The sequence below is a fragment of the Felis catus genome, chromosome D2 (genome assembly GCF_018350175.1).
Source record: "Felis catus isolate Fca126 chromosome D2, F.catus_Fca126_mat1.0, whole genome shotgun sequence".
Classification (NCBI taxonomy): domain Eukaryota; kingdom Metazoa; phylum Chordata; class Mammalia; order Carnivora; family Felidae; genus Felis; species Felis catus.
In genome coordinates, this window is record NC_058378.1 from 52956773 (window position 1) to 53200565 (window position 243793).

A 243793-nucleotide genomic window follows, 5' to 3' on the forward strand; every position below is an offset into this window, starting at 1 on the left:
TGAGCCGCCCAGGCTCCCCACTGTCCATATACTCTTTACAAAGGCTAACCACTCCATGTATACACCAGATTCCACCCCCTTTGCCTACCCAGTCAAGGACCGTGCTACAGGCAATCTTCCACCCTCCTCTGCATCAGTTTTCCCCTCCCTTTCCCAGTACTGTGTAAGTATTCTCTCATCATAAAAACAAACTCTCTCAATTCCCCTTCCCCTTCCAGTTTCTCTCTCCCTCTGTTCTTCTCTTTCCTTTTATAGCAGAATGCCGAAAAATATTGTATCTGCTTGCTGTTGCCAATTCTTCTTCTTTTCTCCTCTCTTCGTCCCACTCTCCACTGAAACCGCCCTTATAAGGCACGTGCAGCAATGCAGTGGTTGATTTTCAACCACATCTTCTTAGTCCATTCATCAGTTGATGGACATTTGGGCTCTCTCCATAACTTGGCTATTGTTGATAGCGCTGCTGTAAACACTGGGGTGCATGTGTCCCTTTGAATCAGCATTTTTTAATACTTTGGATAAATTCCCAGTAGTGCAATTGGTGGGTCAAAGGGTAGTTCTATTTTTAATTTTTTGAGGAACCTCCATACTGTTTTCCAGAGCAGCTGCACCAGTTTGCATTCCCACCAACAGTGCAAAAGGGTTCCCCTTTCTCCACATCCTTGCCAGCATCTGTTGTTTCCTGAGTTGTTAATGTTAGCCATTCTGACAGGTGTAAGGTGGTATCTCGTTGTGGTTTTGATATTTATTTCCCTGATGATGAATGATGTTGAGCATCTTTTCATGTGTCTGTTAGCCATCTGGATGTCTTCTTTGGAAAAGTATCTATTCATGTCTTCTGCCCATTTCTTCACTGGATTATTTGTTTTTTTGGGTGTTGAGTTTGGTAAGCTCTTTTTAGATTAAAGAAATTTTTTTTAATGTTTATTTATTTTTGAGAGAGAGAGACAGAGCACAAGTGGGGGAGGGGCAGGGAGAGAGGGAGACACAAAAGCCTGAAGTGGTCTGCAGGCTCTGAGCTATCAGCACAGAGCCTGACACGGGGCTCAAACCCATGAACCATGAGATCATGACCTGAGTCGAAGTCAGACGCTTAACCAACTGAGCCACCCAGGAGTCCCTATAGCTGTTTGATACTAACCCTTTATCAGATATGTCATTTGCAAATATCTTCTCCCATTCCATCGGTTGCCTTTTAGCAGCAATCAGACAACAAAATGAAATAAAAAGCATCCAAATTGGCAAAGAAGAAGTCAAGCTTTCACTTTTTGCAGATGAAATGCTACTCTACGTGGAAAACCTGAAAGACTCCACCAAAAAACTGCCAGAGCTGATACATGAATTCAGCAAGGTTACAGGATGTAAAATCAATGTACAGAAAGCAGTTGCATTTCTACACACCAATAATGAAGTAACAGAAAGAGGTATCAAGGAATCGATCCTATTTACAATTGCACCAAAACCCATAAATACCTAGGAATAAATCTAACAAAAGAGGTAAAAGATCTGTACGCTGAAAACTATAGAAAGCTTATGAAAGAAATTGAAGAAGACAGAAAAATGGAAAAACATTCCATGCTCATGGATTGGAAGAACAAATATTGTTAAAATGTTGATACCACCCAAAGCAATTTATACATTCAATGCAATCCCTATCAAAATAACACCAACATTCACAGAGCTGAGAACAAGCAGTCCTAAAATTTATAAGGAACCAGAAAAGACCCTGAATAGCCAATGTAATGTTGAAAAAGAAAACCAAAGCTGGAGGTGTCATAGTCTTGGACTTTAACCTGTACTACAAAGCTGTAATCATCAAGACAGTATGGTTCCAATCTTTTTGACATTTCCCCACCTTCCTTCCTGCTGCCTGAATTGAGGACTTGGTAGCTAGAGTTTCAGCAGTGTTTTCATCCTGGATGACCTTAAGTGTGGAAGCCGCATGCTAAAGACAGAAGGCTGAAGCATAGATGCAGTCTGAATGTCGATGGTGTTGTGGAGTTGCCCCAGACTGTCCTAGTCCATATTTGGACTCTTTTACATGAGAGAACAAAGGGCATTCTAGTCTGTTCTCTGGGACCTGATGCTTAACGTAATTCCTACCAATTACATTTTCACGTATTTCTTCTGGCTCTTTCACAGAACCTAGCATAGTGCTAAGCACAAAACTGGTCCTCAATAAATGACAGTAGTTGGGGTGCCTGGATGGTTCAGTCAGTTGAGTGTATGACTCTTGAGTTTGGCTCAGGTCATGGTCTCCAAGTCGTAGGATCAAGCCCTGCATCAGGCTCCATGCTGAGTGTGGGGCTGCTTGAGATTCTCTCTCTCTCTGTCTACCCCTATTCCCCCGCATGCATGCTCTCTCTTTCTAAAATAAAAAAAATTAAAAAATAGAATAAATGACAATGATTGGTTGGTTATGATAAAGCAAATCTCAAAGTTTTGTTTGACATATTCATTTCTAACACTGTCAGTAATGATGTGACCAAAGTTTTGCAGTTGAATTTATACACCTGGCACTTCTTCTTTTTTTTTTTTTTTAATTTTTTTTAATGTTTATTTATTTTTGAGACAGAGAGAGACAGAACATGAACAGGGGAGGGTCAGAGCGAGAGAGGGAGACACAGAATCTGAAACAGGCTCCAGGCTCTGAGCTGTCAGCACAGAGCCCGACGCGGGGCTTGAACTCACAAACCTCAAGATCGTGACCTGAGCCGAAGCCGGACACTTAACCGACTGAGCCACCCAGGCGCCCCTACACCTGGCACTTCTAAAAGACCTTTTTTCATGTTGAACTATATACAATTGGTCAAACAAGTGGGTAACGTGATAAACTTATGCCAAACAGTCATAGGACTTAATATAATTTGTAACAAAGATAAGGTATGTCTTATAAATAAACGAGACTGAGTCTATAGGTTTTCCCTGAAATAAACTCCATTACTTTAAGACTGTAAATAAAAATTAAAACACTGTTACCACTGTCAGTTTTCACTGAAGCATTATTACAAAACAGACTTCTGTATAACACAAACTTTGGACTTTTATAAAAAATTTAACATTACAAAATTTGTGCAAAAAAGAACAATAAGATGGTTGTGTTAGAGTTTTATGGATGTGATGTTGATGACTTGCAAGTGCCTGGTTAAGCAAAGAAAGACACAGTTGAATCTTATGAGTGTGGAAAGTTCATCGGGGGGCGGTTTGTTCTGTTTGAGACTCTCCCTCTTGAGATTGAGAGCTTGGGAGCTGGGCATCATTCATCCCTCAGATGAATTCTGATTGGTGGGAAGAGCATGTTCCTGCTAGTGCTCTCTCTCACTTACTAGTCTTTGGGCAAGTCATTTAACCTCTGAGTCTAAGGTTTTTGGTTTTTGCTTTTTTTAATCTGTAGAATGGAAATAATACCAAAAATAGCTATTCCATAGGGCTGTTGAGATAATAAGAGGAGGGCATTCATGTGAAAGGGCCTAGTTCATAGGAGTCACTCAATAAATATTTGTTCATTCATCTCGATAATATTTTATAAATGCTTTAGACTTTTTGACATGCTCTTATTACTGAACCAGTTATTGTCAAAACACCAAGCACCAATTAACACTTCCTCTAAGAACTTTTGGATGGTTGTATTTTAATCATTTTAGGATGTGACCAACTTTTGTGGAGTTGAGTTAGTTGGCTTCGTTATTCCCCTGCAACATTTCCTTTGCACTCATTGATTTCCATGGCTACATGATGATTACTTCCTGAGAAACAAAGGAACACATGTGTTTAGAAGCAAAAAGGAAGCATACAGATCACCTATTGAACCATAACCCTGTAAAACCTGGTATAAATGGAAACTTTTCTTTTTATCATATGGTGTTTGAAGTGAAGGAATTCACATTAGTCATTAGCTCAGTTTTTACTCCACAATAGGTGTCCCTGTAAGGAGCCAGATTGTGTCAGGACTTATAGACCAACTATACTCCAAAACATTTTGTGAAGCAGACGGTTTACAACATCAAAATTTCTGAGTGGTGAGCAATCCAGAGAAGTGATAATAGGTAATGGGAGATATGAAGACAAAGAATGAGTGGAAGAAAAATAACTCACAACTCGTCAAAACACACGGATTCTTTTTTCTTACATTAGTTAATTGATTATTCCAACAAACATATATTGATGACTTCTTCGTATGAGGTCCTATGGTAAGTACTCTGAGAACTACGAAGGTGACTAAGGCCCAGAGGTGGTCTTCAAAGAACTCATACTTAGTATTGGAAATAAAATATGTACTTGCCCTGTCTAAATTATGTCCCATGTGAAGTATGACCCAGAACCTAGAGTGGCTTTGAAGAGGGGACTGTTTTGAGTCTTGAAGAATATATAGACATTTGTGCACAAAGTAGGCAGATGGAAAGGCATTCTGTATAAAGGGAACAGCACCTACAAAAGCCCAGAGGTGACCAGGCTCAAAGCTAATGGATCAGAGATGGGCAGAGATTGATCTGGAGAGCAAGAGCAGGTTGGGAATACCTGTTTTGGGGATAGCATCATTATTAATAGGTAGGTATTTGGTTTATGGAGACTGGCTTAAAGTGGGAGAAGCATGCTAATAGACTCTGTCCCCTCAAATTCATATGGTGAAATGTAATCCCCAACGTGATGTATTTGGAGGTGAGGCCTTTGGGAGGTGATTAGGTCATGAGGTTGAACCCTCATGAATAGGATTAGTGTTCTTAAAAACGAGACTCCAGAGAGCTTCTTTGCCCCTTCTGCCATGTGAGGACACAGTGAGAAGATGGCCATAATGGAGTAGGAAGGAGGCTGTCATCAGTCACTGAATCTGCTGGGTTCTTCATCGTGGACTTCCAGCCTCCAGAACTGTGAGAAATAAATGCTTGTTGTTTAAGCCCCTCAGTCTACGGTATTCTGTTATAGCAGCCCAAATGGCCAGTAAAGTTGTGAGTTCAGTTTTAGACATATTGAATGTCAAGTGCTAAGTGACAGGATATTCTGGTAGAGATGTTACGTAGGGGGTTAGAAATGAAGTTGGGGGGGGGTTGTGGGCGCCCGGGTGGCTCAGTCAGTTGAGTGTCCAACGCTTGATTTTCAGCTCAGGTTAGGATCCCAGGGTTGTAGGATCCAGCCTCATGTCAGGCTCCACACTGAGTGTGGGGCTGGTTAAGATTCTCTGTCTCCCTCCCTCTCTCCCTCTCCCCACTGGTGCTCTCTCTCTGTCTCTAAAATAAAATAAAATAAAATAAAATAAAATAAAATAAAATAAAATAAAATAAAATAAAATAAAGAAATGAAATTTAGAACTCAGGGAATAGGTACAATTGTAGGTCTGGATTGGGGACTCATCAACACACAAGTGGAAGATGAACTTACAGGAGCCTAGAGTGAGAAGAAAAGACACCTGGGGACAAATTCCAGGGAAACAACTACATTTAAGGGACAAACTGACAGAAATAAACTTGGGAAGGAGGCTGAGGGAGATATGAAGGAAAACCATAAGAAAATGGCAGCTTGTTATCAGATTCTTTTTCTTTAGAGGCTCTTTTCCAAGATTTGGGGTTCTTTTTCTAATGTTGATTCTTTTCTTCACTCCCAAAAATAAACTCCAGGAGGCTGGGATACCCCAGACAGGTGGTTATTCCTGGGGCTGTACACAGAATGGAAGGTTTGAGGATTCAGGTAAAAAGCATGGTCTTGGGTTCTGAAGCTCCATTGAACCAGGGAGGCCATGTTACATTGGTTTTGAGCTCTAGAGTTGGATCTGCATTCAGGCGTCACTCTGAGACCCACCCAGCAAGCGTGGATTCTTCCAGAAAGCGTATGTGCCATCCTGGGTGTGGACGGCAGGTGCCTCACTCCCAGACCCCTCTGCTCCCGCTCTCAATCCAGCTGGAATAAAGGAGGAATTTCTCCACTGACCTGTGGGCTCCCCAAGGGCCTGGTACGTAGTAGGTTCTTAAATATAGTGTTTTCTTTCCTTTCTCTTTTTAAATGTTTATTTTTGACAGAGAGAGAGAGAGAACACAGGCAGGGGAGGGGCAGAGGGAGACAGAATCCCAGGCAGGCTCCAGGCTCTGAGCTGCCAGCACAGAGCCCGATGAAGGGCTTGAACCTGCGAACTGGGAGGTCATGACCTGAGCTGAAGTCAGATGCTCAATAGATGCCACTCAGGCACCCCTTAAATATTTAGTTTTCTTTTAAAAGATGAATACATAAATTAACAAAATATAAAGATCAGTACACAGGAAATAACTTTATAAGCACCTGAGCACTAGTTTCCTAAACATTTTTATGGGTCACTGACATTTTCAAAACTCTGATCTTTGAGCATCAGAGAAACATCTACATGTGTCCATTGGAAAAGAGAACAGCACTACTCGTCATAACAAAATTATAAGGCGGTTGATTTTCAAAACACAAAAAATCACCCTCAGTGGTTCATAACATCATTCCTTATCAAGCAGTCAATGTCATAACACTAATGCTTCTATAATGCTTTTTACTTTCCTGGCATTGTTCTGAAGACCTTATTTGCATTAATTAATTTAATCTCCCCAGCAAATCTATGAGATAGGAGCTTGTCTTTTATGTAGATAAGGAGACTCCAGGCACAGAAAAGAACCCAAGGTCACATCGCTACTAAGTAGCAGGGATAGGATTTGAACCCAGGCAGTCCAACTCCAGCTGTCTGTGGTCTGTGCGTGTAACTGGCGCACTACACAGAAACCTACTTGATTCTCTCACTTGCCTGCCTCACCGGCCCCACTTTATCACCTGGTGCAGAAGGAAAGCTACATTGTGCACGTAAAGTGAGGCTTTCTCCCCAGGGCTTGCGGGGGGGGGGGGGGGGGGGGGGGAGGGTGTCTGTGGGGCTGGTGGGGGCAGGAGCATGTTGTGGTGTTGTGGGAAATATATTTGTGTTAAATCAGGACAAGTATGAGAATTGTTTATACTAACAGAAATCATAATCACACAATAATCTTATTTCACAATTTACTTCCCCTAATCCCACAAGCAGGTGACTTAAGCCCTGTGTCACAAACCCTCATTCATGAGCTAAGAGAGAGAGAGGCCCAGTGCTCGTGGATGGACCAAAAAGTGTGTGCACTTGGGAGTCTCCATGGAACACACTGACCTTGTCTATTCTCTGCAGTCCTGCTGGAGACCTTGTTTTCTGAGGGGACCTTGTGTGAATGGCCTAATCTTTTAGTTGGTCTCGAGGAGCTCACACTGTCCCTTAACTGAGGGTTGGTAAATTGAGAGAAATCTCAGAAGGAGTGGGGCAGAAGAGGAACCAAACCAAGTGGAAACATTGCTGTTGCTTGAAGGGGTTTTGAATCCAAAGTGATAGTTTGGAATCAGTCTGCGTAACGTATCCAATATATGCTGTAGCGCATCTGTTTTTTAAAAAAGATTCAAAATAGTTCCTGATATTATGCTCAATGAGTAAGGTTGTTTTACAACTCTTACTTAAATATATTTAATATCACAGAAGACAAGAATCCAGAATACATAAAAAGAAATCAGATTAGGCTTTGTCTTTTGATTAATGTTTTTTTCTTCACCGAACAGGAAAATACTCATTAACAAAAGTTTTGAGAACAATAAAGTAACTGGAGGTTATTAATATGAAAATATTGTCGATTGTTCCTCCCGTAAAAATCTCCCTGGACAACCCACTTCCTGAAAAATGAGTCAGCAAAAGCTCCCAACAAGAGTTGTTCGTGTTTAATACAATTGTTCAGGCCAGTGCTTATTTCTTATCTATAAAGTCCCCTTGTGATTGATGATTCATGTTTCTTTTCAATTATGGACTTTGAATGCAAAGTATTTCATAATGTAAACAAATGGCTTCAGTATTTAAAGCAAAACATTTCCGTTTGTTTAGTACTATTTCCTATTTTATGCCTGAAACCATATTTTTGAGGGAATTGTTTGGTTTCAAAAGAGGGAAAAGAGAATGATTGTTGAGAAGAATATGGGCAAAGGGCCGCCTACCAGATGTGGAAGCAGGGGCTCCGGCAGGGCTCACGGTGGCCCACCCTCTCCTAGCATGGCCTGAAGAAGTTAGTGTCCTGAAGTCTCACTTCTGTTTTTAAAGTTTATTTATTTATTTTGAGAGAGAGAGCACACACACGTGCACAAGCAGGGTAGGGACAGAGAGAGAGGGAGAGAGAGAATCCCAAGTAGGTTCAGCCCCGACGCGGGGCTGGATCTCACCAACCGTGAGATCATGACCTGAGCTGAAATCAAGATGCAAAACCGACTGAGTCACCCAAGAACGCCCTGAATTCTCACTTTAAAGATCCTTGTTTCCCGGTGGGAGAAAAGCGTATCTTTGGGAGCGTGATAATAGGCCTTGTAGCATGTCTTTAAATTCTCTACTTTGCTGAAGAGCGCTGAACTAGATGAATGGAGGATAAATGACACATCGAAAAGTTGCCAGAAATGCTAGAAAAAAGAGAACAAGATATTTAGTGATTTTTCACGACGTTTTGCAATTACCAATATAAACAGTTAAAAACCTGGAAGAGCAAGAGCCAGTTTTAACAGACTATGTGCCAAAAACTGACCACGAGGTGGCGCCATAATCTAGCTCTCTGACCATAGGGCTGAGACTTGGCCAGGATTCAAATGCTGAAGACTTACATTTGGGAAAAGATCAACAAGGGCGCCCTAAAATTTTTCTATCAAAAGACCCAATCATAACGAACAGAAGAGGTGTAAGTTCAAAATATGCACGTGGTGAAGCTACTTCTACTATAGCAATTAGGTTTATTGAGAACTGAGACGTTAGAGATTTTGCCTTCACTGCCTCTTAACGAAACCCAGATTTGCTTGGAGATAAAGAAAAGGAATAATCACAGTGAATTAAAACAATTAGTCTAGAATGTTCTTGTCAAATTGGAAAATACCAATTTTTGTTTGAAAAATGTCAATTTAATCAAGCAGTGGACACCCTCTCACACTTGTTTTGGCCAGTGTTGTTTCCATCATTCTTAAGCCTTCCAGTCCCTCAGCAGTCATTGAGTCCAGGCCTGCTGTGCGCCCAGCATCATGTGGAATGCTTTGACTATAAAGAAGCATAAGGCCCATACCCTGCTTTTGTGTAGCTTGTAGTCCAGTGAGGTAGATAAATATATAACAAAAACAATAATACTAAGGGATCAGAGCTTTGGTAAAGACAACATGCTCAAAAAAGTTATGGGGGAGGGGGCATCTGCGTGGCTCAGTCGGTTAAGCATGCGACTTCAGCTTAGGTCATGATCTCACAGTTTTAGGGTTTAGGCTCCACATTGGGCTCTGTGCTGACAGCGTGGATGGAGCCTGCTTGGGATTCCTTCTCTCCCTCTCTGCCCTTCCTCTACTCTCTCTCTCTCTCTCTCTCTCTCAAAAATAAACAAATGAACATTAAAAAAAAGTTATGGGGGATAGTAGCAAATCTGTACAACAAGGTGGCAACAAAGCCTCAGAGGTCATAGAAACAGCGGACCCTGACGCTCATCAGGTGCCACACCCTCCTGAGTGCTCTGCCTAATAAATGCTTAAGAATCATGTAACCTTCACAACAGCCATGAGGTGGGGGGTACTATTATCTTCTCCGTGCTACAGACAAGAAAACAGGTGTGGGGAAGGTATTCTAGATAAAAGAGGCAGCATGTATAAAGGTTCAGAGACACCCAAAACCATGGCATGTTCCAAGGAATAGAAACTCAGATAATGGTAATGATATTATAACATTCACAGAAACACCATGGCCCCGAAGATTTTATGAACAGAAAAATGTGCTGAGTTATAGCAGAAATTTAGAACAGATTTTTGAAAACAATTTTATTCTTCAAAGCGCATTAAGAATATAGCTTATTGTGAAAACACCGATCCACTGAAAGACCAAAATGCTTTTTGTAATGAAGTGTTACATCCTGAATTTTGATGATAGAAAAAAATATAGAATGGCCCTGTGGAACCACTATTGGATGCCATAGATATTTCTGGAAAAACTAACTTTCTTATAACAAACCCTATTGCTGTGAGTACCCTAACAATAATAATGCTGCAGTCTTAAAGTTTAACTGAGTATCTTGACAGGCTTTCTAATGTTGAAAAATAATACTAATATAACTAAAACAACGTTTATCTACTTTATTTGAAGTAGCTTTTGTAAGATAAACTCTGTGATAATCATGAATAAATATCTATTCGTTGCCCGTTACTTACAAAGCACTATACTGCTGTGTCAAGATAATTTATTGAACAAATATTTATTGAGCATCTAACTTGTGCTAGCCATGGTGTTAATTGCTGTGGGTATAGTAACAATAGCAGCAAAACAACAATAGGGACCCAATCTCTGCTTACCTCAAAAAGACTGAGGTTTTTTTTTTTCTGAAAAGTTTTTATTCAAAAATAAGTAAAATAGATAATTTTATTCAAAAATAAAGTTAAGAAGACTGAGGTTTTTTTCCAAAACCTTTGTACTCAATAAGTTTTATTTGAATTTTTTTAAATGCTTATTTATTTTTGAGAGAGAGAGAGAAAGAGAGTGTGAGCAGGGGAGGGGCAGACACACACACACACACACACACACACACAAACGCAGAATCCGGAGCAGGCTCCAGGCTCTGAGCCGTCAGCATAGAGCCGATGCGGGGCTCGAACTCACAGACCGTGGGATCATGACCTGAGCTGAAGTCGGATGCTTAACCGACTGAGCCACCCAGGCGCCCCTCAATAAGTTTTATTTGAATAGTAACCTTTTTTTTTTTTTTTTTAAGGTCTCTGGTTCTAGAGGGGCTAGGGTTCCTAGTAGACTAACAAGACAGAGACTCAGTTTCAGAGGAAGAAAAAAGCCCACTCAGGGGCCTCAGTCACAGGGCCTGTATCAGCACCACGCAGAACCTGATGATGTGTCTTAAAGATCAGCTTAGGGCAGGATTTTCCGACCTCAGCACTATTGGCATTTTGGGCTGGATAATTGTTGTGGGGGACGGTGCTGTATACTGTATTAGTAGCACGTCTAGCCACTGATGTCAGTAGCATCCACCTCTAGTTCTGGCATTAAAAGATGTCTCCAGGGGGCACCTGGGTGGCTCAGTTGGTTAAGCCTCCAGCTCTGGCTCAGGTCATGATCGCACTGTTGGTGAGTTCGAGCTCTGCATCGGGCTCTGTGCTGGCAGCTTGGAGCCTAGAGCCTGTTTCGGACTCTGTGTCTCTCTGCTCCTCCCCATTTGCTCTCGCCCTCTCTATCTCTCTCTCAAAAATAAACATTAAAAAAAGAATTCTTTTTTTAAATGTCTCTAGGCATTGCCTTGGGGTTGGGGAGGAACAAGAACCACTGGCCTCTGGCCACTTAAATGTCTCCAGTCGGTGGTCAGGCTTGATCCTAGGAAGTAGTCCAAACAGTTTGAGCCGCAGCTGGGAGGAGGGGTTAAGGGTGGAGACCGGGAACATTCCATTCACACACACCATTCTCTTTTATGGGCATCTTGGAATATAGCTGTTTAAAAATGTTTCCATTTCCTCCTTTTCTTTTCCTTATTTGGTGAATTTGTTGTCAGCACTATGGGATAGGGGAGGTTGTTTTTCTTAACTGTTACTTTCGGGAGGAGATGGTCTCCTGCTCATTCAATCTGTGTGGACTTCCGGCAGGAAATGGCACTCAAGGAAAGTTTTGAATAAAAGGAAGATGCTGGTTAGCCAGTGGAAACAGGAAGTTGTTGCCTGTGTCTTACACAGCTTAGAAGAAAGTAAGAGGCAGAGGGACAATGCACTTAACAGAAGCGGGAGGAGAAGAGAGCGGGGTGGGAGTGGAGGAGGGGCGGGGAGGGCTGAGGAGCAGAGGGCACAGGTTGAAAGACCTTGAATCTCCTGGGGGAGCTGGCTGCGCAGGAAGCAGATGACGGCACTGTGTAGTAGGAATGGGGTCATGCGGTGACAATAAGTCAAAGCTATTGTGATTTATTAATTATGCTGCTGTGTAGTATAAGCTATTACTGTTTAAAAAATACTCTCTTTAGAGGAATACAGTTTTCTGGGGTGCCTGGGTGGCTTTGGCTCAGGCCATGATCTCAAGGTTCATGAGTTCGAGCCCCACGTTGGGCTGGCTCCTGTCAGCACAGAGCCTGCTTCAGACTTCCTCCCCCCAACCCCCCACCCCGCCCCTCCGTGCGCTCTCTCTCTCTCTCTCTCTTTATCTCTCTTAAAAATAAATCGAAACAATAATGGAATACAATTTTCTCACAACATATAGTAAAAGCATATGCCTACATTGTAAAATCCCCTTGAATAAACAGAGAGAGAAAGAAAGCAAATGTGGCAAAGTTAACAATTGGTGAATCAGGTGAAGGGTATATGGCTGTTTGTTGGGTTCTTTAACTTTCCTGTAAATTTGAAACATAAAAATCTGTGGTAGGTGGGGGGAAGAATTCATGTAGTTTTTTAACTACATGTTACTTAGGGCTGGATGGGTCATCACAGGTATATGTTCTTGGGTGTGTGGCATCACCTATGAATTGTTCTCTACAACATAGTACAGGGATGACCGACGTCCTCTTATGACCAAGGGATCTCTCACCTTGCATGTACATATTCTCAGATTCTGATAAATTCAGTGTGGAACTGTCAGAGTTTGGCATAATTTGGACCAGCATTTCCTAACAAGGCAGAGGTAACTCTTAAGCTTGTCGCTTTTGCCACCGTTCATTCATACAGGGCAGTGTGTTAAGCGTTACGTGGAACACAGGTGTGAATAAAATAGACGCTCTGTTCTGAAATGACCTGATAATTTCGTAGAAATGAAAAACCTTCCACACAAATGACTTTACACAAGGTGGAAGGTCACTGTTCCGTGTCAGGTCTTGAAGGAGGGCATCACCACTTCCTGCGGGGGAAAATTGTGGGAGGCATATTCCTGTCGCTCCGTTCCATCCTTCGGGGGAGGACCAGCGGGGCAGAGAGGTGAGGCCGAGGTGGGGCTGGAATGAAGAGGGCTGTGCTGGTTTGCCCCTGCCAAGTGACCGTCGTTCAGTGGGGGGAAGACAGCAAACATTTATTGTTGCTCCTGTGTGTGTGGCTCAGTGGGGGCACATTTGGCCTCACCCTGGTCTGGGTGGGCGGCTTCACTTCGAGCTGCGGCTGCTGGACGGGAGTATGTGCCTCTCTCTGCAGTTTTGTGAATCCAGTTTTGTGAATGTATGTATCTCTCATCCTCCTTGGGCCGACGAGCTAGCCAGGGCCTGCGCTCCCAGGTGATGGCAGAGGTGGGTGAGGACAGAGAGAAATACGTGAGGCCTCACAAGGCCTGGGCTCAGAGTTCTCACCCCGTGCCTTAGGGCTGGCCGGCCGAAGTCACAGGCTAAGCCCAGAGTCATGGGTCAAGGGGGAACACTGTGCCCTTGGTGAAGTACTGGCAAGGGTCTGGGTGCAGGGAGGAATGAAAAACTGATGCAGTTGATGACATATGCCTTGTGGTTATAGAAACACTACATTTTTAGGAGAAAGAACTTTAAATTTTTTACAGAGCAAAACTTAAAAATCTGATAAAAACTTTAAAAAAAAGGTTCATATGGAAGAATGTTGCTAGCCATCCCTTTATTTTACTTTTTTCATGTTTATTTCTTTTTGAGAGCAAGAGCGCGAGTGAGGGAGGGGGAGAGAGGGAGGGAGACAGAGGACATGGAGCAGGCTCTGCACTGACAGCAGAGAGCCCCCCGTTCAGGTCTCGAACTGGCGAGATCGTGACCTGAGCCAAAGTCTGACACTTAACTGAACCACACAGGCACCCCACTAGCCATCCCTTTAAATACCAACTTTCTAGTACTGGGCAAGAAAGCATGAGGTTAAACTTGGGCTTGAGGAAGATCTAATGAAAATGGTAATGGGAAATAATGTGCCATTTAATTTTAGACCATCTTGAGGCTGGCTGTAGGCCACACTTGCCCTTGATATTTTGGGCCTTTATTTTCTGCATCTTTTCTTCCTCTCAGTGACAGCCTGTCCCCTTCCCATCCCAGCATCTTTGCGCTTTCCCCCTCTCCATCAAAACCTATTCTGCGGAAGGGATCTGGCAGACTCGTTCACAGTGATGCATAAGTGACCAACAAGGATTTGAGCTGGGGACGGAAGAAGGAATGGCTCTGTAAACAGACGAACACACAACAGTGACTATGGTGGAGTAGTGGTGGACAGGGGGACCCAAGGAACTAGCCCAGTGACTCCAAAATCATATCCTACAAGAGGCTACATTTTTCCTGGACAAGCTACCTACTTGGGTTTGTTGGCAAGGGTATAATCACAAGAATAAGTAGGAGCATGGCTTGTATTCTGCATTTAGCATAAATAATTAAAATATGTGCCCTGACAAGTCGATACTATGTAATAATTTTTTTATATGGTTGCAGTCACTATCTTTGAGAAACAAGTAAATAAACATAGCAGACATCAGGCAGGAACTTTCTGAACTGTGTCAAGGTTAATAATAAGTAAAATGTTATAAGTAGAGACTGGACAGCAACAGCTGTGCAACATTCTTGGAAGCGAAGATTTTGATAGCATGAAGTCAGACTGTGAGCTCAGCCTTTGCTGCTACTCTGGGTGAACAAGAGAGAACGCTTGCGATAATTACAACAAAACCCACATTGCTTTTTGTAAATTACAACCATTTTGCACACTCAAAATACGATGTCTGCAGTTGGAAAATCAGGGGCATGTGGAGCAATGTTGGAAGAAGACCCGGATCAGACTTACGAGAATGTCCTGGCTGAGATTCAGTCTTTTGAGCTGCCCATTGAAGCGACTTTAAGGTAGGACTCCTTTGTATTTGTTTCTTCTTTAGTGGTGTTCAGCTGGTGTTATTCACTTCTTTTTATACTTTTCTCCATAACAGATTAAAAAATAGGTTTTGAAAAAATAGGTACAATTCTGTATATACCTAACCTTATCTCTTATCTTTAGAGAAACTGCAATAAACAACCCACTTTTTTGGGATTATATTTGTTTCCTGATTCATCACCACAGGGTTTAAAAAATAGAATTTCAAGAGATCAAAAAGGGTGTCATGCCATCTCCAAATACATATCCCATCTTATTTATATGAGATTTCAAAGGTTTTCTCTAAACTATCACTTAGCAAGAAACATTGAGAACAATTAGACATGTCAGTGAAACCAGTTTCTATTTGGGTGGATGTGAGTTTTAGGAAAAAAGAAGTAAAATGTTTATTTTCATTGTTGCTACTCTCGAAGATGTGATGATCTCTCAGGTACGTTTTTCTTTTTTTTTATTTTATTTCCACATACGATTTAAAAATAGCTTCTTTGGTAATATGGGGATTAATTTGCACATTTCAAGAACAGGATTAAAATGAAAGACCATGTATCTTTGTGTTAAAAGAGCAGCTTTTAAAATTTAATTCTTTCTACCTGCCTGCCTGTAACTGACACTTATCAGTGTGGGAATGAAATGGCAACCACTGAATTTGATAGTGACAGTCAATAAATATTTGTTGGCTAATATTTGTTAATTAAATAAAAGGATGGGGAAGGGGTATTGTCTCTTCATCCTCAGAAAGGGCCCAGGGCCAAGTTGCTTTGAAATACACAACAGTGTAGGGGCGCCTAGCTGGCTCAGTCGGTTGAGCGTCCGACTTTGGATCAGGTCATGATCTCGTGGTCTGTGAGTTCGAGTCCCGTGTCGGACTCTGTGCTGACAGCTCAGAGCCTGGAGCCTGCTTCGGATTCTGTGTCTCCTTCTCTCTCTCTGCCCCTCCCCCGCTCATGCTCTGTCTCTCTCTCTCTCTCTCTCTGTCAAAAATAAATAAACATTAAAAAAAAAAGAAATATACTACAGTTTAAATCTGAGTAAATTTCTCCCAAATATTTAAATTTGATTTTGCATTTAAATATATTTTGAATCTCTTCAGAGGGCCTAGGGTAGTGTTGAGGGCATGGGAAGGTATTGCTCTTTATTGGTTGATTCTTGGGTTATCAATATGTAGGTGCAGTTGTAAAATGATTAAACTCCTTTACAATTTTTTCCTTACATTTTCATTTTATCCAAGCATCATGAACATCCCATGAAGAAGGGCAGGTTATTTCTACCCTATTTAATAGGTAGAAGAAACAAGAGCTTTTTTTTTTTTTTTTTTTTAATGTTTATTTTTGAGAGGGGGAGGAGGGGCAGAAAGAGAGGGAGACAGAGATTAGAAGCAGGCAGGCTTTGTGCTGACAGCAGAGAGCCTGATGCGGGCCTCAACCCACAAACCGAGAGATCATGACTTGAGCCAAAGTCAGGCACTTAACGGACTAAGCCACCAGGTCCCTGGCTCCCCACCCCCGCCCCGAGCTGTTTTACTAGTGAGAAGCTCAGTAGTTTTCTCCGTGTGGAACAAACTTTATACTGTACCAGCACCTTCTAGAACTTGTGCATTTGCCTCGTGGCTAGATCAGAAGTCTCAAGGGAAACAAGGTCAAGGGTGAGGGGAGCCTAGACATGTGTTAGTTACTGTGGCCTCTGCTGCCATTGCTGCTTCAGAGCCCTTGGTCATCAACCCCTGACCCTCTTCCCTGGTCTCATAACCCTGGCCAACGCCTCTACATGTCATCCGTCCATGGAACTATCCCTCGTCTTCCTTGATACTGGACCTGACTTCCTGCGTTGGATCTTGGAGCTTTCCTACCCTCTGTTGCTAGGGCAAATATCCCCAGTCTTGTACCTGGTCTTCCTGAAGAAAAAAATCAATGTAGATCTGGTCATCACAACACTCTCCCAGTGTTACCCTCAAGAGAGGAGACAGCGCTGATATTTTCTCCAGGTCTTGCCCTGTCACCACCAGAGTGGGCCTGTAGTACTCACTGTTAACCTCACATCTGGGTTATTGAACAAGCCGGGAGAACACTCTCTTCCAAAGGCTCCAGCTAAAACACCCCAGTGTTATGTGGAGGGTAGACTCAGAGCTCCTAATAAAACTTTATGTGGGACAATATTAACTAAAATTAGTTTTCTTAAATCTTTGCTTTCATAATTATTAGATGAAGACTTCTTAGGCTGACATTCAATGCCTTTCCATACATACCGATGCATGCCATCGATATTCCAGCGTCAACTATTCTGTTCCACTGCTCTTACAGAACACGTCAGCTTGTGTGGCCAAATATGAGGGTTGGAAAATCAAGACAGGACCTCCATTTTGGCTGAACTAGTTTGTTAACTATTTGACAATGTGTTCTGAGATTTTCTTCCTCTCGTGTTCATGGCTGCTTATTATTATTATTATTATTATTAACTCAGCCCTACCTCACGATTCAAATGCTCTTTCTTCTATGAAGCCTCTCCTGATCCCCCAGCCACACGTGAATGCCCATCCTTTGAAGCCCCCAAAGAATCGAGAGCATTTATTCTGACTCACTTGTGTGTGTGTTGTTATTTTATAACCGTTTTCAGGCTACAGATTCCTGAGGGCAGGAATGTATCTTCCTTATATTTTAGTATCTTCTGCAAAATATTCTACCAGCGGAGTAGCTAGATAAATATTTCTTGAACTGATTTGTATGAGCTTCTGAACTAATGGTGACCTTGTGAAGCAAAAGAAAGGAGGCAATTGAGAGAGAAAGTTATCATTTCAGGGAAAAAGAGGCGGTGGTCCAAGTATTTGAATAGCTACAAGCTCTAAAGGCAGAGACAGTGGAAGGTGCATTTGGTTGGATGCAGACTGGTCAGCTGGGCTGCACGGGCCCGGCTGGGGGTGGGGGGTGGGGGTGGCTGGAGGGGACAGTGAGAGGATGGGGCTGACCATACAGGAGAGAAACATTCTCAAGGAAAGCCTCACACCTGGGAATTGAGAGTGAGAGAGAGACAGAGAGACAGAGAGACAGAGAGAGAGAGAAGTTGTAATAGTTCTCCTGTTCATTTTTCCTTGTCAGAGATGCAAGGCACTGCTTCAACAAACATTTTCTGTCATAAAATCTTAGCTTCTGTGAGCTCCCTCCCCCTGCCCATTTTGTTTTCCAGGTAGGGAGTCTGAGGTGCCCTGCTTACGGTCAGTGTTCAGATCAGAGCCAGGTGGGACTTCCTTCTCTGACAAGGTGAGCCCCGAGAGCTCAGTGACGGAGGGCTCAGAGATGGTTTCTGCTCATGTCATTGAAGGGAGACTCAACAGCTCTTCTTTCACAGGGTGTGCAAGCTTCCTAGCACTCAGCCCCACACATCATGTGAGAGAATGGGTCTCCTCTCCCCGAGGGGCTGTGGGGAATTGCTGTTGGGGACTGTCGGTGGTCCACAGTCGCTTCTGCCTTGCCCAGCTGCATTCCTCCTCTTCCTGACCTCAGACTTGGCTGCTCCCACAGCAGGCTTCTCTCAGAAAGCCCAGCCTGTCTCTGCCTGACTCCCCCAATGGGACCTTGGGTCTGCTCCTTTGGCCCTCCTTTTTTGTATGTGTGGAAAAGTGGACAAGAATCGGATGATTCTGAGGTCCTGCGTTTGTTTTCGTTCTTTATGTAAAAGGGCACAACTGCCTAGAGTATTGAGTTTAAATTTTTTTTTTCAACGTTTATTTATTTTTGGGACAGAGAGAGACAGAGCATGAACGGGGGAGGGGCAGAGAGAGAGGGAGACACAGAATCGGAAACAGGCTCCAGGCTCTGAGCCATCAGCCCAGAGCCTGATGCGGGGCTCGAACTCACAGACCGCGAGATCGTGACCTGGCTGAAGTCGGACGCTTAACCGACTGCGCCACCCAGGCGCCCCAGTATTGAGTTTAAAGGAGAGAGAGTTTCAGGGGAGAGCTGAGACCTTATGTGTTTCCATGGTTTGTGTTGTCGGTGAAATATTCATTAAAGACATCACAGGTAGCTACAACAGTGGAATTTGGGGAATAAAATTCCAGGGTAGAAAAGTAGAATTTGAGATTAGCCATGCAGATGGTGAATGAATTTAGGAGAAAAGGAAGAAATGTCAGGAAAGGTCTCCTGCTTGGCTTTGGGTATTCAGATTGCTGGTAGGCTGAAACTCACCAGCAGGTGGAGATCTGGAATTAGTTTTGCTGCCTTAACCCTTTTGTCCCGGGCACAACTGTTTTCACCATGTTACCACTGTATGCCAATTTCCAGTGGATTTTCTCATTCTTTTCAGATTTTCTTTCCTTTTTTTCCCCAAATTTTAAAATATTTATTCATTTTTGAGAGAGAGAGCATAAGTGGGGGAGGAGCAGGGAGAGAGAGAGAGAGAGAGAGAGCAGAACTCAAAGCAGGCTCCAGACTCCGAGCTGTCAGTACAGAGCCCCATGTGGGGCTTGAACTTACGAAGTGTGATATCATGACCTGAGCCGAAGTCGGACGCTCAACCGACTGAGCCACCCAGGGGCTCCTGTCTTTGGATTTTCTGACTTTCACTCCAGTCCCTCCATTGGGTCTAGATATGTCCAGCTCCTTGCTAGCTCTTCCATCTGGGAGGCGTGCTTGTCCCTGGTAGACTTCAGGGCTGTCTGGAGCCACGTTCCCAGAAACCACTAGGACTAGTCTTATTCAGCATCACCAACGTCCTTTAACAAGGATGGTCAGTAGGTCACAAGCAGCAAATCAGTTCCAATGCATCAGTAGCAGCTGCCTGAACCTTACGTTGGGGATGATTCTGATAAATTAGTGATGGCCACTATGTACTTAGGATGGGGCAGTGGCAGTGTTCATAACATTTACCTCATTCACACTATGACTTCCTGCTGCCAGATTTGCCCATTAGACCTGGCCCACCCCATGGGTCCTGACTCCAACTTGGATGTTGCCTGGGCTCATTATGCCTCTCGGGTTCTGCAAGTATGTTGTTAGCCTCTTAGGACAGGTCCTGAAGTCACAGGGTTCACACATCACAGCATGTCTTACTGCTGTAGCTGGATCTGAGAGAAGATAAGGGCAGGTTGAGGGCACTGCAAAGTTAGTAGGAAGTAGAGAAAGGGGACATATCCAAAGAATGGCCTTACAGAGGTCTGGGAAAAATAGGAGGAAAAGGGAATTGTACAAGATGACGTACCAGAAGAAATTTTTGTAATTGTTTTATGATAACATAATTGTTTTACACTTGTATTCACAGACTCTCTCGGGCTCTTTTCCAAAAGCTGACCATGAAGTTTTACCAGCTTAAGAGCAAACAGGATATTGTTATTTCTTTGACTTTAATGTTTTTAGGAATGAAGATAACATGCTTTTAGGAAGGGACAGAAAACATTTTTTAAAAAATCCACCTAATAGTATAAACCGTATACACAATAAAATCTTGGGATGATTTAAAAAAATATAACTTGTTAAATCAGCTGTAGACATTCTGCAATGCTCTTGCTGTTTATATCTTCAGAAATGTGATATTTCTATTAAATCTTATCCCCTTAAGTATAATGATTAACATCAAAGGTGCAGGTTTTATTAGATGTTTGATTTTGGCCTTAGTGTCTGAAACTCTAATAATATAACCCATCTCAAACTCTTATAATATAACCCATCTCAAATGGTTAATATATACAGAGTGCTTAGCACAAGGCCTGCCTAGTCCACTGTAAATGCTCAATAAATATTAGCTATTATTATTATGCCTAATTTATACCTGGGATCCATATGCCACTATAATTTAATACGTATATAGAATGTTGAAGTAAAAAAGCATTCACAACATATTGAAATTCTGAGCAAGTGGGAAGTAAATACTGAGTAATGTAAATTTTATTTTGGTTGTATAACATCCAGAGGAGAGAGGTATCCTCTTTTCAAAGCTATATTTGCTAACGCTTATATTTCATACTAATGTAATATCATCACCACATTTAATTTCTGATGAGAGTGACATAATATGCTACATGTTGTGGATAAAACATGGAGTCCAGAGAAACTGTCCAGAAATAAATGTGGGCCTAATTGTGACTGAGGCCTGCTGTGTCTGCAGCATCTCAGGAAAGCCTGGGGTCCCCGATGACTGTGGGCTGTGTAGTTGCCAAATTTCTGCTGAACATTTAAATGATAGCATTAGCTATTTTATCTTCAGTGCAACACAAGAGAAAAGCTAAAAAACATTTTGTACCTGGGAACCAAGTATTCTAACCAGGGGGACAGTTTGTTTATCTACTGGTGAAGTGAATGGGCTCTGGAGCCAGAAGGATGAGGTTCGAATTTTGCGTCTATAATTACTAAGAGAGCTAACTGAAATGATTACATGAATTAGGCATGAAATGTACGTATGTATGTATGTGTGTATGTATGTATTTAAAGTTTATTTGTTTTGAGGGCGGGGATGCACACACACACACATACACACACACACACACACACCTGTGAGCTGGGGAAGGGCAGAGGGAGGGAGAGAGAATCTCAAGCAGGCTCTGGGCTGACATCCACACAGGACTCGATCTCAGGAACTATGAGATCATGACCTGAGCCAAAATCAAGAGAGGGCTGCTTTCAGGGAGCCTGGGTGGCTCAGTCGGTTAAGCAGCCGACTTTGGCTCAGGTCAGGATCGCACTCTTCGTGAGTTCGAGCCTTGCATCAGGCTCTGTGCTGACAGCTCAAAGCCTGGAGCCTGCTTCGGATTCTGTCTCCCTCTTTCTCTCTGCCCTTTCCCCACTCACACTCTGTCTCTCTCTCTCAAAAATAAAATAAAAACATAAAAAAAAAAATTTAAAAAAAGAGTAGGCTGCTTAACCCCCTGAGCCACCCAGATGCCCCAGGCATGAAATGTATTTAATGTAATGCCTCCTACATAGTAAAGCACACTCACTTATTTGTTCATTCACTCAGTAAATAAATGTTTATGGAGTGTCTACAACGCAGCAGGCAATGGTCTAGGATGGTCAGTGGTCTTGCTATTGATATAGCAAGATGAAGAGCTGGACATTCCTGCTCACAGGGACCTTGTATTTTAGTGAAGGAAGCTAGAAATAAGCAAATAAAAAAGTAGTATTGGCACCGCTCCCCAGGGCCACCCCCTCAGATGTGGCTGGAGCTTGAGGCAACTCAGGCTGGAGACACGGAAGACCCCGGACCCAGAGCAGCTTGGAGGCTCTACAAGTCCGCCGTAAAGAAAAAGGGTCTCCAATAAAACTATATTGCAAAAACTGGGGAAGAAACAGAATAGAAAGAGCAAAAAAAGTAGAAGAGGCAGAGCCTGAAGAATTTGTGGTGGAAAAAGTACTGGACCAACGTGTAGTGAATCGAAGGTAGAGTATTTCCTGAAGTGGAAGGGATTTACAGATGCTGACAACACTTGGGAACCTGAAGAAACTTAGACTGGCCAGAGTTAACTGAAGCATTTCTTTTTTAAAAATAAATTTTAAGGGGCGCCTGGGTGGCTCAGTCGGTTGAGCGTCTGACTTCGGCTCAGGTCATGATCTCGCGGTCCGTGAGTTCCAGCCCCGCGTCGGGCTCTGTGCTGACAGCTCAGAGCCTGGAGCCTGTTTCAGATTCTGTGTCTCCCTCTCTCTGACCCTCTCCCGTTCATGTTCTGTCTCTTTCTGTCTCAAAAATAAATAAACGTTAAAAAAATTAAAAAAAAATAAATTTTAAAAAGTGTTTATGTATTTTGAGAGCGAGAGTGAGCGAGCAGGGGAGGGGCAGAGGGAGAGGGAGAGAGAGAATCCCAAACAGGCTCTGTGCTGTCAGTGCAGAGCTCCATGTGGGGCTTGATCCCATGAACTGGGAGATCATGACCTGAGCCGGAATCAGGAGTTGGACGCTTACCCGACGGAGCCACCCAGGCACCCCAGATGCAGTATTTCTTAATTCTCAAAAAACAAGTAAAGAAAAAGATGGTATAAATAGAAAATCTTTACCTGACAGTGACTCTGATGATAGCAAGTCAAAGAAGAAAAGAGATTCTGCTGCTGAACCAAGAGGCTTTGCCAGAGGGCTTGATCCTGAATGAAAAATTGGTGCCACAGACAGCAGTGGGGAATTCGTGTTTCTCATGAAATGGAAAGATTCAGAAGAGGCAGAGCTGGTGCTGGCAAACGAGGCAAATATGAAATGTCCTCAAATTGTACGTGTTTTTTATGCAGAGAGACTAACTTGGCATTTGAGTCCAGGAGATGCAGCTCAGTAATTGTTTGTGTTGGTATATATATGGCGTCTGGGTCTTGGGTTTTTGATTTATTAGTGTGAAGAAATAACATTCTAATGAAAATCAATTTTGCTATGTTCATTTTGAAGTAGGATGGGGGGGGGTGTTGGGGTTCTTTGCCTCTCTAGCATTGGTTACTTTGAACAAATAAAAGCTTTCTGTAGTTGCTTCCTATATCAGAAAAGAATATTTGAGATCATGGCGTATTATTCTCCAGCATTAGAGAACACCTGTTCTAAATGTTGGGGGTTGTCTTCATAGTTGTTACTTGGTCAGAATTTGTGTTTAACTCCTATATGCCTAAGGACCACTCTGGGGTTTTTTGTTTTTTTGTATGTGTGTGTGTACTTAAAATACATTTATAAATGGTTTTCTTTCTTTTTTTTTAACATTCACCCAAGCAAAAACAGCATCTTGTAACTATGGATAAGACCACGTTTCTGGGATGCCATCATTTTCAGCAACCTAAGAAATAAATCACTTAAATTGGGATTTTTCCTGATGCCTTAACCTTTCAAATTTTTTAATCGGACAATTTAAACATAATGTAAACAATTTAAATTGGACAATGTAAAAACAACTATATTAGCATCCGTACCCATATCTACAGTCATATAAATACAAGTTTATTTGCAAGATCCCTGAAAGGAAAATTTCATCACTATCAACAACCTCCCCACCCAAATGAGAAAACTAGACAAGTCCTGGTGTGTTTTAGTTAGGTAAGCGAAACTTAGTTAAATGGACATCTAGAGTTTCCTTCTAGTGAACCATTCCTTTTCAAAAAATGGAAATCCCGGTGCTATATGGACCAAAAGGTCATGATTCATGGAATGTTCAAGACTTCATTCATGGAAGCCTAATCACAATCACGTGGTTAGAGATGTTGGCCGTTTAGCACCTACTGGAATAAATGGGGGGACAAACCTCTGTAATCTAACTTCTTCATGTGTTTTCTTTATCCCAACTCATTCCTTACACGGAGGCTCAATCTTCTCTGTATTTGAGTTACTGGTTCAGCTGAAACCAGGAGAAACAATAACTTTGTAGCTGGAATGTTATCCGGCCTTATAATGTTTACTTTATTGTAAATACTGGTAAACAGTGGTCAATCAATAGTTTTATATTAAAAAAAAAAAGTGGTATTAAAGTGCTCTGATGAATAACAAAACAGGGTGAGGCATAGGGAGGTCCAGGGATGCTATTTTGCAGAGAATGGCCAAGGCGTAAATGTCAGCTGTCATCGTCATCATTAGTACTATTTCATTACGTGACATTTGTTAAATTTCCAAATCCATTTTGCCGACAGAAGAACAATAGGACAAGTGAGAGGAGAGGGAGAAAGGGCAAAAGGAATAAAGAAAAGCTAAGTGGGACAAGAGTGAGGAATAGAGAATGCATGGAACAGGATGATGAACAGCAAAACCAACAGTGAGGAGATGGAAGGAAAGAGAAGAGAAAACAGTTGATGTTATAAGCTGGAGGTTGGAGGGAAGAGGAAGGAAAAGCTAGAATGGAACTCAGAGAAAATAGTATTGTTCTTTAGTTGCCTGATTATGGACTCAAAAATGTTTAGCTTTGGGATGAGCAAGCTAATGGAGCTTTCAGGACATTGGTCTGAAAGGAGGACTAGTGACATCATTTGCCAGACCCAATGCAAAATTAAAAAGAAGGCCTCTTTGTTCAAAAATTATTAAGAATTACAAGATGGTGATGGCAGAGCATTAAGCCAAGAACAACTGCACAGGTCACATACCGACAGAGCAGCCCTAAGAGCCTAGTACAGACCCTGGCGCTCAGAAAGCATTCAGTAAAAACAGCTGTTGAATGAACAGAACCTGGGGATAATTACTTTGGAGCTTCTCTGAGGACTGGCCCATATTTCAGAAAAACTGACTTTATTTGGCTCCAATTTCAAATTTCCTTCTATTGTTCTCCACCATGGGATCCAGATCTTTACGGAACAACGGATTCCTGGACCTGATTTTGCAGCAGGAATCCTCTGGGGCCTGGCTGGGCTCAATTCACATCCTCTTGCACTTACAGAATGTGGCCACTGGAGGCCACTGCGCCAACAAGACAGAAGTTGAAGGACTGCAGCTGTCAGGACAACCCCAAAGAGCAGCTAAAAGGCACTAATAAGGGGTACGTTATTAGAGCCAAAGTATAAAGAACTGCCTCTACTTACCTCGATACAGTTCTACAATTATGTAATGACGGCTCTTACACTCCCTAAGAAGCATTGGAATGATACTAGCACAGTCTTGAGAAGATGAAGATCAGGGAGTCAACTCTAGGGTTCCCAGGAATGCAGAGGGGAATCTTTCTGTAGAGATGTACCTACCTCATGAAACATGGTTTCAAACAGTAAGCTTAACACCAGAAGTATCTGCATGTGATTCATTCATTTAACAACGATTCACTGGGCTGGACGGTCAACAATACAGAATTGTGCCTGTGCTTGGAAGTGGAGGCAGACTCAGCAATTTGTTTACCATCACAATATGTACTTCAAAGGATGAGCACGGCCTCCCCGGACAGCAAAGAGGCACTTGACTTCTCTGAGATTTGGAGGGCTCACTGAAGTCGATCTGGAACCACGAGTCTAACCCAAGGACATGGTCCTGTTTCCTCCCCTACGACAGGAAACAAAGTTCAGGCAGTTTCTATCCATCAAGCATTTAAAAAATGAAGTTCAGGTTCAGAAAGCCCTGATATAAAACTGGGATATTTTGTTAATGATTAGAAAAAAGAACATTTAGGGGCGCCTGGGTGGCTCAGTAGGCTAAGTGTCCGACTTTGGCTCAGGTCATGATCTCATGGTTTTGTGGGTTCGAGCCCCACATCAGGCTCTGTGCTGACAGCTCAGAGCCTGGAGCCTGCTTCGGATTCTGTGTCTCCCTCTCTCTCTCTGTTCGTCCCCTGCTCTCAGTCTGTCTCTGACTCTCTCAAAAATAAAGATGAAAAAAAAAGTACATTTATATGTCTGGTTTTTATATGTATTTTATCAAAGAGGAAGCTAAATTCTGGACTTCCTGGTTTAAAAATAAATGTTTGGGGGCACCTGGGTGGCTCAGTTGGTTAAGCCTCTGACTTTGGCTCAGGTCATGATCTTGTGGCTGGTGAGTTTGAGCCCTGCATTGGGCTCTCTGTTGTCATCACAAAGCCCACTTTGGATCCTCTCTCCTTCTCTTTCTTCCTCTCTGTCACTAGCTCTCTCTCCTCTCTCTCTCTCTCTCTCTCGAAAATAAATAAGCATTAAAAAAATGTCTGATAGTTCTGGCCTCTAATGCTAAGGTTGACCAAACCCTGGGCTAAACATTATGCATATATTATCTTCTTTAATTCCCACACCACTTGGTGAGGTAGGAGCTGTTATTGTCCCTAATTCACACTTGAAAAAACTGAGGCTTAGACAAGTTCACTGGCTGTCTGGAGGCCCAACATCTAGTAAAAGATGAGTTGGAATTTGAACCCAAGTAGTTAAATGCCAGACCAAGGCAGCTGCATTCTACAGCCTCTTTCTGAGGGAGGGGCTTTGGAAGATTGGTTATGAGTCTGCAGACAAGTGGCTCAAAGTCTAAGTCATTAATGACTAAATGTTTATTTACAGGTTAAATCCCTAGCCTTTGCTGGTTAGTTTCCTACTGGACACAGAGTGCATCTCCTGTCCTGCCAGTCTTCCTAGTTTACCTTTTCCTTCCTAGGAGTCCTGAAGAGAGATTTTGAGTGGATCTCTGGAAGTTAATATCCACTGACTGAACAATAACCCAATCTGCCTGTGTGTGCCTCCAACCTCCTCAGACCAGACTGGGTAAATCATCTATCCCATGGGTAAAACAACATTGGAACAGGCTTCTTGACTTTTTTTTTTTTTTTTTTTTTATTAATGGGAGAAACAGGAACTGGTTGACAGCTCCACCTTCTTCAGCTTACTAGCTGTGTGGCCTTGGACAAGTGACTTAATTTCTATAAGTCTGTTTCCTCATATTAAGGAACTGGAGATAGTGGAGATAGTGGAAAGTACCCCATAGGATTAAATTAGATTTCCGTAAAATTAGTACTAATTAAATACCCAGTTAAATTACTCATTAAGTTAGTAAAGATTAAATTAGATGATATAATGGGCTTAGCAAACAGTGCTCAATATATAGCTACTATGGTTTTTATTTTGGTCTTTTAGAAATGTATCACTTAGAATAGAATTACAATAGGCTTTTTTTTGCACATTTATACATTTGTTATATCTATGTCTAAAATTTGAATTTACATAGTTATTTAGAACATTTAGCTTTAAGTTCTTAGCAAAAAATTTCAGGTGCTAACGGAAATGTCAGCAGCCACAAAGGGAACCAGCAAAAGCTGCTTCGGAAGGAGAAGTGGTAATAAGGACTTCCTTCTGTCTTGACTTGACTTGAGGGGAAGATGCCGCTGCTTATGTTGAAGTAATCTCTACGGGCAGGTGTTGAAATAGGCCTGGAGTGAGGAGTAGCAAAGCAGGACTGGCTTCCCAGAACAGGGTCTGGGTCTGGGTAGATGGTGTCAGGATTGGTGAAGAGAAGGGGAAAAAGTCTTGGCTAATGAATGCTCAGGAAAGGAACGCTCCATTAGGAGACAGCTGCCAGATAAGAGGGTGGTCTATACCACTTGCCCTGCTCTCTTCGCCTTGCTTTACTCTTCAAAACAATGAATTCTGCACATCGACTGAGCTAAGAGAGTCTGCCATTTCCTGCAGGGAGAAATGGCTTTCCATTCTCTTTGTAGGAAGATACAAATGTTGTCTTCATTTCATATGTTTTGGTTTCAGGTTCAATGTTCAAAAGGTTTATTTTCCCTTCTCAAGAGCTGAACCTGAAATTCAGATGTACTAACACCAGATGGTGGTTGTTGATACTTGGAGACACAGTCAGCTAAGAAAAAGATTCAGTTTTTTAGAACTCAATAAAAACAATGGCATGAAGGGCCCAAACAGTGGGGTCTAGGTACAGGGACTTGGCTTGACTCACAGATAAAATTTTAAATAACCAGAGGAATGGATGAAGTTTATATCCTCTGACAAAAGTCCATAAATATTGTTTCTTGCATTGAGGCTCTTGATAAAAGTGGGCATCATGGAATTTGAGGTACACATTTGCTGTTAATACTAGAGATTTCTATTAAGACAACTGAATACAACTATATAAAATGCTGTATTTAATGCCAGTATATAAACAGTAAGTTTGAAAAAACTTTTTACGATTTGCTATTATTCTAATTCCAAATTGTTACCAATCACAGATTAATCAAATTCTTGCCTTATGCTCAGAACTGTTTGGAATGCTCCTTTCTAACTCATCCTGAATTCTTTCCAGTGGCTTCTGATCTTCAGCATTGTCTGGTTTCAAAACCCCTTTCTCTCAGCCACATGCAGAACTCCAAGGGGGAACTATACAAAATTGCAAAATTAAAAAAAAAAAGTCATCTCTGAACGTCAGGTCTTTAACATAGTGTGACAGTGCTGGTGGCCTCAGGAAGACTTTTTTTTTCCTTTGGCATATTTTTACATCTTGAGAAAGTGTGATTTCCCAGAGAGGATTTGGATTCTTCTGTACCATTGAGACAGTGGAAATAGGCTTCTGATGGGGTTTCTTGGCAGAGTGGGCAGTTGGATGTAGCAGAGCTTCCTTGATCTTCTAAGCCAGTGTGTACTCAGATCAGTCACATGTTGATTCCTTGGGGACCAAGTGTACAAAAACAAACAAAACTCACAGATGTATGAAAAGGAACTACTCAAAACAAGTGCACACGAGTAAAACAGTTGGTAGTGGAGTGGACAAGTGTGTGCTAAATTGAATCTAGAGTTAGCAGAGAAGGTTGTGATTAGATAGGGGAATCTTTATGGAGATACATTTGAGTTGTTTTTCGGGAAGGACAGACATTTCAGATTAATGGAAAAGAGAACATTTATGTATGATAGTAATGTTTATAGGGCACTTGCTGTATGTGGCAGGCAAAATAATGGCTCCCCCAAAAGGTTCACATCCTCATCCCTGGAACCTGTAAATATGTTGTACTTGACAAAAGGGGTTGTTGCAAATGTGATTAAGGTTAAGACCTTAAGATAGAAGATTATCCAGACTCATATGGTTGGGTCCAAAGTAATCACAGGGGTCATTAAGAGCACCGAATCTTTGATGGCCTATGTCAGAGTCAGAGAGAGAGATGTGACTACAGAAGAACGAAGAATGGTCAGAGAGATGCGGTGTTGCTGGCTTTAAAGAATGAGGAAGGGGGTCATGAGCTAAGAATTCTGGGTGGCCTCTATAAGCTGATAAAGGAAAGGAAATGAATTCCCTGGAAAGGAACCAGTCATGGTGACACCTTGAATTTAGCCCAGTGAGACCCCTGTTGGACTTCTATAGAACTGTAAGATAATACATCTGAATGTTTTAAGCTACTAAGTTTGTGGTAATTTGTTACAGCAACATTAGAAAACTAATATGAGAAAGTGAGATGAGGTAGACCCTACAGTTGTGGTCACTTACAGATGCAGAAACTGAAAAAGATAACTAGGTTCCTGCTCAGTGTCACGCAGCTGTGAAGTGAAGGAGCAGGGAATTAAATTGAGGACCCCTGTGCTCAGAGCCCATGCAATACCACCGCCCAGGAATTTTGTGGGAAGGAGGATGGAGGTAAGCTTCTAGTAAAAACTCACTGAAGGGAGTTACACAGCTGGATAGGAAAGAGCATGGTTCACTCAAAGGGAAGTTCAGTGGGGCGCCTGGCTGGCTCAGCTGGTTGAGCCTCGACTTCTGCTCAGGTCATGATCTCAGTTTGTGAGTTCGAGGACTGCATCAGGCTCCGTGCTGGCAGCTCGGAGCCTCGAGCTTCCTTCGATTCTGTGTCTCCTCTCTCTGCCCCTCCCCCGCTCATGCTCCGTCTCTCAAAAATAAATAAATGTAAGGAAAGGGCGGGGGGGGGGGGGGAGTTCAGAGCCTTGGATTAATGGCGACTGGAAAATAGTTGTCCCTTGGGGCTAGGTTTGCATTCCTTGATTATCTTCCTCAGTCGCTGCTTCGGTCATGACAAACTGGTTTACTCAGAGTCCCACAACAAGTCATTATGCAGGACTCTCCTACATTAGTACTTTGCGAAGCCACGCCGCCTCTTTCCCATCTCTCTGATGCCTGCTCCTCTCAAGAGTTTCCACCCCTCCTCATCCTAGCTACAGCAACTGGAAGGCACTTGGGATCAAGGATTTGAAGGGCCTAGGCATGAAGTCACACGTTGCTCTGAGCCTCTCTTGTATCCTTGCCATAAAGGGTCAAGACTGGCCACCGTGAACTTCCCGCAGGCAGAGATGTGAACGCACCCAGAACAGTAGTCATGGGATTTTCTTGGCACATTCCTAAAATAAATCTTACTCCCACACACAATTTTTATTGAGTGCACATTTTCTTTTCTCTGACTTTCCACCACACAGAGTACATCAGGCCTCCTCGTTAAATGTTCCCGTAGTTTTTATTACAGATCGAGGGTGGTTATTTCACGGTCGATCTGCTTCATTATTCAGGTATTTCCAGCGCGTAGCAGAGGGTGTGGCACAGAGAATACAAGAATGTACGGGAAAGCCAGGTCTGTCACTAGATAGCAACTAGGGGCAAGTAGCTGGGGAGAGCGTAAGGCGACGCGTCTTCACTCCTCGCCTGGGCGGGCAGCACCTTGCGCTCGGACAGGTGCTGGCGCTGAGCCCGGGAGTCGGTCGCGTGCCCGCCTGCTGCCTCCCACGCACTCCGCGCGCCCCCGCGCCATCTCCCCGCTCGCCACGCCCCCTTCCCCACCCCCTTGCGCGCGCGCCTCAGGGCGCTCGCCCCCGCCGTCTGCGCGGCGCCGCGCCTCACCGGCTCCTCAGCTTCCAGCCAAGATGGCGGAGAATGGCGAGGGTCTGGGCACCGTCCCGGAGCACGAGCGGATCTTGCAGGAGATCGAGAGCACCGACACCGCCTGCGTGGGGCCCACCCTTCGGTAAAGCTCTCATTCCCCCAGGACCTCGCGCTGCCGCTGCTGGCGGCTCACGAGGAGCCGGGCGGGGCGTCAGCCACCGGCCGCGCGCGGGGCGTCCCGACAGGTGGTGCGCGCAGAGGCGGGCGGGGGCGCTCCAGGGCGGCGGGCCGAGACCTGGGCCCGGCCCGTGCGGGGAGGGGCCGAACGGACGGCTGCACCTGTCGGCCAGGCCCGCCTCAGCTGCAGGAGCTGTCACCACTCAGCCGGTGGGTGTGGCCACCGCGGCGCCTCTGACCGCGGGATCCGCGGCGCCGCCCGGCCCCGGCCTGGGGTCTGGAGGACGCGCCTTGGGCCTCCCGGGCTCCCGGCGGGGCTGCAGGCGGCTGTGCTGGGGCGAAGGTTAACTGCCAGCAGCCGGCGTGACTGAGGCGCGGAGGCGCGCGCAGGTGGAAACCCAGGCGCCAGGGGCTGCGGCGAGCGTGGGAGAATTGAAATTGGGCGGGAGACGCCGGCACCATTATCCCTCAGCGCGGCGGGAGTGGGAGTGAGCGGAGCGTGGGCGAGAAAGGAGCGTGAGCTAGCGGGGAGGAGCTGATGCTCAGGAGCGCGCTAGTGTTAAGGAGCGCTCGCCCGGCACGCTTTCTGGAGTTAGGGAAGCTTTTAACTATTTACGAACGTTTCATTAATTTTGCATTAACTTTCCCATTTATTTTAAAAAAAAAGAGGCACCCTTTAAAAATAGTACTAGATAATGAATATTCCAGACTGAATACTTGGCTGCCCTAATATAATAATAGAATATCAGCCGGGCACTGTTGTGATCCACTAGATTAGGTTAGGCATTCTTATCGAGAATAAGTGCCTTTTAGAGAAGCCTGATTGGCTCAGTCGGAAGAGCATGCGACTCTTCTTGATCTAGGTGTCGTGAGTTCGAGCCCTCCCTTGGGTGTAGATTACTTAAAAATGTGTAAATAAGTAAACTTAAAAAAAAAAAGAATAAGTGCCTTTTAAGTATAAGGTTTCAACTCGTAAGGATAATAATGAGATTATTATTCACTTACGGTACTTAGGAGTGATTGTGCTTTAACAGTATTTTCTTGAGGATACACTTCCTCGAAATGAAGCACTGTATGTTTTGTGGACTCGGATGTAGTATCAAGTGAAGCCATATCAAATTGTAATGTAAATCCACCTTGCCCTGAAAGTCTGGAGTGTTTTGCCCTAGTCCTACTACTAGAGAAGTGTGCAGTCGTGGGCAAAAATCATTTAAGCTCTCTAAACCCCAATTTTCTTACTCCTGTACTTGGGGAGGGGGTGGGTGTTTAGATGCCCAGGGCGTTAGAGACCTTGCCTATTTGTTCACTGCTGTGCCCCTATCACCAAGCATGTGGTAGGCACCTGATGAATGTTTTTTTGGTCACATGAAGTTCCTGCTATGCTCCGATAAGCATAATTAGTGCATTTCCTTAATTTTCCAACATAGTTTTTCTTTTCATAAAACGCTGTACATTTGGTAATGAAAGTAGAAGTCATAGATTAAAAGGAAGCTTTGTTTTCCTTACTGCGTGGTGAAACTGAAAGAGTACAGTATGTGGTATAGTTATCAGAACAGCCAATTTTTAAAAATAGTATGGGTTATGAAGGAGAGACTTCCTGCTGGGAAAAAATGGTAGGCATTATCTTTGAAAAGAGAGGAAATTAACTTAGAAGAAAATTTTGAAATATATTGAGACTTTTGTAACACAAAAAGAATATGTATTCATAGTGTTATCATTCTGTTCTCTTTTGCTGGGCAATTGTGTCACCTCGCTTTGTTGAAACCTATGCTGTTTCTTTGGTCAACTCCAGTGACTCATACTTACCCTGTATATATATATACACACACTTGTCATCTCATTTCAAGCACACTCTACATACACGCAGAAGGCACAGCTAGCAGTCGTTTCTCCTGAACAGTGTTTAAGCTATTACTGATTTTTCTCTAGGTTCCAATAAGTGCTAATATTAAATTTCTAAACCCCCCCTTTTTTTTTGAAAGATACAAAGTAAAATAGTATAATGAACCACCATGAAGCCATCATCTAGCTTCATTTCAACCCTGGCCAGTGTCATTCCATCTGTTCCCCTATCCACTCTCCCTCACCCTGGATTATTTTGAAGCAAATCCTGGACATCAATTCACCTGGACATCAAGGTGCCTATCACATGCTTGGTGTTAGGGACAGAGCAGTGAACAAGTAGGTAAGGTCTCTAATGTCCTGGGCATCTAAACACCCACCCCCCTCTGCAAGTATAGGAATAAGAAAATTGAGGTTCAGAGAGCTTACTATTAAGATTAGTTTTTGTTACTTCCCAATTATCTTTTAGTTGGCCTACTGGCTTCTGATACTGTTTCTGTTTTTATTTTTTTTCTCCATGGGAGACTTTTTCAGCCTCACCTTTTCCTGATTTACTTTTTTTTTTTTTTAAAGTTTGTATATTTATTTAGAGAGAGAGAGAGTGAGGGAGGGGCAGAGAGAGAAGGAGGGAGAGAGAATCCCAGGCAGGTTCCACACTGTCAGTCCAGAGCCCGCAGTGGGGCTCAAACTCAAAAACCATGAGATCATGACCTGAGCTGAAACCAAGATTCCAATGCTTAACTGACTGATCCACCCAGGTGCCCCTTCCAGATTTACTTTTTATTCCTAATGATTAAATGAGAAGTATGTGACTTTTCATTGGAGCTGGCCTACAATATGGTTCTTTGACCACAGTGGAATTAAAATAGAAGTCGATAATAGAAAACGGGAAAATTCCTAAATATTTGGGCACTGAATAACACACATCTAAATAACCCATGGGTGAAAGAAGAAACCAGAAAAAAAAGATTAGAAGGTGTTTGAACTAAATAAAATGGAAACACATCAGAATTTGTGGGGTACAGCACACAGAATATTTAGAGATTTATAGTGTTAAATGTCTTCACTGGGAAAGAATGGTGTCAAATCAATGGCCTCAGCTTCTAATTTAAGAAACTAGGAAAAGAAGAGCAAATGAAGTCAAAAAGAGCCAAAGAAAGGAGCTGATAAAGAAAGGGGATGATAAAGATTGGAATGGAAATCAATGAAAAGGGAAATAGAAAAACGATTGAGAGAGTCAGTGAAATGAAAACCTATTTCTTTGAGATTTGTAAAGTTGATAAATCTCTGAGAAAGAAAGGGAGAAGATACCAGATATCAGGGATTACCAATTCCTGATACCAGTATCAGAATGAGAGGTGACATCACTGCAGGTTCTACAGATATTAAAGGAGTATTATGAACAGTTTCATACCAATACAGTTGCCAACTTAGAAGAAATGGACAAATTCCTTAGAAGAGACAAACTATCAAGGTAATTTCCCCAAATTGGTCTTTAGATTTGGACAAAATCAAAATGCCAGCAGAAGGTGGTTTTTTTTTTTTTTTTTTTTTTTTTTTTTTGCTAGAAATCAATAAGCTGATTCAGAAGTTCTATGGAAATCCATAGGACTGGGACGTCTGGGTGGGTCAGTCGGTTAAGTGTCTCACTCTTGATTTGGGCTCAGGTCATGATCTAACAGTTTGTGAGTTTGAGCCCTGGTTTGGGCTCTTAGCAGACAGTGTGGAGCTTGCTTGGGATTCTCTCCCTTTCTCTCTTTACACCCCTGCCCACCCCCAAAGTAAATAAATAAGCATTAAAAAAAAAAAAAGAAATGCATAGGACCTAGAAGAGTCTAACTTGGGGAAAGATGAATGGAGCTGGAAGACTTAAACTACCTGTGTTTAAGATTTATTGTAAAGCTATAGTAATCAAGCCAGTGAGATACTAGCATCAAGATAAACAAATAGATTCACGGGGCAGCTGGGTGGCTCAGTCAGGTAAGCATCTCACTTCAGCTCAGGTCATGATCTCATGGTTCCTGAGTTAGAGCCCTGTGTCCGGCTCTCTGCTGTCATTGTAGGGCCTGCTTCTGATCCTCTGTCCCTGTCTGTCTCTGCCCCTCCCCTGCTCGCATGCACCTGCTCTCCCTCTTTCTCAAAAATAAATACACACACAAAAAAGAGATAAATAGATCCATGAAACTGAATAAGAGACTCCTTAAATAGATTCATACATGTGGTCAAATTAATTTTTGACAAAGACATAAAGGCAGTTCATTAAAAAAGGGTAATTTTTTTTAAAGTTTATTTATTTTGAGAGACAGCAGGGGTGGGGGGAGGGATAGAGAGAGAGAGGTAGGGAGAGAATCCCAAGCAGGCCCCCAGCTACCAGCAGAGAGCCTGATGAGGGACTCAAACTCATGAAACAGTGAGATCGTGACCTGAGCTGAGGCCCAAGAGTTGGATGCTTACCCACCAGAAAATGGTAGTGTTTAAAAAAAAATTTTTTTTAATGTTTATTTATTTTTGAGAGATAGAGATAGAGCATGTGCGGGGAAGGGGCAGAGAGAGAGAGAGAGACACAGAATCTGAAGTGGGCTTCAGACTCTGAGTTGTCAGCACAGAGCTGGTGTGGGGCTCTAACTCACAAACCACAAGATCATGACCTGAGCTGAAGTAGGACACTTAACCGACTGAACCACCCAGGAGCCCCGGTAGTGTTTTTAAATAATGGGTGAAACAATTGTATATCTATATGCAAAATAATGAACTTTGATCCATACTCTATACTATGTTTAAAAAGTACCTCAAGTGGATCATAAATATAAAATGCATAACTACAAAACTCCTAGAAACTGTATGCAAAAATCTTTGTGACTTTGGTTAAGGAGATTATTCTTAGATACTATTCCAAAAGCATAATATATAAAAGAAAAAATTGATACACTGGACTTCATCAAAATTGAGAACATGTGGATATCAAAGATACCATTAAGGGAATGAAAAACCATAGGCAGGTAGAAAATATCTGAAAAATCACATATCTCATTAAAAAAAATAAGTTGTGGGGCGCCTGGGTGGCTCAGTCAGTTAAGTGTCTGACTTCGGCTCAGGTCATGATCTCGCGGTTCGTGAGTTCAAGGCCTGCGTCGGGCTCTGTGCTGACAGCCCAGAGCCCGGAGCCTGTTTCAGATTCTGTGTCTCCCTCTCTCTCTGATCCTCTCCCATTCATGCTCTGTCTCTCTCTCTCTCTCAAAAATAAATAAACATTAAAAAAAATAAAAAAATAAGTTGTGTCCACACTGTATAAAAAAGTCTTTGAGCCTAGGTAAGAAAGCAAATGATCCAATTAAAAAATGGGTAAAAGATTTAGATACTTCACCAAAGAAGGTACACACAGGGCAAATAAGTACATGAAAAGATGGTTAACAAATTAGTCGTTAGAAATGCAAATTAAAACTACAACAGTGAATCACACTATTGGAATGTTTAAAATTAAAAAGACTGACCATACCATGTATCCGTGAGGTTGTGGAACAACTGGCACTCTCATGCGCTGCTGTGGAAGTTTCACGGTGCCATTTATCATGTCAAAGAAGTTACATTTTATTCCTAGTTTCTTGAATGTTTTTATTATGAAAGAATGTTCAATATTTCAGATGGCTTTTTCTGCATCTGTTAAGATGGTTGTGTGGTTTTTAATCCTTTATTGTATTTATGTGGTATACCACATTAATTTTCAGATGTAAACCATCATTGTGTTTGTGGGAAAAATCCCACTTGATCATACCGTATGATTCTTTTTATATGTTGCTGGATTCTGTTTGCTAGTATTTTGTTTAGGATTTTTGCATGTATATTCATAAGAGGTTTTGGTCTATTATTTTCTGGGGATGCCTTTGTCTGGTTTTGGTATGAGAATAGTATCTGAGAGTGAGTTGGTTAGTGTTCCCTGAACTGAGATGACCATGTGGGTTTTTTTCCCCTTTGTTCTATTCATGTGGTATATAGTACATTGATCTTTTTTTTTTTTTTTTTTTTTTTTTTTTTTTTAATTTTTAATGTTGAATCTCTCTTGCATTCCTAGGATAGATCCCATTTGGTCATGGTGTATAATCCTTTTACTATGCTGTTGGATTTGGTTTGTTACAATTTTGTTGAGTATTTTTACATCTATATTCGCAAGAAATAAAAGTCTAGTTTTCTTTTTGATGTCTTTATCTGGCTTTGGTATTAGAGTAATGCTGGTCTCCTAGAATAAGTTAGGGAGTGTCCCTCCTCTTACACTTTTTTGGAAGAGTTTGTGAAGGATTAGTGTTAATTCTTTAAATATTTGGTGTCTGTGAAGCCAGATGGTGTTTCTTTGGAGATTTTTGATTACTGAATCAATTTCTTGTAGAAATCTGTTCAGATTTTCTAGTCTTTTTGAATCAGATTTGTATCTTTCTAGAAACTTGTCCATTTCCTCTAGGTTATCAAATTGTTGGTATGTGGTTGTTCATAGCATTCCCTTTATAACCCTTTTTATTTCTGTGAGGTCAGTAGTAATGACCTCTTTCATTCTGCATTTTAGTAATTTGAGTCTGTCTTTTTTTCCTTGGTCAACCTAGCTAAAGGTTTGTCAGTTTTGTTGATCTTTTCGAAAAACCAAACAACTCTTCATTTTATTGATTTTTATCTATTTTCTAATTATTTCATTTCTAATCTTTATTATTTCCTTTCTTCTGCTTGTGTTGTGTTAGTTTTCTTTCTATTGCTGCCTTCTGATGGAAACTGCGGCTCTTGATTTGAGATCTTTGTCATTTTTAAATACAGGCTTTTGCAGCTATAAATTTCCCTCCAAGCACTGCTTTAACTTCGTCCTGAAGTATTTTTAAAATTTCTTTTATGATTTCTTCTTTGACTCATTGGTTACTTAGAAGTGTGTTAATGTCCACATATTTGTGAATTTCTCAAGTGTCTTTCTATTAATTTCTAATTTCATTACATTGTGGTTGGAAATCATACTTTGAATAATTTCAGTTCTTTTAATTTTATTGAGGCTTCTTTTATGGCCTAACATATGGTCTGTTCTGGAGAATGTTCCATGTGCACTTGAGAGGAATGTCCATTGTTAGATAATGGATAGCTTTTATTTTGTGTTGTTTTGGACCCTGTTCTTGGTGTGTGCTGTATGTGCATAATTGTCATATATCCCTGATTGATAGACTTTTCTACTATCATAAAATATTCTTTATCTGTAGACTTGTTTTAAAGTCTGTTTTGTCTGATATTAGTTAAGCCACTAGCTTTTTTTATGGTGGCTTTTTGCATCATATATCCTTTTCTGTACTTTTACTTTCAGCCTGTTTTTATACTTAAATCTAAAGATTGCCTCCTATAGATAGCATATTGTTGGATCTTGTTTGTCACCTATTTTAACATTCTGCCTTTCATTTAATCCATTTATGGATTTAATGTTGTTATTTACCTAGTTATATTTATTTTACTGACATTTTACTTATTATTTTCTATATGTCACATTTCCTTTTTGCTTCATTGTTCCTTTTTTCAGCACTCTTTTTTATTACGTGAATATTTTCCAGTATAACATTTTAATTTAATGGTGTTTTTCAGTATCTTTTAAAAACTTATTTCTTAGTGGTGGTTCTCAGGATCAACTTCAGATTTATTCTAACTTAATTCCAGTGAAATACAGAAATGTTAATTCTTTATATCTCTATTTTCTCTTACCCTTTTTTGTCCTATTTTGTTATAGGTCTTACGTCTATACATGTTACAAACCCAATAGTACATTGTTGTAATCGTTACTTTATATAACTTTCTGTTTTTTAAAGAAGCTGAGAGAAGAAAGAAGAGCAAGTATGTATTTATGGAGTTTGTTACCACAGTATTAACCCTTAATTACCATTTCTGATTGTCTTTATTTTTTGCTGGGTTGTAGGATGTCATCTTGTGTCATTTTATTACTCCAATACAGCTTTGCTCCTACACCTCCTTTTTGCTCTTACTGTCAATTACATTTCTGTATGTTAGGCCCACAAATAGAACTATGCACATGTTGTTTTTTGCAATTGCTTTTTAAGTCAGTTAAGAGAGATGCTATTTATACTATCTTTTATAATTACACAGTTAGCTTTACTAGTGTTCTCTCTCTCTCTCTCTCTCTCTCTCTCTCTCTCTGTGTGTGTGTGTGTGTGTGTGTGTGTGTGGTTATATTGACATCTAGGCTTACTTTTTTGATTGTGAAGAACTTCCATTAGTTTTTCTTGGAAGACTGGTCTGCTGTTAACTAATTCTCCCAGTTTTTGTTGATCTGGGAACATTCTTCTTTCACCTTCACTTCAAGGACAGTTTTGTTGGATAATAGACTCTTGGTTGACAGTTTTTTCTTTTAGCACTTAGACTATGTCATCCCACTGTTTTTTGGCCTCCATTGTTTCTGTTAACCTTATTGGTATAACCTTGTATGTGATAAGTGGTTTTTCTCTTACTACTTTCAAGATGTTCTATTTGTCTTTCATTATTTTTACTATGATGTGCTTGGGTATGGATCTCTTTGTGTTATCCTTCTTGGAGTTCCTTGGTTATCTTCGATGTCCAGATTATTATTTTTTAGCATATTGGGAATTTTAGTCATAATTCCATCAAATATTCTTCAAACATTCTTTCTGACTTTTTTACCATCATAAAATATTACTGTGGTGCCCTCATCATGTATATGTTGATGTGCTTAATGGCATTTACATTTGTCTGAGGTGCTGTTCATTTTCTTCATTTTTTTTTTCTCTCTGTTCTTTGGATTGTATAATCTCTATTAGTCTGTTTTCAAATAGTCTTTCTTTTGCCAGTTCACATCTAATGTTGACATCCTCTAATGCCTTTTTCATTTCTATTGCTGATTTTCGACTCCAAAATTTCCATTAAAATTTTTTTTTATGTTTATTCATTTTTGAAAGACAGAGAGAGACAGAGCACAAGCAGGAGTGGGGCAGAGAGAGAGGGGGACACAGAATCTGAAGCAGGCTTCAGGCTCTGAGCTGTCAGCACAGAGCCCGATGCAGGGCTCGAACTCACGAACCTCGAGATCATGACCTGCGCTGAAGTCGGACGCTCAGCCGACTGGGCCACCCAGGTGCCCCTGGAATTTCAATTTTTAAAAATAATTTCTTTTTTTAATGTTTATTTTTGAAAGGGAGAGAGCTGTGCTCATGTGAGAGCATGGGACGGGCAGAGAGAGGTAGAGAGAGAATCCTAAGCAGGCTCTGTGCTGTCAGTGCAGAGCCTGATGTGGGGTTTGATCTCATGAACCATGAGATTCTGACCTGAGCTAAAATCAAAAGTCAGATGCTTAATTGACTGAGCCACCCAGATGCCCCTGAAATAATACCTATCTTTATCAATATTGTCTTTTATTAGACATTGTCATCACACCTTCATTTACTAATTTAAGTAAAGTTCTTTTCACTATTATGAATTATAGTACTTTGAAGCCTTTGTGAAATCCAACATCTGAGCCATCTCATGGGGCCTGTTTCTTTTTTTATTTCATAATTTCTGTTTCTTTGTTTCATAATTCCTGTTTCTTTGTTTATTTCATAATTTGTTGTAGAAAACTAGAAAGCTTAGATAATATATTATAGTAACTCTTGATACTATCACCTGAGTCTAAGGGTAGCTCTGGAGCTTGAATGACATCAGGGAGTTGTTCTCCTTTGAGCCACGGGGCTTCTCTTTTCCCTCATCTCCACAAATTTCTCATCTGCTGCAGGTTGCCCCTAGAGTGTGTGTGTGTTGTGTGGCATGACTTCCACGTGCCTCCCACTTGTTGGTCTCCAGAGGAGGGTGCAGCTGGGAGTCCTCAGCAGCTGGGAGATGAATGCACCCTCAGGTAACAGGGATTTATTGCACACTCCAGCAGCCAGAACCCATCTAAGCAGATTGTACTCAATAAATGTCAAAGGAATAAATGGTATAACTTTTTTATTTATCTCTCTAGTTTTTACATTTATTCCTGGCTTAATGATTTTTCTAGGGGGTGAAATCCTCTAATTTTCTAATCTTCATTTTTATATCTTGTTTTCCAAAATTATTATTTTTTAAAAAGTTTTTATTTATTTACTGAGAGAGAGAGAGAGAGAGCAGGAGCGAGAGCATGTGGTGGGGGGACAGAGAGAGAGGGAGACAGAGAATCCCAGACAGGCTCCAGGCTGTCAGCATGAGCCCGACCCGGGGCTTGATCTCATGAACCATGAGATTATGAACTGAGCCAAAATTCAGAGGTGACTGTTCAACTGACTGAGCCACCCAGGCACCCCTGTTTTTCAAAATTATGACAAAATATACATTGTATAAAATTTGCCATTTTAGCAGTTTTTAAATATACTGTGTCATTAAGTACATTCACAGTTATTCTGTAGCCATCACTACCATTCATCCTCAGAATGTGTTCATCTTCCCCAGCTGAAAGTGTGTTCATTAAAACACTAACTTCCCATTCCCTTTTCCCACCAGCCCCTGGCAATGACCGTTCTATTTCTGTCTCTATGAATTTGAATACTCCAGATACTTCATATATATGGAATCATATAATATTTGTCCTTTTGTGACTGACTTGTTTCACTTAGCATAATGCCTTCAGGATTCATCCATGTTGTAGCATGTGTGAGAATTTCCTTCCTTTTAAGGCTGGCTAATACTGCATTGCATGTATACATTATTTTTTGTTTATCATTCATCAATACATACTAGTATTGGTTCCATCTTTTTTTTTTTTTTTTAATTTTTTTTTTCAACGTTTATTTATTTTTGGGACAGAGAGAGACAGAGCATGAACGGGGGAGGGGCAGAGAGAGAGGGAGACACAGAATCGGAAACAAGCTCCAGGCTCTGAGCCATCAACCCAGAGCCCGACGCGGGGCTCGAACTCACAGACCCTGAGATCGTGACCTGGCTGAAGTCGGACGCTTAACCGACTGCGCCACCCAGGCGCCCCGAGTATTGGTTCCATCTTTTGGCTGTTATGAATAATGCTGCTATGAGCATGTTGTACAAATATGTGTTTGAGTGCAGTGGAGGTTTTTCAGGCCAGTGCCTGAGATGTGTTTTGACTGCACGAGGGCTCTCAATCTTTTCTTTCCCTAGTTCTCTTTGGTAAACTAGGCGACCTGTGAGCCTCCTTTTTCAATTGTGTGCTACCAAAATCGCCATTGTTTTCAAGAGTGCCCTTATGTTTGAACTTCTCTACACTCTGTTTTAAATAAAGTTGCTTTCTTTGGGGAGAGCTTTGCAGCTGTCTGCACTTACCTCCTGTATCTCCCTGTGGGAGCCACTTCTCCAAAGCTGGGTTAGGAACAGTGGCTTGCTTCTCTTAGACACCCTTGCTTTAAGAGCAGGACTCTGGATATGGGAGTAAATTCTGGTGTGCTCAGAGCCTCTGTCCTGTGAGTGAGCTGTAGTGAGGCAGTCAGGAGCCTAATATTCCTGGCTGCGTTCTGTGACTCTTTCATGGGGCTGAGTGGAGGAAGGGAGACTGGGTAGAAGAAGGGAGCCCCCAACCTTCTTGGCCACACTTACCTGGAACACAAAGTTGGTGGGAGGGAGGATGGGAAATGCTGGATGTCTGTCCTTTTTTTCCACCCTTGACTGAAACCTAGGGGGAGAGGAAGCCCTGCCTTCTTAGCCACACCCACCCAGGATGGAGCTTCTATCATGCTGAGCTGGGGGTTACAGAGGAAGGATGTGGGTCATGGTTCAAGGGCCACAGACTTACTGTTCTTATCAAGCATTTAGTAGATTTTCTTGAATAAATGTTTCTTCATTTGCTGTATGCTCTTAGAACAACCTCCAGAGACTTTAGAATTTTTTTTGTTTGTTTGTTTTAAATAATTTTTACTAAGTATGGTTGTTTTACTAGGAAACAGCTTTGTGAGTTCTGGAAGCTTCTTGGTTTTAATAGTGGTAAATTTCACAAAACAAAATAAGTTATTTTTAGAGGTTTAATTCAGTGACATTTAGTACTGAATTTATAGTACATTAACAAAGTGTAACCATCACCTCTAATTCCAAAACTTTCATTATTGCAGAAGGAATAAGCATTCATTCCCCATTCCTCCTCTTCTTTTAGCCCCTGGCAACCACTATTCTGCTTTGTCTCTGTGTGGATTTACTTATTCTGGATATTTCATTTAAATAGAAGCATATAATATGTGACTTTCTGTTTGGCTTCTTTCACTCCATGATGTTTTGGGGATTCGTCAGTGTTGTAGCATGTATCAATACCTCTTTCTTTTTTAAGACTGACCAATATTTTGTGGTATGGCTATTCCACATTTTGTGTATCCATTCATCAATTGATGAACATTTGGATTGTTTCTGTCTTTTGGGTGTTACGAATATGCTATGAACATTCATGTACAAGGGTTTGTTTGAATACTGGTTTCAATATATATATTTTTTTGTATATACCTAAGAATGGCATTGCTGGGTCATATAGTTATTCTGTGTTTAACTTTAAAAAAGTGTATTTTATGGAATGTCAATAATTTGAAGTAGCATGAGGCTATAATACTGTCCTTCATTATTGAAGACGCAAACTCTGACTTACAGCTTTTAGCAGAGCTAATTTAGGCAAGCATCAGAGTAAAACAAAAACTATCCATGTTAGATTTAATGGTTATGTTTAACTTATTACTATAGCTAATACTGGAATGGTGGAATTTTCTGTAATGTACAGTGCATTACTATTTTAAACATTTTTGGCTAGTGGAAACATAATCACAGCTAGCAAATTGACAAATCTTTAGGGACTTCCCATAAAGAGCACAATTTCAGAAATGTTTGTATTATGACACTTTTTACCTATACAAATTTAATGTAGGAAGGCTGAGCATCTCTTCTAATTTGACTTTTCCAGTGCAAGTTTTACTACAGTAGTACAACAAACCTAATTGTTTCTAGCATATCTTTTTGTAAGTTGAAAGTAAACAACTAACTATGCTCTTACAGAGTTGCTCTGGGAAATCTCAAAGACAGTTTTAGGTGTAAAACATATCCTGAAAGTTTTATTTTTTTTCTTTATTTAGGCTCCAAATTTTAGAAAACAAAATCAAAACTGGGGCGCCTGGGTGGCTCAGTCAGTTGAGCGACTGACATCAGCTCGGGTCATGATCTCCTGGAGCCTGCTTCTGATTCTCTGTCTCCCTCTTTCTCTGCCCCTCCCCCACTCATGCTCTGTCTCTGTCTCAGAAATAAATAAGTAAATAAAAGAAAATAAAATCAAAACAGTTATCAGATATTGTCTGAGAAGCAATACTTGGGTACTTATTTAATTAAAGTGAAAGTGAAGTATTTAAAAAAAAACATAGGTAACTTGATTGTAAAGAACCTTAGTTCTTTCATAAGTGAGGGGAAAATTGTTTATTAAATAATCAAGAATATAATAAAGTCCATGTGAAGAACAGAAAATTATTTTGGCAAAATAGACCCACTGCTGCTACCTAGGCAAATTGTACGGAAGATAAAGAATAACCTTTCATATTATAAGCATGTCATTACCTGGTAAACCAAGGAAGCAAACCCAGTAAAATTGAGCAAATGTTGCAAAATTTCATTTTATTTTATTATTTAAAAAAAATTGTAATGTTTGTTTATTTTTGAGAGAGAGAGAGAGAGAGGGAGGGAGGGAGAGGGAGGCACAGTATCAGAAGCAGGCTCCAGGCTCCAAGCTGTAAGCACAGAGTCTGACGTGGGGCTCAAACTCATGAGCTGTGAGATCATGACCTGAGCTGAGGTCAGACGCTCAACCGACTGAGCCACCCAGGCGCCCCTGGTAATGATTTAAACTTTTAACCAAAACTATATTTAATTTACATTTCACATTGAAACACTGAGGTGGAACATTGAGAACTGTCTGTTACATACAACCAGCATTTTATCAGACTGGCAAAGCTCATGGGCACACCCAATACAACTCCCTGCAGACACTAATGTCCCTTTTATACCTTCTTAAAGTGGCAAAAATGAACACTTTTATTAACACATCCTCCAAATATGGCTTGTCTATAGCATATAAAAATAAGAAACAACAGTATGTAGAGTAAATTATGGGTAGTAATCCCTCTTCTAAAATTCTACCATTTAAAAAAATTAGATGATCAATGGTTATTAGTTTAACTCACGCCACTGAGATCAAGAGTCACACGCTCTTCCAATTGAGCCAGCCAGGTGCCCCTTAATATCAAAGTTATAAGCTACCTAAAAGATCTTGGACATCTGTGTCAATACATGTTGTAATAAAAAGTTAGTCAGAACAATGATTCAACTTAGTTGAACACAAATTTACATTTTAGCTATTTAAATAAAATATTTATATAGGCTAATGTTAGCTTATCTGAAAAGTAAATGTTTATGCATTTAGGAAAAACAAACCTAAGTAGAATAAAATGATCAATCAGAGAAAATAAATAGCTTTTTTCTTAAAGCAGAGTTATTAAACTAGACTTGTGTCAAAGTTGCACTTATGTGAACTTGGACTTTTTAAATGTTTCTTAGGGCCACCTGGCTGGCTGGGTCGGTAGAACATGTGACTCTTTTTTTTTTATTTAAAAAAAAATTTTTTTTTCAACGTTTATTTATTTTTGGGACAGAGACAGAGCATGAATGGGGGAGGGGCAGAGAGAGAGGGAGACACAGAATCGGAAACAGGCTCCAGGCTCTGAGCCATCAGCCCAGAGCCCGACGCGGGGCTCGAACTCACGGACCGAGAGATCGTGACCTGGCTGAAGTCGGACGCTTAACCAACTGCGCCACCCAGGCGCCCCTTGTAGAACATGTGACTCTTGATCTCAGGGTCTTTAGTTCATGCCCCATGTTGGGCATGGAGTCTACTTAAAAAAATAAAAATGAAAAAATTTTAAAATATTTCTGAGTTAATTCCTGTAAGAATAATTTATTAAGTCTAACACATTTAAATAAACAATAAGAAGTTTAATTTACTTGTTTTCTGGGAGTTTTATAATCTATTTATACAAGTACTTATTATTATTTTTAACCACTGAGCCAGTGAAAACAGAGTTCCTTTAATGAGAGGTAAAACTTTCTGAACTGCAGATACAGAGCTTTATAGCTTTGTGTCTATGATTTCATCTACCGGTTTAGAAACATGAATTGTAGAGCTTAAAAACAAACAAAAAACCTCACTGGTCCAGATACCAAAAACTTATTCTTGGTGGGCATAAAATTCTAAATAGACAAAAAAAGATTATCAAGCCAGAGTGTGTCTTTTATCTTTTACCCAAGAGATCTCTGTCATCCATGTTTGGAATCACCAAATAAATGGTTAAGCCATGAAACCAAATTCTTAGTCATTGTTACCACTTAGGGTAATAATGTATTGGCCAGGCAGTAATTAAAAATCAAACCAAAACATACAATCTGTGGAGAAGAAACAGTAACAACAAGCAGAGAAGTAAGAGTCAGCAAAGTTAAATGTGTATTTCCACTTGGGTTTTACTTCCGGGATCCAAGAAAAGAGGTGCCTAAGCTTAGGCAGCTCGTGAGGTACAATTCTCTGGCAGTCCAGTTTCCTGACTGTGTCAGGCGAATCCATTGGGCACTTTGGTGAAACTTCCAAAACTTAAAAGATAGTTTTCAAAAAAGATAAAATCATGACTCTCATACAGATATAAAATTAATACATGTCAAAGGTTTTATTTAACTTGTTAATTATTGAGGGATCTAATAAGGCATTAACAACGGTTTCAAAAACAATGGCAGAACACAGTATAGGCATTTGGGAATGCTAAAATAGATTTATAAATAGAGACATAAGTGGTGACTATCTGCAGGGCAGTAATTACTTGCATTCCACAGGCCGAAATGTTTTGTATTTCCATGAACAAGAATAACTTGCTTTACTGTCAGTTCCTCAATGTATAGAGATGTAAAATAGGCCAGACAGTGAAAGGCACAGAAAATGTGTAAGAGTAATCCTTTTCATCCACTTCAAAAATTTTCACAATTTTTTTGCCATTATTGGAAACATTTTTTTCATTTTGTTTTTTACTATGCTTGCCTTTTTTTTTTGCCATGTCAAAGGTTTTAATTTTTATGAAAATGAAATTTATCAATCTTTTTCTTCTAGATTTTCTTCTAGATTTTCTTCTAGAGCCATAGGAGAGTTTTCCATAGTACCAGGTTATAGAGAAATCTACCTATGTTTTCTTTTGGTATTTGTATGGTTTATTTTTTACCTTTACATTTCTGTTTTTTTTTTTTTTTTTTTTAATTTTCTTTGGGTATGGTATAATGAATGCCTCCAGGTTTTATCTTTTTTTTTTAAAGTTTATTTATTTATTTAAGTAATCTCTACATCCAGCATGGGGCTCAAACTCATGACCTTGAGATCACGAGTCTTGTGCTCTTCCAACTGAGCCAGCCAGGTGCCCTTGTTTTACTTAAAAAAATTTTTTTTTTGTATGGCAGTCCAACTATCCTAACACTTTTTATTTAAAAAACATATTTTTTTCACCTTGACTTGAGATGCTGCCATTATCATTTATTGAATTTTCACATGTGGTGGGTCTTTCTCTTGATTCTTCATTCTGTTCATTGTCTATATGTCTATTCATACTTTCAATTATAGAGACTTTATTGTTTTATTTGGTGGGGCTACCTTCACCTCATTGCTCCTTTTTCAGGGGGTTCCCAGTGATTCTACCTATTTTTTAATTTAAAAAGTTTTTTGTTATTATCATTATTTGAGTATAGTTGACATATTAGTTTAATGTGTGCAGCATCCGAGTCAACATTTCTATGCTTATGCTATGTTTACAAGGGTAGCTACCATCTGTCACCATACAATGCTATTACAGTACCATTGACTGTATTCCCTATGTTGTACCTTTCATTCCCATGACTCATTCATTCCATAACTGGCAGCCTGTATCTCCTACTCTCCTTTACCCATTTTGCCCCTCCTCCTTCCCCCCTTCCCCTCTGGCAACTCTCAGTTTGTTCTGTATATGTATAAAAGTATAGATTTGATTCTGCTTTTTGTTTGTTTATTCATTTGTTTTTTAGATTCCACAGATAAGTGAAAACATGTGGTATTTGTCTTTCTCTGACTTCATTTAGCATAGTATAGTACTCTCCAGTATATAGATTATCTTTTAAGCTATTAGGCAGACATCACATTAGATCTGCTTTAGACAGTTTAACATAATTTGTTTGACTTTCCAAAGTCTAAGAAAGCAGTCTACATCTGCAGTCATTAATCTGCTTTAAGCATTTTCAGTTAAAATTTATTTAGCATTTCAATTTGTAATCCTAGAGGACAAATACAATTTTGTATGTATTGGGTGTTTCCATTTCTCATCTTTTGCATTTTAGCAAGTAACACAAGTCAACAGGAAGAGACATCTCTGGTCAGGAGTGTAAAAACAGGAAGGAGGAAGTCTATTGCAAATCTGTGTTAGCCGATTATCAATTTAGGTTGCACTCTAGAGGATGTCCATTAGCGATTAGCATCGCACTTTGTTGTTACCCAGAATTAACAGTAAGCGTTAATGTCAATGTTATAGAATGTAGACCCTAGTTATAAGAAATAATGTTAACTAACAGACTGTACTAGGCTCTTGCCTATGCATGGGAACAGGATACTGTTAGTGAGAACCAGTCACAGAAATTGCATATGGAGGGAAACAAGGCAAATAAAATTCAAAATCAGAAATAGAGGGAACATCATCCTGTATTTTTTGCCTTTGCCTGATCTTGATGCTTTGACAGGTTGTATAATCCTTTAAGATATGGTTGTATCCTTTTTTAAAAAAATTATGGTCTGTCAACTTTGTCATTTAAAAAATTGTTTGACAGAATATCAACTGAATGTCTCCAGTTGAATTAAGAGGAAGCACCTGAGCATTATTTTGTAAAGCATTCTAAGAATGCATGTGGCAAACTAGATGAAATATTTCATGGGAAAATAACACAGAAGGTGAATATTTTGTAAATAAGAAATCTTTTTCAGTATTCTGTGATGCAAGGAATTGGATTCTGTGTTTATACTTTTTTTTTTCTTCTGGAGTTGCTAGAAACTCACTTGCTTTGGATATTCAGGATACCTACTTGGTTTAGCTACCTGACAGTGGTATTTTAAGATACTTAGCATATCCCAAATTCTTTACTTAGCTGTACAGTGTTGTGGATGTTTTGGAAAAATTAAAAGTACTGTGTAAAAGCTACATGGTGGCGGCAGCTGCTGATCCTCCTCTTCCACCTTCTCTTCCCTCACCTCCTCCTCCTCTTCCTCCCACCCCTCTTTCTCTTCCTCCTCCTCCCCCCACCCCGTTTGACATGTGACATGTTCATTTCCTCAGGTGTCTATTAACTTAACCTATGCCTTTATGGGACCCTTATTTATGGATTATTTTGTGGTAATGCTTCCCACATTTTTTATGTCATGGCACAACCAGAAAGTTAGATTGAGAGATGATCATTATATATGCCTATAACCTATTCAGTTGGGAAGATGTACTCTAGTGTGTGGGTCAGATGAGAGGGTTTTTAAACCCCTTATAATTTTAAGAAATGCTTGTGTATGTGTGAAATGTGTGCAAGGATAGGGATTTGTCGTTGTTGTAGGTACCAAAGCAAATTGAGTTAGCTTGAGGAAATTTGGAAAAAAAAGAATGAAAGCTTTCTGGATATCTCACAAAATTCTTAAGACAGACATGCTTCTTAAAAGACAAAGAGGTAGAAGACTGTTTCTTTCTCCTTCCTGCTTCTCTCTGTCTTCATTTTCCTCTGAAGTGGAGCTTTCTCTCCTCTCTGCAGTTAGTGGGGGATGACCACCTACAGCTTCCATGTGTCAGTTGGTACATATAGCTGACTGTCTCTGAATTCCAATTCAGAATTCATGAAAGAGTGTATCTGGTTGAACCAGTTTGGATCAGTTGTACCCCTCTGGGGCAATGTACCTGTGAATGGAAGACGCTATATTGCTTTTCCAACTTTGTAGTTGGTCATCAGTTCTCGGAGAGAAAGTGTCTATTACAGTTGTGTTTGCGAACTTTTTTGGAGAGAAGATCCAACTTTGATCAAAATCATAGAGGAGGATCTGGTCACTCCCAGGCCACTGTCCAAATAAAGATTAACTGATCTAAGAGTTATAATAGAATTCCCACTACTTAGGGGTGTCTGGGTGCCTCAGTCGGTTAATCCTCCCACTTTGGCTGAGGTCATGTTCTCGTGGTTCATGAGTTCAAGCCCCACGTCGGGCTCTGTGCTGACAGCTCAGAGCCTGGAGCCTGCTTCAGATTCTGTGTCTCCCTCTCTCTCTGCCCTCCCCTGCTCACACTGTGTGTGTCTCTCAAAAATAAATAAACATTTAAAAAAATTAAAAAAAAAAAAAGAATTCCTACTACTTAGTACATCCTTCAAATTAGTTAAACTGTTTGCCTTTTTCACAGTGCCATGTTCTTTTCTGCCTGTGTTTACCATGATTGATTACTCCGTCTTTATTTCTCCACCTACTCACATATTACCTATCGTTCAATTCTCATTTTAGGTCTAACCTCCTCCATGAAATCTTTGCATCTTAGAACACAGCATTCTAGGTAGATATATTTGTATATTCATATATATATGTATTTTTTTCTTGTGTCTGAATTCTTATGCCATGGACTTTTTAAATGCTGTACAATGTTATTTAGTTGTTTGTGAATATATGTTTTAGTATGTATATTTTAAATAAACATCTTAAATGCAGGTCTAATGAAATTGTCCCTGAGGCCTGTGATTGTCAACACATACCTGATTAGTTTCGACCATGTTACATAGTATAATGCCTTGGGTACAGCAGACTTTCAATAAATACTTTTTGGACTGAATTAATGAAAAGTAAACCCCTTTTTGTTTTATAGAAAACTTAAATATAGAAGAATAGAGAGGTGAAAAAAACACTTCTTTCCTACTATGGAAGAACAATCACAATTGACATTAATTCTAGTTAATTCTTAGATTAGAAATGACAAATATTTTTTATTTGTTGAATGTTTATTGAAAGGATTTCTGCTATTCAACATGTTAAATTTTGAGTATTAAATATTTGTTAAATGAAGTTCCAATTGCATTGTATAAAATTTTCATCCTGTTTAATTATTTCCTTATTGTTGTACCTTTAGAGTGGTTCTTATTTTTATCAAATTCTATAAACAATGATATTAATTCTAAAATAATTTCTTAGGATCTTTGTTCCCAAAGCAAAAGTAATCATGTAGATAATAGGTAATAGCTAACATCTGTTGAACATTTACTGTGTACCTCTTTTTTAAACACTTAAATGTATTATTTAATCTTCACAAAAAGCAAATGAGGTACCATTATTACATACCTATTCTATAGATGAAGAAATTGGGGTAGAGATAGATTAGGTCATTAGCTCCAGGCACATAGTAAGTGGTGGAGCTTGATGTGAACATAGGCCATTTGGCCTCTGAGCCTATCTGTACTTTTTTTTTTTTTTTTTTTTAACTTTATTTACTTTGAGATAGAGAGAGAGAGAAAGCTGAGGAGAGTCTGAGAGAGGGAAAGAAAGAGAATCCCAAGCAGGCTCCACACTGCCAGCATGGAGCCGAATGTGGGGCTCGAGCACACAAACTGTGCGATCATGACCTAAGCTGAAATCTAGAGTTGGACGCTTAACCAACTGAGGCACCCAGGCGCCTACCCCAGAGCCTATCTGTACTCTTAATCATTATGTTTTGCCTTCTAATTTAGAGTATCAGATAATTAAAGATGTAGTGTAAAAGCTGTATTAAATTTTAACTTAAAAGTAAATGGAAAGGTTTACATTAAGATTTGGAACACTAAGGAATATGACCAGGGCTGTACTCAGGGAGGGAAGGTACTGTATTTTAAACTTGTGCTAGGTCAGAAGAGGCTCAGATACTGAAATTAACTCACAAAAAAGTGATGTAGGTCGCTTATTCCTCTGCAGCTCCCAGATAGATACAGGGCTCTGGTAACTTTAAGGGGCTGCTTGATGCAAGCAAAATCCCTGACCTTATATCTTCTCCATACCTTTTTTCAGTTTTAAATGATGGAAAAAACAAAATACCACCAACATTGCCTACCTACCCCTTTCATTCCTATACTTTCATTCATTCCTATGGTAAAAAGAACATAAATCAGGTTTGCTTTTAGGCCTGTCTTACTAGAAGGGCTGGTTCTTTTCAGTTTGGTAGACCAGGCCTAATAGAATCTGTGTACAATGGTGTGTTTTTTTGCTTTCATGTCTGAATGTGAAGGCAGGCAACTAGTTATTGTGTGGTTTGTCAGAGTGTGTGTATGTATTGTTGATGCCTGGGTATGGCCAACCTTATTATAAAGGAGCTTAATTTTGACAGACTTCGTTAATAGAGGCATTGCCATGATTGATAATAAGAAAGGTACTCTGGGAATGAGCAACGAATATTTAACTGACAGATTTAAGGTAAATAATTTCAGTAATTGGATGGTGATTTGTGTGCAGTGAGCTGCTTTTACCTTTTTTGTGCAATAGTTTCCAACATTTCTTATAAGTCCAAGACTTGGGTTGTATACCTGGCTCTGGCCTAAAAAGTAGGGACATGGTGTTGAGCAAATCCTTTAACTTCTCAAACTTTCAGTTCCTTCATCTGTGAGATAGAGATAAAACCCTGTCTACTTCCCAAGGGTTCTTGGAATCAAATGCAATGATGTACTGTGTAAAATGGCTTTGTAGATTGCAAAACACTAATACAAAGGTAAAAGCTTATTTTTATTTATTTATTTATTTATTTATTTATTTATTTATTTATTTATTTATTTCTGTTACTTACATTCTGTTTTTGAGTGGACACAGAATTGTTCTTCTCAACTTACTGTTTTTCTGCAAAGCTGTGACTTTCTCTGTACAGCAGTGGATTGTATGGTCAGGATTAATGTGAATTTGGATCAGCCTTATATCAGGGTAACCATGTTTCTATTTTCCTCCATACTACTTATGAATTACACTTACTTGGCAATTTTTTTTTGTCTTTTGTAAAACACATTATAAAAATCAAATTAATACTAGTTAGTATATATTTATTTTTTAAACGCATAGTTCTGAATGCTTTCTTCCAAAGTTCAAATTAAATACATCTGGCTTTCATTTTTAATATATTGTACATTTTAGTAAAGGTCTTGTTTTTACTGTTACTTTTCATTTAAAAATGTTTATTTTAAGAGAGTGAGAGTGTGTAAGCGTGTTAGAGTGTGTAAGCGTGTTCATGAGTGAGGAGGGAGGTGAGGGGGGGGCAAAGAGAGAGGAGAGAGAGAATCCCAAGCAGACTCCCTGCTGTCAGCACAGAGCCCAATGCAGGGTTTGATCCTAGGAACAGTGAGATCATGACCTGAGCCAAAATTAAAAGATTTGGATGCTTAACTGACTGAGCCACCCAGGTGCCCCAAGTTCTTGTTTTTACTTTGGATATATTTATGTTGGTATCTTTTCTAGGACCTCCAAAAATTATTATGAGCCTGGAATTGCCAGAGAATTTTTATGGTGTTTATGGTTCATTTCTGCTATTTTTAACCATTACATTAAAGCAGTAGATATCAGGATAAAGCAGCTTCAAAAAAGAGGAAATGTTATTTTGATTTCATAGTTTTTATTTGTTAATTAGGTTGAATATGCGATTCACACCATACTTTGATGCAATAGTCAAAGAAAATATTTGGATTTTTACTTTTTGGTGAAGGGTGCCCTCTAGTGAGCCTGTTCTTTTTATTAAGATTTGCAGTTCTTTGCATCATTTTGGCACTTGTGAACTGAATATAGAGATAGAAGACACCTTTAGTTCTCAAGGAGATTGGAAGATGAAATATACACTAAATAATTAGAAAATAAATTTTTTGTGTTACACAAATAAAAGGTACAAATAAATGAAAGATGAATTTTTTTTTAATGTTCATTTATTTTTGAGACAGAGACAGACAGAACATGAATGGGAGAGGGTCAGAGAGAGAGGGAGACACAGAATCTGAAGCAGGCTCCAGGCTCCGAGCTGTCACCACAGAGCCCGATGTGGGGCTCGAACCCACAGACCATGAGATCATGACCTGAGCCGAAGTCAGAAGCTCAACCGACTGAGCCACCCAGGGTGCCCCGAAAGATGAATTTTTAAAAAGATAGTGATATACAAATAAAAAGAAGTTAAAGAGTTGTTTCTGCACTTGATTTTCAGTTTCTATTGCTTACAGTCAGTACTTAATAAATATTGAATATTGTTGGAAAGAATACTCCTTTGTCTTTTATCCAGGTGTTACTGTCTTGGAGCTATTTCATTTCTTATTTGCTCCTGGATTACAGGGTGTCAGGGAAAGTTAATGAGAATGTTGTTATTCATGCTTGATATATTTGATAAAATGGTTGGGAAAATGTTAGAGGAGTACTAGGTATGATAATTTTATATTGACTGCGTTTTTTCTTTCTATTTTATATTGTTACGTAGAATTATGTATATTTTTTCAAAGATTCATAGGAAAGTCTGCCAATATCCAATATTTTAATGGTAGTCACTTTAGGGGAATATCTTCAGATTATTCTGTGTAGGGCTTTGCTCTGTTCTTTTGTGGTTATGCACCAGCATATCCATGCTATTGGAGAACACAGGATTCTGAGATAGAGAAAAGCCATTTTTATTTTGTCTAGAAAAGGAACTATGGCGCTCCAGTAAACATAGGTAGGTTAGAGAAATTGGATTGGGTATATTGAGATTTTATCATTTTAAAAAAAAATATAAACATTTTAATAAAAGTTAAAAAGTCATTTCTCAGCAAATAAATATAGGTATCCCCTGCTCTTTGAAAGTTTGTGTTTCATCAGTTCACTTTTATAAAAGACCTAAATAAGTACCGATTTCCACTAACTGAAAGAAATCCAAAGAAGATTTTTGCTTTTTAGGAAAAAGGCAAAAAGTGAAAATTGTGTTCAGCAGCATAAGCATCAAAAGTGGCAATATCAGGTTCTTTCCTAGGGACCTGTACTCAGTGTCAAGCCACCATAGCTCTGAACTGTGTGAGCATCTGTGTTTTATCTTGATTTATTTTGTGCATCTGTTAACAAGATGTTTCCTAAAGTATATCAGAAAAGCCTAAGAGAGGTTATTTTGTGCGTCTGGGAATGCTAAAAAAATTTTCCATAGAAATTAGGAGTAATGGCTTCTTCACTTTATACCATTCCTGTTTCATGGGAGCTCTCTACTTTCCGATAGTAGGAGAAACATGTGCATTTTATTTTTTTTAATTATTGTGATGGCTTTTTTTTTACAGTGAAAATATAGTGAAAGAAAAAGGTACCAAAAATGGTATTAGGATATTATGTGCCTTTTGGCAAAAAATATCCTGGTATGTTACCAGTAATAAGAAAGCCCTTGTTCACGTAATATCTTAAGAATGTTGTTTTGTCAGAAAGAAGGAGGTTTTCCTTAAAAAAAGAAAAGAAACCTTGAATATGATTAATAAATAATATAGCATCTGTCCAAAAACTCGAAGTAGCCCGAGTTCCTCCATTAAGACATTTTATTTGGTAACGTTAATTTTTAAAGAGCCAATTTTAACATTTTAATGATATTTTGGGTTTTCTTGTATCTATTTTATTACCACTAGGTGGAGCCCTGTGCATACAATTCAAGAAGGCATTTCTGAAAGATGATTTACTTGTTTAAAAGCCATAAACCTGATACATCAGATGATCAAATAATGTATGATAACTCATATTTCAACATTTTGCTTTGGTGTGGAAGATTAGATATAATGAAGATAGAAAATGTGTACTTAAAAGAATTTTTAAGCTATGCTTTTTTAAGACCTACATTATTTTTATGCATTCCTACTTGCTAAAATTAAAATATGTAAATTAAAATCTTTAGTGTATCATGGTCCATCTTTATCTTAACATGAAGTTTTTAAATCATCTCTTCTTTTAAAATTGATTTTACATTGCATTTTGGCCTGATTAGCATTACATTTTGGTAGAAATAAGATTTTATTGTGCTGAGCTTTTGGAAGGGAAGACTGAACTCTCTTACCCTGAAGTTATTATATGTACACTTGACCCTTGAACAATGTGTGGATTAAGGGCACTGACCCCCTGTGCAGTTGGAAATCTGCATATAACTTTTGACTCCCCAAAGATTTAACTACTAATAACCTGTTGACCAGAAGCCTTAATACCATAAATGGTCAATTAACACATATTTTATATGTTTATATATAGTGCATTCTTGCAATCAGGTAAGCTAGATAAAAGAAAATGTTATTAAGAAAATTTTAAGGAAGAGAAAATACATTTTCAGTACCATACTGTATTGAAGAAAATTTGTAAGTGTACCTGCTCAGTTCACATCCTTGTTGTTCAAGTTTCCTCTGTATATGGAGCACTAATTTACAAGCTTAGTGGATGTGGGATGGTGGAAAATTTACCAACTTTTTGATGTTCACTCTTCCTGGTTCTGCCATGTATCTGTGTGTATTTACTTATAGGATTTGAATTAGGCCTGCCAGTAGACATTATAGCATTCTGAGGGACATTTTGAAAGAAGAAAAATTATTTTCATTAAAATTATATATTGCTTGAAAGTTAGATCAGTAATATATCTGCACATTAATAATTAGATGGATAAAACTGTTAACCAATTTAGGATTCAAAGAGTGAATAGCACTGCATGGCGTGTCCTTTCTTATCCTGCAAATTAAAATTTCAAAGAGTAATGACTGTCATTTAAAGACAAAAAAATAGACTTTTCAGAGTCTCTGCCCAAGGTTAGATGAGTATGGGGCCCTTAGATTTCTCTACTTCATATTTTGCTTCTCTTTATTTTGTTGCATTTGTAATTTAATACTGCCTAACAATTAGCTATGCCTCAGTTCTCATCCTTTTTTTCTGTCCATTGGATGATTTCACCTGATGGGTGCAACAGTGCACATCAGGGATTCCCTATTGAGTCATTCTCAATTGTTGATCTTCAAAGGTGATCTGGTTAGTTGCTATGCTCGTAACTTCTCTGCATTTCATGCTGCTTATCACCCATTTCTGATCGGAGAGTCTGTATGACATAATGGTTAAGAGCACTGATTTGGAGTCAGGTAGACTTGGGGTTAAATCTTGGCTCTACTACTGTGTGACTTTGGACCTAAAGTCTTAATCTTCCCAAACTACATTTGTAAATGGGGATGCTAATAGAATCTATGTTGTAAAGCTGTAGTGAATATAATGAGGTAATGCATGCAAAGTACTTAATAGTAAATCTTGGTTGTTAACTGTTTTTTGATGTTTACCACATTAAGCCAGAAGCAATAGATATATGACTCCTCTTTAGTCAGTTTAGTCACTGTGGGGAATTGTTGATAGGGAGTGCACACCTTTTTTTGCTTTCCGTATCCTTCCTCCACCGTCTCTCCAAATTATCTTTATAATTAAACATAGGCTTCTTTACAGAAAAGATGGATAATTCCTACTATGCCTCTGGTGTGAAGAAATACTTGGGAGAGGTATTGTTTCTGCTTTCTTCCTTTTTCCAGGGATCTTATACATACACACCCTTTCTCCCTTCCTGTTTCTCTCTATTCCCCCAGCTATTTATTGTTGGCTTTATTACAAATTATCAGACTAGTTATTTCGAATATAATTTTTCATCAGAGTGGGTAGAGGGTTAAATCAACTACATGTATTGATTAATTCCATTTTGAGTGCTTGCGTTTGGCTTTTAGATTTAATGCTGCATCTACGAAGTTAAGAAAGTCAGAACTAGGAACCTTTCAGGGTCGTTTTTAAGGCCAAATTCTGTCTAATCATGAATTGTGGATTCTGGCACTTGCTTGAACCGTCAGTGCTTTTAAAAAAAATGCATTTTATTCCTGTGATTTAGAATGTTTCCTCATCTCTGCTTCTTTATTCCTGTGCGTTCTGTTCAGGATGATCTCATTGGTATAGATTATGGGTGATGCGTGGTTATATCAGCTTGGACTGCAGCTTGTATTTATGTCTGTAACAGCAAGTGGTTATCAGTGGTGTAACAGTCAAGAGAGACTAAGACTTAGTTATAGGTGGATCATTCACAGTACTGATTCCTTTATGTTATTTTTATTTCCTTTATTGGGGCTTACAGTTCTAACAGCAGAAGGCATGGAATGTAAATAGTTCACCCATTTCAGGCTTTGGTTTTCTATTAATGGTGGGTGGGTATTGCGTATGTTCTGATGTACTTTGTAGAGAAAGAGTCATTCACCTGTGATGCTATAATAGATGCACTGGCAGTGTCCTGAATTACTATAAGACGGGAGTGGTTTTGCTTTTAAAACCCTGGAGAATAAATTAGAAAGATATACTAGAAGATGGGCTTTAAGAACTTTCTAGAATAAAATAGACTTCTGGAAAATAACTTGTTTTTTTTCTTTCTGTTTATATGTTATTACTGTTTTTTAAAAGGCAGCTTTAAGTTTGTTTATTTTGAGAGAGGGAGGGAGGGGCAGAGAGAGAGAACCCCAAACAGGCTCCACATTCTCAGTGTGGAGCCCAATGCAGGGCTCGAACTCAAGAACTGCGAGATCATGACCTAAGCCGAAATCAAGAGTCGGATGCTTAACTGACTGAGCCATCCAGGCACCCCTGTTATTACTATTTTTAAAAGAGGTAATAATATTGCCCTTTGCACTCACAAACAGAGTCAAATCCTCTTTGGAGAGACATTGTAGTAGGGTTGTCCTAAAATATCTCTTAGATTTTTGGTACAGTGCTACAGCTGTAACAGGAAAAAAAAAAAGAGAGAGAGAGAGAGGACAGTTGTTTTGGTATGTTTGTTTACTACCTGGTATTTTAACAGTCAGATAAATTTCAAACTTTTATTCAAATAGGTAAAAAAAAATTAGAAATGAGTATATATATTACTTCAATAAGTGTTCAAAGTTATGAAATACAAATTTGTTTATAGCACACCAATATCAGGTTAACTGTCTCTTGCATATGGTTTTTCCTGTGGAGTAATGTTTGTTTAAGAATTCTTATTATATGTATTAATTATAGGGAAAGCACAAGGGAAGCAAAAAAGTATTCTGGGAATTCTAGTATTGCCTCAGTCCCTTACTAATAACCAGCAAATGAGCAAGCCATTTGCCAATTCTTTTTTTTTTTTCTTTTTGAGAGAGAGTGAGCAAGGGAGGTGCAGAGAAAGAGGGGACAAAGGACAAAGGATCCAAAGCAGGTTCTGTGCTGATAGCTGTCGAACCCACAGACTGTGAGATCACGACCTGACTGAGTCACCCAGGCACCCCACCATTTGCCATTTCTATGCCTACTCCCTCACTTGTGAAAAGGAGGCAATATTTTCTCTGGTGCTGTATAAGAAATAAAACATTGGATATAAAAAATACAGAAGGCCCCATGCAGATGTCAAGTATTAGTGGTAGTCAGCTCCTTTAGTATGGGGTAGCTATATTTGATATTGCAACCAGTACCTATTCAACAGCCAGTTCACTCTTTAATAAGGATTTGGTTGTTTTTTATGTGCATATTATGCTAGTAGCCAGTGTATATATTGAGCACTTACCATATGTCAGTTACTGCTAAGAATCTTTCATGTGTTTACTAATTTAATCCTTATAACTCTCTGATGTAGCTACTATTTTTCATCCCTATTTTATTGTTGAGAAAGTTGCAATTTAGAGAAGGGGCTTTTCTGACATAGAACAGTTAGTAAGTGTCCGTTCTGATTCCATCTGTCTCCATCCATTTATCCATCGAGTTATTCATCAGTTACTTATTAAGCATCTGCTATGTGATAAGTATTATTTATTCTAGGGCTGAGCATTCATTGGGGAACAAAACAGACAAAAAGCTCTTCCGTCATATAACTTACATTCCAGTGGGCAAAGACAAAATAAATAAAACTATGCAATTGAGCATATATTCGAGTATAGTGGTAAGAGTGATGCAGTGATAAAGTGAACTACTTTGTTTCAGAAAATAGAAAAAGTAAAGCAGGGAAGGGAATTTTGTGTGTGTGTGTGTGTGTTTATAATGTAGATATTGTAGCCAGAAAGGGCCTCATCAGGAAGGGGATAAAAAAAAAAAACCCTGAAAGTGGTAAGGGAGGCATCCCACATGTGAGAAGTGTGATCCAGGTAAAGGAAATAGTGTGTGTGTAAAGCATAGGACAGGAATGTGCTTGGTGTGTTGCAGGAACTACAGGGAGGCCAGTGTTGCTGGCATAGAATAACTAAAGTGGAGAGTAAGTATTAGGAAGTGAGGTCAGTGAGATAACATGGGGCAAAATTATATAGCGATCTATGGGCTGTTATAAGAGAAATAGGGTTTTGAGCAGAAGGGAGATACAGGATCTGATTTATATTTTAATGGCATCATTCTGTCTACTGTGTTGTAAACAGACTGAAGGGGACCAAGGGTGAAATCAAGGAGACTGATTGCAGAAGCAGTTGGCAGAATTCTAGGCAAGACACAATGGTGGCTTAGTCCATGATGGCACCAGTAGAGGTTGTGAGATGTGGTTGGATTTGCTGGATTGTTTTGGCAGTGAGGGTGAGAGAATGCAAACAGTCGGGGGTGATTTCAAGGCTTTTTGCCAGAGCAACTAGAAGAGTGAGGTTTACTGAGATGGAGGAAGACCGTGGGAGGATCAGGTTTTGAGGAAGAAGGTAGGGATTCATTTTGAACATATTTGAGGTGCTTATCACATACCCAGGTGGAGAAATATATGAGTTTGAAGTTTAGGGAAGAGGTTGGGGCTAGAATCATACATTTGGTAGGTGTCCATTTGTTTATGGAATAATAAGCTCCAAATCTGGATGAGATTGAGAGAATAGTATAGGTAGAAAAGAGAAGATGTCCAAGATTAGAGCCTAGTTCTAGCTCAGGTCTTAAAGGCTCAATTTTTTTTTTTTTTAATGTTTATTTCTTGGAGAGAGAGAATGAGTGGGGGAAGGGCAGAGAGAGAGGGAGACAGAATCTGAAGCAGGCTCCAGGCTCAGGCTGACAGCACAGAGCCTGACGTGGGGCTCGAACCCACAAACTGCGAGATCATGACCTGAGCTGAAGTTGGACACTCAACCAGATGAGCCACCCAGGTGCCCCAAGGCTCAAATTCTTGATAATAGCTATCCAATATTGCTGTCTCTAGTATTATTAATAGATACTCATTAAAATCCTATAACATGGAGGCTGCCCCTCAGGAAGCCTTTGGATGATACGAAGAAATAAAATACAGGACATATATTTGAAAGGCTTAAATTACAGTAAAAGGATAATATATAATTACATGTCACAATGAGTGGAAAGGACTGTAAATTTACCTATTCTGCAGATGAAGAGATTACTTGGCATGGAAATGATTGACGAAGGTCTGTTGGAAGAAATGAGAATTGAACTAAATCTCAAATAATGAACAGATTGGGGGGCACAGATTGGGAGGTCCCCAAGACTACTCTGAAGTTCAGTAATTTAGAAGGAGGACTCACAGAATTTAGAAAGCTTTTATATTCACAGTGGCTGTTTGTTACAGCAAAAGAAACATTAAAATTAACATCAGGAAGAGGCGCATAAGTCAGGGTCTAGGAGAGTTTTAAGTGGGGGCTCCCCGTTGTCCTTTCCCAGTGGTCATATAGACACCCCTTAACTTCTCCCAGCAATGATGTGTGGCAGTAGTCATGGAATATTGCCGGCCAGGGAAGCTCACTTAACCTGTGGTGTCCAGGGTTTTTCCTAGGGTTTGGTCACATACACATGACACACTGCTGTGAGTTGTTTACCCTTAATCTACGGACTCTCCAGAGCTGATATGATGTGGCCCCAAGGTCCCCATCCACTGCAAGTCACATTGTAAATCACATTGCTAGCTTAGATTATTTGGCATTGCCCAAGACCCTCAAGTAAACAAAGACAACTATCAGGACATCCCAGAGATTTACCTCCCAGGAGCTGGGGACAAGGGCCAAGCCTTTCTTTGGGTAAGGTTAATTTTTTCTGCATGGTGGTTGGCTGGGAGGGTGGTGCCCTCTATGTGGAGAAAGCATGAGCTGAGATACAGTAGGAATGTGTACACCATGTTTAGAGAACATCGTGGTGACTGCAATATGGCCTTGTGCTTGAGAATATGAACTCTGGAGACATAGTGCCAGGATTTATATCCCAGCTGCCCTTTGCTAGCTGTGGAATTTATGGCAGTTATATAATCTATAACATCAGTAAAGCAAGGGTAGTAACAACACCTTCTTTATAGGCTTGTTGTGAGGAATTACTGTACAAAGTACTTAGAGTATGTCCTGACATAGTAAATGCTGTAGAAATCAGGAGTTTGTTCATCATTAATGATGAAATTCATCATGTCCTTAATCATTTACTCAGTGATTCTTTTTTGAGCACTAGTATGTTAAAGACTCATGTTCTGAGCCTCAGACCTTGAGTTCTAGATACCTAGGCAGTTTCCAGATATCTACAGGGTTTGTGACTGATTTAATATTAACATGTTCAAAAAGAAATTAAATAATTTTTCGCACAAATGATTTTTACTATTGGCAGTACTATTAACTCAGTTTTAAGATTATCAGCTGTTGCAGGGCGCCTGAATGGCTCAGTAGTTGAAGCGTTTGACTTCGGCTCAGGCTATGATATCACAGTTTGTGAGTTTAGCCCCACATCAGGCTCTCTGCTGTCAGCACAGAGCTCACTTCAGATCCACTGTCCCCCATCTCTCTCTGCCGCTCACCTACTCCCGCTCTTTATCTCTCTCTCAAAAATAAGTAAGCATTAAAAAAAAGATTATCAGCTGTTGCTATGAAGTTAAAACTTGTATTTAACTGGCAATCAAAGAACTTAATTTGGAGAGAAGTGCTGAGCCATAGTTACATTAAGTGGAATTCATTGTGATACTTCTGCATCTGTTCTGTGGCTTCAGCTGTTACTTGAAGGCATGCTATGTCATCTGGCCTGTGGTATCCATGATAGAAATGATATCTTTCTAAAGAAGGGCTTTATCATAATACGCTGCCGCTTGAGGGCTCACACTTGTAGAATTGCATTCCCTTCTCCTGTGCCATGTTTTGTTTTGTTTTGTTTTGTTTTGTTTTGTTTTGTTTTTAAATCAGTCCTGATGATCCTTTTTTTCCTTCTCTTTGGACCATGAAAAGCTTCAGGGTAGTGACTTTGGGAGCAGGATAGCTTAGAGTGAAGAGACCTTTACATGGGAGAAGTAATTTACATGTAAGAGATAGGAAGGTATTTTTTAGGTATGTTATAGGCTTACTTTAAACATTTAACTTATGCTCCAAAGTAACTGTAATGTAATATTGGTACTATAGCAAATTATTATTAACAGCTTTAATTGTATGTTTAAAAGTCATATTCATGGGGTGCCTGGGTGGCTCAGCTGGTTAAGCGTCTTGACTTTTGATCTTGACTCAGTTGTCAAGATCTCACAGTTTGAGAGTTCAAGCCCCACGTTGGGACTTGAACGTGAGACAGTCTCACAGTTCATGAGTTCAAGCCCCATGTTGGGCTCTGTGTTGACAGCACGGAGCCTGCTTGGGATTTTGTCTCTCCCTATCTCTGCCTTCCCCCCTCTCAAAATAAATAAATGAGTAAAACTTTAAAAATGTTAAAAATAAAAGTCATGTTCACAGGCTTAAATCTGGATATCAGAATTAAGCAATTCTTGAAATGTATGAATATCACCTTAATATACTGATTACAAAGCAAAAAACCAAAAAATATTAGCTGTTTCAAAGAATGGGCTAATAAAGAATAAATTTTGGTGAACTGGGAAGTTAATGTTAGCTTTCTTTTTGTATACATTTAGGTCTGTTTATGATGACCAACCAAATGCACACAAGAAGTTTATGGAAAAGTTAGATGCTTGTATCCGTAATCATGACAAGGAAATTGAAAAGATGTGTAATTTTCATCATCAGGGTTTTGTAGATGCTATTACAGAACTCCTTAAAGTAAGGACTGATGCAGAAAAACTGAAGGTAAGAAATGTTTTAAAATTCTCTTAACCTTTGGGGTGCCTGGGTGGCTCAGTTGGTTAAGCATCTGACTCTTGGTTTCAGCTTAGGCATGATGAGTCCCACATGGGGCTCCATGCTGCCAGTGTGGAGCCTGAGTGGGATTCTCTGTCTTCCCTTTCTCTCGCTCCTTCCCTGCTTGTGCGCCCGCGTTCTCTCCTAAAATAAATAAATAAACTTAAAATAAAAGAAACTTATTTAAAAAAATTCTCTTTACCTTTGCTGTCATTAAATTACTGAAGTATTAGTTTGTAGTGCATATATACAAATAATTATTAAATGTACTATTTTCAAGAAGTGAGTTAGTGTGTATATTTGGGAATGCTCTTTATGCTCTATTAACATAGTTGTCATGCTAATGACAGGAGTAATCTCTTTTTTGTAAAGCAAGTAATGCATTGACTTAACAGGATTTCTTTCCATGCAGGGAAATGAACGAAAAGAATTCATACAATGAAAGGCCTCATTTGCAGTTTTAGAATTTTAAAAAAGACAATTAGTACAATAATGATAAAAACTATCCTCTAAAAACCTTTAAAAACTTACTATAAGTGATTATGTTCTCAAAATTATTTAATAATATTGAAACTTAGTTTAATAGCAAAGCATAATTTTCTTAAAGAAAGTTGGTGTGCATTTTCTGCCACAGAGCAAAAACGTTATTTATTAAATGAGACCTGGATTTGTTTAGCCAGAATTCAAAATATTTAGTTCTAAGAATTGTGCTATTTATCTTTCTTTACATTTGGAGAATTTAGCAGATAAAATGACCCTGGTTCACCAAAGGTTATGATTAAAAAACCATTATATAAAGGATATTCAGATAACAAGAGACCAAATACAGCATCAATGAGGTCACTGAGCATCTTTGTTCAGAAATTAATGAGATTTTTAATAAACTAGAATGTGCTTCCTTACGATGATGACCTAATGAGTCACTTAATATGTGGGAAAATTTGAGGTTGAGCTTTGTCTGCACCTGCAGCATTAAAATGTTGCTGTGGATTGAGATTTCCGTGTTTGATGTTAATCAACCACCCAGTGTTTGCATTCAGCAAAGTATGAATGTTTAATTACCATAAAATGCAATCACCATTTCCTACAGACAATGAATGGCACATAGACCTCATTGAAGTTATCAAAAAGGGACCAGTGGTCAATTGGGTCAGTGATTTGAATTGTTTGACAGACTTAGAGAAGCAAGTAAAGTTCAAAAATCTAGATTAAATTTGAGAAGTTTGCCACAGAATCTGTTAAAAAGAACTGTCATAAGTAATTGAAGTTAACAAAAGCCCTTTTCAATCAAAAGTTCAAGTTCAAGCTGTAGAGTTAATTTGAATTTGCATTTCTTTGTTCTAAGTTTCTCATGAAGCATGATCTGATTACAAGGGTGAGCAGTTATATCAGGGCAGTTTTATGCATATTTGTCTAACTAAGGTGAAATTATTTTTAAGGTACAAGTTACTGATACCAACCGAAAATTTCAAGATGCTGGAAAGGAGGTGAGAATATGATATATTTCTTGTATGCTCAATTTGTGGATGCAGTTTAACTGTTTGCTTAAAAATATGAACATTTCTTCTTTTCTAAGGTGATAGTCCAGACTGAAGATATTATTCGATGTAGAATTCAGCAGAGGAATATTACAACAGTAGTAGAAAAATTGCAGTTATGTCTTCCAGGTGAGTTAAACTTGTCTACAGTGTAATGCTTGGCTTGGTAAAATTATAATCTAATGATAGTGTTTGGTCATTATTCATTATGGGAATTACAGATTATTTGGTGATTGCCCCCAAAAGCTCATGGTTATCTTCCTTGCCCATTTTAGCCCTTGAATTTTCATGGTCTTCTTATCTTATAAAGTCCCTGTTTGATGATCTGTCACATCAGGTTCCTAGAAAAACCTGTACCTCTCCCTCTCCCATTTCCTCCCGCCTAGTTTGTCCTTTGTCCCTCACCCCCCTCCCACTGCTTTTTTGTTTTTCCTCAGAATACTTTCCCATGGAGGAGAGTGTCTTTTCATTACATTTCCTTGCCTTTTCCTAATTTGCCTCATTTTTTATAACTAGTTTTCCACTGTTTTCTCTTTGTCATTTAAGCAGGTTGGTGTTGCTTTGCTCACAGTCTCATTTTGCTGATAAAATAAGCAAACATCCAAAAGTGCTAGGTCTTCTCACTTCTTTGGTCTTGCCTTTACTCCTATGTTTTGGAAAGACTGACTTTTTAGGTTTCTGAGTTTTTGATCTCTCTGTTACAGCTCAGATATTACTGGGACATCAAATAAATTCTGAAGAAACTAACCAGTATTTTCTTTTCCCTGATGTATCCTGTTCAGACAAAAGCAAGCATGTGTATGTCCTCTTTTCTTCATATAGTAAACTGAATCCATCTTAGTGTCCCATCTTCTAAACTTATTTTTTTTTTAGGCAAGAACCTGAACCTTTATCCTGGAGAATAGAATGAGATGCTTTGTATGATATTTATATAATATAAAATTACCTTTGAACACAAATTATATGTTAAAACTGTCAGATTTTATTTTATTAAACAATTTTTTAATGTTTATTTTTGAGAGAGAGAGAGAAAGTGTGAGTGGGGGAGGGGCAGAGAGAGAGGGAGACACAGAATCTGAAACAGGCTCCAGGCTCTGAGCTGTCAGCACAGAGCCCGATGTGGGGCTTGAACTCAAGAACCGTGAGATCATGACCTGAGCCAAAGTTGGATGCTTAACCGACTGAACCACACAGGCACCCAAAAACTGTCAGATCTTATTAGCTAAAAAACATTGTTTTCTGACTTTGTGAGATTAACTTTTCTTTTTTTTTTAGAATCACTGAAATTCTACTCAGTTTAATCTTGGATGCTTGCACACTAACTTTGAGTAAATAAAATGTCTGCTTATTATGTTCAGTTTCAGGATTGAGAATGTACTTCCTTCTAGTAATGTTTAGTAATATGTCTTTGCCACCATCAGATACAGTGAAGTAGCCATGAAGACAGTCTCTAAGTTTGATTGCTTTGTCCCTAAATGGTAATAAGCCTAAAAATTCGGGTACTGATAGAATGAGAAAGCTGAATTGGGCTTATTCCCCTATGCAGCTATTTGGAATAGAAAAATAAAGGGAAGTAGAGATTAGACTTTTGTTACTGCTACTGTTTTTGCTTTCAAGGCTGGGCAGGTGATCTGAGTTTATGTAAACATTGTGTTCCTAATAGCCACATTGAGAACTACCTCCTTTCCTCTATTAGCCTTTTATCTAATTATCCAGTCGTAAATACTTTTTTGTGTCAGCCATTATGGTAGATATTGGAAGTATAAATTTGAAAATGAGACATTCCCAGCCCTGAAGAGTCCTACAGTCTAATGTGAATAAAGACAAATAAGCTATTAATTATTGTACAATTGCTTAACTCCTCCTTGGATTAGGCGTATGAGAGGGTATAAGAAGTCATAGGGTAAACAGTGCATTTTCCTGGTACATTAGTTTTACTTGATTATTTTTGAGGAGAGTATTATTTTTATGTGGAAATAATATAAGATAGATAAGAAAGTTACAGGAGTTGTTGAGGTAAAACAGGAGACTTCAAAGAAAGTTTATACTTGTAGCAGCAGTTTTAGGCTTTTTCCCAGGTTATGTGTTCACTGTAATGCTTTGGTTGGAAAATATGAGAAATACTTGGTTGCAATATAGGGGCTGTGATAGAGATACCCATAGGGACCACAGGACTGAGGTGGTTTCACTGTTGCCACCATCCCAGTATTACGGATTTCAGATAAATGAACAATGTCTTCTATGAACTTGAAGACCCCTGGGAAGTAGCCAAAATAGAAAATCTGGGAAAAAAGTATTCTGTCTTTCTGGTCTGTGAAAATGTGAGCTGGCTTGATCGGAGTCAATAATAACTTACTCACTTTATACTTTGAATTTTTTTTTTTCAACGTTTTTATTTATTTTTGAGACAGAGAGAGACAGAGCATGAACGGGGGAGGGGCAGAGAGAGAGGGAGACACAGAATCGGAAACAGGTTCCAGGCTCTGAGCCATCAGCCCAGAGCCTGACGCGGGGCTTGAACTCACGGACCGCGAGATCGTGACCTGGCTGAAGTGGGACGCTTAACCGACTGCGCCACCCAGGCGCCCCTATACTTTGAAATTCTACTAAGGATAAATGGCAATCTGCATAGTTGCATTAAAACCTTTTTGGTGGTAAAGCTGAATGCTTCTTGCTGAAGCTTATAACAACTTTTATTGACTAATTGCATTTCTGAGTCCATAATAGAAATGGTATAACAAAGTTGCTTTGTTATGTTTATTTATGATTTTATTATAATTTACTCTCTGCTGTACACTTTTGAGGGTTTTTTTCTATGTCAATTTGGTGTAAAATTTTGCTTAGTGAGCTATAACACACTTGTGTTTGGTATATGAATATTATTTGAGATATTGAATCAAAATTAATCTCAATCAGCTTTGTTTCCTGAGTAACTAAAGTCCAAACTTCTAATTCCACCGCAGAGAAGATATATAAGTTTCTGAATATGATAATTATCAGTTGGTTAAAGCCTCAGTTATAGGTGTCTGCATATGGAAGTATTCCAAATTCCAGATAATGTGTATAAATAATGTAATGTTCAATATACGTAGACATTAAAATGTCTTTTATTTATTTGAAGTATAAAATTTTATTTGAAAATATAAGCCTGAATTAAAGTATAGAGAAAAGTAATGAATTTATAATAGGTTCTTCCCTTTAATTTTTTCATCTCAACTTTTTTTTATTTTGAAAGCTAAAATAAGTTATTTTTTAATGCAGTGCTGGAAATGTACAGTAAGCTAAAAGAACAGATGAGTGCAAAACGGTGAGTTGTTTCTTTCTTATTTTTCATAGGAATCTTCTTTTTCTATTAAAGAAAGCATGGATAAACTTAGTATAAATTATAGTGAGTCATGTGAAGTTTTGCTCTCTACCTTTATTCCTTTTCATGCAATTTGCCCGTCAGGATCATTTAATAAAACAATTCTTAGCCATTGATTTGTGGATCCTTGTCCTTTATAAGTGAAATCAAAGATTGATAATATTGATGAAGGACAAATAGACAACTGAACAGGAGTGAAAAAATATTGATTAGCTTCTGTGTTAACATTGCATACAATCAAAAGCTAAGTGTGTTGTGGGACCACAATGGAAGCAGTGTGGGTAGTTATATTTTGACAGTCTAGGCTAGTCATGTTCTGTATTATAACAAAAAATGAATACATGACATATGAAAATAATTTGCAGTACTTTATTGATTACCATAGAATCATTAGATGTAATAATGTTTAAAATGTTTTAAAGATGAGCAATTTTAAAGTAACAGAAAAATCAGAATAAATGAGAATATTCCACATTTAGAATAGGGAAGTAGTGATTTCCTCTTAGTTTATTAATAACTGCTTAATTATCACAGTACATTATATACAAATCTATACTTAAAGATCTGTGTATATCCTGCTTTATAGTACTAAACATTGAATTTTATTGGCCTTTACCAATTGATACTAATTAGTAGAATTATTTTTTTCATTCTTAATACGTGAACCGTAAATTATCCTGAAAGTCTTTTGTTTTATATATATAATGAATATATTCTCTTTTTCTATCTGAGTTGTATGTCTTCACATTTTAAAGATCCAGGTAATAGTTCCATGTGTTTGTTGCAGAAAAACAGATATCATCTTCCCTACTTCCATTCATCATTCCTCCTTGCTAGGGGCAAAACCTTTGACCTCTTTTAAGGGATTATTTTGATATTTACATTTATGCCTTTAAATAACTAACTTCTATTGTTTCTTCACTGTTTTCCAATTTAGGGCATTATATATTTTTTCAATAACATAATCTAATATTAAACAAATTTTTTTAATGTTTAGTTATTTTTGAGAGAGAGAGGGCTAGAGACAGAGCACGAGCAGGGGAGGGGCAGAGAGAGAGGGAGACACAGAATCTGAAGCAGGCTCCAGGCTCTGAGCTGTCAGCGCAGGGCCTAATGTGGGGCTCAAACTCATGAACTGTGAGATCATGACCTGAGCTAAAGTAGGGCACTTAACCAACTGAGCCACCCAGGCACCCCCATAATCTAATATTTATATTCAGTTCCCCCACTCCCCCCCCTCCCCCCAGATATCTTATATTTTCTTTCCTTTCCTGAAACATTGGTTGGTATGTACTTTTTTGTCCCTTTAACCTGCAACAGTCTTCCTACTTTGTTTTTCCCGAAAGGGTCCAGGTTAGTTGTCTTGTAGACCAAGCCATTTTGGATTTGTTTATTTTCTCATGATTAGATTCAGATGAAATATTTTTGGCATGAGTATGACATAAATGATATTGTGTACCTCTTACTCCATGAGATCAGAAGGCGTATACTGTTAGATTGTCTCTAGGTTATGCTAAATTGGATCATTTGGTTAAGAGGATGACTACCAGATCACATGAAAGGTATCTTTTCTCTTTGCATTTACTAAGTAATCTGTGGGGTGATATTTTGAGTCCTATTTCCTTAACAACCTTTCACCCACTAGTTTTAGGATTCTTGCCTTAATCAGTTATTATATTGGGATTACAAAATGGTGATGTTTTATAATTCTGTCATTCCAAAATGGTGATTTTTTAAAATAATTTTATCATTCTTTTGACATTTATTAACTATTTTTCTTAATATAAAGAAGCTTTTCTTTTTTTTAGCTCTTCCTTTTTATTTCCCTTTACTTTTTTTTTTCTTTTTCTGATTATCACTATGGACTCATGGATTTTTTTTAAAAAATAAATGTATTGAGACACCTGGGTGGTTCAGTTGGTTGAGTGTCTGACTTCGGCTCAGGTCACAATCTCGGAGTTTGGGAGTTCGAGTCCTGTATCGGGCTCACTGCTGTCAGTGCACAGCCCACTTTGGATCCTCTGTCCCCCTCTCTCTCTCTGCCCCTCCCCTGCTCATGTTCGCTTGCTCTCTCTGTCTCTCAAACATAAGTAAACCTTAAAAAAGAAAATAAATATGTTATAATCTTTTTTTATGTTCAAATTTGTCCCATATTTGGCTAGGGGAACCCCTCAAGCCAATTACTGTGTCCTCATTTGTCTTTGAATACTTTCTTGTTTATCACACATGTTCCAAGCTCACATTTTCCTTTTCTTGCCCTAGACCTAGAATAGCCATTTTCCAAGATACCCTAGTTCCTTGGTTTTTTTCCTAATGTTTATTTATTTTTGAGAGAGAGACAGAGTATGAGTGGGGGAGGGGCAGAGAGAGATGGGAGACACAGAATTTGAAGCAGGCTGAGCTGTCAGTACAGAGCCCAACTTGGGGCTTGAACCCACGAACCGTGAGATCATGACCTGAGCCGAAGTTGGATGCTTAACCGACTCAGCCACCCAGGTGCCCCTAAGGTACCCTAGTTCCTTTTAGTAAAGAAAGGTATTTAGAAACAGATCTGCTTGCTAGGTGGGCTTATTACCCCCCCTCCCCCAGACACACACCTCTCATGCCCTCTAGCTTCCAGGGTTGCCGATGAAAAGTTTGAAGCCATTCTGATTTCTGTAGTTTGTGATCTATTTTTTTTCTCTTTTAGAATAATCTTCTCGGGGTGTCTGGGTGGCTCGGTCTGTTGGGCAGCCAACTACAGCTCAGGTCATGATCTCATGGTCTGTGAGTTCAAGCCCCGCGTCAGGCTCTGTGCTGACAGCTCAGAGCCTGGAGCCTGCTTCTGATTCTGTGACTCCCTCTCTCTCTGCCCCTTTTCTGCTTGCTCTCTGTCTCTCTCTCAAAAGTAATAAACATTAAAAAAAATAGAATAATCTTCTCTTCTGTGGTCTGCAGTTTCCTGATGATGTGCTTTGACGTGGGTCTGTTTACTTCCATTGTGCTGGGTACTTGGTGAACCTGTCTGGAATTTAACCTGGAAACTGTTCTTTGATCTGGTAATGTCTTTAAGTTCTAGGACATTTTCTTGAATTATTTTTGCCTGTTTTCTTTTTTTAAATTTTTTTGAATGTTTATTCATTTTTGAGATAGAGAGATACAGTGCAAGTGGGGGAGGGGCAGAGAGAGAGGGAGACACAGAATCCAAAGCAGGCTCCAGGTTCTGGACTGTCAGCACAAAACCTGATGTGGGGCTTGAACCCACAAACCGTGACATCATGACCCGAGCTGAAGTTGGACAATTAACCCACTGAGCCGCCCAGGCACCCCTGTCTTTCTGTTTTCTTGATTCTAGGACAGATAGTGATGTTTAGTCTTCTAGATTGGCCCTCTTAGTTTCTTTACTCTTCTTTAACAATTTTTTTTGACTCTTTACTCAGTTTCTAGGATATTTTTTCATTTTTATCTCCTAAAAAATAATGCTGATTTTATTTCATTTCTGCTCTCTGATTTTTAATTTCTAAGAACTGTGTTTTGATCTCCAAATATTTCTTTGTACTCTTTCTTTCTTTCTTTCTTTCTTTCTTTCTTTCTTTCTTTCTTTCTTTCTTTCTTTCTTTCTTTCTTTCATAACCTGTTATTGATTCATTGCTAACAGTATTTTGTCTTACCTCTGAGATTTTAGATCTATTGTTTATATCTCTCCTTGCATATAGTCTGTTTCCACAGAGTACCTCCACCCCCCTGCCCCCCCTCCCCCCCCGCATTTTTGTTTTGTTTATTTTTTTCTTTAATCTCTGACTTTGTTGGTAGAGGTGTTTCTCAGATCTGGTAATTCCTTGGTTGACTGCTCATATTTAAATACAGTGGTCATAGCTGATTGGAAGCTTTGGGTATGTGGGTGGGACTTGTTGATTGTGAATTTCACTGTGAGATTACCTAGCTGGGCTGTTTAGTTGGTGAGCCTTTGATGTTAATATCTGGAGTTATTTCTTCTGGGGCCCCTCAGATTCCCTAGAGGAGACTTTTCCTGTCTCTTGTCTGGAGGGTAAAGATCTGACTGCCAGCATTCTGGGATCTGAGGTGGTGAAGAGGGCATTTGGTATATATAAACTCTGTTAATCCTCTTGTTTTCATATCAGTACTATTGCCCTCAGCCTTGGGTGGTCTTCCCCTGTTCAGAGATTATCTATTTTAGTCTCTTTAGTATTTTGCCAAAATGCAGAAAGGTGACTCAGATGACTAAGTGGGGTTTGCTTCTTAAACACGTTTTCAACCAATATTCCTTACTTCAGCTCTCCTTTCACTCCCTCTTCCATAAGTAGTGGAATTCCTATAAATTATTGACATTTTTGGAGATTCTAGAGAATATTCTTGGCTTCTCAACTATTGACTTAGAATTTAGTTTTCTAAGATATGCTGAGTTTTTTTTTTTTTTTTTTACCACATGTCCATCAGCTTTCAACATTCTAAAATTTTGTTCTCTCTTCTCCTTTTCTTTTTATCTGTGTGGGCTTATGCTTTTTAAAAAAATCTCTTCATGTTAGTTTATTGGAATTTCAAGAAGGAGTCAAGGTAAAAAGCATGTGTTCAGGCTGCCATTGCACTAGATACCCAGGACCCCACTTCTGGTGCCTTGCCATATTTTTGTCAAGATAAATATCCATATGGAGTAATAAAGGGCGTGAGCAGATGTTATTCCTGGTGATCATTAGAGGTTGCAAATTAGTGACCTGCAGAATCAAACTGGCCCACAGATATATTTGATTTGATTTGCAAAATGTAAAAAAAAATGTTTTTTGTTAGTTACTATCACTTCACATTCTTTAAGAGATATCTGGATTTGTGTTCTGATGACTCCCAAAGCTTGTATCTTGAGCTTGGTTTTGACGTCTCTGATTCTTGTTGAGTCTTTTCACATGGATATTCCACTATCTCAAGTTCAACATGTCTGCAGCAGGTTTAAAATCTTTGCATATTTTGAGGGTTGGTCCCTTTTCTGTCACATGTGTTGTAATATATTTACTCTGTGGTGCAGTTTTTTATTTTTTTAAGTTTTTTGTTTAGTGGTTTTTTTAGACCCAGATACACAAATCATAAGTCTGTAGCTCCATTAATTTTTTTTATATACATTTTTTTAAGTTTATTTGTTTGTTTTTAAGAGAGAGAGAGAGTGTGAATGGGGCAGGGGCAGAGAGGGGGGGGGACAGAGGATCCAAAGCAGGCTCTGCGCTGACAGCAGAGAGCCCAACGTGGGTATCAAACTCACGAACTGCGAGATCATGACCTGAGCTGAAGGCTGATGTTTAACTGACTGAGCCACACAGGTGCCCCTGTAGCCCCATGAATTTTTAAAAAGCAAATACACCTTTATTTATAACCACCAAGATCAAGATTTGAACATTATTTCTACCCCAAAAGCTTTTCTCATACTCTATTCCAGTCATTACCCCGAACAAGATTTAGAACACTTCCATCACCCTTTTATGCCCCTTTCTTTTTTTTTTTTTCCAACGTTTATTTATTTTTGGGACAGAGAGAGACAGAGCATAACGGGGGAGGGGCAGAGAGAGAGGGAGACACAGAATCGGAAACAGGCTCCAGGCTCTGAGCCATCAGCCCAGAGCCCGACGCGGGGCTCGAACTCGCGGACCGCGAGATCGTGACCTGGCTGACGTCGGACGCTCAACCGACTGCGCCACCCAGGCCCCCCTGTGCCCCTTTCCAATCGGTTCTTCCTCCCTCCTCCAGAGGTAACTTCTTTCTGATTTCTGTCACCAATGGTTAGTTTAACATTTTCTCAGAAGTGATATAAATGGAATCATAGAATATATATTTTTTCTTGTCTAGTACTTTTCACTCCAAATGTTTTGAGATTCATCCGTATTATTGCATATACCAATTGTTTGTTTCTTTTCATTGCTGAGTAGTATTCAGTTCTAAGAATTTGTTTACCCATTTACTGGTTGGTGGGTATTTGGGTTGTTTTTAGTTCGGAGGTGTTATGAATAAGACTATTATAAAATTAGTGTACAAGTCTTTGTAGGCAGATGTTCATATTTCTCTTTAATATATGCACAGGAGTAGAATTGCTGGGTTATAGTGTAGGTATAGGCTACCTTTTTATTTTTTCAAATGGTTGTACCATTTTGTACTCCAGTCAGCAATGAGAATTTTAGATACTACACATCCTTGCCAACATACGATACTGTAAGTCTGTTCTAGACGAGCCATTTTGGTACATATAAAATATCTCAGTGTGGTTTCAATTTACATTTCTCTGATGACTGATGTTGAGTGCCTTTTCATTTGCTATTCATTTGTGTATTTTCTTTTGTAAAATGTCAGTTCAAGTCCTTTGCTTATAATTTTAGGTTTAGAGACACATTAAAAAATATTTTTTAATGTTTATTTCAGGGAGAGAGAGAGAGAGAGAGAGAGAGAGAGAGAGAGAGAGAGAGAGAGAGAGAAACAGACAAAATGTGAGCAGGGGAGGGGCAGAGAAAGAGAGGGAGACACAGAATCTGAAGCGGGCTCCAGGCTCTGAGCTGTCAGCACAGAGCCTGACACAGGGCTTGAACCCATGAACCGTGAGATGATGACGTGAGCTGAAGTCGGATGCTTAACCGACTGAGCCACCCAGGCGCCCCAGGTTTAGAGACGTATTGAGCAGAAAGTACAGAATTCCCATATACCTTCCTCTCCCTCACAGTTTCTTGTATGAGTATAGTACATTTCCTACAATTCAAGAACCAATATTGACACATTTTTAAGTCTACAGTTTGTAATAGGGTTTAGGGTTCACTCTTATATCGTACAGTTTTGTTGATTTTGACAAATGCATAGTGTCACATCTACCATGACAACATTATACAGAATAGCTTTATTGCCTGAAAAATCCCTTGTGCTTCATCTCTTTCCCCATCCCTCCCTTATCAAACCCCTGCCAATCACTGACCTATCTATAGTTTTGTCTTTTTCATAATGTCCTGTAGTTGGGATCATACAATATGTGTTATGTTCAGGCTGGCTTTGTTCACTTAACAATATGCATTTAAGATTCCTCCATGTCTTTTTATGGCTTGATAGCTTATTTGTTTTTATTGATGAAAAATATTGCATTGTATGGATGCACCATTCACCTATTGAAGGACATCTTGGTTGCTTCTAATTTCTGGCAGTTAAAAATAAAGCTGCTGTAAACGTTTGTGTGCAGGTTTGTGTGGACATAACTTTTCAGTTCATTTAGGTAAATACCTGGGGGTACAGTTGCTAGATCATAGAGAGAGGCTGTATTTAGCTTTGTAAGAAACAGCCAAACTGTCTTCCAGAGTGGCTTTACTATTTTACATTCTCAGCACTAATGAGTGGGAGTTCTGTTGCTCCACACCCTTACCAGGATTTGGTGTTGTCAGTGTTTTGGATTTTAGCCATTCTAATAGATGCATGGTAGTATCTTGTTTTAACTTGCAATTCTGTATTGGCATGTGATAGCATTTTGTTCACATGCTTCTTTGCTATGTGTATGTATTCTTTGGTGAGGTATCTGTTCAGATCTTTTGTACACTTTTATTTTTATTTGTTTTCAATTTTTCTAAGTTTATTTATTTATTTTGAGAGAGAGGGGGGCAGAGGGAGAGAAAGAATCCCAAGCAGGCTCCACACAGCACAGAGCCTGATGCCAGGCTCAAACTCAAACCACGAGATCATGACATGAGCTGAAATCAAGAGTTGGACACTTAACTGACTCAGCCACCCAGGCGCCCCTACACTTTTAAATATGGTTGTTGGTTTTCTTATTGTTGACTTCTAAGTGTTTTTTTTTTAATATATATTTTATAGTACTATGTGTTTTGAAAACATCCTCTCCCATTCTGTAGCTTATCTTTTTAGTCTCTTAACAATGTCTTTTTAGAACAGAAGATACTAACTCACTGCCAAATCCAAGGTCACTTAGATTTTCTTCTGTGTTATTTTCTAGAGTTTTGTGTCTTACATTTATGTCTGTGATCCATTATGAGTTAATTTTTGTGAAATCCATTCATGAACATGGAATATCTCTCCATTTATTTAGATTTTCTTTGATTTCTTTCATCAGAGTTTTGTGGTTTTCTTCACATAGATCTTGTATATATTTGGTTAGATTTATACATAATTCATTTTTTGGTGCTAAAGTAAATGATATTGTGTTTTTAATTTCAAATTCCAGTTGTTCCTTGCTGGTTTACAGAAAGGCAGTTGACTTTGGTATGTTAGCCTGGTATCCTGCAACCTTCCTATAATCACTGACTAGTTCTGGGAATTTTTTTGTTGTTGATTGTTTGGGATTTTGTACATGGACAATCATGTCATCTGCAGACAAGGCTTTTCTTTCTTCCTTCCTAATATGAATACCTTTTATTACTTTTTCTCTTATTGAATTAGCAATGAATATCAGTATGATGGTTAAATAGGAGTGGTGAGGAGGAACATCCTTGCCTGTTTCTGATCTCATGGGGAGAAGCATTACGTTCCTCACCACTAAGTATGATGTTAGTTTTGTATGATTTTTATTCTTTTAAATTTAAGGTGTGTTTTATAGCCCAGAATATGGCCTATATTGGCGAATGTTCTATGTGAGCTTGAGAAGAATATATATTCTGTTGTTGGATGAAGTATATTCTGTAAATGTCCGTGAAACCCAGTTGACTAATAATGCTCTTCAGTTCAACCATATCCTTAACTGAATTTCTGGCTGCTGGATCTGTCGATTACCAGAGGAGTTTTGAGGTCTTCAACTATATTAGTGGATTTATTTGTTTTCCTTGCTGTTCTATCAATTTTTGCCTCACATGTTTTGATACTTTGTTATTAGGTACATACACATTAAGGATTGTTATGTCTTTTTAGATACTGATCATTTTATCATTATGTAATGCTTCTATCTCATAATTTTCCTTGCTCTGAAGTCTGCTTTATCTGAAATTAATATAGCTTCTCCAGTGTTCTTTTGATTAGTGTTACCATAGTATATCTTTTTCCATCCCTTTACTTTTAATCTCTCTTGTATTTTTATATTTAAAGTATTCCTTTGGTGCAACATATGGTTGCGTCTTGTGTTTGTTCTCTGCCTAGAATTGTAGAACTTCTATAAGAAAATATAGGAGTTTCTCTTCGTAATACTGGGGTAAGCAAAGATATTTTTTAGAAGGATCACAAAAAGCTATACAAAATTGAAAATTGGACTTCAAATAAAAACTTATTTATCAAAAGACTCTTGTAAGAAAATTGGTAGGCAAGGCTAGGAGAAAACATTTGAAAGATTATTTTTTGTGACAGGACTCATAACCATAATATGTAAAGAGCTTTTACAAATTAATAAGAAAAAGGAAAAAAAAAAAGAATGAAAATAGGAACTTCTAGTTTCTGTTCTGACATGTAAAAGAGCCTTGTAGTAATCATTCCTGTCTTTACAACAAGAAGTTAAACTGAAAATAAAAAACCTTTTTTGGATCCATTGGAAAACTGCAATCATAGGGCAATCTGCTACACCCCAAATTAGAGAGACAGGCAGTAGAGGCTATCACAGTTTAATGAGAGCAGAAGCCCCTGCTGGAGCTTGGTAGGAACATTAAAGGTGATTGAGCATGTTCTGGCTTCAGAGATAAAAATTTGGAGGGGCCCAGGAAGTCCACTACTCTTTAATGAGTTTTAGCTTCAGGAGCCCTACCAGAGTCTAGATCTGGTGGAGCCCTACCAGTGAAGATCACAGAAAAATACCAACCGAGAAAGAAAAAAGTAACCAGTTTGAAATAAGCCCTAAGTGTATTCTTAGCAAAGGCCAGCTGGCAAAATTTTGATATGAATCCCATTACTTCAATAGATGTTAAGCTTAATAGGTTTTTTGTTTGTTCTTCTTTTTTTTTTTTACCCTAAATTATTTAATTTATTTTTTTAATTTGCATCCAAGTTAGTTAGCCTGTAGTGCAACAATGATTTCAGGAGTAGATTCCTTAGTGTCCTTTACCCATTTAGCCCATCCCCCCTCCCAGCACCCCTCCAGTGACCCTCTGTTCTCCATATTTAAGAGTCTCTTCTGTTTTGTCCCCCTCCCTTTTTTTATATGATTTTTGCTTCCCTTCCCTTATGTTCATCTGTTCTGTATCTTAAAGTCCTCATATGAGTGAAGTCATATGATATTTGTCTTTCTCTGACTGACTCATTTCGCTTAGCATAATACCCTCCAGTTCCATCCACGTAGTTGTGAATGGCAAGATTGCATTCTTTTTGATGCCGAGTAATACTCCATTGTATATATGTACCACATCTTTATCCATTCATCCATTGATGGACATTTGGGCTCTTTCCATACTTTGGCTCTTTTCAGTAGTGCTGCTCTAAACATTGGCGTGCATGTGCCCCTTCAAAACAGCATACCTGTATCCCTTGGATAAATACCTAGTAGTGCAATTTCTGGGTTGTAGGGTAGTTCTATTTTTAATTTTTTGAGGAACCTCCATACTGTTTTCCAGAATGGCTGCACCAGTTTGCACTCCCACCAACAGTACAAAAGAGATCCTCTTTCTCCACATCCTCACCAGCATCTGTTGTTGCCTGAGTTGTTAATGTTAGCCATTCTGACTGGTGTGAGGTGGTATCTCATTGTGGTTTTGATTTGTATTTCCCTGATGATGAGTGATGTTGAGCATTTTTTCATGTGTCAGTTGGCCATCTGGATGTCTTCTTTGGAGAAGTGTCTATCCATGTCTTTTGCCTATTTCTTCACTGGATTATTTGATTTTTGGGTGTTGAGTTTGATAAGTTCTTTATAGATTTTGGATACTAACCCTTTGTCTGATATGTTGTTTGCAAATATCTTCTCCCATTCTGTCTGTTGCCTTTTAGTTTTGCTGATTGTTTCCTTTGCTGTGCAGAGGCTTTTTATTTTGATGAGGTCCCAGTAGTCCATTTTTGCTTTTGTTTCTCTTGCCTCCAGAGACATGTTGAGTAAGAAGTTGCTGCGGCCAAGTTTGAAGAGGTTTTTGCCTGCTTTCTCCTCAAGGATTTTGAGGGCTTCGGGTCTTACATTTAGGTCTTTCATCCATTTTGAATTTATTTTTGTGTATGGTGTAAGAAAGTGGTCCAGGTTCATTCTTCTGCATGTCGCAGTCCAGTGTTCCCAGCACCACTTGCTGAAGAGACTATCTTTATTCCATTGGCTATTCTTTCCTGCTTTGTCAAAGATTAGTTGATGATATGTTTGTGGGTCCATTTCTGGGTTCTCTATTCTGTTCCATTGATCTGAGTGTCTGTTTTTGTGCCAGTACCATACTGTCTTGATGATTACAGCTTTGTAATGCAGCTTGAAGTCTGGTATTTCTTCTTGAGACATTTTTCATATCTTATGTTTTATGAAGGACTTTGACCACTTTATCTGAGTTGTTTAATTTATTGGCATAAACTTTTATCCTTTTAATGTCTGCAGGATCTGTAGAAATGTTCATCTTTGTCATTTTCAGTGTTAGCAATTTGTATTAATTTGCCTTGATTTGTATGAAACAAGGCTTATCAATTTTATGGATGTTTTCTTTTCTTTTTTTTTTTTTTTGAGAGAGAGAAAGAGCTCTCACACATGCTCGAGTTGGGGAAGGGCAGAAGATGAGGGAGAGAGAATCCTCAGGCTCCACACCCAGCTTGGAGCCCAACTTGGGCGTGGAGCCAGAAACCATGCAGGCCTTGATCTCATGGCTCTGGGATCATGCCCTAGTCAAAATCAAGAGTTGGACGCTCAGCTGACTGAGCCATCCAGGCACCTATTTTATGGATATTTTCAAACCTAACATTTGAGTTTATTTACTCTTTGATTTCTGTTTTTGTTTTTAATATTTCCATTGTTATACTTGGGGTTTAATTTGTTCTTTTTCTTTCTTCAGACAGTGGAAATTTAGAACAGTGATTTTATGCCTTTCTGTTTTCTTACACACATTTAAAGTTATACATTTTCCTCTGAGAACTGCTTTATTTGCACCCCACAACTTTTGAAATGTTGTTTTTACTATCTTTTAGTTTAAAATATTTTATTTTCCTTTTTTTTTCTTTTTTTTTGTACTTTTGGGTTATTTACAAGTGTATTGTTTACTTTTCAAGTACTTGGAAGATTTTTGGGATATATTATGATCTTTATTATTAATTTCTAGTTTAATACTATTGGGTGAGTGAACATACTCTGTATGATTTCAGACCTTTGACATTTATTGAGACTTGTTTAGTGACCCAGCGTATCACCTGTCTTGATGAATATTTCACGTGTGCTTAAAGAGACTGTGTATTTTGCAGTTGTGGCTTTAATGTTCTAGAAATACCAGTTAGGTTGTGTTAGTGTTAAAACAGTTCAAATTTTCTTTTCCTTTAGTGTTTTGTTTTGTTGGCCAGTTCTATCAGGGCTAAGAAAAGGGTGTTAAGTTTTCAACTATTGTGGTATGTCTATTTTCCCTTTAGTTCTTTAAATGTCCTTTTATGTATTTCAAAGCTCTGTTATTAAATGCATTCACATTTATGATTGTTTTATATTCTTACTGTTTGACTCTGTATCATATGAAATGTCCTTCTTTATCTTTGGTGATATTCTGTGTCTTGAATTCAACTTTGCCTGGTGTTGATGTGGTCATTTTAGTTATTCCAGCATGCTTATACTAGATGTTTCATGATGTATCTTTGATTTTTTTTTTTTACTTTTAACCTCAGTCTTTATATTTAAAATGTGTTTCTTACCAATAGCATATAGCTGGGTATTACTTTTTTTCATCCAGTAGGCAATCTCTACTTTGTTCTAGACCATTTACAATTATTTAATTATTATTATGGTTGACTTTTTAATCTTGGCTGTTTTCTGTTTGTCTGATTCTTTCCTTCCTTCCTTCCTTCCTTCCTTCCTTCCTTCCTTCCTTCCTTCCTTCCCTCCTTCCTTCCTTCCTTCCTTCCTTTTTATGACTAAGTTTTTTTAGTATATATATTTATCTTTAACTCTGTTCACTTACTAGTATATATCTTTGTTAAACATTTTAGCAGCTACTCTAGAGAGCACAATATGCATGTTTAACTCACCACAGTTCACTTTCAAATAATGTTGTTAGACTTCATCAAAATATAAAACTTATAACAGTACAATTGTATTTATTCCCACCCTCTGTTTGTTGTGTTTTTGTTTTAACATAATTTACTTATGATATACATATATGTTATATATATATCATACACCTATTAACCATAATTAAAAGAGAGTTTTTATTTTTTTTAATTTTTTTTTAACGTTTTATTTATTTTTGAGACAGAGAGAGACAAAGCATGAACAGGGGAGGGTCAGAGAGAGGGAGACAAAGAATCCGAAACAGGCTCCAGGCTCTGAGCTGTCAGCACAGAGCCCAACGCGGGGCTCAAACTCACGGACCGCGAGATCATGACCTGAGCCGAAGTTGGCCGCTTAACCGACTGAGCCACCCAGGCGCCCCTAAAAGAGAGTTTTTAATAAAACTTACCCACTTAACCTTTCTGTTGCTCTTTTTCCCTTTTTGCAGATACAGACTTCTAACTGGTATAATTGCCTTTAGCATGATAAATTTTGTTTAGTATTTATTGTAGTACACATCTGTCTTCTGAAGAAAAGTTTCTTGCTTTGTGTATCTGGAAATGTGTTTATTTCACACATTACAAATGTAATTAGATTTGTATATTAGATTTGTAATTAGGTTTTTTTTCCTCTGGCTACTTTTACGATTTTACTCCATATGTTTTGTTTTTATAAGTTTGACTGTGATGTGCTTAGGTGTGATTTTCTTTGCAGTTATATTACTTGGAGGTTATTTAGCTTATTTTGAATCTGTGAGTTGATACTTTTCATCAATTTAGAAAATTTGGGGACTCTTATTTCTTCAAATATTTCTTCACCATTATTTTCTCTCTCTCTTTTGGGAACTCCAGTTATATGTATGTTTGATCATTTAATGTCCGTAATTTCTAGGAACTCTCCTTTTCTCTTTTCTGTTTCATACTGGATTTTTGGACCTATCTTAAACTTTACTGAGCCTATTTTTATTGATCTCACAGTATTCTGAGATCCTGTTTTTTTCTTTGTGTGTATGTATTTGTGCATTTTGCATAATGTCTGTTTAGTTGTCTTCACATTTATGAATAGTTTTTTCTTCCGTATCTAGTCTGCTATTAAATAGCCCATTGAGTGAATGAATTCTTCATTATGATATTTTATTTTCAGCTTTTTTTTTGATTCTTTGTTATAATATCTGTTTCTCCACTACAGTTCCCCATCTCTTCATGATTCTTAACTACTCTTTTTTTATTAGATTCTATAATACATATTGTTGTTAAAGTTTCATCTGTCAATTACAAGCTCTAGGCCACCTGTATGTATACTTCCATTGACTTTTTTCTTTTACTTTTGGGTCACAGTTTTCTACTTATTTATGTATCTTGTAATTTTTTCTTATATGTAGGATATTGTATTTAGGATAGTAGAGACTGAAGTAACAACTTCTATGATAGTTAAAAATCTGGTGAATTGGAAATGCTCAGGGGAAGGCAAATAAAGTAAGAACAGTGACATAATTTGTACCCTATGGGCTGGAGAACCATTAGAGTATTCACATGTTTTCCCTTTAAGAATGACACATAATTTTTTTGAAATGTCTCATACTTATAAAAGCACACATCTTAGTAGAGGTTTAATATAGGGAGAAATTTATTTTAGTATTTATAAAAAATAAAAAATGCCAATAATGTGGACATCACTAGATTATTGCAATTGACTTACAAATAGGTATTAATCTGTTCTAGAATAATTTTAAAGATAATTTCCATGATATGTTTTAAAATAGGATGTAAGCATATAGATCTGGAATTGTTGTAGATATTGACTAGATGTAATCGTGGCCAAATTGAGGTAATTAGTACATGGTAGCATCAGGTGGTGCTGAGATCGTGACCTGAGCCTAAGTTGGATGCTTAGCCAACTGAGCCACCCAGGCACCCCTAGTCATCTAATTTTTAAATTAGTGGTAGATTTTGTGACAGTTTGCAAAATATACTCTATCTTTGGGAATATAGGCTGGAGAATCAACAAATATCTTTAAACTGAATTAAAAAAAATTTTTTTACTGTTTATTTTTGAGAGAGAGAGAAAAAAACAGCACGAGCATAGGTGGGGCAGAGAGAACAGAGACACAGAATCTGAAGGAGGCTCCAGGCCCCAAGATGTCAGTACAGAGCCTGGCACAGGGCTTGAACTCATGAGATCATGACCTGAGCCAAAGTCAGGATGCTCAACTGACTGAGCCACCCAGGCACCTGTAATTTTTGTTCTCTAGATAGTGCCTTTCCTCATTTTTAATATCCAAATCAATGGGAAAGTGTCAAATATTATTTGATTAATTAAAAAAAAAATCCCTCTAGCCAAAACATAAGAGACTCTTAAAAACTGAGAACAAACTGAGGGTTGATGTGGGGTGGGAGAGAGGGGAGGGTGGGCGATGGGCACTGAGGAGGGCACCTGTTGGGATGAGCACTGGGTGTTGTATGAAAACCAATTTGACAATAAATTTCATATTAAAAAAAATCCCTCTACCTACTTTCAGTGGATTTTGGTGGTGAATATTATTGTAGGAAATTGAGAGTTTTGTTTTCTCTACCAATTAATTATAATATCTTCGCCGAATTATATACTCTTTGTGTTTCAGTTTCTCATCTATAGAGTGTAAATAGTAATGTCTGCCATAGACATCTACCTCATAGAAGACTAGAGAAAATCAAAGTATGTATATGAAAATACACAGCAGTTTCTCTGGAGCATAGGCTGTATTTTACTAATTACTGCATACTCACTGTGTCATTCAGTATATATTTGTTGGGTTGAAAATAAATCAGTCTGTGGTTTACTTGTTTTTTATGATGCCTATTATTATTACTAAGTGCTTTAAATAGTGTAAAATTAAAAAAAATCTCCTTAGTATACATTTTACTTTCATTTGAATTAAATCCATACATTATTTATGTTACAGTACATGGATGGGAGAGATATTATGAAAGCACATGTCAAATAACTAAATACTCTCATTAAAAATTTTGGAACTTTTTAAAGGTATACATTTAAGGTACTATGATGACTATGATACTGCTTATGGTGTTATAGATTTAGATGAAGTGAAATAAGGAAGCTGTATGGTAGTATAAGTCATGAATTTTCAGCCTGCAAACTTGTTCATATGGTTTATAGTTTGTGTAAATAGAAATAAATATTAATTTTTCCTATTTTAACTATAACTGTGTCCTTTTTGATTGGAGTGTGTGGACAGATTACTTTGTAAAATTAATGTAATAACTTTTTATAGAGTTTTATTTTTAACTTTTCACAGGTATTATTCTGCTCTAAAAACTATGGAACAATTAGAAAATGTGTATTTTCCCCGGGTTAGTCAATACCGGTTTTGTCAGCTAATGATAGAAAATCTTCCTAAACTCCGTGAGGATATTAAAGAAATTTCCATGTCTGATCTCAAAGACTTTTTGGAAAGCATTCGAAAACATTCTGACAAAATAGGTGAAACAGCAATGAAACAGGTGAGAATAAAAAGAAAATTCTTAACTTAATGTTTAAAAAAAATTTTTTTTAAATGTCTATTTTTGACAGAGAGAGAGAGAGAGAGAGGCAGAGCATGAGCGGGGGAGGGGCATAGTGAGAGGGAGACAATCTGACACAGGCTCCAGGCTCTGAGCTCTCAGCACAGAGCCCGATGCAGGGCTCGAACTCACAGACCGCGAGATCATGACCTGAGCCAAAGTCGGACACTCAACCGACTGAGCTGCCCAGGAGCCCCTAATTTAATGTTATTCGGTGGTGTAAGTTATAGAATATATCCAAAGTTTACCTTTTTTTTTTTTAGTTACCTAAAATGCTTATTTTTGTTTAGCTTAACCCTTTTCTTATTTTTCCTGAATCTTGCTTGGAATGGATTTAATCAGCATTTTCTTTTGGTTTACAGTTATTCTGTATTTAACTAAAGTCAATCTAACTTGACTCACCAGCCTTTCTCCTGGTAAGTCAGGTATAATATTAACTTGTGCCAGCAGACAGATTTGCTGTAAAATTAGCCGAACCACAAACAGAGGCAAATGGGATTCCTTTTATCATAAGATTTTAAATTACTGTCTCCTTAAAAGAATTATCTTTGAGTTGACAACTCCTACAGGTCAATAATAAGAAGAAAAAATAGTAGACAAGATTTGGCAGTTATAAAGTTAATGTACCTACCTTTTGAATCAGCATTCTTCCAGATAATTCCAGTGAGAAATGAAAACATGTCCTTGTGATGTTCACAGCAACTCTGTTCACGATTAGCCCCAAACTGGAAACAACCCAAAGGGGCATCCACAGGGGAGTGGATAAACAAATTGTGCTGTATAAAAATATAATGGAGTATTACTTAGCAATAAAAAGGAATGAAATTACTGATATGTACAAAAACAAATATTAATCTCCTGGGCATTATGCTAAACTACAGAAGCTGGACACACAAAAAAGCACAGGTTGTGGGATTCCATTTATATTGCAGTTGTAAAGCAGGAGAAACCAAAGAGAAAAAGTCATGGGGTGCCTGGGTGGCTCAGTGCGTTAAGTGTCTGACTTAAGCTCAGGTCATGATCTCAGGGTTCAGGAGTTTGAACCCCACATCGGGCTCTCTGCTGTCAGCATGGAGCCTGCTTCTGATCTCTATGTCCCCCCACCTCCCCCCCCACCTCTTTGCCCCTTCCCTGCTTGCTTACACATGCTCTCTATCTCTCAAAACTAAAATAAAACTTAAAAAAAAATTAGAGCAGTGGTTGCCTCTGGTTGGGGAGATTGCCTGGAAAGGGACATGAAGGGACTTTCTGGGGAGATGGAAATGTTTTGTCTTATGCTAAAAGTGCATCCACTTGTCAAAATTGTACAGTTAAGGTCTATACATCTCAGCATATATAAATCTGACCTCAAAGAAATTTGTAAAAAATAATTGGTGTGTGTGTGTGTGTGTGTGTTTGTGCACTGAGTGGGTAAAGATACATAGATGACACAAGAATGTATAAATATTAATTGTTGAAGGTAGGTGATGAGTACTTGGGAGTTAATTATATTAATCTGTTCACTTTGTTTATATTTGAAATTTTTAGTAAAAAGTTTTAAAGTGATTATACTTTAAAATTTCTTAACTAAAACTTCTAATAATCATAGTGTCATAAAAATAAAACAGTCCTCCTAATTTTTTTTTCTCAAGTATTAGAAACTACTTTAGAGAAGCTTGAGGTGGGGCAGGGTGGGGCAGTGGGATGCCGACTGGGTAGCACCTGAGCTGAGAGCCAGAGAGTGCCCTGCAGGTGCGACCTTTGCTTCCTTCTCCTGCCAGGGCTTCCAGAGAAGCTTTTTACTTTATTTTATTATTTTTTAAAAGTTTATTTATTTATTTTTGAAAGGGAGAGAGAAAGAGAGTGCATGCATGTGCCTGCAGGAGCAGTGGAGGGGCAGAAAGAGAGAGAGAGAGAGAGAGGGACAGAGGATCCGAAGTGGGCTCTGGGCTGACAGCAGAGAGCCCAATGTGAGGCTCGAACTCACGAACTGTGAGATCATGACCTGAGCCGAAGGCAGATGCTTAACCAGCTGAGTCACCCAGTGCCTCTATTTTATTTTATTTTATTTTTTTATTTTTATTTTTTAAATTTTTTGAAAACATTTATTTATTTTTGAGACAGAGAGAGACAAAGCATGAACAGGGGAGGGTCAGAGAGAGAGGGAGACACAGAATCTGAAACAGGCTCCAGGCTCTGAGCTGTCAGCCCAGAGCCCAACGCGGGGCTCAAACTCACAGACTGCGAGATCATGACCTGAGCTGAAGTTGGCTGCTTTACTGACTGAGCCACCCAGGTGCCCCTATTTTAGTTTTTAATTAAAGAAATGTATCTGTATCAGACTGTCACAACAGAGGAAATTAAAATTCAGTATATGAACTTTTTCCCTACTTATTTTTTAATTAGTTATTTTTGTTTGTTTATTTATTTATTTTGAAAGAGAGAGAGAAAGAGAGAAAGAGGGAAAGAGAGAGAATCCCAAGCAGGCTCAACACCACCAGTGCAGAACCCAGTGTGGGGCTCAAATTCATGAACCACAAGATCATGACCTTAGCCAAAGTCAGATGGTTAACTGACTGAGTCACCCAGGTGCCCCTCTACTTTAACTTTTTCCAGAATTATCTTCAAATCAGATAATCTCCATTATATTCCTATTAATCGTTTCAGCTTTGCACAGTATTCTATGTTAATTTGTTTAACAGATTTAATAAATTTGTTTAGTAAATTGTTTACTTTGGGGATGTATAGATTTTGAAAATTCTTTATCAGGATCAATATACTTTAATAAATAAATGAAAACCATATATAATAATGTAAGATTTGTGCAATAATGTTTTTTAAAGTTGTTTCTTTTTAAAGAATTTCCTGTTAACTGTTGCTTATCTATAGCTTATCCATAGGTGGGCTATAGCAGATTTGATTTTCAAATTATTATTATTTTTAACATTTTTTTAAATGTTTTATTTATTCTTGAGAGAGAGAGACACAGAGCATGAACGAGGGAGGGACAGAGAGAGAGGGAGACACAGAATCCAAAGCAGGCTCCAGGCTCTGAGCTATCAGCACAGAGCCCGACGTGGGGCTCGAACTCACAAGCAGTGAAATCATGACCTGAGCCGAAGTCAGACGCCCAACCGACTGAGCCACCCAGGCACCCCTCAAATTATTTTCGATAGCATCTTTTGTTCAGATAAATACTTGGTTGATAAAAATATATATTTGTTTTCTGTGAATAAACAAAAGCTATAAAAGATAATTTAAGACAAAGTTGATTTCCTGTCTTTCCTTTGGAAGCTACATCTGAGGCCATTTTCCTTACCATTGGAATGATAGAAATATGATTCATTGTGGGCAGTAGCATAGGAAAAGAAATGGTAGAAGTGTTGGCCAGCAGGCTAGAGTTGGAACCTTAGATTAATAGCCTGGAAAAGATAAAGACTAAGTAAGTATGAGAGAATAAGGTTTGAAGCTAGAGTTCAGAAGAATCCAGAGATGCTGAATCTAGAGCCTGTCATTATCCCAGAGAACTACATCCGTTAAGAAAGCCCCAGGAAAGGCAAGTGGGTGGCTCCTCGGTTAAGCATCCGACTTCAGCTTAGGTCATGATCTTACGGTTCCTAAGAGTGAACTCTGCATCGGGCTCTCTGCTGTCCGCACAGAGCCCGCTTCAGGTCCTCTGTCCCCTTCTCTCTCTGTCTCTCTCTCTCAAAAATAAAATAAGCATTAAAAAAAAATAATAAAAGAAAGCCCCAGGAAAGTGGAACCAAAAAGATTGGATATTACCTCACTATTCAGGTGGAATAAAGTATGAGATGTCATAGCTTTTCTCTGAAGTGATCATCTTTGTCCTCCACTGTTGACACTTCAAGAGATAGGACTGATGCATTCTATAATAAAATGAGAATCAGGGGGAGGCGCCTGGGTGGCTCAGTTGGTTAAGCGTCCGACTTCGGCTCAGGTCATGATCTCACGGTCTGTGAGTTCGAGCCCTGCGTCAGGCTCTGTGCTGACAGCTCAGAGCCTGGAGCCTGTTTCAGATTCTGTGTCTCCCTCTTTCTCTGACCCTCCCCTGTTCATGCTCTGTCTCTCTCTGTCTCAAAAATAAATAAACATTAAAAAAAAATCCAACTCTTCGTTTGAAAAATAAATAAAATGAGAATCAGGGGAGCCTCTGATTCTTCTTGTAGCATCTCCCATTTCTTCTCAGGATGTAAAGTCCTTTTGACTGATTGTCTCTGATGAGTGAGTGTTCTACCCTGGAGAGTTCTTCAACATTACATTCTTGCTTTCAGCATCACAATGTCTTCAGTACTTTTTCTCCTAAGTCTCCTAAGAGCAAGGAGTTCTGTGTATGTAATGGGGATAAAAAAAACCCATAATCACTTGGTAAGGTATTTTCAGCACAAGGATATCAATGATAGTTTAAAGTTCATGTTCTAGGGGCACCTAGGTGGTTCAGTCAGTTGAGTGTCATGATCTTGCGGTTCATGAGTTCAAGCCCCACATCGGGCTCACTGCTATCAGTGCAGAGCCCACTTTGGACCCTCTGACCCTCTCTCTCTGCCCCTCCCCCTCTTGCACTCTCTCAAACAAACAAAACAAAACAAAACAAAAACCACTTAAAGTTCATGTTCTATTATATAGTCAGTTTTAACTAAGTTTCATTATTAAACTTATCTTCTTGGACCTCTTTCATGAATCAGCTCTGGACTCTTTCTACCGAGGCAGTCCACCAAGTCATGGGCCCTAGGATTTCAGGTTTATGAGAATTTCCTGCTGAAAGGGAATGGACTCTTCCGAGTTTATTACCATTATTTTCTTGTAAAAAGCGTCAAGCTCCCTACCTCTGCAACTTAAACAGACCTTTCATCACAGAAACCTTTCCTAATCATGTCTTAATTCCATTATCTAATGTCCCATTTGTGGATTTACTTGTTATATATTTGCTTGAGTATCCTGTAGGCACATCAAATCTAGCATTTCTAAAAGTAAACTATCTTCTTACAAAATGTATTGATTTTTTCTATGTTTATTATGTCACAGAGTAATATGTCCAGTTTTCACAAGGCAGAAACTGGGGAGCACTTTAGACTTTTCAGGAGTATTTATATTCTTTATGTAATTTGTTACTAAATTCTACTCAGTAACGATCACTTCTGCTTCTCAATTTCTGTTGATTCTGTATCCTCCTTTCTGTGTACCTAGACTGTTGTTATATCAAATTAATTATTCTCCTTATCTCTAGTCTTTTGCTTGCTATTCTAAAATGTGAGTATGACAACTTTCTCTTCAGTGACTCCCAGTGACCCTTTACCTAAATCTGAATTCTTCAGCATGAAACAAAAGCCTCATCTCCTGGTACTCCTTCCTGTGATATAGCAGTAATGGATTTCTTACAAATTTTTGAATACACAGTTTGTTTCCTCTATTTAGAATGCCTTCCATTTTTCCAAATTTCCTTTCTGCTGAATTCCTGCATTTTCCCCCAAAAGCTGGCTTAAGCATCTCCTGTTCTATGGAATCTGCCTTTCTCTCACTCTTGCCAGCAAGAGATGGTCACTTCCTCCTCAGTCTATATCCTGTATACTTTTGACACTACATTATAATTCCTTAATTTTGTATCCTTAACTAGGCAGTAAGCTTTTTAAGTGATGGGTTATATCCAATTTATTTTTACCTTCCTGGGATCTAGTACCATGCTCAAATTGAGTCGCACAAAAAGTTATTTTTTTAAAGGATCTTAGAGTTGAGTTTTAGCTTCTTTGGAGAGAATTTTTTATTTTTAAAAATATTTTAAATTTTTTGAGAGAGAGAACGCGGGGGAGGAGCAGAGGGAGAAGGAGAGAGAATCTTAAGCAGCTACCTCACTCAGTGCAGAGCTTGACATGGGGCTCCATCTCATGACTGTGAGGTCATGACCTGAGCCAAAATCGAGTCAGATGTTTAACTGACTGAGCCACCCAGGTGTCCCCAGAGAAAATTTGTAAAGTGAAAAACAAAACTTGTAGTATTTGTAGTACTACAGTACTTGTAGTTTTTTCCCCCTCTTTCTAATGTGAGAGATGAGTCCACTGTGAGTAGAGTGATATTTAATTAACAATTAAATACCTAAAATTCATAGTCTCAGTTAACACTTTCCTGTTATATTTTCTGGCACACATTTTTATAGTGGAAAACAGGGAACTAAATGGTCAAATAACTTTTGGAAATCTGAGTTAAATTTAAGCATATTTCTTCAGTTATGAATTCTAAATCTCTTGAAAAGGGATACAGTATATAATGTTTATTTAACTTAAATGAGTATAGAACCTTTTCTCAAGAAATACTTGTTGATACTGCTAGTTTTGCATACAACACAGTTTGGAAGCAGTGCTTTTAAAAAATGATTTATACTTCTCTGAAAACAGAAAACCCTTGACAAAGTTAGTTTGGACAGCTTGATACTGTAGTTCCTTCCGTGAGGTTGGTTAGTGGATATTTCATAGAGTTGGGATTTGGGCCAAAGAGTGAACCACTCCCTCCCACCAACAGACACACATGCCAGCTCAGGAAGTAAATGGTCTTTAGGGCTTCAGAAAATTAAACTTTTTTTTTCACTAGCAATAATCAATTGAAGTTAAGGCAGCATATTTTATGTACATTCATGCATGTATATCTTTTTAATTTTTCTGGTATTTTAGATTTTATGTGGCTGGTTTTTCAGTTAAGAAAGAATTAGTGAGAATTGTTTTGTAAAACTGACAATATTCCAAACCGAAGGTCATTAAAATAGTTGAATCATTATTTAACTTGATTCATTGAAATGAAGAGGAATATACTCTTTGGTAATTCATATAAAGCTAACTGTAGGATGAGAACCAAAGTCTAAGCAATGGAACTGTTAGACATGAACTTTAAAGTTAGCATAGTCAAAGCACTATAAGACAAGATTAAGAATTTTGGCAGATCAGTTAAAACCATAAAGCAAACCATCTGTAAATTCAGAACTGAAAATATATGAACATATTAAGAACTCAGTGTATAGTTGGCAGAACAGCTTAGGCACAGCTAAAGAGAGAATCAATTAACCAGAAGGTAGGTCAGAGGAAGTTATCCAAATTGAAGCTCAGAGAAACAGAAGGATAGAAAATAAAGAGTTTAAAGACATATGAGATAAGATGGAAAAGTTTAACATATGTGTAATTATAGTCCCAAAAGGGAAGAAAGAGAGATGGACATAAACAATATGGATAGACCTTGAAGCCATGGATTCAAAAAGTGTTGTGAATTCTAAGTGGGAGAAATACAGAAATCCCATACTTAGGCATAGAATAGTAAAATGTTAGAAAAGTAAAGAAGAAAAATCTTAAAAGCAGCCAGAGGGGAAAATCTGTTATCTTTAAAAGAGCAGTAATAATACTAATTTATAGCTGACTTCTCAGCAGAATCAATGGAAACCAAAAGACAGTGAGCTAATACATCTGAAGTGCTAACAAATCTTATCTGTCAACCTAGAATTGTTTACCCACCAAAAAATGTCTTTTAGAAATGGACATGAAATGGGAGCACCTGGCTGGCTCAGTTAGTATGACGTGTGACGCATCTTGGTAGACATGACCTTGGGATCATGAATTCGAGCCCCATGTTGGGGTTAGAGTTTACTTAAAAAAAAAAAGAAAGAAAGAAAGAAAGAAATTGGGGATAGAGTTTACTTAAAAAAAAAGAAATTGAGATGAAATGGAGATATTTTTCAGATAAACAATACCTAGAGAATTTATTTCTAGCACACCTACATAAAAGAAATACTATTTTCAGACAGAAAATGATCCCAGTTAAAAACCCAGAGATGTTACAGGTAAACAGGACAACTATTTTGGGTAAAATTGCATATATTATATTGGCTGTGTAAAACAAAAACATAGGATTTACATATTTATAGAAACTATTTTATGACAACTATTTTGTTGGCATGTTGGTTTTGGACCCACACTACCTCTAAATCATGACTTGCACAAGGATAATACCTTTCCCTCTCACATACCTGTATTATATTTACTTTGATATGATTCAGCTAATATCAACTCTTACCTTTGCCCCTTTATTTAAAATAGTGCAAGACAACAACCACGTATAAGTTAGAAGGAGAATTGATATGGGTTTGAAAATTTCTGTTAAGTTATTCTGCTTATAGGAGACATACCTTACATGTAAACATATAGAGAGGTTGAAAGCAAAGGGATGGAAAAGATACCTCATGCAAACATCAATTAAAAAAACTGATGTGTGTGTATTAATATCAAAGCAGCCTTTAAAACAAAATTATTAGAAGAAAGAGGAACACTTCATAGTGATAAAAAGATTCAGTTAAGAAAATAAACAGTTCTAAATTTTTTCCCATAATAATGTAGTCTCAAAATATATAAAGCAAAAATTTGTATGTATTAATATCAAAGCAGGCTTGAAGACAAAATTATTAGTAGAAGAAAGAGGAACATTTCATAGAGATAAAAAGATTCAGTTCATCAAGAAAATAATTCTAAATTTGTTCCCATAATAAAATAAAATTTATAAAGCAAAAATTGTCAGAATTAAAAGAAATCGACAACTTGATCATAATGGGAGATATTAATAATACACTTCTCTCAGTAAATGCTAGAACAGTAGACAAAATTAATAAAGATACAGTCCTTTCAAATAATATGATTAGCAACACTGACCTAATTGACATATGTCAGTATATTGCATGATTTCAGAATATACATTTTTTAAAGAACGTTTACCAAAATTGATTACATTCTGGTTCATGGAGCAAATGTCAGGAAATTTAAAAGGATTGAAATGATAGTATGTTCTCTGACCATATTGGAATTATTCCAGAAATCAGAAAAAATAGGTAAGTAGAAAATCTCTGTAGGTTTGGAAATTAAGAAGTAAAATTCTAAATAATCCATAGATCAAAGAAGAAACTCAATTTAAACCAGAAAATATTTTGAATTATAACGAAAGTATGACATATCAAAACTTGTAGGGTGCAGCAAAAGTCACATTTAAGGGAAATTTATAGCCTTATATTTATGAATTAGGAAAGAAAGGCTGAAATCAGTGACATAAATATTCATCTCAAGGAGTTAGAGAAATAATAAACAAATTCAAAGAAAATAGAAGGATATGACCCAAACAGCACAGGTAACAAAAACAAAACAAGTGGGTTTATACCAAACTAAAAAGCTTCTACACATCAAAGGAAGCAATTAACAGTATGAAAAGACAATCCACAAAATGGGAGAAAATAGTTGCAAACTGTAGGTCTGATTAGGGATTAATTTCCACAATATATAAGGACTACATAAAACTCAATAGCAAGAAACCGTAATGACCTGATTTAAAAATCAGCTAGGGGGAGCGCCTGGGTGGTTCAGTTGGTTCAGAGGGGGACTTGGGCTCAGGTCATGATCTCATGGTTTGAGGTCAAACCAGTTTGAGTTCGAGCCCCGCATTGGGCTTTGTATTGACAGCTCAGAGCCTGGAGCCTGCTTCAGATTCTGTATCTCCCTCTCTGTCCCTTCCCCACTCTCACTCTGTCTCTCTCTCTCAAAAATAGAGATTAAAGAAAAAAAAATTTTTTTATATCAGCTAGGGATTTGGATAGACATTGCTCCAAAGAAGACATACAGGTTGCCAGCAGGTATATGAAAAAATGCTCAATATCACTAACCATTAGGGAAATGCAAATCAAAATCACTGTGGGATATATCACCTCCCCCCTCTCATGATTGCTGTTATCAAGCAAAAGACAACTAATGTTGGCAGGTATGTGGAGAAATCAGAGTCTTGCATACTGTTGAGGAAATGCAAAATAGTATAGTTGCTATTTTGAGGAGGTTCCTCAGAAAGTTATTAAATTTTTTTTAATGTTTATTTTTGAGAGAGAGAGACAGAGCATGAGTGAGGGAAGGGCAGAGAGAGGGGGAGTCAAAAAGTTAAAAATAGAACTACAGTATGATCCAGCAATCCTAGATAGATATCAATCCAAACGAATTGAAATCAGAATCTTGAGAGAGATTAGCACTTCCCATGCTTATTGCATCATTGTTCACAATATCCAAGATACGGAAATAATACAGATGTCCATTGACAGATGAGTGGATTAAGAAAATGTGGTATATACGTATAGTGGTATGTGGTATACGGTCTTTAAAAAGGAAATTGTGATGTATCTAAAATAGTCAAATTCATAGTCTCATAGAGTGGAATAGTGGTTGCCAGGAACTGGGGCAAAGAGGAAATGAGTTACTCATCAGCAAACCTAAAGTTTCAGTTAGGCAAGATGAATAAGCTCTAGAGGTCTGCTGCATAACCTTGTACCTATAGTCAGCAATGTATTAATATATTAATATTAGTATGTGTAAATGCATATTCACTTAAAATTTTGTTGAGTAAATTTCATGTTAAGTACACTTATCACAGTAAAATAAAATTAAAAAAAAGAAAATGGAAGGAAATAATCAAGAATAGAAATCAACATAAGAGAAAACAAAATACATTAGGGAGGATCAGCAAAGCCAAAAATTGGTTCTTAGTATTTTCAAATAATATTGATAAACCCTGGCACAACTGTCCAGAAAGAAGACTGAGAACATAAATCATGAATAAAAAATGAGACATTACTCTAAATCCTTTACCCAAGCCCATTAAAAAGATGGGAAAATATGAACAAATTCTTGAACTGATTTTGATCATAATAATTGTTGTAATAATCTGAATTTTTCTTTTTCCAATATAGGCACAACAGCAGAAAACCTTCAGTGTTGCTTTGCAGAAGCAAAATCGTGTACAATTTGGGAAGAATATGCACTTCAATGATAGAATTCCAGAAGAAAGGAATGAAGTTGAATTGAAACGTGCATTTGAGGAAGAGGATGAGAATGAAGAAGAGGTGACAGGAGTTCCTTCCTTTTTCCCTCCTTCTCTCCCTCCCTGTTCTTCTTCCCTTTCTTTATTTTTTTTTCCATGAATTTCTTCTTTTCAGTTGTGATGTACATCTTTGTGACTGTCAGTCTTCCTATGTGCAAATTGAATTTATGTAGATCAGTTTGTAATGAGCTATTAGAGCAATGTGTCATCTGAAATAATAGACTGCATAATTGACAGAGAAACAGGATATATTCTAGATTACATTTATAAGCCATAGGTAGTTGAACCTGGGTGTTCTGCCATAATTAGCAGTAAAATTGTAAATGTAATGATTTTTTTTGTAGTGATCACTCATTTTAATTATCTGTGGCAAACTTTTAATTTCATGATGGCTTGACCTTGCTGTTTAGACTAATTCTGGAAAGCCCACCTTCCCCCACCCCCCATTAGTGCTGAGATATTACAGAATGGTTCTAATATGATTAAAGTTTTTTAATTCTTGAAAAAGTTTTATGTCTAGAAAACTTGAAATTATTCTTAAATATTCACTTTCTTTCATCCTCTATATCCAAATTTATTCCTAATCTTACTCTGTACACAAAGTCTTCAGTTGAGCCTACTTTCTGTCTTTTCCTTTGAATGTTTTTTGAATTTAGTTAATACCATGAGGAGGCTGTTAAGTTTTGCTTTGTCATTGAGATTTTAAATTCTGTTTCTAAGGTCCTAGTCAGGGCATAGTAGAACTTTTAATTAACTGATAAACCATATGAATGTATGCCCATGGTCTTCTCTGTGCTTTGAAAACAACTGAATGTTCAGTATGTATGTTTCTACTATATGCCTGAAGATGAGTGAGACTATATGCATTTATGTGTGTTTCTCCATGTTTGTGTGTATGTACACACATGTATTTGTATGTATATGCATATGTTGTGAAGTCTGATATTCTACTGAATACAAATAAACTGCCTAAGACAGTTTAATGTCTTCTTAATGTGGAATTAGTGAGTCCTGATTAGTCTCTGGAAATTAAATAAATGGTTTTGAAATTTACTTTTTTGTTCTTTCTTAATCAATATTCAGAGAATCTCTATATTCTCTCCTCCCAAGCATGTTAGTGATATACAGTCTCTGTCCTTTAATCACCTTATAATCTAAAATACTCAACAATGATGATTAATACATAAAGAATGAACTATTGAATAAAAGCCAAGACAATTAAAGGGCATTGTGTTAATACTATGTGATTTTTATAGTTGATAAATGTTATAACATGAAGTCTATGAGTCTCCTAGTCTATCTTTAACTTAACATTATCCAACAGCAAGCTAGTAGTTTGATATTTAAAATGTGGTTTTATTTCTCAGGTCTTAACTGTTCAGGATCTGGTTGATTTTTCTCCTGTTTACCGATGTTTACACATTTATTCTGTTTTGGTGAGTATCTTTTGTATATGTATAGTGTGTGTGTCTGTGTATATGTGCACATATGTATGTATATACACATAAATATTTGTATAATAAGAAAGACATGTACACATTTTAGGCCTGCTTTTCTGAAGGCTTACCATAAATTCAATGAGTTGTAAATCTTCATGCATAAATATTTGTGAAATATTCCATGCAAGTAAAGCACTTACTTTTTTCTATAAATTATCATAATCTGCTTTCAAGTGATATACCACTTCATGTAGAAGAACCTTAACAATATACTTTCATTTCACCCTTCTTATATTTGTGCTAGTGTTGCATCATAATTATTTTAAAATATATTGCTTCTACATATGTTTACTTCTTCAACATTATATTCATTTTTGATTAAACAATTATTCTTTCGAAAAATAATAGCATTATTGGGGCGCCCGAGTGCCTCAGTCAGTTAAGCATCGACTCTTGGTTTTGGCTCAGGTCACAATATCACAGTTCTTGAATTCAAGCCTGTTTGGGATACTCTCTCTCTCTCTCTCTCTCTCGTCCTGCTCATGCTGTCTCTCCCTCTCTAAATAAATAAATAAGCTAATTCCAGAACATTTCATTATCAAAGAAAGAAACCTCTTACCTATTAATAATCACTCCTCATTCTCCCCTCCCTCAGCCCCTGGCAACCACGCATGTACTTTCTATCTCTATAGATTTGCTTCTTCTGGATATTTCATATAAATAGAGTCATAGTAAATGTGGGTTTTTGTGTCTTGGCTTCTTTCACATAGTTGGAAGTTTAGGTTATTGATTGAGATCTTTTTTGTTTTTTAATACAGACATTTACAGCTATAAATTTCCTTCTAACCACTGCTTTAGCTGCATTCCATGAGTTTTTGTATGTTTTTTTGTTTCCATTCATCTCAAAATATTTTCTAATTTCTTGTTATTTGTTCTTTAACCCAACAGGTAGTTAAGGGTGTGTTGTTTCATTTCCATATGTTTGTGAATTTCCCAAAAGTTCTTCTGTTACCAATTCCAAATTTTATCTCACTGTGGTCAGAGACCATACTTTGTATGACTTCAGGCCTTTTAAATTTATGGAGGCTTGTTTTATGGCCTAACATATGGTTTATCTTGGAGAATGTTCCATGTGCATCTGAGAAGAATGTGTATCTGGCTGTTGTTGTGGTGTGTTGTAGACATCTGTTAGGTCTAGTTGATTTAATACTGTTACTCAAATCTTCTTTCCTTGTTGGTCTTCTGCCTATTTGTTATTGAAAGTGGTAATATTGAAGTCTCCAATCGTAACTGTTGAATTATCTATTTTTCCTTTAGTTTTGCCACTTTTCATTCATGTATTTTTGAGACTTTGTTTTTAGGTGAATGTATATTTATAATTATTATATCTTCATGATGGATTAACCTTAGTTCATTATGAAATGTCATTCTTTGTGTATTCTTGTTTTTGGCTTATGGTCTATTTTGGCTGATACTAGTATAGCCACTCTAACTCTTTTGGTTACTATTGGCATGGTATATTTTTCCATCCTTTTATTTTCAATTTCTTTGTGTTTTAGAATCTAAATATGTCTCTTATAGATAGCATATAGATGAATTTTTAAAAATCCAGTCTGCCTATTTCTGCCTTTTGATTGGAGTGTTTAATTTAATTCATTTGCTTTTATTTCATTTCATTTCATTTTAATTTAATTTAATTTTTAATTTTATTTTAGTGTTTATTCATTTTTGGAGAGACAGACACAGAGAATAAGTGGAGAAGTGGCAGAGAGAGAGGGAGACACAGAATCCGAAGCGGGCTCCAGGCTCTGAGCTATCAGCACAGAGCCCGACACAGGGCTCGAACTCATGAACTGTGAGATCATGACCTGAGCCAAAGTCGGATGCCTAACCACCTGAGCCACCCAGGAGCCCCATAGTTCATTTGCGTTGAATGTAATCACTGATAAGATCAAATTTGTACCTACCATTTGTTTTAATATATCTTATTTCTTTTTTGTTCTATCCGTCCAATACTTTCTTTTGCATTAAATAGATGTTTTCTCATGAACCATTTTAATTCTCTTGTCATTTCTTTTAACATATCTAAACATATATATATTAGTAACATAACTACATATATATGTATGTTAATTATATATAAATATATTTAAATATATAAATAAACATAATATATGATAATTAACATATATATGTACACACATGTAATATATATAGTATTTCCTTAGTGTTTGCCCTGGAGATTATAATTTACATCCTACCTTAAAACAATCTAGTTAGGGGCTCTTGGGTGGCTCAGTCGGTTAGGCGTCCCACTTCGGCCCAGGTCATGATCTCACGGTTCGTGGTTTCGAGCCCCGCTTCAGGCTCTGTGCTGGCAGCTCAGAGCCTGGAGCCTGTTTCGGATTCTGTGTCTCCCTCTCTCTCTGCCCCTCCTCTGTTCACGCTCTGTCTCTGTCTCAAAAATAAACAAACATTAAAAAAAATTAAAAAACCAGTCTAGTTCATATTAATCTTCCTCTTTTGTGTTATTATTGAGATACTACTTACATTTTTATACATATAAACCATAATATAACTATTTATTTATACAGTTGTTTTCTGAATCAGAAGAATGGAATTACAAAAATAAAAGTATGTTTATACTGTCTTTATATTTACCTCTATATTACCTTTACTGAGACTTTATTTCTTCATGTTAATTAGAGTTACTGTCATGTCCTTTTATTTTTGCCTCAAGGACTACCTTTTGTATTTCTTTTAGGGAGGTCGACTAGCATCAGATTCTTTCAGTTTTTGTTTATCTGGGAATGTCTTAATTTCTTCTCTGGTTTTTATGAGTAGTTTTTCTAGATACAGAATTTTTGGTCTTTTTCTTTCAGCACTTAGAATATGTCTGTGGAAGGCATTTATATTTAACTATATCTACAGAAGGCATTTATAGGTAAGGAGTTTTGAGGTTTGGATTACTCACTGAAATTGGATTAAGTTAAAATTAAAATAATTGAAAAGGAATGGTAATTATGTTAATTAGAGCAAATAGCATTATCTTCATTAGTTAGCTTAATTTTTTCTTTTAGCTCTCTAGTAAAAGCAGGACCAACTCTGTACTTATGAGCCAATATAAAAGTGATAAGCACAATATCAATCTAAATGTATTGTTTTACAAATTAGTGGTGTTTCAAGTGTGTTGAGCATTCTTGAATAGACCTATAAAATTTTTTTCTTGGTAAAGCTGTAATAAATTATAGTATCATTTTTATTTTGTTTTTAAAGCTTACTATTTTGAGAGAGAACATGCACGCATGTGCATGATTGGGGGACAAATAAAAGGAGAGGGAGAGAGAGAATCTCAAGCAGGCTCCATGCTTACAGCACAAACTCAGGAGCCATGAGGTCATGACTGGTGCTGAAACCAAGAGTCAGACGCTTAACCGACTGAGCCACCCAGGCACCCCTAAAATTATACTATTGTGTAAAAACAATCATACTTTTAGTCTATTCTATGATGAAATAATTTTTCAAATGTGTGTGTGATTATAAAATACTTTAACTGCTTAGATTCTTTTCAAATTTAGTGTTTTATGTTTTATAATATCAGGTAGTAGTATATACATTTACCCACATTTATAACCTGAGAGAGAGGATAGGTTCCATCAAGATTACATTGATTACATTGATATATATAGTAACATTGAAAAATTGGCTTCCAAGGGTGCCTGGGTGGTTCAGTCGGTTGAGCATCCAACTTCAGCTCAGGTCATGAGCTCACGGTTTATGAGTTTGAGCCCCGCGTTAGACTCTGTGCTGACAGCTTGGAGCCTGGACCCTGTTTCTGATTCTGTGTCTCCCTCTCTCTCTGCTCCTCCCCTGCTCATGCTGTCTCTCTCTCTATATCAAAAATAAATAAACATTAAAAAAAATTTTAAAAAAAGAGAAAAATTGGCTTCCAGTTGTCTGATCTCAAGTTTTTCTTTTCTTTTTTTTTCTTTGTTTTGTTTTTAAATTAGATCATATTGGATTCTAATCAAGATGAGGTTCTTAATTATCTCAGTCGTTAAAGTGGCTTGTGTTGTGGTTTGATTCTTTAAAAACTCCTTTCAAATTAGATTTTTTTTCCCTATAGGTTTTTGGTCTTAGTGGAGAAGAATGATTTTTTGCTTTGATAATGCTTAATTTTTCTGTCTTACATGGGCCCAGTAAACTGCAATGAGTGCCAACAGGCACTTCTGTTACTTTGTGTTATCCTTGTTCTATGTCTGCCTGATCCAGAAGGATAGTGACCATGACAGTGTTGTTTATTGTTCTTTCCCTAGTGCCTTTCATTGTATCTGATACTTCATAAAAATTTGCTGAATTAGTAATTGGCTCTTTAATACCACACTAAATGTTAGTAACATTATTTCATATATCTTTATCCTGGTAGCTTATGTCAACAGGCATTAATCTCTGGGAAAGAATATGTCTTTTATACCTTGTGCAAAAAAATATTGAACCAACAGATATTATATGAGGTTTCAGTGTGGCTTTCCTGAGAATGATATGTTGGGTATTAAATTATGTTTCATTTTTCATGATTTAAAATGAAAGAAACAAAAGCCTAATTAAATTATCAAAATGAGGGGCGCCTGGGTGGCGCAGTCGGTTAAGCATCCGACTTCAGCCAGGTCGCAATCTCGCGGTCCGTGAGTTCGAGCCCCGCATCAGGCTCTGGGCTGATGGCTCAGAGCCTGGAGCCTGTTTCCGATTCTGTGTCTCCCTCTCTCTCTGCCCCTCCCCCGTTCATGCTCTGTCTCTCTCTCTCTCCCAAAAATAAATAAACGTTGAAAAAAAAATAAAATAAATTATCAAAATGATCAAAAGTCAGTGGTAGAGAACCAATAGAATGATAGAAAGTTTTAGACTCCAGTCAGCTTTGTGATTATTCATAAAGAATCTGTGAGTCAAATAGCCAAATATTCAAATTAATGAAAAGTCTCAGAATTTATATGTTATTATAATGAACTATTGATTTATAATTTTTGATAACTTACTTTTAGTTCTCTGTATGTTTTTATATCTTTTATTTCTTTATATAAAGAATTTATAAATTTAAGAAACCTGCATTTTAAAAGATGTCAGTTTTGACTAATTCAGGCAAGACCTTTTCCCTTTTTTACTGTGTGAGCAAGGTTTTACTGTTCTATAAATGTAAATAAACTTTCATTAGCAAGAAAACTTCTAGTTGGTATATATGGCCAAAAATTGGTAAAAGTAAAATTATGACCAAATTTGGTAAAGCTGATTCCTCTTTATTATTATAATTATTTTCCTTTCATTTGTTATTTCATTCCACTACTTTCTAGTAGTAACTGGGCAAATTACTCTTCTCAGTTGATTTTATTTGCAAAATATGGATAACAATTTATAAAGCTATGTTGGATATTAAATAGAAGTAATAAAATGCTTAGCGTAGTGCCCAGTATATAGTAGCACTCAGTAAATGATAAAAGGATTATCGTAGAAGGGTTTCATTAATATATATGATTTCAAGGACTAGGTGTTTTGGTTGTAAGTCCATTTTAGCCAAAGAACTCTATGTCCAAAATCCTTAAGGTAGCATTGTCCAAGCTCTGTTTGAACAAATGTATGCACCATGAAAAGAAAATAGGTATACTGGGGGAAAAAAGGTTCTCTTTGGAAAATGCTGCAAATAATAACCACAATATAGCTTATAATTTTTAAGGCTTTGAGAAATCCTAAGAGCTATGTGAATTTCCTTAGCTGGCCATGTTATAAAGTTTGTGTGTACAGGGACCATTTTTCTTAAAATAAGGAATACTGCAGGTAGTGTGAGAATTGCTGTCCTCAGACTTTAAGGGGTTTTATAGACTTTCCAAAGGGTCCTGGCCTAGAATTTTTAAGGAAAGAATTTTTAGATCCTCCGCTTTTCCCTAAAAATGATCTCTCCGGGAACCTCAGCCCACCTTCTTACTTTTGGTGCTCTGCCCAGATCCCCTTGGATCTCTTTTCATAACAGCTAGAAGTTCCTTAGAGTCCTCAGCCCTGGGGGAGCACAAATCTTTACACAGTATTGTTACAGTGTTTTTGCACTTTTCAGATGTTCTAGATTGTACATACTGTTTTGTTTTTATAGTTGAGATAAATCAGGGCTTAGAACTTGAGAATATATATTTGGAATACAATGTTAGAACATTTTCTGTACATGTGTTAAGGAGCTTTCACATCAGTGTGCGCTAAACTGGGTCATCTGTTCTGTTATCTGCCTGACCGTGTGCCTACATTCTCTCCTTTATTTTCCCAATTTGATGCATACCCTAACTATGATATTTGGTATTTTGAGATGAACTCTGAGTACAAAGCTGTACAGTAATGTAAGATGTCAGTTTTGGTGTGACTGGAGGTACTTGCATCAATAAAAGAACAGGTTACTCCCCTAAAAAAAAAAAAAAATCAAAAACCAAAAAAGAAAAAAAAAATCCCTCTGCAGTATAATTTATTCTTTAGAGTTTTACTGTGGGATCAAGTTGAAGCCTATCCTCTTCAAGACTTTTTTTGCCTGAATCAAGCACTCTTTTTTTTTTTTTTTTTTTTTAAGATTTTGTTATTAATCTTAATGAACCTAGGTGACTCATTTGGTTAAGCGTCTGACTTTGGCTCAGGTCATGATCTTACAGTTTGTGAGTTTGAGCCCCGCACTGGGCTCTCTGCTGTCAGCACAGAGCCTGCTTTGGATCCTCTGTCTCCCTCTCTCTGCGCCTTTCCCCTTCCTCCTCCCCCTACCCTGCTTATGCGCGCGCGCGCTCTCTCTCTCTAAAATAAATAAACATTAAAAAAAATCTTTAAACATTTTGTTAGTTTTAAATAATCTCTACACCCAGTGTGGGCCTGGAACTCACAACCCTGAGATCAAGAGCCACATGCTCCACTGACTGAGCTGTTCAGGGACTCTGAATCTGGCATTCTTGATTGGCTTCCTCTCATGTCCTTCCTTGCTTTCCTCACTTCTGGAACAGTCTCCCTTTTAAATGCTTCCTTATTATATCATTTGGTGTCTATTTATAGAAAAACTACCTAAAATGTTATATTAATTATCTACTGCTGCACTTAACAAACATTTATTATTTTACAGGGTTAACTATCTGGGAGTGGCTTAGCAGGGCCATTCTGGCCCAAAGTCTCTCATGGGGTTCTAGTCAAGATGTCAGTGAGGGCTGTAGTCCTCCGAAGGCTTGACAAGGGTTGGGTGATTTGCCTCTGTTATGACTATTGGCAGAAGGCCTCAGTTCCTTGCCACATAGGCTGTCTACAAGGCTGCCTGACAATCTTCATGACATGGCAGCTGGCTTCCCCAGAGTGAGTGATCTGAGGGAGGCTGAAAGGAAAGACATAATGTCCTTAGTAATCTAATATCATAAATGACATACCTTCTGCTATATCCTACTGGTGACATAGATCAACCCCTGGTTGGACTGTGGGATGGGACTACACAAGAGATCTTTGGGGGCCATCTTGGAGGTTACCACACTAACTTTATAAAAGAAAGACACGTCCATCACTGATACCCATTGTATTGATTCTTCACTGATAACTGCCTTTGTGCATTGTCGTGTAAAAACTTCCAGTGTACCAAATAAAGAAGTCTCCTTTAATGGTTAATTAAGGGAGTGTGTACACATAAGTGTGCCTTTCTTTTCTTGTGCAGAAAAGGATAAACCATGTTAGAAAAAATATATTTTGTCTTGTGCTGGGATATTCTTAGTTCTTTTTATTTTTAATTTTAATGTTTTAATTTTGTTTTTTATTTTTGGGAGAGAGAGTGCAAGCAGGAGGAGGGACAGACAGGGAGGGAAACACAGAATCCGAAGCAGTCTCCCGGCTCTGAGCTGTCAGCATGGGGGCTCAAACCCATGAGCAGTGAGATCATGACCTGAGCAGAAGTCGGACACTCAACCGACTGAGCCACCCAGGCGCCCTGGGATATTCTTAGTTCTGACACATGGTAGGTGGGAATAATGACCAATTTTCATTTAAGGTCCTGATCTCTTTTGTTCTCCAGCTGTTGACAGTGAATATATTGCTTTTTAAGAGGGAGTATTGTGAGAGTACAGAAGCAAAAACATAGGAAAATTTGAATGTAAAACTGACGTATGTGTTTAAATATAGACAGTGCTTTTGGCTAATCTTAATACTCATCCCTAGGATGTGTCATTTGCTGTAAAGAAAAACAGCCAAAATAATATGAGTTAGTGAAGTGGAATCTTTTAAATATAACTGGAGTATTTTCTGGGACTGCTAAAGTTTTGAAGTTACATTGACTAACCCATTCTTTCATATTCATGTAAGTTGTGATTCAGAAAAACTGTTAAAAGCCATTTGCCAAATTGTGATATTTTTGACTTCATATTAAAATAAAATAAAAACTGGCTGCTAGACTGATTAGTTTCTACCATATCTAACAAAATTAATGTGTCATACTTGACTTTTATACTTGTTTTTTTTTTATTTCCAAAATTGAACATCAAAATTTTATGTATGTCCACATATTTACTGAAGGCATATTGATTTTTTTTAATCATACTCCTCCTTTTGTAAGTAACTTACAATTGTATCTGTATATTACATTGCATTATTATAAATTTGGTAATGAGAAACAGCATTTAAGTAATGAAAAGTGATTTATTACCTTGCTTTTTAAGGTACATGAATGGATAAAACAATCACCTTGGATTTAAATAATCTTAATCTTGACTAGTTTTATAATTTATTTCTCAGTGGTTTTCATAATATTATATCCCATAGTGCATACTAACATATTTATTTCAGTCAAAACATGAAGTCAGATTTTTTTTCTGTGATACTAATACACTTGCCTTATTTAACAGTTTGATTGTGAGGACTGCCCTTGCTAATTGGGTCTTAGGGTGGGTATTTTATCAGTAAATTAAATACACTAAATCTGTAGTTCAGAGTTTTTAGCTAAAAAGTATGTTGTTAGGTGCAAAAAAAGGAAAGCCCCATTCATCATATTAAGAAACTAATTTCCAATACAAATTTAGGTTTTGTTTTATTAATTATCTAAAATTATAATATACTTAGATTGTATTGATCAGTTCTTTATTAATTGTAATGATAATTCAACCTGGAAGGAAAAAGCTACCTTAACACCTAAATCTTTATGGTCTCAGGAATAAAATAAAAATACAAACATACTACACTAGAAAATATAGTATTAGAGAGGTGCCTGGCTCAGTCAGTAGAGCATGTGACTCCTGATCTCAATGTCATGAGTTCGAGCCCCACATTAGGGGTAGAGTTTACTTAAAAAAAAATACACAGTATTAGAAAAAAAACACATTAAATTAGAAAATATCTATAAGGGTGGTAGTCTGAAAATATTAATTAAAAAAGAAAAAGGAAAACTGTAATTTATTTCTAAATATTAAGGAAGAGCATGTTCATATATTTTTTAAATGATTATAGATAACCATTGGATATGTTTAAATGAGGATGTAATAGTTTTATTTATAGTATACTTGAAATTGCGTCCTTTATATTTACTTAAACTCATAATGGAGGGGCGCCTGGGTGGCTCAGTTGGTTAAGCGTCCAACTTCGGCAGAGGTCATGATCTCGCGGTCTATGGGTTCGAGCCCCGCATCGGACTCTGTGCTGACAGCTCAGAGCCTGGAGCCTGTTTCAGATTCTATGCCTCCCTCTTCCTCTGACCCTCCCCTGTTCATGCTCTCTCTCTCTCTGTCTCAAAAATAAATAAATGTTAAAAAAAAAAATTAAAAAAAAATAAACTCATAATGGAAAAAATTTAGTTACTAAAATAAAAACTGTGTGAGGGGGACCATAGTTTTTTTTGAAATTATTTTAATTCTTTGAGTACAAAAATACTGGGAGAGCTTCCCTAGGGGTTACCTAGGTAAACTTATTTTTTGCATTGTGAGTTTAGTTTTTGTAGCATTAAGAAAAGGCATTTTCTGGGGTGCCTGGGTGGCTTAGTTGGTTAAGTGTCTGACCTCAGCTCAGGTCATGATCTCGTGGTTTGTGAGTTTGAACCCTGCATCAGGCTCTGTGATGACAGCTCAGAGCCTGGAGCCTGCTTCAGATTCTGTGTCTCCCTCTCTGCCCCTCCTCTGCTCGCGCTCTCTCAAAAATAAACATTAAAAAAAAAACTTTAAAAGTCATTTTTTTGGATAAGTACTTAAATAGTAAAACTATCAAAAATTTTTTTCAGTGAAAATATGAGTTTTGATTTTTTTTTCCCTAGTAATTTTTTTTTTTCTTTTGGATTCTGTTTGGAGTCTTGAGTAGGGAAATGGGTTCCTAGTCCTTTCTTCTCACTCTGGATGGATTCTCCTTTTAAACAGAGAGGAAGACAAAAGAAATGGATATATCATTTCAATCATTCATTCATTCATTCAACAAATAGCAATTGATTGCCTTCCATGCACCAAATGTTGTGCTAAGTAATAAGGATACAATGGCGAACTGGTTGGACAGGACGATATTCTAAAAGACTGGAGTCAGGTAGTAAAGATAGATCTCTGTTATCCAGTATGGTAACTATTAGCTGTATGTGGCTATTTAAATTTAAATTAATTAAAATTAAACGAAGTTAAAATTCAGAGTCTCAGTAATATTAGCCACATTGAAGTGCTCAGTGGCCATATCTATCTCGTGGCTACCACAGAAGACAGTGCAGATATAGAAAATGTTCATTGTCACAGAAAGTGCTATTAGACAATAGACCAATAGACTGCTAATTAAGTTATGGCACAGGGGCACCTGGGTGGCTCAGTCGGTTGAGCATTTGACTCTTGGTTTCAGCTCAGGTCATGATCTCATGGTCATGGGATGGAGCACTGCATCAGGCTTTGTGCTAGGAGTGGACCATGCTTGAGATTCTCTCTCTCCCTCTCCCTCTGCCCTCCCCCCCTTGGACATGCTCCTCTTTCTCTCTCTCTCTCTCAAAAAAAAAAGTCATAACACAGTTGATAAGTGCAGTGATATGGATATACAGATTACTATGGGATAACACGGATAATAGCAAGCCTCAGGAAGTTGAGGAAGGCTTTCTAAAGGAAGTGACATCTATAGTGAGTCTTGAAGGATAAATATAAGTCATATAGGGAAACAACTGGGAAGCACTTTTCAAGAATACCTTGTACAAAAGTCTGGAAGTGAAAAGAAAATGCTATATTGAATATATTGAGATGAGGCAGGAAATGGAAGAAGGTGCCAGATCATGTAGAGTCTTATACATTATTTTCAGAAGTTGAGACTTTACAGCCAATTCCTTTATTTAGTTCTCCTCACTGACAGCCATATTTTGAGTTAGTCAGTCAGAAATCTATAAAACCTTAGTGATAAGTTGGGCAACTGTTAAATTGTTTGAATTTACATTTAGTCTTCCTAAATGTCATGATAACAAACAAGGTTTCTCTTTTTGAACTATAAAGTCAAAAATTTATTTCTGACATCAGTATGAAATACCATTTCAGTTATATTCCATTTGTTAGAAAATTTAAAATGAGGGGCGCCTGGGTGGCTCAGTTGGTTAAGCGTCCGACTTCAGCTCAGGTCATGATCTCGTGGTTTGTGAGTTCAAGCCCCACATCGGGCTCTGTGCTATCAGAGCCTGCTTCAGATTCTGTCTCTCCATCTCTCGGCCCCTCCCCTGCTCATGCTCTGTATCTGTCTCTCAATAATAAATAAACGTTAAAAAAATTAAAAAAAAAATTTAAATGATTCTTAGTGGTAAAGAAGTTATCTATTTTGTAGTATGTTTATGTTTCATTACTCTGCTGATTTTATTTTAGGGTGATGAGGAAACATTTGAAAATTATTACCGAAAACAAAGGAAGAAACAAGCAAGACTGGTATTGCAGCCCCAGTCAAATATGGTAAGTTATGTGAACATTTTGAATTGGTTATATTGTCACTTTTTACCTCTTACCCTGCCTTAATTTCTTCAGAGCATGTATCATTATTCATTCAACAACAAATATTTATTGAATATCTACCATTTCCAATAATTGGTTTAGGTGCTAAGGGTATAGCAGTGAACAAAACAGGTAAGTCCCTTCTCTCATGAGCTTACATTCTATTAGAGATAGATAGTAAACAAATAAAATAGTGAATAAATAAAAAGAGAAATAAGAAGATATATAAAGTATCAGGGAGTGATAATTAGTTTCTGACAATATGGTAGACTATGTACTTGGATTAATTGTTCTACTGACAAAACAACTAAAGATGCTGGATAAAACATTTAAACATTTTAAAAATTATTTTTAACTGCACTGAGGATTTGGTAGAAAAGTATAGTTAGGAGAAAAACTAAGTGAATATGGAATTGCTCTGTATGGAATTGCACTTGTGATAATTATATGACTAGATGTGTTTGTGAAAACAGTGCATGAAAAAGTGAGTTTTATTGTACGTAATTTATACAGTATATTCCACTATAGAACAAATAAAACAGGGAAACCTAAATGAAGGCAGAAATCCAGATAGGTTTAATTAAGCACTAATTGTGGCTTTTATCTTAGAGGCATCTGTTGAATGGGAAAGCATGAATTTTGAGGACATGGGAGTACAGAGAGCCACCCAAAGTAGCTGATAAGAGGTTGTCTCCCTTGTGAAGCTAAGACTCCAAAGAATTAGAGCCTCATTATTAGGATGACCTAGAGATAAAAAACATCTGGGGGCACCTGGCTGGCTCACTCAGTAGGGTATGTGACTCTTGATCTTGGGTCATGGGTTTGAGCCCCACATTGGAAGTAGAGATTACTTAAAAAAAACAAATGGACACAATGCTATATATTTTAAAAATCTAGCAAAACCTCTCTGTTGTTTCCTCCACACACTGTAAGGACATTGCTTATCTTAAATGTTGGTGCTGAAGGAACAAGGCGAAAAAAGATCTCTGAGAATACATAACAAGTGGATTCTCACATGTGTTTGCCACACAGATTTATTCTACTTGGATAATTGAAAAAAATCTCAGGTTGAAAATTTAGTTTGAAGTATTTCTATGCTGATATTGCCAGTAGAAGCAAATGCAGAGCTCTGAACTTTCATATCATAATTTCAAGGAAAATTAGCAAATCACAGTCAAAAATAATTATAAAACAACTGAGAATCATTAAAGATATTGGCAACAGAGGGACTCCTGGGTGGCTCAGTTAGTTGTGTCTGACTCTTGATTTCAGCTCAGGTCATGGTACCGTAGTTGTGGGGTCAAGCCCTGCATTGGGCTCTGTGCTGACTGTGGAGCCTGGTTAAGATTCTCTCTCTCCTTCTGCCCTTCTCCCCTGCTTGTGCTCTCTCTGGAAAACAAAACAAAACAAAAAATATATATATGTGTGTGTGTGTGTGTGTGTGTGTGTGTGTGTGTGTGTGTGTATACATAAATATATAATGTAGGCAACAGAAATAAATCCTAATAAGAGACTTTTAGTGTTTGAATTGTTAGCCACTTATTTTTATTTATTTATTTTTATTTATTTTGAGAGAGAGAGGGAGAGAGAGAGAATCCCAAGTGGGCTCCACACTGTCAGTGCAGAGCCTGAGTTCAAACTCATAAACTGTGAGTAACTGTGAATTTAATGCAAATTAAAACTATAGTGAGATACCACTATCTACCTACTAGACTGACTAAGATTAAAAAGATTTATGATAGATGCCCCAAATTATTAGCCATTTAATATAGTAATTATTGAATATATTTAAATAAAAAGCAAGCTTGCTGATATAAATAGGGAACAAGAAACTGTAAATACTTACCAAAATGAAGAAAAATCAAGTGGAATACCTAGAAATTGAAGATCTACTAATCAAAATTAAAAATTTTATGAATAGGTTTAGCAGTTGATGAATTCTTAGTTGATTTGAAGAGATTACTTTGAAAGCCTCACAGAGAGATGAGAGGATAAAAATACAGAAGAGAGACAGAGGGGATACAGAGAGCAAGTCTAACATATCTAGTTGGAATTTCAGAAAGAGAAGCTAGAACAAGTGAGACAGAAGAGTATTTGAGGGCATAATGGCTGAGAAGTTTCCAGCATGGACAAGAACTATAAACTTTTACAGAGTCATATCCAAGGAATCCCGAGTAAGTTAAGTAAAAAGAAATACATTCTGAGAGATCTTATAGTGAAATTGCAGACCATAAAGAGAAAATAGAAGACCTGAAAAATAGTATCAGCTAACTTTAGTTAATTGACATTTATTGAATACTCCTCCCCAAATAGCAGAATGTGCATGCTTTTCAAATGCACATAGAAGGTTTACCAAGGTAGATCAAATGCTGGGCTATAAAATAAATCTCAGGAAATATAAAAAACTTGAAATCTTTTTTTTTTTTTTTTTAATTTTTTTTCAACGTTTTTTATTTATTTTTGGGACAGAGAGAGACAGAGCATGAACGGGGGAGGGGCAGAGAGAGAGGGAGACACAGAATTGGAAACAGGCTCCAGGCTCCGAGCCATCAGCCCAGAGCCTGACGCGGGGCTCGAACTCACAGACCGCGAGATCGTGACCTGGCTGAAGTCGGACGCTTAACCGACTGCGCCACCCAGGCGCCCCGAAATCTTTTGACTACAAGATAATTAAATTATCCATATGCAAAAAAATACTTTTACCTCAATCAGCAATTCAAGAAATGGACCCAAATGCAAGAGATGAAACTTTAAAACTTTTAGAAAAAAAATAAAGGGTAAAATCTTTGTGACCATGGGTTAGGCAGTATTTTCTTAAGTGAGATACCTAAAGCATAAACCATAAGGTAAAGAAATTGTTAAATTGAACATTAAAATGAAGAACTACTCTTCAAAAGGCATTGCCAAGAAAGTGAAAAGACAAGACACAGATGGAGAGAAAATATTTGTAAAACTCATGTCTAACAAAGGGCTTATATTCAGAATATAAAAGAATTTGTATAACTATAAATAATTAAAGCCAAACTAATGGATAAAAGATCCAAGTAGACATTTGTCTAGATATACAAATGAGAAATAAGCACATGAAAAGATGTTCAATATCAATGTTTCATCAGGGAAATGCAAATTAAAACCACAGTGAGATACCACTACATACTTACTAGACTAGCTAAAATTAAAAAGATTGATCATAGCAAGTGCTGGTGAGATGTGGAGCATCTGGAACCCTCATGCACTTCGGGTGGGTGTAAAAACTATGGTGCCGCTTTGGAAAATAGTCTGGCAATTTGTTACAATGTTAAGCATGCACTTATGCTACAACCCAGCCGTCTTACTCCTAGGTTTTTACCCATGAGAAATAAAAACAGTGGCATATTTTAAATGCTAAAGGAAAATAACTGTCAACCTAGGATTCTATATCCAGTGAAACCAAGGCAAAGATAGACATTTTCAGACAAAGAAGAGGAGAGTTTGTTACTAAGACACCCTTACTAAGGAAATTGTAAAGAATCTACTTCAGGCAAAAGGAAAGTGGTGCCAAATGGAAGATATGAGATGCTGGAAGGGATGAATAGCAAAGAAAGTATAAATATGTGGGTGAATCTATGTCAACTATAGAAAATAATGTTAATAAAATATTATGGACTTTAAAACAAGATAAAATTAAAATACACAACAAAAGCATAAATGTGAGGTAGGAGTTAATGAAATGAAACTATACTACAGTTTTCTGAATTGTCCAGAAGAGTAAAAATATTGATTGATTTTAGGGTTTGATTATTTAAGTATGCATAATGCAATTTCTGGGGTAACCAGTAAAAGAGTGGAAACAAAATATATACTTTCATATAATATTAAAAAATCTAGAATGATAAAAAATAAAATATTTATGTCTTAGTGTTGATAAAAAATAATTGAAACCTATAAGCACTTGATAACGTTGACTCAAAATATTTAATACAAGATTGCCAAAACTAAAAGGATAAATGGGAAATCTGTAGTGGATTTTTAAGCATGTCTCAGTATCTTATACACCAAATAGATAAAATATCAGTAAGAATATACAACATGCTTAACAGGCTTGTTCTAATAAACCATATAGAAGCCTGTTTCAACAACTGTAGAAACCTCTTCTTTTCAAGCACATGGCATATAATACATGGCGTATTATAAAATGTGACTAATACACTATCTAATAAAGCAAGTATCCAGAAATATCAAACATCTGGTCTCATGTAGATTCCATTCTCTCTGATCATATTTTATTTTATGTATTTATTTAAAAAAATTTTTTTAACGTGTATTTATTATTGAGAGACAGAGAGACACGGAGCATGAGCAGGGGAGGGATAGAGAGAGGGGGAGACACAGAATCCAAAGCAGGTCCCAGGCTCTGAGCTGTCAGCACAGAGCCTGACGCGGGGCTCGAACTCACACACTGCGAGATCATGACCTGGGCTGAAGTTGTTTGTTCAACTGACTGAGCCACCCAGGCGCCCCATCTCTGATCATAGTATTTTAAAGCTGAAAGGTAAAACTATTTCTTTCCCCACAACCTGAAAAAAAAACCAGATGTTTGAAAAATTTTTTTAGATGTTTGAAAATTTTGATCACATTTATGAAATATGCAAAATACAGCATTTCAATGTAATTAAAATAATGAAATATTTCATGTAATTAACTTCTAAGAATGAAGTTCAAATGGTCAAATATTTTCCTGTATACCTTTTGTTAAAATTATTAACACGTAATTGTAGATCATTTTTAAGGAGTTTGACTTTTATTGTGAATCAGATATAAAGTCATTGGAAGGTTTTTAGTGGAAGATATAATGATCTGATTGCTCTTTGAAAAGTATCATCCTGGCAGGTATCTGGAGAATAGACTGAAGGGAGCAAGCCTGAAAGCTGGGGAGATTACGTAGGAGAATGACATAATAGCCCGAGTGAGAAATTATGGTGGCTTGAACTTCTTCTGTGAAGAAGGTTTTGAAGTTATATTTACTTTTTAACTTGTTTATTGTCTTTCTCTTTTTGAATGCAAGTTCCATGAGGGTAAGGGCTTTTTGCTTTTTACCAGTGTAACCCTGATACCTTAAAAATGTATGCAGCATATAGTAGACCCTCAATAAATATTTGTTAATAAATATTGTAGTGACTTGGAACTTACTTTTATGTTACTGATATTTATTGGTTTAAATTGATTTTTATTTTTCATTTAAAGCATGAAACAGTTGATGGCTATAGAAGATATTTCACTCAAATTGTAGGGTATGTATCTAAAATGGAGATAAATATTATTTTCATATTATGTTAAATGTCAGAACTGCTTGTTTTCTGTTTGGGTTTTAATTTTTTTTTTTTTTAACACATGCTATGTTGGTAATTACTGTTTTTAGGTTCTTTGTGGTGGAAGATCACATTTTACATGTGACCCAAGGATTAGTAACCAGGGCATACACTGATGAACTTTGGAACATGGCCCTCTCAAAGATAATTGCTGTCCTTAGAGCTCATTCAGTAAGTCAGCCAAATTATGTTACTAAGTTTTTAATGCAGTTACTTCAGGAACTTCTGAAATCCATGATGTCAGAAGAAAACCGTACCTCCATCATTCTGCATTTTTGGTAGCAGCTCAGATTTGGAAGCAGTAATGTTAGGCTTTTGTCTGGTTATACTGGGTTGTAATTTTGCAACTGACTGGGGCTTCCCAAGACATTTTTAGTCCAGCATTAATAGAAAATGAAGAATTAAGCTGGTCTCATTAGTCTCAACTGACCTCTTCATTAGATCACTGAAAAGCACTGTGAAGAAAGGGTTTTTAATTATCATTCCAAATTCTTTGTTTCCAAAATAAACTCCACCATTAAAACTCAATAGAACTTGTTCTTCGATGTTTATAATTTGTTTGCAGTAATATAATTACAGATTTCTTAAAAATATGCAATTGTCAAAATTTAAACCATTTGAAATAATGAACTTCTATGTAATGGGAAATTTTTTTATGCATTAAAGTAAAATGATCAAATATTTGCGTAATACACCTTTTGTGGAAATAATACGCTAGTACTATAAAGACTGTTGAAACTAATAATTGCTTATTGTAGATGTTTTCTTAAGACAGTTTAGTAGCTTACCTTCAGTAAAATCTCCCCATACTTAAAATTTTGTAATTACTTATAATTTTATTATTAGGAATAGAGATTGAAAATATTTTAAAGGATTATTAGCTTATATAGTATTTAGATTGTAAATATACATTTTTTATTTATCAGGAATGTAGATTCTTTATACACTTGTTTGTCCAATGAACTATAACTTTTTCTAACATATTAAAGAATAATTATGTTATGGTCTTTCCCTAAGAATTTTTACTGAATACAGGAAGCCAGCCATGGATTTAACTAATAATCAAGATTTTAAATTTATTATAAGCCTGGCATATTAAAGGAAAATGTTTCAGGTTTTATTTGTTTTCTGGTTTATATTGTTTTCTGGTTATATTTTATTTGACTCTGGTTTATATTTTTCTTTGTTTGTATTTCCACCCCTCCACCTCTACCCCAGTCTTATTGTACTGATCCTGATCTTGTTCTGGAGCTGAAGAATCTCATTGTATTATTTGCAGATACTTTGCAGGTGGGTGATAATATAACATTCAATTTATGACTATTTGAGCACTTAAAGATATATAAAATACAGATCATGCTCATTTATTTTATTATGGATTAGTGGTGGTAAATTAGTAGTAACCAGATGTTTGCTTATGTATTGGTATTCCCTATTACCCAAGACTTTTCATTCTTCCCCCCTTCCTGATTATGAACCCTGGACAGAACTCAGGGAATATTATCGTCTTTTAAAATATTGATTATTCAGAGAGAATAGATAAAGTATTTCTTTTTTAGATAAATTATTTTCGTAGTTAAAGAAAAGTCCATGTTATAGTGAAAAGAACCCTGAACTAGAAATTAGAAGATAAAGGGGCACCTGGGTGGCTCAGTAGGTTGGGCATCCGACTTTGGCTCAGGTCATGATCTCATGGTTCATGGATTCGAGCCCTGTGTCAGGCTCTGTGCTGACAGCTCAGAGCCTGGAGCCTGCTAAGGATTCTGTCTTCTTCTCTCTTTGCCCCTCCCCCACTCGTGCTCTGTCTCTCTCAAAAAGTAAATAAACATTAAAAAAAGTTAGAAATTAGAAGATATAAGCACTGCCTTGGGAAGTCACACATGACCCTGAGTTTATATTCTGCCCCTACTATTGACTAATTATATGTTTATAGGTTTTCTAATATTTAGATCCTCATTTGTGAAAATCGGGTTATTATTAGTTTTCAGGATTGTTTTAAGTGTGATAATAAATATGAAAACATAGTTTGAATTAAAAAAAAAAAAGAAAACATATAGTTTGAAAGCTGTTTCCACTCATTTCCTTCCTAATTTTAGGTGTACTATGACAATGACCAAATCACTTTACTTCTTTGTGTCTTGTTTTTTTTTCTTTTTAAAAATGAGGTTTAAACTGAATTGTCTCAAAACTCAATGCCTTTGTGATTTTCAGTATCAAAGTTTTAAGCTTGTCCCTTTTACTTGATCACGGATGGGCAAGATTGATTGCATTTTGTTTTCATGTTTAAACTTAAGGGATTTTTATGGTTGGAATAACATTTCCTGAAATATAGATTGGCATTTTCCAAAGTGTGATAATAGATGTTACTTTAAGAGGAGTTCTGTGGTCAAAACATTTGGGAAATAAGTGAAGTAAAACAGACTTCTCCACTAATAGCCTCTTCAGAGCAAATTTATACCATATGATTCCAAAAGGAAGGTGCTTATGCAGCATTTTCCCAATATATTTGAGCTTTGAATCTTTTTCCGCCATATGACATCTTGTAGGTATAGAGCTTCATGTAATATGTTTTAGGAAGTGCTAATTTAAACTATTTGCTTCATCATTAGAGTTTTTCCATCCTAGAATAATAGTTGTCTACTTTGTTCTTAAACTGAAGAAGATTCTACAAGTTCCTTTAGTAAATTGTTTTATTGTCTTATATCTTTATTAATTTGTATGCCTTATACTGTAACACCAGGATAATATGGATTTTTTGTTTTCGTAAATTTTGTGACAAATATACCTGTAATATTATTGATTTCTCTGCAAAAAAAAACTTGGTAAGTTTTATTGGAGACCACCTTAATTTTTTTAGGTCTAGCTCTAAGTAACTTGAGGGAGTTTTGCTATCCTTAATGACTTAAAGCATTGCTACTTAAAGCATGGTGGGAATACCACTCACTGGTCCGGAAATGTTACTAGTCCGCAAATTATTTATTATGGATCCATAACATAAAGGAGCTTCTGTCAGAATGTAAATCAACCACGTTACTAAGTACAAAATTTAGCTTAGTTGGCATATATTTTGTAGCAAGAATTTCTCTATGTAGGTTAGCCTCATCCATTTATATTCTGGTGCAAGCTCCTTATCTCTTGGTAAGCCATAACAAACTGTTCTTGAACTGGCACTTTGAGTACAACTGAATCTAGAAAATTTCTATGGTTCCAAGGATTTCTCTAGAGAATCAAAGAAGAGTAATAGACAATATTCAGGTAATAGAGGCATTAGAAAGTGACAGTGGTAGGTGTATAAGCCCTTGTAAGCATACCTTTCTAATCTTACTGCTTTGAAATAAGATTGAGGAGGACAAACCAATCCATATTACTTATTCAGAAATCCTGCAATATTTTCATTCCACTGAAAATTGACAGGCTGAGTATTAGGTAGGTCTTACACACTGTAGTCAAGTTATACCTTTTAATTAAAGAATTGGGGAGGGTCTTTTCATAAAAACTAGAAAACATTGCATAATATTTAGTTTTTAAAATTGGCCCTTTGCCACCCTAAGGAAAGTTTTCTTTTCATATGTCATTTCATTACTTAAAACAATGCTGACTAAACAATAACATTAAAAAATAACACCAACATATTATAGTTCTGCTTACTACGTATTAAGTAAATCACAAGTAAACATTTATGATTCATTACTAACATTTTTTGAGCACCCACTATGTGCTAGTAGCTAGATGATATATAAAACGATAGAGACCTAAAAATCAGACAATAGGGAAATAAAAATTCTTCAATAAATTTACAGTTTAAACAGATAAGATGTATAAGACATACTAATATAGCAATATATTAAAAACCTTTGGGCTCACAGAAGATGGAATGTCTGACTTTAATTCTAGATTGGGAAAGTCTGTACAGAAAGTTGAAATGGGAGTTGGGTTTTAAAAGATGAGTTCAGCAAATACACACTAGGAAAGGGACATGAATGACAAAGGAATTAAAATACCATGTGTAAACTGTAGATAGAGGAATAGTATGGTGATAGAAAGAAGATGGGTGTGAGCAAAGAAGGGCAAATAGTGGTAATGAAACTGACAAGGTAGTTTGACCCAGATTATGGCAGGTCTTGTGGGACTTCAGTAAGTCTTCTGTAGTTTTTAACCAGGGGGATGGCGTGATCAGATTTGCATTTTAATTTTTTTTTTCAACGTTTATTTATTTTTGGGACAGAGAGAGACAGAGCATGAGCAGGGGAGGGGCAGAGAGAGAGGGAGACACAGAATCAGAAACAGGCTCCAGGCTCTGAGCCGTCAGCCCAGAGCCTGACGCAGGGCTCGAACTCACGGACTGCGAGATCGTGACCTGGCTGAAGTCGGACGCTTAACCGACTGCGCCACCCAGGCGCCCCAGATTTGCACTTTTAAATGATAATCTTGAGAGTCTTTGCAATAGATTGAGTTGGAAGAGACAGATAGGTGGAATTTCAGTTTAGGAAGCTCTTATAATGGTCTAGGCAAGAGATGTGGCAGACCAAAGTAAAGCAGTGGCACTGGGAATATTTCTGGAAAAAAGAAAGTAAGTGGTGGAGAAGAATGATGGATTTCAAAGAGGTTTGTTAAGGAGGTAAAATCAAAAGGATTTGCTAAATGATATGTTTGTGGGGTAGTTTATTTCAAGTTTCTTCCTAATAACTGAATTGATGGTAGAACTATTAACAGAGATAGGAAATAGGAAAAACACTTGGTTTAGTTAGAAACGGAAGAGATAAGCTAACTTTAGCGTGTTTGCTTGCTGGCAGCCTCATTGGAGATGTCTAACAGGTGTTGGAGTCAAATATTTGGAGTTTCCAAATAACTAGAGATGTAGATTCAGAATAATCATAGAAAATAGTGTTTGAAGTCAGTAGACTTCACATTATGCTAGAGACCTAGAAGAAAAACATCAAAGGATGGAGATAGAAGAAAAAGGAAAACTGGAAGAACTGTTCATAGATAAAAGGAGAACAAGGAGAGAGAGTGATGTTACAGAATTCAAAGTAGACAAGTTTCAAGAGAGAGGTAATGTAGAGTGAGAGATCATTGACTTTTATATTTAGGAGGTAATCTGTGACATTGTTGAGAGAAGTTTTAAAGGAATAGCAGTGGGAGTTAGATTGTAGTAGGTTTGGCTATATGAAGAGAGTACAAAGGGAGGCAGCTGGCAGGCACAGCAAATTGAGGAGGGCTTTTTTGTTTTCCTTACTATTGTTTCTTATTTTTCTTGGCTTAAAGGTGGGAGGTCATTTAGCATATTTATTTAGCCAAGGGAAAGGAACTAGTGGAAATTAAAGACAATGGTGAATAAATAATCCATGAAACAGTTCCTGCAAGCAGAGTAGGATCAAAAATAAAGAAGAGGGAAAACTTGAAGGGGAAAAAGGACAAATCTGTAAGGTGGGCAGAAATATTTGGTCCTGAAATGGGTAAGATTTCAATGAATTTCGAAAGGAATAAAGTTTTGGAGAGTTTATATTTGATGGAAAGGTGTATATTTCCCCTGTACAGTGAAGTCAATCTTAAATTGAAGGTGCAAAATGAAGCTAGTGTGTTTCAGACAAAATATATTCTCTTTTCTTCTTTTATCCTTTTTAGGGCCACTTCCCAAGACATCATTATATATGCAGGTCACTAATCTTGAACTTTTTCTCCAGTTTTGACTTCTACTACTTTTGAAGGTTAACCATGTAATCCAGACTGAAAAGAGAGAGGAGAAATGGAAAATTATTCCAGCTTCATAAAAGTCTTTCTAAACTCTCTTATCTCATGCAACCTAATAGAAAGTCAAAAGGATAACTTATTTTTATGCTGTTGGAATGACATACAATATGATGTAGTGATCACTTGCAAATAGTTCTCCAATATTTTCAACATTTCTTTAATGTATACCTTTACTTATTTCACTTGTTTATCTGCTTGTGTTGTGTTTTAGGGTTATGGTTTTCCAGTGAACCGACTTTTTGACCTTTTATTTGAGATAAGAGATCAATACAATGAAACACTGCTTAAGAAATGGGCTGGAGTTTTCAGGTTAGTCTAAAGCCATGGAACCTTAATGTAAGGAAAAAGTTTGTTATATACTTTAGCATATAAAAATGCTTATATGATTTCGCATTTAGCAATAAAAATGCTTATAATTATTTTTTATTGTGGTAAAATATACATAACAAATTTTGCCATTTTAACCTTTTTAAAATGTACAGTTCAGTGACATTAGTATATTTATGTTGTTGCAACCATCCCCACTATCCTTTTAGAAATTTTTCATCTTCCCAGACTGAAACTGTACAAATTAAACATTAACTCCTAGTCCCTTCTTCTAGCCCCGGCAATCACCATTGTAGTTTGTCTCTATGAATTTGACTACTGTCTGTATTTTATGTAAGTGGACTTATACAGTGTTTGTTTTTTTGTGTGCGTCTGGATTATTTCACTTAGCATAATGTTTCCAAGTTTCATCCATGTTGTAGCATGTACCAGAACCTCATTTTTCAAGGCTAAATAATATTCCACTGTATGTATATCACATTTTATTTATCTATTTATTCATCTTTGATATTTGGGTCATTTCCACCTTTTGGCTGTTGTGAGTAATGCTGCTATGAACACTGATGTATAAATACATGTTTGAGTTTCTGTTTTCAGTTCTTTGGAAAATATACCCAGAAGTGGAATTGCTGGATTATATGGCAGATATATGTTTAATAAATTGATATTTATTACAGATATGTTAATAAATCGTTTTCCATAATGGCTGAAAGACTTATAATAAAATTAAAAAAATTTTTTTTTAATGTTTATTCATTTTTGAGAGACAGAGTTTATAGGTAGGGTGAGGCAGAGAGAGAGGGAGACACAGAATCCAAAGCAAGCTCCAGGCTCTGAGCTGTCAGCACAGAGCCCAACACAGGGCTCGAACTCATGAGCTGTGAGATCATGACCTGAGCTGAAGTCAGAGGCTTAACCAATTAAGCCACCCAGGAGCCCCTATAGTAAATTTTTAATTGAACTACTTTTAGTTCTAATCTCTGTAGTTTGTTTTCCCCAATAAATGATAGATGTAAGGCTATAAGTATTCAAAGGTATTTATTATTAGAAACAGAGATTTATAGCTTTTAAATTTTGTTTGGAAGGGCGCCTGGGTGGCTCAGTCGGTTAAGTGTCTGACTCTTGGTCTTCAGTTCAGGTCATGATCTCGCAGTCCTGAAATTGAGCCCTGAGTAGGGCTCTGCCAATGGGCTCTGTCAGGCTCCTCCTCTGTTTGCTTCTCCCCTGCTTGCACGTGCACGTGCTCTCTCTCTCTCTCTCTCCTCCCCCCCCCCCACACAAAATAAATAAACTTAAAAAAATAAAAATTAAATTTGTTTGGAGAAAGTGGTGTTTTTACAAACAATGTAACTAGACTAAAAATCTTTAAAGCATCTAATTAGGAAAATTACTTTTGCTTTAATCACTTGCCTGCAGGGTATGGAAAAAGTATTTTATAATCTGTTATAATCTATATAACTTTGTATTGCCATGAAAAGAGAAATCTGTTCCCTAATTCTAAAATCCTTTATCCCTCCATCCTCCTTCCCTCCCCCCGCCTCCCCTTTCCCCTCTCTTCCTTTCTTTTTTTCTTTCTTTCAAAAATAAAAATGTAAATCTTGAGATCTTACATCTAGGTCACCCAAATATAGAAATGATGTGGCAGTAATATTTAATGAGATTAAAACAGAAAATATGTTAAATGATTTAACATCAGCTTGACATTTGCCTCATCAGTTTTCAAAACTAAACAGAGATGACCTGAATACTGTGATAGAAATCTTTTTAATTTTTTTTTAATGTTTATTTATTTGTGAGAGAGAGAGAGCATGTGAGCAGGGGAGGGACAAAGAGAGAGGGAGACACAGAATCTGAAGCAGGCTCCAGGCTCTGAGCTGTCAGCACAAAGCCCGATGCGGAGCTCGAACCCACAAGCTGTGAGATCATGACCTGAGCCGAAGTCAGATGCTTAACTGACTGAGCCACCCAGGGGCTCCAGATAGAAATCTTTTTAAAATACCTGAGTTGTTCACAGGTATTTTCACTTTTATTAACATCAACCAAATAAATTCTTATTTGCACTTTTTGTATTAACATTTCTTAGGGGTTATATTGTCAGGATGTTGTCTCAAGGGGACTGTTGACAGTCTTGATGAAACATATAATGCATCAACAATTTTTGATCTTCAGTATTTTAGAAATATGGGTAGTGCTTATTGATGGGTGGCAATCTATAATGTCTACGCTTTGATGTAATGTGATATAATCTATCTTTATATATAAAATCTTTACTCATAGGGTTGATGTTAATAACTTGCCCTCTTCAGAAGAGTGTTTAAGTTTTTATAATTGTTGATAGATTTGTATTGAGCCAGCTGTCTTATTTATCATAAGACTTCTACTAGTGAGATTGTCGCCCAAGATGGGGAAAAACCATGAAGTATTGTTTTCTGTATAATTCTCAAATGTTTTTTGACTTCTACTTTTTTTTTTTTTTTACTTCTACTTTTAATACCCTTCTAGATCATGCCTTTTGCCTAAATTTTTAAGCAGTAATAGAGGGACACCTGGCTGGCTCAGTAGGTAGAGCATGTGACTCTTGATCTCAGGGTTTTAAGTTTAAGCCTCATGTTGAGTGTAGAGATTACTTAAAAATAAAATTTGGCGGGAAAAATAGCAGAATTTAAGCTTTTCTTATTCCGGACCTATATATCTTCAAAAATAAACTTTGACTTCACAAGTAGTGAAGTGACAACAATGGCTAAGAGGTAAAAGTTATCATCAGTACTGAATAATTAAGATTTGACTATTTCCATGATAGAATTTATAATCTGTTATAGTTTATTTATGTGTGTGTATGGTTCCCTCCAGCTATATTGTGAACACCAGTGTTTTATTTATATATATATTCTTGATTGCCTAGCCCCAAGTACAGTGCTTTACACAGAGTAGGAACTCAGTAAATGTTTATAGAATTCAGTTCAGTAAACAGTCACTTTGAAGACCACATTAACATTTTCAGAATGTGAAAGTACCATTCATTAAATTATCTCGCCTTTCATATTAACTGATTCCCTGGCATTTGTATAAAGTAAGTAGTTTATGGTCTTCTGGTAGTTTCTTAACCTGTAACTTGCCTTTTAAAAAGATTTTCATTTCAGTATAGTTAGCATACAGTATTATATTAGTTTCAGGTGTGCAATATAGTGGTTCAACAATTCTGTCACTCAGTGTTCATCAAGATAATTGTATACTTTTTAAAAAATGTATTTATTAAGAGAGGGAGAGAGAGAGTGCGAGCACAAGTGGGGGAGGGGCAGAGAGAAAGAGAGACAGAATCCCAAGCAGGCTCTATGTCAACAGCGCAGAGTCTGACGAGAGGCTCGAACCCATGAACTGTGAGATCATGACCTGAGCTGAGGCTAAGTACCAGACGCTTAACCAACTGTGCCATCCAGGTGCCCCCAAGATAATAATTCATTGTATTCTTAATTCCCTTTACCTGTTTCACCCATACTTCCACCCACCTCCCCTCTGGTAACCATCTATTTGTTCTCTATAGTGTAACTTGTCTTTTAAACCCTTATTTTAAAACACTATTTAGAAGGAAATAGGATTGGGGCACCTGGGTGGCTCAGTCAGTTAAGCATCCAGCTTTGGCTCAGGTCATGATCTTGAGGTTCATGAGTTCAAGCCCATGTCGGGCTCTGTGCTAACAGCTTAGAGCCTGAAGCCTGCTTCTGATTCTGCATCTCGCTCTCCCTAGCTCATGTTCTCTCTCGCTCTCCAAAAATAAATAAAAAATAAATTTAAAAATTTAAAAAAAAAAGGAAGGAAGTAGGATTAGTTGAAACCTCTCACGATATTTTAGGTGAACAGTGTCTTTTTAAAATTTTTATTTTATATCTTGTTTGTTTGTTTATACTTTTAAGTTAGTTAACATACAGTGTAGTCTTGGCTTCAGGAGTAGAGCCCAGTGATTCGTCACTTACATGTAACACCCAGTGCTCATCCCAACGTGTGCCCTCCTTAATGCCAATCACCCATTTACCTCGCCCCCATCAACCCTCAATTTGTTCTCTGTATTTAAGAGTCTTATGGTTTGCCTCCCTCTCTGTTTTTATCTTATTTTTCCTTCCCTTCCCCTATGATCATCTGCTAAGTTTCTCATATTCCACGTGTGAGTGAAATCATCTGTCTTTCTATGACCGACTTACTTTGCTTAGCATAATACCCTCCAGTTACATCCACATTGTTGCAAATGGCAAGATTTCAATCTTTTCAGAGAGAGAAAAGGAGAGAGAGAGAGAGAACTGGGGAGGGGCAGAGAGAGAGGCAGAGAGAGAGAATCCCAAGTAGGCCCCTCACTGTCAGCACTGAACCCAATTCGAGACTCAATCTCACGAATTATGAGAATGTGACCCAAGCCGAAATCAAGAGTCAGGTGCTTCACTGACTAAGCCACCAGGCGCCTCTAGCCAAACAGAGTCTTATTCCTCCCCCAACCGGAACAGAGTTTTATTGTAATTATTTTGTGCACCATCAGGATTTACAAACTTGTGCCTTTATTTCCAGTCTCATCAAGGCTCCAGACCCCATTTATCAATGAGATACCAGTCATCCAGTCGAAACATATCCTTCTCTTGTATTCCATACTTCAGCAAATGTCTCTAATGAGGTGCCATATACATCATTTGTCCATTTGCCCTGTTTGGAAATTACAGATTCATCCAGAATATACCTTCCCTCATAATTTTCATTTACTTTTTAAATCCTATGTATATATTTTATTTCTTAAACCTCTTCTTTTTGCCACCTCCTTTCTGTCCCCACTAGGACAGCTTTAATTCAGATCCTCATCACCTTTAATCTAGATTATTCTTCAGTCTTTCTCACTGGCCTCTGTGTTCATTATTGTCCTCCCAATTTATCCTCCACGTAATGGACATACCACATTTCTCTGCCTAAAACCTGTTAATGGTACTCCAGTGCCTACAGGATAAAATCTGGATGACTCCGTTTGTCCCCCTGCCCGGCCTCATGTACACTGTATCTCTTGTGTACTTTATGCTCTAGTAGTACTGCACTACCTGTGGTTTTACTCGCTCCCACACTCATACTTTTTTACCCCTTATGCTTTTGCTTGTTATGTTCCATCTTTCTGAAATGCTGTTCTTCCATAATCTCATTAGAAGTATTTCTTTTTTCAAAAAAAAAAAAAAACAAGGAATTATTTCTTTTTTCATCTTGAAAGGCCCTACAGAGCCCATGGCTTCTCTATAAAACTTTCCATGAGATCATCTCCCACCTACTCTGATAAACTTAATCATTTATTCCTTTGTGCTATTTCTGAAACTTGCACCTCTTTTATTATGTATAATGCATTATTATAAACATAATTTGTTTTCATGTCTGTATCTCCTCTGTTAGGTTGAAAACAAAGATCTTGTTTTTATCTTCATGAATTAGGGAATTTTCATCACAATTACTCCAGCTCCTGGCACACAATAAGTGCTCAATAAATATTAGTCAAGCTGAATTATTGGTTAAAAGAAAGTTGATGATTGGACAGCAGGTATATTTGGACAGTCTGGGTTATGCTATAGTAACAAAAATGCCCGCTATCTCAGCAGGTGGGTACAGACATTTTATTTCTCACCCAGAAGTCCCTACTGGGTCTAGTAGTCCTAGATCCAGGCTGTTTGCATTTGTGTTTACACATTCTTGACATGTAGTATTCCCTATTACCACGGGAAAGAGAGTTACACAGTTAGTTCATAAATGCTTTGGACCTGAAGCAACACCTGTCACTTCCACTCTCAACCCAGTGGCCAAAACTAGTGATATGTCTCTGCCTGTTTGTGTGGGGCTGTGTGAGCACATGGAGAGCATAGGGATATTGCGTGAATAGTAATCATATTGCCTTACTAAATATAAAAGGTCCTTTTGTAAATACAGCATTTTGAAAAGACTAAATCAAAGGCACTGTTTACATCTTCGGGGCACTTAACGATCTAGTTGAGAAGAGAGAGAGAGAAAAGACTTACAATTTGAGAATTGTCCCTATCAAGAAATACAACTGTAATACTCATCTTATGGCTTTGTTTTAGTTGTAGATAATGAGTTTGTTCAGACTGTGCATCTTAAGAATTGTTCTAGAGTAAAAAACTAAAACTGAGGTGCTGAGAGGATGTAAAACAAGTGGAAGGAAGAGATTGCACATGAATTTTGAGGGACAAGATTTATTTGGTATTGAATTTTAGAATTCTGGATGAGTAGGCAGTGTTTTCCTATTTCAACTTTTAACTGACTAACGAAAATGCTTTTGTAGTAATTGGTTTATAAAAAAAGTATTGTTCTATATCACTTCAGTGATACATTTTCAATATTATATTTTCAAGTCTCTCTTCTTTCTCAACAGGGACATTTTTGAAGAAGATAATTATAGCCCCATCCCTATTGTTAATGAAGAAGAATATAAAGTAGTCATCAGTAAATTTCCCTTTCAAGATCCAGACCTTGAAAAGGTATAAGCTAGTTTTTAATTTAAGAATTCTCTGAAACAAATTCATGAATAGCTATTGCTATATAATATTAACCTGACATTGTGAGAGTGACTTCTTTTCAGGCTTTTGTTGTTATTGTGTTATCTGAGAAACTCAATTATGTTCTGTTGACTGTTAAAGATTATGTTACTACTTCTATTCTACTACTACTACTACTACTACTACTGTTTTTGTGAAGTTAAGAAGGGATTTTCCTGGGGATACTAGGAGCAGTTGTCCCAAATGATAGGTGAATTCCCAGGACAGGTGTTAGTAACATTATATAGATTCCAAATTAGATAAAGTAAATGTCAAGTAGATTATAGGAATAAGAATATTCTAGGGAAAGAGAGGAGAATTGATCTGAAATGTTCATCATTGTGGAAGATCTTGTTTTATGTTTTCTTTTCTAGAAATACACTTCTGCAAAAAGTTTATCTTGGTTAAATAGGGTTGTATGAAGGCAGTTGCCACCTGTAGATTTTTTTCCTGAAATGGGAATATGTATTTTTAGAGTCAAGATGTTAACAAAAGACAGGATAGAGAAAGGAAAGAGACCAGCACATAGAGTATTGTGGCAATACACATGATTGCATATGTGTGATCATCCATACACATCAGCACACACTTGAACCTATCTAGTATCTCTGGGTAGAATCTGATCTCCCAGGAAAACAGCATCATCTTTCCTGTTATTGTCACTTTTATTCTTGTTTTTTTTCTCTTTACTTTTCTTTGTTATTTTCTAACTCTTTATAATCTAGTCGTTTTCTGTGTTTTTATTTCTTCACAGTGAACAAGAGTGAATTCTCAGTGAATGTGTGAACTATGACTAAATTTTTGTTATTTTTTATGTATGTATAAACTAGACATGTTATGTATAATAGTCACTAAATATAGGACCAAGTAATTAAATGCATAGCTTTTAGATTATAGCCAAGACTGCCACTGCATAGACATAATAGTTGTATTTTAATGAACACAAAAGACCAGAATATTCTGCATGTTGTGGCTTGGTTTTATTTTGTTTTAGTTACTGGTAATAAGTTTGTTCAGGGTGTAGCATCTATATAAAGAACATTGGATTTGGTCCAGGTTCACATGCCAGCTCTGCCTATAGCTTGTGGGCAGATGTCTTACCTTATTTAGGCATTTGTGCCACATCTGTCAAATGAGAATGTCGAACTAAATAATCTCTAATGTCCTTTCTAATTACACTAAGTCATTCTAAATAGGTTTATAGTTAAAAGGAAGTTTGACTTTGCTTGTAGGGTGCTTCCAAAACATGCAATATCTCTTAGGATTAAGCTCATTACGAGTTATATTCATTGGTTCATGTGTTACTTATTGAAAAGAAGAACTAATGTTAAAATAAAAACCACTTGGAAGATTTAAATCTGCAAACTGAAAAAACTCATAAAATTATTTAGTAACATTCTCTTGGTTGTGTGTTTATATATTCAATTTTTTCCTAATTTGAGTATAATTTTCATTTAAAACTATTAGAAAAGATGTAAAACTGCCTCTCAAATAACTTGAATTGTGTTTTTAGTGTATATTATAGGTGAGCAAGAAGTAAGACTGAACATATATGCAAAGATCTGTCTTTTTGAAGATAACTATGCTAATTTGATAAGAACTCTTTGGCTAAAAGAAGAACTTATTTATATTCTGTGTTTAATGTCATTAAAATGGTTCTTAAAGCTGAAATGCCTTTTAAATAGTATTGGGTTCATTATTCTGTAAAGCATAATTTGGAGGTGAATTAGCACTTACATTATCATCAGGTGATTTTAAAGAATACCAACTTTTTGGTTGGTTTTTGTAGTACTCCTGATTGAGTCTCTAAATTTGGAAAGATTGAACCTACCAGTTTTGGAGAGACACTGCTGTATATGACTGTTTCACCAGCAGCCAGTTGTAAGTTTCCTTCTGCTAGAGGTACCTAAGAATACTTCATTCATCCAGATGTTGATCATTCATCTACTAGACATTGTGCTGTTTGGTAGTTTTTCAGTCTCTGCTGTCAAAGAGCTTATAGTCAAGTGAGGGATAAACATGAAATTACAATTCACAGAATTTGGCACTCCTTAAGATAGAGGAAGCAGCATGCAGAAAGGCTCTAGTTCTGTAGTATAAAATGCAAGGTTGATAAAAGTACAAGAGATGAAGATCAAGAAATGAAGATGAACTGGAAAGGACCAGACTATTCTAGAGCTTATAAACAGTGTTAGAGAGTTCAGCCTTTATCTTGAGGGCTATTGAGAAGTCACAACAAGGTTTTAACCACTAAAAACATAATCTGATTTGTGCTTTAGAAAGATCTCTTTGGCCAATGTGTGGCAAATGGATTAGATAAGAGTAAGACTAGTGGCTGGGAGGCCAGCTAGGGAATTGTTGCTGTTATCTTGGTAAGAGAGATTGGTGACCTGAATGGGAGTTATGGCCATGGAATTTGATTTAAGATATGTTTAGGAGTGGGGACCAACAGAAGTTGGTAATTATTTGCATATGAGGGATGATGAAGATAGAGGGGTCAGGTATGGTAGCCAAGTTTCTGCCTTAAAAAGTAGTAGCATTTACTAAGATAGGAAATACCAGAGGAGCAGATTTAGAAGGAAAGGATGGTAATTGCACTATTGGATCTACTGAATATGTCCCAAATGTCACAGCCTAATGGAAGTGTCCAAGTGGCAGTTAGATATATGGATTTGGACTTCAGGAGAGTTAGCCTCGAGTAACAGATTTGGGAGATATTGGTGCTTGCATGGTGATTGAAGTCATGATATTAGGCAACATCATCCAAGGACAGTATGTGTAGTAAGAAGAGAAGACGTGTGGTGCAGGGCACGTGGGTGGCTCAGTTGGTTAAGTGTCTGACTTTTGATTTCAGCTTAGGTCATGATCTCACAGGTCTTGAGTTAGCTCCACATTGGGCTCTGTGCTGACAGTGTGGAGCCTGCTTGAGATTCTCTTCCTCTCCCTCTCTGCTCTTCCTGTGTGCGCTCTCTCTCAAACCAAACAAAAAAAAAGAGAGAGAGAGAAGATGTGGGCTAGAACCCTAAGGCACAGCAATAATTAAGAGATAGCTAGACTAGGAAGAGCTACCGGGAAGGTAGACAAATAAGGAAAATCAATGTGGGGCATGGATGCCAAGGAAGGAGAGATCATTTAAGAATCAGGAGGGAACTGTGTCAGATATTTCAGATAAATCAGGTAACGTGAAAGCTGGCAAAGTCTGTTGGATTTAACATCTGTGGGGTCACTAGTCACCTTGGTGAGAATACTTTCACTGGTTAACTATGTTGCAACAAATGTGAAGATGGAAGTATAAATTAGAATTCATTAAGGGTAAATAGGAGCTTTTGGTAGAAATCTTGGAGACAATTTACCTTTTGGAGACTGAGAATTTGCTAATAAATTTTGGCTGATAAAGCACTTTATCCAGAAGGTACCATGTAAACCATTGGCTGCACTGCTGTAAGGTATTACAGGAATTATGGAATGAAATAGATACCTTGTTGGTGTCAAGCCTTCACTGAACGTGAGTGAGAGGAGTCTTAGAATTAATTGATGATACTGAGCCAGGAAGATGGCCCATAACTTTCACGGCCAACCTGACTCTTGTATTATGAATGCAAAGCAACAGACAGCTAGACCTCTTCTGCAGGATGTTTCTCATCAGAACATACAGTGGTATTGATATGTACTTTCTCTGCTTCTTAGAAGTCTGATAATAGGATTTAAGAAACAGGTAAATTGCCACTATTTTCTCAGAAATATTTTAGTTTTCTTTAAAATCTCAAACATAATTAGAAATGTAACAGTAGACTTTGAGATGCAGTCATTTCCTATTCAAATGTGAAAGCAATTTAATTTTTACATTTTCAGGTGATTAGAATATCTTTTTCTAAAATTTCAAAAACAATGTCAACTTTGTTTTTCTTTCTACAGCAATCTTTCCCAAAGAAATTTCCCATGTCTCAGTCAGTGCCTCATATTTACATTCAAGTTAAAGAATTTATTTATGCTAGCCTTAAATTTTCAGAGTCACTACACCGGAGGTAAGTTTACTAATAAATGTGTCTTCATCATAGCTGTTTTTGTGAAATAGTAACACTTGATTTGCAGTCCTTGATTCTTTAATGGATTATCATCTCATTGGAAAAGCTTGCATATTTTAGCGACATTGGAGTTAAGTTGCTATAAATTTGATGTTATATATTTTTTTATTTTATTATTATTTTTTTTAATATATGAAATTTATTGTCAAATTGGTTTCCATACAACACCAGTGCCCATCCCAAAAGGTGCCCTCCTCAATACCCATCACCCACCCTCCCCTCCCTCCCACCCCCCATCAACCCTCAGTTTGTTCTCAGTTTTTAACAGTCTCTTATGCTTTGGCTCTCTCCTACTCTAACCTCTTTTTTTTTTTTTTTTCCTTCCCCTCCCCCATGGGTTTCTGTTAAGTTTCTCAGGATCCACATAAGAGTGAAACCATATGGTATCTGTCTTTCTCTGTATGGCTTATTTCACTTAGCATCACACTCTCCAGTTCCATCCACGTTGCTACAAAAGGCCATATTTCATTTTTTCTCATTGCCACGTAGTATTCCATTGTGTATATAAACCACAATTTCTTTATCCATTCATCAGTGGATGGACATTTAAGCTCTTTCCATAATTTGGCTATTGTTGAGAGTGCTGCTATAAACATTGGGGTACAAGTGCCCCTATGCATCAGCACTTCTGTATCCCTTGGGTAAATTCCTAGCAGTGCTATTGCTGGGTCATAGGGTAGGTCTATTTTTAATTTTCTGAGGAACCTCCACACTGCTTTCCAGAGCGGCTGCACCAATTTGCATTCCCACCAACAGTGCAAGAGGGTTCCCGTTTCTCCACATCCTCTCCAGCATCTATAGTCTCCTGATTTGTTCATTTTGGCCACTCTGACTGGAGTGAGGTGATATCTGAGTATGGTTTTGATTTGTATTTCCCTGATAAGGAGCGACGTTGAACATCTTTTCATGTGCCTGTTGGCCATCCGGATGTCTTCTTTAGAGAAGTGTCTATTCATGTTTTCTGCCCATTTCTTCACTGGGTTATTTGTTTTTCGGGTGTGGAGTTTGGTGAGCTCTTTATAGATTTTGGATACTAGCCCTTTGTCCGGTATGTCATTTGCAAATATCTTTTCCCATTCCGTTGGTTGCCTTTTAGTTTTGTTGGTTGTTTCCTTTGCTGTGCAGAAGCTTTTTATCTTCATAAGGTCCCAGTAATTCACTTTTGCTTTTAATTCCCTTGCCTTTGGGGATGTGTCGAGTAAGAGATTGCTACTGCTGAGGTCAGAGAGGTCTTTTCCTGCTTTCTCCTCTAAGGTTTTGATGGTTTCCTGTCTCACATTCAGGTCCTTTATCCATTTTGAGTTTATTTTTGTGAATGGTGTGAGAAAGTGGTCTAGTTTCAGCCTTCTGCGTGTTGCTGTCCAGTTCTCCCAGCACCATTTGTTAAAGAGACTGTCTTTTTTCCATTGGATGTTCTTTCCTGCTTTGTCAAAGATGAGTTGGCCATATGTTTGTGGGTCTAGTTCTGGGGTTTCTATTCTATTCCATTGGTCTATGTGTCTGTTTTTGTGCCAATACCATGCTGTCTTGATGATTAGAGCTTTGTAGTAGAGGCTAAAGTCTGGGATTGTGATGCCTCCTGCTTTGGTCTTCTTCTTCAAAATTACTTTGGGTATTCGGGGCCTTTTGTGGTTCCATATGAATTTTAGGATTGCTTGTTCTAGTTTTGAGAAGAATGCTGGTGCAATTTTGATTGGGATTGCATTGAATGTGTAGATAGCTTTGGGTAGTATTGACATTTTGACAATATTTATTCTTCCAATCCATGAGCAGGGAATGTCTTTCCATTTCTTTAAATCTTCTTCAATTACCTTCATATGTTTTCTATAGTTTTCAGCATACAGATCTTTTACATCTTTGGTTAGATTTATTCCTAGGTATTTTATGTTTCTTGGTGCAATTGTGAGTGGGATCAGTTTCTTTATTTGTCTTTCTGTTGCTTCATTGTTAGTGTATTAGAATGCAACTGATTTCTGTACATTGATTTTGTATCCTGCAACTTTGCTGAATTCATGTATCAGTTCTAGCAGACTTTTGGTGGAGTCTATCGGATTTTCCATGTATAATATCATGTCGTCTGCAAAAAGCGAAAGCTTGACTTCATCTTTGCCAATTTTGATGGCTTTGATTTCCTTTTGTTGTCTGATTGCTGATGCTAGAACTTCCAACACTATGTTAAACAACAGCGGTGAGAGTGGGCATCCCCGTCGCGTTCCTGATCTCAGGGAAAAAGCTCTCAGTTTTTCCCCATTGAGGATGATGTTAGCTGTGGGCTTTTCATAAATGGCTTTTATGATCTTTAAGTATGTTCCTTCTATCCCGACTTTCTCAAGCGTTTTTATTAAGAAAGGGTGCTGAATTTTGTCAAAGGCCTTTTCTGCATCGATTGACAGGCTCATATGGTTCTTATCTTTTCTTTTCTTACTGTGATGTATCACGTTGATTGATTTGCGAATGTTGAACCAGCTCTGCATCCCAGGAATGAATACCACTTGGTCATGGTGAATAATTCTTTTTATATGCCGTTGAATTCGATTTGCTACTATCTTATTGAGAATTTTTGCATCCATATTCATCAGGGATATTGGCCTGTAGTTCTCATATTTTTTTATTTTTTATAATGTAGATCTTCAAACTCATAAAAATAGAGATAATAGGATATGAAACTCCTGAGTTCTCAGCATCTGTAGCAATAATAAACATTTTGCCATATTGTCTAACTTTTTTTGCCGAAGTACTTTAAAGCAAATTCCAGAAATAATGACACTTTACCCCTAGAAACAGTATGTTTTTCTAAAACAAAATAAAGACATTTCATTATTCAGCTTTCATACTTAAAATTAACACTATTCCATTCCCTAGTCCATTATCACTATTTTCTCGATTGTCCCCAGGATGTCTTTTTACTGTTGGTATGTTTGTTTGCGAATAACAATTTGATACTGTTACTCCTTTAAAAAACTTTTTATTAAGTTTAAAAATTTTAATTCCAGTATAGTTAACATACAGTGTTATATTAGTTTCAGGTGTACCATATAGGTGATTCAACAATTCTACACGTTACTCAGTGCTCATCATGATAAGTGTACTCTTAACCCCCTTTGCCTATTTCACATATCCTCCCCACCCCTCTTCACCTCCCCTCTGGGAACTATCAGTTCTTTTTTTTTCCCTTTGCTGGTTTGTTTTTTTCTTAAATTCTGCATATGAGTGAAATCATATGGTATTTTTCCTTTTCAACTGACTTATTTCACTTAGCATTATACTCCATAGCTTCATCCATGTCGTGGCAAATGTCAGGATTTCATTCTTTTTTATGGCTGAATAATATTGTTTTATATATATACCACATCTTCTTTATGCATTCATCTGTCAGTGGACACATGGGCTGCTACAGTTGGTATGTTTGAATCATGGTCCAAGTAAGGCTCATACCTTGGATTTGCTAAGTTTATCAATATTCCTTTTTTTCCCTTTTTCTTTAGTTGTTTAGATCTTATTTTTTTAGTTTTTCTATTGCTAAGGTAGCAGTAGCTAAACAATATCCCTCCTTTATGTCATTCCCTTGTCAAAAAGATGATATTCTCAATAGTTTTGTTTTTCCTTAATTAGGTTTAAAATGAAGATTCAAACAAAATCCATAGAAGTAAAGAAGGTTGTAGCAAATTGGTATCATACTCAGTAATGGAGCGCACCACAACAACTGTTGGTAGCTGTAGCCAACTTGAATTTAGACTAGAGAATGTCATTTATCTGGTGTGATGAAAGCAATACCCTACATTTATGGAGATGGGAAATGTGATATTATCCCTGTTTTGCTGATAAGGAAACTGAAGCTCAGGGAGGCTACATCACCGAGAATGACCCAGCTAGTTAGTTTGAGAGCTGGGATGAAGGAGCAGGCCTTAAGACTCCCATATCAGAGAAAGTGTCTGGCATATAAGGAATAATCAGTTAATATTAGAAGAACATTAATCTTTATGCCACACCTTGTTCCAGCTACCTAGATGGACCATGCATTATAGTCACTCACATACTTCTAATTGTGAATACACTCTGGAGGAGAGAGTGGTGATGCTGGCTTTATAGTCTCCCTTTCTGAATTCCATTCTTAATTTGTATATTGGATAGCAGGAAATACCCTTCAGTGTGAAATTCTTCTGAATTTTAAGTCATAAGAAAGGCATGAAGACAGTTCAGGTATAATATTTATTTTCCAAGTTGAAACAGAACAATGACAGCTGTTTTTATTGTATTGTATTGTATTGTATTGTATTGTACATGTCTCTTACTGTAAGCTACCATGATTTTGGATTTAAGGAGCACATAAATAAATGGAAGAAGAAATGTGTGCCCTGCCAGGGTAAAAGAGTTTTCTGATCTTAGGTCTTACACTGCTTCTTCCTTGTGAATAAAGATGGTTTAAAAGGTTTCTTAATTTTTGTTCCTGAATAACATCTGAGTTTGAGAGGAAAAGAAGAGAAAGGAAGATAAATACCTAATGCATGGCATCTGCTGTGCTATGTGTTTCTCACAAGCCAGTGATTGTCAGAACTTAGTCCCCGGACCAGCAGCATTAGCATCACATGGGAAATTGTTAGAAATGCCACCTTAGACCTACTGAAGTAAAAACTTTGAGGGTGGGGCCCTGGGTTTTACCAAGTTGTCTGGGTAATTCTGATGCATTCTGAACTTTCAGAACCACTGCTTTAAGCTTCATAATACTTTACCACCTCTTATACAAGAGTCTCTAAAGGTATATTTTAAAGACATTAGCTTTTAACCTCAGTCATAAAACTCACTAAAGATACTGTGTTCCCTATACGGCACAACACAATACACACCATATAATCTAGCATTTGAAAACTGATGGATATATATGAATATTAACTGAAGATAAATAACAAATGATTATGATGGTAGTTTTCAATTGCGGTAGTTTTCAATTGCGGAGCTCAAATGGTCTGAGAACCACCAATAATTTATTCCTGTCTTGTTTTTTATTTAATACTTCAAATTTCTGATTTGGATAGAGGCAGTATAATGCAGTGGTTAAGAATATAAGCTTCAGACTTAGGCCTTAGTTTAATCTTGATGGCAACACTCACCAGCTGTAGTAAGATGTTGGACAAGTTTCCTCATCTGCAAAATGAGTGAAATAATTCATAGGGTGGTTGCAAGAATTAAATGAGGTAATACAGGTGTATAAAGCACTTGGTATACTGCCTGGCATATGATAGGCACATAGGTACTTCAGAGAGGATGGGATACTGTAATATTAGAAGTGAGACTGGAACTTGGAGTGTTAATATTTTATTTTGTAAGCATCAGGGAATTGTTGAAGAATTCTTAAGTAAGGAATGACGTTACTAGAGTTATATTCTAGAAAGTTTACTCTGACCTTAATGTGGATAATACGTTAGAGGGGGATAAAAAAAAATAGTCATGTTGAACTGGTGAAGGCAGTGGTTCAAGAAGAGAGATGAAGAAAGACTGAAATAGGATCAGTGGCAATGAAGAGGGAGGAACATAAGGAGCCTGATATTACCTGTGCTTGTGAATAATTAGATGAAGAAGTTAAGGGAAGTTAACAATTTGATTACCTGTAGGTGAAGCTCTCAAACAGTTTCTGGTTATAGTTAGTCATCTTTGGAAACAATGATGCATGTATTCATCTGTTGTTTCGAGGTAAACATATGCAAGGGAAAGGGAGAAACAAGAAGTACGTCTTTAAAACTTATCCTACAGGAGCGCCTGGGTGGCTCAGTTGGTTAAGTGTGGGACTTTGGCTCAGGGCATGATCTCACAGTTCGTGGGTTCAAGCCCTGCATCAGGCTCTGTGCTGACAGCTCGGGGCCTGGAGCCTGCTTCGGTTTCTGTGTCTCCCTCTCTCTCTGCCCCTTCCCTGCTTGCACTCTGTCTCTCTCTCAGAAATAAACATTAAAAAATGTGTATATATATATATAAAATATACGTATATATTATATATAATATAAATATTACATATGTATATATAATATAAGTATTATATATGTATATATAAGTATTATATATGCATATATAATATATATTAGATATACATACATATTTATATCTAATATATTATGTATATGAATATTATATATGTATATCTAATATATAATACATATATAAATATATATGTATATCTAATATATATTATGTATGTAAATATTATATATATATAAGCAAAAAAAAAGTCATCCTACAACTTGGCTCAAGTGTTCTATTTGAGACTTATTCTTTTAAAAAAAATTTTAACGTTTATTCATTTTTGAGAGAAAGAGTGCGAGCAGGGGAGGGGCAGAGAGAGAGGGAGACAGAATCTGAAACAGGCTTCAGGCTCTGAGCTGTCAGCACAGAGCCCCACATGGGGCTCAAACTCGTGAACCGTGAGATCATGACCTGAACCAAAGTTAGACGCCCAACTGACTGAGCCACCCAGGCGCCCCTATTTGAGAATTATTCTTGAAGTTGCAGTCTTGAATCTATAATACTGGTTCCCCTCATCTTTTACTTTAAATGTAGAGTACTTTAACATTTTTTTAAATTGGTAGTGTATACAATTTGCATGGTCCTAACACATACTTTTTATTATCTAATATAAATGCTGGTTATTGACTGTAGAAAGTAGAGAAATTTAGAATTAACTTTTGTTTTATTTATAGAGGAGAGACATTGGCTATCTAATTGTTATTTGATGCTTTATTGCATTTAGAACACCAAAGATAAAAGTCATTAGTTGTAATATATTATGTATAATTTTCCCTAAAGCCTCCCTCATGACTGACTAGAACTAGAATTGCCACCTCAGTTCTGACTTTTTCAGTATGTGAATGCCTAGCCTTCTAGAAAGTCAATGTTGTGGACTAATGCTACAGCAGAAAAGAATGTCAATTTTTCCCTCATCTTTTTAATTTTTTTTTTTACATTTATTTAGTTTTGCGAGAGAGAGAGAGAGAGAGAGAGAGAGAGAGAGAGAGAGAGGCAGGGAGGGGCAGAGAGAGAAGGAGACACAGAATTCAAAACAGGCTCCAGGCTCTGAGCCAGCTGTCAGTATAGAGCCCGATGTGGGGCTCGAACCCATGAACCAGGAGATCATGACCCTAGCCGAAGTCAGACGCTTAAACAACTGAGCCACCCAGGCACCCCAGCCAGACTCTATCTTTGATAAAATATTTGTTACTTTTGTTAGTTCAATATCTAGTCATTCTAATGAACTATGATCATAAGTTATTTATTCAACAAGACTTATCTTTGAACTTTTAAAAATTATGCTTTATTAAATACATTAGCTATTTTCATTTTGCTCATGAGAGAATCAACAGTTAAGAGACAGATGCAGCATAGTTACTTTAAAAATATGTAAATCTGAATTTAGATTATCAGCTTTCTGACATATTTTTATTTTAAAAATTTGTGTCTGTGACCTGAAATTGAGCTATTAGAGTTCCTTTGTTTTTTTATTTATCATTAAAAAGTTATGGGAAAAATCACTTTCTGGATTTAAAGCTCTTTTATTATGTTTAAATAGATTTTGGAGTTAGATTTTTAGAACCAGAAGATGCTTTAGAGCTTTGTAGTACAAATGTTTGGCTTTCTTTTTATATCTGAATAAAAGTAGGACTGGAGAAAGAAATGACTTCATGAAGAGACTTCAAAGTCTCAACTATTTAGTTGCAGAGGAAACATCTGGACCTAATATGATCTTTAAGAAATTTCAGTTTGCAGAAGAGGTTAAGCTATAAAAAATTTTAGGAGATTTATTATAATTAAGATTTAATTACCATGAATTTTTTTTAAAAGGTAGTATAAAAGAGTACAGCTTATAGGCTCAAAGGACAAGGAGTTACGAAAAAAAATGCTCAATTGGGATAAAAATGTAGTGGAGGCAGTACTGGTCATTGTCAGGTAAATCTTGTTGGTACAAATAGGACATAGGTGCTGATAGGTTTTCTTTCTCTACTTTTATGCAAGAAAAAAGTATGCATTGACTCAGCGTTCAAGGAAGTTCAGGGAATTGAAACAAAGGGCATTATCTATCCTAAGTATTGCAGGATATTTCATCTGGGAAGTATGCTTTTCAGGGTGTCTTTAAGCATAATTTGAGAGTGTTAGAAAAGAAACCAGAGGAGTGGGCAACCACCTCTTTTTATCAGGGTGAGTACATTGATTGTTCTAGGACACTGTTGGTAGATTAGAAAGTGTTTTCTGTTTGAGAGTTTTGATGCCAAGAAACCCTGAAGCCCCACTGGGAGTATGTCTGGGAAGTCTTGATTTTAGTTGTAAAGAATCAGAGAAATATTCTTTTTAGGTCTCCCAGAATTAGGGTTAGCAGGTATTGAAAAGAGTGCCTGCATTAAAAACATTGGAGTAGTAGTGAGAAGCACGTATATTTTGTCAAATCTTGCTCTATTTGCAGTTAAAAAATAAACTAGTAAATGTTTGTGCTTCAGGAGTAATGTTTTAATAAAATAAAAAGGATGCTAAAATTTTAGTGTATGTTTAATGCAGTGGTTATCAGCTGGGGTAATTTTGCCCTCCAGGGTACATTTGGCACTGTCTAGAGACATTTGGGGCTGTCACAACTAGGGAAAAGGGTGGTACTTGCATCTAGTGGGTAGAGGCCAGGGATGCTGCTTCAAAGCCCAGGACAGCCAAAGAATTATCTTGCCTAAAATGTTAATAATGCTAAGACTGAGAAAACTTGGTGTAAAGACAGTTTAACTGTTTTGATAACAAAGCTATATATATCCATATATATGTGAAGAAGTCATTATTTACTTAAATTGAAGGCCTAGAAAATAAAAAGCTTGTTAGTGCTAGCCTAGGAGTTTTTAAGATGTTAAGGAATATTGTAGAGGTTTTTTTTCTTTATACCAAATTAAACTTAGTGTATGTAATTATGTTTATTTCTTTGAATCGTAAAAAAAAAATCTCAATGGAAATGGATAGCTTAATTATATTAAAGTTAAATCTAGCAATTACTTATATCTAGAAAGAGCTCACGTCAATTTGCATTTTAAACATAATTTTACCGGTAGGGGCTCCTGGGTAGCTCAGTCAGTTGAGCGTCCAACTTCAGCTCAGGTTATGATCTCACAGTTTGTGAGTTCAAGCCCTGCATTGGGCTCATTGCTGTCAACGCAGAGCCTGCTTCACTTTGGATCCTCTATTCTCCTTCCTTTCTGCCCTCCCCCACTCATGCTCGTTTTCTCAAAAATAAATAAAACATTAAAAAAGTAATAATTTTAGCTGTATTGTATTTGAAGTGCTTTTGAAAGTGTCCCATAGCGGAGTCATGATTTAAGAATAATTTTATTTCCTTAGACTAAGTACCCCATGGTTTTACTGTAGTGGTTACTGAATACATTTAAATTATGCCATAAATGGGGCACCTGGATCGCTCAGTTGGCTGAGCATCCGACTTCAGCTCAGGTATGATCTCATGGTTCATGAGTTGAAGCCCCGCGTTGGGCTCTGTGCTGACAGTTCAGAGCCTGGAGCCTCCTTCAGATTCTTCGTCTCCCTCTCTTTCTGACCCTCCCCCGCTTGTACACGGTGTGTGTATGTGTGTCTCTCTCTCAAAAATAAATAAGACATTTTAAAAAAATTATGCCATAAATGAACATTCCATTTTATTGAAAATGTCCCTTTTGTGACAGAATTTAATTTTGGGATTTAATAAATGTGAGTAACTTATTTAAAGATATGAAAGAATGAGGTGGGGGAAATTATTTTAGTAAACTGTGTTAAATTATTTAGGAAGCTAACCATACCTTTGTGAAAAGCTAAATAATAATCAATATTTTTAGCTCAACAGAAATAGATGATATGCTTAGAAAATCTACAAATCTGCTGCTGACCAGAACTTTGAGTAGCTGTTTACTGAACCTTATTAGAAAACCTCATATAGGTTTGACAGAGGTAAGTTAAAAAAAAAATACTAATAGCTAAATGTTTCGTTATATGCAAAAAGTTTTATGAACTATTGCTAAACATCATCCTGTAAAACTGGCTTTCTATTTTAAATTTATTAGTAGAAGTAGATTTGTTTTGTCAGTGTAAATTCAAACCATGTGAGGGGAAAAGGTATACATGGAGAATATGGTAGATGGTTGATGATGCTAGAACATACATGTAGATTTATGATTGCCAGACTTTACATGAAAAGTGAAAATACTCATTTTTTACTTGGTAAATGTATAAAATTTGGAAAAGTACTTTTAAGAGTTATTTTAAATCAGTTGGCAGACTCTTGGTTATTTTTTTTTTAAGTGATAGCATTCATAGTATTTGCAGCAGGCTTTTGAAATCAGATAATCCCTTGTATCCTATAAAGCTATAATTGTACAAAAATGGCACAATTGCTGGAAGTAAGAATCCATTTTAAAAAACCAAATGATTTTGTGTACATGTAACCTGCATCTCACCAGACATACTTTGTATTTTCCAGCTGGTGCAGATCATCATCAACACAACACACCTGGAACAAGCTTGCAGGTACCTGGAGGACTTTATAACTAACATCACAAACATTTCTCAAGAGACTGTTCATACCACAAGACTTTATGGACTTTCTACTTTTAAGGTATGTAAAACCCCAACCAAAAAGTTTTTATTTCCATCACTCTAAGCAAACTTTTAAAAATCAAAGACAATTTTTATTATGTACTTGATTCCATTATATTCCAAACAATTGAAAATTAGAGATATTCACTGTCAACAAAAAGTACATAAATGTCAGTTCCCTTTTGGCATTTTAAACATCTTCACTAAAATGGAGAAAAATATATTGATTTCCTAAAGCTGTATTACATTTTGTTCATGTTTTGAAGACTTTTACAGTATTGCTGAATCAGCCTAACTGGATTTCCATTAATATCTCACAGTTCCATAATTAATTTTGTATGTAATGTATATACATATGTGTTTGGAAATTAAAAATGTGGGATGAATTAGGTAAGTGTTAAATTGGCTTTACACTCTTTGTTGTCTCTGATATGAAGAAAAATAAATATTTTTTTATTCACAAACCTTGTTACATGTTACTGAATTCCTACATTTTTCTGAATGGAAAGATTTCTGTTTGTATAATACTGTAGGATGTCCCAAAAGATTAATTAATGGTTTTTTTTAATTTTTTTATGTTTATTTTTAATAGAGGGAGATGGAGCAATAGCGGGGGTGGGACAGAGAGAGAGAGACACACAGAATCTGAAACAGGCTCCAGGCTCTGAGCTGTCAGCACAGAGCCTGACGTGGGGCTCGAACTCACAAACCGTGAGATCATGACCTGAGCCGAAGCCGGACGCTCAACTGACTGAGCCACCCAGATGCCCCTAATTAATGGTTTTTTTAAGCAGAATGGAAGATTAAATAATTTCATTAATTTGTTTTATAAACTATTTTATAATTTTATTGATTTGGGGTCATATACATGAGATACTGGCATAGTCTAGTAATATAAACTTTTTCATTGAATAGTTTATTAAACTAATACAAACTATTTCCTGGTCTCTTTGTTTATTTATTGTTTTAATTTTTTCATGTTTATTTCTTAGAGAGAGAGACAGCATGTGAGTGGGGGAAGGGCAGAGAGACAGAGAGAGAGAGACACACACACAGAATCTGAAGCAGGCTCCAGGCTCTGGACTGTCAGCACAGACACCCTGACACATGAACTGTGAGATTGTGACCTGAGCAGAAGTTGGACACTTAACTGACTGAGGCATCCAGGCGACCCTGATCTCTTTATTTATTTATTATTATTTTTAAAAATATTTATTTATTTTTGAAAGAGAGAGTGCTAGCAGGAGAGGGGGGTGGGGAAACACAGAATCCAAGCAGGCTTCAGGCTCTGAGCTTTCAGAACAGAGCCCCATGTGGGACTCAAGCTCACGAACTGTGAGATCATGACCTGAGCTAAAGTCAGACACTTAACCAACTGAGCCACCCAGGCACCCCTCTTCTCTTTAAAATAGGCTGGCTGGGGCACCTGGGTGGCTCAGTCTGTTGAACGGCCGACTTCGGCTCAGGTCATGATCTCACAGTTCATGAGTTCCAGCACTGTGTCAGGCTCTGGAGCCTGCTTCGAATTCTGTGCCTCCCTCTCTCTCTGCCCCACCCACTCGCATTCTATCTGTCTCTCTCAAAAATAAATAAACATTAAAAAAAATTAAGAAAAAATAGGCTGGCTAGTTTAACCTCATAGCCCTTTCTAAGTTTCTTATTAAAGAGTTCTTATGTTTCGACTCTTGCTGTATTATAAATTACCCATATATGCTAACTAACTTGGATGTAAATTTAAAAAAATTAAATTAAAAAAATAAATTACCCAGCTTGTCTCCTAAAATTATAGTACAGTCATTTACATTAAAAAAATTCAGTATTCTTGTATTTAGAAATAACTAATGTTAACTGTAACCACACTTTGAAAATGTGAAGTCTAGAAATGACTCGTCACTCCTAAAATTATCTGGCTGGTCCCCAAATCTTATGTTTTTCTGGTGATTTTGAGCTCATATAGTCATCCTGATACATAAGGCACAAATGCAGATGATGTCTGAGTGAGTAGATAAAATTAGTTACTAAAACTGAACAGAAACTGGACAAAACAGGCATTCATTTATGCAGATAGTATAGTACAGTAATTAAGGGCATATACTCTGGAGTTAGACAGTTGTGTGACTTCGGGCATACTCTTTAATTATAATGTTTCCTGGGTTTTTTTTTTTCTGTAAAATTTGAGTAGTAAGGTGTTACCTACCTTATACAATTATTATGAAGTTTAAAGGGTATATTTAGCACAGTGCCATTTGTTGTACATCATCTGTGCTCTGAGTACTCTATTAGGTGCTGAGAATATAAAAATGTATCCCTGCCCTCAATAAGCTCATAAGAGAAAAAACTATAAAAAGACACTTGACAATATGGTGCGATAAGTACCATAGTATGGGAAGAAAGTCCACAAGTTTTTGTGCATTTTTCTAATCCAAAGACAAATTCTTTTCTTTTATATTAGATTTTACACAATCTTTCTTCTTTTTCATTTTTGCTCTCTGTCCTTATGTCCATGTGTTACTCATACGCTGTCAAGAAGAGATTTACTAAGGACTGGAATTGTAAGCATCTTAACTGTTAACATTAAATTTAACAGGCTGACTCTGTACTTTCATTAAAACATGAACTGCCTTGACATCTGGTATAACTAGGGATCTTCAAGCAAATTTTCTTGTCAGTTATAAGTCAAATAACTAAAGATACTGGAACACAATGCTTTTGGATTAAGGAATCTTGGAACTGTACTTTCAAAATCTGCTTGTTGGGAGGAAGTGTTTAGAAATGTTAGTTCTGGTTCATCATTTCAGTGGTCCCTTAAGTTACAGGTATTTAGTTGAAACTACAACTCCTATAGAATACTCCTTGGATTTTCTTGGAAATCAGGAAATCAATTGCAGCTCCACAAATGTAGAGCATCCTTGTTTTTTTGTTGTTGGTTTTTTATTTTCACACGGAACTCAGGAAACCTTTTCTGTTTTATGATATGAGAATAAGAGCTGTTGTCATTTCTACCTTTTGCCTGTTTCAAGAGGACTCTGACTTAAACTCTGATATGAGGAAGCAATTCAGTGGTGAGAATTATTAAATCAATAATCAAGTGAATTATTGGATGAGATAGGGGGAATTTCCATTCCTAGGGAATAGTCAGTCTGTTGCCTCTTTCACAGAGCTGATTAAAGTGTACAGTCTTGATTACAGACATTAGCATGAATTGCTTAGTTAACCTCTTAGCCTAATTCTTTTCAGTCCAGTGACCCTAGCAAATATATTCCTATTTAGTTGCCTAATGATTATGGAAATAAGCACCTAACAACTCTTTTACCCACATCCCCATGTTTCCCCTCCAAAAAGCACAGATGCACACACAAAGTGTTTGATTTTTACCATATTTGCTTACTTTATGAAATATTACATAAACTCTCTTGTTAGCATGCCTTTCATTTTGCTAAATCTGTGAGTGATACAAAAGAGGTTAAGTAAGTAGTTCCTGCCCTCAAGCAGTACCTCAGCTGTTTGAAATTAACCTGGACCCACACTGAGAGCTACTTTAAGACTTCTGCCTGAAAAGATTTGCATCAGAATGGAGGGGAAAAATGGGAATACCATTACCTTTTTAATCTGTATAGTAGAGAAATGGCCTTGTTCTTTTTCTCTGGCATCAGAGCTCTTTAACTTTTGCTCTAGGGAGTTTTTCCATCCTGCCACTCTAAAGAGGCCTGGCGGTGATGTCAACTGTAAATGCCTGGAAGGAGTATGCTTCTGATTCTCTTTCTAATTTGCCTTTTTAAAATCTGTGGTTGACTGTAGCAGAGTATTTTTAGAATTATGGTTAAAGTGACAGTGGTAAATTGTTTTTGATTAAAAAAACAACAATTTTTCTCCAACAATTTGATTGGAGGAAGACAGGTAGGAAAATACAGAGAACCACAGTTTAACGGAGCAGAAACTTCCCTAGGAACCAGTATTGGGTTAGGAAACCTGAACTGTAATTGACAAATTGCTGGAGGTTCAATGTGGACAAGTCACGGAGTTAAAACTCCAGGGGGACCCAATCATAGTGGGGCTCACACTTTTGTGAGTTGTACCTCCTGGAGCTCTACCAAGTTCTCCCACTGAGGACCGAAGAATAATCTTCTTGTGCTTTCAGCAGGGGGAGGAAAAAGGATCCATTTTGAAATAGACCAGACCATTCTGTTCCTTAAGTATTCTATTCTTCTTCAGGCCTAACCTCAAAAGAAACTATGTACCAGTGCCTGAACTATTGGGGTTTAATCAGAGCCTAACCAAATTGGGGGAAGGGAAATACACAACTCCAGCCTGCTCTAGCCATCCTGTCCCACCTAAGGGGTAGAAATGAGAAGCACTTGCAAAGTTTACAGCTAAGGGGCAAAGCTTACTTAAAGACTGCGACCCAGTCAACTACACTTAAAAATTTTTTAAAAGCAAACCTGTTACCTTTATCATAACTATAGAACACTTCCTCTCCCCTCACACCTTACAACCATATTACTTAAGTCCTATTTATTGCAGTTCCTTTCACCCAGTACATCATGTCCAGCTATCAAGAAAAAGTGCGCATGGAAGACTTAAAGGCAAAAAGCACAGTTTGAAGAGCTAGAGTAAGTATTGGAACCAGTTTCAGATATGTCAGGGATATTGGAATTATCAGATGAATAATCTATTTAAAAACTATGATTAATATGCTAAGGGCTTTAATGGATAACGTAGACAATATAAAAGAACAGATGGATAATGTAAGCAGAGAGCTGGAAAATCTAAGAAACAAAAAGAAATATTAGAGATCAAAAGCAACATAACAGAAATGAAAAATGCCTTTGATGCACTCATTAGTAGACACAGCTGAGGAAAGAATCTCTGAGCTTGGGAATATGTCACTAGAAACTTGTAAAACAGAAAGTCAAAGAGAAAGAAATACTGAAAAAAATTTAAACAGAATATTCAAGAATTGTGGGATGACTACAGAAGCTCTAACATAAACACAATGGGAATATTAGAAGAAGAAAAAGAGAGAAAGGGATAGAAGCAATACTTGATGCAGTATTGCCTGAGGATTTCCCCAAACTGTCAGACACTAAACCATGGATCCAGAAAGCTTAGAGAACATCAAGCAGGATAAATACCAACATTACACTTAGGCATATCATATTCAAATTGCACAAAATTAAACATAAAGAATCTTGAAAGAAGCCAGAGGGAAAAACACCTTACCTAGAGTTAACAAAAATAAGAATTACTTCTGACTTCTCATTGTAAATCATGCAAGAGAGAAGAGAATGGAATGAAATATTTATGAAGTATTGAAAAACACCCACCAGCCTAAAATTTTATATCCTGTGAAATTATCCTTCCAACGTGAAGAAGAAAGTCGTTTCAAACAAACAAAAATTGAGGACATTTGTTGCCAGTAGACTTGCCTTGCAAGAAATGTTAAAATGACTTCTTCAGAGATAAAGAAGATGATCTAGGTCAGAGACTCAGACCTACATAAAGAAAGGAAAAGCATCAGAGAAAGTGTAAATGAAGGTAAAATAAAAACTTTTATTTTTCTTATTCTTAATTGCATAGATAAGAGTTTGTTCAGAATGATAACAACAGTGTATTCAATTATGTATGCTTATATGTTTATATATAAGAGAAATGAATGCCGGTAGTGGTACAAGAGGAAGAATAGTGTTATTTGAAAGTGGACTTGGAATAATTATAAATGTATATTGGAAACTCTAGGGCAACTACTAAAAAGTTAAAAAAAAAAACATAACTGATAAGAAAGGAAAGAAAATGGAATCATGCAAATACTGTCACAAAAGGCAGAAAAAGAGTGGAGCACAAAAGTAGGAACAAAGAACAAGTACAACAAATATGCAAATACTAATCCAACTATATCAATAATCACTTTAAACATCAATAGACTAAAAATACTAATTGAAAGAGATCATCAGAATAGATCAATAAAACAAGAGCTAACTATATGTTATTTACAAAACCCACTTTAAATATAAAGATACAGGGGCGCCTGGGTGGCGCAGTCGGTTAAGCGTCCGACTTCAGCCAGGTCACGATCTCGCGCTCCGTGAGTTCGAGCCCCGCGTCAGGCTCTGGGCTGATGGCTCAGAGCCTGGAACCTGTTTCCGATTCTGTGTCTCCCTCTCTCTCTGCCCCTCCCCCGTTCATGCTCTGTCTCGCTCTGTCCCAAAAACAAATAAAAAATGTTGAAAAAAAAATTTTAAATATAAAGATACATATAGATTAAATGGATGGAGAAAGACCATGTTAACACTAATCAAAAAAGTGGGTGGTTGTATTAATACAGAGCAGACTTCAGAACAAAGAAAGTTATCAGGAATAAAGAGAGGCATTACATCACAATAAAAGGTGTCAATTCTCCATAAGACATAAGAATCAATAGTATACATATGCCTGGGAACAGAGGGTCAAAATATGTCAAGCAAAAACTGATAGAACATCAAGGAGAAATGAATGAGTATGCGGCCACTGTTATAGTTGGAGACTTCAACATCCCTCCATCAGAAATGGACAGATCCAGCAAACAAAATCAGTAAGGACATAGTTGAACTCCATAACACCATCAATCACATGGATATAATCGACATCTATAGACTACTTCATTGAACAACAGCAGAATATACATTCTTCTCAAGCTCACATGAGACATTCACAAGACAACCGTATTCTAGGCCATAAAACACACCTTAACAAATTTGAAAGAATAGAAATCATACAGTGTCTGCTCTCAGACCACAGTGGAATTAAATAAGAAACAATAACAGAAAGCTAAGTTGGAAAATCCCCAAATATTTGGAGATTAAACAACACACTTCTAAATAACATGTGAGTCAAGGAAGAAAGGGACAGTCAAGGATTATTAACAACTCTGTGTCCACAGCTTTCATAACCTAGATGAAATGAACCAATTTCTTGAAAGACACAATCTGCTAAAACTCACACAAGAAGAAATAGAGAATCTGAATAGGTCTGTATTTATGAAAGAAATTGAATCAATGATTAATAACCTTCCAAAAAGGAAGAGTGCCAGGCCCAGATGGGTTTACTGATGAATTCTACCAAACATTTAAGGAAAAAATTATACCAGTTCTCTATAATCTCTTTCACATAGGAGCAGAGAGAATACTTCAAATTCGTTCTGTGAGGCCAGCATTACCCTAATACCAAAATCAGACAAAGACATTACAAGAAAAAGAAACTGCAGACTACTATCTCTTGTGAGCATAGGTGCAAAAGTCCTCAACACAATATCATCACATTGAATCCAACAATTTATAAAAGGAATTCTATATCATGACCAAGTGGGATTTATCCCATACGTGCAAAGCTACCTCAGCATTTAAAAACCAGTTAATACATGAATAAATCACAGGGATAAAAATACAGCATAGGGAATATAGCCAGTGGTATTGTAGTAGCATTGTATGGTGACAGATGGTAGCCATACTCTGGTGAACATAGCATAATATATAAGCTTGTCAAATCACTGTTATACCCCTGAAATTAATGTAACATTGTTTGTCAACTACAATAAAAAGTTGTTTAAAACCAGCTGATATAATCCATCACATCCGCAAGCTAAAGAAAACAAATTATCATATCAATAGATGCAGAAAAAGTATTTGACAAAATTCACCACCCATTCATGAGAAAAACTCTCAGTAAACTAGGAATAGAGAAGAACTTCTCTTAACTTGATAAAGAATACAAAATCCTACAGCTAACATTATACTTAATGGTGAGAAATTTGAAGCTTTCCCACTAAGGAACAAGGCAAGGATGTTCCCTCTCACCATTCCTTTTCAACATCATATGGGAGTCCTACTTAGTTCAGTAGGACAAGAAAAGGAACAGCATGTTTTTTTGGAGCACCTGGGAGGCTCAGTCAGTTAGGCATCCGACTGGCTCAGGTCATGATCTCATGGTTGACCGCTCATGCTGTCAGCACAGAGCCCACTTTGGATCTTCTGTCCTCCTCCCTCCTGCCCCTTCCCTACTAGCGTGTGCTCTCCCTCTCAAAAAAAAAAAAAAAAGATTTCTGACCTATATGCAGGCCATTTTTGGTGCCCAGAACACTTACAATAGTAACATCAAAGATCACATAACAAATAGAATAGTAATGAGAAAGTTTTAAATATTGGGAGAATTATCATCATGTGACAGAATGAGCAAATGCTGTTGGAAAAATGGTGTGGTTAGACTTAGCTTGATGCAGGGTTGTCACAAACCTTCAATTTGTAAAAATTGCAGTATTTGCGAAGTGCAAAAAATGAAGTATGCATATATCACCCTTTTCTGCATATCGCTGGAAGCGAAATGGTCGAATAAGGAATTAGGTTTTTCTAGGACAGACTACTTTGATGAGGAATAAGAAATGAAAGATTTTGTCCTGTCTAAGCTAAGAGTTTAGATAATAAGGCTTTTATTGTATCCCCAAACACGTTCTTATGAACAAAGTGATAATTGCTTGGAAGTTTTTTCTAAACTTATACATAGTTTTGGCCTGGCAGGCTATATTAAATGATGTTTACTGAGCAAAAATATATTTCTCTTGTACTGTGCTAGCTGCTGAATTGGGATGGTTCTTAACCACTAGAATTTGTTAATTTTAAAGGGCAAATAACTACAAAAAATAATTACAGTCTCTATATAATAAGTAGATAAATTTGGTCCTGTAGACATATTTGATTTGGTTTTGTAGAGTTGTGAATTTGAATACCTTTAGATGAGATTCCTGCTTTATAATCATCCTGCCTGCCACAGTCACCTTGCCTGACATTTTCATTCATGTTACCTGCCTGGATCTTGAAGACATTTGCAATCAGAAGAGATGAGGGAAGGCAGGAACTGGTATAAACCCATTCACAGAGGGGCCCCTGGGTGGCTCAGTTGGTTAAGTGTCCGACTTCGACTCAGGTCACCATCTCGCGGTTTGTGGGATCAAGCCTCACATCAGGCTTTGCACTGGCTCCGTGGAACATGCTTAGGATTCTGTCTCCTCTCTCTCTGCCCCTCTCCTGCACCTGCTTTCTCTCTCTCTCTCTTGCTAAGTAAATAAACTTAAAAAGGAAAACCATTCACAGAAACTAGAAAGCTCAAGATCAGAAAGTTCAAAGATACTGAACTTAAAATACAGTGACTCAGAAGAATGAATGTAAAATTATATTTATTTGTTTTATGTTAATAAGCATGCATAGTTTATTTAAAACTTGGCTTTGGTTTCATTGTGTTTTGAATGTTTATTCTGGGGGAAAATATAATTTATTCTAGAAGCAGTCAGGATCAGTTTCCTTAAATTTCTGTTTTCAGCTTCTTTATCCCTCATCTGGGCCATAGCTTTCTGTTCAAAGGTTAATGTAAGCTTCAGCTTACATATCTAACTCTGGTTACTCTAAGAAATTCTTTGGATTTGCTCCATGGAAATTGTTTTGGCATAATTAACTATAACTCCTACAGTAACCTGTACTTCTAAGGGAATATACAGTATACTGTTTGTGACTTGCTGACTTTAGAACTGTGAGATTATGAATCCCTGGTTTATTCTTTATGTTGACTGTGTTCTTTTATGAAGACATTTTTAAAGATTTCCAGAACTTTATGAAAACTTGAGGTCTTCTAATTAATGTAAGTTTTCCTTGGCTTTTTATATTTGACTTCTTAGTCAGTTATGGAGCAGATCTTGAGCTTTTTTTTTTTTTTTTTTTTTTTTTTCAACGTTTATTTATTTTTTGGGACAGAGAGAGACAGAGCATGAATGGAGGAGGGGCAGAGAGAGAGGGAGACACAGAATCAGAAACAGGCTCCAGGCTCTGAGCCATCAGCCCAGAGCCTGACGCGGGGCTCGAACTCACGGACCGCGAGATCGTGACCTGGCTGAAGTCGGACGCTTAACCGACTGCGCCACCCAGGCGCCCCTTGAGCTTTTTTTTAACCCAGGGTGTTATTTATCAAGTGGAGGTGTATGATTTGCATGAGTATAAGGTACACTATATATCCTAAAATCAACAACTTTTGTTTTTTAATCATAGTAATATAGTATAATGAAAAAAATCTGGTGAAAAGTAGCCATTTCACTAAATTAATTTGAAGTATATAAGCAAGCAATCATTTTTTGTTTTTCGATTGATTTTAGGTGCCAAATATGAAAATTAAAAAATTTTCCCTGATTATCACACTGACATCCAAAATATCTAAATAGGGGCGCCTGGGTGGCTCAGTTGGTTAAGCAGGCGACTTTAGTTCAGGTCATGATCTCACGGTTTGTGGGTTTGAGCCCTGCATGGGGTTCTGTGCTGACAGCTCAGAGCCTGGAGCCTGCTTCAGAGTCTGTGTCTCCTGCTCTCTGTGCCCCTCCCCTGCTCATGCTCTGTCTTACCTCTCTCTCTCAAAAATAAATAATGAACATTAAAATTGTTTTTAAAATAAAATAAAATACCCAAATAAAAAAATCATAATTTCTTAAATTGGCTTTTATTTCTGCCTATCTAATTTTTTACAGTGGTAGTACCATTTGCTTCCTTTCCTGGAAAACCTGTAGTTATCTTAGATTTATTTCTTTTTTTACTATCCCAATCACAGCCCTTCCCTGTCATAACTAATTAGTAGGGTTCCATGTTTAGTTGTATCTGTTTTTCCCCTCTGCAGTGGCAGTAGTGAAAGTGGCTAATGAATTGGATGGTATATGCTACTAATATTTCTAGATCAAGATCATAGATTATTGGAGCATCATCATCTTGAACTAGAGCAGGAAGAAATTAGCCAGCGAGCATAGCGCTTTCATTTTGACAGTTCCAACTATATCTCTGGCTTAAATTTTTTTAAGGCTCAGAAAAATGCCAAGAAAGGTTTCCCTTGTTCCGAATGAGTAATATTAAATGTAACCTTTTTTTTTTTTAGAATGTTGAATAAAATGTTTTAAATAAGATACTTGTATTAGTCAGGCTGTTAACAGAAAATTGACAAGAACTGACTCAACCAACTCAAGCTGCCTTAAATGATGAAGAGAAATTATTAGCTAAATGTGACTGGAAATCCCAGAATAGGGAAGATTTCATGTGAAGCTGAAGCCTGCTGCTCAGCAGATGTCACCAGGAGCCCAGTTGGTGTGTCCTTCTTTCAGCTCCGCTTTATGCTGTTTTGGCCTCATTGTCCGACTGCATGTGGTGCCTCAGCAGCTGTAGGCTCTCTCCTTCTAGTAACAAAATGGCTGCTCAGTCACAGTTCCAATCCTTAGATCCTCATGCTCTATCATCTAAAGGAAGAGTGAGTGGTTCCCTCTATGAGGTGCTATGTAACACCTTTTGGGTAAGAGGGTGATAATTGCTAATTTGTCTAAATTCATCAGGATTCATACTTGAAGCTAGATATAGGTTCAGTCCGATCTAGACCAGATAGAGCTGTGAAAGGGGGCAGAGTGATTTTCCAAAATATGTTTGGAGATTGTTCCAAAGACGGGGGAGTGGATGATAGTAAATCACAGATGTTTCCTAAAATGTTTAGCTATTACTACTTAATTTTTATGTAAAACACACATGCTCATGTTCCAAGAGGACTTGGCTGGAGTTTGTGCATGTGTAGATTTTAAAAAGTTCCTTAGGTAGTTCTGTTGCACACCTGTGGTTGAGAACCACTGATCGTATGATATCATTTAATTCTTATATATTGAAATGAAAAATAGTTCTCAAATTGTGTGGGACTTTTGCCTCCAGAGGGCACTGTTTCTTTAACAAGCAGAAGAATTGTTTTGTTTATAAGCTAAGTCTTTTTGTTAATGTTTATTTATTTATTTTTGACAGAGAAAGAGTGTGCGTGCATGCGGGGGAGGGACAGAGAGCAAGGGAGAGAGAATCCCAAGCAGTCCTGCGGCTGTCAGTGCAGAGCCCCACATGGGGCTGGAACTCACCAACAGTGAAATCATGACCTGAGCTAAAACCAACAAGAGTCAGATGCTTAACAGACTGAGCCACCCAGGAGCCCCTAAATCTTTTTTTTTTTTAAGTTTATTTATTTTTGAGAGAGAGAGAGAGAGTGTGTGAGCAGGGGAGACGCTGAGACAGAGAAAATCCCCAACAGTCTTTGTGCTGTGAGTGCAGAGCCTGACACCGGACTTAACCTAAACCAAAATCAAAAGTGAGATGTTCAGTTGACTGAACCACCCAGGTGCCCCTAAGTTAAATCTTTAAAATTTTAATTTAGGAGTTAGTTGATATGTTCCTGTCTTTCTGGTGGAGTCTTAAGGATTGAGAATATTTTGGTTTCAGCTGTAGTAGAACTTAACCAGGAGGTCCAAACTAATTTTCTTAATAGTCTCTAAATTAAAATTAGAAATCTTTTTTAGAAATATCTTATCAAATAATTTAGTATATTCTTGTGTATAAGTACAGGAAGAGATGCAGTGAAAACTTTGTTTCTTTGCTTGCTCTTCGTTCTTTGAAAATAAAATGTAGTGAGTCAGTTCATGCGGTTCATGTATGTATGTTTTCTGATGACTATATTTGCCTGGGTTATAAGGAGAATCCTTAGCTCTTAGCAAGGTTCTTTCAGGTGTTGAATTTAAAACATGTTCCTGCCTAGGACTACTGTCTGAAACTTTTCTTTCATACAGCACAGCCACCTACTGCCTTAGATTTCTTTGTTTGCTGTTATACACTGTGGAAAGTACTAATAAACTTTTAAAAATATACATTTTTTTAAATGCCCCAAATTACATTTATTATGTTGAGAAAAGTTATCTTGACTTGGATAGTTTATGAGAAAAGTAGTACCTTTTCTTGGTATCATCTCAGAAAAATAGATTACATTTGACCCTTCCAACAGTGTTGGGAGTTAGGGACGCTGAATCCTCCCCCCGACCCCCTGCAGTTAAAAATCCATGTATAACTTCTTTATTTAAGTAAGCTCTACACCCAAGGTGGGGTTTGGACTCATGACCCCAAGGTCAACAGTTGCATGCTCTACTGACTGAGGCAGTCCAGTCAGGCACTCCAAAAATCGATGTAACTTTTGACTTTCCCCAAACTTTACTAACAGCCTACTGTTAACAGAAAGCTTTAATGATAACAGTCAACTAACACATACTTTGTATATGTATTATATACTGTATCTTTACAATAAAGTAAGGGAAGAGAAAATGATAAAATCATAAGGAAAAGAAAATACATTTACAGTACTGTATGAATATTTATTGAAAAAATTTCATATATAAGTGGACCCATGCAGTTTAAACTCATGTGGTTCAATGATCAGCTGTAACTAGCAGAACTCCAGGTAATAACAACAAAAAGTAATAAATACATTTGTGGTTTATTTATTTTTCTTAGTTCCTTTTCAGAAAATTAGTGGGCTTCGAATCACTTTATCCAGAAAGCATATACTTGTAATAAATTAATTTCATTATAATGTGAATGGTTTCATCATTTTTATAATTTTTCTTTCTTCACATAAATACTGTGTTTTCCACATGACTTCAAGATTTCTAGATATTTGGTTCCTCTCTCCATCTCAACTTTTGGTTAATGTTTTAATTGTCCCAAATTGCTTTAAAAAAATCCAGGAAAATGTGAAATAATATTCTTTTAATAAAATCCTGTATAGTAAAAAGGGTAATTAAGAAGTATATCATTGGGGTACCTGGCTGGCTTTGTTGGAAGAACATGCAACTCTTGATCTTGGGGTCATGCATTTGAGTCCCATGTTGGGTGTAGAGATTATGTAAATAAATAAATAATAAATAAATAAACTTTTTAAAAGTATACCATTGATTTTTTTTAATTAAAAAAATTTTTTAATGTTTATTTTGAGAGAGAGAGAGTATAAGCAGGGGAGGGCCAGAGAGACAAGAGGAGAGAATCCCAAGCAGGATCCACATTTTCAGAACAGAGCTCCATGTGGGGCTCAAACTCATGAACTGTGAGATCATGACCTGAGCTGAAATCAAGAGTCCAACGCTTAACTGACTGAGCTACTCGGGCACCTCAGTATATCATTGATTTTAAATATAAATTTTTTAAATGTTTATTTATTTTTGAGAGAGAGCATAAGGAGGGGAGGGGCAGAGAGAGAGGGAGACACAGAATCTGAAGCAGGGCCCAGGCTCTGTGCTGAACCCGACGTGGGACTTGAATTCACAAGCCATGAGATCATGACCTAAGCCAACGTCAGATGCTTAACCAACTGAGCCACCCATGCGCCCCTAGTATATCATTGATTTTAAATCCCAGTCTTGATTTTGGCTCAGGTCATGATCTCGCAGTTCTCTTGTTCGAGCTCTCCCACCCCCCATCAGATTCTGCCCGGACAGTGCTGAGCCACCTTGGGATTCTCTCTCTCTCTGCCTCTCCAGTCCCTCCCCCTCTCTCTCTCAAAATAAATAAATAAGCTTAATTTTTAAAAATAATAAAAAATTAGGTTGAAATTAGGATTTTAAAGGAACAGCTATTTAAAAATGTGTAAAGTTTCACCAAGTACTTTAGCTCTGCGAGTTTGGGGGAGAGGAGTCTCTTGATACTGGTTTTTAGAATTTTGTCAGGCAGCTCTTTCTCTTTCTGCCTATGTTGGAGACATCCCAGAAAAGCAAGAAAAATCACATAGAGCTATTTGAGTGCAGATAGGTATAGTAGAGGTTAGGAGCAATCAGACTTCAAATTGTCTTTGCTTTGGGATATAAGGGAAATGGGTATTATGGAATAATTAATACAGTTTTGAGTTTTAGGCTCCCCTTATGTGGATGCCTTCTAGAGTAGTGGTCTCGCTTCAGCTCTATAATGATCGATATTCATCTGCTTAGATTCAGTAAAGGTAGTGAGACATGAAATAGAGGGGGCTGATTTTGAACACTGGGGCAAAATGCAAAGTGGTAAATAAACATTTACATTGCTTTGAGACATTGGCATTTAAATGATATCAATAAAACGTGTTGTGGCATAGCTCTGTGGGCTGTAGGCATTTGCTATCTTGGATATCTCCTCCTAATGCTGTTAGGTTAAAGAGATGTATATTATTGCTGTGGCTAATGCAATTAATTAATGCATATTAATGTGAATGAGGAGAGAAGAAAAATCTTTCTTGGAATTCCCGTTCCAGTCCTACTGTGGAAACAGGCACACCAATGGAAAGACATCTACTTACAGTAGTTGGGTTTTATCAGCCCAATGTGGCAGTGAGTACTGAGTGGTTAGACGTTGTGAAAATTGGAAAGGGAGGCAAAAAAGCATTTTAAAATATGAAAACGGCACATTTTGGTTGTTCATGTTTACCATTTTGTACACTGTTCTGAAAATTTCTTAAGGCGCACAAACTAAAATACTTAGTGAGCGTTCCTGATTATATTTTTTAAAGTTACAACTCAAATGACATACTATCTCCATCAAGCTTTTTATCAAATAAGTAGTAACTATTTCCTCAGGATGCTTTGCTAAACCTATAATATAGCATTAGTCATGTTTTGTTACACAGTTCCCCCCCCCCCAACCCCCACTTATCCTCAGGGGTATGTCCAATCCATCCCCAGTGGATTCCTGAAACCTCGGATAGTACTAAACCCTATTTATATTGTTTTCTCCAATACATACCTAGCTCTGATAAAGTTTAACTTATAAATCAGGCACAGTAAAAAATTAACAATACCTAATAATAAAATAGAACAATTATAAGTGTACTACGACAAAAGTTATATGAATATGGTCGGTCTGTCTGTCTCTCTCTCAAAATACCTTATTGTACTGTACTCCCCTTTCTTTTTGTGATGATGTGAGATGATAAAATGCCGATGTGATGACATGGAGTAAGGTGAATGATGTAGGCGTTGTTGACATAGCATTCGGCTGCTGTTGACCATCTGGGGAAAGGTCAGAAGGAGGATCATCTGCTTCCAGACTGTTGTTGACTATGGGTAACTGAAACCACCGAAAGCGAAACCGTGAATAAGGGGAGAACTACAGTATTGTATCTCTCCCTGAGTTGTGAGATACTCATCTCAGTGTCTTTATAGCGATCTTATTCGTAGGCATGATATAAAATGTAAACTAGATTAAACTCTACTCAAACATAATATGTGACTACTAATGGTTAGTGATACTGAAGTATCAGTCAGAAATCTAAATGGGGGGGGCGCCTGGGTGGCTTAGTTGGTTAAGTGTCTGACTTCGCTCAGGTCATGATCTCACGGTTTGTGAGTTCGAGCCCTGCGTTGGGCTCTGTGCTGACAGCCTGGAGCCTGCTTCGGATTCTGTGTCTCCCTCTCTCTCTGCCCCTCGCCTACTCACAGCCTGTCTCTCTCGTGTGTCTCTCAAACGTAAATAAACATTTCAAAAAATTAAGAAATCTAAATAGGTATTAGTTTTGTCAGAAATATGACATTGTCCCTCATGCTTTACTGTTCAGAGTGATAAGTTGTTCACCTTTTTGTAAAAAGTATTCCAGGGCCTTGTGCAGTTCAAAAACAAACAAAACAAAACAAAAACTGAGGGGAAGGCAGAGATCCATCTAGTTTTAACTTTTAACTTGCAAGATGTTCCCTAAGTCTGTATGAGCCTTTAAAAGAAACACATAGACATGGGGATCTTTTGCTATGGTTCAAAGGCCACAGTGCCTAATCTGTGGCCTCTATCAGAGTGCTGTTTTCTGAATGAGAACCCACAACTACCATTTCTTCTTTTTCTAGTTTTTTAAGGTGAAAGTTTAGGTTATTGATTTGAGTTCTTTTTCTTTTATAATATAGGCATGTATACTGTAACATTTTCTCTTAGCACTGCTTTCATTGCCTCCCATAAGTTTTGGTATTGTGTTTTTGTTTTTTTTTATCTCAAAATGTTTCTTATTTTGATCATGATTTCTGCTTTGACCTATTGGTTATTTATTTTAGTCTGTTGTTTAACTTCCAATATCTGTGAATTTTCCAAATATCCTTCTATTACTGATTTCTAATTTTATTCCATTGTGGTTAGAATACATACTTTGTATGATTTCAGTCCTTTTAAGGCTTGCCTTATGACCTGACATATGCCCTATTCTGGATAGCATCCCATGTGAACTTGAGAGTAATTCATGCTCTGGTGTTTTTGAGTGGGATATTCTATAGATGTCTATTAGATTTAGTTGGTTTATGTTGTTAATCTAATCCATTTCTTCTGCCTGCCAAATCTGTAGAACCCCTGTAGTAATTTTTTCATTTCATTTATTGTACTTTTCAACTGCAGAATTTCTATTTTTTTTAAGTTTATTTATTTTGAGTGAGAGAGAGAGCACAAGCAGGGGATGGGCAGAGAGAGGAGAGAGAGAATCTCAAGTAGGCTCTGCACTGTCAGTATGGAGCCCCACGCCGGGTTTGAACACAGGAACGGTAAGATAACGACCCGAGTTTAAATCAGGAGTGGGATGCTTAACTGACTGACCCTCTATTTAAAAAAAAATTTGTTTTTTCTTTGAGAGAGAGAGCAAGAGTGTGAGCAGGGGAGAGGGGCAGAGGGAGAGAGAGAGAGAGAGAGAGAGAGAGAGAGAGAGAGAGAGAAAGAAAGCATCTTTAACAGGCGCCACGCTCAGCATGGAGCTTGATGCAAGGCTCAATCCCATGACCCTGGGATCATGACCTGAGCTGAAATCAAGAGTCAGAGGCTCAACTGATTTAGCCACCCAGGCACCCCCAGAATTTCTATTTTAAAAAATTTTGCCTTTTTACTTACATTATATTTTGTGAGGCATTGCAGTATTTTCCTTTAGTTCTTTAGATGTGGTTTCCTATAGTCCTTTGGACATATTTTAAATAGCTGAATTAAGGTCTTTGTCTTAAAAGTTCAATGACTGGGCCTTCTCACTAAGAGTTTCTGTTGATTGCTTTTTTCCCCCTGTATATGAGTCATACTTTCTTGTTACTTTGCGTGACATAAATTTGTTGAAAACAGGACACTTAAATAATATATTGTGGCAATTCTGAAAATCTGATTCTCCTCTCTTCCCAAAGTTGGTTGGTTGGCTGGTTGGTTGTGACTTTTCTGAATTAATTCTATAAAGTCTCTATTCTTTCTCCTCTGTGGCCACTGAAGTCTCTGCTTGGTTAGCTTAATGACCAACTAATGATTGGACACAGATTTCCTGAAAAGCCTAGAACCAATAAGTTTCCCAGTCTTTGCTGAAGAACTCTATGTAGGTACTGGGGCATACCTTCAACACTCAGGCATTTGACAACTCTAAGTTAGCCTACTTCATGCTTGTACAGAGCTTCAAGGTCAGTCATGAATGAGAGCTTAGAGCCTTCTCAGGTCTTTTCTGAGCTTGTGCATAGCCCTACATGTGTACCTAACCTTGTAGATTCCCAGGAATATGTAAGAGCCTTTCAAAGTCATCTATGTATATCTCATTCCCCAGGTTTTCCTTTTAAGCTAAAGTTAGCTGACTGTGTGCCCTGTTATCCATTCCTTCAGGCATATGCCATATTCAACAATTACCTTTAATTGTTTTCAACAAATGTCCCCAGAGAAAAGGCTTTATGCACTGGACAAGCCCCAATTTAAATCAAAGAAAGACATCCCTGTAAGTGGGGTCTTCCAGGAAACCATCAGGTAGTTGATATAATGATAATTCTCCAGGAATGTGGTTTTGAAGGAGCTCCAAGCCCATTCTGTTCCCTTTGATGGCTGTCAGGCTACTGTTTTTTACCATAGTTGTAGGATGTTGATTTTCTTTTTTTTTTCTTTTTTTTTTCTTTTATTTATTTTTTTTTTAATTTTTTTTTCAACGTTTATTTATTTTGGGGACAGAGAGAGACAGAGCATGAACGGGGGAGGGGCAGAGAGAGAGAGGGAGACACAGAACCTGAAACAAGCTCCAGGCTCTGAGCCATCAGCCCAGAGCCCGACGCGGGGCTCGAACTCACTGACCGTGAGATCGTGACCTGGCTGAAGTCGGACGCTTAACCGACTGCGCCACCCAGGCACCCCTAGGATGTTGATTTTCAAGGATACTGTGAAACTAAAGTAGGGGAAGAAAAATGGAAATAAGGGCACATTAAAACCCTGCAATGCTCCTTTTCTTACCAAGCTGTTTTTCTTGAATAAACACTATTTGGATTACTGCAAGGTTTAAATTAATTTCCAGAGCCCTGGAAAAGTTGATTTTGACTATTTTTGCAAGTTTTCTTGTTGCTTTTATGGAGAAGAGACTGTTTGGAGATCTTCACTCTGGTGTTTTTGCATCACTCTCATCCTTTCTTTTCTCCTCCTCTGAGAAGTTAACTATCTCTTTCTTCTCTTTTCTTTTTTTCCTCTTGAACTTAAGACACCTGAAACTATTCCATTTCTTCTGTTACCATCCAACTTTATTCTTCTCAGTCAGTGGACAGAGGTGGTCTTCTGTGTTCTTGACAACTTCTGTTTTTAAACTTCTGTCTCTCCTATGAGTCTTCTTAAAGCTGTGAGAACAGTTCAGGATTAATAACTCATAAATTATCCTACCCCATAAAGGAGGTCGGGGGGAAAAAGTGATGTCAGTCAAATAGACTACTGCCAGCCAAAAAACTAACAATTTTCTTGGATTTTGAATAAATGACTAAAATATTAGATCAAAGAAAAATATAAAATAAATTTTAGAATTTTGAGAACACTTGTTTTTAAGTTTATTTCTTTTGAGAGAACAAGAGTGGGGGAGGGGCAAAGAGAGACAGAGAGAGAGAGAGAATTCCAAGCAGGCTCAGCACTGTCAGTGCAGAGCCCGATGTGGGGCTCAAACTCATAAACCATGAGATCATGACCTGAACCGAAGTTGGATACTTAACCAACTGAGCCACCCAGGCACCCAAGAAAGGTTTTTAAATTATCTGCTTCTATAACTTTTTGTTTTTGTTACTTTATCCCTTATCAGGATGCCCGACATGCAGCAGAAGGAGAAATATATACCAAACTTAATCAAAAAATTGATGAATTTGTTCAGCTTGCTGATTATGACTGGACAATGTCTGAGCCAGATGGAAGAGCTAGTGGTTATTTAATGGATCTTATTAATTTTTTAAGAAGCATCTTTCAAGTGTTTACTCATTTACCTGTAAGTATGAAAAATCCCAGAAAATTGTATTATAATTTTGCTTACTAAAATATATGTAGAATTTAATCTTAATTTGAGATTTACTGGCTCAAACCAACTTCATGGCTTGAATATTTTCTTTCCATTATTACACATCTATTTGTGAGGAATTCTAATAACCTAGCCAATTGTTTGAAGTTTTAATTTATTTTACTTTCAGCCAAAATAACTACAACTTTGTTTCTACCAAAACCAAAACAAAACCCTGAAATTCGGTATAGACTTAAATTGAAATAAACTTTTTTTTTCTCCAGTGTAATGAATTTTATTTTATTTTATTTATTTATTTTTTGAACTTTAATGTATGCAAATTTTATTTTATTTTATTTTTTTTCAATATAAGAAATTTATTGTAAAATTGGTTTCCATACAACACCCAGTGCTCATCCCAAAAGGTGCCCTCCTCAATACCCATCACCCACCCTCCCCTCCCTCCCACCCCCCATCAACCCTCAGTGTGTTCTCAGTTTTTAAGAGTCTCTTATGCTTTGGCGCTCTCCCACTCTAACCTCTTTTTTTTTTTTTCCTTCCCCTCCCCCAAGGGTTTCTATTAAGTTTCTCAGGATCCACATAAGAGTGAAAACATATGGTATCTGTCTTTCTCTGTATGGCTTATTTCACTTAGCATCACACTCTCCAGTTCCATCCACGTTGCTACAAAGGGCCATATTTCATTCTTTCTCATTGCCACGTAGTACTCCATTGTGTATATAAACCACAATTTCTTTATCCATTCATCCGTTGTGGACATTTAGGCTCTTTCCATAATTTGGCTATTGTTGAGAGTGCTGCTATAAACATTGGGATACAGGTGCCCCTATGCATCAGTACTCCTGTATCCCTTGGGTAAATTCCTAGCAGTGCTATTGCTGGGTCATAGGGTAGGTCTATTTTTAATTTTTTGAGGGACCTCCACACTGTTTTCCAGAGTGGCTGCACCAATTTGCATTCCCACCAACAGTGCAAGAGGGTTCCCATTTCTCCACATCCTCTCCAGCATCTATAGTCTCCTGATTTGTTCATTTTGGCCACTCTGACTGGAGTGAGGTGATATCTGAGTGTGGTTTTGATTTGTATTTCCCTGATGAGGAGCGACGTTGAGCATCTTGAAATAAACTCTTAATAGGGGTAGTTCTCATTAAAGTCAATAGAATCAATTACTTTTCCAGTTAGAAAAGCCAAGAAATTATTAGGTGTTTTTAGGCCAGAGATGAGGAGTAAAGCTGGAACATTGTTCTATCCTGATACATAGTAATAATGCATCTACATTTTGAACAATCTATTGATGAAACATTAAAAATATATATATAAATTGCAGGGATGTTTGGGTTTGAATAGGCTGAAGCATTGGATTCTGCAGATGAGGAATGCAAAGACCAAAGAGGTTATCTTGGGATGAACATGCTTTTCATTAGGCGTATTAGAAATAATAGAACTATTAAAACATGAGTGGAGTAATTGTTTTACAAATAAAATAGAAAAAAAATTGTTGACCTTTTTATTTCACAATAAAATGTAGCTGAACACAAGAAAAAAAACCCACCTGGTAAGAAAGAGAGAAAGAAAGAAAGAAAGAAAGAAAGAAAGAAAGAAAGAAAGAAAGAAAGAAAGAAAGAAAGAAAGAAAGAACAAAGGAGGTGTAGCTGAACACAAAAATACTTAATCTCAAGCCTCCCCAACAGCCTCCGCCCATCTCTCCTGTTTAAAATGGAAAAAAAAAAAGTTATTCTCCTAATTTTTTGACTTTGCATTGTGAGTTGCTCCAGAGGGCCATTTAGAATAGTTGAAGGCAGGTGTTGCTAAAAAATAAATAGAAGAATTTCCTAAAGAGATTTTAATAGTGGATCTGTGCCAAAGAGATTTTAGAAGCTTACCCAGGGATTATATTATATTCCTAACTGCTCTCTTTGTGTTGAAAAAGGGAACCTGTATATATGTTTAATTCTTGTTTCATCTAATTTCTAAGAAAATTTTCCTCATGTAGTATATTTTAAATAATTGTTGAATTAATTTGAATTCACGTTGCCAGCATCCATCTCCATGTTTCTAGCTAAAAGCAGTGTACAAAAGTAAACAGATCTGTGTGCACGCACATGTACACAGATACATACACATCATATTTTTATGTTGCAATATCTTTCACAGCCTGGCACAACATGATGGGTAGGAATTTTGTGCATAAATTGAGAAGATTAAGAGAGGTTATATGTTAGAAATGGTTGGGGCAAATATCTCACTTCAGGAGGCTAACATCTGGAGGGAAAGGCTGCTTTCTTGTACTGTAGTAACACTGAGAGAGGCAGATCTTCTTGGACTAACTAGATCACTCATGTAATCTATTATGATATTTTGTATAGTTTTAGGGGATTCTTCATATGCCATTTTGGATTTTTATGTTATTTAACATCGGTTTTCCTGTAAAGGAAATAAACTGCTATACAGTGCAGACCAACAAATACAATAATAAGTATAGGACATGATCAGATAAATAGAAAATTGTATTTCACAGCTAAGAAAAGAGAAAATGGATGTGACAACAGTATATGCTTATTCAAGCAATAAACTAGAAACATAATTCCGAAGCAAAAATATTAAATTATTTACTATAGTAAGTTTTAGCTAGAGTTGATAATTTTATTTTGCTTAGTATATTCTCTGAAATATTGAAATTGTATAAAATATTTGACTGTCTTGTTTTCTTTTAAGCAAAGATCAGAAGCAATATTATTAAATGTATTGTTTTTCTAAGCAACATAGTTACGTAAGCTACCATTTTTGTTTGAATGTTTTAGGCTGAAAGGAATTCCTTAGTTTCAGGTTACCCTTGGGCCCTGATAGAGAGAGAGGCCCATTCTGGACTCCTTCAATTCTCAAGCTTCAGAAGATTATTTATCACATTTAGTCCCAAATCAGTCAGCTTTAACAGAAGTAGCTATCCCACTCACAGACATGGAGAGTTAAGTAGTGGCCATGTGCCCTAACTATCCTAGTTTGACATTGTTCAGGGTCAACGCAGTGAGTTAGAGTCAATGCGAGCTGTGAGACCAAGGATCACTCTTTCAGATGGTGCAAGTATTGGCTATTAGTGCAAATAATTAGACACAAAAGTTGATGCTGTGGGATAAAGCTGATTCTTTGACTGCACAACCCTAAAAAATACCTAAGACAGACACTTAGTTTAAAAGCTCCACTTTTAGTGTCATTGTGTATTTAGTATTTGTCAGTCCCTGCCATTGTTGTAAAAGAATATTTTCTCAATCACAGGTAATCATGATGTCCAGTTACTGACCACATTCCTGGGAAAGGTTCCAACGGTTCCAAAAAGTTATTATCCAACCAGTACAATTTTGTTGTCTGCTCACAAGATATGAGAACAATAGAAATTAATGGATAATAATGGTTTTGTTGGAGCCCAGGGAAAGAACTTTTTGTTATTTTCACTTTTTAACTGCATTATGGTAGCAATAGAAAGGTGTAGGATTTGGAAGACCAACAATAATATTCACTGTAGGCACTTCTTGTTTCTAGGTTTGGATGAGTGAGAGAATTGGTATATTACTTCCCTTACCTATGTCTCTTCACTTGCACTGTTTCAGCCAGTACAGGTCTATGCAGGAGAGGGAAAAGTAAAGTAATTTAATATGCTTCCATATGAAAATACTTATTCATCAGCTCTCTGCTGACCATAGAAATTGACAACAAGCTAAATAGGCAGTATTTGCAGTAATGACTAGTATTACCCCATTACCCAAAATGTGAAGCTGCCCTGTTAAATATATTATCTGCCTCAAGGGAAGTTGCCTTTTTATGACTCAATTAAAACAAAACCCATTTATCTTTTATCATTCTTGGGGTCCAGGTTGCTGAAGTGAGGAGACCATAGGATGGGCTCTAGAGTTAGAATGACTTCTGCTTGAACCTTAGATTTATGATTTACTATTTCCAGAATACTGGCAAGTTGCTTAACCTCTAAACCTTTTACCTTCGCAAAATGGTATAATTCATTTTCCCATAGGACTGTCATAGATAGGATGAATTAAAATAGTATGTAAAAAAGTCACCTGGCAGGGTTCTTGGCATAAAGTAAGTACTATTAATAAAGTTAGTTTTGTCTTCTTTTTTCTTCCTCTGTTACTGTTTTAAGGCCCTTTGTAGTATTAGTTTCATTTTAATATATTTTACTTTTTTGTGTGTTGTATTTATGCCTACATTTTTAGCTTGATATTATTTAGCTCTGAATTCTATACTTTTGCATTATATAGCCATTAAAAAATTTGATTGTGAAAGGTATTCACTATAAAGTGTATTGATATGAATAAATAAGTATACATTGAGTGCACTGCTTATAATGACTAACAGATGCCAGTGAAGTCTCATTACTCTGTGAAGAAAATGTTATTTCATCCCTAGATTAATATTCTTGGAATCTAAAATTTAATCCCTAAAATAATATTAATATTCATAGTATTTCAGATATGTAAATAACCCTTATTTCTCATATTTTTTTCCTGACAATAGAAAATACATCTAAGTATAGAAGAAATAAAAATTACCTGTTATCTTGTCAAAGGATAACCACTGTTAACATTTTGGCATGTATTATACAAGTCATTTTCTTCTATGCAATTATGAGACTTAGTTTAAGTCTGATTTATAAGTAAGTTTTGTTTTTTTAAAGTAAGATTTTATATTAGCTAGAAAACTTAAAACCAAAGGAATTTTAAGAAGCTTTTAAACATTCATTCACCACTTACACATATGTAAATAGAAAAGGTTGTTAAGCAACTTGAACAAACGTAGTTACTGTTCATGAAGACTGCCAATGGAATTCACTAACATTTTACTGTGAGTGTACTACCGAAAAATCCAGCACTGGTCTGCTTCTAGAAAGAACAACAAACATTTACTTTCTTCATAAATGCTAATAGTCATGTGTTTGTTTCAATAAAGATAATTTTATGGATTTACAACCACTAAAGGATATGTATAAATGGTAATGACTCTTTAATTTCTTCATATGTGTATTTGCAAAGGGGTCCAATTTACCCAAATTTTATGCTAACAAATGGTTATCTTTTATAGTAGAAGTAAATGGAAGATCATGAATGATCAGTTTTCTCATATTTCTTCCTTTCTCAGAATTCCATTTTATCTTTAGCCATAATGTAGTTTTCTGTGCTTTTATTTGCTACCACTCTAAAGTTCTTAAATAAACTGATCTTGTTTCTGTTTGAATTGTAAATACCAGTTTTTCTTCCAAGAAAGATATATGTTTCTTTGCTTTCAAATATGCTTAACTTTTGGTTTAATGCATTAATATAAGTCTTGTGACAAATGATAAAAAAAAAATAGACATGATTGCTAGGAATAATTAGTTTGGCATCTTTATTACAGAATAGATGCCTAAAAAGCTGTTTATAAAAAGAATATCTGTTAATAGAATCATTTCCCCATATCTCTTACTCTAAGATTAGAGATGCCTTTCTACTGGGAGAAAATGGTTTTAAAATAGTGGTGGGCAATACATATTATGAAAGCCTATTGTGCACAATTATGCCTAACTGTGCGTTCAGTGACATCACATTGGTAGCTGTAGGTAGGAGTAGTTAGACTGTGGAAATCAGCAAATTTTATGAATGAAGGCTTTTTTCCCAGAGAATTGTTGTTAAACATTTACCGGCATAGCACTAAATATGGTATAGATTTTAAAATCACATTGCCAAAGAAAAATGATTTACTTTTAACTCAAGAAATAAATCAGAGTATGTATGTTCAAAAATAAAATTAAAAATATTATAGTAGGAACTACTTTCAGGACAGGGAAATGTTATTCGATCTTTAAATTCTGTATCTACTTCCCCCATCTAGTTCCCTTTTAAAATATTTCCTTTTTTAATTGTTTACTTTGAAGGGTTTTTCCCTTCACTTAATTGATTGCTTCCAGCCATAGGCCATAAGTGTTTTATTGACAGCCTAATTTAGTATCCTTTGTAAATTTTTTATGTGTAGGGCCATAGTCTCCCTCCCTACTAAATGTATCTGGTGCCACTAACTTTTTAACATGCGTTTTTATTTCATATATAATTTTGAAACATATTATGGTTTCTTTAAGTGAAAAACAAATATATATCCAATAATAAATGAAGATATATGATTTGGACAGAAATGGATAGTATCTAACTTTAAAAATCAGGACACCTGGGTGGCTAAGTTGATGAAGTGTGCAACTATTGATTTCAGCTCAGGTCATGATCTAACAGTTCATGGGATCGAGTCCTGCATCAGACTCCGTGCTGTCACTGACAGCACAGAGCCTGCTTGGGATTCTCTCTCTCCCTCTCTCGCTCCCTGTCTCTTCCCCTCTCTTTCTGCCCCTCCCCCACTTATACTCACTCACGCTCTCTCTCTCAAAATAAATAAGTAAATAAACATTTTTAAAAATAGAGGCACCTGGGTGGCTCAGTCAGTTCAGCTCAGGTCATGATCTCAAGGTTCATGAGATCGAGCCCTGCATCGGGCTTTGTGCTGACAGCTCAGAGCCTGGAGCCTGCTTCAGATTCTGTGTCTCCCTTTCTCTCTGCCCCTCCCCTGCTCATGCTCTGTCTCTCACTCTGTCAAAAATAAATAAACATCAAAAAAAATGTTAATATTTTAAAAAGTCTTTCTCGGGGCACTTGGGTGGCTCAGTCAGTTACACATGCCACCTTGACTCAGGTCATGATCTCACAGTTTGTGAGTTTGAGCCCCACGTAGGGCTTTGTGCTGACAGCTGGGAGCCTGGAGCCTGCTTCGGAATCTGTGTCTTCTGCTCTCTCTCTCTCTCTCTCTCTCTCTCTCTCTCTCTCTCTCTCAAAAATAAATAAACTTAAAAAAATCACATCTCCTTGGACCTGGCTGGTCAGTGTGTAGAGCATGCAATTCTTGATCTTGATGGCATGAGTTCAAGTCCCACATTGGGTGTAGAGCTTACTTAAAAAAAATCATTCTCTCCTTAAAATGTTTTTTCTGAAGATGCACCACTATATTAAAACTTTTGAGATTTGGAGTCTGGGCCTGATTCTTCCAATAACCAGCACTGTGGAAACAGACACATCATTCAACCTCTGGATTAATTTGTTAACGTCTGTCTGATTTCATAGAGCCTAAAATAAAGGTTGTTTTGTTTCAGTTTACTTCTATTCCAGTTAATACACGTACCTAGAAATGAGTCAAATAGTCCAGAAGAATTTGGGATGGAAGATAGCCACTCTCCTTGCTCTTTCCTGACACCTCGTCCCACTCTCCCAGACTGCCGTTTTTCACCATATGTTTTTATTTCTTCTGGTGGTTATCTTAATAAAAGATAGAGACTATCTAGTGATTCCTTACTATGAAAGATAGGTGTGTGCATAGCAACATCTCCTTTCCCCCTATTTCTCCCATTGATTGTTATACTGTGTTTTTATTTCTTCTATTTATTGTTTCTTTATATAAAATAATTATATTCCTATTTTCTTGCTCCTCTACTTTAGTCAGTATCTTTTTTTTATTTTATTTTTTTAATGTTTATTCAGTTCTGGTAGACAGAGAGCATGAGCAAAGGAGGGGCAGAGAGAGAGACACAAAATCTGAAGCAGGCTCCAGGCTCTAAGCTGTCCACATAGAGCCCGATGTGGGGCTTGAACCCACAAACTGTGAGTTTGTGACCTGGGCTGAAGTTGGACGCTTAACTGACTGAGCCACCCAGGCACCCCTGCTTTAGTCGGTATCTTAATTCTATGTAAGATAAAGGTATGAGTCCCCCCACCCTTTCGCTTTATTAATTCTTCATCCATCTTCTGACTACAGAGGCTTTGTCGTCTTTTTCTTTTTCAAGTTTATTTGTTTATTTATTTGAAGAGAGTGAGAGCAGGGGAGGGGCAGGGGAGACAGAGAGAATCCCAAGGAAGTTCTGCACTGATGCAGGGCTCGAACCCACGAACCGGGAGATCATGACCTGAGCAGAAATCAAGAGTGGATGCTCAATCTGTTGAGCCACCCAGGTGCCTCCAGAGGCCTTTGTCTTCTAATTTATACCAGTTGCTCTCTGGAATTGGTAGAATTGCTATGTAGCTGTTAACCTGACATTTTCCTTTTCTGATCTCTGGGTAGAGAACTGTTTCCTGGATTCCACATGTTTTTGTTGCCTCACTGGTTGGTTTGCTAAGCTGTCTCAATAACTTCCTCCTATTTCAGTCCTTGCATATCATAAAATATCTTCTTCTGTCCTATGTTTGATTGATAGTTTAGCTGGTTATCTAATTCTAGGTTGAATGGCTTTGTGCCTGATAATTATTTTTTAGATAATTTTATTCCTTCCATTTCCTGTCCTCTCTTTCCTGAAATCATTTAGTTAGATGTTTGAATTCCCAGAGCAGTTCTTTATGTGTTTTATCCTCTCCTTCATTTCCTATCTCTTTATCTTTTTTTGTGTTCTGTTTTGGGAGATTTTCCCAATTCTGTTTTTTAGTCCTTCTGTAGAATATTTTATTAACTTTTAATTTCTAGTGAAGCACTTCTCTTTTTAATGTTCCTCTGTCATAGAGTACTATTCTTAAAAAAAATGGATATATTATCTTTCAACTCTTCCTGAGTATTAGAAGGTGGTTTTTTTTTTGATAGATATTTTCAGTTTCTTAAATTATCTAATTACCCTTGAATACTTTTTTGTTTCTTCATTTTGTTCATTCTCTTTTAATAAAGAGTCCCTGGGGACGTGTGGGTGGCTCAGTCGATTAAGTGTCCAACTTCGGGTCGGTCATGATATCATGGTTTGTGAGTTCAAGCCCCTCATCAGGCTCTGTGCTGACAGCTCAGAGCCTGGAGCCTGCTTCAGATTCTGTGTCTCCCTCTCTCTCTGCCCCTCCCCTGCTCACGCTCTGTCTCTCTCTGTCTCAAAAATAAATAAAACATTTTTAAAAAATAAAAAAAAAAAAGAAGGCCTGGAGAACTAACATGAGCTTACTTTGCTACTGTGTAAGTACCCTATTGTTTGGTAAACTTTTCCCCTGAGTAGAAATCGACTGGGAATTTTTTTAAATTGGGGGTCGTTTCGGGGCACTTGGGTGGCTCAGTCTCAGTTAAGTATCTTTTGGCTCAAGTCATGATATCACGGTTCATGGTATCAAGCCCTGCGTTATGCTCCATGCTGACAGTGGGGAGCCTGTTGGGATTCTCCCTCTCTCTCAAAATAAATAAGTAAAAACTTTAAAAAATGGGGTTAATTTTGCCTAGGATTCCTCTTAGAGTGAGGAGGTGTGGAGCTAACCATGAGATTCTGGCCTCTTCTCTTTAGGGTCAACTTCATAGATGTGTGACCTGTGAAGTTGCATGGATCTTGAGTTTAGAAGGCCCCTGCATGTGATTTGGTGCTCAGCTATTGTCTTCTTGCGGTTCTTAATAATTTTTGAACAAAGGGCTCCACATTTACCTTTTGCACTGAGCTTCTTAAATTATGTAGCCTTCTCTGCCTTTCTTTCTATTATCACTGCCCTAGGCCAGAATGAGCAGAGCTTTTCTTTCCCCCTTTCTTTTTCCTTCCCTCTCTCTTTCTTTCCACGTATACCAGAAGCCTCAGCTGTCCCCTAAATGTTCTTTCATTATGAAAATTGACCATGCTCTGTAGGTAAGGGATCATTGGCACAGTGTGTGAGAAATCTTCAGTTTCCTTCCCTATTTTTCCATCCCATTTTTCATTTCCATCCTCTCTCATGCCTGCCATCTCTGAACTCTAATACACAGCTGGCTCTCAGTTCCACTGTAGTTCCTGTTAGCATATAATGGGCAGTGTCTTACCCCTTTATGAATTCCCCCAAGTACTTTCATTTTCTCCACTGTTAAACATTTATTCCTTTTCACAGCTCTGTGCTTTTTATTTCACTTGTATCTCAGAGTGGATGGGAAGCAAAAACATTAACTTAGTCTACCATCTTGATTCTGAACAACCTGCCTCCTTCTCTTTGAAGTAATATGATTGGATTAGATCATCTCTAAGGTCCTTGTATATAATATTATGTTTCTAAGCATCATTATTTCATGCAGATGTAAAGTCCCAAGCTAAACATAGATTTATTCATTCTGGCACTTTATTTTCTCTTTCAGCCCTACCCTTTTATGTTTTTTATTCTTTGGTTCAAACTTTTTTCTGAGTTAAGTATATGGGTTCACATGTCCTTTTACTTGACTGAAAATTGTAAAGGAGAGCTTTAATAGTCAACTATACAATCAGAGGTTTTAATCGCCCTCTCTTTCACGTGACACCAGAAAGAATTGTATTAAAAATACAGATTGTAGTTTTTAAATTGTGGCATAGGCAGCTTTGAATACATTTTACAAGTGAAAACATAACCATGTGTATATATATATATATATATGTATATATATATATATATATATACACACACACACACACACACACACACACACATACATGCTTACAAATTGGTTTTACTTATTTGGGTATTAATTAAAAAAAATCTATAATGGTAATGAATCACATTGATCTGATTTGTTACCTGTAAGTCATAAAAATGATATGGTATGAACTATGATGAAAACATAAGTCCTATGACTTATGTGGTTTTAATGTTAAATGTTGTTGCCTGACTTTTATTGGAAGTTAAATCTAGAAAGGACTTAGAGATTATCTAGAGTCTAGTCCAGTCTTCCAGAAGAAGGCATTGTCTGGCTAACATAGTTGCCAGCCCACTGCTTACTGGGGTTAATTAGAATGATCTATCTGCCTGTTCCTCCATTCCTGCTTGTAATGTTTTTTATTCATAATGTGTTTGGTGAAGAGGACAGCTTCCCACACAGATGTTTAGCTACCACCAATAAACAGATTTTGAATTTCATTGGTTTAATATAATAAAGTTAAATCCATGTTTCAGGGTAAATACTTCTTCTTTTAAAAAGTAGTGCTTAAATATTATATAGTTTATTAGTGGAATTTGAAAAGTAAATTAGATAATTTAAAAAAATAGTATTTAAGGCAATTTTAGTTTAATTTTATTAATCTTTATTATTTTAAGGAATTAATATTTAATTAATTTAATCCCTAATATTTTAGAGGAACAAGGTAGTACTGTATATTTGGTACAGAACTTCAGTGGGAGCTTATATATATTTAAATTGAGACCAATGATTTCGTTTTTGTTTTGACTTGTTACTCACTTTTTGGGGAGAAAATACATTTAAATAGTTATAAGATAATTTAGTGTGCCATCTTTCCTTGAGTATTTTCTTTTGTGCTATAGTGGCAGATTATGCGGAAGCATAGTGGCTTATCCTTTCTAAGCATCTTCAGAATCATATATTCAGTATAGTTTTCGTGTGTGTCTGCAGAAATGGACATTTTATTTCTTTTTGTATGAAAATCATCTGTGGGAAGAGATACTTCTAAATTTTTTTTAATGTTTATTTTTTTAAGAGAGAGGGAGAGAGCATGCATGTGCAATCAGGGAGAGGGGCAGAGAGAGAGGGAGACGGAGAATCTGAAGCACACTCCACTCTGTCAGCACAAAGCCTGACACAGAGCTTGAACTGAACTGCGAGATCATGACCTGAGCTGAAGTTGGATGCTCAACCGACTGAGCCATCCAAGCTCCCTACAGGAAGAGATACTTGTCAATAATTCAGATTCCAGTGCTGGCTCTAGACCTAAATGCACTAAAATTTTCTCAGCTTAGGAATCAGCATTTTTAAATTAAAATTTGAGAACAGCTGCTCTATAGCAAAGAACCCTATCAAAGAGTTGGTGTTTTCTAAAGTTGACAGTTCAGCAAATTTAGTATTTAGCACGTTGGAGTTTTTTTAAATATATTTTTTTAAGTTTATTTTTGAGAGAGAGAGCACGAGCAGGGGAGAGACAGAGAGAGAGGGAGAGAGAGAGAAGCCCAAGCATGCTCCAAGCTGTCAGCAAGAGCCCAACACAAGGCTCGATCTCATGAACCATGAGATCATGACCTGAGCTGAAATCAAGAGTATGACGCTTAACTGACTGAACCACCCAGGTACCCCCTTGGTATTTTAATGCTGACGACTTGATTAGCTAAACAGAAGTTTGGAAGAGGATTTATCTGATTGGCATAGATGTGAAAATTAATATACAAATCTTCAAAATGATCACATTTATGCAATAAATTAATGTTTTTAAATTATAGCAAACACACAGAGCCAGCTTGCTTGTTTTGTAGTGTATTTTGTTACTTTAAACACTGCCTCTGCTACTATTGGAATACATTTTCCTTTTTTATCTGATTTCCTGGCTGATTTCCTTCTTAGACTAACAGCAATGATCATGCAGCCATGCCGGTAAGTAAATGCAAGCCAAAGCTAGCATGTGAATTGGATAGTAGTGAACCTCCTGCAGGCTTATTTTTCTCTGCCTGGTTATCTATGGTAAATTCTAATTATCTTGTCAATATTTTTCATATGTTTGTAGTTTTGTGGAAACCTACATTTGAAGGTAATAGTTATTTTGGTGAAAGAGGAGGATTCCCTGGGACTTGATTGTGAAAGTTAGTATTATGGTTGCATCTGTGGTGAGTGCAGTGCTTTGGAAAACCTCTCTGTGGTCACCCCTTGCATGACAGGGCACAATTTGTAGATATCTTCCTCATCTATAAAGTGAGGGCTGTAAGGGTATATGCCCTATAGATTTTTGTGAGGGTTAAATGAGATAGTATACATAAAGTACTTAGAAAAGCACTTGGCATATAATAAGCACTCAAAAAATACTAGCTGTTATAATTACCTGCTTTTAAGACTGTTTATGCTTTTCCTGAGTGCTTTTTCTCTACAGACCTTATCCCAAAATCCACTTGTAGAAATCTATCTCAGTGCATAACGCAGTATGATTCATGACCAAGTGCACATTTTTCTTTTTCACTACAAACCCAGTATTGCTCCCCTGAATTGCCTTAGCTTCCACCTTTTTTCATGGCTTCATCATATTTTGCGTTTTACTGTGTTTCTTCTTTTGACCTCCAGTTGTGAGCTCTCAATGGCCAGAGTAAGAACTCATAAATACTTTTTGAATGTGTAGATATTAAAAGTTCTTACCTTTAAAAAATCTCATCTAGCATTTGAAATTTAAAATGTTCCTAACCTTTCTGTTCCTATTCCTGTTATCAAAATTCAAATTTTGATGATTGTAATTATTTTCTAATTAGTCTTTGCCAGTAGTTTCTCCTTACTTCAGTTCATCACACATACCTGTACTAGATTATTCTTTCTAGAGTACAGTCTAATCACATTTCCCTGTTGAAAAGCTTCAAGGTCTCTTGCTTACCTAAAGTAAAAATTTCACAGGCTAACAAAAAGGAATTATCTCAGCCTCTTTCCAGATACATTTCTGACCATTACTCAATATGGGCATTCAAAGTGGAAAATCCAGTGTCCTGGATCTGTCTTTTACTTTCTACATTGGCTTCATTTATAATTTTAAAACTCCTGGATCTCTTCCAAAAGCATCTTTAATGCTACCTCTTTCACGAAGCATTTGCTAATTCCACTTAACCTTATGTGGATACTTGTCCCACTTTTACAGTACTGTTTATATTTTGTCCTCTACTATAGCTGTTTGAAGTCTTGCCTTCTCTCTGCTATTAGAATTTAATCCCTTTGTGTCAGGAACTGTTATCCACTCATTATATCTTCTGTAGCGCCTAAACAATATTTTACACAGAGGAAGTGCTTAATAAGTATTTTTTAAATTAATATGAGAGAAATAGTAAAGAAATGGTCTGTTGTTAAAGCAATTTTCTTGTACACATAAGGAATATAAAAAGCATACTGCAAAATCAGAATTTTTGAATCGAATTTATTTGTCAAATATAGAATACTTTCTAGTTTTGAAGAGAAAGTTTGTACCCTTATTCATAGGCAAAAATTTTGAAAATGTCTATACAAAAGTTATTTGATAAAGGTGGTTTCAGTAGCAGTTAGAAATATTTGTATGTTTACTCTTTCCTTGCACATCTCCATGAAAGAATAACATGTTAATTCAAACTACAACTCTCTTCACACCTATAAGTTGAGCAGTGATTGAAACAAAATAAAAGACATGATAGCACCAAAATAACTGTTGTGAATTCCCAGCACTAAGGACAAGTACTTCGTCCCATTGAAGGGACAGACCTTCAAGCTTTCACTTCAACTTTTTCTTCATTTGCTATAGTAATTGTTAAGTACTTACTAAGCTTGCTAACAGATTTCCTGCAGATAAGTCATATGCATGTTCAAAATACAGAAGTGATGTTCCGAAGTGATACTAACCCTGTTATCCAAAAAAAAAAAAATCCAAAATGCTCAAATTGTTATCATCTATTTAAGAAGTCAGCAATAGATTTTGGGGTCAGTTTTGTATAAATTTGCATGAGAAATTTTAAAAGGTGTGACACTTGAATGTCCAGTGTTTTGAAAAAGTTACTTAATGTGAGATAATTCTTTCTCTGATGATAAAGCAGGTATTCTAATGGCATTTTTGATACCCATTTCCATACTTTATGTAATAAGTTAATTCCAAGTACACAAAATCAACTAGAACAAACCATTGACAGTCATCAGTTCATTGGAGAGAATTAAAGAACCTTGAGAAAGCATGTAAATGAAAAAGTTGAAAACCATTAAAATCCACTCTTACAAATGGAATTTATATTTTTTAAGCTTTTTTATTTTAATACATATATTTTTAAGTAATCTTTACACCCAAGGTAGGGCTTAAACTCATGACCCCGAGATCAAGAGTCATATGCTCCATTGACAGAACCAGCTAGGCACCACTATATTTTTTTTTAGGCTTTTTGTTAATGTAATAAAATAGTTAAATGATTTTCACTAATACAAGTTAATTGGGGAAAAAGAGAATCTTGCTTTTTAGTTGAAAATTAATGTACTTGAATTTTATAACTTTAATCCTTTTAAGTATTTACTAAGTTGATGCTGGCTAATCTTGGTAAGAGATTTAATTGCAATTAAGTTGTAAGTCTTATGTGTGTATATAACATAGCACACTTAAATAATTTCTGCTGTCAAAAGTTTAGAAAATAGCAGTTTGATTCAGGACATAATTGGAAGAAGTAATAGTAACAGAGGGCTTTTAGTTTAGAAGGAAACAGCATGAGAGATTTAGTAGAAAGCTAGTGGATTAGGAAAGAACTCATGACCTAACCAATAAGTAACAGATCAGTGAGATATAAATGTAAATAATTGGAATGGATTATTCTCAGCCCATAGACTAAATGTATGTATAGGCATGTGCATCATACATATGCACACTTACAAATAACCTATAACTTTATTCTTTAATAACTATCAATGAAATAGACTAGATCATTGGTGCTGGCTTTATGAGCAAAGTGCCATTCTGAACAGGAAGATTTAGTACTAAAAACAAATGAAAATGCAATATCTGACCGTTTTACTACCAGATGACAACAGAGAATTCAAATTTAGAAAGTTAATTAAGTTGTTGCAGATAGCAATGGTAAAGTTCTAGGAATGCAAATGGTATCTTCCCCTTTAACTTGTATTCCACAATAGAAAGAAAAATACAAAAGATCATTTGTTCTCCAAAGTTAAATGGATAAAAGTTGAAATCAGGGAAGAAGAAAAAGGAATAAAATCTGCAAATAAGAGAATGTATGAGTTAGAATTATGTTTTTATCGTGAGCAGATAAAGACAGCAAAAAGGAGGTCAGATCCCTTGAAGAGAAAGATAGGAGACGATAGGGAAAGATGAAGTCAGAGGTTTCCTGTGCGAGCCCCTATCTAGTGGTGCCAAAGAGCCTGCTTTTCTTTTTACTTCCCTGTATGGAGCCTAACAAGAATGGAAAAGGATGAGGATAGAGCTGATGGGAAAGGTGGAACAGCTTTGGTGCATTTATATTTACAGTATGTTTGCAGGTCAGAGGTAACAAAATTCAGCAGGCCAAGATGCTGATACATACTTATAGAAAGAGTATGTAAGTTACTGTAATACAAAAAGTAAGGAGGTTGGCCTTTGGAAAATCCCACCAAAAGAGCATGTGCAGACAAATATTACATACGGGGAAGGAATTCAGAGGGCCAGCAACATTTTAATCACTTCCTTTTCTTTCATTCAGGAGACCTTAGGTATTGTAGGAAAGCTGTCATGTTGTTTTAAATCTTTCTACTTATGAAAATCAGTGTGTTAGACGGTAGCATTGAGATTAAAAGCCTTTGTCAATTCTTTGGAAACAAGAAGGGAGCAGTTGGAAAGGCATACTGTAGATACTCTCAGAGTATCATTGAATGTCATTTGCAAGATTGTCTTGCAAATGACAATCTAGAAAAAACTTAATGTGATCACTTACCTTGATCAGTCCCTCCCACTTTGTATAGATTTTGTCTTGTTTTAAATATATAACCTCCCTTCACTTGATACATTTCCCTTACTCTTTTAAAAAATCCATTTCCAGGTACTTCCTCAACTAGAAGTGAATCTGACAGTATCTACCCCAACCCCATTCCCGCAGTCTAAGACTTAGCCCAGTGAAATTACCTATTCAGAAAGCCCTTGACGTTCTGAATGAGTATACCCCAAAACTTTGAGAATATTCAAATTTGAGAATACTGCTATGCCATGTAATTTCTTTCAGAAAGTGCTATAAAATGTACCTGAAAAGTGTAGACCTTAACAAGAGTTATGTTTCCATGTCAACTAACAGAAGACAGCAAAGCCACAGAGTTCGAAGGTTGAGACTTTGCATTGAGTGCATTCAGTCAGTCTCCCAGTGATTATCACCCTCCCCACCCCCACCCATACCCAGTTTCACAGAGTATATTATTCAAATGTGTGCCTCATCAAATTAAGCCCTACTTGCACTGGACTCTCAGATTCTTAAAAGGTCAAAACCTAAATTTAAATCCTTGGATGACAAAAGTCTGCTCTCAGCTATCCTTGTGTATATGTGGCTGCATTTATGATAGTCAGCCACCTACCTACATATGTTAATAAGAGAGAGTCAGTTGGCTTGACTGACATTTTCCATTTTACTAATGGCCATGTGGAAACAACTTATATTGTCTAACGTGTTAGTGATTCTGGCAACTTCTTTGCAAATTTAAATTGTATTGGGATTACAGACGAGTACATTTTAATGATTAAATAGCCCTTATACTCTGAGCTGGGTGCTTATGTAAAGAAATGAAGATATGGCTCTGCTATCACAGAGCTGTTATTAAAACACTTCCTGGGATGCTTCATTGTTTCACTCTTAAATTCTGTGGCTTAGTCATAGTACCCAGTCTTCACAGGGAAAATTACAGCGCATCTTTAACTTCCCTTTCCTTACAGTTGCCAAGTGAGAAAAGTTATAGAGCCTTAATATTTTATTGTTTCCCTACTTAAACATATGCTTAACTGCCCAATTTGTTATTATCAAGTAGGCTTAAGAGTTAGAAATAATCCCTGTCAGCTCCCACACAGCATAAACTAGTTTCCTCTTCTTGCTAGTCTGGGCAAAAGTGCATGCAGCTTTCACCATTTTATCTTGATTTCTGATGTTATCAATTGCTTGGAAGCAGAGGCATTTCTTCAAAACCTTGACCTTTTCTGGACCGTTACTGCTTTGTTTGCCTTTGCATTCTCTTTCTACCTATTAAAGATAGAATGAGTTGGAAGATGTCATGACATCAACGATAATATTTACAGAAAGCTAAAAATCAAGATATTGCATATCATCTAAGGCCATGCTCAGAAGATTTTTTTTTTTAAATTAGGGGCGCCTGGGTGGCTCAGTCGGTTAAGCGTCCAATTCAGGTCATGATCTCACGGTCCACGAGTTTGAGCCCTGCGTCGGGCTCTGTGATGACAGCTCAGAGCCCGGAGCCTGCTTTGGTTTGTGTGTGTGTGTGTGTGTGTGTGTGTGTGTGTGTGTGTGTGTGTGTGTGTGACTCTCTCTACCCCTCCCCACTTATGCTCTGTCTCTCTCTGTCTTTCAAAAATGAAAAAATGTTAAAAACATAAAATAATAAAAGGCCACCAAAGTTTGATGAGCCCTATAGGAAGTTTTGAATGAAAGAGAAATAGCCATGTATTACAGCTATCCTAAAGTTTTCCCAGTTTGCGGAATTTTTTCCCCCAACTTTAAAATGATTGTGTTCTATTTAATCTCTCTGTGTGTGTGTGTGTGTGTGTGTGTGTGTGTGTGTGTGTGTGTATGTGTGTGTTCCCAAGAGCAAGCATTTATGTTACAGTCTCATATCCTTATGATTGGGATTTGTTAGGAGGAGAAAAGTCAGAAAAGGGAGAATGGGAATTCCTACTTCACTATGGGATTATGGTTAACTGATGTGAGAACCAACTCTTTTGGGGCTAGAGCTACTTTAGGGGGAGATAGAAAGGGTATGAGAAGACTATAGAGGTGTCAAAGGTATTTTGGAGAATGTTGGAGGTGTTTAGAGTTGAGTATATTTTGATAGAACTATGAATGTTTTTGGCATAATCTCAAAAATCTGTCTTCAAGATAGTGTTATAAAGTTATTAAAACTCACTGAAGGAATTCATCTTGATATTTAAGCCTTTCTAACTCACCCATTCTGTATTATTGGGAATCTGAGACATTTCAGTGTTCTATATGTCAGTATTACAGTGTTCAGACAGAAGCCTATTTTAGGAGCTAGAAGAATCTTTGTGCATTTGTGAAGTCATCTTGGGGAAATTTTCATGTATTCTAATGTTTTAGGTATGTTTTTTCATGATTTATTTAATACATTCTTTACATATGAGCAAGATGTAATTTTATATAGTAAAACTTTAGATTAGTGGTTCTTATATAAAATGGAAGAATAATAAATTTCTTAAGTTAAAATGTCTACTTTTCAACTAGACATATTTTCTCATATTTCAATTAGGAATTTATTTCTAATTTTAGTGTTTACTTCACATTTGATGAAAGACTTCACTCTTCTGGTCTGTTAGTTTTTAAAAAGGCTATGCATTGTGGCTCTTTGGGAGACTGACCAATTCATCAATACTTCCCTTTCTCTTTTGCCTTTCCTTTGAAAAGACTGTTTCACAGTTTCAACTGAAATTTATGCAGCAAACAGAGAGGCAGTGATTTGGAATAATATGGCAATATTTTACTGCTTTACTTTAAACAACTTAAAAAATTAATAACTTAAATAATTGTAAAAAGCCATACAGAATCAGAATTAGTTAATAAGTTCTGTTGCCAGTGTTAGAGTTAATATTCAAATTGACCATGATTTTACTTCAGTTTTCCATTTTTTTCTGACAAGAGTTATGTAACCTTTTAAAACAAAACCTGCTATCAATTTAAAGAACAATAAATGCAATGCACAATATTTTTGAGTCTATATATTTCTTTTTACTTAAATAAAAAAGTAGTTTATTGTGCAAAGTTGACCTTTTGTGGGAATATAAATAGAGTAAAATGGATTCTCCTGGGATCTTTAAGGAAGGGAGACCAATACAGAAAGAATGGTTGTGATTTCAAGAGCACATTTTTATGTTACATGTAGTTGAGAGAGAATGAAAGCAGCATTGAAAAATGCTTTCAAATAATTACTGTTGAAATCAAACCTTTCTTTTTTTATTAGATCTTTGAAATAAGAGAATGGTGAGACAGAAATGAAAACTTCAAATGAAAATTTAAATGTGTCAAATTAGTTTTTAAGTATTCTACATTTCTCCTATTATTATATCAGAGTAGATCTATCAAAACATGACTTTGAAACCAAAACAGTTTTGAGCCATAATCTAATAAAATGTGTTGTATTTTTGTTACCATGTCGTTTTGCGGTGTTTCAAAGGAAATGGAGTATCTTTAGCCTAATCTATAATAGTAAATTATTTTAGAAATTTGGCTTGACATACAAACAGATGTGTTTTCTTGATTCCTTTTAAACTGAGGGTTGGTGGTTTGTGGTTTATTGTTCCTGTGATTGGCATTAAAAGCCTTATTTCACAGCTTGCAGTGAGGGACTATTGGGTAAAGAGTGGCTGTGTTCCACAAACTAAATTCAAAAAGTGTCAATCAAGGTCTCACATAGGTTGCCTAGAGAATGAGTTTTCTTACTGATTTCACCGAATGTCGCCTCATGCTGTCTTTGATTGGCACAGCCTGGCAGGGAGGATGGATGAATCTGTCACCGACTGGTTAATTGTGTTGCTGGTCTCAGTCTGACATCAGGTCTTTGACTCTTAAGTGGCTCAATACAAAACAAATTAGCAGATTGTAGTCATATTTCTCATTCTATATGCTTTGACTTTGTTGAATGCAGTCCATAAATCATATTGACTGACACACAAGTAAATGATGAAAGCTGCTTTTGAGACATGGATCTAGAAAGCAGCGCTGTGAAGGTGCCATGGAAGGATGCATATGGTTGACCCTTTGGGAATTTCCTAGGAGCCAAATGTCTCCTTACCACAATTGTTCTTAGAAGAAAAGCTTTTGGGTAATGCAAAAAGGATCTAATATGTCAGCAGATTCTCTTTTACAAGTTCCTTTGAAATATAAGAAGTTTGTCTAAGGGTTTTCTCTCTTTGCAAGTTGTTTTTCAGCAAAATGTTAGAGGAGGGTAAAAAAGTAGTTACCTTTAAAAGTTTGGCAGGTGTTTTTACTTACTTGTTGAACTTTGTGTTAAAGAGAAAGAAAATGTTAATAGTAGTTGCAATTAATTTTTCAGATGAGGGCAGCAGAAATTTCTAGGTGCTTGAAATTTATTATTTTGGTTTTGTTTGTTAAAAAACAGAGCATCTCTAATGAAACAGGCTAGTTTTTAAAGATTGTTCATTGCAAAAGTACTTAGATTATTTTTGTTTTAGAAAACGATAATATTATAAGAATGTCAATAAAAACAATAGTAATGTTCAGAAAGGGGTGTTTTGTTTATGCCAAATGTACAAGGGCTACATCAGAAATGAATTGCCATAGGTATTTTTTGGGTGTATAAATATTTGGAACATTAAACATTTTCGCTCTAAATATAAGTAATAGATGGAAATTTATGAATATTTGTGCACATTTTATGGTTAGGAATTAAACATTTTTTTAAAATGTATAATCTTATAGAACTTTTAAAATACTTACAGAATCCAAACCTTTTATATCAACTTTAATTTGGGGCTATAAAAAGAACTTACTTCATTTGAAGATTTATAAAATATTTTACAAATACTTTAATCTTGTATCTTTGAGAACAATAAGCCTGTATTTAATATGTTTAATCAGAAGAAATTTAGTATTAGGGTTTTATTATTACGTATGTTGTTTAAACAAAAAGTTAAATTAGCACGCACGTGCACGTGTGTGTGTGTGTGTGTGTGTGTGTGTGTGTGTGTGTGTGTTTTCGTTATCTATTTCCACTAAGTTTATGGAATAGCTGCCTGTATTTCTGTACTCTTACCATCATTTTTGGCTCCAGTACTATTGTTATATAGTCATTTGTACCGTCAGAACCCATGTTGAATTTTAAGTATCACTTTAAAATTATACCACTTACCTTGTACAGTGTGTTTACTTATGAAATGAATATAATAGTAATTTAGGGGGGCAATTTATTAATCTGTTTTGCAGTTAGTATATTATAGCGGCAACATAAGTAGAACATGGAGCTGATTGGATGGAGAAGTACATGAAACTAAAATGCAGTAGTTGTTCCATTGGGTCAAAATTACATTCCTGTTAAGTATTGTCAAGCCTGTTACATTATAATTAAATTACATGCCATTGATTTCTCCTCTTTCTACGTTTTTGTCCCCCTCCCATTCATATTGATATTATGGTGCTTGGGGAATGGAGCTGCATGTCTCCCAGACTAATTCCTCTTGGGTTTGGGGGATCTTGAAGCATGCTGGGTTTTGCATTGTTTGTTACATTCCTTTTTGGCAGTTCATCAGTATCTGTCAAATATATTGTTTGCATTGGCTTTTATCTCTACGTTTTTGATTGAGAAATTGAGATTCCATTTTAGATACAGTTTTTCACTGCATAGTGTCTAGATGCTAAAGACTTACTCAAAAAAATTGCCTTGTTTCTAGCCTGACTTTAAATGTGTAGTTTAATGAACAAATGTTCTAATAAATATCTTAAAAATATATTTATGTTCTTTCTTGCTTCCCTGACAGATCAACTGTGTAAAACATTTCTGTACTAATTTAGTGAAGCATTTATGTTCAGGAGATTTTTTCATGACTTGATTAGCCTTTGTGAAAGTAGGAAAAGAATAATTATCAAATAGCACTGAGTAAATATTTATTAATGCAGATGAGGCAAAACATGGCACATTTTCCAAAAGTCATTATTTCTGACCATATTCATGGATCTTTGAATCCTATCACAGGAGTTAGTCCATCACCAAATCACATCGTTGTAGGTTGAAGACAGAAATACTAGGAGCAGTATTAGAAAGGAAAACTATACAGGACAGAGTCTTTATAGTAATTTATTTTAAGCTTTTAATTGAAATCTGTCTAAAGAAGCAATTTATACTAAAAGTGATGTAATGTGATTCAGCTTTGTAATCTAGAGATGAAACATGTAGCCTTAATTAAGGCTATCAGGGAAAATTTCTGTAGTTTTTAGGAGCTATTATGGTAGAAAATATTTTATAATGATACAAATGTGAAACAAAACCACAAATATTTGTAGTTTACTTAACCATATATTTCTAAATTATCAGATGATTTTAAAACTAAATTTAGGTCTGTAGATGATTTTGAAATCATGTTGGTAGGTAAGCCCCCTGAGCTAATTGAAGCTATGCTACAAATTCATGTTCTGATTAGAAGTAAGGACTTAAGGTTGAAAGTATATTTTGAATTTTAGGCACAGTTTAAATAGGAAATTATATTGTTTATTAACTAACTTTATTCTGGCTTTAATTATATGAAGGAAAGCTTAAAAAACATTATATGAATAAAATGTTCTGTCAGTACGATAACTTGTCATATTTTAATGTGTATTTTTAAAAATACTTGAGACATTTCAAGAGGTCTAAAATAATAATTCATGTGTTTTTTACCTGTCTTTTAATTTTCCTGAGTGCAGTTAGAACTTCAATGATATTTATGTCCTGAGGAGGACAAGTAAACAAGATTAATTTTAATTCCTGTGCTAAAAGCATAGCCACTCAGAATACAGAAATAGAAAGGCCAATAATCACTGTTGTACCCCCTAAAAGACAACAAAAAGAATGTCAGGTATATAATTTTTCTGATACTTTATGGTGTATTTCTGTGTTTACGTATTTGCTTATTTATGTTTTGTTTTTGCTATTTGTTTTAAACAGGGGAAAGTTGCCCAGACTGCTTGTATGTCAGCCTGCCAGCATCTGTCAACATCCTTAATGCAGATGCTATTGGACAGTGAGTTAAAACAGATAAGCATGGGAGCCGTTCAGCAGTTTAACTTAGATGTCATACAGTGTGAATGTAAGTACCTTACTGGTTAAATCTCATGCATTTCTAGGAATCTATATTTAAATTATATGAAAAAAAATGGTATATAGAAGGATAGTTCAGAAAAGAGGGAAAAGGCCTGGATCAGTGAGATTTTCAGCAGCCTTAGAAGTGACTTCTTTCCAGAAAGAGAAAAATACCTCAGCTTCAGTTTAGGGCCTCTAGAGCTCTATCTAGAAAGCACTGAAGTGGCAGTACAGACTGGGATAATTGAAAAATGATTCCTTTTCCTCCTCAGTCCTTTTTCTGGTCATTCTTGCCAGGACACTCCTAACATTGGTCATAAATGAATGAAATCATTCTAAGTTTGTCATTCTTACTTTATCGGTAGGCAGTTTTTGTTTTTGTTTTTGTTTTAAGTTTATTTTGAGAAAGAGAGAAAGCACGAATTGGGGAGGGGCAGAGAGAGGGGAAGAGAGAGAGAATCCCAAGCAAGCTCCAACCCAGGAACCATGAGATCATGACCTTAGCCAAAGTCAGATGCTTAACAGACTGAGCCACCCGGGCACCCTGGTAGGTAGCTTTTTAAGTAATTGCTGGAAAGATAATCTGAGGACCCCACATTCCAAATGAAGCTTCTTTTATATTCTGAATATTCGGTTCTCATTTCCTCCCCAATTTTTTAAGGTTTTACCTTTGCCATTGTTTTTCACTGTTTTCTGTAGGCAAGAGGTGAGCAGATTCTATAATCTAATGTTGACATTAGCCAGTCTGCTTCAAAACGAGATGTGCTGTTTGGTTATTAGCCTTGTTTATATATGCTTCTGGATGTGTGTTCTATCACCTTAAATTATAACCTTAAATAAAGAATGTAAGTATACAGAGCAATTTTCAAACATTGCTTTCAAATGAATGGTACACTGATTAAATAATGAAAGTCTCTGGTTGACAATTCAGCCAGGCACCACTGTTGATAAATTGGAAATCAGTGGGGCACAAGAAGGATTATAAAATATTTGTCTGAGGCAAATTTTGCAATAATTTGCTGATGTTGATCAGCAGTTTGCAGCTGAAGCAAGAGTGACTTTTTTTCAACAATTATTGAATATTTGCCCACTGTATAAGGCATTCTGCTAAGAAAAACATAATTAATATTAAAAAGAATAATCATGTAAGCTGTTTGATCAAGATCAGCCCAAAAAGTAAGTCCAAAGTTTTTTTAAAACGTACCTATTCCCTTCAAAAAAAAAAAAAAAAAAAAAAGAGATGCTTATTCACAAAGGAAAAGGAAATTAGTTTTTCCTTAGGGAAGAGAAGCATTCATTTTCTTTTCCTAAAAAGCATTTCTATTTTCTCTAGTTAGAAAACCTTTATTATGTATCTTTCTCAAAATAAAACTATCATTTTAAAAATGGTATTTAGGGATGCCTGGGTGGCTCAGTTGGTTAAGCATCTGACTATTTCGGCTCAGGTCATGATCTCACAGTTTGTGAGTTCTTACCTACTTTGGGCTCCATGCTGACAGCACACAGCCAGCTTAGGATTCTCTGTCTCCCTCTCTCTGCCCCTCCCCTGCTCCCTCCCTCCCTCCTCTCTCTCTCAAAAATAAGTATATAAACATTTAAAACAATAAAAAATATGTATATTTTTATATTGTATTTTAAAAATATTTATTAAAAAACACTTTTCCCCCCAAGTTTCTAAGCTCAAAGTAATTGTTATTCCATTCTACAAGTAGTTTGAAACTGATTTTTTTTTTATACAGGATTTTTTTTTTTCAACGTTTATTTATTTTTGGGACAGAGAGAGAGCATGAACGGGGGAGGGGCAGAGAGAGAGGGAGACACAGAATCGGAAACAGGCTCCAGGCTCCGAGCCATCAGCCCAGAGCCTGACGCGGGGCTCGAACTCACGGAGCGCGAGATCGTGACCTGGCTGAAGTCGGACGCTTAACCGACTGAGCCACCCAGGCACCCCTGATTTCTTTTTTAAAGTTTTGTAAAAGTTATCTTAGGTTATCATTCCAGTATGACATTACATATGTAAATATCTTACATAAATATTGCTTTAGGCATTTTGTGTTATTAGATCTTGAATGTGGATTCAGAATAATTGGGTGGTTCAACCCTTTATTGGCATTTGGTTATGTCTTCTGAGATTTTTGTTCAGAAATGGAAATTACTGTTTGGATAGGCATCTTTAGGTATCTAGATCTTGTGTTCTCTTCCCTCTTCATAAAAGGCTAGCCTGGCTCTACTTACCGAAAGGTACATAAACCCCCAAATCTGTACCTCTCTGCTTTCTATAGGATAGTTTCTACCTTCAGTTAACTTCTTATGTTGATGGTTTCTTCTTCTTTTTTATTTTTTTTAATGTTTATTTATTTTTGAGAGAGAGACAGACAGAGCGCAAGCAGGGGAGAGGCAGAGAGAGAGAGGGAGATACAGAATCCGAAACAGGCTCCAGGCTCTGAGCTGTCAGCACAGAGCCCGATGCGGGGCTCGAACACAAACCTCGAAATCATGATCTAAGCCGAAGTCAGACATTCACCTGAGCTGAGCCACCCAGGTGCCTCTGTTGATATTTTCTTAAAGCACTGTTCTCTTGGAAGAGACCAAGAAGAATCCTAAGTATGAGGTATAACTCAGGAAGTCTGAGTTCAAATACAAGAAGGGTAACCCCCAGCCTGATGGGGGCCAAGGTTCAGACTCTATAGATATGGAAAGGGAGAGACCAGAATTCAAAGACAAACCACCCAAGATAATTCAGCTTTCTTTAGGATTATGCCTATGGTTGGCACTGCTCCTTAATACTTATCATGTATTACTTAATCATTATTTAATACAGTATCATACATTTAGTACTCATGGAACAAATATAAACCAACATTACATTTTCCATGTATATTCCACTCTCTTTCTGACATAAGAGACTTTCTGTACCCCCTATCATGACTTTTAGTGACTGATTCACAAATCACTTAAAAATGAAACAGCTTTTTTTCTAATGAATATATTAAGAGAATTAAGTTTTCATTTCATTTTAAGTAGTAGTTTTGTTTTTTTAAACCTGGAAGAAAGCAGTATTTTCTTTTTCTTGTTTTTCTTTTCTTTTTTTTTTAATTTAAGATTTTATTTTTAAGTAATGTCTACACCCAGCGTAGGGCACAAACCCACAACCTGGAGACTGAGAGTCGCATGCTGTACTGATTGAGCCAGCCAGGCACTCCAGAAAGCAGTTTTTTTAAATACACAGTTTAGGGGTACCTGAGTGGCTCAGTCAGTTCAGCGTTCCATTCTTGATTTTGACTCAGGTCATGATCTCATGGTTCATTAAACTGAGCCTGCATCAGGCTCTGTGCTGACAGGGCCAGCTTGCTTCGGATTCTGTCTCTCCCTCTCTGTCTCTGCCCCTCCCTGCTCATGCTCTCTCTCTCTCTCTCAAAATAAATAAACAGTTTAAAAAAGATAAGATAAAAGGTTTGTTTTCAGTATGAATGCAGTGTGTATGCTTTCTACATACTGGGGCAGGCAGAGGGGGAGAGGGATTTGGCTAGATAGGAGGAAGGCTAGAATGCATCATAGATTTGTGAAGAGAAGGGATCTGGATACCATAGGAATCAATTGGGGTATGGATCAGAAAGAAGATAGACATATAGTTCAAATGTAGAATCCTAAAAGCCTAAAAAGATCATGGAGAAAAGATCATGGAATCCTAAAAGATCATGGAGTTTCACCACTCACTTGGTAATAAAGTACACGTACTCCTCTACCTTGAAATCCTCTCTAAATAACCCTGCCAAGAAGTTGTCCAGCTAGTCCTTGAACATCCAGTTTGGGGGATTAACTACTCTTCAGAAAATGTGTTTCCGTATAATGCATCACTCTATCAGTTTCTTTTTTTTTTTTTTTTTAATTTTTTTTTCAATGTTTTTTATTTATTTTTGGGACAGAGAGAGACAGAGCATGAACGGGGGAGGGGCAGAGAGAGAGGGAGACACAGAATCGGAAACAGGCTCCGAGCCATCAGCCCAGAGCCTGACGCGGGGCTCGAACTCACGGACCGTGAGATCGTGACCTGGCTGAAGTCGGACGCTTAACCAACTGCGCCACCCAGGCGCCCCTCTATCAGTTTCTTAAAGTGAGGTGAAATCCCTTTCTCTCAACTTCTCTTAATGGAGCTAGTTCTACCTTGGCTACTGTCACCACTGCCTTTGTGCAAATTAGAAGTGGGATCCCTACTATAAGGAAAAGGTCCTCTCGAGTTGTCCCTTTTATATGAACTAGAAAAAGTTCACCCCTTTCCCAGCTGGACTCAACCCCCACCAAGGCACATGGTTTATCAAGTGAAATGTGAGCCCTTCCCTTCCTCCCCTCTCCTCTCCTCAACTGGACACCTGTATGTAGTAAGCAGTCCGATACAGTCTGTATGTGGCAGTTCTGCCTAGGGTCATACAGAGAAAAAACAAATCCTCAGCCACAAGACCATTATATGAAAACTGCTCTTCCATCCTTCTAAATCTTCTGAAGGCCAGACATCAACAATTCCTCTTACTGTTCTTATGTAATACCATTTTAGATCCAAACATCTTCTTTGAACAAACTGGTTTGACTACCTTCTGTTTAATGTCTGGTACCCAAAGTTGACTACAGAGATACCCAGTTGTGGGAGAACCAGTATAATCTGCAGTTGGACTATCAAATACATTGTGCCATAATCTGTACTTTATTAATAAAACCTAAACTACGATTACCTATTTTGGTTGCCAGAGTATACTCTTCTATTGTTGAAGCTGTAGTCTTCTAAAACCTCTGTATCGTTCTCTTCCTCTCTTTATATGCGTGTGTGTGTGTGTGTGTGTGTGTGCTTGAGAGGGGGGGAGAGGGAGATTATTATTTTTTCAATGTATGAAATTTATTGTCAAATTGGTTTCCATACAACACCCAGTGCTCATCCCAAAAGGTGCCCTCCTCAATACCCATCACCCACCCTCCCCTCCCTCCCACCCCCCATCAACCCTCAGCTTGTTCTAAGTTTTTAAGGGTCTCTTATACTTTGGCTCTTGAGGGAGGGAGATTATTAAGCTCTGTTTTCTTATCCTATACTTGTTGTGGGATTTTAAAGTTATCCCTATTAAATTTTAAGTTTTGTCCCACAACTAACCTATTGAGATCTTTTTATATCAAAATTTAATATCATCCACAGATTTGTAATCATGCTTTTTATGTATTTAACGAGGCTACTAGCAAAATGTTGAACAAAACCATGTAACTATGTCATGAGCTACAGTACATTAGTGGTTCTCAGAACCTGTTCCCCAGGTGAGGACCTGAGAACTTGTTAGAAATGTGAATTCTTGGGTTCCACCTGCTGAATTGGGAACTCTGGGCACCAGACCCAGCAGTTTCTCCTTAAATAGGACTCTTAGGTGATTTTGATGCACAGTAAAATTTGAGTACCACATTATATGGACCTGCCCTTCATATTGACTTGTTTCCATTATTCAGAATTTTATGAGTATCTTAAGAGGTTTTTTTCAGCCAGTTACTAATTCCCTAATTGAACCTAACTCATGGTTTTGCTCAAAGTAATGAGCAAGTTTGTCAGATACCTTGCATATGGGGATAATAACGACCTTTGGATTTTTCTTCTCAATCAATCTACCCTTTAAAAGAAGAAAATGATACTACTACGATTCTTCATAAATCCATATAGACTCATAGTAATTACTTTCTCTTCAAGATGCTCAGAAATTGTTACTTAAAAGACAGTGACTCGTTCTTGAGATTAACATAAAATCTTACTACTCTGTGTTATACTAGCAAGAGATCCAGAGTCCAAGGAATTCAGGTAGTAGGGATCAGGAATTAGAGACCATGAACCACCAGAGATCCTGGGCAACTTGAGGCTTACATCAAAGAATTTAAGCAATAGGAGGTGAGCATGAAATACAAGCATCAAAATGGTCTTTATTCTGAATTAGAGTTTCCTTTAATTGGGTTTGATCAGAAAACAGAGTGTTTATTTTTCCATCATCATTACTTTGTGAAAACATTATATTTCCTAGGCCTCAGAGTGTTAGTCTGCTGGTAGAAACCACTGGACATCTCACTGAAGCTGGGGAAGTAGGAAGATGGAAATAATTTAATTTCTGTCATCATTCAACCATGTGCTTTTAGTTTTTGTTTGTTTTGTTTTATTTTTCTGGTGGTGAAAGACTTCTCAGTGATTTTTGTGCTCACTTACTGTTTTAAACAATTTTTTCTAGTATTCCTTATGACACACATATTTGTGAATTAAACTGGCTTGCACTAAAATTTCAATCTGTATCTGACTTTTTTCCCATGTAAAGTCAACTGATTTATAAGAAGATTCATTTATTTAAATGTTTAGTGAGAACCTATTACCCGTTATGTACTAGGAAATCCAGGATGAATGAAGCTTCAAAGATCTCAGTCTGGTTGGTTGGGAGGAGACAGACATGTAAATAACTACAATAGGACATAACAGTTTTTTTTTTTTTAACGTTTATTTATTTTTGAGACAGAGAGAGACAGAGCATGAACAGGGGTGGGGCAGAGAGAGAGGGAGACACAGAATCTGAAACAGGCTCCAGGCTCTGAGCTGTCAGCACAGAGCCCGACGCGGGGCTCGAACTCATGGACCGTGAGATCATGACCTGAGCTGAAGTCAGATGCTTAACCGACTGAGCCACCCAGGCGCCCCAACAGTTATTTTTTAATAACAATTCTTCACATAAATATATATTGTAGTAGAGAGGGAGCAATTCTTCACTCCATGGGGTTGAGAAGATTGACCGTGATAGAAGTGAAATTTGAACTGGGTCTTAAAGGATGAGTAAGATTTCATCAAAAGCAGGGAAGGGCATTCTGAGCAGAGGGAATGGCATAGACAAAAACACTGTGGTGAGAGAACACTTAGGGACTCTTCAAACAGTCTTGTGTGACTAGACTACAAGATGCATGATGAAAGCGTTAGAAGATATGGCTGAAAAAAGTTAGACTCCTGAATGCTTGGACTTTATTTAATAAGCAGTGGAGAGTTATGGAAGCTTTTTAATCAGGACTATGATATGATAAAATCTATCATAGAAAGTTAACTCTATGTCATGTGGAAATTTGAACTGAAATGAGATAATGCAAGTAGGAAAACCTGGTAAAAGACTATAGAACTTTTTTGCATGACGGAGAAAAAGAGCTTGACTTTGGGCAGTGGGGATGAAGAGAAAAGGGTAGACTCCAGACCTTTAGGAGGAGGAAATACATAAAATTGTTGAGTGGGTAAAGGTATAATTTGATATGATTAAGATGGTTAGAATCACACAGTGGAAGAGACCTAGAGAATGCATGTCATGATTTGGATACTGAGGACAGGTGTGAAAAGGGAGAGAAAGAGGAGAGAAAGAGAGAAGGAGAGGAGGAGAGGCAGAGACAGAAGAGGAGAGATTTAACATCCAGGATAGATCGTTAGATTCAACATAGAATTTTTAGTTGTAGGCACCTTGCAGAATGCTATGTTCACAGCATTATTTGTTGATAAATAAACAAATTAACAAATCAAGAAGTCTCTATAGTTTACATTTGTCTCTTAAAGTTCTGCCTTTGTTGTCAAAAAGTTAAGGCCAACTGATAGGCTATACTTTAACTCAAGACCATTTAAGTTGTTGATACAGACGTAACTAATCATTTATAAAAGTTCTTAACATATTTTGTGAGTATGTTTAACCCTTTAACTCTTATCTGTTCTGAGCTAAAGAGTTAAAGTTTCTTTTTTTTTTTAATTTTTTTTAACATTTATTTATTTTTGAGACAGAGAGAGACAGAGCATGAATGGGGGAGGGGCAGAGAGAGAAGGAGACACAGAATCGGAAGCAGGCTCCAGGCTCCGAGCCACCAGCCCAGAGCCTGACGCGGGGCTCGAACTCACAGAACGCGAGATCGTGACCTGGCTGAAGTCGGACGCTTAACCGACTGCGCCACCCAGGCGCCCCGAGTTAAAGTTTCTTTAATATATTCTTATGGATGGGGCATCTGGGTAGCTCAGTTGGTTGTGTCTGACACTTGATTTCTGCTCAGGTCATTGATCCCACAGTTGGTGAGTTCAAGCCCCACATAGGGCTCTGCACTGACCATGTGGAGCCTGCTTGGGATTCTCTGTTCCCCCTCTCTCTCTACCCTTCTTTCTCTCTCTCTCTCTCTCTCTCTCTCTCTCTCTCTCTCTCTCTCTCTCCCTCTCTCCCTCTCTCCCTCTCTCCCTCTCTCCCTCTCCCTCTCCCTCTCCCTCTCCCCTCTCCCTCCCTCTTTTTCTCTCCCTCCCTCCCTCCCTCCCTTTCAAAAATAAACATTAAAAAAAAGAAAATCTCTATGAAAACAATATATATTCTTATGGGGTTATTTTTACTACCCTTTTGGATTGTTTTCTTTTTTAACCCATACTAGGCAAAACTTGATAAAATGCCTGTTGGGTACCTGGGTGACTCCGTCGCTTAAGTGTCTGACTTCGGCTCAGGTCATGATCTCACGGTTCGTGGGTTCGAGCCGTGTCCAGCTCTGTGCTGACAGCTCAGAGCCTGGAGCCTGCTTCAGATTCTGTGTCTCCCTTTCTCTCTGCCCTTCCCCTGCTCGTGCTCCGTCTCTCTCTCTCACAAATAAATAAACATTGAAAAAAAATTTTTTTTAAAGCGTGGGTTCAGGAATGCAGAATTATATGAACTTATGTAGAACTTTTTTTTTCTAAGATTTTACTTTTTAACTAATCTCTACACCCAACATGGGGTTTGAACCTATAACCCAAGATCAAGAGACAACATGCTCCACTAGTGAACCAGCCAGGTGCCCCCTTACATAGAATTTTTTTTTTAATTCTTTCAAATCAGCCTTAAGATGGTCTGAATATATGTCAGAAAGTTGAGACCATGGTTCCAGTCCTGGCTCTTTTTGGGCAAGTGACTTTGAACAAACCAACAATCAAGAAGCCTCAATTTTTCCTATAAAATATAAGATTTGAAATTGATAATTTCCAAGATATATCCTAGTTTAAGATTGAGATGCAGAAAAATTTAAGGCAAAGCAATGTGGAGCTTTGGAGTAATACACTAATTAATTCCTTATCTACTGTGTGTTTGGTATTTAGGCAACATAATGATAAACAAAATAGAAAAGATTGTTACTGTCTTGAGATTTAACCCCAGGGGAGGCAATCATAAAATAATTGCACCTGGTAAATATGATTGTAAATTGTTAAATTTTTTGAAAGTATTTGGTACTGTGAGAAAGTATAAGAAGTAGACCTAATTTAGAGAAAAATTTATATAGATTAAGAATATGAGGTAGGGTCTATGCATGAATGAAGTGGATACTTTTGATTAACTTGACTATAACCCACAATGCTACTATAACTACCTGGCTGGAGAAGTCAGGAAGGCGTCCATTTGGAATTGCAAATGTAGCTGCCTCTGAAAGCTGCATAGAACCTTTGATCCTATAATAGACTTTGTATAACTTCAAGAGAAATTGCTTCTTGGTTGGAAGAGGATTTTCCACGCTTGGTATGAAGCAGATGTTCTAAATCTTATGTGTGCTTTTGTTTTGTACTTATTAAACACCTGTTATATATTGGGCCCCGACATAGGTTCCTTACAAATGCAAATGCATAGAGGAAAAGATAAAAATATCCTCTTAAGTTTTTATAAAGGTATCTCTGAAATCTTTTACATCACTAACAAAATACAGAGTATTTCCAGAGCATCAGGCAATTAGAAAGAGTTGAAGTACCCCAAAATAGATCTAGAATGTCCTTTTTCATACATTCTATATAAATATCCAAATGAGGTTATCCATTCCTAAGAGTTTAACATCTTAAATCCATAGGTATTAGAAAAGCTCCAGATTGAAGAGTACTAGCCTCTGTTTCAATGGTGAGTTATTGAGGAACAGATGAATCTCTAGATGTAAAGGCCTTGGTCTTTTTCAATTTGGATAAAGGCTTAGGCCACTTAAAAAAAAAAGATGAAGGCTCTTTATGGATTGTGTTTGTCTTTGTGCACGCACACACGGCTTTGACCTCAAGGCCTCTTAATGCTAGTCTTGAAAAGAGATCTATACCCCAAATGAAAGGATTCAGGGAAAATCGTGTGGATATATCCATAGAACAGTATTTTCGTATCTCTCTCTTTTTTTTAAGTTTATTTATTTGTTTTGAGAGACAGAGTGAGAGTGTGCAGAGGAGGGGCATAGAGAGAGGGAAAGAGAGAATCCCAAGCAGCTGTCAGTGTAGAGCCCAGTGCAGGGTTCTAACTCATGAACCCCTGAGATCATTACTTGAGCAAAAATCAAGAGTCGGACGCTTAACTGACTGAGTCACGCAGACGCCCCAGTGCCTCTTTTTAGTTTAGTTTTGTTGTTGTTGTTGCTGTTGTTTTTGTTTGTTTGTTTGTTTTTGTCTGTTTTTGTTTTTGTTTGAGAGAGAACATGAACAAAGGAGGAGCAGAGAGCAGGGAACAGAGGATCCAAAGTAGGCTCTGCTCTGACAGCAGCAAGCCTGATGTGGGGCTTGTACTCACAAACTGTGAGATCACGACCTGAGCCAAAGTTGCTCAACAGACTGAGCACCCAGACGCCAGCCCAGTGTCTCTTTCTGGATGCTATTTTGCCTCTGTGAATTGCTCCTGGTTTTAATAGACATAAGGTATCAGATAAGACTACTTTGCCCATATTTAATTCCAGGAGCGATGATTAGATACTACTTTATATAAAAGTGAGGTGATGAATGTAGAGGGGCATTTGGTCCTAGAGGCTTATATCCCATTGCTGCCAACCACATGTAACAATATAAGTCTAAGACTCAAGAATTCTAATAAGACCCTCGACTCCCAGGCATGAGTTCTTCATGATCAGAAAAACCACTAGATGGTGCTCTTAGTCATTCCTTCTAATGACACAACTGGTGCACTTCAAATACTTTCTTTGCCTAGCCAAAATTTGAGTTCTACCTAGCTACTTTAAATCTTCAGCTCTAGCAAGAAACAGAATTATAAGGAATCTCTTCAATATGCAGACTATTTTCAGTCATTTTATTTAGTTACAAAATTATTCCATTTTATATGCCCCTGCTTTGCCATCCACAGGCAGTCTTCAGACTAGCCTCACCTCCTCACCCTCTCTTTCAATCATTTGTCAATTCTTTTGGTCTTTTTGCTCTTATGACTCTTTATTTCCCTTTCCCCCCCCCCAACCCCCTGACAATTCTACATGTCCTGTGTAGATGTTGTCCAAATAATGCACATTCCCTACCCCACAGTAAAAATAGCTGTCTGCCTAGGACAAGATTGTTTAAGGACTTATTTCCTCTGTATTTAATTTCAGGGAAGGTTTTATACTTTCATGCCAGGATATATACTTACAGTCTGACATCCTAGCAGTCTTTGTACTCCCATACCAAACCCTGCACGTCTTTATTTAGATCCTGAAGGCAAATTGCTTTGTTATATATACAAATAACTTGTGTTTTTATCTACAAATATTCTTTAGTATCTTAAAACTTAAGAGATGGATAATTTGGAAGACATTTTTTGGTCATTATAATCACAGTTTACATAGTATGTATTATTTTTTGCTTTTAGTTTTCTTCTAAATTAATTCAGACTTGTCCTCTTCCTGGTTAGGTTGATATAGCAGAGGTTTACTCTGTTATTTTAAATGACCTTCCCAGTAAGATCAGACATCTCCCTTTCTAGTCTTTCTTTTAGGGTATTTTAAAACTTTGGATCATTTATTATTATGAAGTTCCATATTCTAGCATAAAATAAGAGGAAATGAGTATATCATGAAGTTATTTTGCTTTCAAAAAATAAATGGTCAAATTGGACATTTAAGAGAAAAAAAAACCCAGGGGTGCCTGTGTGGCTTAGTAGTTAGGTGTCTGACTCTTGATTTCAGCTCAGGTTATGATCTCCCAGCTTATGGGATTGAGCTCTGTGTAGGGCTCTGTGCTGATAAGGCAGAGCCTGGTTAGGATTCTCTCTCCCTCTTTCTTTGCCCCTCCCATCTCTGTGCTGTTCCACATGTGTGTGCGCTCTCTCTCTCTCAAAATAGATAAATGTTTAAAAAAAGAGGGGAAAACCCCCCAAAGTTTTATACTAGCTTTATTTAAGGAAAAAAAAAAAGATTAGGGCTCCTGGGTGGCCTAGTCAGTTAAGTGTCCAACTTTGGCTCAGGTCATTATCTCATGGTTCATGAATTAGAGCCTCTCGTCGGGCTCTCTGCTGTCAGCACAGAGTCCATTTAGGATCCTCTGTCTTCCTCTCTACCCCTTCCCCCCTCTCAAAAATAAATAGTAAACATTAAAAAAAATACTTTAGGGGCGCCTCGCTGGCTCAGTCAGTGGAGCATGAGAGTCTTGGTCTTGGGGATGTAAGTTCAAGCCCCACCCACGTTGGGTGAAGGTATTACTTAAAAACAAAATCTTTTGGGGCACCTTGGTGGCTCAGTCAGTTAAGCCTCAGACTCTTGATCTCAGCCCAGGTCATAGTCTCACGGTTGTGGAAGTGAGCCCCATGTCAGGATTCATGCTGACTGTGGAGCCTGCTTGAGATTCTCTCACTCTTTCTGCTGCCTTTTTCTGACCCCCCTAAAAAAACAAAAACAAAAAACAAAACTTTAGAAAGCCCAGAAACTTTTTTTTTTCCTGGAAACTATTTTTAAATTTTATTGGAAGACCAGGATCAATGCGTGTTTGTTGGTTGATTTTTAATTCATTTTAAAAGAGAGAAAGATAGCACAAGCAGAGGAGGGGCAGAGACAAAGGGAGAGAAAGAGAATCCCAAGCAGGCTCCCTGCTGTCAGCACAGAGCCTGATGCAAGGCTTGAACTCATGAACCATGAGCTCGTGACCTGAACTAAAATTGAGTCTGATGCTTAACCGGACTGAACCATCCAGGCACCCCCAATTCGTGTTTTTTAAAAATACCCCTAATGGCATGGCTAAGTGACACAGACACAGATATCATAATAGGAAAGTAAGATTATTAAGTAGAAATACTGAAAAGATGACTGGAGGGAAAACCTAGAAACCCCCAAATATGACAAATCATATACAAAATGAGGATCTGGATGAGCCAAGAAGGAATCTGAAGATAATACTTAAAGGGATTCCAAAAATTAATATTCAGTGCTTTAAAACTTCAGAGGTTGAAATCTATCTCTAAAATTATTGGGACCATTGGGGCACCTGGGTGGCTCAGTCGGTTAAGTGTCCAACTTCAGGTCATAAATTCGCATTTGTGAGTTCAAGCCCCATGTCATGTTCTGTGCTGACAGCTCAGAGCCTGGAGCCTGCTTCGGATTCTGTGTTTCCCTCCCTCTCTGCTCTTCCCTTGCTCACATTCTGTCTCTCTCTCTCTCAAAAATAAACATTTTTTAAAATTAAAAAAAATAAAATTATTAGGACCAATAGGCAATATTAATAGAAATGACTTTTTTTTTTTTTTTTTTTTTTGCTGCAAAAAGGTGATTTTATTAAAGCACAGGGACAGGACCCATGGGCAGGAAGAGCTGCACTGCAAGTGTCGGGGGATGACCGTTTTATGGAGTCGGCAGAGAAATGAATTATTTTTATTTTCATTCATTCATTCAACACATTTACTGGATATTTCCGATACACCAGACATGGATTATATAAAAGTAAAAGAAATGATCTCTGCGTCTCACAAGTTTCTTGTTCAGTGGAAGAACTCAACAATTTAGTTTTAATTAGTAAAAACAATACCCCTAATGTTTTTGAGCCATCCTCAATTATTTTGAAATAAATGTAGTATATAAACACAGAATGTTTTAGCTCTACAGTCCATTAGCCATATGTGGCTATTAAATTAACTAAAAATTCAGTTAAGTGCAGATACATAACATTTCCATTATTGAATAACATTCTATTGGACAGCGCCATTCATGAGCTAAACAACAAGCTACATAATATATCAATTACCAAGACTGGATAGCATCCCTTTAGAATGTATTTGTTCATTTGTTCAGTTTTCCTTCATTCATTTAAGAAACTTCTATTGACTACTCATTACATGTCAGGCATCGTGCTAGGTGATAGGGATGTGGAAATGAAAATATATTCTCTACCCTAGGGAGTTCCTGGTCAGGTGGGAAGACCCAGACAGATAAACAATTATAAGATAGCAAAATAGGTGATGTAGAGAGGCTAACCCAGCCTGTGGGGTAATGAAGATGATTGAATGGAAGGATAAGTAAGAGTTATCTGATGGAAAAGAAGAGGAGAAAGGCAAACAATTAAAAGATAGCAAAATGGGTGGTGTGGTTAGCCTGTGCACAGGAAGTTGCAGTGAGAACAAGGAGAGACTCACCCAGCTTGTAGGATAATGGAAGTTTTTCACTGAAGGTGATGATTGAATAGAAGGATAAGTAAGAGTTATCTGATGGAAAAGAAGGGGAGAAAGGCTGCTCCAGGCAGAAGGATAACAGAAACTATGGAAAGGGACTGTGGCATATGCAAGGAAGTGCAGGTAGTTTGGTATAGAAAGAGTTTAAGGTGCTCCTAGGGAAGTGGTAAGAGATGAGGCTAAAGAGATAGGCACAGGCCAGATTATAAAGGACCTTTTTTGTCTTGCTTTATTGTGAAGGTGATGGGGAACCATTGAAAAAATGTTAAACTATAAGTGGCACCAATCACATTTATATCTTACATAAATCACACAGGGAGTAGTGGATGGAAGAGTGGCACAGAAGAAGCAGAGAGATCAGAAAGGAGTGTGTGTTAACATCCAAGCAAGAAGATAGCTTGGACTAAGGTAGAGTCAGATTCAGACTCAAGATGTTTCAGAAGGTAGAGACAACAGGACTGAGTGAATTTGAGTTTTAAAGAAGAAAAAAATATGAAGCCATTGAACAAACTGAATAGCATATAATTACAAATGGTCCTCGGTACCAGATGTCTATCAGATTGCTAAATTGTCTTCTATCCCTAGAAAACATTTGAGAAGAAGCCTGAGAGCTATAAATTAGTAAGTGGCACTTCCATATTAGTTAGGTTCTTGTGAGAGAGAGGATAAAAGATAGAGGCTATTTAATCAGATTCTGGATCAATGGATTGAATGCTAGGAGATCTGAATTAGCTATGTGATCCTGGGAATGTCACGACATGTTTAATTTTTTAATCTATGAAATGAAGTACTGAGTGGCTTTTAAAAGCCTTCAGAAGACTAGTGAAAGTATTTCAAAGGGAGTTTCTCTTCTAGCTGCAAGATTTTATGATCCATCATCTGCATGTCCTATTTACTAAAATAAGTTATTGTGATGATCAAAATAGGTGGTGTGTGAGAAAGTGCTTTGTAAACTGTGAGGTGCTATTTAAATGTATGGTACTATTATAATTTTGACACTAAGCTCTTTGGTTTGATGCCAAGTAATGGGGCTTAAACTACAGTGCCTTAAATAGGAACTTCTGAAAGAGAAGAAAATGACAGATTATTTTCAGTCCAGAAAAATTCTGGTAGATTAAGATATTAATCTTAATCTGGGAGAGAAATCTGGGAGAATTAGATAATAATTGAAATTGAGCTTATTTTTATGCCTGATATATAAAGTAAGTCTCCTTGTGTTAAAGGAAGTATTTATTTTCTGTGTATGGGTATGTATACGTGGAAATGGTAGAAGCTGAGCTAACATTTACAGCCTTGGTGGGAAACCATTAGGGATTCATAGTGAACTGTTACTTGGAAACAGTAGCCTGAGATTGTGGTCAAAACAGCCAACAATATACTGGGTGGTCTTAAGAAAACTACTTTATACTTTTTAAATTAAAAAGTACTTTCGGTGGGGCGCCTGGGTGGCGCAGTCGGTTAAGCGTCCGACTTCAGCCAGGTCACGATCTCGCGCTCTGTGAGTTCGAGCCCCGCGTCAGGCTCTGGGCTGATGGCTCAGAGCCTGGAGCCTGTTTCCGATTCTGTGTCTCCCTCTCTCTCTGCCCCTCCCCCGTTCATGCTCTGTCTCTCTCTGTCCCAAAAATAAATAAACGTTGAAAAAAAAAATTAAAAAAAAAAAAGTACTTTTGGGGCACCTGGGTGGCTCAGTCAATTAAGTGTCTGACTCTTGATTTTGGCTCAGGTCATGGTCTCACAGTTCTTCAGATCAAGCCCCACGCTGTCCGTGCAGAGCCTGCTTAGAATTCTCTCTTCTCTCTCTCTCTCTGCCTCTCTCCTGACTCACACACACACTTTCTCTCAAAATAAGTAAACATTAAAAAATACTTTTACTTTTAATAGGCTATTATAATTTTGCTTATTATTTTTCAATTAAGACCTGATGGTACTAGAGAAAGACAACTCAATTACTGGGGACATGGTTGGGGGTGATGGGGTTGCTACAGTATGAAAGTATGCTACTCTTCGCTGTATGAAAAGGCAATGATGTGAATGAATTACACTAAATATTGAGAAGTGTGGCTGGATTTGCTCAGTAAATCATAGTTTTCTGGAAATAGGGGGCCTGAGAAAAGTGAGTCACCTATCTAATGGCCATAACTACATATGTAGTTAAGTACATAGAGAGAACCAAGAAGTAAAGGGAAAAAATGATACACCTCTGAGTAGCAAAAAGGTTGCTCTTACTAGAAAAGTACATATACTCAAAGGCATATATAAAACCTATTTACCTTACTTGTGGGAGAGGCCCCTGCTCAGGCTGTATTTGCTCTTTAATACATTTTTTTTTCAACGTTTATTTATTTTTTGGGGGGACAGAGAGAGACAGAGCATGAACAGGGGAGGGGCAGAGAGAGAGGGAGACACAGAATCTGAAACAGGCTCCAGGCTCTGAGCCATCAGCCCAGAGCCTGACACGGGGCTCGAACTCACGGAGCGCGAGATCGTGACCTGGCTGAAGTCGGACGCTTAACCGACTGCACCACCCAGGCGCCCCTGTATTTGCTCTTTAGACACAATTCTAGTAGTTGATTAGCTGACTGGCCAGTTTAAGACTATAAAAGGTAGCATATTAATAAGATGAGTGAGAGAGCAGGGAGTAAGAATTGATGTTAAAACTGCAAGAGAGAAGGCAGAAAAATTATAAAGGCTAGATACAAGTACTCAAACAGCACAGCATTCTGAGCTATTTAAGTAGATAGATAGATAGATAGATAGATAGATAGATAGATAGATAGATAAAGGACCTTAATACTGTGGCAGCCCTGGGAATGTATTGTACTGTACAGAATAAAAAATGTTCTTAACAGTAATCCAGAGAATTAAGAAACGTTTGAATAATATTTAGAATACTCAAAAAAAAGTTTAAAACCAAAGGAAGTATTATGTTACAGTTTAAAATTCCATCAAAAAATACTTAAGATTAAAAAGTTTTAATGCTTATGGGAACCCTCTTGCACTGTTGGTGGGAATGCAAATTGGTGCAGCCACTCTGGAAAGCAGTGTGGAGGTTCCTCAGAAAATTAAAAATAGACCTACCCTATGACCCAGCAATAGCACTGCTAGGAATTTACCCAAGGGATACAGGAGTACTGATGCATAGGGGCACTTGTACCTCAATGTTTATAGCAGCACTCTCAACAATAGCCAAATTATGGAAAGAGCCAGCCTAAATGTCCATCAACTGATGAATGGATAAGAAATTGTGGTTTATATACACAATGGAGTACTACGTGGCAATGAGAAAGAACGAAATATGGCCCTTTGTAGCAACGTGGATGGAACTGGAGAGTGTGATGCTAAGTGAAATAAGCCATACAGAGAAAGACAGATACCATATGTTTTCACTCTTATGTGGATCCTGAGAAAGTTAACAGAAACCCATGGAGGAGGGGAAGGAAAAAAAAAAATGAGGTTAGAGTGGGAGAGAGCCAAAGCATAAGAGACTGTTAAAAACTGAGAACAAACTGAGGGTTGATGGGGGGTGGGAGGGAGGGGAGGGTGGGTGATGGGTATTGAGGAGGGCACCTGTTGGGATGAGCACTGGGTGTTCTATGGAAGCCAATTTGACAATAAATTTCATATATTGGAAAAAAAATAAAAAATAAAAAGTTTTAATGCTTAAAGCAAAATTAACACTATCTTTAAACAAGAGCAGCAACAAAAACTTATTTTGACATTTTCATTCCCTAAAAGTGCCAGATAAATTAAGCTATGCTAAGCTTTCATGTATTTAAATTCAAATACATGATTCTGAGCCTTTCTAAACTATATTTCACATATAATGCACTGAACTTAGAATTATTTTTGTTATTCCAAGAACTATATATATAGGTTGAAAATTTAAATGGCTTCTAAAATACTGACTTACATAAATTCATAAATGAAAAATCTGTAATGTTTTTTAGGAAAACTCGGATATTAATGAGGAGAGAGAATGCTTGCTGGCATTCTTTTATCAGAGAAGCTTTCATGTAAAGTGAGAAGGTCTTTTTTGTGAGATAAAAGTCTTTTGTCTTCAAAATAACTAATACTGGAATTGTCTTTTCAATGTAACTAAACAAGCTATGTTACTAGTATTAAAAAATTTCAAGTAAAAAATTGTTGAAAAAAATTTTTGAAGTATTTTTCAGTTTTAGAGTATTTTTTAGTTTTTAAAGAGATGAGATTCCTTCTATGGAAAAAAATTATTAGACATGAACAGACATTCCTGCATCATCGTCATTTTGCTACTTAGAACACTTTACCTATTGTCTGCATATAAAGCTGACTTTTTATGTGTCTGCCCATTATTGCTTTTAGCTAGAGGTAGGATTTTTATAAGCATGTTCTGTAACAAAGGAGAATTTTTGAAATATGTTGACAGCCATGGAATTGGTATAGTTTCAAAATGCTTCTATAATCATTCACCTAAGGCTAAATAGAGTCAGAAAAATTTTCTTGATTGAAGTATATTACTACTCTTGAACTTTTTCTGGGATAACCATTCTAAATTTATTGTAATTAAGGATTACAGTGATTAAATGGTAGATTAGAAGTTTAAAATTATTAAAATATTTGTGGTAATGGGTGTGGAGAGCATTCTTAGTAGTGGAAATTGAAGGCCATAAATAGTCTTCATTTGAAATGATTATGTGTAAATATTATAATACATTTGTAATGAGTAGAAATTAATTTAGTGGCTAAATCCTTGTATATTTCACAATCTTGTTTTTATTCTTTTTTTTTAAATAGTGTTTGCCAGCTCTGAGCCCGTGCCAGGATTCCAGGGGGATACCCTGCAGCTAGCATTCATTGACCTCAGACAAGTAAGATGTAATAATGTAGTTCTCACTTATTGCCATCAACTGTTGCCTTGTTTTTTTTCTAATGCTACAGGAATGCTTGCTCTTTTGCCTTGAAACAACCTTTCTTTGAAAAATTGCTTCTTTGATGACTATGAGTTTGGCCCTTCTCTCTGAACTTCTATTTCTATTTGGTGTCTCAACCTCATGGAACATTCTCATTGGTGAATATCTAACTTGGTCATTACCTTCTAAGCACATGACTAAATAACTTTATACTTTGGTGTAATGACACTTGAAATTTGAGTTCTTTGTTTTTTTTTTTTAATGTTTATATATTTATTTTGAGAGAGGGAAAGTGCATGTGTGTGAAGCAGGGAAGATGTAGAGGGAGGGGGGGAAAGAGAATCCCAAGCAGGCTCCACACTCAGCATGATCTTGATCACAGCCTGAGCTGCTGTCAAGAGTCAGATGCTCAACTGACTGAGCCACCCAGGCACCCCTGAAGTTTGAGTTATTTCTTAATGATTTCATGGTCCTATATGAAAATTGGTGATATAATTAGTGTCAGGACCCAAGTCAAATGTAAATTATTACAATGTAGAAAGGAGCCCCTTGCTTAATATTTTGCCAGTGATAAAGAATGCTTTTTTTTTAAATGTTTATTTATTTTGAGAAAGAGAGAGCACGCACACGTGTGCATGCACAAACAGAGAGAGAGGGAAAGAGAGAATCCCAAGCAGGCTCCAAGCTGTCAGTGCAGAACCAGACGTGGGGCTCGATCTCCTGAGCCCATGAGATCATGACCTGAGCCGACATCAAGAATCAGATGCTTAACTGACTGAACCACCCAGGTGCCCCAAGAATGTTTTTTTCAGTAAATTATCTGTATGCCTCCAGAAAAAAGGATAAAACTACTTTTAAAAAGGTAATTATACATTAACATAATTCTTTTCTGGTCATGTAACTCTTGAGTAAGAAATATAATAATTTTTCAAAGTTTATTTAGAGAGAGAGAGCAGGGGTGGGGCAGAGAGGGAGGGAGAAAGAATCCCAAGCAGGCTGTGCACCATCAGCATGGAGCCCAATGTGGGGCTCAAACTCCCAAACTGTGAGATCGTGACCTGAACCGAAATCAAGAGTCAGATGCTTAAACCACCGAGCCACCCAGGTGCCCCAATATAATATCTCCTAATCATTTTTAGTCTCTTCTAATCATTTTACTACTCTTTGACATTTCTACACTTGTCATTTTATTTAGTTCCTATTACCATTTATCCATCTCTCCCATATTTTTTCTTATTTCTTTCTTCCTCTTTCCCCCCTCCTCCTTTTTTTTTTTTCTTAAGCTTAAGGAGTTTAATAGAGCTGAGAGGCACAGGAGTATGGAGGGGGGGTGGATCCAAGGTAGAGGGCTCAGGGATACAAAATTGACAACAGGAGTGACTGCTGCCCTTGACAAGAAGAACCAAATGGAGATGGAATTAAAACAAAGCCACTGTGGAGGTACCTAGCTGGCTTAGCTGGTAGAGCATGTGGTTATTGATCCAGGGGTTGTGAGTTCAAGCTTCACACTGGGTGTAGCGATTACTTAAAAATAAAATCTTAAAAAACAACAACACCACTGTGATTATTAGTTTATTAATGGTCCCAGCCCCTTTGGGGATGGATATGACTGAAGATGGGGCCCCACCATTGATATAAATAGACTCTACCAACAGTGATGTTTAGAGCAGGACCGATCTGAGCAGTTAAGGAATTGTGATTTCAGTAAATGTTTAAGAATAGAGGTGTTTTTGCTTTAATTCCAAACCAGTGTTCTATAAACATGTATTACTATGTACTGATTATTTGGAGAGAGGTGATGTGGTTGAAATAGACACAAAAATAATATAAGAGAGAGTTTAGTTCTTGTGGAGCTTAAAACTCTTTTAGAGAAACAAAACACCCACAAACTGCTTAGGAATACTTACAGGACAGTGAGTCATGTGGATATAAATGGTGTATCTTCAAGATAGGTTTTGAAGGAAACTGAAAAAATTATTCCTGTCTCCCAATTTTATCTGTAAAGCACTGAACATATATGTTAATATTTATTTCTGTCTGCAGTCAATGCTCATGTGTTATGCCACACCAGGAACAATGTTATGGATGACCTAGATCTGTAAATGATTAGCCTTACTAAGTTGGAGAAGATAGTAGAAAATGAAGAAGGTAGACTCTGAACTTTTATTCTAGTTTACTAGAAGGTATTCTTTCTGTTGAAGGTAGGTCTATTTCTTTTAGGAATTCTCTCTGTCGCAGTCTTACTGCCCTGAATAAGATGATCTAATACAAAAAATGGAATCCTTTAGCTAGCTGGAAATAGGCTTGGTTGTATGTTCATTTCTCAGTTAGGTTACAGCCATGTACTGGGGTTAAGTTTCCCTGTTACAAGGACATGAATATGTTCTCCAAGCTAACGAGTATGTAATTTGAGGATATCTCCCATTATATACGAATAATCTGTTCCCAGAAAATTTGAAATTTATTATGTGATACTTTCTCAGTTTTGTATGAATTTGTATGGTGTTAACTAGTTGGTAATCTCATTGAAGAGTTGTCAATAGGACCACATAGGTTTTGAAGCTGTGGGTAAAAATTCTGTTCTTTGATTTGTTCAGATAGGTGGTTGGCTCAGTGCAGATTAAAACTCTGATCCCAGGTACTTTCTTCCTTCAAAGACACCAAAGAAGGCCTTTTTACAACCCTATGTAAAGCATTCCCTCATGGAATTATTATTAAGGCATACTTAGAAATATTAATAAAAATCTCAAGTCTTTTGGGTTGAATTTACTTTTCATGTAGGTGCACTTACAGACATTAAGTCCTGGTTGACTCTTCCTCATTAGTCTAACTTTTTAAGAAACTTTTAAGTGAATAAAAAAAATATATCGGAAATATTTAGAATTCTGAAATCTATTATGACACATGTAAAGCTGTTAAAGATTTATATAGAAATAACTATTTAATATAAAACACAGTTTTGGTGTGCCTGGGTGGCTCCGTCAGTTAAGCGTCCGACTCTTGATTTCAGCTCAGGTCATGATCTCACGGTTCGTGAGTTCTGCACTCTGCGCTGACAGTGCAGAGCCTGCTTGGGATTCCCTCTCTCCCTTTCTCTCTGCCCCTCCACTTGTTCTCTCTCTCTCTCTCTCTCTCTCTCTCTCTCTCTCTCTCTCTCTCTCTCTTTCTCTCTCTCTCTCTCAATAAATAAATATTTTTTAAAAAACCTGAAAAACCACAGTTTTAAAGTATGATATTTAGAGGCACCTGGGTGGCTCTGTCAGTTAAGCATCTGACTCTTGATTTCAGCTCAGGTCATGATCCCCTGGCTTGTGGGATCGAGCCTCACTTCTGACTCTGCGCTGGCAGCGTGGAGCCTGCTTGGGGTTCTCTCCCTCTCTGCCCCTTTCCCCCCCCCCCAAAATAAATAAATAAACTTTAAAAAAGTATGATACTTAGTATGCAGTGGAAGTTACTAGTGGATAAATTTTAATGAGCTCATTTTTAATGTATTATCCTAGTTTTTAAAAGGAGGCTAAAATAATTTTCCGTGATTATTAATGTTAAAAATTAATCATGCTTTATTTTTGTACTTTTGTATCCTGAAACAAGATGCTATTAATTTTTGTCTTTAGCTGCCGGACCACTGAGACATACTTGAATTTTACGGTATTAGAAGCTTGGATTTAATAACTTGACAAAGATAGTTATTTTTCATATACATTTGTTTTTCAAATTAATCTGTAAACAGTTAAGTGGTGAAATGCCAAGTATAGGAATTGACTAAAAATAAAATTAGTCTTTGATGTTTCATATGAGGTGATAGAAGTTTTTGTATCCGATGTCAGTGTTATTTAAATAAAGATGTCTTAAAGTTTCAATAATGTTTTAATGTTCCTGACTTCATAAAGACATTTCATGGAATATTATTTTAATACCTTTTATATGAAGTACTATATTACCAAACATAAAGAGGGTGCTAACACTTTTATTTACATTTCAGTTGGGTTTCTGCACCTTTCCTTCTTTTTTTCTAGTCTGTGATCCATTTCTGTCTTAATAGGGTGGCTGACAGTTCTTTTCAAGTATACTTAGAAAGGCAAAAGAGCCCTTTTCATAGTACTTATAAGGGGTCATGCTTCTGTTTTTTAGTTTGAATTTGATACTGCTTCATGAATTGCTGGGTATGAAAGATTAGGAAGTAGGTCCAGTGGTCAAATTTTACCTGCCCACCCGGACTTTGCCCTGAGGTCAAACTCCTGATATTTGCTGTTCTGAATAGAGGAGTTGATGACAAGTATGAGCTGATACAAGAGGAAAGTTAGAACCATATCAAAGCTGAAGGCAGGAGAATTGGGACTCAATGAGAGACTGTAGCTAAAAGATGGATCATCAGAATTGCCCTCTTTTAAAGAAAAGGAAATAGCTGACCTGTGAGTGAAAAGACTTTATCATCCTGCCAATCACATGCTTGCTAATGGAAGCCAGTTATCTCAACAACATCTTAAGGTCTTCTACCCCATAGACGATGCAGAGGACTAGTGGTACTGGGACTGCATTATATGAAGGTACTGTCTCAGTCAATTTTAGATGTGCTGTTTTAATATAATATGTATGTGTAAACTTTTTTTGTAAGTAAATCCTATCATCCTCCTACCCCCAGTTCTGAAATTAATTCACTGAACGAAGAACTTTGGAAACTTACATGTGTCTATTTTCTATAAAGACCGTCTATTTTGTTAAATAATCTTTCAAATGGATTTCAAATGAATTGTAAAATTTTTTGACAATGTATGAAAGCCTTAAAGAATTCCAGCTTTTTTTTATTATAATACTCTCTATATGGTATACAGAATTCAGTAATCATTTTTTATAACTAATTTTTTTAAGTAATCCAACATATGGCTTGAACTCACAACCCCAAGATCAAGAGTTGTGTACTTCTCCAACTGAGCCAGCCGGGTACCCCTATAACTCATTCTTAATACACAGAAATAGGGGCGCCTGGGTGGCGCAGTCGGTTAAGCGTCCGACTTCAGCCAGGTCACGATCTCGCGGTCCGTGAGTTCGAGCCCCGCGTCGGGCTCTGGGCTGATGGCTCAGAGCCTGGAGCCTGTTTCTGATTCTGTGTGTCCCTCTCTCTCTGCCCCTCCCCCGTTCATGCTCTGTCTCTCTCTGTCCCAAAAATAAATAAACGTTGAAAAAAAAATTAAAAAAAAATACACAGAAATATTTCACTAAATATCATTAGAAAAGGAAGTGTCCCATGTAAGTGAATTTTTCAGGTAACTAAAGATTAGTTTTTAATCACCAAAACTTTTAAAATGTAGCCGATTTTGTGGGAAACTTCAAAATCTAAATCTCATCTTTATAGCTTCTTACTGAACATAACTCTCACAGTAGACTGAGCATCCATGGCTTACTAATCCTAATACTAAAGCCTCTTTACCTGATCCTGTTTCACTTTGTGATAAATTAGACTGTAAGATATCATTGCTGCATTCAACAAATGTCTTGATAAACTTTTAGACAATATTAAGAAGTTTAGGTAGGTTGGATGATAATGCAATTAGGTGGATTTGAAGCTAATAAAACGATCTCTTGGGGCACCTGTCTGGCTCAGTCAGTAGAGCATGTGACTTGTGATCTCAGGGTTATGAGTTCAAGCCCCACATTGGGGATAGGGCCTACTTAAAAAAATAATAATAAATAAATAAAAATAAAACGGTCTTTTGCCTAAAGAAGTTGGCTTTGGATCATTACTACCCTTGAGCAGTATTTATTTCTCAAAGTGTCTCTCCAGGGAACACTGATTTCTCAAGATGAGAAAAAATTCCTTTAAAGGCATTTCCAGGTCAGCTAAGTTTTGGAAACATTTTATACTCTAATTCCCTCTCAAACACTTACCATGTGCGTTAGAATTGTAAGGACTGAGAAATTCTGTGGTAACCCAGCATTTCCCAAACTCATCACAGAACGTCTCCCTTACTCAGTTTTGGTTGTATTACATGAAACATACTTTGGGAAATGCTTCTTTAAGCACCCTCTAGATGTCTATCTTTGATGGTTTGGAATCAATATATTTTTAAAATAATAACCCAGATAATAAATACATAGAAGAAATACGAATTATATGTATAGATGACACAAAGCTCCGAGTTACCTAAGATGATAGAAGACCGAATCAAAGTGTTCTTAGTAGGCTTGAGTGATAAGTGAAAGCGAACAAAGTTAAATTTAGCAAGGAAAATATTAAATACTGTTTTTTACTTTTTTTTTTTAGAGTAATCTCTACACCCAGCATGGGGCTCAAATTCATGATTCTGGGATCAAGAGTCGCTTGCTCTTTTGGGGCGCCTGGGTGGCTCAGTCGGTTAAGTGTCCAACTCTTGATTTGGACTCAGGTCATGATTTCATGGCTGGTGAGTTCAAGCCCTGTGTTGGGCTCTGCACTGATAGCGCAGAGCCTGCTTGGGATTCTCTCTCTTTCTTTCTGTCTGCCCCTCTCCCACTCGTGCTCGCTTGCTCTCTCTCTCTCAAAATAAATAAATATTAAAAAAAAACCAGTTACATGCTCTATTGACTGAGCCAACCAGGTGCCCCCTGTATTTAATATTTTTAAATTAAATTTTTAAAAATACAAGATGTAGAAAATCTGACTTATAATATGAAAAAGGTCTGGTAGTTTTAGTTAATCTCAAATGAACCAACAGCGTGCTAGGAATTCTTAGACTGCATTAGTTAAGTGTCATATTTGGGTTAGACTACCGTGCTTTGGGGCTGTTAAGACGGTGCCTTGAGTTTTGCATAGTGATTTAGACACACATTGCAGAGATATAGAGAAAATTCCAGCTCTAGTGAGGGACCAGATACCTTGTCATAGGAAGAGCCTTTTAAAAATCTGGGAATATGTAGTCTAAAGCCTTAAAGGAAAAATCAAATATGTATTTCCTGTTAGCCTGGGTATGAGTCAGGAATTACCATTGTTTTCTTCCTGTTACAGTTCTGTGCCATAAGTGACCTTATAATATTCCTTTCCCCATCTAGGATTATATCTGGTCTTCAAGTATTTGATTTTAGGCAAACTAGGGGAAAAAGGAGTAATCATTCCTCTGAAGAATCTGAATTACACAAAATATATTTGCATCTCATAACACTTTTCAAATAGATGCTTTATTGAAGTATAACATACATTCAGGCAATTCTTGAGTGTACTGTTGCTGATTTTCACAAATTGAAATAATCTCAGTAACGTCCAGATCAAGAAAGAAAACTTGAGCAGTAAGTGCCTCAAGAGACCCTTCCCCTTACTGTTCTTCTTTCAGCCATTACCGTTCTCCCTCTCAAAGAGTAACCCCCTCATGACCTCTGACACCACAGATCAATTCAGCCTGATTTTGAACTTTGTACACATGAAATCATGTAGTATTAATTTTTTAGAAGGTTCTGCCTTCTTTTGCTCAATATGTTCGTGAAATTTATCCATGTTGTTACATGTAGTTGTGGTTCCTTCATTCCCTTTGCTGTGCAGTCTGTCATCATACAAAACATACCATAATTTATACATTCTACTATTGATAGATTGCAGTTTTATTGTTACAAATTGTACTAACATGAACATTTGTTTGCATGTTTTTGGGTAAACATACAGGCAAATTTCTATTAAGGTGTTTACCTGGGAGCGGAATTGCTATGTCAGGGGATATGCATATGATCAGTTACAATAGATACTGTGAAGCAGTTTTCCTAAACAAGAGTACTAATTTATACTTCAGCCAGCAGTGTAGAAGAATTCTTACTGCTCTACATCCTTGTCGTCATTTGGTATTATCTGCCTCTTCCTTTATAGCCATTCCAGTGGGTATACAGTAGTTTTACATTGTGGTTTTAATCTGCATTTTTAAAATTTGACTTATAAAATTGAATCCCTTTTCACATATTATTGTTCATTTGGGTTTTTTAAGTTTATTTTCATTTATTTTGAGAGAGAGAGCAAGTAGGGGAGGGACAGAGAGAGGGGGAGACAGAATTAAGGCAGGCTCTGTGCCACCAGCGCAGAGCCTGATGCGGGGCTCGAACTCACAAACCATGAGATCATGACCTGAGCTGAAATCAAGAGTCACCCAGGCACCCCTATTACTGTTCATCTGAATATCCTCTTTTGTAAATAACCTGTGCGGGGATTTTTTTTTTTGGCCTTTTTTTTTTCTATTGGATTATCCATTTCTTACTTATTTGTAGAAGTTCTTTGTCTATTCTGAATATGAGTCCTCTGTCAAATATATGTATTGCAAATGTCTTCTCCTGCTCTGTGATTTGTCTGTTTACTCTTATTGGTGCCTTTTGATGAAAAGAAGTTCATACTTTTAATGAAGTCCATTTTCCTCTTTATGGTTAGTGCTTATTAATGTCCTGTTTAGGAAGTCTTGCCTGTCCCTGAAATTATAAAGATATGTTTCTATTTTTTCTTCCAAAAGTTTTATTGTTTTACCATTCACATTTAGGTTTATAGTCCATCTGGAATTGATTTTTGAGCATGGTATGGAGTGGAGGCTCAAGATTCATTTTGTTCCATATGGCTATCCAATTGACCCAGCACCAATTTTTGAAAAGAACTGAATCTCCTAGCATTTTAATGTAAAGTAATTGTAAAATACAAGACTGTGAGATATAAATGATATGTGCTTCTAATGTACAAGTAAAATGGTTTCTGTTGCCTTCCAGTTAACTATATGCTTATATTTCATGGTTCATGCCATTCCTCATGAGCAAATTAGTTGTAGGTTTGAGGTTTTTTAATACCAGCCTAACTATAGTCTTACCACATCAAAGGTATTTTTAAAACAAAACAATTCGAGAGTAAGTATTCATAACAGTGCAGGCAATGTAAAAGAAAAAGCTGAATTATAAGCCCACAAGGACAAGAATCATGCCTTTTTTGTTCACTGCTGCACATCCATTGCCTAAACGCTATTCTTGGCACATAGTGAACAATCAGTACATGTTGAATAAGTGAATGCACATTTTTTAGCTATACTCAAAAGCATTTTGGGGGGTACAGAAACACCTTTATTAGGAATTGAGATATTCTATGTAAGTTGATATTCTATATAAACATATACTTGAAAAGCAGTAAATTTTATTTTTCTATTTCAGTTGTTTTTTGAGGAGAGTATTTGTAAAAATACATGATACATTTCTGTGCTTTGTCAAGTAAAACTGTAACAGACATTTCTTGATTTATCTCAGTCATCATTATGGATACTCAAATAGTAATATAAGTTATTTCTAAGAAATGTTGTCATCACTCCAAAACCAATTGCTTATTCTTTTATGGATAAAGAAATATTTTGGCCAGGAGAATTATAGGAATTTAGACAAAGGTAATATACACCTTAATTAAGTGATCAGCAATGACTGAATATAAAGCAGAATTAAATAAAGGAGCATTTATTAAACTAGTATTGTTTGGAACAATGAGTCAAGAAGAAAATAGATTAAGGTCAAATAAATTTCGGAAATCCAACATATTTTGTCCCTCTGTGAATTCATGATTTCATTAGCACATTAAAGGCTTTGAGAAGTCTTAGAGTAAAGGTGTTTCCCCTTTTACCCCCAAACTTGTTTGAGTACTGAATACTTTTCACAAATGAAAATCTCTTACTGTCTTGCAAAGCAGTGTTCTACAGCACACAGTTTAACACTGAATTATGTGGACCACCATTGCATTCCTTTATAGATTCCTAGAACTGTCTGTCTCATTAAGAGAGCTGTGATAGCAAATAGATGAGTCTTTCAATAGATAGATGAAATTTAAATATTAAAATGCCAATGATACAAAAATGATGAAAAATAGATTTTCAAGAGTAATTTGCTGTACTTCCCTTTAAAACAAAACAAAACAACAACAAAAAAACATTTGGAGGATTTTATGAAGGGTGATAATTACCAGAGGATTAACGCTGCTTAGCTGCAGTAAACCAGTCAGTCAGTCATACAGAATAACTTGTTTTTAAGAAGCATGAAACGGTAACACAAGATTGCTCCTGAAGAATGAAAAGATTTAAGTGGGAAATTAAAATACCAGCTCATGTGGAGTTCAAATCCTAACAGTTGTCGGATTCCTTAGTGAATCATCAGGGCTATTGTTACTGAGCCACAGTATGCACGCAGGAAAATAAAGGATATATTTGCTACTTTTCTTCCTTTTAATACACTGTATGCGAGATGGGAACATTTTGAAGGAGAGATTATTTGATAAAATGATCAAGGTAAGTTCTATATTTTCTGTTTGTTGTAAAGAGCGTCCCTTAGTGTTGAAAAGGAAATACAATTGAAGTGACTTCTTTTCAGATTAATTGAACCTTTCCTTAAGACAGAAAATCTAATACTTGCCAAAATAAGCACCTTAAAGCCAAAACTGCCACCAAAAAAAAAAAACCCAAGAAAAATGAGTATTACTATTTAGTGGTACTAAAAATATGATGAACAAAGTTCTAAGTCCTTTAGAACTTGTAGAAATTTCTTGCCCAGATGATTTACTTTACACACTAACTTAGCTGTAAGCACCCACAGCTACAAAGCAAGAAGGGGTCAGAGACAAAAGCTACTTTGTTCAGTCGAACTTTTTAACTTGACCCCCAAGTCCTCCCTCGCAGGCAAAGGAGGAGTTTTACACCTAAATATATTCTTACCTTCTGTTGCTTCTTTGATCCGACATAATTTAAAGAATACATTTTCAAAAGTCACTTTGTGACCCTAAGCATGCATCTTTTTATTAAAGGTACCCACAGAAGTTTCTCTTCCTTCAGAAGAGTTCGTGGACCATTCTGAATATTAAATCAATTCTTTTTAGTTGAGTTTTCTTTTTTTAGGTAGGCTCCACACCCATCGTGGGGCTTAAACTCACTGCCCCAAGATCAGGAGTTGGATGCTGTACCCACTGAGCCAGTCAGGCGCCTCAGTTTAGGTGGGTTTTTTTGGTTTTTGTTTTTTTTTTTTTAACTTTATCAGTTCCTGGAACTTGACTTTTTCTATTCATATCCTGATCCAGTATGATCTCATTTAGTTGGAACAACAGTGTAGTCTCTGCCGTTTTAAAGAGGCAACCATGAACTTCTCCCTTTACAAATCTGTTTTCTTACTGTATATGTCATCAACACATAGGCCATTTTCTTCCCTGATGAATTGCAGAGCTGGGCTTCCCAGTACAGTGTGTGTTGCATGAGGAGACTAGGCAGCCATTCACCAGGGCTGTTCTTCATTTTCTACCACTTTGTAGAGATATCTGTTAGGAGTGATTTGCAACTTTGCATTGATTTTCTTTACACTCAGCCTTCAACTTCATTGACAGGAATTGGTGAAATGTAGATTGCGTTGCATAAAGGCCCTTACATACCTGTGGATCAGGGATTCTAACCTGGGGACCATGGATTGATTTTAGGAGGTTCATGCAAAATTTTGTTTGTATGGGGGCACCTGGGTGGCTCAGTCGGTTGAGCATCCGACTTCAGCTCAGGTCATGATCTCACAGTCTGTGAGTTTGAGCCCCACGTCGGGCTCTGTGCTGACAGCTCAGATTCTGTGAGGTCCTGCTTCAGATTCTGTGTCTCCCTTTCTCTCTGCCCCTCCCTTGCTCATGCTCTGTCTCTCTCTGTCTCAAAAATAAATAAAAACATTTAAAAAAAATTTTGTTTGTATGTACATTTTTCTGAGAAGAGGGTCCAGTGTTTTCAGCACATTGTCAAAGGCATTGTATAGGACTTAACAGTTATTCAGCCACCACTGCTCTAGGGAAGCCAAAAGCTGTCCAGACTAAGCCAGATCACCAAGAGCTATTCTATTTTCAGATATTTCTTCATTCACTGAACAAATTATGTGAGCACCTCCTCTGGGCACTGCTATGTAAATGCTGGGGATGCAAGCGGTGAACAAGATAGGCAAGATCCTTACTGTCACAATCTCATTTTGTTGGAGGAAGATCCACAACAGTGATGATTGCTAAATAGTTTCAGATAGAATTTTAAATAGATTTCGATCCTGTGAGAACAGAACCGGTTAGTGTTAAAATCACTGGAGGTAAGGTGGACCACTTTGTATTGGGTTCTCAGGGAACACCTTTAAGGAGGTGGTATTTTAGTATATCTGTGAATGCCGTTGAGAGATAGGAGGAAATAGCTTTCCTAGCAGAAGGAAGAAAGAGCAGATGCGAAGTCCTAAAGTGCTGCCTAGAGAGAGAAAGGATAATAGTATGGCTATAAATTAGCATGGGGAAGAAGTACGCATGCAGTTGGGAAGGTTATCAGAGCCAGGTCGTATAGGGCCTTGAGGGCCTTGTGAGGTAGTTTGGGATGTTGAGTATGATGGGAAACCATTCAAGGGTTTTAAACAAATTAGTATCATACTCTGATTTACATTTTTAAAAGATTGTTCTGGCTGCTCTGAGGAGAGTAGATTGGAAATGGACAACATGAGAATCAAGAGCAGATGATCATTTTGGTAGTCTAGGCTACAGATGCTAGATTGCTGTTAACTAATTACTAATGGTGTGGTTCACTATATTTCACAGTGCCTTCTTCATGTAGACTCAAAAGTAGCTGTCTTCATTATTGGAATTAGTTGCATTTATCCTGAGTAACTAGTATTCTAGTAACCGAAATATTGTGAGTTGCCTAAATATATTTCCTTTATTGTTAAAAATAGCTTCACTGCTTTATAGCTAGCTGTATAGGATAGCATCACATACATTTTGTGTACCAACATCTTCTATTCTACCTTCACTTTCTTTCGGCCCTGAGTTTTCTCGATTATTAAGTTGTGTTTATCTTGCAAGTATTTTTATAAGTTGCCCCTTAAAGCCCCTTTGGAAGAAGACAGCATGTAAATAAACATTTGTTAATGGAATGCTAAAACTGTCTGCATTATATGTACGGATTTTCACTTATTTCTTCATTTACTCATTCATTTATTCAGCAAATGTTTATTAAGTGTCTCCTATAGCCAGCCACTGAGGAAATAGAATTGAACAGTAGACAATAAAATAAGGACTAGACCATTTGAGAGATGAGTTAGTTGGTATCAGTGACGATAAAGTTGAAGATTAGTAGGTTCAGAAAGGTATCTTGGCTAAAGGATAGAAGTTAAGGAGTAACAAAGAAAGCTGCTGAAGTATCTAGATGGTGTGTTGACGAGGACACTCTTGTAGGAAATCAGGAAATAGGATGGAGTCCTACTTCTCTTAATAACTATTATATGACCTTAGGAAACTGTTTCCTGAACTGTTTCAACTATATAGCTTAATGGTTTAATGAAGTGTGTGGGGGAAAATATTGTACACTTTACTTCTGAGAGGGATGTTTTCCATGGCGTGCTTAATCTTCATTGCTAAAATTAGTGAATTATGTGAAGCTTGTATTGCGCAGATGCCATTAATTGATTGAGTTGGCAGTTACCATCTCTGTACTTCCCACACTTCATCAGGGTGATGGTGAGGCTGGTGTACCAGATCTGCATCATGGTGAACCACGAGGAGTGTAGTTCCTTGTAACAGTATTGCCTGATAAGGGAAGTACCCTGGGCACCCCCCTCCTTGTTCTCATTATTCCCTCACTTCCACCCTTTTATACATAGTCTAATAACCCCTCTCTACCATACCCCCAAATGGTTATAAAGTTTAGGAAAGAAGTTCAGGTATACTTTACCATAGAAAGATAGACAAAGCCTGATAAATACATAGGCTTGTGTTTGATTTAAAATGTACAACTTTGGAGTCTACCTAAAGGGACATGAACAAGACTTGGAGGTTATGAAAGAATTGTTTGGCCATAATTCTTATTGTGGAGACTGGGCGTCTGCCAAGACTTTACTTTGAAATTTCTGTCTTCTGTTTCTAATCTTAAGGCATCATAACATACAATTCTTTTGCCACTAGTCCAGTTTGTTCTTTTATGATGAGGAAGGAGGCACTTTTAAATAACAATTATTTCCACTATAATTAAACAAATCTTCTTTTGTTTGCATTATATTTGTTACTATATTGTATACACACTCTGCTTGCTTAAACTTGTCCCTGTGACTACTTCACAGGAACTTTGTTCAGAAGTTTTAAAGTCTTTGACTTCTTAAAGTATTAATGGGATTTGCCAAAGTTGTAGTATCCGAATGCTTGACTAGGTAGAGTAGCAGGACAACAAGCTTGTTCACACAGCTCCTCCAGCAAGCGTTTTTTTTTTCCTTAGACAATCCTAAATTCATTTGAAGTGCCAAAGAATTAAAGGAAGATGTCTTTGGGTTTACTCTTGAATATAACAAGACCAGACATCTCACAAAATTTACCTTAAGGTCCAGATATTAGAAAAGTATGCTGCCCTTTGCAAAAGCTTAGATTATGAAGGATTAGTCTGAACCTAAATGACTTTTGCCTTTTTGTCCCTTTTTGTTCCAGTGTCCTAATTCTGGAGGTTTACAGTTTATTGCTTAACTACATATGTGATTTATGCTCATACCTTCAGTTATTGATATAACTTTTGACTACATAGATTGTTGTGGTTGTTTTGAGGATAAAGGTTGGAGCTGTTTTGTAGTTTGGAAAATTACCCTCTAAAATAATTTTTTGAAAACCAGAAAAACAAATAAGCAGACCAACACCATAATATTTACAAAAATAATACAATGCTCATTGGTTTTCTTTTGATTTTTATTTTTAAGTAATTATAGACTCACAGAAAGTTACAAATATAGTTCCATAAGGTCCCATGTACACTTTACCCAGCTTCCCCCATGGTGACATTTTTTTCTAAGTTTATTTATTCATTCTGAGAAAGAGAGAGTGAGCATGCATGCACACTTGAGTGGGGGAGGAGCAGAAAGAGAGAGAGACTCCCAAACAGTCTTCGTTTGCACTGTCAGCACGGAGCCTGGTGTGGGGCTCAGTCTCACAAACCGAGAGATCATGACCTGAGCCAATATCAAGAGTCAGATGCTTATTCAGCTGAGCCACCCAGGTGCCCTTCCATTCAGAATTATTTTTAAGAGAAGTACTTAACTTAGCAATAGGATTATAAAGAAAAGTATCAGATTTACAAGAAAAAATTATACATATAAGTGTGTATTTGGGAAAATATGGAATATTTCTTATAAATATTACATGTTGTGATTAATTTTGAGGTGCATTTTTCAGTGTGTTACACAAGGAGTAAATCTTTGTCTCCATAGATGGAGAATTATATATAAATTCGTGTATAATGTAAAGAGAGGCAATCCCAAATTTAATCATCAGTACTCTTGGTATTTTTTTTTTTTCACTGAAAGTGATAGGTTAAAATTTTTAGAATTGTCTATCAGCAGTAAAGAAAGGATAGTGATAGCTGGTCTTTTATAAATATTATGCATCCGTTAAGTATTAGATATAAACTCCATATTGGCACTATGCAACAGGGAACGTTATTCTTCTCTCAACATTAATTCACATTTTTGCCAAACTCCTTATTACTCATTTATGAGAACTATTTTTCCTTGCAAATGCCTGGGTGGCTCAGTTGATTTAGTGTCTGACTCTTGATTTCAGCTGAGGTCGTGATCTCTCAGTTCATGAGATTGAACTTGCTTGGGATCTTCTCTCTCCCTCTCTCTCTCTGCCCCTCCCCTCCCCTCCTCATTCTCTCTGTCTCTCCCTCTCTCTCTCTCTCTGTCTCTCTCTCTCTCAAACTAAATAAACTTAAAAAGAAGAAATTTATTTTTCCCTGATAATTGTTTTATTTATTGAACGGAAAAAATTTTTTTCTATTATAGATTGCTGCAAGCTGGTAGGATAGTTAATGAGAAGTTTAAATATTTAAATGCTTTGTCAGAAAAAACAGCAATATTGCACTGTTTAACATACTAATGAGTATTAAAACTAGAACCACCATATTCACTATTATGATCTTTTCACTGTATGAAACAAAATTCTCTAGACTGCCTTTGTACTATTTGCCATATCCAGCGTGAATCTTACAACAGTGTTCTAAAAAACTTTACCATGCATTCTTTTTGAAAGCTGATTGGTTATACGTACAAATAAAAGAAAATCTTGTGCAAATTAAACCATCCTAATCTGGTTGTTTTAAGCACTTAATTTATAAATTGAGGAAATTAGATCCTAATCCTACTTTACATATAAATTTGAACAAGACATTTTATCTCTCTGAAGCTCAGTTTCCCTTTTGTAAAGTATAGAAAAGCCTGTACTTCACTGGAATGAGATGTTCAAGTGAAAAGCTGTACACAGATACAAGTAATGGTCTGAAATGGAGATAAAGAAAAATTAACAGTAGGTGATAGTGAACTTTTTATAAGACTCTTATCAGTCTCTCAGGCCCCCTTGTAGGTAATCTGTGTGTGAAAGAGCCCCAGACTCCAACAATTTGTTTTTTGATTTTTTTAAAGTTTATTTATTTATTTTGAGAGAGAGAGTGTGTGTGCAAGCCGGGGGGAGGGGCAGAGAGACAGGGAGAGAGAGGATCCCAAACAAAGCTCCACACTGACAGCACAGAGTGCAATGTGGGGCTCAGTCTCACAAACCGAGAGATCATGACCTGAGCTGAAATCGAGTCAGACACTTAACTGACTGAGCCACCCAGTCGCCCCATCAAACAATATTTAAAAAAATTTTTTTTAATCAAACAATATTTATGCAGAGCTTTTCCAGTGGTTTAAATTAAAAGCTCTTTGTGTGTGTGTGCATTAATCTCTCTGCTTTTCCTTTTGAAAAGACACAGTCATTAAACTTCAGCTTCTCAAAGTTTTCTATGAAATATAATTTAGTTCAGTGCAACAAGCTTTTATTGAGTACCCTAAGAGAGAAGGAAGAGCTATTACCTTTGCCCTTGAAGAACTCATAACTTGGTTGGAAAGTGAAAGCAAACATACCCAAAAAACTAGGTGTGTGTACATACTTCAGGCTTAGGAGTGAGACGTTAGGGGCCCGCAGAGCCACCCATCCTCACATTTAGATGGCTGAGAGAACTCAACACTGCCGATACTCAGGTAGCACTCCGAAGGGGTGCATTCCACCTCTGATATCCATAAAACCATATTTTAAAAGAAATTTGGTGGGGTTTTTGGGTCAATAGTGACCTCTTAAGAGTCAAGTGGATATATAGTCATGATGAAAAGTTTTATTAATATATATTGAAAAATGAAATTGCTGAAGGGATTATTTGATTTGAGAATTAATATTTTATAGTATTTTCCTTGAACTTCCTTCTTAGGTGTATATTACAGTGCTTAGTACTTAATAGTAAGTGACAGTTTAGTCCCTGGAGTGTTTTACATTTATAGTTCTCTCTTTCTTTGACTCTTACGTTTTTTAAATGTCAGATCATCTTCCAGTTACCTTCAGTCTGTGATTCAGTGATTTTCATGGTCATGAAATCCTAAGGTTTGAGAATTGGAAGGCACGTAAGAAAATCTAACCAAACCTCCTACAGGTTCTCCCCTTAACCAGGCAGGGCTCTTGCTGCTGTTCCTGGTGTCTTGAGAACCTCTACATTCAAATAGAGGCTTCTTTGCCCTTTTGAAAAGCCACATGGCCGCCTTCGCCACTTTTTCCTGAGACCTGGTGTCAGACATTGTCATTTCTGGCATTTCCCAACCATGCATCCCTCATTTTAGAAGATTAAAATGTTTGATTACTCAGTGAAGTTAACTACTTTCTCCCTACTCTTCCCGCTTTCTTATTCCCCTCCTTCCGGTCCTCCCTGCCTATTTCCTGTCTCATTCACTCATTGGTTTGTTTAACTCTGTATCTTTTTGCTTCTTCTAGCCCTCTTAGGATGTGCCATCTGAAGACATTCCAATGTAAACTTAGGCCCTACAGCTTCAGTGCTTTGGCAGAATGTTTTCTTCCCTCCGGTCTTAGAATTGTGAGGCTCTGCTAAACCAGTAGCCCTCTCTAGTGGTAACTACACACTCTTTTATAGGCTGCACAGTGTGAAATGAGAGAGCCTGTTCTCTTAGCCCCCATTTCCATCTGTAGACCATTGTTCTTCCACTTTTGAGTGAAAGCCTCAGCCCCTTTGAGCTTCCTTCGTTCATCTCTATCACCATTAATCTCTCACAGTTACTTTTGCAATCGGTTTATCTGTATTCACGTTCATCATTTTCCTTCCTTCAGACTCCTATGATAGGTAGCCATTTTATTCAGGATTCTCTCGTCTTCCTATGCCCTTGACCCCATTTTTCTATGAGACTTGTTTCATTATTCATCTGCCTTTCCTCTGCTTTATCCTTTTCATAACTACCTTAGCTTAAAAACATGTTCAAATTTTTCCTGCCTGAGAGAGAGAGTGGGTGGGGGATATCTTCTCTAGTCTCATTCTAACTGTTTCTGATCTCTTTTTTTCTCCTTTGTATACTGATTCCTTAAAAGAATTATTTATAATTGATTGTTTCCTTATTTCCTCATGTCTCACTCATTCCTGAATCAACTGTCTGCTTTGCCACAGTGCTGAAACAGCATTCACTTAGGTCACCCAGGGAATGCCACTAGACCTTTTTAGCCCTTACCTTATTGGTTCTTTCTGCTGTGTTTGATAATGTTGATCACTTCCTCTTTAAAATTCTGTCTTATTCAGGCATATGGGTGGCTCAGTTAAGCGTTGGGCTCGGGTCATGATCTCATGGCTGTGGGATCAAGCCCTGTATCTGGCTGTGCTGACAGCACAGAGCCTGCTTGGGATTCTCTCTCTCTCTCAATCTCTCTCTCTCTCTCTCTCTCTTTCTGCCTCCCCCCTTACTCTCTCAAAATAAATAAATAAACTGAAAAAAAATTAAAGTTCTCTCTTCTTCAAAGACTACTCTCTTAACGTTCTTTTTATGTCTCTGCCCCCCAAATGTTGGTGTACCTGAGGTTTCTGTCCTTACAACTCTGTTCTGTATATACTCTGTCTGGGTGAACTCATCCACTCTCCATCATATCTCTGGCACAAATTCTGTGTGCCTTAGATATATATGCAGTTGCTTGATAGACATTTCTACTGGGATATGTGTCCTACATCCTATGTGACCAAAGCTGTCAACACATCATCTTCCCTCATTCTCTAATCAGATCTTTTCATGTTGTCTGTTTTGGTTGATGGCACCACTCTGCCATGCCCCCCATTCAGTCATCATGTCCTAGGGATTTTTCCTCTCAAACCCATTCTCCTCTTTCCATCCTAACTACCTGCCCTATTACCTATCCATCTGCTTCTCTCTTTCCCAGCTACCTACTTGTTTATCCCAGTGTCTTTCAAGGTTATCACAACAGTTTCTTAATTATTTTTCCCATCCTTAGTTTTTTTCTCCTCAAATCCATTCTTCACAGAGCTGTTGTATTTATATATGTAAGTAATGAGTCTGACCATGTGAGCTTTCTTGTTTAAAATTTTCCCAAAGTTCCTGAACAAGGCATATATGTCCTTTTGTGATCTAGCCCCTGTCCTCTTCTCTAGCCTTTTTGTACTACTCCTTTCCTGATAAGTGTAAGCAACATTAAAATGTATGACAGTCCCCAGAAGCACAACTGTTCCCCATCTTTGTGCCTTTTCTCATGCTGTCCCACCTGCTTGAAATACCACTGCCTCTCCCTTGATTAACTCCTTTTTAAGATTCATTTTGGGTACTACCTCAGATGCCTTCTTGGGTTTACCTCTCACCCCCATCAAGACTGGATGCTCCAATAATAACTGTACATAACTGCAGTGTAATTTGCACCTTTGTTCATGATTATGCTTACGTGAATATCTCTTCCATTACACTAAAGAACTCCTTGAAACAAAGACTGGGTCATCATCATCTTTTCCCTGCTAGTGTCAAATAGAGTGCTTGTCACATGCAAATATGACTCCTTTGTTTTACAGAACAGGAAATTGAGACCCAGAGTTTACAACTCCCTTAAATGATTAATTCAAAATGAAAGTACCTTGATTTTTTTTTTTTTTAAACTTAGTTGGGAGGGAATTGAATAGGGCGTAGAATAAATACATTGTAAATAAACACAAATAAATAATATTAGTGTCATAAGAAACAGCACTTCTTATCCAAGTGAAATATAATTGGATAAGCAAATAATATCCATAGAATATTGATTAGGTGAGACATTGGAGGGGCTTGATTTTCCCAACCAAATGGTGACGGTTTCTAACATTCTGAAGCACCATAACCAAATAGCAGATATTTAAAAATTATTCCGAAAAAAAATGCTGACTCATTTTAAGTTGTAGTGTTTGTTGGATATTTTCTTAAAATCATTGAATACTCTGTTAATACCCCAGATGCTGACTAAGAGTGAAATTCCATTCATAGGGCACCTGGCTGGCTCAGTCAACAGAGCATGCGACTCTTGATCTTGAAGTTGTGAGTTTGAACCCCGTGTCCAGTGTAGAGATTACTTAAGCAAAACTTAAAAAAGTAAATTTTATTGGGGTGCCTAGGTGGCTCAGTTCATTGAGCATCAGACTCTTGATTTTGGCTCAAGTCATGATCTCATAGTTGGTGAGTTCGAGCCCTGTGTCAGGCTCTGTGCTGACAGCATGGAGCTTGCTTTAGATTCTCTCTCTCTCTCTCTTTCTCTCTCTCTCTCTCTCTCTCTCTCTCTCTCTCTCTCTCTCTCTCTCTCTTTCTTCCCCTCCCCTGCTCCCTCTCTCTCAAAATAAGTATTTAAAAAATAAAAAATATATTTCAATAATTCATTTCCAACTGATCTATGAATATTTAAAGAATGCTTCCAGCTTTCTTACCTGTTTATTATTCCTCTCTCCCCTTCTTTGTCCTCCTAATTATCAATAAATTTTACCCCCTCCACTGTGTTGAGGGCACTGGGCCAACTGCTGTTTTATCCGTTACAGGGAAGAGACTCTTTTGGCTTGAGTTTTTTTGGCTTGAGTTTTTTTCTGATGGCCTAATGTACATTGCTAATACAAAGTGTCGATGGAAATAATTATTTTAACAGTATGACACAGGCTGTTTTGCTTAGAAATGTCCTAATTTCCTGTTCAGGTTATCCAGAGGTCAGGTAGGGATTTCTTTTTGCACTCCCATAATACAGATTCGCATCATGCAAGCATTGTAGCACTTAGATCACAATCTGTTTGATTCCATTGGCTGCATTCATGTTCCCAAGAAGATGAGTCCTCCTCCTGCTGTTTGTATTTAGTTTCTCTTTTCATATTTTAATTCTGTAACCTGTAGTTAAGGTGTGATGCCAGTAGGTCTTTACCAATAGATGTTTTTTAGCTAAGTTTCATCTTAAAGTTTGTCTGTTGGCCATTTTGAGGTTCATGTGGACACCTGCATTCATCAGAATGTCACAGGGTTGTCACTGTTACCCTGTCCCAGAAATCTTTTACTAATTAAGCACTCAGGCAAGCATCAGGCCCCAAAGTAAGCCATGGCTACCTGCTGTGTACTTCTACCTTAGTGAACCAGCTTCAGGGCAGTTTGATAACTGCCCTTTTTTTCAAATTTAGTTATGCCTTGAGGCTGTGGAAAAACTGAATTTATCTGTTGAAACTAAGCAGCAAGTGTTCTGACATGTTTATTGACCAAATTATTACACTTGGCAAAAGGTAATTACATATACAATCAGGTTTGGAAGTAACTGGATAATTAAGGGTTAATAAATTGGCTAGCATAAAAGAAATGCCTTTCAGATTCTACAAAAGTAAACTAGATAAATACTTTCTTAAATTGTTTGAATAAAGATTACAAAATCTTTATTTTTAAGATTTGAAAGAGAGAGACAAATGAGGATACAAGCCCCCTTAAATACAAATACTCACCAAGATAGTGTAATATTTGTCTTAAATGGAGACCACAAAGATTCTTATATTCTGTATTTCCATCATTCATAGTAGTCTAGCTAACTCTGCGTTCCTGTGGGAATCCATGGCAAAATAGTAAATCATCTGTATTTATATTCTAAGACCTAAAACTGAGACCTCATCTCTAGAAAGCAGAACAAATGAGATACACATCTGAAATTCAGCTCCCCATTTCACCAAAGTGAATTCTGGTTATGTAGTGACTGGAACTGGGTCTCCACTTTTGTCCCTGCCTACTAAGGAATTACCGTAGAAACTATTCCCCTTTTCCTCCTGAAGTGGTTAGGATTTCATGGTCTTGGTTTGTTTTATTAATTTCAAATGGCCTGAGTTCCATTTTATTTTATTTTATTGTATAGGTTTTTTTTTAAGTTTATTTATTTTTAAGAGACAGCGTGTGTGCAGGCACATGCATGCATGCATGCAAGCAGAGGAGAGGCGGGGGGGGGGGGGGGTGGGGAGAGAATCCCAAGCACACTCCATGCTGTCAGTGCAAAGCCGGTTGCAGGACTCAATCCCACAAACCATGAGATCATGACCTGAGCCGAAATCATCAAGAGTCAGATGCTCAACTGACTGAGCCATGCAGGCACCCCTTTTTAAAGTTTATTTATTTTTGTCATTTTAAAGAATAGAATGACAACGTGACTCTAGGGGCTGAAGTATCTGGTTTTAATTTTAGTTTAACTTTGCTTTTTCAAAAGCTAAAAGTCAGTATTTGTAACTAATGGCAAATTGTAAATAATACACATTACTTGACTTAAAGTTTTTTAGAGTAAAACGTATATGACTAATTTTTTGAGAGAGAGAGCAAGAGGGTACAAATGAGTGAGGGGCAGAGAGAGAGAATCCCACAAGGGGCAGTCTCATGAGCAGCAGAGAGAGAGAGAGAGAGAGAGAGAGAGAAGCAGAGCTCACCCAAAGTAGGGCTCATGGTCACCTAAAGTGGGGCTTGAACTCACGTGAAGCGGGCCTCAAACTCATGAATCGTGAGATCGTGACCTGAGCTGAAGTCAGATGCTTAAAGACTGAGCCACTAGAGACCCTATGACTAATTTTATTGAAGACTAAATGAGTCCATCTATTAGATTCTCCCAAGTTTTCATTTGTCTTATTTTACTTTTTATGTATGTGTGTGTGTGTGTATTTTGAGAGAGCGAGCAGGGGAGGGGCAGGGAGAGAGAGACTCCCAAAGGGGTCCACGCTGTCAGTACAGAGTCTGACATGGGGCTCAGTCCCACAAACTGTGAGATTGTGACCTGAGCCTAAACCAGGAGCCTGACACTTAACTGACTGAGCCAACCCAGACGCCCCCACATTTGCCTTATTTTAAATCATAACTGTAGGGAGGAGCAGAGAGGAATATCCACTCAGATTCACAAAATTTTTAAAAAGTGGTTATTCCCTCTTCCTTTTTCTTCTTACATTTGCACTGTTAAAAAAATGTTTTATTTATTTATTTTGGGAGAGAGAGAGCATTGCATGAGCAGGGGGAGGGGCAGAGAGAGAGGAGAGAGAGAATCCTGAGCAGGCTCCTCACTGATAGGGCATGAGATCATGACCCTGAGATCATGACCTGAGTTGAAAGCTCAACTGACTGAACCACCAGGTGTCCCTACCTGCAGTAGCACTTTAAAGGAGCACATAATGAAGCTCCAGCCTTGTCTAGCTTCCTTCATTCAAGCAAGTACTGTATCCTGGAGTATAGACACTTCGGCATGCAGTCTTTCTTCTTTGGTTAATCCATATTGTCTTCCTTTGTTTTTTTTTTTTGTTTTGTTTTGTTTTTTTTTATTTTTATTTTTTAATGTTTATTTATTTTTGAGACAGAGAGAGACAGAGCATGAACGGGGGAGGGGCAGAGAGAGAGGGAGACACAGAATCAGAAACAGGCTCCAGGCTCCGAGCCATCAGCCCAGAGCCTGACGCGGGGCTCGAACCCACGGACCGCGAGATCGTGACCTGGCTGAAGTCGGACGCTTAACCGACTGCGCCACCCAGGCGCCCCTGTTTTTTTAATTCTTACATAGTCAGTTTATGCAATCAGATCTTATTTCTCCATAGCTTCGAGGAAGCAAAATGACTTACAGAGAGAATTGAAAGTCTAGTGAACACCTCTTATTATGAGTTTCATGGTTTGATTTTCTGAGTATTAGAAGTGAGAGCTTTATTGGTGAAGTCATTACGTAAACTACCTGTTACATAAGTGTGGCAGCTGATATAATGAATCCGGACAGAAAATCAAAGGTATGACTTGGGAATGTTTATTTAACATGCTCAATGGTGGTATCACTGGTTTACAAAAGGTAATCTCAGGAGCAGAACTTTGGTTGTGAAATATTTTTAGTTCATTTTTAGTGCATTTAGGACAAATTAAATCAGTCAATAAATAGGTTAGCTTTCAGAATAATTATAAGATTATCAAAAATTCAGAGATTATTAATAGTTCACATTAAACTAGATATCATAGCCATCTTATTAGTATATCAGAAGTGAGTTCACTGTAGACTCACAAAATTCTGTGTCAAAAGGTAACCTATGTAGTTTATCTCATTATACATTTACTTGGTGCCTACTGTATACCAGGTATGGGGCCAAATATGAAGACACACATATAAGCAACACAAATTGCCAATTTTGAGGCACTTACGAAGTACACTATTAGGAGGAAGTAAAGGCAATATTACTTCTCTAGCGGGTCAGCAGATGCATCAATATACTGTGAAAAATTCCATGATAGAGATGTGGCAGGTGCTCTGAGGACACGAAAGAGGAACAGAAAACCACCCAAAATGTTCTGGGGAGGCTTCTTAAGAGAGGCAAGATTTAAATTTTAAGAGATTTAAATGTTATGGAATAGAGTTACATGGATGGCAAAGAAGGGGAAGGGGACTCCACACAGAGAAGAAAATGAGCAATGTCTTGGGGGTCATCATGGTTTTAAGGGAACTATTAGGAGTTCCTTGTATAGGAGTTTAAATTACAAGGCAGGAGAGGAAGCCAAAAGGTTGACCTTGTAGGGGCCAAGGGTAGGCCAACCCAAGATGAGCCACTTTGGCATGAACACTATTTTGCATTAAAATCAATTAAAACCCAGCAGATACAGGAAAACCTCCTTACTTCCCCCTCAACTGCCAGTTTGTACCAGGAAGAGTGCTATTAACAGCGATTCCCTTTCACCTAAGATACTTCTCTGCATAATAGGGCAACCTTTGTTTTCCAGACATCTCCTTTCACCTTCCTGCTAATGGTCCTTCTTCCCTTTGTATCCTCAGACCCTTCAGCTGTCTCTAGCTCATTTAAGGTTCATATTTGCTCATTGTCTTTGAAATTTGCATGCCTGTGTAGATTCTCCATAGATACGCTATTTAATTTTCTCCACTTAATCTGTCTCATGTCAATTTGATTCTTAGTCCAGTTAGACCAAGATTCTTCCTCCTCACCAACCTGGAGTAGGTAGGTGCAAGATCACCTTGCATGTCATATTAAACAACCTGAACTTTATCTTGAACAAGTTGGGAAGCCATTGATGGTTTTAAGCAAGTGAATGGTGTGATCACATTTGTATTTTAGCTGGATCTCTCTGGAAGTAGTGTGGAGATTGATAGATCTGCATTATTAGAAGGGATAGCCAAGACCAAAGTCCCCAGGGTAGAGATTATGATATCTGAACTAGGATAGCAGTAGTAGTAGGGATGGAAAGTAGGAAGCAATTCAAGAAATATTTAGGAGGTTAAATTGGCATGATTTGGTAATAAGTTAGATTCTGGAGTTGTAAAAGAGAGGAGTCAAAGCAGACCGTATGCACATTTCTGGTTTGGGTAATTAGGTAAGTTCTGTTGTTCACTGTGTAACCCACCTTTCAATATCAGGAAGCGGAACTAGGTATTCTCACGACCAAAGAAAAACAAGCCAAGTATATATGTAAAGGTATTATAAAAATCAAAGTCATACTCAACTATTTCAGGTAAATGTACCTGAGGAAACTATTTGAAATTTTCTTTCCTGTTTTGGAAAATATAGGGATTTTGCTTTTCAGAAATAGAGGCTAGAAAAATTCTTGATAATGATTTCATTAACATCTTTCTGCATTTATAAATAAATTCAAGGAAACTTTAGTTAAATATCTATTGTTATTTGGGTTTAAATATGTAGTATACATAATTTAAACCCCAATTGCCAAAGGATTATTTTAAAACTCAACCATATCAGAAATTAATGTCTTTTTCTTTTTTTAATTTTTGTTAGCATTTATTTTTGAGAGAGAGAGAGAGAGAGAGAGAGACAGAGTGCAAGCAGGGGAGGGGCAGAGAGAGAGAGGGAGACACAAAATTGAAGCAGGCTCCAGGCTCTGAGCTGTCAGCACAGAGCTGGATGCAGGGCTTGAACTCACCAAACCGCAAGATCATGACCTGAGCTGAAGTCGGACGCTTAGCCAACTGAGCCACCCAGGTGCCCCTCAGGTGTTAATTTCTTATATTACTAAATGGAGAGTTGAAAGATCCTCTTAAAAGTTTATGAAACAAGTTCTACTCCCAGGTATATACCCAAGAAAAATGAAAACATATATCCACACAAAAACTTGTATATGAACATTCACATGAGTATCATTCATAATAGCTGAAAAATGGAAATAACCCAATGTCCATTAACTGATGAATGGATAAACAAAGCTGGTACCATACAATAGAATATTATTTGACAATAAAAAGGAATGAAGTAGTGACACATGCTACAATGTGGATGAACCTTGAAGACATTATGCCAAGTGACAGAAGCTCCTTACAGAAGACCACATGTTATATGACCCCTGTTTGGAGAGTGACTGCTAATGGCATGGAAATTCTTTTGGATGAGAGGAATGTTCTGAAATTGATTGAGATGGCTGCACAACTCTGTGAGTATATTAAAAACCATTGATTTGTAGACTTTATTTTTTCTGATGCTTATTTTTATTATTAAGAGAGAGAGAAAGACAGGCAGAGTGCAAGCAGAAGAGAAGCAGAGAGAGGGAGACACAGAATCTGAAGCAGGCTCCAGGCTCCGAGCTGTAAGCACAGTGCCCAACGTGGGGCTCAAACCCACGAGCTGTGAGATCATGACCTGAGCTGAAGTCAGACACTTACCCGATTGAGCAACCCAGGCGCCTCTGATTTGTACCCTTTAAATGGATGAATTGTATTGTATGTGAAATATATCTCAAAGCTGTCTTAAAACCTTTTTAAGGTGACAGGGGCGCCTGGGTGGCTCAGTCAGTTAAGCGGCCGACTTCGGCTCAGGTCATGATCTCACAGTCCGTGAGTTCGAGCCCCGCGTCGGGCTCTGTGCTGACAGCTCAGAGCCTGGAGCCTGTTTCAGACTCTGTGACTCCCTCTCTCTGACCCTCCCCTGTTCATGCTCTGTCTCTCCCTGTCTCAAAAATAAATAAAACGTTAAAAAAAAATTAAAAAAAAACATTTTTAAGGTGACATAGCAAGAAGTTTAATTATATTTTATATTTTTATAATATATATTTTTATATATTATTTATAAAAGATTATATATATTTTATAAAGTTATAAAAGCAAAATATGGAGAAAAATTGTGCCAGCTACCAAAAATAGGAAGGTTGTATAATTAAGGTAAACCATCATATGTGATAGCTGCAAGCTGATAAATCAAAAATTAGAGGGGTACCTGAATGGCTCAGTCCGTTAAGTGTCCAACTCTTGATAGCGACTCGCTGTGATCTCGCTGTCGTGAGATTGAGCCCTGCATTGGGCTCCATGTTGAGCAGAGCCTACTTGAGATGCATTCTCTCTCTCTCCCCCCCCCCCTCTCTCTCTCTCCCTTCCCCCTGCTTGTTCGTGCTCTCTCTCTCTCTCAAAATAAATAAACTTTTAAAAAACTAGAAAAATAAGCATAGAGACACTGAAGTAATCACCATAATTAAAAACAGAAGTAGTTAAACGTTGATTGCTTCTGAGAATGGGAAGGGTAGGGCAGTGGACTATCATTTTTTATGATAGGCTTTGTTTTTTTAATATTTATTTATTTATTTATTTATTTATTTACATTTATTTATTTTTGAGAGGCAGAGAGAACACAAGTGGGGAGGGGCACAGAGAGAAGGGACAGAATCCAAAGCAGGCTCCAGGCTGTGAGCTGTCAGCACAGAGCCTGACGTGGGGCTCGAACTCACAAACTGTGAGATCATAACCTGAGCCAAAGTCGGACACTTAACCAACTGAGCCACCCAGGTGCCCCTATGATAGGCTTTATTTGATTATTAACCATTTATTACTTGGTAAAATTAGTTTTAATAAAGAAATTAAACACATAAAACCACACATAGCATGTATTTGTATGCCATTTTAGCTATGATAGTGACCAAACAATTAAAGCAAACGTGGATATGTACAAATCTGATTACATAAATCCCATTTTTTTGCCTCTTCTCCCAAATTCTGAACCCACCCAATTAGTTTATCTCTGACTACTATATAGCTTACCATCAAAAATACTTTGAAGGGCGCCTGGGTGGCTCAGTCAGTCGAGCGTCCTGCTTTGGTCTGATCTTACCATTTGTGGGTTCGAGCCCCGCATCGGGCTCTGTGCTGACAGCTCAAGGCCTGGAGCCCTCTTCGGATTCTGTATCTCCCTCTCTCTCTGCCCCTCCCCTGTTCACGCTCTGTCTCTCAATAATAAATAAACGTTAAAAAAATCTTTTTTAAATACCTTGAGAACATTCTTCTTCTGTGTGCAGTTCATCTGAGTGAAATAACCTGAAGAGATCAGCGCTTTTAAAAGGTCTCTGCAGAGGGCCGTGCCCAGAGCTTGCTCTTGGTCCTACGTAGGTGGGCGTGGAAAGGCTGACTCAGAACAGGTTTGGCACATGGGACATTTGAAGAGGGCAGGCGTGGGTTAGGGGTCAGGTGTATCAGAGAGCGTGAGGCAGCATAAGGACAATTAACCCCTGAAGGCAAAAAGTGATGTGGATGGAGGCACTATACTGCTTCTTTACAGTTTTTGCCTAGGTACCTTCTGGCTGCTACTTAAATTTCTCTTCTGTGCTTCATATGGAATTCTCCAAATGTGGTGTTTTCAGGTAGCTGGAAAGGGGTAGAGCTAAGAGCTTTAAAAATCATACTAAGCTCATCATTTGATTTTAACGTTTTTATTTATTTTTGGGACAGAGAGAGACAGAGCATGAATGGGGGAGGGGCAGAGAGAGAGGGAGACACAGAATCGGAAACAGGCTCCAGGCTCTGAGCCATCAGCCCAGAGCCTGACGCGGGGCTGGAACTCACGGACCGCGAGATCGTGACCTGGCTGAAGTCGGACGCTTAACCGACTGCGCCACCCAGGCGCCCCTCATCGTTTGATTTTAATATCTGTTTGGAAAAAGGAGACTTGTATTTCCCCCCATTGGGTTAATTTAGTAAGATCCATTTTTCTTGAATCCCCAGTGACTACTTGTTCATATTTCTTTGTTAAAGCTGTATTATGGTTTAGGATTTTTGTTGTTGTTTAAATCTCCAAAGCGCTCTAGGAACCCTTGCATTGGCTTTGTGTTTTGGAGGCAAAGGAAAAATGATCTTCTGCTTTACTTTTGGAATCTGCAGAGCAACTCTGAGATCCCAGGTGGAATTGGTGTTTGGAAAAGGGAATTTGGGGGACTAAGGTTGACCCTGAGCCCCCAGGTCACTGTTCACATTTACAAAAGCAAACCTGGTATCCCCAATTGCTTTTCTCTTGAGGTTGGCTTAACTTTATTTATCTTCTGTCTTGGGTCACTGCCCCTGAGGTGCTTCAAAAGCAAAACCCAAAAGACTCAAAACAAAGAAAGTTAAACCAGATTCAAGGAAAAAATGACCTGGCAATCTGGGTTCACTTTTACAAAGACAGAAAGTCACTTCAAGAGTTCCATAGAATGGTTTTAAGTTGGCCTAGATCCATTGTGTCAGTTGCATAAAGTGGTCTCAACAGGTCCAAGACCCCAAGTTTCTTGGGGGGTAGACCAGGAGTGAGACAGGATAAGAAACTGTCAGCAAGCCAAATGCTTTGACACACATGAATTCTTCAGTGATTCTGAAGCGATTCAACTATTTTGAGCATATAAATGGGACCACCCATGCAACCATTTCTTTCCTTAAGGCTGAATCTTATTGTTTGCTGGACACACACAAGGAATGCTGAGGAAGTGAAACTTACAACTCACTTACAGATATTGGCATAAATCTACTTTATGTTATCAGATTAGTTATGAAGGGTATTTTTGAATCCTTGGTGAAAAAAGAAGTTAGGATACTAATTTCAGGTAATCTTATAAATCATGATGAGATAGAACTGAGGCATATTATTTTGCTATTCATTTTTGTATGATCCATACTTTGCTTACTTCCCAAAAGGATTTAAGGTAGAATTACTTTACTTGACTATTGGAACAAACCCATTTATAGAACTTAATACCAATTTTCATTATAATATACCTGACTTTATCCTTTAATAAGTAATTGTAAAATTGCTTTTGAATAATCTAGGGAAGATTTTTGTTTTTGTTCATGTTTGATCTACATCTTTGAATTTCAGGTATATATGTTAATTAATAAATTCACCTGTCAAAGCTGTGTCTTACTGTTTATTTACAAGACTGAGAGAGGTTTTGTGTAATTAATAACAAATGTATTGTTTGTGTACTGCCATCTGAAGGGAGCAAAGCTTAAGGTAGAGAATTGAGGTTTTCCATAATTTAGGTTTTAATATTAAGGATATAGTGCATCCTGTGAAACCTGACCAGATGTGAGAGGTAGACCCCAAGGCTATGACTGTGTAGAGTGAAGGTGAGTTCTGGCACCACTCCAGTTTCTTCATCCCTTCCTATCACACTGTGGCTCCAGAGCAGTTGTGTTCTTTTTAAACCACTCCAAAAACCAGGAAACATGCCTTTTGGTCAAAGCAGGCATGGGTAGCAGCCTATAAAACTGGGCTCATGCCATAACTGCCTGGCATAAGGTTAGGTAGGACCCAAGAATAATGTCCTAGCTTTGTGTTATATCTTTTGCTTCAGTGGATCTGTACTTTAAAAAGTGGGATTATATCAAACTAAAACGCTTTTGCAGAGCAAAGGAAACTGTCAACAAAACAAAAAGACAACCTAGCGAATGGGAGAAGATATTTGCAAATCATACATTTGATAAAGGGTTAATATCCAAAATATGTAAAAAACGTACACAACTTAGTGTGGGTGTGAAAGTGTGTGTGTGTGTGTGTGTGTGTGTGTGTGTGTGTACACACACTAAACAATCCAGTTAAAAATTGGGCAAAGGATTTGAATAGACATTTTTCCAAAGAAGATCTACAGATGGCCAATGGGCACATGAAAAAGTGCTCAACATCACTAATCATCAGGGAAATGCAAATCAAAACCACTATGAGATGTAACCTCACACCTATGAGAATAGCTGTTCTCAAAAAGACAGAAAAATAACAAGTGTTGGCAAGGATGTGAAGAAAAGGGAACCCTTGTGCACTGTTGGTAGGAATATAAATTGGTGCAGCCACCATGGACAGCAGTGTGGAGGTTCCTCAAAAAATTAAAAATAGAACTGTCATAAAATCCAGCAATTCCACTTCTGGGTATTTATCCAAGGAAACAAAAACACCAATTTGAAGAGCTGTATACACCCAGTATGTTCATTGTGGCATAATTTATAGTCGCCAAGATAATGGAAGCAATGGAATACTATTTGTGATAACATAAATGGACCTAGAGAGTATTATGCTGAATGAACTAAGTCAGAGAAAGACAAATACTGTATGATTTCACTGTGGAATCTAAAAAACCAAATGAGCAAAGAAAACAGACATAGACTCATAGGTACAGGAAATCAGTTGGTGGTTACCAGAGTGGGGAGTGATGGGGGGGGGGGTTGGCACACTAAGTAAAAGGGATTACTTAGTTGTACAGACTTCCAGTTTTAAAATAAATAAATGATGGGAATGTGATGTACAGCATAGGATATATAGTCAGTAATATTGTAATAACTTTGTATGGTGACAGATGGTAACTAGACTTACCTTGGGAATCATTTTGTGATGTATAAAAATAACAAATCACTACAATGTATACCTGAAACCAATAGGATATTGTATATCAATTATACTTCAATTTTAAAAAGTGAAACAGGACCTTGTAATAGTTAGGGATGAAGGACACTGATAGACCATTCAGAAATATTAGTGCTTTCTCTAGGAAGATGATTTAACTCTACTAACATTAGACCCAATTCTTTACTTTGAGGTAAACTATTTTCTTTACCAATGCCCCAGGGAAAGACTGGGAGCAGTGGAGGGAAGTCAGTTGACTGCATTCACTCACCCTAGTTTGTCCACAGACCAACGTTGACCTTTTTCAGGAAGCTGTGAGCATCAGCCAGAGAAGTCTGTAGGGTGTTCAAGTTTTATACTTTGAGAAGCCTAAGGAAAAAGCTCCCAGGTAAACTTGGAATAGTCTGGCATCATCAATTAAGTAATAAGTAATAAGTTCGTTACCTCTTGAATATCTCTTGAGTGGTTACACTCTGTTGAACACACTATGAGTTTGGCTGCCTAGCTTTATGAAGTTTGTTTCTATTTACTTATTAAATGCAATATTCTGCTTTTGAAAAATCCTTACACACATGGAAATGAGAAATCAGAATATGGGATCAGTGTGCTTCCTGGCCCTGTATTTCCTCTGCACTCATGTGTATGCATCCTTTGGGGCACAGACACAGAATGGTGCTGGAGCCTATAGCCACTGGGTTTGTTGGCTGAGAATAATGAGCAACCAATCACTTGCTCCTAAGAAATCAGTAGCTTCTATCTTCATGCTAAATTCATTGGAGCTTACCTGTATGTTAACTAGCTGGACTTTCAATGAAAATTTGAGGGGCACCTGGGTGGCTCAGTCAGTCAAGCCTGAGACTTCAGCTCAGTGATGATCTCGCGGGTTCAGTGAGCTCAAGCCCCGCGTTAGGCTATGTGCTGACAGCTCAGAGCCTGGAGCCTGCTTCATATTCTATGTCTCCCTGCCCTTCTGTTTCCCTCTCTCTCTCTCTCTCTCTCTCTCTCTCTCTCAAAAACAACATTAAAAAGAAAAAGGTGGGCAGTCAATATTTGTTGAATGAATAAATGAATCTTATCTAGATTCTTGGCCTTTTATCCACATTGGTAATATATTACTTAACCATGAATGTGCAGACTTATGCAGATTTCCTTAGACATCTACAAGTTAATGATGCACGGTGAGTATTTCTATAAAGTATTAGTATAAATTTGAAAGTATGTAGATTAGACTTGTCTGCATGGAGGCAGGCAGGTTAAATTTTATGGTTCCTGTTATTTCTAGTGATAAGAGACTTGCATATGAATATCTGAAAATTGTGAAATTTTAAGCATTTGTGAAATTTGTGAAAATTGTAAGCATAGTATTTCTTTATCTGTTTTTGTGCTGTTTTGTAAAAGAGTCAATTCTGTATTCACAGCTGGAGTTGGTGTAGGTTTTAAATTCATTAAGTGGACTCCTCCTTTCCCACCTGGGGGTAGATCAGCCCAAGAGAAAAAGAGACTTATTTTAAGGCTTCTTCCTCTTCCAAATCCCAAAGGTCATGTTGCTAATGCCTTCTGGAAAGAAAGGGAGATTACAGCCAGTATATTAAGTGGTTACTTTCTGCTGACTGTGCGCATGCCCACACACACTTGTGCAAACATACTTATACCTAAAAGAAGAATCCTTCAAAATGAGGCTTTTGTTAACAACTGTGTGAGGAGTATTTATTATTGAAATTTATTTTAATATATAAATAGGCAAACTTTATTTCTAACTCAGAGTTAATACGTGTCCATTGTGGGATGTTATGAAAATAAAGAAGACGACAACAGTTGCCCATAATCCTACCACACAAATAACAACCATTCTTAGCATTCAGTCAAATTTGCTTCCAGTCTTTTTTGATGGGTTTTTATGTAATTTTAGTAGGAACGTTTAGCATAAGCATCTTAACAGATACTTAAAATTTTGTGTGAACATCAATTTTAATAACTACATGATATTCATCTTACAGATAGATACACCTTACTACTTAACCATTCTCTTAATATTGAGATTTGGACTGTTTTCAGGTGGTTTTTTTTCCCCTTCAGTTTCTTGATAACACAAATAACATTTTTGAGATTAATATCATTGTTCTCTACCTTTATTACTGTTTCCTGAGGTTTGATTCCTAGAAGTAGGATTACTGAATCAAAAAGAACGACCATTTCTATAAAGTTCTTAACCAGGTATTACAAAATCACATTCCAGAGATGTTATGCCAGTTTTCATTTTCACCGTGGGTGTGTGTGAAAATAACTTTTCCCTCCTTTCACAAGGAGGGAAAACTGTACTTGTTGCCAAGCAAGAGTCAAAAATTACACAGAAGTTTAAATAAATTTAAACTTTAAATAACTTCTCTCAGACAATATATTCTTTTAACATTGTTTCGGTATAGATCCTGTACCCATGTTTTAACTTTGGATGTAGCCTAGAATATTGTCCAAAGGAAAATAGAGTGGTTTTTATTTTATTAGTAATAGTTAATATTTTCATTATAGAATTTTCACCCTTTTACAGGGAAGTCTCTATGTTAGATAACAAAAGAGTCAAACAAGTCCATTACCTTCCTATAGAAGAGCTAGTTTCTTGTAACCTTTGTTTAGGTTTTAATCACCCCAGAAGTTTTATCCCTCTTAGGGCCCATGGGTTGGCTCACATGTCCTATGAGTAAATACAAATGCTTCCTTCAATTGGAAGCAAAACCAGTACACCCCTTACTTATAAAGTGAGTTAAAAAACAAGAAGAAAGAATAATATAAAAACTGAAGGAAGGTAGTAAGTAAAGTATTTAGCTTTCTGAAACAATTCAAATGGGGATAGGAAGTTGGTTTTAAATGGCTTAAGGGAGATTAGGGTTTTAAAGTTGGATAAGGAGTTTGGTGCTTTGGTTTAGGCATGGCATTGCTTTTAAAAGATTACTTCCATATTTGACAACAATTCTCACTGGAGATTATAAAGCAAATAGTCAATTTTAAAACACTATGGAATACAAGAGGGCTTCTTTTTGTTGTTGTTTGTTTATACAAAATGATTGCCTAGAGTTAACAGGCTGAGTCCTGAAGCCCACATTTCATAACACTACTGAGGATCTGTCACCAGGGAGAATTCAGCAGAGGTTGTTTAATGCACTTAATTGAGATTATCTGAGCTTTTGGTTTAAATTACTTTGGGAAAAGTCTAGGTACAAACGGCTTCTTTGAAAGGTAAACATACTTAACCTCTAAGAAAAAAGGTTCAATTTAAGTTCTTTGAAATTCTTCAAACAGGTAGTAGCACCAACCCTTACTAATTAAATGAGTATAAACTGAGTAATGTGTAAAGATTAAATCTCCATACATCAGTACAAGTGTTAATATAATTCTATGAACAGTGTGTTTATTATTGTACACTTGTTTGAAAATGCAATCAGGTACCGTATTAGAAAATCATCCCCTGCCAATTTAGGAATTTCAAAAGTAAAAAGATAGTACATGCTATTTTGGTTATAAAGTATAGTTAATGATAGAGTTTAAAAATTGAATTCCTTATTCTGTTCCACCTAGGAAGGAGGGCACATTAAGATCAAGGATCAAGAATGACATATACTTTATGTATTAGCTGTGGATAAATACTCAAAAGTTGGTTTAACATTTTTGCCCTATCTTCCTCAGCTCCTTGACCTGTTTATGGTTTGGGATTGGTCTACTTATCTAGCTGATTATGGACAGCCTGCTTCTAAGTACCTTCGGGTGAATCCAAACACAGCTCTTACTCTTTTGGAGAAGTGAGTATATTCTGAAAACATTTTTGCATAACATTTTAGCATTTTGTGATTTAGTGATGATTGAAGAACTAGAGATTTTCAACAAAAGAGAAATGTCTAAATGGAGCTTAAAAGCTCAGTCCATTTTAATGGCCAAAACATAAGCCTCTTTCTTTCTTGGTGCAGTGTTGGTGTAGTTTTTATATGAGATTGCTGTTTATGTTCATGTGAACAAAAATTTTCCTGTTGCATCCTCAATAGCAGGCTTAATTGGCCTTAGGAATATGTTTACTGGAGATGAGTGAGAATTGGAACTTTTTTTTTTAATGGTATAACACAGAAAAGAAGGTGTTTTGTAAAATGTGGCTAGCAATTGGCATGTTTGCTGTCGATATCCTACCATGATGGACTTGGATTCTTTGTGCAGATAGAGAAGTATGTGATAAAAAAAAATAAATAGAAAAAATAAAATAGTAAGAACTGAAGTAACAGGACATTTGCTGGTGCATCTTGTCCAATTAAAAATGACAGAAGTTTAGGGGTTACTTTTCCCTCACTATGTGACAGATTTTCCTTTCGCTTAATCATATTTCATTTTAGGTATCAGTATGAAAAATATCTATTATTTTCCCACATTTCAAATATCTGTGATGTATTTGATGTGAGAGGACAGAAAGAACTGTTTAAAATAAATGTAAATTTACCATATCATGAAACACTACTGAGGCCAAAAATAAATAAATAAATATTTGCTTTAAATTTTCTAATGTTATTTTTCTTTCACCTTGTCTTGCTATGAATGTGATTTGCAGAGTCCATAGAGGGTATGTATTTTAGCATACTTTGTGGAATGATATTAGAAAATAGTATGATATTAGAAAATGTAACATACTTTAGATTTACATACTAATGCAAAAACACTACTTCATGTAGAATGTAAAATGAAGCTGCTAATTTTTTGTGTGGTTGCTATCTCTGTATTTTTATTAGTACCTATTTTCTTTGAAGAATATTTTTCAAGCATAGGACTGGTGTGAGATAATTCAGAGCATGCCAAGATAATTTACTTATGACAGCATAGCTTTTAATTTCCTTTTACCAAGCCTCTCCATTCACATATATTCCTAGGATGAAGGATACTAGCAAAAAGAACAACATATTTGCTCAGTTCAGGAAGAATGATCGAGACAAACAGAAGTTGATAGAGACAGTCGTGAAACAGCTAAGAAGTTTGGTGAATGGTATGTCCCAGCACACCTAGACTTCGATTGCACTCAGTGACACCAAATCTGTGATTCAACATTGATCTCTAACAGGCACAGGTCATGATACAGTAATTTGGTTGCAGAATTAAAAAATGGAGTAGAAAAAAGACACTAATGAGAGATTAAACAAGAAACAATAAAAATATCATTTCTACGGATTTTTAAATAATTGGATACTATTTTATATGTGGAAAAGGTGACATTAATTTTTTTCACTTTTAGGGAAAAAAGGTAAAACATATAAATCAGGTCAAAAATTGTATATGAAATTGATTGTAAATACATTAGAAAAACCTTATATGCCTCTACATATAAGTATTTTTTTCTATTCAGACTTGAATGATTTTTCTGGGTTCTTTTCATCAGTATCCAGTTTTGGAATGCAATCATGTCTGATACGGGAGTATTTCACTGTCATTTTGTGACTGTTAACTTTTATTTTCATCTCAATATGATTTAAGTAGACTAAATTTTCCAGTTCTGCAGATTCGGCAGGGGGGTGGTATACAAATCTTTAAAGGTCCCTGAAATCAAACTTGATTTCTGTAAGAATATGAATTATTTGTTCTCCTTGGATGGTTTAATTTAATGGTTCTGAATATGAAGAAAAGGTGTTTGGATTTTCTTGAGATGCAGTGTTGCTGTTGAGCAGGGTTAATATTTCTAACTATATTGTTTGTAGCTGACCCCATTCTAGGATTTATTTGGTTTGGTTTGGTTCAAGTTAAAAGAGGGCAGGAACGAAGTGGGGTAAGCTCCTTGAGGTGCTGCTTGTGCTAGGGTAGATATGTTCCTACACACAGAAGTTGCCACAGGGCTCAGGTTCCTTTCTTCAGTAGCAGATCTCAGTCAGTACCTGTCCGCGGTATGGAAACAAGCCAAACCAAATGAACTCTGGAAAATCTAAAATGAACGTACATTTTCTTCTGTGTAAATTACCACCATGGTCCTAATGATAATATCAGTCTGATCGCAACTTTCTTCTCAATGTATTTATGCTGAATATTTCTTTTCCATTTTCAGGATTTATGCCTGTAAGAAACTTATACTTAACTCTGTAAAATAAGTGTAAAGAATTATATGTACATTTCTTGATTTTGTGATGAAATATTAAAAATGTTGAGCAAGTTGAAAATGCATTGCTATTGCATCTATTCAGAGCTTCCTGATTTAAAATAACTGCTTCCTTCAGAAAGACTGTTGTTATTCCCTAGTTATTGGAATGGGGAGTGTCACCAAAACAAAGATGCAAGTATTTATTGACCGCCTCAATCCTAAAGTACTGCACATTTAAAAAAAAAAAAAAAAAAAACCTACATGGAGAACATGGTAATTCTTCAGGCACAATAAAATCTGGAAATTAGAAGAGAGCGGTGAACAGCTAGCTCTTTTTGAAGACTGTGGAATGTGGCTGCCCCTCGCGCGCCTTACCCAGCCCTGCAGGGCATTCGGGATGTCTCTCTCTGGCTTTCTTTGAGGCGTCCCCGGATCCGGAGAGA

At 37.2% G+C, this 243793-nt stretch overlaps 1 protein-coding gene across 11 annotated transcripts; it reads left to right on the forward strand.

Annotated features, from left to right (window-relative positions):
* Positions 1 to 14522: 14522 nt before the first annotated feature.
* On the forward strand, positions 14523 to 243433 carry EXOC6 (exocyst complex component 6). 11 transcript variants are annotated; one of them, XM_045040414.1, is made up of 23 exons: positions 14751 to 14801; positions 26797 to 26903; positions 63822 to 63993; positions 65484 to 65531; positions 65621 to 65711; positions 68844 to 68889; positions 85326 to 85530; positions 96332 to 96484; positions 97830 to 97898; positions 109733 to 109816; positions 115079 to 115125; positions 115254 to 115374; positions 116422 to 116493; positions 121166 to 121263; positions 127682 to 127787; positions 131760 to 131869; positions 141763 to 141874; positions 142404 to 142538; positions 162407 to 162586; positions 185927 to 186068; positions 205234 to 205307; positions 240938 to 241050; positions 242158 to 243433. In XM_045040414.1, exons 3-23 carry the CDS (start codon positions 63862 to 63864, stop codon positions 242288 to 242290), a joined length of 2271 nt encoding a protein of 756 aa, XP_044896349.1. In that variant the 5' UTR covers positions 14751 to 14801; positions 26797 to 26903; positions 63822 to 63861; the 3' UTR covers positions 242291 to 243433. The 11 variants fall into 11 exon arrangements, with proteins under 11 accessions (XP_019669104.2, XP_044896349.1, XP_044896350.1 ...); XM_045040415.1 differs by lacking the exons at positions 14751 to 14801; positions 26797 to 26903 and adding exons at positions 30939 to 31093; positions 40724 to 40843; XM_045040410.1 differs by lacking the exons at positions 14751 to 14801; positions 26797 to 26903; positions 242158 to 243433 and adding exons at positions 30941 to 31093; positions 40724 to 40843; positions 241842 to 241881.
* Positions 243434 to 243793: the final 360 nt, after the last annotated feature.

Excerpts from the sequence above, each read along its gene's own strand:
- EXOC6 (XM_045040415.1), top strand. The coding sequence starts at position 30,993 with ATGGCGGAGAATGGCGAGGGTCTGGGCACCGTCCCGGAGCACGAGCGG. Across the intron at positions 40,844-63,821 it reads GGAGATGAATGCACCCTCAG|GTCTGTTTATGATGACCAAC; the intron begins GTAACAGGGATT and ends GTATACATTTAG. Across the intron at positions 97,899-109,732 it reads TACACATTTATTCTGTTTTG|GGTGATGAGGAAACATTTGA; the intron begins GTGAGTATCTTT and ends ATTTTATTTTAG.